At 50.0% G+C, this 252,270-nt stretch overlaps 6 protein-coding genes across 31 annotated transcripts; 5 read left to right on the top strand and 1 right to left on the bottom strand.

Moving 5' to 3' along the window:
* The first annotated feature begins 1,005 nt into the window (after positions 1–1,005).
* On the top strand, positions 1,006–122,827 carry ARHGEF18 (Rho/Rac guanine nucleotide exchange factor 18). Of its 14 annotated transcripts, none has more exons than XM_064280462.1 (31): positions 1,006–1,105; positions 2,781–2,855; positions 3,674–3,798; positions 26,043–26,183; positions 42,970–43,228; positions 43,906–44,056; positions 44,892–45,006; positions 45,842–45,920; positions 46,255–46,299; positions 46,992–47,069; positions 50,362–50,464; positions 50,656–50,797; positions 92,705–92,846; positions 94,049–94,161; positions 94,301–94,441; positions 100,243–100,493; positions 101,396–101,521; positions 103,751–103,868; positions 104,946–105,194; positions 106,768–106,844; positions 108,979–109,157; positions 109,744–109,835; positions 111,697–111,888; positions 113,431–113,568; positions 113,962–114,086; positions 115,810–115,851; positions 115,930–115,977; positions 116,121–116,591; positions 117,341–117,674; positions 120,391–120,528; positions 120,620–122,827. In XM_064280462.1, exons 4-31 carry the CDS (start codon positions 26,165–26,167, stop codon positions 120,772–120,774), a joined length of 4,122 nt encoding a protein of 1,373 aa, XP_064136532.1. In that variant the 5' UTR covers positions 1,006–1,105; positions 2,781–2,855; positions 3,674–3,798; positions 26,043–26,164; the 3' UTR covers positions 120,775–122,827. The 14 variants fall into 14 exon arrangements, with proteins under 14 accessions (XP_064136532.1, XP_064136535.1, XP_064136529.1 ...); XM_064280465.1 differs by lacking the exon at positions 3,674–3,798 and adding an exon at positions 24,606–24,691; XM_064280463.1 differs by having other exon boundaries at positions 1,011–1,063.
* A 4,438-nt stretch (positions 122,828–127,265) lies between these two features.
* On the bottom strand, positions 127,266–140,473 carry PEX11G (peroxisomal biogenesis factor 11 gamma). Its single transcript, XM_003421298.4, has 5 exons — positions 140,411–140,473; positions 138,431–138,619; positions 134,425–134,603; positions 128,639–128,701; positions 127,266–127,913 (listed from the first exon to the last, which is right to left on the bottom strand). Exons 1-5 carry the CDS (start codon positions 140,468–140,470, stop codon positions 127,664–127,666), a joined length of 741 nt encoding a protein of 246 aa, XP_003421346.1. The 5' UTR covers positions 140,471–140,473; the 3' UTR covers positions 127,266–127,663.
* A 12,814-nt stretch (positions 140,474–153,287) lies between these two features.
* On the top strand, positions 153,288–157,465 carry SAXO5 (stabilizer of axonemal microtubules 5). Its single transcript, XM_003421299.3, has 8 exons — positions 153,288–153,852; positions 154,712–154,818; positions 154,897–154,997; positions 155,438–155,550; positions 155,633–155,742; positions 156,153–156,354; positions 156,673–156,758; positions 157,219–157,465. The coding sequence occupies exons 1-8, from the start codon at positions 153,288–153,290 to the stop codon at positions 157,441–157,443; spliced, it is 1,509 nt and encodes a 502-aa protein (XP_003421347.2). The 3' UTR covers positions 157,444–157,465.
* A 7,858-nt stretch (positions 157,466–165,323) lies between these two features.
* Positions 165,324–169,375, top strand: ZNF358 (zinc finger protein 358). Its single transcript, XM_064280476.1, has 3 exons — positions 165,324–165,363; positions 167,112–167,214; positions 167,628–169,375. Exons 2-3 carry the CDS (start codon positions 167,142–167,144, stop codon positions 169,301–169,303), a joined length of 1,749 nt encoding a protein of 582 aa, XP_064136546.1. The 5' UTR covers positions 165,324–165,363; positions 167,112–167,141; the 3' UTR covers positions 169,304–169,375.
* A 2,785-nt stretch (positions 169,376–172,160) lies between these two features.
* On the top strand, positions 172,161–186,416 carry MCOLN1 (mucolipin TRP cation channel 1). 6 transcript variants are annotated; one of them, XM_010600839.3, is made up of 14 exons: positions 172,161–172,269; positions 174,193–174,398; positions 175,921–176,088; positions 176,168–176,333; positions 177,321–177,429; positions 177,681–177,777; positions 177,971–178,070; positions 178,811–178,917; positions 178,992–179,141; positions 179,242–179,343; positions 182,704–182,826; positions 183,348–183,563; positions 186,022–186,149; positions 186,246–186,413. In XM_010600839.3, exons 1-14 carry the CDS (start codon positions 172,239–172,241, stop codon positions 186,280–186,282), a joined length of 1,740 nt encoding a protein of 579 aa, XP_010599141.1. In that variant the 5' UTR covers positions 172,161–172,238; the 3' UTR covers positions 186,283–186,413. The 6 variants fall into 6 exon arrangements, 5 of the variants coding, with proteins under 5 accessions (XP_010599141.1, XP_010599140.2, XP_023396249.1 ...); XM_023540481.2 differs by lacking the exon at positions 172,161–172,269 and having other exon boundaries at positions 173,229–174,398; positions 186,246–186,415; XM_010600838.3 differs by lacking the exons at positions 186,022–186,149; positions 186,246–186,413 and having other exon boundaries at positions 183,348–184,135.
* A 1,439-nt stretch (positions 186,417–187,855) lies between these two features.
* PNPLA6 (patatin like phospholipase domain containing 6) lies at positions 187,856–219,087 on the top strand. Of its 8 annotated transcripts, none has more exons than XM_064280475.1 (34): positions 187,856–188,103; positions 188,208–188,276; positions 188,613–188,700; positions 188,867–188,949; positions 189,104–189,201; positions 191,439–191,579; positions 191,662–191,821; positions 194,512–194,592; positions 194,815–194,943; positions 195,809–195,889; positions 195,971–196,133; positions 196,635–196,718; positions 200,803–200,912; positions 201,059–201,214; positions 201,302–201,379; positions 205,942–206,147; positions 206,379–206,510; positions 206,586–206,709; positions 206,965–207,078; positions 207,245–207,320; positions 210,184–210,324; positions 210,751–210,814; positions 211,054–211,222; positions 211,391–211,573; positions 211,814–211,932; positions 212,094–212,250; positions 212,627–212,743; positions 212,835–212,904; positions 213,332–213,448; positions 215,443–215,744; positions 216,805–216,921; positions 217,393–217,489; positions 217,603–217,712; positions 218,800–219,087. In XM_064280475.1, the coding sequence occupies exons 2-34, from the start codon at positions 188,250–188,252 to the stop codon at positions 218,872–218,874; spliced, it is 3,969 nt and encodes a 1,322-aa protein (XP_064136545.1). In that variant the 5' UTR covers positions 187,856–188,103; positions 188,208–188,249; the 3' UTR covers positions 218,875–219,087. The 8 variants fall into 8 exon arrangements, with proteins under 8 accessions (XP_064136545.1, XP_064136543.1, XP_064136544.1 ...); XM_064280473.1 differs by having other exon boundaries at positions 187,857–188,103; positions 201,047–201,214; positions 210,181–210,324; XM_064280474.1 differs by having other exon boundaries at positions 187,858–188,103; positions 201,047–201,214.
* Positions 219,088–252,270: the final 33,183 nt, after the last annotated feature.

The following is a 252,270-nucleotide window of genomic DNA, read 5'->3' on the forward strand; positions in this document are numbered from 1 at the left end:
CCACCAAGATGGTGCAGGATCCAACGAAGTTTTGTTCTGTTGTATATAGGTCACTATGAGTTGCAGTCAACTGGACAGCAACGAACAACAGAGAAGAACACGTGTGAAGTCAGGGAGTGAATTGTGCAAGTATCTGAGGGAAGAGCAGTCCAGGAAGAAGGAACACCGCGTGCAAAGGCCCTGAGGCAGGATTGTGCCTGGTGTGTTGGAGGAACACCAAGGAGGCCCGTGTGGCTGGAGCTGAGTGGGTGAGGAGGAAAGGAGGAGGAAGGCAGGGCAGGGAGAGGATGTGAAACATCTAGATTTACCTCAAAGCAATGAAGACGCAAGGGGTCACCCTGAGTCAGACTCAACTCAGTGGAAACAGGTTTGGTTTATTTTTATATGAGGACAGGGGAGGGGCATGATCTGACTTAGGTTCTAACAGGTTCCCTCTGGCCTGCTATGGGGGAAAGGACAAACATTGAACAGAGAACTTGTCCCACCCCCAGCCCCATGGGGGACAGACATTAAACGCCCTACTTCCCAGAGAGAGTCATTAGCTTCACTGTGATAAGGTCTGGGGAGGAGATGTAACAGGGACTGGAGACTGGGTGTCAGGGGCCCATCTCCCTGGGGAAATCAGGGGAGCCTTCCTGGAGGAGGTGGCAGTTGAGCAGCATCCCGAGGAGGACCGGGAGGGAGACAGATGAAGAACAGGTGGGCGGGAAAGGTGTTCCTCGCAAAGGGCACAGCACACGCAAAGGCCTGCAGGGAGGAGAGCACATTTGAGGAACTGAAATAAATAAATGGTGACTGACCAGGAGTCAGGGGATGGGAGTGGGGTCAAGAGGGGCGGGGCTTCAGGGGCTGAAGTTTATGCTGAGGACTGGTGGGGCAGGGGAGGAGTCAGGGAGCTGAAGGGCTTCTGAGCAAAGGAGGGAGGTGAAACACATCTAGCACAGCCCCTCTGGTTTGGGGTGGAGAGTGGACAGGGTGGGGAGAAGCAGCAAGACCATGAGGCTGTGCCTGGGCAGGGCGGTGGCGGGGCTGGATGGCGGAGGACGGATTTGGACAGATTGAGGTTGCGTTTTGGAGGGAGAATTAACAGGACTCAGCGTGGGGGGTGAGGTCAAGGGTGGCTTATGTCTCTTCTCTCTTAATCTCTACATATATATCTATCTTTGTCCTTCCCTGTCTCTGTCTCTCCCTGTGGTCTCTGTCTCTGTTTTGTCTCTTTCTCTGTATGTTTGTCTCTGTTTCTTTCTTTTTGTCTCTCATTGTCTCTCTGTTTCTATGTGTTCCTGTCTCTCTCTTTTTTATCTCTGGCCCTCTGTCTCCCTCTTCCTTCTCCTCTCTCTCTGTCTGTCTCTTTGTCTCTGTCTCTCTCTGTGTGTCTGTCTCTGTCTCTGGTGTCTAAGTGGGCAGAGGGGCCGTCACTGAGATGGACACCCAGAGGCAGGCAGGAGGGGAGAGGCAGGCCCGTCTGGGGCAGTGGTACTGACTCGGCTGGAAGAGCCTCCAGGCCGAAGGCAGTGAAGGTGGAACCAGGCCCCACAGGGGACCAGGCTGTCCATTCAGGGCTCAGGGTGAGGAGAGCCAGGGCTGGCTAGCAGGAAGGGTCAGCAGGTGGAGCGGGCTCTGGAAGGTGAGATGGGCAGTGGGGGGGGGGGTAGGAGTGGAGCCGGGTGTGTGGGTTTGGAGGAGTCGGCCTCCAGGTTTATCCCAGGAGGTGGAGAGGGTGGCGGAAGTGTGGACAGTGAGTGTAGGCACAAGGAGGCAGGGGGGTGGCAGTGGGGTGGGGCAGAGTTGAAAGTCAGGGGAAGAGGAGCCCAGAAATGGGTAAGAGGAGAGAAAGAGAAAGACCTAGACAGAGACAGAAGAAAGGTAGAGGTAAGAGAGAGAAAGAAGGATGAAAGAGAGAGAGACAGAGACAGGAACAGAGAGCGAGGAGAGAGGTAGAGAGCCAGAAAGACCCAGAGAGAGAAAGACAGAAAGTGAGAGAGAAGGAGGGACAGTGGAGAGACAGGCTGTGTATACCATTCTGTTTGCACACTCCCAGCCTATGTGGACCCGTGTCCACCTGGTACCTGCGTGCTAGGGGGCTTGTATCTCTGCATGAACCTATGTGCCTGGGTACCCGTGCCCGTGGGTGCTGGAACCAGCTAATACCAGCATCTGATTTTGGGCATCTCTTCACAAATCCACATCACGTTGGTCCTTGAAATTTACTGTGGTGGGGGTATTTACACCACGGAAATTGGCAAACGTCACAGATCAGGGCTTCTTTTGTCAGAAAGGCAGTGGTTAAACACCAGCCCACCACATGGGTTCTTGTGCTTCTGTGTGTCTCTGTGGCCACATGTGTCTCTGCCCCCGTGTGCACCCACATGCTGTGTGTGTTCATGTGCATACGTGGCGCCTGTGTCTCTGCGGGGACACGTGACTGTGTGTCCCCAGCTGTCTCTGTCTGTGCCCCTACGTTCCTGGGTGAGGCCCTGACGCCCCGTTCCTCTTTGGCAGTTGGTTCTAAACAACAGGAAGCTGTTGGGGGTGGGGTGACAGTGGTGAGGCTCCCCTTGGTGACCAACCCCACCTCCTCAAGACACCTGCATGCACAGGGCTGGGGGTGAGGGAAGGACCTCCTCCTTCTAGAACCTCTGTGCTCTGTGCCATTCTCAGACCCCTGGGTCAGCCTGCAGCAGGGACAGAGGTAGCAGGAAGTTGGGGAAGGGAAAGTGGAGGCAGAGTTGGGTCACTCTGTGGTAACACTGGGCCCTGTCCCAACGATGCTTCCCTAGCCGTGGGTCAAGGAATATTGCAGAAGCCGTGAGACAGGACGAACACCCGCAGCACCAAGGAAGTAGCTCCATCTGGTGAGTGACCATCATGTGGAGGTGGGGGACAGACAGACCGACAGGAACAGGGTAGCATGGGGGGCCTGGAGGTCAGGGGCAGACAGACCACCCATGGTCTCTCTCCACCTCCTATTCACCCTGCTTCCCAAGTCTGGTGGGCGTGCTGTCTGCACCCCACGTTTGTTCTGCATGAGAGGCAAGCCAGGGGATGGAAGAGGGTCCGCGACCAGTGACGGGGGAGACGGTGGAATGGTGGCTCCTTGGGCCCAAGGTGGCAATGGGGGAGAGAGGACACGGGATAGGTGGGGAAGCATAGACAAAGTCACCAGGCGTGTGTCTTGAAGTGCAGATTCTGGGGCCCCTGTGCACCTCCCTGAAGCAGAAGGGTGGGGCTGGAGAATGCAACATTCAAAACAAACCTCACTTCAGGCAGACCTCTGAGAACCACCTGAGCTGGCCTCACCTCTATCTTCCGAGGTCTCCCAAGGAGGAGGGACCCCACCAGGCAGCCCTCCCCACCAGGAGATGCCCCCTGGCTCCCACCCTGGGCCTCCTGGGGAGCCTCCCAGCCAGGGTGCCTGAGGTGGGGTGACATTGAGGAGGAAGAATGTGGTTTGTTCTGGGCACACCCAGGCCCATAGCTTCCTCCCAGCCCCCACCTTGCACTGCTCAGGGGCGGGCATCAGCCACCCTGGGGTTTGGCTCAAAAGCAAGAGGAGGCAAATTTGGAGTCAATTGCTGGGGCTGGGGCTGGGGAAAAAGAGGCTGGTGAGACAGGCTAAGGCTGCATCGGGGAAGCACTGAATGCCGCACTCAGGGGCCTGATTTTCGCTTAGCTCTGAAGAAGGGGCTTAAGAACAAGAGGAAATCAAGAGAGTGTGACCCCCTCAACCAGCCACTCTTGAGCTCCCACATCACCACAACTGTGAGCCCCTCTGGGAGGGCTTCCTGGAGGAGGCAGGTTTGTTTTTTTGTTTGTTTTACTAACCTATTGTTAAAAGACAAATGAAATTATGGTGTATAGAGGCATAAGAGGAGGCAGGCTTCTTTTTTTTTTGTCTTTTGGTGAAGATACCAAAAAAACCAAACCCACTGCCGTCAAGTGGATTCTGACTCATAGTGACCCTATAGGACAGAGTAGAACTGCCCCTTAGAGTTTCCAAGAAGCGCCTGATGGATTCGAACTGTCGACCTTTTGGTTAGCAGCCATAGCATTTAACCACTACGCCACGGGTGTTTCCAAAGATAACACACGGCAAAACAAAAATCCAACAATTTAACACGTACAATTGAGTGACATTGGTTACATTCTTCAAGTTGTGCCGATTTTCTCCATATCGTTTTCCGAATTACTTCACCACCATTAACACAAACTCACTGCCCCCTAAGGTTCTCATCTAACCTTTCGAGTTGCTGTTGTCAGTTTGATCTCACATAGATAATTCCTTAAAAGAACACAGTGCTTAAGGTGGACCTTCTTTTCTCATCAAGCTAGACTCCGATTTGGTTTAAAGATGACTTCAGGGTGGAAAAGATTAGTCAGTAAGCAAAGAACACAGGGCCTTAAATTTGTTTACTTACTAATCTGTAGTGTACAATTTCACACGGATGTGGTAAAAAACAGGTGAAATTGCACACAGCCGATTAGTAAGTAAGCACAAGGAAGTCTGTCCATGCTTTGCTGATTGGGTAACTCTTCCTGCTTCAGGGGATAGTTTTGGTTTAAGGTTTAAAGATTTCCTCACAGCAACTGTTTTGGATAGTCATCCAGCCTCAATGGCGCCAGAAAGTCTGGGTTCCACCAGAATTTGAAATTCTGTTCCACATTTTGAGGAGGCAGGCATTTAACTGGGCCTTGAAGCGACCGGGGAATGCTAACTGCAAGCTCATCAGGGTGACTGATCTGGGCCATTCCACTTGCCTCCTGGGCCCCAGCCCCTAACACAGGCAGAGCTGTTGCTTAATACTTTCGTTGTGGATGACATGAGGGCTGCGTTAGACAGATCTAGGGTCAAATCCCAGTCCTGCTGCCACTGGGTGACCATGGGCAAGTGGTTTAATCACTCTGGGCCTCTGTTTGCTCATTGGTAAAAGAGTTGTCATAAGGCCTTACCTGTAAAATCTTAGTGCGGTGCCTGGCACAGTTGTTGTTTGCCGTCTGATTGATTCCAACTCAGAGTGATCCTATAGGGCAGAGGAGAACCACTCCATAGGGCTTCCTAGGCTGTAACCTTTATGGGAGCAGGCTACCAGGTCTTTCCTCCCCCAGAGCCGCTGGTGGATTTGAATCACCACGAGGCCCTTAACTGTTGCACCACCAGGGCTCCTTTGGCACACAGTAGGAGCTCAGAAAACATTGTCAGCCTTATCCATTCCTTCACCCTCCATCCCTGTCTTGAAGCCCTGCTTCCTTAGCAGCCCCCGCCCATGCAAACATGTGTTTCATCAGAGATTTTCCATGTTACTGTCACTGTTAGGTACCATCAAGTTGGTTCCGACTCATAGTGACTCTATGTATGACAGAACGAAACACTGCCCGGTCCTCGCCATCCTTACAATCGGTGTTATGCTTGAGCTCATTGTTGCAGCCTCTGTGTCAATCCATCTCGTCGAGGGTCTTCCTCTTTTCCGCTGACCCTTTACTTTACCAAGCAAGATATCCTTCTCCAGGGACTGATCCCTCCTGATAACATGTCCAAAGTATGTGAGACAAAGTCTCACCATCCTCACTTCCAAGGAAGATTCTGTTTGTACTTCCTCCAAGACAGACTTGTTCCTTCTTCTGGCAGTCAATGGTATATTCAATATTCTTTTCCAACACCATAATTCAAAGGCGTCGTTTCTTCTTTTTTCTTCCTTATTCATTGTTCAGCTTTCACGTGAGGCAATTGAAAATACCGTGGCTTGGGTCAGGCACGCCTTAGTCCTCAGGGTGATGTTTTTGCTTTTTAACACTTGAAAGAGGTCTTTTGCAGCAGATTTGCCCAATGCAACACATTGTTTGATTTCTTGACTGCTGCTTCCACGGGTGTTGATTGTGGATCCAAGTAAAATGAAATCCTTGACAACTTCAGTCTTTTCTCTGTTTATCATGATGTTGCTCATTAGTCCAGTTGTGAGTATTTTTGTTTTCTTTATGTTGAGGTGTAATCTTCATTAGTAAGTGCTTCAAGTCCTCTTCACTTTCAGCAAACAAGATTGTGTCATCTGCATAATGCAGGTTGTTAATGAGTCTTCCTCCAATCCTGATGCTGTGTTCTTCTTCATATAGTCCAGCGTCTCGGATTATTTGCTCAGCGTGCAGATTGAATAAGTATGGTGAAAAGGTACGACCCAGATGCACACCTTTCCTGATTTTAAACCATTCAGTAGTATCCCCCTGTTCTTTTCGATTGTTTCTTAGTCTATGTATACATTCCTCATGAGCACAATTAAGTGTTCTGGAATTCCCGTTCTTTGCAATGTTATCCATAATTTGTTATGATCCACACAGTTTAATGTCTTTGCAGAGTCAATAACACACAGGTAAACATCTTTCTGGTATTCTCTGCTTTCCACGTCCTCTTCTGAATCCAGCTTAAATTTCTGACAGCTCCCCCTGTCAATGTACTGCTCCAACTGTTTTTTAATTATCTTCAGCAAGATTTTACTTGCATATCATTGTTAGTTGCCATCAAGTCGGCTCTGACTCGTGGTGACCCCATGTATAACAGAATGACACGTCGCTCAGTCCTGTACCATCTTCACGATCATTGGTATGCTTGAGTCCATTGTCGCAGCCATTGTGCCAGTCCATCTCGTGGAGGGTTTCCTTCGTTTTCGCTGACCCTCTGCTTTACCAGACATGATGTCCTTTTCTAGCAATGGGTCTTTCCTCACGAAGTGTCCAAAGTAAGCAAGCCGAAGTCTCACCATCCTCACTTCTAGGGAACATTCTGGTTGTATTTCCTCTAAGACCGATCTGTTCATTCTTTTGGCAGTTGATGGTATATCCAATATTCTTCACCAGCACCACATTCCCCATAGGGTGGACGTGGGGACTAAGTGGGTTATTTACATAAAGCACCTGCAACAGTGCCTGGCACACCACAACTCATGCAATGTTAGCTTTTATTGCTATTGCTTCACCTCTGAGCTTTGGCTGGCATGACTCACATACCTGGCCTTCCAGTTGGCAGCCTCACCTTACCTTCTCTAGGGCGAGCCCCTCTGGGAGGGCTTCCTAGAGGAGGAAAGCTTTTAACTAGGTCTTGAAGTACTGGCAGAGCACCAGATGCACACATATCAGGAGGTCTGGTCTGGTCCATTGAACCCAAACCAAAAACAAGCCAAGAATTACCTGGACCTAGACCTGCCCACCTGCCAGCCTGGACTGCAGGCCATGGTCGGGGGGCAAATTGGGTTTTCCAAAAAGGACCACAATATTTCCAGGACTACATGCTCTTCCAGCCTCTCCCCATCAAGAGAGGGGGTCAAGGTGGCATCTCCTCTCTTTGGACCTGGGCAGGCCCTCATGATTCCCTCAGCTAATAGAATATGGAAGAAGCAATGCTGGATCATAAAAGGCAAGGCAGCTTCTGCCTGACTCCCTCTTGGGGCATGCATTTTTTGGAGGCTTGAGTCTCCAAGTGAGAAGTCCAGCTCCCCTCAAGCCACCATGCTGAAAAGACCATGACAAAAGACCACATAGAATAGAAAGAGATGCCCAAGGAACCCCAGCTGTTTGGATTCTTCTCAGCCCTGTGAGTGAAGAAGCCTTCAAGATGGTACAGCCCCAGCCCTAGCCCCTGTCTGATTAAAATCTCATGAGCAACTCCAAGCCAAAACCGTCCAACTGAGTCGCTCTCAAACTCCTGTCCCATAAAAATCTTGGTAGATAATGAAGGATGGATGTTGTTTTAATCCACTAGAATGATTTGCACCATGAGGTAACTGAAACACCCAGCACTGCCAATGTGTATCAGTTAGATTTTGCAGTGAAACAAACCACCCCAAGACTTCATAGCTTCAAACAACAGCCATTTATTTACCTCATGACTTGTTTGTTCACGTGGGTGGTTTTTTGGCCTACGCCAACTCAGCCGATCTCTGCTGAGTTCATTAATGAGTTATATTCATGGGACTCTGTCATGATGGCTTCTCTGAAATCTGTCCTTTCCAGAGACCAGGACACCATTGTGTCAAGATAGTGTTCCCTTACCAAGATGCCCATCACCATCAGTGACATGGTGAAAGACACCTCACTAAGATGGCAGACACTACAGTTAAGATGGTGGACGCCCTCATTAAGATGGTGGAGGCCCTCTCCAAGACAGTGGACACCTTTACCAAGATCTTAGAGGCCCTCACCAAGGTGGTGAATGCCTTCACCAAGATGTTGAATGCCTTCTTCAAGATGGTGGAGGCCCTCACCAAGATAGTGTAGGCCCTCTCCTAGACGTTGGATACCTTCACCAAGATGGTAGAGGTTCTCTCCAAGATGGTGAATGCTCTCTTCAAGAGGGTGGAGGCTTACCAAAGAAGACATTCAGGTGGCTAACAGATACATGAGGAAATGCTCATGAACATTAGCCACTAGAGAAATGCAGATCAAAACTACAATGAGATACCATCTCACCTCAACAAAGCTGACAGTAATCAAAAAAACAAAATAATAAATGTTGGAGAGGTTGTGAAGAGACTGGAACACTTACACACCGTTGATGGAAATGTAAAGTGGTACAACCACTTTGGAAATCAATTTGGTGCTTCCTTAAAAAACTAGAAATAGAATTACCAAAAGATCCAGCAATCCCACTCCTTGGAATACATCCGAGAGAAATAAGAGCCTTCATACAAATAGATATATGCACCCCCATGTTCACTGCAGCACCGTTCACATCAGCAAAAAGATGGAAACAACCTAGGTGCCCACCAACAGATGAATGGATAAACAAATTATGGTACATACACGCAATGGAATACTATGCAACAATAAAGAACAATGATTAATTTGTGAAACATCTCACAACACGGATGAATCGGAGGGCATTATGCTGAATGAAATTAGTCAGCCACAAAAAGACAAATATTCTATGAGACCACTATTATAAGAACTCAAGAAAAGGTTTAAACATAGAAGAAAACATTCTTTGATGGTTACAAGGATGGGGAGAGAGAGAGGAGAATTCACTGACTAGGCAATAAAGAAGAATCATCTTAGGTGAAGGGAAGGACAACACACAATACTGGGGAAGTCAGCATAACTGGACTAAACCGAAAATTAAGAAGTTCCCTGAACACAACCAAACACTTTGAGGGACAGCGTAACTGGGGCTGGGGTCTGGGGACCATGGTTTCAGGGGACATTTAGGTCAATTGGCGTAACAAAGTTTGTTAAGAAAATGTTCTGCATCCCACTTTGGTGAGTGGCCTCTGGGGTCTTAAAAGCTTGTAAGCAGCCATCTAAGATGCATCAATTTGTTTTTGGTGAAGAACACCAAAAACACGAGGAAAATACTAGTCCAAGAGACAAAAGGCTCACATAAACCATAGACTCCATCAGCTTGAGACCAGAAGAACTAGATGGTGCCGGCTACCATCAATGTCCTCCCTGACAGGAAACACAACAGAGAGTCCCTGACAGAGGGGGAGGAAAGTGTGGAGGAGATCTCAAATTCATGTAAAAAGACCAGACTTAATGGTCTGACTGTGACTGGAGGAACCTCCAAAGCCATGGCCCCTGGACACTCTGTTAACCCAGAACTAAGACCATTCCCGAAGCCCACTCTTCAAGCAAAGATAAGACTGGTCTATAAAGCATAAAATGATACTTGTGAGGAGTGTACCTCTTAGTTCAAGCCGATACACAAGACCAAATGGGTGGCTTCTATCCAGAGGCAGGGTGAGAAGGCAAAAAGGGGCAACAGCTAACTGGATGGACCTGGGAAACCTAGGTGGAAACAGGGGGCGTGCTGTCATGTTATAGGGGTTGCAACTACCGTCACTTAACAATCTATATAAATTTTTGTACGAGAAATTAACTGGAGCTGTAAACTTTCACCTAAAGCACAACAAAAAAAAGATAGAGGCCCTCACCAAGAGGATGGAGGCCCTCCTCCAAGATGGTAAATACCTTCACCAAGATGGGAGAGGCTCTCTCCAACATGGCGGGTGCCTTCACGAAGATGGTGAATACTTTCCTCCAGATGGATCACATCCCACACCCCGAACTGCATCCAGACTCTCCATCTGCTCTTTCCATAATCTACTAACACGTAAGAAACCCTGGTGGCATAGTGTTTAAGTACAACAGAGGCTAACCAAAAGGTTGGCGGTTCACACCCACGAGTTGCTCCTTGGAAACTCTATGGGGCAGTTCTACTCTGTCCTATAGGGTCGCTATGAGTCAGAATTGACTCGGTGGCTACAGCCTTGGTTTTCTGGGTTTTTTTAGTAACACCTAAGACTAACAGTTACTGTAAGTTGACAGGCCGAGGGGCTATTCACAACTTACAGTAACCAGTATCAGGCTCAGGGGAAACAATCCAAGTAGAAGATGTTGTCAGGATCTCCTTCTGGCACATACACACCATGAAACGAGAATACTCCAACTGTGACCATTCTAGGTCACAAAGCCATCCACCTCTTCGCCCTCTGCCTCTAGTTACTTCCATTCATGCAGAGCCGCCCAGCCTTCCTCCTCCCCACAACTTCACAACCAGCCCAATAGCTCAAGATGGGAAACACACATTCCTAACCTGATCTCCTAGCAACACCATGGTCAACTCTGGTCCTGGTTCTAGATATGGACAGAGGAATCATATCTGGAGCCGCCTCTCACCTCTACCATCTGCTCTACATATTAAAACTTTTCACTAGGTGGGCACACTTGACCCTGTGCGTGGAGTAGATACCTAACAATACTCCTTCCCTGTAGCTTTTTACACCAGACTCATTTCCATGTTACATTTTACTGTATTTTTAACTCTACTATCTGTACCTCCTGTGGATCTGTTGCTACCATCTGCTTTTCTTCTTGGTTTTAGGTCATGTGGCTCTGTCTCCTAATGAGCCTGGTAATTTTTTATTGAATGCCAGACATTGTTTATGAAAAACTGTGGACATCATTTGTAGCTCTGTGTGGTGTTATCTTCCTCCAGAGAGGGTTTACTTTTGCTTCTAGTGGGCAGTTAGAGGAAGGACAAATCACTTTAATCAAGGATTAAGCTGACTTGAAGCTAGATTTTGGTCTTGGGAGGGCTAGCTGATTTCTGATCCTTCTTTACTCTTAGGGTATAGTCTTTTGGAGGTCTCCACTCTCAACTCCTTGTGGGCCCTGAATGACAATTTTTGTTTCCCCAGTCCCAGAGTACTGCCAAAAGCTATACTCAACTTCTCAGCCTTTTTCTGGTCTGCTTCTTGGTCACTCAAGCACTGTGTTCAAATCAACAACTTGCTTGTGAGAAAAAAGTACTGCATTATGTCTTTCACACCTCTCTGGGTTTCCCTTCCTTCCAGGATCCTGGACCCTCAAACCATGGCTGCAAATGCCTTCAGGTTGAGGGGTTTTTTGTTTGTTTCCAATTTTGTCTAGTTTTTCTAGTTGTTCTTGGCAGGAGGGTAGATCTGCAATAATCTAGCCTGCCATTGTTAGAAATAGATGACCATCTTGTATTTTTAAAGTAAGATTTTTTAGCAAGCCTCTAAATTGCTAACTCTGCTCCAAAATCACTGTCTTTTCCCTGATTCTGGACATCTGGGTCCTGCCTTTGGCTCCATCAGTTCAATGGAGGCCCCTCCTGGCTTCTCACCTCCCCAGATTTTCCTGGGGTTCTCATATTTGCTCTCCAATCAGAGATCAGGGAGATGCGAGTGGCATCTGTAGCCTGTCCAGAGGGACATATGTGGCAGATGAGTAATTAAAATCTGGATCACGGCAGGGGAGGTGGTTTTTTTAAATCTCCATGAATCCTTCTCTGAGTTTCTATGTATATGTCTGGATATTTGTGTATAATGTATATGTGTTTGTGTGTGCACACATGCATGCATGTGTGTATGAGTAGCTGGGTGTGAGCACATATCTGACTATTCTTGTGTTTGTTTGTGCCATTGTCTACACGTGCTCAAGAGTGCATTGTATGTTGGTGTTTCCAAACAAAAAACCAAACCCAATGTTGTCGAGTTGATTCTGACTCATAGCGACCCTATAGAACAGGATAGAACTGCCCCATAGAGTTTCCAAGGAGCGCCTGGTGGATTTGGACTGCCAGCCCTTTGGTTAGGAGCTGTAGCACTTAACCACTAAGCCACCAGGGTTTCCATGTTGGTGTTTAGAGTGTATGATTTCATGACTGTCTGTGAGTGAAAGATTTGGGGGTCACCTGCTCATGATATGGTAGCAGAGGCCATGGGGAGGTGCAGAAGAGATCCCCAGAGCCAATGGAGAGAGCATAAAGCGGCCAAGGACAGAGTTTAAGGGTCAAGCAGAGAAAGGAAGACAAGCTAAGTTAGGAAGGGAAATTGGGAAACAGCAAACAGAGAAAGGAGGGGCATGTGGCATTACAGGAAGAGTGGGCTACAAGAACAGAGTGGCCAGTGATGTCCAGTAAGGAGAAAACTAAAATGTGTTCATTGTGTTTAGGCCTGGAGAGAGCCGGAAGAGCGGAGGGGATGGAAATAGGGCTGCAGTGAGCTGTGGAGCCAAATAGGTGTAAAGAGGTAAAAGTAGGAGGGTGGATAACTCTTTGGCAAGGAAGGGAGGAGAGAAGGCATCACTGAAGAGAAGGTGATAGCCTCTTCCTCCAAGTGTGTGAGGGTGGGCCAGGAGGTTAGGAAGGACAGGCATACATGATGGGCATTAATTGTGTCTTTAATTTTTTCTTTAAAGTGATGATGGTTTGGGGCTGGGAGGTCACAGAAAGGGCTTGGTGAGAGGAGGAGAGGGTCGGCAAGGGACAAAGCCAAGAATTTTTCAGGTACAAGGAGTGAAGATGTAACTGAGGGAGCTTCCACCACCAGGGGGCAGCATTTGTATGGCTGGTGAGCGTACACAAGCACGCGCGCACGTGCATGCATGCACACCCCAAACTCCGATACCCACACAAAGACACACACGTTCAGGCACACACGAACCCAGGCAAACATCACATCCCGCTCACAGATACCAGAAATAGACCCCGATAGGACACAAAGCAGTCATCTAGTTCCAACCCCACAGACATAATGGACATTCACACACACATACACACACACAAACCCTCAGAGACACTCGCAGAAATTTAAAAAACCACCTAGATACCCAGGTACGCCCCCACATAAATAAATTGACCCTGAAGACTTGCATGCAAACACTCACAGACCTGAAAACACACACTCTATACCTGACACAAAAACGCACCATCAAACACACGGATCGATGGCGGACACACACACGCAAACACTCAGACACCTCAGGATCCAGGCTACACTTGGTTTCTGAGGACCCCCAGTGTCCCCACTCCTCACACTGTTCTCTTCTTTCCTCCTGAAAATGTCTTTGGATGTCTAGCCAGAGTGCAAGATCCAAAGGGCCAAGGGAGGTGTAAGAGGGCTTGGCTTCCCCCAGGCTGGGGTCCCCTGGTCTCCCGGCTGGAAATTCCAGCCCCCTGCCTCAGCCCCGAGCTCCCATCAGCTGATGCGTCTGGCAAGCCCCGCCCCTCTTGCTGGCAGCCCCGTCCTGGCAGACATCCCCAGCCACATCCCTGGGGCTCTCTCACACTCCTGCACGCGCGGTCCCATGGCTGGGTCGGTGCTCAACCACTCCTGGCCGGCCCTCTCTAAGCTATGGCTGAAGCGGTGGGCCTTCAAGAGAGGTAAGGGGGCAGACAGTGATCAGCGGGCACCATCCACCCAGGCAGGGCTCCCTGGACAGCCTGCTCACCATCCTGTCTTTCCTTGCCTGGGGCACAGACCCCGCCTGCCCAGCTCCTGCTCAGGCCTTGTCACTGGGGGGGGGGGGGGGGGGGCACCTCTGGCCTTTGGCATCCTGCCAGGGGCTCCAGAAGATTCCATGGTCCCTCACAGGCCTGGGCCAGATCAGGGAGTTATGGGGTCCCTCTTGTCCCAGAGGAAATGTCTCCCCAAGATTGGCCAGGAGGTAAATTTGCAGGAGGATCCACCCCCTCAGCTCGGCCCCAGAACTTCCTAGGGGCAGCCCAATGACACCATTAGGATTCCTGATGTTGGTTCCCAGGCAGCTGCAGGGCAGGGGTCCGGAAGGCAACAGGAAGGGGGAGATTTGAGATTCTCGAGGGTTCTGGCAAACACATCGTTCAGACACACACATTTCCACACTTGCATGTTGTATGTCAATTCTGATCCATATCGACCCCATGTGACAGAGTAGAACTGCCCCATAAGGTTTTCTAAGCTATATTCTTCACGGGAGCAGAGCGCCAGGTTTTCATCCCGCAGAGCCGCTAAATAGGTTCGAACTGCTGACCTTTGGGTTAGCAGCTGAGCGCTTAGCCGTTGTGCCACCAGGGCTCCTTACACACTCACTACACACATAGTCATACACACTCACATAATCGTATGCGCATATACACTTACTTCCACAAATAAAAAACCCGTTGCCATTGAGTTGATTCCTACTCGTAGTGACTCCATCAGGCAGAATAGAACTCCCGTAAAAGGTTTCCTAGGCTGTAATCTTTATGGAAGCAGACTGCCGCATCTTTCCCCCACAGAGATGCTGGGTGGGTTCAAACCGCCAGCCTTTTGGTTAGCAGCCAAGCACTTAACCATTGTGCAACCAGGGTTCCTATCATACACATACACACATAAACATTCACACGTACACACACACACACACTGACATACACACATACACACGCATGCACACTCATAGTCACACATATATACACACATACACACATACGCAGACCCAGAGACACATGCACACTGGCTGGAGCCTGCCCCAGCGTTCCAGGGTCTTGGTTTACCACCGCAAGGGCCAGGTAGGTCCTTATGTTAAACTCCCCAAGGCCTGGGTGAACTGCTTTCACAGAGACACTTCTTAAATCTCTGAGGTGTTTGTTGTTGTTGTTAGGGGCCGTCAAGTCGGTTCCGACTCATAGTTACCCTATGTACAACAGGACGAAACACTGCCTGGTCCTGCATCATCCTCACAGTCATTGCTATGTTTGAGCATATCGTTACAGCCACTGTGCCGATCCATCTCATTGAGGGTCTTCCTCTTTTTCCCTGACCCTCCACTTTACCACACATAATGTCCTTCTCCAAGGACTGGTCCTTCCTGATAACATGTCCAAAGTATGTGAGATGAAGTCTTGCCATCCCCACTTTTAAAGAAAATTCTGGCTGTACTTCTCCCAGGATAGGTTTGTTCATTCTTCTGGCAGCTTACGGTATATTCAATATCCTTCACCAGCACTATAATTCAAACGCATCAATTCTTCTTCAGTCTTCCTTATTCATTGCGCTTTTTTCACATGCATGTGAGACAATTGAAAATACCAAGGCTTGAGTCAGGCTCACCCTACTGTGCAGCAGATTTGCCCAATGCAATACGTCGTTTGATTTCTTGGCTGCCACTTCCTTGGGCGTCGATTGTGGATCCAAGTAAAATGAAGTCCTTGAGAATTTCAGTCTTTTCCCTGTTTATCATGATGTTGCTCATTGGTCCAGTTGTGAGGATTTTTGTTTTCTTTATGTTGAGGTGCAACCCATACTGAATGAAGGCTGTGGTCTTTGATCTTCATTAGTAAGTGCTTCAAGTCCTCTTCACTTTCAGCAAGCAAGGTTGTGTCATCTGCATATTGCAGGTTGTTAATGAGTCTTCCTCCAATCTTGATGCCCGGTTCTTCTTCATATAGTCCAGCTTCTTGGATTATTTGCTCAGCACACAGACTGAATAAATTAGTGAAAGAATACAACACTAACTTTGGTGAAGGGTAAGAGTACACAGTACTGGGGAAGCCAGCACAACTTCTCCAAGGCAGGGTCATGGAGTCTCTACAGACACATCCAGACTCCCTGAGGGACCAAATTACTGGGCTGAGGGCTCTGGCAACCACAGTCTCAGGGAACATCCAGCTCAATTGGCATAACATAGTTTATAAAGAAAATGTTTTACATTCTACTTTGGTGAGTAGTGTCTGGGGATCTTAAAAGCTTGTGAGCAGCCATGTAAGATACTCCACTGGTCTCACCCTGCCTGGAGCAAGGGAGAATGAAGAAAACCAAAGACACAAGGGAAAGATTAGTCCAAAGGACTACTGGGCCACAACTACCACAGCCTCCACCAGACTGAGTCTGGCACAACTAGATGGTGCCCAGCTACCACCACCAACTGCCCTGACAGAGATCACAGTAGAGGGTCCCAGTTACAGAGCTGAAGGAAAATGTAGAACAAAATTCTAACTCACACACACACAAAAAAAAATAACCAGGCTTACTGGTCTGACAGAGACTGGACAAACCCTAAGAGTATGACCCCCAGACACCCTTAGAGCTCAGCAAGGAGGTCACTCCTGAGGTTCACATTTCAGCCAAAGATTAAACAGGCCCATAAAACAAAATGAGACTAAATGGGCACACCAGCCTAGGGTCAAGGACAAGAAGGCAGATGGGGACAGGAAAGCTGGTAATGGGGAACCCAAGGTCGAGAAGGAGAGAGTATTGATATGTCGTGGGGTTGGAAACCAATATCACAAAAAAATACCTGCATTAATTGTTTAATGAGAAACTTGTTTGCTCTGTAAACTTTTATCTAAAGTACAATAAAAAAAATTTTTTTTTAAAGAAAGAAATAATACAACCCTGACACACACCTTTCCTGACTTTAAACCACGCAGCATCCCCTTGTTCTGTTCAAATGGCTGCCTCTTGGTTTATGTACAGGTTCTGCATGAGCACAATTAAGTGCTCTGGAATTTCCAGTCTTCTCAAAGTTATCCATAATTTGTTATGAGCCACACACACAGGTAAATATCTTTCTGGTATTCTCTGCTTTCAGCCAGGATCCATCTGACATCAGCAATGATATCCCTCATTCTACCTCCTCTTCTGAATCCAGCTTCAATTTCTGGCAGTTCCCTGTCAATGTACTCCTGCAACAGCTTTTGAATGATCTTCAGCAAAACTTTACTTGCATGTAATATTGATGATATTGTTCAGTAATTTACGCATCCCGTTGGATCACCTTTGTTGGGAATGGGCACAAAGATGGATCTCTTCCAGTCAGTTGACCAGGTAACTGTCTTCCAAATTTCTTGGCATAGATGTGTGAGCACTTCCAGCACCCATCCGTTTGTTGAAACGTCTCAGTTGGTATTCTGTCAATTCCTGAAGTCTTGTTTTTCACCAATGCCTTCAGTGCAGCTTAGACTTCTTCCTGTCGTACCATCGGTTCTTGATCATATGCTACCTCCCAAAATGGTTGAACGCTGACCAATTCTTTCTGGTACAGTGACTGTGTATTTCTTCCATCTTCTTTCGATGCTTCCTGCATCATTTAATACCTTGTCCATTGAATCCTTCAATACTGCAACTCAAGGCTTGAATTTTTTTTTTTTTTTTTCGGTTCTTTCAGCTTGAGAAAGGCCGAGCACGTCCTTTCCTTTTGGTTTTCTAACTCCGAGTCTTTGCACATTTCATTATAATATTTTACTTTGTCTTCCCGAGCCACCCTTTGAAATTTTCTATGCAGCTCTTTTACTTCATCATTTGTTTCATTCACTATAGCTATTCTACATTCAAAAGCAAGTTTCAGAGTCTCTTCTGACATTCATTTTGGGCTTTTTCTTTTCTTTTCTGTCTTTTTAATGACCTTTTGCTTTTCTCATATATGATGTCCTTGATGTCATCCCACAACTTGTCTGATTGTTGGTCATTAGTGTTCAATGCATCGAACCTATTCTTGAGATGGTCTCTAAATTCAGGTGGGATATACTCAAGATCATACTTTGGCTCTTGTGGGCTTATTTTAATTTTCTTCAGCTTCACCTTGAACTTGTTCATGAGCAATTGATGGTCTGTTCCACAGTCAGCCCCTGACCTTGTTCTTACTGATGATATTGAGCTTTTCCATCATCTCTTTCCACAAAAGTAGTCAATTTGATTCCTGTGTATTTCATCTGGTGAGGTCCATATGTCCAATTGCCATTTATGTTATTGAAAAAGGTATTTCCAAACATAAGTCTTTGGTCTTGCAAAATTCTATCATATAATCTCCGGCATCGTTTCTGTCACCAAGGCTGTATTTTCCACCTACTGATCCTTCTTTGTTTCCAACTTTCGCATTCCAATCACCAGTAATTATCAATGCATCTTGAATGCATGTTTGATCAATTTCAGACTGCAGAAGTTGGTAAAATTATTCATTTTCTTCCTCTTTGGCATTAGTGTTTGTTGTGTATATTTGAATTATAGTTGTATCAACTGATCTTCCTTGTAGGCAAATGGATATTATCTTATCGCCAACAGCATTATATATCAGGATACATCTTGAAATGTTCTTTTTGACTACAAACGTGATGTCGTTCCTCTTCAAGTTGTCATTCCTGGCATAGTAGACTGCATGATTGTTCAATACCAGTCCATTTCAGCTCACTATTGCCTAGGATATCCATCTTCAAGTGTTTCATTTCATTTTTGACTACTTCCAATTTTCCTTGAATCATACATCAAACATTCCTCATTCCAATTATTAATGGACATTTGCAGCTATTTCTTCTCATTTTGAGTCATACAACATCAGCAAATGAGGGTCCTGAAAGCTTGACTCCATCCACGTCATTAAGGTTGACTCTACTCTGAGGAGGCAGCTCTCCTCAGTCATCTTCTGAGTGCCTTCCCACCCGAGGAGCTCATCTTCCGGCACTATATCAGACAATGTTCCACTGCCAATTTTCTCACAAGTAGATCACCAGGTCTTTCTTCCCAGTCTCTCTTAGTCCAGAAGCTCTGCTGAAACCTGTCCACCATGAGTGATCCTGCTGGTATTTGAAATACTGGTGGCATAGCCTCCAACATCATAGCAACACGCAGTCACCCCACTACAACAAACTGCAGACAAGTGGTGGCAGGAGGTATTTATCCTGAACATAACCAAGTGGTGTCCAGGCCCACGAGGCAGCTTGGAACCGGGACGGAGGGGGTGGGGCCAGAAGCTGGTTGTGCACTCATTCTTTCCTGGGTTTCCTTGCCTCCACGCCCTTACCTACATGATCCCCTCCCGGTCAGGCCAGCCCCACTGTTCAGCTTCAACAAAACTTGGCCACATCACCTGTGTGAGCCAAGTTCTTGTTTATGGGGACAGTGAGTTTCCGTGGAAGAAAGGAACAGATGAGAAGATGCATTTGCTCGTTCATTCCAGAAATTTGCATTGAGGACCTATTGTGTATCGGGTAGTGTGCTGGGGTCAGGGAGGGGGCAGGAATGTCAGAGGACCTCGAGGCTGGCCTGGAAGAGAGATGGTGGCCTGGGAACTCAGATGTGACAGAACAGTCACCATAATAATGGAAGCCTTTGCCAGTTGTTGAGCCCTCACCGCAGACCAGGGCCCACTAGCTCCATGTTGTATAAAGTTAGGCTCAGAAAATTTTAGTGACTTACTGAAGGTGACATAGCAAGTACATGCTGGAGGAGCCAGGATTTGAACCTGTTGTGTTGTAAGACCCGCACTGTACTACTCTATGACCAATAAGCAAACTCGTCGGGGTGGGCAACTGGAGGGCCTGGGGAAGGGTTTAAATCCAACAGCGGATGTCAATACTAGAGAATTAGTACATCAGCCAGTGGTCATCAAGGTGTCTGTGATCCAGTCCTGATGAAGATCTGTCCCGCTTTTGTCACCCAATCTATCCTATTTCCTGCCTGGGCAGGTTAAGGCTGTGATTTATAAGCTAACAGGTGGGGCAGTAAGCTGTGAGATCTGGCGGCGACTCTTACACCCTTTTATGGCTGATGCTGCTGGAGCTGGTGGTGGAGGAAAAGGCTGCTGGTATTTGAGTCTGGGCTGATGGGCACCCCCCAGAAAGAAGCATGGGGCTGGGGAGTGGGGCCTATCACCAGCCAAGCCCTCCTCCCTGCTCAGGCCCCATGTCTTCCCTGGCTTAATTCCCCTGGAAGAGTAGCCCTGGAGGAATGAGGATAAGTGCCTTTCTGTGCCCCTCTTGGGCTCTGTAACTGACTGCCTGGGCAGCTGATGGAAATTCCTGGGGAAATGGCGTCGTTGGCCTTAGGGTGGCAGACAGAGTCCCACTGCCCCTTGCCCTTATCTACCCCAGTTGCCCATTCTGGCCATACTTTTTCATTCATTCCCCAATATACAATAAGTCATATAAAATAAGTGCATTCTGTGTGCCTCACCTTGGGTTCCTTCTTGCCTAGCTTCTCTACCACTATTTTGCCCCCTTTCCTTCTCTATCTTCTCATCTCCTCCACAGAATGCCATCTCATGTGGGTAGTACGTCATTTCCCCTGAACATTGTCACACCATCCATCCATCCATCCATCCATCCATCCATCCATCCATCCATCCATCCATCCATCCATCCACCCACCCATTCATCTGTCCATCCACCCATTCACCTAACCACCTATTTATACATCCATTCATGCAACCATCCATTCATTTATTCAACCATCCGCCCATCTAACCATTCCTCCAACCACCCGTTCATCCATTTATGCAACCAGCCATTCATCCAACTGTCCATCCATCATCCTTCCAACCATTTACCCACCCACCTATTCATTCATCCATCCATACATATACCCAATCATCTAACTACCATTCATCCATGCATCCATTCAACAGCAAACATTCATGGATGCCAGCTCTGTGCCCAACCCTGCTCACAACAACATAACCTATGAGTTAAGAGTAGTGTTGCTTTGGAGTTGTGCATGTTGTTCTTAGGTGCCCTGGAGTCAGTTCCAACTCACAGAAACACTATGTACAACAGAATGAAATGCTGCCCATTCCTGCGCTATCCTCACAGTCTTTGCTATGCTAGAGCCCATCATTGTAGTCACTGTGTCAGTCCATCTCATTGAAAATCTTCCTCATATACCTGTGTTCAAATTCCAACTTCACCTTTTACCAATTTGATGTGACCTTGGGTAAGTCACTATACCTCTCTGAGTATCAGTTTCTGCTTCTGTAAAGAGGGGACTCAGAGGGTTGTTGTGAGGATAGAATAAGGAAAAGCACACTAGGCCAGATGTATAGGAAGTAATCAACACACGTAAGATATTACTACTATTATTGGGAACTTGGGGATCTGAAAGTGCAGTCCCTGCACTCAAAGATCTCACAGTCTACAACAGGAATTTGCAAATGTTTTTTCTGTAAAGGGTCAGAGGTAGATATTTTTTACTTCATAGGTCATATGGTCTGTGATGCAACTACTGAACTCTACTGCTGTGGCATGAAAGCAGCCATAGACAATACGTACACAAATGGGGCATGGCAGGGTTCCAATAAAACTTTATTTACAAAATCAGTCAGCAAGCCATATTTGGCCCGTGATCAATAGTTGCCAATCCCTGGTCTATTAGGAAGCAAGTAAACTGACAATGCAACAACAAAAAGAAAAAAAACAAACCCACTGCCATCGAGTCGGTTCTGACTCACAGTGACCCTATAGGACAGAGTAGAACTGCCCTACAGAGTTTCCAAGGAGCGCCTGGTGGATCTGAACTGCCAACCTCTTGGTTAGCAGCCGTAGCACTTAACCACTACACCACCAAGGTTTCGGACATTGCAAACAAGGGGTAGATAAAAGATGCAGAACCAAGTCCTCTGGCTAAGACTGTGTGCAGAGGATCAGGGCAGAATCGTGGGTCAATGGCTCATGTGTGTGAGAGGGAGTAGAGAGGGCAGGCTGTAAAGGGCTATGAATGTCATCCTAGGGTCTATGGGGTGGGAAGCAATGGAAGGGGAGTGACCATCAGAGTGTCATGCCAGCAAGACACACCAGCTGCCAGGATAGAAGAGGGATTGGGGGTGGGCAGCTAAGGAGCAGTGGTACGTGTGGTTGGGCTTGGTTGTAAACTCCAACAAGAGCTGTAGTTGTGTAGGGAGAGCAATAACGAGACTGAAATTAATGCAGTGGCAGAGTAAAGAAGAAGAGGGGATGGAATAGAGAAATGTCATGAAAGTGAAATGGGTAGGGCTTGGTGTCTCGAGGGTAGTGAGGAGATGAGGTTGGTCTCTGGGTTTCCAATCAGGTCACTGGGAGGACACTGCAGTCACATTGATACGGGGACACAGGAGGAGGCAGGAAAATGAAGTTTGGTCTTGACAGCTTGAGATGTAAGTGGAGGTGGAAATATGAGGCAGAGGTGACCAGAAACCACCGGAGACAAAGTCTAGAGCTCAGAGGACAGAGCCTGTCACTGAGATCAGAGCTCAGTGTGTGACATCAAGGTCTGTGATTAGGATCAGGGCTTAGTCTATGACCAAGGTTCAGTGTGTGACCAGGATGGGGGTTCAGTTTGTAGCACTAGGATGGGAGCTCATTCTATGACAACAAGGATGGAGGCTCAGCCTGACACCAGGATAGGCTCATATATGATACCAAGATGAAACCTCAGTCAAACCAAGATGGGGGCTCAGTCTATGATACCAGGAAGGAGGCTCAGTCTATGAAACCAGGATGGAGGTTCAGTCTATGATACCAGGGTGAGGGCTCAGTCTATGACATGAAGATTGGGTCTCAATCTGTGATAATAGGGTCAAGGTTGAGCCTGTCACCAGAGTCAAGATCAGCCTGTTCCTGGGTGAGGAGCTTTCATATAAAAACTGAACTCAGGTATCTGGCCTCTTCTGAGGCCCTGAGGACACTTGGCTGATGTATAGGACTGCCCCTCTGGATGTCTCCCTCTCCCTTTCCAAACTCCCACTGGCCTCCAGGACTCACTCCCACATCTGGTTTTCCTCCTCTTTCCTAGATTGTTTTCTTCTGACATTACCCTGAGTCATAGATGCTGCCTTGGCTTTGGGATGGGGAGGGGCATCAATTCAGGGCTCATCCAGGGCAGCCCAGTAGAGTCCTTCTAAGCAGCTAGGCAGGGGGCTGGGACAGCAGCGATGGTGGAAACCACAGCATTGTCAGGGCAGTCAGGGGTGCATTTACTTCGCACTGAACGGAGCATAAGCTTGCACCTGCCCCAACCAAACCTCTGGCTTAAGTCCCAGGAATTTCATATTCATAATTTTGCATTCTTCTTAAAGAGGGCCCCCAATTTATATCACTTCAGGCCTTCAAAACTCAGGCTCGTGTTTGTACATACGCAGCTGGGAGGAGAGAGAAAGTGAAGTGGGTGCAGATCGCCCATCCCCGCTCTCTCTCTCAGCACAGTGTGATGGGGAGAGGCACCATCACCCCCTCCCCTCTACTAAAGATGGTTACAGGCACGGTGGCCACAGAATTGATCGTTCAACCCACACCCTTTGGGGAGTGGAAAGGGCACTGTTAATAATTATACTGGCTCTACCTCATAAACAGGACATGGGCCACATAGCCATAGGGGACCTAAACTATAGGGTGAACAGAGAGATGACTTGGTACTTCCAAAAGCGTCCATCCTCCCGCACCCCACCATCTATGCCCAGCCCTAAGAAGTTACTGCTCCTGCTGGTCAGCCCCCAGATGTATGCTCCCACTTGCTCCCTCCCTCTCCTCTACCTTCTCCAACCTCCTCAAGCCTTGCCTCCAGTATCTCCTTCCCTCCCTGGTTTCAGCAGAGTCTGGAGTGTGTTGGCACTCATATCCTACATCTGTGAACCCTGCAGGTTTAAGACCCAAAAGATAAAGGTGAAAGGCCAGAGCTCTGAGTTCAGTCTTTGTATGCAAGCTTCTGACCCAGGCTAATCTTGGCCACTGGTGACAGACTCAGCTCTGACCCTAGTGTCACAGATTGAGCCACAATCTTCATGTCATAGGCTGAACCCCATACTGGTATCATAGACTTAGCCTCCCTCCTTGTGTCATAGACTGAGCCACCATTCTGTTGTCATAGACTGAACCCCATCCTGGTATCATAGACTGAGCTTCCATCCTGGTGTCATAGACTGAGCCTCCATCCTGCTGTCATAAACTGAACCCCATCCTGATATCATAACCTTAGCATCTGCCCTAGTGTCATAGACTGAGCCCCATCCTGAGGTCATAGATTGAACCCCATCCTGGTCTCATAGACTGAGCCTCTATCATGGTGTTATAGACTGAGCCTCCATGCTGGTATCATAGACTGAGATCCCAGTCTGATGCCATAGACCAAGGTAAAGGGAGTCCAGATGCCTAGGGAACAAAATGCATGCTTAGGAGAGTCACAGGGTCTGTAGAAAGTGGGCAGTAGACAGGAATTTCTGTGGGAGCAGCATGAAGTCTTCAAGGAGGCAGCATTTGGTCAGCAATGGGGGAATCTCAAGCAGATGGTTCTTCAGGCAGATACAAGGCACAGAAGGCAGATCCTGGTGAACAACAAGGGCTGGGCCAAGAAATTAGGTCTTCTTCCTGACTATGGTGGGAGCCTCTGCAGAGATTCAAGCAGGCGAGGGTGATGAGCTCTAGCTGCAGAGTAGGGGCAGAGGGAGGAGGAAGGGAGCACCCATTTCTCCCACTGCAAGGATCTCAGTCCACACTAGACCTGGGAGCAAGCCAGGGCATCCTTCAGACCCAGAAGGCAAGGAAGGTGGGCAAGACTTCTCAAGCATCTCCTATGTCCCAGACCCGCAACTAATGCTTGATCCTTGTTTCATCCTCACAAAAGTCCTCAAAGGTGGGCATCATCACATCCACTTCCCAGATGAAGAAACTGAGGCTCAGAGAACTGCCTTCCCCAAAGTCACACATCCTGTAAGTGGAGGGTCTGGCATCCCAGTTAATTGGCCTAATAACTTGTTAAGTGCTTCTGTTCTACCTCCTAGTTTGTTGTGCAGTGCCTGGGGTCTTAAAAGCTTTCAAGCGACCATCCAAGGTACAACAATTGGTCTCTATTCACCTGGAGCAACAGAGAAAGAAGGAGAGTCAGGAATAGAAGGAGGAAATGGAATGTGTGGCTAATTGCCTCCATGAACAACTGTCTCCTTTGCCATGAGACCAGAAGAACTGGATGGCGCCCAGCTACCATTACCAAACGTTTTGATCAAAGATTCTACCGAAGAATCCTGATCTAAAAGGGGAAAATGCAAGACAGAATTTCAATTTCTCATAGAATCCAGACTCTCTGGAGCCATAGAGGCTGGATGAACCCCAAAAACTATTGCCCCGAGACCATCTTTAAACCTTAAACTAAAAATATCCCCTGAAGTTTTCTTTAAACCAAACAATAAAAAAAAAAAATAGTTCAGCTTAATTAGTAAAGAATGACTGCCTTGAGCATTGTGCCTTTTAAAAGAACTATCAGTATGGGATCAAACTGATAATAACGACTTGAAAGATTAGATGAGAAGCTCAGGGATCAGTGAACTCATGTTAACGTGGAGGAATAACTCAGAAAAAGAGGATGAGAATGCACAACTTGAAGAACGTAATCAATGTCACCGGATTGTACATGCAGAGATTGTTGAATTGGTTTATGTTTTGCTGTGTGCATTCTCAACAACAAAAATAACAATTTTAGGAAGGAAGAAGCATAGTCAAGTTGACCCCAAAGCTCTTGTTTCTTTTCTAGTCCATGCTGCCCAGAAGACATCAGAGCTTGGGGATCTTCAGGCCTCAAGAGTTAATAGGGAGATTCCACATATGGGGAGAGGAGGCAGCCTGAAGTTCCATCATTAGAGAGTTTTCCGCAAATGTGGGCATTGGGAACTTGTACTTGGTCCTATGGACCCATTAGCATCATCTATCAAATGAGGGCTTTTTCCTAAAGCAGCTGTAACAAATAGATTTCATCTCATGAGCCAGCTCCCATCAACTTGTGATGGCTGCCAGAAGTGGTGTACTGGAAAGAATCCCAAGGGGCAAATGGGCCGGCAGGAAAGAGCCTCATGATCAACTAGAAATATCTGCCACAGGCTCAAGATGGGGAAGTGGTGGCATGTATGTTGGTTTAAAGATCATTGAGACCATCTTTCCCCCTTCCCCACACCATTTATAGATGAGAAAACCGAGACCCAAGAAGAACAGCGGCAGATATAGAGCTCAGACCCTGACTCCTCAGTCCTTCCATCTGAGCCCTGACACCTTGTCCCTCCTTTCTCCACAGGCTCTGAGCCCAAGCCATGTGTTCAGCCGTTTGACTCTGGGGCTACAGCCTCAGCCACCAACAGCAGCAGTGGTTCCTGCCCTGGACACTGGAGGCCTGAGAACTCAGACATTTTCTCCACCATGGAGGATGAACAGGCAGGTGTCTGACTGCTGAGATGTGCAAGAGCTGATGACAACAGTGGCAACAAGTACCATGAGTTTAGTACCTGCATTTTACATGGCACTTTATGTACTTTATCACAATTAACCCTCATGAAAATTTGGAAAAGTAGTTATTACCCTGTTTTTATAGATGAGGAAACTGGAATCCTTTCTGGAACAAGAAGGAGGATGGGGGGAGGAAATGGTTAGAGAGAGGGATGGGTGAATGGATGGATGGATGGATGGATGGATGGATGGATGGATGGATGGATGGATGGATGGATGGATGGATGGATGGATCGATGGATCGATGGATCGATGGATCGATGGATCGATGGATGGATCAATGGATGGATAGCTAGATAGAAGAGTGGGTGGATGGGTGGACAGATGGATTGATGATGGATTATGGGTGAATGGTGAAAAGGAGTAAGGAAGGAGAAAGGGAGGAAAAAGGAAGGAAAGAGGAAGGGAATGAGAGGGAGTGGAAAGAAAGGATAAGAAAGAGAAGGAGGGAGGGGGAAGAGGAAGGAACGAAGGATGGAAGCAAGGAAGTAAGGATGGAAGGAAAGAAGTAAGGAAAAACGGGAGGGAGGGAGGGAGGCAGGCAGGCAGACAGGCAGGTAGGCAGACAGGAAGGCAGGCTAATTAAAACGAAATGCAGCACAGAAAGATAGACCAATTTGCCTAAATTCCTGTTGCGTCAGAGCCAGGAATCAAACCCAGTCTGACTCCACAGCCACATCCTTACCTTTCTGCTCTTGCTATGCTTTCTCCAAGCACTGGACTTCAGAAGCCCATGGATGAGGCCAGACCCCAGGCTCCAGCCTCAAAGGGAAGACCTTGAAAGTTTGAGGTTCCCCAGATGGGGTTAGGGCATGGTGAAAGTCAGGTCCTGTGACATGTGGCTAAAGCTGGGGCTAAAGCTATGATGGCCTCCAGCCTGCTTCGGGGAAGGGTCTTGCTGGGGTGAGGGATGAGTCCCCCTCCATCCAGAAGGGTCCTTCTGAGAGGAAAGAGGCTGAGGAGGGGCCTTGTGAACACAGCTCATCTCCACCTCCACCAGGGACAGAGACAAGGAAAGTCAAGAGTTGAACACCAGGAAGCAGACTCTGAGATGGAGTTTAGCAGGGAGGGTGCAGGGGAAGGAAGGAGGCATGGGCAGAGGAAGTTGAGGTCCATTGCAGTCCTGACAATGGCCTTGGTCAACCACACAGGGTATACTGGAGCTAAAACAGCCTTTCAGAGGTCCCAAGTCTTTATAACCTCACATCAATCAGTCATTGCGTGTGGCTACCCAGGAAGGGGCTGACAGTTGATGGCCATCCGCTGCCAACACTCCCAGCAGCAGCTTCATTGAAGAGGGATCCGGGTGTCACATTACAGTGTCCACTAAACTAAGGAAGGAGGGTCCATTATGGTTAAACCATAAAAGGCATCCTGTGGGTCATTTTTATATATACATATAATTTTTATTGTGCTTTAAGTGAAAGTTTACAAATCAAGTCAGTCTCTAACAAAAAAACCATATACATCTTGCTACACACTCCCAATTACTCTCCCCCTAACAAGACAGCCCGCTCTCTCCCTCCACTCTCTTTTCATGTCCATTTCACCAGCTTCTAACCCCCTCCACCCTCTCATCTCCCCTCCAGGCAGGAGATGCCAACCTAGTCTCAAGTGTCCACCTGATCTATGAAGCTCACTCCTCACTAGCATCCATCTCCAACCCATTGTCCAGTCCACTCCATGTCTGAAGAGTTGGCTTCAGGAATGGTTCCTGTCCTGGGGCAACAGAAGGTCTCGGGGCCAAGACCACCGGGGTCCTTCTAGTCTCAGTCAGACTATTAAGTCTGGTCTTATGAGAATTTGGGGTCTGCATCCCACTGCTCTCCTGCACCCTCAGGGGTTCTCTGTTGTGTTCTCTGTCAGGGCAGTCATTGGTTGTAGCCAGGCACCGTCTAGTTCTTCTAGTCTCAGGATGATGTAGTCCCTGGTTCACGTGGTCCTTTCTGTCTCTTGGGCTCGTAATCGCCTTGTGTCCTTGGTGTTCTTCATTCTCCTTTGATCCAGGTGGGTTGAGACCAATTGATGCATCTTAGATGGCTGCTTGCTAGTATTTAAGACCCCAGACGCCACTCTTCAAAGTCGGATGCAGAATGTTTTCTTTATAGATTTTATTATGCCAATTGACTTAGATGTCCCCTGAAACCATGGTCCACAGACCCCTGCCCCTGCTACACTGGCCTTCAAAGCATTCAGTTTATCCAGGAAACTTCTTTGCTTTTGGTTTAGTCCAATTGTGCTGACCTCCCCTGTATTGTGTGCTGTCTTTCCCTTCACCTAAAGTAGTTCTTATCAACTATCTAATTAGTGAATGCCTCTCTCCCACCCTCCCTCCCACCCCCCTCTCGTAACCACAAAAGAATGTTTTCTTCTCAGTTTAAACTATTTCTCAAGTTCTTATAATAGTGATCTCATACAATATTTGTCCTTCTGCATCTGACTAATTTCACTCAGCGTAATGCCTTCCAGGTTCCTCCGTGTTATGAAATGTTTCACAGATTCCTCACTGTTCTTTATCGATGCGTAGTATTCCATTGTGTGAATATACCATAATTTATTTATCCATTCATCCATTGATGGGCACCTTGGTTGCTCCCATGTTTTTGCTATTGTAAACAGTGCTGCAGTGAACATGGGTGTGCATATATCTGTTCGTGTAAAGGCTAAACTAAGGAAGGAGGGTCCGTTATGGTTAAACCATAAAAGGCATCCTGTATTTTTAAATAAATACATTGAGTTATCTCCATAGGAACATATAAGCACAAATTAATGAGTGATATACTTGCCCAAGAAATCAAAAGATGCATTGCATTGGGCAAATCTGCTGCAGAAGGCCTCTTTAAAATGTTGAAAAGCAAAGATGGAACCTTGAAGACTAAAGTGCGCCTAACCCAAACCATGGTGTTTTCTTCTTTTTTTTTTTTAATTGTACTTTAGATGAAGGTTTATGGAACAAACTAGTTTCCCATTAAACATATTGTTTTATGACATTGATTAACAACCGAACGACATGTCAACAGTCTCCCTTCTCAAGCTTGGGTTCCCTATTACCAGCTTTCCTGTCCCCTTCTCCCTTCTTTACCTTGCCCCAGGGCTGGTGGGCCCCTTTTGTCTCATTTTGTTTTATGGGCCTGTCCAATCTTTGACTGAAGGATGAACCTCAGAAATGATTCATTACTGAGCTGAAAGGGTGTCAGGATTTCTCCAGTCTCTGTCAGGCCAGCAAGTCTGGTTTTTCTTTTTGAGTTAGAATTTTCTTCTACATTTTTCTCCCGCTCTGTCCGGGACCCTCTATTGTGATCCCTGTCAGAGCGGTCAGTGGTGGTACCAAGGCACCGTCTAGTTTTACTGGACTCAGTCTGGTGGAGGCCATGGTAGATGTGGTCCACTAGTCCTTTGGACTAACCTTTCCTTTGTGTCTTCAGCTTTCTTCATTCTTCCTTGCTCCCGAGGGGGTGAGACCAGTGGAGCATCCTAGATGGCCGCTCACAGGACTTTAAGGCCCCAGATGCTACTCAATGTAGAACATTTTCTTTATAAACTATGCTATGCCAGTTGAGCTAGACGTTACCCGAGCGAGACAAGCCATGGTGTTTTCAATCGTCTCATATGCATGTGAAAGCTGGACGATGGATAAGGAAGACCGAAGAAAAATTGATGCCTTTGAATTGCGGTGCTGGCAAAGAATACTGAATATACCATGGACTGCCAAAAGAATGAACAAATCTGTCTTAGAAGAAGTACAATTAGAATGCTCCTTAGAAGCAATGATGGCGAGACTATGTCTCACATGCTTTGGACGTGTTGTTAAGAGGGATCAGTTCCTGGAGAAGGATATTATGCTTAGTAAAGTAGAAGGTCAGAGAAAAAGAGGAAGACCCTCAACGTGATGGATTGACACAGTGCCTGCAACAGGGGGCTCAAGCATAACAATGATTGTGAGGATGGCGCAGGACCGGGCAGTGTTTCATTCTGTTGTACACAGGGTTGCTATGAGTCGGAACCGACTCGACTGCACCTAACAACTACAACGTATGTGCCCAGTGACTATAGAATCATGCCTCCAGAAAGCAGATATCAAAATAACTGCAACCTAGATGTTCTTCCCCAAAACTTTTCCCCCATTTTTTAAGCAATAGCTCCCAATCCTCCCCACCTCAAGTCCTGATAGCCACTAATCTACTTTGTTCTTTATGCCTTTGCCTATTCTAGATATTTTGGATAAGTGGGATCGTACAATGCTTGTCTTTTTGCATCTGACTTATTTCACTCGGCGTGATGTCTTCGAGGTTCATCCACGTTGTGGCATTTAACAGAATGTCATTTCTCTTTACAGCTAAGTAGTACTCCACCGTGTGGACGGTTGGTGTTTTGTTTATCCATTCATCTGTGGACGGACACTTGGGTTGTTTCTACCTTTTGGCTATTGTGGGGAATGCTGTGATGAACACTGATATACAAGTATCTGAGTCTCTGCTTTCAAGTCTTCTGGGTATACACCTAGGAGCAGAACCACTGGGCCATATGGCAATTCTAGGAGCCTGGGTAGTGCACGCAGTTTACAATTGGCTGCTAACCCAAAGGTTGGCGGTTGAAACCCGCTCAGTTGCACTTGGAAAAAAGACCTGACGGACTGCTTTCGTAAAGATTATAGCCAAGAAAACCCTGAGGAGCAGTTCTACTCTGTCACACATGGAGTCGCCATGAGTTGGGGACTGACTCGATGACAGCTAACAATGACAACATGGTAGCTCTGTGTTTAACTGTTTGAGGAACCCGTGTGCCATTTTATAGAAGAGGATACTGAGGCCCATGCAGGGAAAGAATTGGCCCAGAAGTCATGGCAGTTCCAAAGGAAACAAAGATAGAACTAGGACTCAAGCTCAGTTCTGGGCCTTGCCAGGGGTCTGGACCTCTTCGAATAGAATCTTGGCTGCCAGCAGTTGAGTGGATGAGTTGATAAGGGAGGAACTGTAAGCCCTGGGGAAGCAGGGGGCCCTGGGAGCATGAGGTGGGGCTCTGCCCTCCAAACTTTCCCCTCTCCCTGCATCTCTGCCGTCCTCATACACTTGATCACAGAGCCAGAGACCTGGGCATCATCCTCACCTCCTCCCTCTCCCCTAGTCACCAAGCCCTCAAGTCTGTCCACATGTCTCCCTCCTTCTGCCACTGCCCTAGTGGAGGCCACTAGGGTGTCCTCACTGGTCTACCAGCCTTCACTTACCCCTGTCCAAGTCAATTCCTACTCTGCAGCTTGAATATCTCTACTCACAGCCCGCTAAGCTCCCTACCAGGTCCCTGGGTGGCACAAACTGTTTGCGCTCAACTGTTAACTGAAAGGTTGGTAGTTTGAACCAACCCAACGGCACCATGGAAGAAAGGTTTGTTGATCTGCTCCCATAAGGATTGTTATTGTTCTTTGTTGCTATAGAATTGATTCCGACTCAGGGCGACGCCACGCGTGTCAGAGTAGAACTGCTCCATAGGGTTTTCAAGGCTGAAATCTTTCAGAAGCAGATCGCCAGGCGTTTTTTCCAAGGCACCTCTGGATGGGTTCGAATAGCCAACCTTTCAGTTAGTAGCCAAGCACAGATCCAAGAAAATGCTATGAAGCTCAGTTCTACCCTGTAATACACGGGATTGCCATGAGTGGGAATCGACTGTACGGCAGTGGGTTTGGTTTTGGATTTTTACACTTCTTACTACCACTACAGAAACCCTGGTGGTGTAGTGGTTAAGTGCTACGGCTGCTAACCAAAAGATCAGCAGTTCGAATCCACCAGGCACTCCTTGGAAACTTTATGGGGCAGCTCTACTCAGCCCTGTGGGTGGCTATGAGTCGGAATCAACAGTCGGAATCAACAGCCATGGGTTTGATTCGGTTTGACCATCACAATGGACCCCTGGTGGTGCAGCAGTTAAGAGTTTGGCTGCTAATCAAGAGGTCGGCAGTTCAATCCACCAGCCGCTCCTTAGAAATCCTATGGGGCAATTCTACTCAGTCCTATAGGGTCTCTATGAGTCGAAATATAGACTCGACAGAAACGAGTTACCACCAATATTGGAAATGTAGAGATTAGATCCTTATATGGCCTACCAGGCCACAAACGTGGCCCATACCTCCATCCTCCACACCTCCAGCCATCAGGAGTGTTTGCCAGTTGCTTAAGGGCACCATGAGGCCTCGAGCCTACAGCCTCCAGCGCACTCTTCTTTTCTGCCTAGAATGCGCCCACCCACGCTCTCTGCCCAGCCAACTCCTACTCGTCCCTCTGTTCACTGGCCCTTCCTCCAGGAAGCCCTCTTGGACACCCGCTAAACAGTGTTAGCTGCCTCCCTCATCAGTGCTTCTCCAGCCCACTGCCTGGAACATTTTATCATACTTGATTATAATTTCTGAGTTTACTTGTTCATCTTCTGCAATTAATTAGCTCTAGATTTTTTTTTTTTTTTTATGAGGGTAAGAAAGGTCCCTGGGTGGAGTAAACAGTTTGCATTTGGCTCTTAATCTAAAGTTTGGTGGTTCAAATCCGCCCAGCAGTGCCACAAAAGGAAGGCCTGGCCATCTGTTTCTGTAAAGATTATAGCCAAGAAAACCCTATGGTCCTACTCTGTAACACATGGGGTCACCAGGTGGTGGAATTGACTCAACGGCAATGGGTTTAGTGTGGTTTTAGATGAGAGTAAGGATGCAACATTGGTGGTTCAGTGCTGGAATTCTTGCTTTCCGTGGGTGAGCCCCGAGTTTGACTCCTGGCCAATGCACCTCATGAGCAGACATCGCCCATCTGTCAACCGAGGCTTGTGTGTTGCTATCATGCTGAACAGGTTTCAGCAGGGTTTCCAGACTAAGACTAGGAAGAAAGGCCTGGTCATCTACTTCAGAAAATCAGCCAGCAAAAGCCCTACGGATCACAATGGTCCTATCCACGGCCAATCGCAGGAATGGAGCAGGAGCAGTCAGCATTTTGTTCTGTTGTGTGTGGGGTTGCTGTTGGTCAGGGGCTGACTTGGCAGCTACAACAACCACGATACAACGGTAAGGGGCTATGGGACTAGGTCTAGGGCTGTTACCGACTAGCTCAGAGGAAAACAAAGGGCCCTGACTCCTGCCCAGAACTGAAATAGAAGAAAAAACCCAAAACTCAAGCCCATTGCCATCAAGTCAATTCTGACCCACAGCGACCCTGCAGGACAGAGAAGGACTGTCCCCTAGGCTTTCCTAGCCTGCAATCTGTACAGAAGCAGACTGCCACATCTTTTTCCTGTGGAGTGGCTGGTGGGTTGGAACCACACACCTTTCGGTTAGCAGCAGGGTGTTTAACCGCTGCCCCACCAGGGCTCCTAGGGAAATATCAGAACAAAAACAATAATATCATTTTCTACTTATCAAGGGCTTGCAAGGCCAACATTGCCCCCGACATCATCTCCTTTTACCTGTACACACAATCCTACAAAAAGGTAGCATTACTCCCATTTTAGAGATGAGAAAACTGAGGCTTAGACAGGGTTAGGGATTTCCCCAAGGTCACACTCAGCTAACCAAAGCCACAGCAGGGCTGTCATCTTTCTACCAGGCAGCCATTCATGAACCATCTGCCCTATTCTTTATTTGATATTTTGTTTGAAATTGGTTCACTTTTTTATGTGAATGAACGCAGGCAGAGAAACAATTTGCTTAAAGTCAGGGATTGGTGCGCTATTTTTTTTTTTTTCTAATATTAACCAAACTCGTTGCCATTGAGTCATTTCCTACTCGTGGTGACATCATGTGTTACAGAGGAGAACTGTGCTGCACTGGGGTTTCTTAACTGTAATCCTTACAGAAGCAGATTGCCAGGCCTTTCTTCCGCTGTTAGCAGCCCAGCACAAAGCACTTGTGCCACCCAGGGACCTTTCACTTTTTCTAACTTACATCAATATAAATAACCCTTTACATATTTTTAAAAGTTTACTCATGTATCATCTAAATCGGCTTGCGGTGAGGTCTATGCAAGAACAGAGGATCCTGGGACATTTAGCCCATCCTCCAAGGCTCCCCGGGGTACAGGGAATGGGAGCCTGGATTTATGGCATTCACTCTGAGTGTCGGGGCCACATACAACGTTCAGTTAGGTGCCTGGAAAAGCCCTCAGTTAGATGCTGGAGGGAGACGTACAGCCAAGGACAGGGCCCTGGGCTCCCCCTCCCTATGTGTACCTGCTGGCAGGGAGCTAGGACAGCCTGTGCTGAGGCTGCCCCCCTCCTCCTCCACCCCCAGCTCTGGCCTGGTTCCCACCTCTGCCTTGTGTGAGGGAGGCCAGATGCAGGAGCGAGAGGCGGGACCGGCCCAGGCCAAGAGGCTGTCCTGACGTGTTTATATTTATATGGGGGACGAAATCCAGAGACAGCAGGAAACATTTTGGAGGTGGCAGAGGAGCTTGGAGTCAGCAGACAGCGGTCCAGGCACCCCGGATTGGGGGAGGAGGGGGGTGGAGGACAGGAGATCAGAACCCGGCCAACGCCCAAGCCATAGGAGAGCCTGGAGGATCCAGACCAGCAAGAGGTGGAGTTGTAGGTATTTAGGCAGAGACTGGGGAATTGGATGAGAGGGCTCATGGGTGAGGCAGGGGCACAGCAAAGAAGCCCTAGATGGAGCCTGAGGGACCCTGGCATTTAAAGGGCAGAGGGAGGAAGAGAAAGCAGAGGAAGAGTGGCCAGGGAGGTAGGAGGGAAACAAGGAAGGTGGTAACAAAGGAGAGATTCAAGAAGGAAGGTAATCTTAGGAATCTTGAAAGCAGGAATGCAAACAGAAACGTGTACACCGCTGTTCACTGCAGCACTAGTCACAGTAGCTGAAAGAGGGAAACAACCCAAGTGTCCATCAACAGAAGAATGGTTAAACACAACGTAATCCATTCGTGCAATGGAATATCACTCAGCCATAAAGAGAAATGAAGTCCTGACGCACGCCACAGCATGGATGAACCCAGAAAGCATCATGCTGAACAAAATAAACCAGTCTCAAAAGGACAAAAACGATATGATCTCACTTATGTGAAGTAAGCAAACAACAGAGATCAAGGAGTCCCTGGGTAGTGCGAACGGTTAAGGCCCTCAGCTCTTACTGGGAAGGCTGGTAGCTTGCGTCCATCTAGAGGTACCCGGGAAGAAAAGCCTGGTGATCTACTTCCTAAAAATCAGCCATTGAAAACCCTACGGAGCACGGTTCTACTCTGACGCACGTGGGGTCACCACGAGTCAGAATCGACTCAACGGCAACTGGGACATATAAAGACCAAAGTTGATTAGCAGGTGGAAGGGGGAAAGGGGAGTTATTGTTTAATGAGTACACACATTGTCTAGGGGGGCACTGAGTTTCTGCTAATAGTGGTGGGAACGTTTGCAAACTGATAATGGTGATGACTGCACATTACGGACGTAGTCAATGTCACTGAACTGGACATGTAAAACGTGTTGAATTGGCAAATGTTTGTTATATGTAGTTTTAATCCAATTGCAGGGGAGCGGTTCTGACTCACGGTAACCCACGTGTGTGAAAGTAGAACTGTGCTCCTTGGGGTTTTCCATGGTTGATTTTCAGAAGTAGATTGCCAGGACTTTCTTCCAAGGCACCTCAGGGTAGACTAGAACCTCCAGCCTTTCCATTAGCAGCTGAGCATATTAATCATTTGCACCACTCAGGTCTCCTTATATAGATTCACAATTTTTTAAAAAAGGAAGGAGAAGGGAGGGACCTAAGAGGTCAAAAGTGTGGAGAGATCAAGGAGGGTGAGGATAGAAAAGACCAGACCTAGCATAGCTCATCCTGCCTCTTGCCAAGGCAGGTGAGGACCCCACCACCCTGCTCCTTCCAGCCAAGATCCACAGTCAAGGGCCTGGCTTTTGGCTGGTGGGTATTTTCCTTGTCAAAGTGGAAGCTTCTTTTAAAATGCCTCAACCCTGCTTTGCAAGCATCTCCCTGTTCCCCCATCACTTGGCAGACTGGCTGTGCCTGGTCTTATGGATTGAATTACACCCACAAAAAATGTATGTTGTAAATCCTAAATCCCTATGCCTGTGGAGGAAACCCTGGTAGCATAGTGGTTAATTGCTATGGCTGCTAACCAAAAGGTCAGCAGTTCGAATCCACCAGGCGCTCCTTGGAAACTCTGTGGGGCAGTTCTACTCTGTCCTATAGGGTCTCTATGTGTTAAAAAAAAAAAAATAGAATTGACTAAATGGCAACTGGTTTGTTTGGTTTTGTTGGTATGCCTGTGGATGTCATCCATGTGGGAATAGAACTTTCTTTGTTATGTTAATAAAGCCATAGCAGTGTAGGGTGTGTCTTAAGCCAATTGCCTTTGAGATATAAAAGAACAGATTAGGTACAGAGAAGGGAGCCCAAATGGTAGAGGAAGATAAATGCCACATGGAGCTCACCAAGGAACAGAGGAACAAAGCTAAAAAGACAAGGACCTCCCCCCAGAGGGGAATGAAAGAGAGACAGCCTTCCCCTAGAGCCAACGCCCTGAATTTGGGCATCTAGCATCCTAAACAATGAGAAAATAATTTTCTGTTCCTGAAAGCCATCCCCTTGTGGTATTTCTGTTATAGCAGCACTAGGGAACTAAGACACCTGGCTTAATTGTCCTGGGGTAGGGTTGCCAGATTTACCAAATAAAATTACAGGAGGACTGTCCACATTTGGATTTAAGATATTGCAATATTTGGGATATACTTATGCTAAAAAAATATATTCATTGTTTAGCTGAAATTCAAATATAACTGGGTGTCCAATATTTTATCTGTAGATCATATCCTGTGAGCTTTTTATAGAATTCATTATGGGGGCCAGGTCCCTAAGCAGCATGCTGTGGTCACCACTGGGACAGCCCAGTGAGGGCTGCCTGGGATCATATCAATGCCTGGAGCCAGGTCTCAGCATTGGCCTCCCATGGAGCAATGGGAGAGGCCATCCCATCTACACACCAAACCCTGTCAGAGGACAGTCCTCCCTAAGAGCTGGAAAGAGGCAGTCCCTGTCCCACAGATCTCACAGGCCAGAGGAGGCACATCTCACCCAACCTCATGGAGTCAAGAAGGCAGCCTGGAGGGCATACCCAAGCTGAGTTTTGTAGGATGAATAGGAGTTCACCAGGCAGACCCTGAGTGAGCTGAGAAAAGAGGTTTTCCAAGTTCAGGAAAGGGTAGGTGCCCTGACTGGAAAGGACAGCAAGTATAATGACAGGGAGGGAGAGAGAAAAGAAAGAAAAAAAAACAGAAGGGGAAAAAAAGAGAGAGGAGCAGAAAAGTGAAGACAGAAAAGAGGGTTTAGATTCCCATAAGCCTGAATTTGAGTATGGCTCTGGTATTCACTGTCTGTGTGGCCCAGGCCGAGGTGTTTTTCCTTCCTCCCTGAGCCCTGATCCTGATCGGGAAAGTGGGGTGGCAGCGCCCCCTGGTGGAGCTGATGTGGAATTAGGGGATAATGCGCGTTTAGTTCGGATGTGGGTCCTCTGAGGGCAGTTGTCCAGAATCCCGCGCCTCTGTGTGTCTTCAGTGTCTCCCACTGCCCCGCACATTGCTGCTTCCTGGGTGGGTGCAGGATGAGGCTGCAGAAGGGCCGGAGGTAGAAGGCGACCGACCTTGGAGACTTTGTCCCGTGCTAAGGAGGCAGTGGTAGTTCAGTGGTAGAATTCTCACCTTCCATGCGGAAGACCCAGGTTCAATTCCCAGCCAATGCACTTCACGGGCAGCCACCACCCATCTGTTTATGGAGGCTTGAGTATTGCTAGAATGCTGAACAGGTTTCAGCAGGGCTTCTAGACTAAGACAGACTAGGAAGAAAGGCCTGGTGATTGACTTCCAACAATCAGCCATGAAAACCCTATGGATCACAAATGATCATGGAGATGACCCAAGACCAGGTAGCGTTTTGATCCATTGTGCCTGGGGTCGCCATGAGTTGGGGGCTGAATTGCCTGCAGCTAACAACAACAGCAACAAGGAGCTTGGGCCTTTACTTACCAGGAAGGGGAAGGTATTGAAGCTGGACTGCACTCTGGTGGAAGGGGGCAGAGACGGGACTAGGGTGAGGATGGGCGAGTCTTCCAAGTGTGGGGCTGATCTTATTATCTTTTAGTATTTTGATAATTGGTTCATCATGGATTTTCTTGCATTTTTTTATTTTGTTCCTATTATCCCAGAAATTATAGACCTTATTTTTGTTTTTTTAAAGCAGTGTTAGCCTTTCAGAAAATTGGGCAGAAAGCACAGAGTTCCTGCACACCCTGCCCACCGTTTCTCCTATTATTAACGTTTTGCATGCAGGTGGTATATTTGTTACAGCTGATGAACCGTTACTGATACATTGTTATTAACTAAAGATCATAATCTCTCATGGAAGAAGTACAACCAGAATACTCCTCGGAAGCAAGGATGGCGAGACTTTGTCTTACATATTTGGGACATGTTACCAGGAAGGACCAGTCCCTGGAGAAGAACATCATGCTTGGTAAAGTAGAGGGTCAGTGAAAGACAGGAAGACTTTCAATGAGATGGATTGACACAGTGACTGTAACAATGGATTAAACGTTACAACAATTGTGAGCATGGCACAGGACCGGGCAGTGTTTTGTTCTGTTGTACGTGGGGTCGCTATGGGTCAGAACCGACTCAACGGTACCTGACGACAACAACAACAAAGATCATAATTTACATTTGGGTTCACTCTTTGTGTGATGCAGTCCTACACCCAGCCCAGTTGCCAGCAAGTCAACTCCAATTCATGGCAACCCCATGTGTGTCAGAGTATAGTCGTGCTCCATCGGGTTTTTGGCTTTGTTTTTTCTTTTTTTTGGTTTCTTGGGGTGGGGGGTTGTTGAAAATATACACAGCAAAACCCAATCCCATTCCATAGTTTCTAGACATAATGACCAGTGACATTCTTCACATTGTGTCAACATTCTCCTTATTTCTGTTGTAGTTGTTTCACTTCCATTGACTTCATCTCTCTGTCCGCCAGTTTTCACATCTGTGATTCAAAATAGCTGTTGATCCTTTGGTCTTACATAATAAAACATAAAAAAACTCAAGGGTGACAATCTTTACTCTTTGGGCTTAACTGTTACTTAGTTTAAAGGTGACTTCAGGTGATTGTTTCAATTCCAGGTTTGAAGACAAACTCAGGGCGATAGTCTCAGGGATTTCTCCAGATTCAATAGGTCCAGTAAGTCTGGATTATTTAAGAATTTAAAGTTCTATTCCACGTTTTTCTCCCTTTTTCTCAGGGTTCATCTATTGTGTTCCCGATCAGAACTTTCAGTATAGGTAGTCGGGCACCATCTAGTTCTTCTGCTCTCAGGTGGAAGAAGCAGAGGCTTATGTAGACAATTAGTCCTGTAGTCCAGATCCTTCTCTGATTCTTGGGTTTCCTTCTTTCTTTTTTGTTCCAGACAAATAAAGACCAATAGTTGTATCTTAGATGGCTACTTACAAGCTTTTAATACCCAGACATTACTCACCATACTGGGAGGTAGAACATAAACTTTGTTTTTGTTGTTGTTAGGTGCCATCGAGTTGGTTCCAACTCATAGCGACCCACTGCCCAGTCCTGCGCCACCCTCACAATCCTTGTTATGCTTCAGCCCATTGTTGCAGCCGCTGTGTCAATCCATCTCATTAAGGATCTCCCTCTTTTCCGCTGACCCTATACTTGCCCAAGCATGGTCTTTCTCCAGGGCCTGATCCCTCCTGACAACATGTCCAAAGTATGTAAGATGCAGTCTCGCCATCCTTCCTTCTAAGGAGCGTTCTGGTTGTACTTCATCCAAGACAGACTTGTTTGTTCTCTTGGCAGTCCATGGTACATTCGATATTCTTCACCAACACCACAATTCGAAGGCGTCAATTCTTCTTCCATCTTCCTTATTCATTGTCAGCTTTCACATGGGTATGATCCAATTGAAAATACCACGGCTTGAGTCAGGCGCACCTTAGTACCACTGGCTGTTGATCATATGCTACCTCCTGAAATGGTTGAACGTCGACCAATTCTTTTTGGTGCAGCGACTCTGTGTATTCCTTCCACCTTCTTCTGATGCTTCCTGCATCATTCAATATTTTGCCCATAGAATCCTTCAACATTGCAACTCAAGGCTTGAGTTTTTTCTTCAGTTCTTTCAGCCTGAGACACGCCGAGCACGTTCTTCTCTTTTGGTTTTCTATTTCCAGCTATTTGCACATGTCATTATAATGCTTTACTTTGTCTTCTCAAGCTGCCCTTTGAAATCTTCTGTTCAGCTCTCTTATTTCATCATTTCTTCCTTTTGCTTTAGCTACTGTGTGTTTAAGAGCAAGTTTCAGAGTCTCTTCTGATATCTATCTTGGCCTTTTCTTTCTTCCCTGTCTTTTTAATGACCTTTTGCTTTCTTCATGTATAATGTCCTTGATGTCATCCCACAACTCGGTCATTAGTGTTCAATGAGCCAAATCTATTCTTGAGATGATGTCTTAGTCATCTAGTGCTGCTATAACAGGAATACCACATGTGGGTGGCTTTAACAAAGAGACGTTTATTCTCTCAGAGTCCAGGAGGCTAGAAGTCCGAATTCAGGGTGTCAGCTCCAGGGAAAGGTTTTTTCTCTCTGTAGGCTCTGGAGGAAGGTCCTTCTTGTCAATCTTCCCCTGGACCTAGGAGCATCTCCAAGCAGGAGCCCTGGGTCCAAAGGACACACTGTGCTTCTGGTACTTCTTTCTCGGTGGTATGAGCTCCCCTATCTCTCTGCTTGCTTCTTTCTTTTGTATCTCAAAAGACATTGGCTTAAGACACTCTCTAATCTTGCAGATCTCATCGATATAATTGCCACTAATCCATCTTATTACATCATAGTGATAGGATTTACAACACAAAGGGAAATCACATCAGATGATAAAATGGCAATCATACAATCATACAAGGGAATCATGACCTAGACAAGTTGACAGATAAGTTTGGAGGACACAATTCAATCCATGACACATGGTCTCCAAATTCAGCTGCGATATACTCAAAGTCATATTTTGGCTCTCGTAGGCTTGCTTTAATTTTCTTCAGTTTCAACTTGAACTTGTATATGAGCAATTGATGGTCTGTTCCACAGTTGACTCCTGGCCTTATTCTGGCTGAGGATATTGAGCTTCTCCATCGTATGTAGTCTATTTGATTCCTGTGTATTCTATCTGGTGAGGTCCACATGTATAGTCACCACTTATGTTGTTGAAAAAGGTATTTGCAATGAATAAGTCATTGGCCTTGCCAAATTCTATCATGCAATCTCCAGCATCATTTCTGTCATCAAGACCATATTTTCCGGCTACCGATCCTTCTTCTTTATTTCCAACTTTTGCATTCCAATCACCAATAATTATCAATGCATCTTGATTGCATGTTTGATCAATTTCAGACTGCAGAGTCAAAATGAGAAGAAACAGCTCCAAACACTCATTAATAACCAGAACCTGGAATGTACGAAGTACGAACCTAGGAAAATTAGATGCCGTCAAAAAACGAAAGGGAATGCATAAAGATCAATATCTTAGGCATCAGTGAGCTGAAATGGACAGGTGTTGACCATTTTGAATTGGACATTCATGGTCTACTATGCCAGGAATGACAAATCGAAAAGGAACGACGCCACATTCATCGTCAAAAAGAACATTTCAAGATCTATCCTGAAGTACAATGATGTCTGTGAAAGGATAATATCCATACACCTACAAGAAAGACCAGTTAATATGCCTAGTATTCAAGTTTATGCACCAACCACCAAGGCCAAAGATGAAATTGAAAATTTTTACCAACTTCTGCAGTCTGAAATTGATCAAACATACAAACAAGATGCATTGATGATTATTGGCGATTGGAATACAAAAGTTAGAAACAATACAAAAAGTGGGTGGTTTTAAAGAACGGAAATTTGTTTTCTCACAGTTCAGGAGGCCAGAAGTCCAAACTCAGGGTGCCAGCTCTAGGGGGAGGTCCTTCCTTGAGTATTTCAACCTCCAGTAGCTGCCACAATCCTTGGTGTTCCTGGGCTTTAGGTGCATCTGTCTCCATCGTCTGTCTTCCTCTTCCCCTCGTGTGTGTGTGTGTGTGTGTGCGCGTGCGTGTTTCTGTTCTGCTCTTTTTATAACTTAGAAGAGATTAGATTTAGGACCCACCCTACTCATGTATGTCCTCATTAACAATACAGAAAAAAAAAAAACCCTATTTCCAAAAAGGGTCATATTTACAAGTACAGGGGTTAGGATTTCAACACGCATCTTTGGAGACATATTCAGTCCACAACAATTGCATCTGTGCAACACCTTTGCAAATTGCATTTGCAAGCACAGTCTTCCCAGAGCCCTAAAACAAACTGGTGAGTGGGCAGGACACAGGTTATGATGCCCATTTCCTAGGACAATCAGACTGACACTCAGCAAGGTGAGGTGTTCAGCCAGGACTCAAAAGTTGGAGAGTCAGGTCTAGAAGCTCTAAATCCTGCCCTTTTCTTGAGTGAAGGCCTTGAAGGGCCACGTTGGACAGAGCATTGGGAGGACTCCACCCTATTCACCATGAGAAGGGCACTGAGCCCAGGTTGGATGGAGGAGGGCGGAAAGGGCCTGGGTGTTGGGGAGTAGAGACCCTGTGATCAAAAGAACGCAGACTTTGCAGCTCTTCTCAGTGCCTTTCTCTTTCCACGGCATATAGGAAGAAGATGGCTTTCCCGGGAGGCTGGACGAGAGCTCCGAGGACCTCAGCCTAGACTTGGAAGCCCTTCAGGGCAGCGAGTATCTCAAGGACCTGGGCCTAGAGGCCCCTTCCCATGGCCTGTCAGAGGAGACCAGTGACAGTGCCACCCCTAGCAGAGCTGAAGGAGATTCACCCTTCTCCTGCTCGGCAGGGTCCCTGGGCCTGAAGGCAAGGAGGCGCAGCTGGGAGAGGTCACGGAGCTGCTCAGAGAGTTGGCAGAGGTCAGGCCCACTGCTGCCCGCCTCCCAGGATGGGTTTTGCTGCCCCTGCATCTGCACCTCCCAGCTCGAGGGCCGCCATGGCTGTCTGCCCTGTCAGAAGCCAGCCTGGAAGCCCCTCTCCCAGTGCACACACACAGGGCTTACGTGGGTGTGCAAAGCTGTATGCATGGCAAATACGTGCACTGCAGATGTACGTACAAGCCCAAACTACAGGCCGTACATGCGTGCTGCACGCACACATGAGCCCAAATGCACGTACCCACATTCAACCTACAGGCTCACACACTCACCCTGTTCCTGCACATACAAGCCTCAACATGTGACTTGCACACATGTGTGCAAAGCACAGCTGCACTGATGATCAAAGCACAGATGTGTGCCTGATTCCATGTACCCTACAGCATCAGTGCTTCAGCCAATCGCCCATCTCCCTCAACCCTATACCCCAAATCCAGTCTGGATAAAAATGATGGGCTTATCATGCAAATGTGGCTATAGCCAATCCCCCAACCAAGCTCCCCCGACTCCACATTGCCCCGCCCCACCCTGCCCCTCTGATATGGGAGGATGTGCCCTGCCTGTCCCTCCCTGTCCCTGAAGGCTCACCTGCACATTCTCCAAGCCCTCGGCTCCCTGGGGAGATCAGCCGAAGCTCCAGCTCTCTGCCTCTTCCCCAGGCTCAGCCTTGAACTTTCAGCGGTGGATGAGGGGTCCTCTCTCCCTCGGACACTGGCCAGCCTCGCTCTGAACCTGCCAGGAGGAGGCCTGCAGGCCTGGACCCAAGGGTGCCCATCTGGGGGCGACAGTCCAGCAGACCACCCAGGCAAGGTGGGTGTAACCCGTGGCCATCCTGACCATCACACCCTTTGCGGCCAGGAGCTGGGGCTGTGAGTGGGAAGGAGAGACTTAACTCCTGCTGGTGGTTGGGGCTCACCACTCAGGGCAGGGTGTCCTGAGATTCCAGCCCGGGCCACATCTGGGTCCTTGGCCATGACTGTAACACAGGGGCTGGGGGAGGGGACAGGGCATATCCCCCCATTCTGTGCCTCTAGCCCAGGTTTGAATGAAGACTGTGGCTGGGAGGAAGCCCTGTCTGTGGCTGGAGCTGGCAGCTGGGAAGGGCATGTCTCAGGCCTGTGTTCCTAGCCCATAGCTGGGGGTGCATGCTGGGGGCTTAGGCCCATGGCTGGGGGATCTGTGGCCATGACCATGACCCTTGGGGAAGTTCCTGAACATGGCTGCAGCCCATGGCTAGGGAGGCTGCGACTCTGAATCCTGGGGCTCCAGCTCACAGTGGGGGGATCTCGCTCCACCAGGACTGCAGGCCACTGCTGAAGAGGGTATATCCCTAGGTCCTTGGATATGGCCCCAGTTCAAGGCTGGGGCACCACCCCAATCTGGTGAGCCTGCCTGCAGTCTGGACAGCCTCCTGGGCTTACCAGTTGACCCTGACTCATGGCAACCCCATGTGTGTCAGAGTAGAACTATGCTCCATGGGGTTTTCAATGGCTGATATTTTGGAAGCAGATTGCCAGGCCTTTCTTCTGAGGTACCTCTGGGTAGACTCAAACGTCCATCCTTTCTGTTAGCAGCCAAGTCCATTAGCCATTTGTGCCACCCAGGGACTCCCTCCTGGGCTCAGTGAGGTGCTTATTCCCCACAGGAAGGTGATGGCACTGAGAAAAGAAGGAGGTCACGGTCGGTTCCAGTGTCCTCCGATGAGATCAGTTCCCTGAAATTCCCTCAGGCGTTGGAGGTGCCCAGTCCGGCTGTTCAAGGTGCTCAGCCTGGGGGTTTTCTTCTTTCAAACCAGGTGGGAGAGGGGAAGGTGGGGAGTCAGAAGAGCCTGTTGGAGGGTCCCTTGGGTGGGGCCCCAGCTGAGCCCCAGGGAAGGGGATGATGGGGGCTTAGGATCCCCTGGGCAGAATTCTAGGGGTCTGGAGGGGCCAGAGGAGCCCTGTTGGCACAGTGGTTAAGCAAAAATTTGGTAGTTCAAACCTACCAGCTGCTCCACAGAAGAAAGACCTGGCAACCTGCTTCCTTAAAGATTACAGCCTTGGAAACCCTATGAGGCAGTTCTAACCTGTCCTAAAGCATAGCTATGAGTCAGAATCTACTCAATACCTGCCCCTCCACCTGGGAACTTCCACTGGGGGAACAGTGCCACTGCAATGTCCTTAATGTCCTTGTACTAGAGGAAGCAGATTGCCAGGTCTTTCTCCCGAGGAGCAGCTGTTAGTTTCGAACTGCCAACCTTTCACTTAACCACTGCACTACCAGGGCTCTTTCTGGGCCCCCCCAATCCCCCAAAATTCTGCCCAGGGGAGCTATCTCTCCTCTCTCTGACATCTCTTCCTGTAGCTCCCTCTCTGTCTCTGAATCTCTACCATAACAGCTTGTATCTCTCTCATGCCAGAGGGACCCCCAGTTTAACCTGAATCTGCCTCTTTCTAGCAAGTCTCTGAGCTGCAGGCTATAGAATCTCTCCAGCAGGGCTGCTGGGGGAGGGTCCCCTCTGTCCCTGGGCTCCACCTTCTTCTGCAAGGTCTCCAGTTCTGCAGGGACCCAGGGTGGGGTCAAGGAAGGCCCCTCACACCTGTGCCTCCTGGGCAGGGGGGCTGCTTCTAGGTCTGGACTCACCAGTGTTGGAGCTGGAGTGTGTGGAAAAGGACCACGTGGAGCCGGATCACGTGTGAGTACCTCCCTATGTGGGTGGGGGTCCCAGTGAGCGGTTCCAAGGGTTCAAGCCTGGGGGAGGAGTTGTGGTGTGGCTGACAGTGCCACCTGCCTATAAGTGAGCAGCCACCGTCCCTCTCAGTCCCAGTAACCTCAGTCTGTCCCACACCATCCTTCCACCAGGGGAGGGGCCTGGCCCTGACAGAAAGGAACTTTGCATCAGGAGAGGGGTGGGGGCTCCCAACAAGGGTCTGAATCAGTGCTGGGAGGCTGGCTGGGCAGTCACAGCTCATCTTGGGAACTGCTTCTGTATACTGGGGCAACTGTGGGCTGCTTTGATCCTCCTCCAGGCTGATTGTCCAGCAGGTGCTTCAAGAACTCCGAGAGTACCATGGGTAAGTCAGGAGAGGAACAGGTGTGAGGGAACAAGTGTGGGGAACAGGTGTGGGGAGACAGGTATGGGATAAGTGTGGGAACAGGTAGGAGAGACAAGCTTGGGGCAACAGGTATGGGAGAATAGGAGTGGGGAACAGGTATGGGAAGAGAGGTGTGGGAAACAGGTATGGAAAACAGGTATGGGGAGCAGGTGCAGAGACAAGTTGGAGACAAGCATGGGGAAGACAGGTTGGGGAAAATGGGGTAGGGGTGTGGAGAAGCTGGATCAATGGGAGAGAAAATGGGATGGGAGAGGTAGGAGGAGGGACTGGTGTAGAAAAGGAAGGGGGACAAGAGTTGGGGAAAAGCAAGCTGCCACCAGCCCATGGGGTACCTTTATGCAAATCAGAACAAGGTGCCTGTTTCCCAAGACACTGCCTTTGGTAAGAACCGAGGTTAGAACGTCTTCCTGGTGTACTAATTTTGTTCAGCCAGGGCATTTTGATGCCCTCTGGTGGGAACAGTTGTAATAAACACACATGCATACCTACTGTGCCTAAGAAGGGTGGGGGCACTCCTAGAGGCTGCACCTGGTGCACAGCTATGCAAAGAAGCCCTGGATGGGAGCAGTGAGGGTGGGAGGGGAGTGGGACGGGGTGAGCTGGGGGAGGGGGCAGTGCTGACCAGGTGTCTGTCCCCTCCAACCCCTCAGGGCACAGCAGAGGGCTCGCTTGTCCGCCAGCCCTGGGGCACCCCGCACCAACATGACCTGGTTCGAGTTCCTGTCTGAGTAAGTGTGCAGAGTTGGGGGATGTAGGTGGGGACAGGTATTGGATTTCAGCAAGGGTTTACCGATGACCCTCTGTACCAGGCCCTGGGCTGGGTCCAGGAGTCAGGTCCCTATCTTCTCACTGGCAACAGGGGAGAAGGGGGACCAGCTTGCTCTGAGAGCCTGTGGCAACCCCTCAAGGACCCTGCAGTTCGCATGTACAGAAGACTTCCTGGAGGAGGTGATGGTTGCAGCCAGAGTTTGCCAATAAATGGAGATGAGAATGGAAGAAGGGAAACAGTGCCTGCTTAGAACTTGAAGCCCAGGAATGGTGCCTGGGTGGAGTTAGGAGGAGGGAAGGTGAGAGTGTTGTCTTAGTTATGTATTACTGTTATAACAGAAAGGATAACAGTGTGGATTACACCTCACCTTAAAGAAAACAAAAATTCTCACAACTGGACCAATAAGCAACATCATGATAAACGGAGAAAAGGTTGAAGTTGTCAAGGATTTCATTTTACTTGGATCCATAATCAACGACCATGGAGGCAACAGTCAGGAAATCAAAGGATGCATTGCATTGGACAATTCTGCTGCAAAAGACCTCTTTAAAGTGCTCAAAAGTAAAGAAGTCACCTTGAAGACTAAAGTGCACCTGACCCAACCCATGGTGTTTTCCTTTTCATCATACGCATGTGAAAGCTGGACAATGAATAAGGAAGACCGAAGAAGAGTTGATGCCTTTGAATAGTGGTGTTGGCGAAGAATATTGAATATACCACGAACTTCCAAAAGAACAAACAAACCTGTCTTAGAAGAAGTACAACCAGAATGCTCCTTAGAAGCAAGGATGGTGAGACTGCGTCTTACACACTTTGGACGTGTTGTCAGGAGGGATCAGTCCCTGGAGAAGGACATCATGCTTGGCAAAGTACAGGGTCAGGGGAAAAAGGAAGACCCTCAATGAGATGGATTGACACAGTGACTGCTACAATGGGCTCAAGCATAACAATGATTGTGAGGATGGCTCAGGACTGGGCAGTGTTTCGTTCTATGGTTTCCAAAGGTCGCTGTCAGTCGGAACTCACTCGATGGCACCTAACAACAACAACATAACAGAAATACCACAAGTGGGTGGCTTTAACGAACAGAAGTTTCTTTTTCTCACAGTTTAGAAGGCTAGCAGTCTGAATTTCAGGGAGCCGGCTCTAGGGGAAGGCTTTCTTTCTCTGCTGGCTCTGGGAGAAGGTCCTTATTCTTTGCCTCCTTGGTGATCTTCATGTCTCATGGCATCTATCTTCACCCATCCTTGCTTACTTAATCTGCTCCTTTTATATCTCAAAAGAGATTGACTCAAGACTCACCCTACACTAATACTGCCTCATTAACATAGCAAAGAAACCCCTTTCCCAAATGGGATTATAATCATAGGTATAAAAACAAAAATTAAACTCAATTGCCGTCAAGTGGATTCCAACTCATAGCGAGCCTATAGGACAGAGTAGAACTGCCCCAGAGGGTTTCCAAGCACCGGCTGATGGATTCAAACTGCTGACAATTTGGTTAGCAGCCAAATGCTTAACCGCTTCACCACCAGGGCCCCAAACCACAGATATAGGGGTTAGGATTTACAACACCTATTTTTAGGGGATACAATACAATCAATACGAGGGGTTAGCAGAGACCAGATCACCTGGGCAAATCGAAGGAGCATGGTTTTATCCCTTACAGACATAACCAGCTTACTTGTGATCGATAATAGGGTGGACCAACAGGGCTGGCGGGGGTTCAAGGGACAGCTGGCCAATGGAGACCCCCTTCAGGGAATAGACTCTGCCAAGACTGGACCATACTCGGAGTGTTTGTCACTGACTATTAGAGATTGAATTGTGTCCCCCCAAAATGTGTGTCAAACTTGAATAGTCCATGATTCCCAGTATTGTGTGATCGTCCACCATTTTGTCAGCTGGTGTGATTTTCCTATGTGTTGTAAACCCTGTCTGTAAGATGTTAATGAGGTAGGATTAGCAGCAGTTACGTTAGTGAGGTAGAACTCAGTTTACAAGATTAGATTGTGTCTTAAATCCATCTCTTGAAATATAAAAGAGAAGCGAGCAGAGAAACAGGAGGACTTCATACCACCAAGATACAAGAGCCAGGAGAATAGCACGTCCTTTGGACCCGGGTTCCCTGCACTGAGACGCTCCACAAACAGGTGAAGATTGTTGACAAGGACCTTCCTCCAGAGCTGACAGAGAGAGAAAGCATTTCCCTAGAGCTGACACCCTGAATTTGGACTTCTAGCCTACTAGACTGTGAAAGAATACATTTCTGTTTGTTAAAGCCACCCACTTGTGGTATTTCTGTTATAGCAGCATTAGATGACCAAGACATTGACTTAATAAATATTTCTTAAATGAGGACATAAGGGTTATTCCAGGAGGAGGGACAGTGGTCGGGGATGGAGGGAGGCGTGGGGTATGAGAACTATTCCGAAAGAAGAATGGACAGGATTTAAGAGCCAGCTAGATATGGAGTGGGGCAGAAGGGAGTCCCTGAGTAGTGAAAATGGTTAATGTACTCAGCGCTAACAGAAATGTTGGAAGTTCAAATCCACCTAGAGTGCCTTGGAAGAAAGGCCTGGTGATCTGTTTACGAAAGTTCACAGCCATTGAAAACCCTGTGGAGCACAGTTCTATTCTGCACACATGGGGTCGCCGGGAATCAGAATCCACTTGACAGCAACCAGTTTGGTTTTTTGGTTTAGATTTGGGGGCAGTCCCTGCGTGGAGTGAACTAACTGAAAGGTTGGTGGTTCAAATCCACCCAAAGGTGCCCGCAGAAGAAAGGCCTGGCAATCTACTTCTGAAAACACAGCAACTAAAAACCCAATGGAGCACAGTTCTACTCTGACACACATGGAGTTGCCATGAGTTGGAGTCAGACTGGTATATTTGTGGCGGGGGAGTGATCAGAGGAAATGGTCAGAGGTAGCCAGAGCCAAGATTTCCAGCCTGGGGCCCTTGAGGAACCTCAAGGCTTTATTGCCTTCACCTCTGCAAACCCCGTCCCTGCAGTTTCCCCAGATCTTTGCAAATATTCGTAAATGTTTGTTGAGTGAATGAGTGAGGGCTGGGTCGGGGGAAGAGGGAGGGGCAGGGAGGAGGAAGTCAAGGATGGAGGAAGGAGTAAAGCAGGACAGTTGGGCTCAGGGAGATGGGTTCCAGGTGGATTCCAGAAGCGACCCCCAGGGCTGGCTCAGAATGGTTTCTGGGCCTGTGCCTCCCTCCTCATCCATCTTCCTGCCCCTTAGGAGCGAGGATGGAGGAGGCAGGACAGAGCAAAGCGACAGGGGTGCTGGAGTGAGACGCAGACTGAGCTTGCTCCGAAGCCGGGTCACGAGGCAGAAGGAGAAGGTCAGGGGATCGGGTGGGGTGGAGGGACCATCGGGTTACACCCCTCCACTACAACACCACCCACTTTTCCTGTGGCACCCCCTCTGCCTTCCCACTCAGAAGGGTGCTGAGTGCTCAGAGCATTCCTGGGCCTGACCCCTGCTGCCCACGGAGCAGACCCTTCTAAGGCCACCTCCCCCTGACACACACAGGGTAAGAACCCAGCCCATCAGAAGGACAAGGGTCAGGATGCTCGAGAGAGGCGGGAGTGTGTCGACGGGCACCAGCTGGTTCCAGGAACTTTCTGTGGCCACTTCAGCTGCCCCCTGTGTGGTAAACCGTTCCTGAGATCCGGTAAGTCCTGTGGCCTGTTCATCCGGGTCCTTTTTTTTTAATTGTTGTAAATAGTATATATATGTATATATGTGTGTGTACATGTATGTATATATGCATATATCTGCGTGCGTATATGTATGTATTTATATATATGTGTGTGTAAGCATATATATATATATATACACGTATATACACATATGTATATGTGTAACCCATTGCCGTTAAGTTGATTCCAACTCACAGCAACCCTACAGGACAGAGTAGAACTGCCCCATAAGGTTTCCAAGGAACGCCTGGTGGATTCGAACTACTCACCTTTGGTTAGTAGCCATCGTAGCTCTTAACCACTACACCGCCAGGCTTTCCTAAAAACTTATGAATAACACTGGGGAGAATGGGAATTCCAGAACACTTAACTGTGCTCTTGAGGAATCTGTACATAGATCAAAAGGCAGTCATTCGAACAGAACAAGGGGACACTGCACGGTTTAAAGTCAGGAAAGGTGTGCATCAGGGTTGTCTTCTTTCACCATACCTATTCAATCTGTCTGCTGAGAAAATAATCCAAGAAACTGGACTATACAAAGAAGAACGGGGCATCAGGATTGGAAGAAGACTCATTAATAACCTGCATTACGCAGATGACACAACCTTGCTTGCTGAAAGTGAAGAGGACTTGAAGCACTTACTGATGAAGATCAAAGACCACAGCCTTCAGTATGGATTACACGTCAACATAAAGACAACAAAAATCCTCACAACTGGACCAATAAGCAACATTATGATAAATGGAGAAAAGATTGAGGTTGTCAAAGATTTTATTTTACTTGGATCCGCAATCAACAGCCATGGAAGCAGCAGTCAAGAAATCAAAAGACGCATTGCATTGGGCAAATCGGCTTCAAGAGACCTCTTCAAAGTGTTGAAAAGCAAAGATGTCACCTTAAGGACTAAGGTGCACCTGACCCAAGCCATGGTGTTTTCAATCACCTCATATGCATGCAAAACTGGACAATGAATAAGGAAGACCAAAGAAGAATTGATGCCTTTGAATTGCAGTGTTGGCGAGGAATATTGAATATACCATGAAAAAATCTGTCTTGGAATAATTACAACCAGAATGCTCCTGAGAAGCAAGGATGGCGAGGCTGTGTCTTACATACTTTGGACATGTTGTCAGGAGGGATCAGTCCCTGGAGAAGGACATCGTGCTTGTCAGAGTACAGGGTCAGAGGAAAAGGGGAAGACCCTCAATGAGGTGGATTGACACAGTGGCTGCAATAATGGGCTGAAGCATAGCAACAATTTTGAGGATGGCGCAGGACCGGGCAGTGTTTCGTTCTGTTGTACATAGGGTCACTATGAACCGGAACCAGCTCAATGGCACCTACCAACAACAACAAGTATATATGTGTGTGTTATATATATATATGTATGTATATATAACACCAGAAACAAAAACCCGTTACTGTTGCTTCGATTCCTGACTCGTGACCCCATGTGTTACAGAGTAGACCTGTGCTCCAGTGGGTTTTCTTGGCTATAATCTTTACGAAAGCAGATCACCAAGCCACTGGGCGGGTTCAAACACCCGACCTTTAGGTTAACAGTCAAACGCAAAACATCTGCACTACCCAAACCAAAAAAAACCCACGACCATCGAGTTGATTCCAACTCATAGTGACCCTGTAGGACAGAGTAGAACTTCCCTCATAGGGTTTCCAAGAAGCGGCTGGTGGATTTGACCCAGGGACCTATAAAGACAACATTTGCCAATTCAAAACCTTTCACGGGTACAGTTTAGTGACACCAATTACATTGTGCAACCATCACCAATACCCATTGCCAAATTTTCCATCACCATAAACAGAAACTCAGTGCTTCCTAAGCAACGACTTGCCTTTTCCCCCTCCCTCCCACCCTGGTAACCACCGTTACTATAATCTCTACACATTGCCTATTCTAGGTATTGCATATAAGTGGGATCATACAATAGTTGTCCTTTTGTGATTGACTTATTGCACTCAGCACAATGTTTTCAAGGTTCATCCACGTGTCGGAACTTAATTTCTCTTTATGGCCGAGTAATATTCCATTGTATGTATATTAGGAGCCTGAGTAGTGCAAGAGATTTTCGATCAACTGCAACCTAAAGGTTGGTGGTTCGAGAACATGCCCAGTGGCTCCGTGGAAGACAGACCTGGGGAACTGCTTCCGTAAGGATTACAGCCAAGAAAACCCTATGGAACAGTTCTACTCTGTAACACACGAATAGGAATTGACTCGGGAGCAATGGGTGTGGTTTTGGGGTTTTTTGATGCTATCCACTTGGTTTATTACTGTGAGGTTCACTTTCATCACTTAGCTAAGGTGGTGTCTGCTAGGTTCCTTCTCCGTAAAGTTACTATGTCCCCTTTCGTACTTTATTCTTTAGAAACGAGTCACTAAGGCTAGCCCGCTATCAAGGTGGCGGGAATGGAGTTCCCTCTCATGGGGGTCTCATTGGATTTTCAGGAAAACCTTTTGAGATCAAGGAATGTTTGAATCTGTGCAAAACAAATGATGTGGGTGACACATAGCATGGTGCCTGGAATATACAAGCAAGTGTAGCTTCTATCATCATCATCATCATCATCATTATTTATTGTTGTTGTCCAAGGACACTCAACCAGTAAGAGGCACAGCCAGCATCTAAGTCACTATCAGTACTCAACTAGATGGTGCCTGGCTACCACCTCTGACTGCTCTGACAGGGATCACAATAGAGGGTCCTAGACAGAGCCGAAGAAAAAGGTAGAACAAAATTCTAACTCACCAAAAAAGATCAGACTTACTGGCCTGATACAGGCTGGAGAAGCCCCGAGAGTATGGCCCCTGGACACCCTCTCAGCTCAGTAATGAAGTCACTCCTGAGGTTCACCTTTCAGCCAAAGATTAGACAGGCCCATAAAACAAAACGAGATTAAAGGGGCACACCAGCCTAGGGGCAAGGACGGGAAGGCAGGAGGGGACAGATAAGCTGGTAATGGGAAACCCAGTGTCAAGAAGGGGAGAGTGTTGACATGTTGTGGGGTTAGTAACCAATGTCACAAAACAATATGTGTACTTAGTTGTTTAATGAGAAGCTAGTTTGTTCTGGAAACCTTCATCTAAAGTACAATAATTAAATAAATAAATCATAGTGCACTGGCTTCGGGCCCCCTCCTCCACTGGTCCCAGGAGGCACAAGGGATCAGAAGGGCTGTGAGTGAGCAGGTACCCGCCAGGTAGAACTCGTCACAGGCTTACCTGTCATTGCAAGTATTCAAAGGCAGACATTGCTGTCTGTAGCATAGAGGAAACAGCCCCTATGCTAAGTTAAACTGAACAGAGAATGAGTCACACTCAAAGCACTTATAGAAGGTAGGTCTCCACGGTAAAGCCAAGACGATTTCTTAGAGACCTGCCCAGCTGACAGGAGCACCATTCCAGACAGTCTTGTTCCTGGCCTTGACCTTTGAGGCCCTTCACCTTCCTCTTCCTCTCCCTGAACTCAGCCACCCCAGGTTCTACAGCCCAGCCACCCTGAAGTTCCGTGGTTTCTGTGCACATCACCCGTGCTTGCTCACTCAGCGCTGTTGCTGCAACCCCCTCTGACACCTAACTCTTACTCACCCTTTAAGACAAAGCTCAGGCCCACCTCCTCCAGGAAGCCCTCACTCAGTACCTAGGAGTGTCTGGGTGTCTCATAGACCAGTGATTCTCAACCCAGCGTCATTTTGACCCCCAGGGGACATTTGGCAATGTCTGGAGACATTTTTGAAGCTCTGGTGGCACAGTGGTAAAGAGCTCGGCTGCTAACCAAAAAGGTCGGCAGTTCGAATCCATCCCCTGCTCCTTGGAAACCGCATGGGGCAGTTCTACTCTGTCCTATAGGGTCACTATGAGTTGGTATCCACTCAATGGCAATGGGTTTGGTTTTGGAGACATTTTTGGTTGTCAAGACTGGAGGTTGAGGCCAGGGATGCTACTAAACATCCTACAATGTACAGGATCCCACCAGGACAGGGAATTATCCACACGATGGAATGTGCCCTGGTGGTGCAGTGGTTAAGCACTTGGCTGCTAACCAAAAGGTTGGCAGTTAGAACCTACCAGCCGCTCCTGAGAAGAAAGATGTGACAGTCTCTTCCATAAAGATTATAGCCTTGAAATCTGGGGCGGTTCTATTCTGTCCTACAGGGTCACTATGAGTCAGAATTGACTCCAAGGCAACGGGTTAATGTCGATGGAAGGAGCCCTGGTGGCCTAATGGCTAAGCCCTGGGCTGTTGATCTAAAGGTCAGTGGTTCAAACCCACCACTGGCTCTGTGGAAGAAAAGACCTGGTGGTCAGCTCCGTTGGATCATCTTTCTTTGGAATGGCACATATATGGATCTCTTTCAGCTGGTTGGCCTGGCAGCTGTCTTCCAAATTTCTTGGCATAGACAAGTGAGCGCTTCCGGCATTACATCCATTTGTTGAAACATCTCAGTTGGTATTCTGTCAATTCCTGGAGGCTTGTTTTTCACCAATGCCTTCAGTGCAGCTTGGACTTTCTTCCTTCAGTACCATCAGTTCTTGATCATATGCTACCTGCGGAAATGGTTGAATGTCAACCCATTCCTTTTGATACAGTGACTTTGTGTATTCCTTCCATCTTCTTTTGATGCTTCCTGTGTCGTTCAATATTTTGCCCATAGAATCCTTCAACGTTGCACCTTGAGGCTTGAATTTTTTCTTAGTTCTTTCGGGTTGAGAAATGCTGAGCATGTTCTTCCCTTTTGGTTTTCTAACTCCGGGTTTTTGCACATTTCATTATAATGCTTTACTTTATCCTCTCAAGCCTCCCTTTGAAATCTTCTGTTCGGCTCCTTTACTTCATCATTTCTTCCATTCACTTTAGCTGCTCTATGTTCAAGGGCAAGTTTCAGAGTCTCTTCTGACACCCATTTTGGTCTTTCTTTCCTGTCTTTTTAATGACCTCTTGCTTTCTTCATATACCATGTCCTTGATGTTATTCCACAACTCACCTGGTGTCTTCGGTCATTAGTGTTCAAGGAGTCAAATCTATTGTTGAGATGGTCTCTAAATTCAGGTGGGATATACTCAAGGTCATACCTTGGCTCTTGTGGACTTGTTTAATTTCCTTCAGCGTCGATTGAACTTGCATATGAGCAATTGGTGGTCTGTTCGGCAGTAGGCCCCTGGCCTTGTTCTCACTGATGATATTGAGCTTCTCCATCGTCTCTCTCCACAGATGTAGTTGACTTGATTCCTGTGTGTTCCATTCGGCGAGGTCCACATGTATAGTCACTGTTTATGTTGCTGAAAAAAGGTATTTCCAATGAATAGGTCTTGCATAGTTCTATCATGTGATCTCCCACGTCGTTTCTATCACCAAGGTCATATTTTCCAACTACTGATCCTTCCTCTTTGTTCCCAACTTTCACATTCCAATCACCAGTAATTATCAGTGCAGCCTGATTGCATGTTTGATCAGTTTCAAACTGCAGAAATTGGTAAAAAAAAAGTCTTCGATTTCTGCATCTTTGGCACTAGTGGTTTGTGGGTAAATTTGAATAATAGTCGTATTGACTTGTCTTCCTTGTAGACGTATGGATATTATCCTATCACTGACAGTGTTGTATTTCAAGATAGATCTTGAAATGCTCTTTTTGACTATGAATGTGATGCCATTTCTCTTCAATTTGTCATTTCCAGCATAGTAGACCATATAATTAAAAATGGCCAGTACCAGTTGTCTTAGTTATCTAATGCTACTATAACAGAAATACCACAAGCAGATAGCTTCAACAAAGAGAAATTTATTCTCTCACAGTCTAGTAGGCTAGAAGTCCAAATTCAGGGCATCAGCTCCAGGGGAGGGTTTTCTCTGTCGGCTCTGGGGGAACATCCTTGCACTGAATCTTCTCCTGGACTAGGAGATTCTCCACGCAGGAATCCAGGGTCCAAAGGATGTACTCTGCTCCTGGCACTGGTTTCTTGGTAGCATGAGGTCCCCAACTCTCTGCTTGCTTCCCTTTCCTTTTATCTCTTGTAAGATAAAAGGTGGTGCAGGCCACACGCCAGGGAAACTCCCTTTATATTGGATCAGGGATGTGACCTGAGCAAGGGTGTTACATCCCACCCTAATCCTCTTTAACCACAGGCAGAGATTATGATTTATAACGCATAGGAAAATCACAAAATGGAGGACAACCACACAATACTGGGAATCGGGGCCTAACCGAGTTGACACATATTTTGGGGGGACACAGTTCAATCCATGACACCAGTCTATTTCAGCTCACTAATACGGAAAGCCTGGTGGAGTAGTGGTTAACAGCTATGGCTCCTAACCAAAAGGTTGGCACTTAGAATCCATAGGCGCTCCTTCGAAACCCTGTAGGGCAGTTCTACTCTGTCCTATAGGGTTGCTATGAGTTTGGTTTTTTGTTTTAACAGCTAGAATATCTATCTTGAAGCATTCCATTTCATTTTTTTCTATATCCAATTTTCCAAGATTCATACTTCGTACATCCTACATTCCGATTATTAATGGATGTTTGCAGCTGCTTCTTCTCATTTTGAGTTGTGCCACATGAGCAAATGAAGGTCCTAAAAGCTTGACTCCAACCATATCATCAAGGTCGACTCTTCTTTGTGGGGGCAGCAGTTCCCCAGTTGCCTTCCAACCCTCTGGGCTCATCTTCCAGCACTATATCAGACGATGTTCTGCTGCTACTCACAAGGTTTTCACAGGCCAATTTTTTCAGAAGTAGATCACCAGGTCCTTCTTCCTAGGCTGTCTTAGTCTGGAAGCTCTGCTGAAACCTGCCCCCCGTGGGTGACACTGCTGTCCATAGCAACATAACAAGCCAGCATCACAGCAACGTGCAAGCAACCACAGTGCAATAAACTGACAGACGACTGGTAGAGATTACAGCCAAGAAAACATTGTGGGGCAGTTCCACTCTGACACACATGCAGTCACCATGAGTCGGAATCAACTCGATTGCAACAAGTTTGGTTTTTCTTGGTTTAGTGTCAACCTGGAGGTTTCTATAACCTAGGTGGCTGTAGCAATAAGTCAACCATCTGACCGTGTCTCCTAAGACTTCTCTTGAATGCCTGCTGTTCTCTCTATCCCCACCACTCTCTCCAGCACCAGCCTCTCTCAGGGGCCTCCTCACTGGTATCCAGCAGCCTTGCCAATAATCTACTCTTCATGCTGGTGCCAGAGTGAGTCTTTCATTGCATTTCAATGCAAACTTTATTGTGCCATTCTTTCTGCTTAACATCTCCAATGGCTCCTGGCTGCCTTTGGAATAAAGTCCAAAAGCCATAGCGAAGCACAGAATAAACATTCACCGATCAATTGAGGCCTCAGAAGTACCTGTGTCGGTTCCTCTGACCTCAGTTGGGGTAGGGTGGCCAATGAAGTGTGTCCCTGCACTTCTAGAACCTTGGATTTCCTGAACATTCTCCCTCTCTTGACCGTGAAGACTGGATTTCGGCTGAAGGCAGATCACTTACCGGCATGCTAGTGAACATAGCACGTTTCAGGGCACCACCCCCAGCTTTTGGACTGAGGGTTCTCGGCCGCACGTGTGTATGTGTGTGTGTGTGTTTTAACATTTTTCATGTGTACAATTTAGTGACACCAGTTGCATTAATCATGTTGTGTAACTATCACCAATTGTTGTTGTTGTGTGCTGTCAAGTCAATTCTGACTCAAAACAATTCCATAGGGCAGAGTAGCACTGCCCCATAGGGTTTTCTAGGCTGTGATCTTTATGGGAGCAGATTGCCAGGTCTTTCTCCCACAGAACCACCGGGTGGGTTCAAACCACCCACCCTCCGGTTAGCACTTAACCGTTTTGCCACCAGGGTTCCTTCCCATCACCAATACCCATTACCAAATTTTCCATCACAGGCCTGTTTTGAAGTGATTTGGGTTTGAGGAGATCCTCTTGGCCTGGGTGACCTGCCCAGACCTAGGGTGAGAGCTGCTTGGCTCATCCCTGGTCACTGACCAAGTGTACACGCAGCCTCAGGACTGGGATGTCTGGCAGCATCTGAGGGGTGCTGGCCCTGGGGAAAGACTGGCACGTCCATCAAACCAAAAAACCACACCAGCTGCTGTTAAGTCGATTTCGACTCATGGTGAGCCCCATGTAGGTGTGTCGGAGTAGAAATGCTCCACAGGGTTTTCAAGGACTGTGATCTTTCAGAAGTGAATTGCCAGGTCTTTCTTCCAAGGCCCCTCTGGGTGGGTTTGAACTGTTAAACCTTTGGGTTAATTGTCAAGCACTTAACCATTTGTGTCAGGGAACTGGTATGTCTACAGGTGTCTAATAATAGCGCTGGTGTGGGGGTTATCTAGAGTTCCGGAATTTGTTTGGAGGTATCAGATGGGGCCTGTATTGAACGGTCTGGTGTGTGTTTTGTGGTATCTGGAAGCCCCAATGTAGAATTTTTTATATGTTTCTGGGTGCCTGGAAGTCTGTTTGGGGACATTTGGTGGAGGTGTCTGGTACTTTTAGGGTATGTTGCATGTTTTTCAGATTCTGAATGTTAGTTTTAAAGTATTTGATGGCATCTCCGTGGGTGTTTGGTATGTGTTTGGAGGTATCTGATGGTACCTCTGCTGGGGTGTCTGGGACCGCCTGAGAGATCTATGACTTGTTTTTCTCAGAGCTCCTTAATGTAGTCTGCGCTGCCTCCCAGGCCCCAGCCCTGCCGCTGGGGGACCCCGCTGATTCGCCCACCTTGGGCGCTCACAGCCCCGCTGGCCCCTTCCCAGGCATCCCACCCCTCGCCCGCCGACCCTCCCTTCCCAAGTGCCCTCAAGCCCGCTGATTTCCGCAGGAGCCCGCTGACGTCCCAAGACGTCCCGCAATCCCACTGATGCTCCCTCAGAGGCCCCCGCCAAAAAAACTCCCCTCTATCTCTTGTTTCTCCCCTGCAGCGGGCAGACGCCCGGCCCCCAATTCTCCGGCTTCAGCCTGAAGCAAAGTCCGAGGTTCTGGGGCCGCCCACTCGAGGCCCCGCCCCCAGAAACCCATCCCTCCAGGCCACACCCCCTGCTCCGCCTACGTGGGCGGGGCCGCGCCTGCGCATTTTGAGCCGCGCGGCTTCCCGCTTCCGGCTCCGCGCTGGGGGCGGCGGTGGGCGCGGGGAGGCCGGGCGACTTCGGCGGCGAGAGGGGACGGCGAGTGGCCTGCGGGGACCGGCCCGAGGTGAGTCGGCGGGGCAGGCCCGAGAGGAGAACGGGCCGAGAGGGGGGCCTCGGTACCCGGGAGGAAGCGGGACCCCCGGGCTGCCTCGGGCCTCCCTCCGGCCCCGGTGGGCTCCTCCGCGCGGGCGGGCAGGGGCTGCAGCTCAGGCGGCCGGGTAAGTGCAGGCGGCGGAGGCGGAGGCGGAGGCGGTGCCCGCGGGGCCCGTCCGAGCCCCCGCCATTGGGCGGCACAGCCCCCTCCTCCAGGAGAGAAAGGTCACCGGGCTCCAGCCTCGGCTCCGGGTTAAGGAGCGCCCGGGGCAGGGGCAGGGTGTCGTGACAGCAGTGACACTCGGGAGCAGACGTCCCGCCTGCCCGTGCCGTCTGGGTAGCAACACCGTACCAAGAGCGTGTGCTTTGTTTGGGTCTCCTTTGCACCACTTTGCAGTATCTTCTATGAGAATCTGAATGGCGCGGTGCTGCTTTCGTTGCGGCTAGGAAGGAGGCGCACCTTGCGTGGTTCTGTTGTAGCTGCCTTCCCCTTATCTTGATCCTTTGCTCAGTTGAGATCGTAGAAGAGATGGCTGCCAGAGGGTAAAAAGTTTCTTGAAGTTTTGCCACGGAAGGCAACGACGCAGTTTTTCCCTTTTCCTTCACTTGGGGAGCTTGGAACTCCAGCCAGGGGCTTTGAAGGGCCCTTCTCTTCTTGTTGACCAGGGGGAGTGCGGGACAGTATGAAAAGCCTGATGGCCAAGGGTGATTTGGGGTGATCTGGGGTATCTGGGTGAATGATAATCCCGGAGTCTCTGGAGAAAGGCCAAGAGCACAGGCCTGAGCATCAAATCAGATCTGGGTTCTGGTCCTAATTGCACCGCATATTAGCCATGTAGCCTTGCTAAGTCTCAGTCTGCCCATCTGTAAAGTGGGAATAAGGACTGGTTGGAGGGGGGCTTGATGAGATCGTTGGAGAAAGGCTCACAGCAGGGTGCCAGGCATATGCTGACTAGTCAATGAATGTCCTATGTTCCGTGTATATTTGCACGCGCCCGGGCTTGTATTTTCAGGTTGACATTCCAAGTCATAGAGAGTCTGGAAAAATGTGAGCGTCATTGTTGTTTGGACTGGTCAGAGTTTACACTTAATGCACTTTATCAATAGCTTGCTATTTCTGTGGGCCAACCCCTTTTGAGAAGAAAGTTGAAGGTATTCGGCCTAGATCAAATAAATGCATACAGCCTGAAGACATAATACATTTAATTTTTGTAAACATAATTTCTTTGGGTTTGGTAGAGCTTGAGGAAGCCCTGGTAGTGTAGTGGTTAAGTGCTACAGCTGCTAACCAGCAGGTCGGCAGTTCAAATCCGCAGGAGCTCCTTGGAAACTCTGTGGGGCAGTTCTGCTCGCTCCTATAGGGTTTGTTTTTTTTTTGGTTTTTGGTAGAGCTTATTTCATTTTTAAATGGCACATGTAAAAGAAATGGTGACGAGGTTCTTTTTTTTTTTGGTGGACTTGAGAATGTCCTCTTCCCCCCTTGAAAGTCAAGGTGGCACATAAGTCATTTCTGGCAAAATCTGAGGTAGAATTTTTGTGTCGCACAGTAGCAATTATGGCTGTAAGGCCATTGTCCTTGGTTGTCACCAGCCTACTGGACTAGGGCTGTGGTCACCAGTGTGCCTCCCTGGGTGTTTACCTACCACATGTTTGGCATAGTTCTGACCCTTATGCCAAGGTCTCCTTCCTTCGCCCTCACTCATGGTGTGTTAGGTTTTCCTTTCTGCAAACTCCATCCCTGACTTTTGAAACATACTGATCTCAGACTCTCTTAAATTAGTGAAAGCCCAGAGACCTTTATGAAGCTCAACCTTTGTTTCTTTGTTACTTGCATTTCTTCTCCTGAACGTGGGGAAGTGCTGCTGTGTTTTGAAAGCCCTCTCTCCAGGTGCAAAACAATCCAAGTCAGGGCTCTGCAGCCGCCTGCAGGAATTTTTTCGGAGGAGGAATGTGGCTGGCTGAGGGCGGGGGAGGAGACGGGTTAAAATAATGCCATCTCCAGCTGTGCTCATTTTGTTGTCGTTGAGATTATGTTGGGTGTCAACTAAATCCCCACTTGCTTGCCTCCTCTGCTTTTGTCCATAGATAGATAAAAATCAGTTGTTGTGGAGTCGATTTCTGCATGGCGGCCCCATGTGTGTCAGAGTAGGGTTGTGCTCTAGAGGGTTTTCAGTGGCCTTTTTCAGAAGTAGATCACCAGGCTTTCTGCCGAGATGCCTCTAGGTTGGACTGGAACTTCAACCTCTTGGTTTGCAGCCCCAGCTCATTAACTGTTGGCACCACCCAGGACTCCTATAGATGGATACATAGTTGTAACTGAGTATAGATACATAGTTTTAATTGAGTACAGTTTTAACTGCAGTGGGTTACGTCCAAAGTAGTGAATACCCACACTGATTTATGATCATAGCTTGAAAAGAATATTAAAAAGGCTTAACTATCTAAAAGTATACTTTTAACACATTCTGGGTGGTTACATTTTAAACTCATATCTTTTTCTTTTAACAACAGTTTTATTGAGATATGTCAAATATCGTAAAAGTCACCCTTTTAAAGTGTGCAGTTCACCAGTTTGGAGTGAATTCGCAGAGTTGCGCATCTACCACCCATGTCCAGTTGCAGAGCATTTTATCAGCCTGGCGTTCTCCTCAGTGGGTTTCAGGAGGAAAGTCAAAGGGAGACCGGTCTGAGCAAGTGGCTTTTGGTACCAGCAGTGTTGGCGTTCAGCATTCTGAGCATAGGGTGGAGGGAGGGAAGGAGCACATCAAATTACTTGACAGTAACCCAGCTTAGCTCTGCACACAGGAATATATCTGCTTATGCGCAGTTTTTACCAAAAAAACCCATTGCCGTCGAGTGAGTTCCGACTCGTGTCAGCCCCAAGCCTTACGAAATAGAACTGCTCCGTAAGTTTTTCTTGGCTGTAATTTTTACAGAAGATCGTCAGACCTTTCTTCCCTGGTAGGACTGGGTGGGTTCGAACCTCCAACCTTTATGGTTGGTAATTGGGCACAGGCCATTTGTGCCACCCAGGGACCTAGGCACAGTTTATATTTAACTCCCATTTGTTGACCACTGGAAAGTTGTTGTGTGCATCAAGTTGATTTTGACTCTATAGGATGGAGTAGAACTGCCCATAGGGTTTCCAAGGCTGTAATCTTTATGAGAGCAGATTGCCAGGTCTTTCTCCCTTGGAGCAGCTGGTAGGTTCTAACTGTCATCCTTCTGGTTAACAGCCACGTGCTTAACCACAGTGCAGCCAGGGCTCTTTTCATTGGAAAGAAGTAAATTGAAATTAGAAAGTAATCTGCAAGTTGTCCACAGCGGGGATTAGTGTGCCCAGCACTCCCTTATGCTGCGCATTGAGTTCTGCCCCCCAAAATATGTGTTGGAATCCTAACCCCTGCTGTCAGTATGACCCTGTATGGAAATTAGGGGTTCTCTTTTGTTATGTTAAGGAGGTCATAGAGAGTTGGATGTGTCCTTAACCTGATCACTTCTGAGTTATGAAAAGAGCAGAACCGACCTAGAGACCCACAGCGGGGCTGGGGGAAGACATCACGCAGACACACAGGGCAGCTGCACGTGCAAGGCCAGCACCTCCGAGGATGGCCGGCTACTAGAAGCTGGAATAAGGGGCAGTAGCAGCTGAAATACTAGAAGCTGAAATAAGGGGTAGTTCTGCTCTGTCTTATAGGGTCGCTATGAGTCGGAATCGACTCAACGGCACTGGGTTACTGGGTAGCAGCTCAGTAAGGAGCCCTGGCGGCACAGTGGTTAAAGCAATCAACTACTAACCGAAAAGCTGGCAGTGCAAAACCACCAGTGGCTGCGTGAGAGAAAGACGTCACACAGTCTGCTTCCATAGAGATTTACAGCCTCGGAAACCCTGTGGGGTCGCTGTGAGTCGGAATCAACTCAGCGGCAGTGGTTTTGGTTTAGGTGGCTCAGTAGCAGGAGACCCAGGTTCGATTCCTGGCCAACTCACCTCATTCACAACCACCGACCGTCTGTCAGTGTAGGCTTGCGTGTTGCTCTAATGCTGAACAGGTTTTAGCAGAGCTTCCAGACTAAGATGGACTAGGAAGAAAGGCCCGGCGATCGCCTTCCAAAACCCCTATGGAGCACAGCAGCCCAATCGCATCGTACACGGGGTCGCCAGGAGTTGGGGACTAACTCCATGTCAGCTAACAACAACAGAAGCTGAAATAGACAAGGAAGAACCTCCCCCTAGAGCTGATGCCCTGAATTCGGACTTCTAGCCTCCCGAACTAGGAGAAAATAAATTTCTGTTCTTTAAATACTCATGTTACTTCTGTTGCGACAGCACTAGGTGACTGAAACACCTTACAAAGGTGGAATGGGTAGTGCCTGACTCGACACAAATTGTAGAGCAAAGAATGTGGGCGTCCTTGGGTACTGACACTGAAAGGGAGTAAGCACCGTGGCCTTCACAATGCCAGGGTATGGTAATTAATGGTGACCCTGGTCACCCTTTGCTGTACCCAATTTGGCCCAGTCGTTAAGAGCTTGGCTGCTAACCAGAAGGTCAGTGGTTTGGATCTACCAGCCACTCCTCAGAAACCCTATGGGACAGTTCTACTCTCTCCTGTACGGTCGCTACGGGTCAGAATCGACTTGACGGCAACAGGTTTGGTTTTGGGTCTTAATGGAAGAATTAAGAGAGAAGGAAAGATAGGAAAGTTGAAGCCCTCATCCGTTGCTGGTGGGAGTGTAAAGTGATGCAGCCACTTTGGAAAAGAGTCTGACAGTTTCTCAAAAGCTTAAACATAGAGTTACCACATGACCCAGCAATTCCAGTCCTAAGTAGTATATGCCCAAGAGAAATGAAAACAAACATCTGCACAAAAACTTGCATGCCAATGCTCATTGCGACATTGTTCATAGTAGCCAAAAAGTGGAAACAAGCCAAATGTCCATCAGCTGATGAGTGAATAAAGAAATTGTGGTGTAACCATACAATGGATATCACTCGGCCATACAAAGAAGGAGGTGCTGATACGTTGAACAGTACGAACGAACCTTGAGTTGGAATCCACTCAATGGCAACTGCGTCTTTTTAGGGGCCGAGGGGAGGGAGAGTGGCTGGGGGGTGATGGCTCAGGGGTGTGGGGCTCTCTTCTTGAGCTAATGGAAATCTGAGATCCATTGTGGTGATGGCCACCTAACTCTGTGAATGTACTAAAAGCCAAGCCACTGAATCATATTCTTCAAATCGTTGACTTCTATGAGAATGTGCATTATATTTTAATAAGGCTGTCAGGCATTGCGCCCTGCGCTGGGTGTCGAGTTGATAACACTCACAGGTTCCTGCCACATAGGGCATGATTACAAGGTGCATCGTGCCGTGCAGTGTGACGTGAGAGTTTCACTGTGGATGCAGCTGGGCCTGGGCCTGGGCCTGGGCAGGAGAGCCCTGCCCGCAGCGGAGGTTGGGCTGAGCCACAGCAGCCGCTGGTGGAAGGGGGAACAGCATGTAGGAAAGCCCAGTCAGACAATAACGAGACAGGTCACCTGGCAGAGCTGAATCAGGCGTTTGTAGGCTCGCATGTTAGCATAGAGGACTGTCTGGCCATTGTCCTCGGTGTGGTGGCAGTGAGCTTGGAAGGGGCAGAGGCTGGGAGGCCAACTGAGAGATGTCCTGGGCTGAAAGGAGGGCAATGTGGAGAGAGGACAATTTGAATCTATTCAGAGGTAGAAGTGACGGGACTTAGGGATGGTGTTGGAGAGAGAGGAATATCCGACCGATGACTCCCAGGGCTGTGAGGTGGGGACTGGGTAGATGATGGAACTAGAGGTCGTTGGCACAGGGGCCCTCCAGCTTGTGGGTGGGGACATTCATTGGTGTGACCAGCTTGGGTCCCTCTCTAAAGTTTATCCTTCATTATTCAAATACAGCCCTCGTATCAGGCTCTTCCCGCCGTGCCCCCTCCACCCCGTTCCAAGGTCTTTCAAGGTTTAAGAATAATGAAAAGTAGCCCTTCATAGACCATTGAGGCCATTAGTGGTGTAAACCATTAAGCACTCAACTACTAACTGAAAGGTTGGTGACTCGAACCCATCCAGAGGCACCTCACAAGAAAGGCCTGGCAGTCTGCTTCCAAGAGGTGACAGCCATGAAAACCCAATGGAGCAGCTCTGCTCTGCACACCTGGGGTCACCATGAGTTGGAATCAGCCCGATGGCAACTGGTTTGGCTTTCTGGCTTTAGAGACCCTAAGGCACCCTGGTGGCACAGTGGTTAAGAGCTTGGCTGCTAACCAAAAGGTTGGCAGTTTGAATCCACCAGCTGCTCCTTCGAAACCCTATGGGGCAGTTCTGCTCTGTCCCATAGGGTCACTATGAGTCAGAATCAACTCATTGGCAACGGGAAAGATGTTGCAGTCTGCTTCCATAAAGATTTAAAGCCTTAAAAACTTTATGGGGCAGTTTTACTCTGTCCCATAGGGTTGCTATGAGTCGGAATCATGTCAACAGCAGTGGGTTTGGTTTGTTTTTTAAGGCTGTAGTGTTTGGGGTAGAATGGGAGTGAGATGGAAGGAAACCAATGATGTTTGAAAGCAGTCACTACCTGCTGGAAGGAGAGAGGCAGACAAACTTGGAGCTAGGTGATAGGAAATCTACCAGAATGAAAGTGATGTAAATCCGAACACAGAGCCACGGTTTGGTTAGTGCTTTTTTGTAACTGGAGGTAGGAAGCGTCCATGGGTTCCCATGACCTTGCAGTTCTTCAGGTTTTCCCACCTGCTCCCACCAGGCAGCAGCCCCGCCTTGTGCCACCCTCAGTGCTTCACGCCTGGAGAGCTCTTGGCTCTAGGAGGTTGGTGAACAGCTGTGCCTCCCCTCTGTTCTGTAATTTATAGCCGGCCACCTCCCACTAGGTTAATTCTGTGAAGACATCGTAACAGCTGAGGGTGGCAGAATAATGCCCCTCCAAAAGCACCCATGTCCTAATCCCTGGAACTTGTCAATATGGCACCTTTATGTGGCAAAAGGGACTTTGCGGATGAGATTAGGATAAGGACTTATGGGGAGATTATCTGAATGGGCCCAGTGTAATCACCGGGGTCCTTATAAGAGGGAGACAGGAGGGTCAGAGTCAGAAAAGGAGATCAGACCATGGAAGCAGAGTGATGTGAGGCCACGAGCCAAGGAATGCGGGCAGCCTCTAGAAGCTGGAAAGGGCAAAGAAACTGCTTCTCCCCTGGAGCCTCCAGAAGGAACGCAGCCCTGCTGACACCTTGATTTTAGACTTCTGACCTCCAGAACTGCAAGAGAATCCATCTGTGTTGTTTTAAGCCACTAATGTGTGGTCATTTGTTTTAGCAGCCGTAGGAGGCTCAGACACTCAGTTCTCCTTGCCATTGCTTCAAAGTTTCAACCTTGCAAACAAAAAACCAAGCCAGTTGCCATCGAGTTGTTTCCCACTCATGGCGACCCCGTGTGTGCCGGAGTAGAACTGTACTTCATAGAGTTTTCACAGCTATGACTTTCCTTCCGAGGCACCCCTGGGAGGGTTCAGATCACCAATCTTTGGGTTAGTAGTCAAGCGGGTAACTGTGTGTGCCACTGAGGGACTCCGCCCCACCCCACCCTTCCCCTTTTCTAGCCTTATGTGCTTCCAGCAGGCTTCCTCAGCACACTTCCAGCAGGCCTTGGGCCCAGCCCACTGTCCCCTCTCCTCTGGGTTGGGCACCTTGAAGGCAAAGGTGACAGAACACAGCTTGCCTTCAGGGAGCTCACACCTACCTCAGTTTCTTGTCCATAAAATTAGAAACAAAATATCGCTCCTATCTCCACCTGGCTTACTATCAGGAGGATATTGTTGTTGTCGGCTGCCCTGGAGTCGGGCCTTTGACTCATGGTGACCCCATGCAAGACACCTAAATGCCGTCTGGTCCTGAACCGTCCCCGTGATCGGGTGCAGACTGGATCGTTGTGATCCTTAGGGTTTTAATCGGCTGAATTTTGAAGGTAGATCTCCAGGCCTTTTTTCCTCTCCATTTTAGTCTGGAAGCTCTAATGAAACCTGTTCAGCATCCTAGCAGCACGTAAACCTCCACTTACAGACGGGCGGTGGCTGCACGTGAGGTGCGCTGGCCGGGAATCGAACCCTGGTCTCCCACGTGGAAGGCAGATTCCACCACTGAGCCACCACTGCCACCTCGCTAAGCAACACTCATCATTGTTACGACGTAGTCTGGTGTTTTCTATTTTATCGTATGAAGAATTGTTTTCACAACTTACTAATGGGTCATGGTCCACAGTGTCAAAATGCCACCTCAGGACTCCAGAGGGCCCCATGGGAGGAAGGTATTAAGGGCGAAGCACTTGGCAATACACTTAATAGGAGAATCACACTTGCTTCCCGTGGCTGCCGTAACGCAGGACCACAAACAGGGCGGCTTGAAATAACAGAAATGTATTCCCTCACAGTCCCGGAGCCTCCAAGTCTGAAATCAGGGTGTCAGCAGGGCCTGGTCCCTCTGAGGGCTCTAGGGGAAGATTCTCCTTATCTTTTCCAGCTTCTGGAGGCCCCAGGCATTCTTTGGCCTGTGACTGCATCACTCCAGTCTCTGCCTCTGTCTTCACATGGCCATCTGCCCTCCATTTGTCTTTCCTCAGTGTCCACATCTCTCTCCTTTCTCCAATAAAGACACTAGACAGAAGGAGCTCGTCTCCAGAGCGTTCACTCATTACATCTGCAGAGACCGTTCCTGAGGCTCTGGGTGGACGTGAATTTTAGGGGACCACGGTTCAACCTGCTACAGGAACGTTCTGTTCCACGAGAGGTTGGCATTCGTTTCCTAGAGCCTTTATGACACGTAGTTCTTTTCAGATATTTCAGAGTTAAGATAGTATTCGACTCGGGCTCCCTCTGGGGAACCATTACCGCCAAGACCTTCATTAGCATTCCTTTTACAACTACAACGGTGTGAGTTTGAATATATTTTAATAAATCCCACGTCTCAAGGTCAGGAAGAAAAGGATTTCATGACTTGACTCCTTGTAGTTGTTGGTTGTTTGATAGTTGAAAAGAGTGAATGAGGTACACTTGTAGATTCTGAAATGCCTCCTGTGACGTTTTCTGTAAAGAGCCTGATAGCAAACATTTTAGGCTTGGCAGACCACACGGTCTCTGTCACAGTGACTCAATGTTGCCTCTGCTGTTGTAGCTCAAAAGCAGCCACAAAAAAAAACCCAAATCAAACCCACCTTCGTGGAGTCGATTTCGACTCATGGCGACCCCCTGAGGACATACCAGCTAAGCGCAGCGAGGAAAAGACAGGTCTTAGGAAGAGCTCCCAGTTTCTCTCTTGAAAAGCTTCTAAATCTAAATCCTCTGCGGAGTGTGATTTCCTATAAGGTGTAAGTCAGCACCCAGTACTACAGTCTGTCTAATGTTTGGCCGTTTGCCCTTATACAAGCTATTCATTCCTCACACGTTCAGATACCACCTGCATCAAATACAGAAGTTTTGTAGAGTAAAATGGAGAGGAACAAAAAAAAAAAGTACCATCTGCCTGGCCCAGCACCTACCACGTGGCCTGTCCTCAGTAAATGCTGTATAAATTCATGTAATCATTTTCTTCCTGACCTTGAGACACAGAATTTATTAAAATATATTCAAACTCACACCGTTGTAGCTGTAAAAGGAATGCTAATAAAGGTCTTTGCAAGGTTCTGGAATTTCCCTAATACAGGAGCTAGTTGCTGGCTTGTATTAATAATTAGAGCCAGCATCCTTAGACTTGTGTGGAACGTGAATGCTCAGAAACCAACCTTGTACCTGTTTGTTACCAGCACAGGGTACTTCAAACCAACCAAAACCAGCTGCCGTTGAGTCAGCTCTGACTCGTGGCGCCCACACGTGTGTCAGAGTAGAACTGCGCGCCGTAAGGTTGCCAGTGGCTGGTTTTTCAGACGTAGATCGCCAGGCTTTTCTTCCGAGGTGCCTCAGGGTGGTCTTGAACTGCCGGCCTTTCGGTTAGCAGCCGAGCACGTTAACTGCATCACCCAGGGCCTACCCTAACCAGTTGCAGTTCAGTCAGTTGTGACTCAGGGCAACCCCATGTGTACCGTAGTAGAACTATGCGCTAAAAAAAAAAAAATGCGCTACTTGGTTTTTAATGGCTGATTTTTCGTAGGTAGCTCGCCAGGCCTTTCTTCCGAGGTGCCTCTCGGTAGACTTGAACCTCCAGCCTTTTAGTTAGCAGCCAAGCACATTAATCGTTTAACGCAACCCTTAGCGCCCCTATAGGACAGAGTAGACCTTCCCCATAGGGTTTCCTAGGCTGTAATCTTTGTGGAAGCAAACCGCCACACCTTTCTCTCACAGAGCAGCTGAGTGGCTTCAAACCGCTGACCTTCTGATTAGCAGCTGAGCACTTAATCACTGCACTACCAGGGCTCCTTACAGGATATTTTAAGACCCTGGAATTCAGTAAGGACTTTGCACAGTTAATCCACTTTGCTGCTTCCTCATTCCGTTCCCTTCTGCCCATCAGGGGTAGAAATGAGAGCTTCCCAGGCCACATGAGCCCTGCTGGGTAGATTTTAATTGTTGAGACTAGGCCCTCTCTTCCAGAACAGACCAATTAAATGCAGGAGACTAGGGGGTTGGCAACCTTTTTCTGTAAAGAGCCAGATAGTAAATATTTTAGGTTTCACGAGCCCCACAGTCTCTATCACAGCTACTCAGTGCTGCCTCTGCCAGTGTAGCTCGAAAGCAGCCACAGACAACATGTAAACAAATGGCCGTAGCTGTGTTTCAATAAATCTTTATTTACAAAAACAAGTATTACAGAGCACCACAAACTGGGTGGCCTACCAGCTGTTGGTTGCAGACCCCTGCAGTAGACTCGTGATTTTTACAGCTCCGTTTCTGGAAACCCCAAATGGCTGTGACTCTTGATTTTGTAAGTTTGATGAGAGACCCAGGTAAAGGGGACAGATGCCCTTTGGCGAGTGCTTGAGCTCAAGGGATGTTGCAGCCCTGCCTGCCACGGGGCTTGGGCACTCATAAGCGTCAGCTCTCCCTTTATGCCTCGGTGCCTTTTGTAGGAGCCATGAGTCAGAATCGACTCTGCGGTAACTAAGAACAATGATCTCTAGTGGTATCGGGAGGAAGCCGTGGTTCGGTAGTAGAATTCTCGCCTTCCATGCAGGAGACCCGGGTTCGATTTCCAGCCAGTGCACCTCATGCCCAGCCACCACCCGTCTGTCCATGGAGGCTTTTATGTTGCTGTGATGCTGAACAGATTTCAGGAGAGCTTCCAGACTGAGACAGACTAGGAGGAAATGCCTGGCAATCTTCTCCAAAAATCAGCCAGTGAAAACCCTGTGGATCACAGTGGTCCACTCCACAACCGATCACGGGGATGGCGCAGGACTAGGCAGGATTTCCTTCCCTTGTGCGTGGCATCACCGTGAGTCCACTGCAGCTAACAGCAACAACAAGTGGAATTTGCAAGGCTGGGGATCAACAGGAGCCCTGGTGGCGCAGTGGGTAAGAGCTCGGCTGCTAGAATCCAGCTGCTAGAAGAGGTGAGTGATTAGAATCCACTAGCCGCTCCTTGGAAACCCTATGGGGCAGTTCTACTCTGTCCTATAGGGTCACTATGAGTCTTTTTTTTTTTTTTGGTTTGGGGATCAACAAAGGGCTCAGATTCTCCCAAGTTAAAAGAGCAAGACCTGCAGTTGCTCCAGGCCCTGCTTTGGAAAGCTTGTCCTCCCCGAAGCCACCCCGGGCATAAGGTCTTTCTAAGCACCCCCCAACCCGGCCACCATCTCACTTGGCTTCATACAGGACTAAAGTGCCTTGAATAATTTCCCTGGCCCGTTAAAGGCGAACAGGTTTTCCCGGCATCGTCAAGTCTGTTTTTCTGTTGGCCCACTGCCTTTCACAGAAGGATGCTTTTTATCCGCTGAAAAGAGTAGCCTCTATCAAGTATTTGGTTCCCTCTGCCCTCCTTACAGCCACTTCTGGTGACATTTGCTCTTTATTTCCTGCATTCAAAGTTTGAAACAATAAAAAAATGAAATAAGGCCAATGGGGTTTTCTGGACGATCCCAGATGTGCAGGAACTATACCCAAATTAATCTTTTCAGAATCAGTTGTTTTCCTTAAAATGTTTTTCAACCACGTCATTTCAATTTCTGGACAGCCAGTTGAATTAACGTAATTGTTTAAAAGATGCCAGAGAGGAAAGCCAGCTGCCCTCTTCTGGCAAGGCCCCAGGGAATGGAATTGTTTCCCAAGGGCCCCTACAGTTCAGTGTTCTTGTTAGCTGCCACTGAATTGGCTCAGACTCATGGCGACCCCGTGTATAACAGAATGAAACGTAGCCAGGTTTTGCACCATCTTCATGATCACTGGTATGTTTGAGTCCACTGTTGTCGCTGGCCCTCCACTCTACCAAACATCATGTCCTCCCCCAGTGTATGGTCCCTCCTGATGATGAGTCCAGATTTGAAGTCTCAGACAATATTCTGTGATCCGTAGGGTTTTCATTGGCTGGCTTTCAGGTTGCCTGACCTTCCTTCTCAGTCTGTTTTAGTCTGGAAGCTCCACTGCAGCCTGTCCACCATGGGTGACCCTGCTGGTATTTGAAATACCGATGATATAGCTTCCAGCATCACAGCAACACACAAGCCACCACAGTACAACAAACTGACAGACAGAGATGGTAGTACAATTCAGTAAGAAACACGTAGTCCTTGGGGGATGCAGTTAATGTGCTTGGCTGCTAATCAAAAGGTCGGAGATTCCAGTCCATCCAGAGGCACTTGGAAGAAAGGCCTGGCAACCGACTTCTGAAAACCAGCCATCGAAAACCCTATGAAGCATAGTTCTACTCTGGCACCCATGGGGCCGCCATGAGTCAGGGTCGACTTCCACGGCAACTGGCTTTTTTATTTACGAGGTATGTGCTTTTTCACGGTCTCAAATATCTGTGACAGACATTGAAGGTACCTCCTTTCTGACACAGAGAATTGGGTGAAATCCAGGCAAAGGGGAACGAGTAATCCCTAGGACAGCCCTGGACTGTCCACCTGCTTCTTGCCTTCCGCACATTCTTTTTTCAGATATGTTAATCGTGGAACTTAACCCTGGCCTCTTTTTCACCAGTCACCGTCTAGCCTGGAGGCCATAGGCTGTCCCTCTGATTGGACTTGTCCCTTTTCAATTTCACTGGAAAGGCCATTTCCACTAGTAGTTAATCTCATCCTTTAGTGAGTTTCCTCCACCCCTCCTGTCTGTCAGTTTGCTTTACTTTGGTGGCTTGTGCATTGCTGTGATACTGGAAGCTATGCCACCGGGATTTCAAATACTAGCAGTGTGACCCGTGGTGGTCAGCTTTCAGTGGAGCTTCCAGACTAAGGTAGACTAGGAAGAAAGGCCTGGAGACCTCCTTCTGATAATTAGCCAATGAAAACCCTGTGGATCACAACAGAGCATCGTCGGATTCAGTGCTGGAGAACCAGCCTCGTAAGGCACTCAGAATACACAGCGGCCGCAGCAATGGATTTGAGCGTACCAACGATCCCGAAGACGTGCGGGACCAAGCAGCGTTTCATTCTGTTTTGCTGCGTGGGGTCACCATGAGGCAGAGCTGCCTGGATGGCTACTGACAACAAGCAGCAGGTTTCTTACTAGTTCACCCTTGTGAAAAATCACGGGAAGACCTCTCCCGAGCCCCTGCTGTGGTGAGTGTGATAGTTAAACTTGTTCATGAAGATGGTTCGAAACACCAAGTGGACCCGTTTTTGTTCTGTGTTTTTATTATCTTTCCTTGCTATTGCTGAGGGAATTTTGATGAGTGAGCGCTAAGAGGCATGGAGGAGAGGCATGTTGGGACTGGTCATCCGGTCACGTCACACAGGACGGAGAAGTTCTGACCTGCCCTTTGGTGTTTTCCTTGGGTCGTGGGGAATGCGCTTCACGTTCACGGGAGAAAACCTAACTGCGCTGAAGTTCGAGGCTTCTGCAGCACCACGTACATCCTAAACTACAGTCTTGCAAGAACTTCAAAGGCAGTCACCAGTGCCCACAGTGCTCCTAGTCTCGCAGCGTACCACCTGGAGGCTGGACCCTGGCACATGGGTTTCCGGGCCTGGAAAGGAAGAAGGGTGGGGACGGTGCTGTCCTCTAACTAGAGAGAGAAGGACTCACCATCCTGCTTGTCACCCTGTACCAACCTAGCTGCTTGCCGTCAAGTTGACTTTGACTCACAGTGACCCCATGCATGTCAGGGGAGAACTGCAGTCCGTAGGATTTTCAGTGGCTGATTTTTCAGGAGGTCACCAGGCCTTTCTCCCGAGGCACCTCTGGGTGGACTCGAATCACCAGCCTTTCGGTTAGCAGTCGAGCTCATTCACCATTTGCACCCCACCTCCCAGACTGCTGTCACCCTGAGGAGTGGAGTTATTAAAGCGGCAGGCTGAAGTCATGAGCCCTAGCAGCCAGCGTGAATCATCGCGAAGAAATCGTGTCACCTTAACCTCGTCTCATTTTCTGCCAAATGAATAGCTCAGCTGGTAGATCTGGGAAATGGGGTGAGTGTGTGGCAAGCAGCTAATCAGTTCCGCGTGATATTCTTGGAGGCAGGATGAGACGCGCATAGAGATATTAAGATAATTATGAGATAATAGCCCTTTAGCCAGGTTCAGGACTAGGTAAATGTAAGTTCCCAGAGGGTGTTAATTACTGGGCCAATGTGACCCTAGAGGGAGCCTGCCCTCAGGTCTGCCCTCTGCACTGTGTTGTTTAATTGCTTAACACATAATTTAGAAAAATAAAGATGTAGAATGCTTGTTCATCAAAGCTGGAGGCAACAACCCAGGAGAGGGTCAAGTTCACTGTGGGGCAGAGTCGGGACCTGAAAGTCCCAGCAGCTGAAACCATTGACTGAAGCCAGCAGGATGGAATTTTGTGCAATGAATGTTTAGGTTCCCGTTATTGTTGTGGGCTGCCGTCAAGCTGGCCCCCTACTCACGGTGACCTCCAACTCACGGTGACCCCATGCAAAACGGAATAAAACACTGCCCAGTCCTATGCCATCCTCGTGATCCTGCTGTGGATCGAACTATGGTGGTCCATAGGGTTTTCATTGGCTGGTTTTCAGAAGTCGGTCACCAGGCCTTTCTTCCTGGTCCATCTTAGACCATAAGCTCCGCTGAAACCTGTTCAGCATCCTAGCAACACGGAAGCCTCCGCAGACAGTCAGGTGGTGGCTGCGCGTGAGGGGCGTTGACCGGAAATTGAACCCGGGGCTCCTGCATGGAAGGCGAGAATCCTAGCACTGAACTACCACTGCCCACGCTTGGGTCTAAATCAGGGTTTCTCAGCCTTAGCACTGCTGACATTGAGGCTGGATCATTCTCTGTGGTGGGGGCCGTTCTGTGCATTGTACGGCGTTGAGCAGCATCCCTGGCTTCCACCCACTAGATGCCTATAGCATCCCCCTCCCCAGTTGTGACGACCACAAATATCTCCAGACATTGTCCAGTGTGGCCTGGGCGCAGAATCACCCCGTTGAGAAGCACTCGTGTAAATAAGCAACTACCTATAGGAAGTAATGAGAGCCCACGAGGCAACAGCTCAGGGGTTGCAGTTGATAAAAATAATAATAGTTTGAGTCAATGGTTGTGATACAGCGTCCTCACCCCGCCAAAAAAAACATACAATGCCATAAGGCTGTTCTGGTACCAGGACCACCTTCAACAAAGCCGAGACCGTCAGGACAGTTAATTCCATCTCTTGCCCCATCAGATCCCCTCCACCCACCCACCCCGAACCCTCCCCAGCCTTGGCATCCCTACTCCTTGGCCTCAGGGACCGTTTATGCCTAAAATTCCATTCAAAGTTCCGTCTAAAATTCTAGACCGCTCCTGGCGCCGGCTCCCATGTCCCCCGGGGTCAGTGCCTGGCACCGCACCCCCCCCCCCATATTCGGCACACTCCCTGCCTGCATCTCTGCACCCCTCCCGCCCCACTGTCTCCTGCGCCCTGGTTTGTCTCCCTGCGTCCACCGGTGCTGTTTCCAGCCTCCTCCACACCCTGCTGGAGACAGCTCTGGGCAGCTTCTGCCGTGTGTCTTCTCCTCCACTCCCGGGTGCACCTGCAGCCCCTTCCTCTGCAGCCTAGGGAGCCCTGTCCCCTGCAAAGGGAGCGCCTCACCCTCAGCCAGGCTGGGTGGAGGCCCGCACGGCCCCGCCCCCACAGCCACGCCCACCACGCAACTCCAGCCCACGTGAGCACAGATATGCTGGGGCAGGTGGCTGTCCCAAGGGATTCCAGCCGGACTCCGAGAGCTGCAGGCTTCTGAACCCCGAGCGTACACAGGTGGCCCCTACCTTGTCGTTGCTCAAGTCTGGAAATGCCCACGCTGCACGGGGCTGCACGGGGCGTGGCACGGCGGCCCGGATCCGCAACGCGTGGAACATGGCCGCGAAGCCCAGTGGTTATCTCAAACAGTGATGTACCTTAGGCACACTAATTTCAACTTAAAGCAGATAAATGTACTCTGATTTGCTAATCTTTGGGTGTGGAGTCGAGGCCTTTCCTTTGAAAATTGAATTCCCAGCCATCTTTCTTGCTTAACCAGTAAGACAGTGGCCATCCGTTGAATTCTGACTCAGGGCGACCCCGCGTGTGCAGAGTAGAGCTGTGCTGCATAGAGTTTTCATGGCTGCAACCTTTCAGAAGCAGATGGCCAGGCCTGTCTTCCAGGCATCTCTGGTTAGCAGTGCTGAGCCCTTTGAACCACCCATTCTGTAGGCTCTGCTCTCTAGTTTCCATCCGAGGCGGAATGGGAATTTTAAAGATATCGGAAGCTATCCCATTCAGAGTCCTTCTAGGCTCCCACAATTTTTTGGCTTAGTTTTGTTTTTGTTGTTTGTTTTGTTTATTTTTGTGAATATTTCACCTTCACCTGGCTGGCTGGTGTTTTGTTTTGAAATAACGTGCTTTTAAGTTTGTCCAGAGCGTTTGACTTCACAGAAATGCGCACTCTTACACTGGTGTTTCCTGAATTTAGGAGGCATTTTACCATTAAAGGCTGTGATGATAATAGCAAGTGCTGCTGGCTTCCACCGCCTTGGAAACAAATAGAAGTGGCTCTTGTGAGGCCCACCCCTCAGCTGGGGGAAGGCCAATGGCAGCACCCAGAGGGCATTGCCCCTTCCTGAGCTGTACCTGTTGATGGAGAACATCCCGTAGGGGGGTGGGCCTGTTCCCTGGAAGCTGCTTCAGAGTGCATCTGCTGTGCTCGTATCCGAACCTGTGTTTACTAAACTTGTCAGAAATCCCTAAGTTGTTTTCTCGTCGGGTGAGTCGTGCAGATGGTTTTCACTGGATTACTAACCTGAAGGTTGGTGGTTGACACTCACCTAGCGGCTCCGCGGCAGAAAGGCCTGGCAGTCTGCTTCCATGAGATTATAGCCAAGAGAACCCTATGGAGCGCAGTTTCAGTCGAACACAGGGGTCAACATGAGTCCAAATTGATTCAACGGCAGCGGGTTTGGTTTTCTGTTTTTGAATCATTAGGCCCTATTTTGCCATTCTGTATTTACGTGGAGTCCCTGGGTGGTGCAAATAGCTAATGCGCTCAGCCTCTAACCGAAAGGTTGGAAGTTCAAGTTCACCCAGAGGTGCCTTGGAAGAAAGGCCTGGCAATCTAATTCTGAAAAATCAACCATTGAAAACCTTGGAGCACGATTCTGTGACACACGTGGTCGCCATGAGTCAGAGACGACGATGGCAGCTGGGTGGTGGGGTGGGGGGAAGGCATATATGTGGCAATGTCAGGAGACATTTATGGTTGTCACGGCTGATGATGGGGTGCTGCATGTTGTAGTGGGTGGAGGCCAGGGATGCTGCTCAACACCCTACAGTGCACAGGATAGCCCCCACCACAGAGGAACGTCGGTCCCCAATGTCAGCAGTGCTGAGGGTGAGAAACCCTGATGTAGACCCAGGCACGGGAACCTAAACATTCGTTGCGCTAAATTCTGTCTTGCTGGCTTCCGCCAGTTGTTCCAGCCACTGAGACTTGGTCTTGACTCTGTCCCACAGTGAACTTGACCCTCCCTGGGTTGTCATCTCCAGCTTTGATAACAAGAGTTTGACTCTCATTGCTTTTATGGTTAGTTGCCCTCGAGTTGACCTCAACTCGTGACGACCCCATGTAAAACAGAATGAAACATTACCCAGTCCCCACCATCTTCACCATGGTTGCAGTCACTGTGTATTTCGAGGCCTTCCTCCGACCTAGAGGGCTCATCTTGCAGCACTATATCAGCAGTGTTTTCTGTAGCGATCCATAGGGTTTTCTTTGGCCTAAATCCCGATGGCATAACTTCTGTTGCATCACAGCAAGACGCAAGCCGCCACATTGTGACGGTGGACTCCCATCTTACAGGCGCTGTATGTTCCAGCTGTTACTGCACGTGAATTGCTCCCCAATAGATGTTCCCAGCCTCGACCGGCATCCTGACTCCAGACATATTCTCAGCCCCCCAGGACTTCTAAAGCAGGGTGTCCTAGGGGCGTCTCAGGCTGGCTGTGCCCACTGTGAGAACTCGGCTCTCCTGCTCCTACCTCTGTGTCCCTCTCCCTTCCACTAGGTCCCACCTCAGTACAGGCAGCGCCTCGTGGCCCAGACCCAACATCTGAGTCATCCTGGCCTCCTCCATACTCCCCCATATTTAACAAGGCACCAGATCCTGCCCCTGAACCCCTTCCCTGCCATTCTGCTCTTGGCCATAATTAAGCAGCTTGTCACCTTGCATCAGAGCACTGAACTGGTGCTCTGCCTGTCTCGTCTCTCTGCCCGCCATCTAATCACTCATCAGCACTGCTGCCATTATCTTCATGAAACGGGCTAATCACACCACTCCCGTGCCTAAAAATCCCTTTGTGGCTCCCCATTAGGATATAAAAGCACCTCCCAAAAACCAAACCCATTGCAGTCGAGTTGATATCCACCCATGGCAACCCCATGTGTTATGCAGTAGAACTGCTCCCTAAGGTTTTCTTGGCTGTAATCTTTTTTGTGTGTTTTTGAACATTTTGTTGTGCTTTAAGTGAAAGTTTACATGGCAAACTAGTTTTCCCATTAATATTTTATATACAAGTTCTGAAACTTGCCTTGCAATCCCCTCAGTGTGTCAGCACTCTCCCCATTTCGTCCCTGGGTTCATTGTTTTCATTCATCCAGTTTCCCTGCCTTCTCATCTTTGCTTTTGGGCAAACACTACCCTTGCCCTTTTGGTCCCTTAAAAAACAGAAACAAACCAGTTGCTGTCAAGTTGATTTTGACTCATAACAACCCTGTGGGACAGAATAGAACTGCCCCATAGGGCTTCCAAGGAGCAGCTGGTGGATTTGAACTGCCAACTTTTTGGTTAGCAGCCAAACTCTTAGCCACCCTGCCACCAGGGCCCTTTGGTCCCCTACAGTTGATTATTTTAAGGAACACGTTCCACACAGGTGTTATTATTTATTTTATAGGCTAGACTATTATTTGGCTATTAATGGTGGCCTCTGAGAGTGGCCTCAGTTTCCAGTTAGGAAGGTATCTTAGGGCAGTAGTCTCAGGGGTTCCTCCACCAATCTCTATCAGACCAGCAAGTGTGATCTTTTTTTTTTATGAATTTGAGTTTTGTTTTACATTTTGCACTCATTCTAACTAGGATATTCTATTGAGATCCAGGTCAGAGTGGTTGGTAGTGGTAGACGGGCACCATCTAGTTCTTCTGGTCTCAGAGGAGGCCGTGGTTCATGTGGGCCCTTAGTCCCTTGGACTAATTGCGTCCTCAAGTCTTCAGTTACCTTCATTCTCTTTTGCCCCAAACAGAAAAAGATCAATAGTGGCATCATAGATGGTTGCACACGTGTTTTTAAGACCCTGGATGCTACTCACCAGACTAGAATGCCAAATGTTATCTTTATGAGCTGCGTTATGCCAGTTGACCTAGGTGACCCCCAAGACTGTGGTCCTTAGCCTTCAAGCCCAGTAGCTCAGTCCTGGGAGGTGTTTGGTTATGTCTAAGAAGTTCCCATAACTGTGCCCCCTGTGTGCTCTATTATATATATGAATTTGCATGTTGCACTTTCAAATAGTATGTAGAAATATCCACAGCCGTACCTATATAAGCACACGGGTGTATCCTGGTACGAGTTCCCATACCTATTTAACATACATATCTAAATACGTATTCTCTCGTGAGTTGCTGTTTGTTATTACTGTTGTTTCAGGATCGTATATGTTACAGCATTTACTGTGGTTGCCCTTTATTCCTGCGTACCCCTCAGTGTCTCCCTTTGTCTTGGTTCCATTGTGCTGACTTCCCCCCTATTGTCTTTCTCTTCACCGATATTAACATGTATCTACTAAAAACTTTGTTGATTCTCCCTCCCTGCTCCTCCATTCCTGGTAAGCATCAGAGAATGTTTCTTTCTGCGTGTAAGCCCTTTCTTTTTCTGAAGTTTTGGTGTGTGAATTTTTTTTTTTTTATTGTACTGACGGCAGTGGGTATGTGCCCCTAGTTGCTGTCCCCCTAATGAGACGGCACACCCTTCCTCTCCACCCTGTATTCCCCGTGCCCATTCAGCCAGCTTCTGTCCCCCTCTGCCTTTTCATCTCGTGTAAGCCTTTTTTTGCCTTTTTGTAATAGTGGTCTCATGCAACATTTGTCCTTTTGTGATTGGCTTATTTTATTCAGCATACTGTCCTCCAAATTCACTCATGTTGTGAGATGTTTAACGAATTCGTCGTTACTCCTTTATCGTGTAGTATTCCGTTATATGTACGCACCACAGTTTGTTAACCCATTCGTCCATTCACGAACACTTAGGTTGTTTCCATCTTCTTGCTATTGTAAATAATGCTGCAGTGAACACGGGTGTGCACGTGTCTATTCATGATGTGACGGCTGTTATGTCTCTAGGATATATACCTAGGAGTGGGGTTGCTGGATCATATGGTGTTTATTTCTAGCTTTTTAAGGAAGGCCTTGGCCGTAATCTTTCCAGAAGCAGATCACCAGGCCTTTCTTCTAAGATGCCGCTGGCTAGGTTTTAGCCACCAGCCTTCGGGTTAGTTGTTGTCATTAGATGCAGCCGAGTCAGTTCTGATTCATAGTGACAAAACACTGCCTGGTCCTGCACCACCCTCACAGTTGTTGCAGCCACGGTGCCAGTCCATCTCGTTGAGGGGTTTCCTCTTTTTCGCTGACCCTCTACTTTACCAAGTATGATGTCCTTCTCTAGGGACTGGTCCCTCCTGATAACATGCCCACAGTGCATGAGACAAAGCCTCGCCGTCCTCACTTCTAAGATTAGGTTAGTAGTCAAGCACAAACCATTTGCGCCACCCAGGGACTTAATAGTGCCTTGTTGTTGTTGTTGTTAGGTGCCGTCGGGTGGGTTCTGACTCATAGCAACCCCGTGCACAACAGAACAAAACACTGCCCGGTCCAGCACCATCCTCATAATCGTTGCACGTTTGAGCCCATCACTGCAGCCACTGTGTCAGTCTACCTTGTTGAAGGTGTTCCTCTTTTCCGCTGAGCCTGTACTTTACCAAGCGTGATGTCCTTCTGCAGGGACTGATCCCTCCTGACAACATGCCCAAAGCATGTAATAGTGCCTTAGGGGGACATATAGATGCTGCACACTCTACCCCCCACCACAAAAAAAAAACCAAACCCACTGCCGAGTTGATTCCGACTTATCGTGGCACAGTGGTTAAAGCATTTGGCTGCTCACCAAAAGGTGGGTGGTTCGAACCCACCAGCCACTCTGTGGGAGGAAGATGTGGCTTTCTGCTTCCGCAAAGATTTACTGCCTTGGAAACCCTGTGGGGCAGTTCTGCTCTGTCCTGTAGGGTGGCTAGGAGTCACTCTACCCCAGCCTGCCTTTTGATCTTTTTCCCTGGCCATGCTTTTCCCTCCTGACTCCCAGTACCCCCACACAGCACCCCTGGACTTTAACTCCCACCGCCTCAACATGCTGTTACCTCGTGTCCACCTCTGCCCCATCCACTGTTTTCTCCCTGGAATGGCTTCCCCCTTCCTGCCCCTCCCCTGATGACTCATACGCATACTCCATGGCCCAGTGTGGATGCCACCCACTGCCCAGCATCCTCCTCCGGTGGCTCCCAGCTTCGTGGTCACCTGGGCTCCTCCAGGGCAGGAGGCAGGTGTCACCCAGACACCATCATTCCCACAGCAAAATGTGTTGTAAGTTTTCTAAACACATTTGTATGTGACTTGTGTGTGTGTGGTGTGAAAATACACATAACAGAACATACACCATCTCAGCAGTTCCACATGTATAATTCCATGACATTGATTACCTCCTTGAAGTCGTGTACCCATTCATGCTCTCCTTTTCCAAATCATTCCACCACCATTGACATGAACTCTGTGCCCCTTAAGCAAATGCCCCCCCTTTCCCCCTCCCACCCCTGGTAACCACTAATAATATTTGTTTTCTGTATATTTGCTTATTTCATGTAAGTGAGGTCATACAGTTTTTGTCCTTTGGTGACTGACTCATTTCACTCAGCGTGGTGTTTTCAAGGTTCATCCATGTTGCAGCATGCGTCAGGACGTCGTTTCTCTTTACGGCTGAGTAACGTTCCGTGGTGTGTATGTACCACGTTTTGTTCATCCTGTCATCTGTTGATGGACCTTTTGGTTGTTTCCACCTTCTGGCTGTTGTGAAAAGCCCTGCAGTGAACACTGGCGTGTAAATGACTTTGGGGAATGGGGCACACAGCCCATCAGCAGCAGTGACTGCCTGCACAGGGATGTGGTACAAGTCGCAAAGCCACGGTTCCTCCAGTCTCCCCCAGCTTCTAGGGCTTGTAGGTGTTAGCTGCCATCGAGTTGGCCCCCGACTCACAGCAACTCCATGGACAACAAAAGGAAATACTGCCCGTTCCTGCTCCATCTTCTTGATTGTTTGCAGATCGGCCCTTTGTGATCCGTAGAGCTTTCCTTGGTTGATTTTCGCAAGTAGAGAGCCAGGCCTTTCTTCCGAGTCTGTCTTCATCTGGAAGTTCAGCATCCTAGCAACGCTCAAGCCTCCACTGACAGACAGGTGGTGGCTGTGCCTGCCGTGCCCTGACTGGGAATCAAACCGGAGTCTCCTGCATGGAAGGGGAGAATTCTGCCACTGAATCACCGATGCCCTCTTTGTGGGGTTTAGTGCATTCTGACTAGTCACTTGGTCTTGTCTCCTCTCAGGAACACCCTGTCAGCTGTTTGTTTAGTTAGGTGTTTAGATATTTGAGGTAGGCATGAGGGAGCTAATAGTTGACCCCTTACAGTGTTCTAAACTCTTCAGGTTTATTTGCTCGTTTAATCCTCCGAAGAGGTAGGCGCATGTCTTCGTTTTCTAGTGCTGCTGTAACACAGATACCACAAGGGAGTAGATTTAAAGAACTGAATTGATTTTCTCACAGTTCTGGAGGCTAAAAGTCCAAATCAGGATCTCGGCTCTGTTGATTCCTTCCTTGTTGGTAACTCTGGTGTTCCTTGGTTACTTGGCTCCTTGGCTTGTGGACAGTTCCCACATGCTGTCTGTCTTCTGTTTGTGTCTGTTCTGCTTTTTATAACTTAGAAGCAATTAGGTTTAGGACCGGTATGACTTCATTAACATAACAAAAGAAACCCCCTATTTCCAGGCAGGATCATATCCATGGTACAATGGCTAGAAATTCAACACCTACTTTGGAGGACACAATTCCACCCATGACAGTGCTGTTTTTTGCTTTTGCCCAGGTAACTGGACAGTCTCAGAGGGACTAAGGAACTGGCCGAGACCACAAAGCTAGTGATAGCATGTGACGGAGTCCAGCTTCCAGCTCACTTGCACCCGACTCCAAAGCCTGTGTTTTGGAAGAGGACCACCATGTAGCAAAATGCCCCCATTTTTACCTCTCCACACTTGGAGAAGAAGAAACCGAAGTCCCTGGGTGATATAGACAGTTGAAGTGCTCAGCTGCTAACCAAGAGGTTGGAGGTTCAAGTCCCTCCCACCCCCAGAGGTGCCTTGGAAGAAAGGGCTGGCGATCTACTTCTGAAAAATCAGCCATTGAAAGCCCTGTGGAGCATAGTCCTACTCTGAAACACACATGGGGTCACTGTGAGTCAGAGTTAATTCTCCTGCACCTGGTATATAACCTGGTAGAAGCAGGCCCTGTGAAAGCTGCCACACTGTTGGCTTTTGGTGGCATCGGAAGTTGTTACCATGCTCATTGAGCTTTTTTTTTTTTAACTTTTAATTTTGAAATGATTTTATGTTTACAGAAGAGTTAAAAAGATTGCACAGAGAGTTCCCATATACCCTTGACCCAGTTTCCCCTAATGTTAACTTTTTTTTTTTAATCACAAAAGTCCTATGACCATTACAGGAAATTTGCCAAGTAGGAAACTGAGGAAAAACACCCATAATCTCATGCAGTTGTAATTAGTTGCTATGATGTTGAATCACTTCCAGATTTTTCTTTCCTTATGTGTATGTTTTTTCCACAAGGTTCTACTTATTGGTACAGTCCTTTGGAAAAGCAGTTTGGTGGCGTCTATCTAAAATCAGGAAACCCTGGTGGCGTAGTGGTTAAGTGCTATAGCTGCTAACAAAAGGTCGGCAGTTCTAATCCGCCAGGCTCTCCTTGGAAACTCTACAGGGCAGTTCTACTCTGTCTTCTAGGGTCACTATGAGTCGAAATCGACTCGACGGCACTGGGTGGCTTTATCTAAAATCAGAAAGCATTTCTAACCTTTGCCTCTGTCATTCTGTCTCTGAGACTGTGTGTGAGATTGGAACACATTTAATATCTAACAACAGGGAAATGATTAAAGCGATATGAAAACCATGTACCAAAACCTAAACACAGTGCCGTTGAGTCCATTCCGACTCTTAGCGACCCTATGAAAACCATGTAGCAACATGAAAAATGCAAACCCTTTTGTATGTTCACTGTAATTGTAACTGTAAACATATCCAGCCATACGTTGTTGTTAGGTGCTGTCACTCGTAGTGACCACATGTGACAGAGTGGAACTGCCCCACGGGGTTTTCTAGGCTGTAATCTTTATGAGAGCAGATTGCCAGGTCTTTCTCCCCCGGAGCCTCTGGGTGGGCTCAAACCATTGACCTTTTGGTTAGCAGCCAAGCACTTAACTGTTTGCCACTAGGGCTCCTTGCAAATTGCTGCTAAGGAGCCTCGTTTCCTCTGTGATAAGTGGAGTGCTGTGGGCACGCTCCCAGTCCCCGAGTGATCGGAGTTATGTGTGACCCACTCCCTCTGCCCCAGCAGGGCCCTGGCCTCTTCTTGTTCTTTTGGCCCCCAACATAACTCAGAACTCCCCCACCACCACCACACACACACACACACACACACACACACTACTTTTTAAAAATTATCCTTTTTGTTTTTAACAAGCCTCAGTTCATCTTGCATTTAACTCTTTTTTCCTTGTTTTAAATTTTTGTTGTTGTTGAGAGTATACACAGCAGAACATACACCAGTTCATCAATTTCTACATGTACAGTTCAGTGACGTTGATTACATTCTTTGAGTTGTGCAGCCACCCTTGCCCTCCTGTTCTCCCACGTTATTCCTCCCACGTTAACGTAAATGCACTGTCCCCTGAGTTTCCTGTGTGACGTCTTGAGTCTGTGTTTAATTTTTAACAAACATTTTATTTTGGAATAATTGTAGATTACCAAAAAGTCGCAAAGATAATACAGAACTCAGCCATAAAGAGAAATGAAGTCCTGATACCTCTACAACATGGATGAACCTTGAAAACATGCCGAGTGAAATAGGTCAGTCAAACAAGGACAAGTATTGTGCAATCTCACTTACATGAAATTATCTAGAATAGGAAAATGCAGAGAGACCAAAGCTTATTAGTGGTTACAGAGACAGGAGGCTCCCTAGGTGACGCAAACGGTTAAGCATTTTACTGCTAACCAAGAAGTTGGAGGTTCACATCTACCCAGAGGCAACTTGGAAGAAAGGCCTGGCAATCTACTTCCCAAAAAAGCAGCCATTGAAAACCCTACGGAGCACAGTTCTACACTTAACACACATGGGGTCACCGTGAGTTGGAGTCAACTCAATGGCAGCTTTTTTTTTTCCGGAATTATGGATTATTTTTATCTTTATACCTTTTTACATTTTCTTCGTTTTCCACGTTCACCCATACGCAGTAAGGAGGAATACCACGAATGTTTAAAGTGGCGTTTGCTGAGTTTGACCTGTGGCGGGGTGGAGACTTGTACTTTTTATTGAATAATACCAGGTTTGGGAAACATACTCTTTCTGCCTTAAACTTACCTTCTAAACTGCAGGATGCTCTCCCCAACTCCTTTGGTCCCCTGAGGCGTGAGTTTAAGGGTTTAGGTTTTTTTTTTGTTTTTTCTCTCCTATATTTTTATTTTATTTTATCCCTTCTTGCTGTGCGACATCAAAATGAAGCAGGACAGAGAAATCAATGAACTGACTTGTCATCGATTGAGTCTATTCTCAGGCAGCTGAAAAGGCAGGAGCTGTGAACTGAAAATTTCATTTTGCTTCAGCTTTTCTTAATTGTCTCTTGAACACTTGCCTATAGCTAGTGCTTGCTAGAACTCTCCAGAGCTAGGCGGCTCTCTCAGCCTGAGAGAAAAATCTTCCCTGAAACAAAGAACGGGGGCAGGGGACAAAGCCCAGCTAAGTCAGAGATGACGTCTAGTTCTTTCTGAGGCCGAACTTTCGAGACTGCTCTGCGGTGGGAAGGCCATTCCTGCCTTCAGATGCTAGGGTACCTGTCTGCTTTTTTTCTATCGTGGCCTTTTTCAGAAGACTGCGGGGACCTTCCTACCAGGGCCCAGCTGCCTTTAAAGATCTTTTCGGTTGCTTTACCATTGAGAGGCAGCAGGAACCTGCAATTTATAATGTGAAATTCTTGCTTACAAGAACTTTCTAGTAACCAGTGTACTTCTAGACAATGACAAAAAAGGTTGCCGTCAGGTTGATTCCAACTCATGGTGACCCCATGTGTGTCAGACTAGAATTGTGCTCCCTAGGGTTTTCAGTGGGTGATTTTTTGGAAGTCAGTTCCCAGGCCTTTCTTCCGAGGTGCCTCCAGGTGGACTTGAACCACCAACCTTTTGATTAGCAGCTGAGCATGTTCACTGTTTGCTGTTTGCACCACCCAGAGCCTCTTGTAGACTACGAAGGATTTAAAATCGATTAAGATGGTCACTTAATATTTATACAAAAATCTCTAAAGTTGCTTTCAGCACGTTGGTAACTTTTAAATCTCGCTGATATAAGTTCCTTGTGGGCCCTTAGGATTTGTGCAAGAGTTGATAGGGTTGTACTTCTGTAGCAGAGGAAAAAAGCCGGTGACTTAAAGTATTGTGATCAGTACGCACCCAGGGATCAAAACTGTACTAGAAAAATAGCCCCTGTAAATCTGAACTCTGTCTTGTGGGGTCTTTTGTTTAAAAACATTGACAGTTGCCTTCAAGTTGAGCCAACTCATGGTAACCCCACGTGTGTTGGAGTAGAACTGTGCTCCTTAGAGTTTCCAGTGTCAGAATATTCAGAAGTAGGTCACCAGACCTTTCTTCCAAGGTGCCTCTGGGTAGGCTCAAGCCTGGGTGGTCAGCAGCTGAGAGTGTTAACCGTCTGCCCCACCCAGAGATCCTTTGTCCGGGTAAAGTAATGCGAATAGGATCGTGACAATGTCACATAAGCTTAATTGTCTAATTGGCTCTCAGGGACTTCTCTTTAGTTCGAGAAACCAAGACCCAACAAGTAAAAAAAAAAAAATCCTCGTGAGAGCAGGCTGCTGCTGTCTGTGTTTGTTGCTAGGAACAGGGCACATTTTTTTTTTTTTTCCTGTAGGGCAAAGGACTTTTTCCCTTTTCACCATTGGCGTCTGATTTTTGTCCCCGTCTCTCCTTGGTCCCCTTGTAGAAACAGCTCTGTGGCACCCAGCTGGCTGCCACAGACCAGGCACCCGCCGATCGATGGTCCATCTCAGCGGTGGCCAGACAGTGCTAATTAGGCTCTGGAGGCTTCTTGGCTGGGCAGGCAGTGCTAGGCAGCACTGTGCTGAGTTCCACACGGTGACAATGGATCTGCATGCCACGCCACCACAGGCCTGTCCTTCTGTGGCTGTCGGGTGCGGGAAAATACGATGGCAAGACAAATACCCCTGTCCAACGCGTACAGCACGTTGAACTACAGATCAAATGTCTTGTTCCCCTCCTGCAGAAAGATGACTCTGTGTAACAGCTTTATTAAGCTATAATCCATGTAGCATACCACTCACCATTTAAAATGCACAGTTCAATGGCATTCATTGTATGCACACGTCACCACTATAAATTTTAGAACCCCAAAAAGAAATCCCGTACCCCTTAGCGGTCACCCACCCCAATCTCCCCCAGCCCTGACCCGTTGCTGTCGAGCCGGTTCCGACTCATGGTGACATAACAGATTATAAAGAAAAGTTGTACGTTCTGCTTTGGTGAGTAGTATCTGGGGTCTTAAAAGCTTGTGAGCGGCCATCTAAGATACTCCACTGGTCCTACCCTATTGGGAGCAAGGGAGAATGAAGAAAACTAAAGACACAAGGGGAAGATTAGTCCAAAGGACTAATGGACCACAACTACCACAGCCTCCACCAGACTGAGTCCAGCACAGCTAGGTGGTGCCTGGCTACCACCACCGACTGCTCTGACAGGGATCACAATAGAGGGTCCCGGACAGAGCTGGAGAAATATGTGCAACAAAATTCTAACTCACAAAAAAAAGACTAGACTTACTGGCCTGACAGAGACTGCAGAAACCCCGAGAGTATGGCCCCTGGACACCTTTTTAGCTCAGTAATGAAGTCACTCCTGAGTTTCACCCTTCAGCCAAAGATTAGACAGGGCCATAAAACAAAACGAGGCTAAAGGGGCACACCAGCCCAGGGTCAAGAACGAGAAGGCAGGAAGGGACAAGAAAGCTGGGGATTGGGAACCCAAGGTTGAGAAGGGAGAGTGCTGACATGTCGTGGGGTTGTTAACCGATGTCGTAAAACTGTGTGTGTATAATGAGGAGCTAGTTTGTTCTATAAACCTTCATCTAAAGTACAATTAAAAAAAAAAGAACTGAGCTCTGCAATGTTTCATTGGCTGGTTTTTCAGAAATAGATCACCAAGCCTTTTGTCCAAGGCGCCTCTGAGCGGACTGGAACCTCCAGCCTTTCAGTTAGCAGTTGAGCGTGTTCAACGTTGGTGCCACCCGGGGACTCCAAGTCACCAGTGAAGACATTAGTCTGTGATCATGGGTTGAGTGTTCGTGATGGCTTATTGAATTCGTTGGACTCAGTGTTTCTTTGATTCTTGAATGGTATTTGTGCTCACTTTTTCTCCTGTCTGCTAACCAAAAGGTCGGCAGTTCAAATCCACCAGCCGCTCCTTGGAAACTCTATGGGACAGTTCTACTCTGTCCTATAGGGTCTCTCTGAGTCGGAATCGACTCGACGGCAGTGGGCTTGGTTTTGGTTTTTTTCTTCTGTGGACTCTTTGCTTAACTCAGAACTCATTCAACTTTGGGCAAGACGTTGGTCAGCAGGCACAGTTGGCCAGGACGCTGATTCGTTATCAGCACGTGCCCCGTGTTTGCATGTTTAGGTCGTAATTGCCCAGGCAGGGGTTGGTGTGGTGTCAAAAGGCAGGAAATGGTGGCAGTGCACTGTGGAGGTCTCAACTTGTGACTTCTGTCTTTGTAGAGGGCCATTTGTGTAGGAATGACATCTTCATAGTGATTGTTAGCCCCTTATTATCACAGCACGAGGGAGTTGGAGTTCACTGGGAAAGAAGAACCTTCATCGTGTTGAGCTGTGTTAAAGAAGGTGTAGCTCATACCCAGAAGAAGTGAAGCCAGGAACTCAAACAAACTGGTACACCAGTGTTCACTGCAGCACTTTTCACAACAGCCAACAGGTGGCAACAGCCAAAATGTCCATCAACAGATGAATGGATAAGCAGAATGTGGTCTGTACACACAGTGGAATGTTAGCCATAAAGAGAAATGAAGTTCTCACGCACACCACAACGTGGATGGACTTCGAAAATACCATGCTGAGCAAAATAAGTCAGTCACAAAAGGACAAAGAGTGTAGGATCCCACTTACATGAAATAGGCAAGCATAGAAACCAAGGAGCCCTGGTGGCACAGTGGTTAAGAGCTCAGCTGCTAACCAAAAGGTCGGCAGTTTGAATCCACCAGCCGCTCCTTGGGAACCTCATGGGGCAGCTCTACTGTGTCTTACAGGGTCGCTAGTAGTTGGAATCGACTCGACGGCAACGGGTTTGGTTTTCGGTGTAGAAACCAAAGCGCATTAGTGGTTACCAGTAGTGGCAGGGAGGGTCGCTGCTTGGGGGGCGCTGAGTTTCTGTTGACGGTGGTAGAATACGCTGGAGAAGGATAGGGCTAGGGTTTGCACGACATGAAGAATGTAATCAGTCACGCACGTAGAAATTGTTGAGTTGGCGAGTGTTCTGTTGTGTATATTCTCACCACAGTTATAAAAAAAAGACAGCTTGGAGAACACATGAAATCACGGCCGTGTCATCCCACATAGGTGTCAGCATTCTCCACGACTCCTCTGCCGGAAGTTCCCTCTGACATGTACCCCGCTAGCACACTCCCAATCACCCTAAATTTCCACCTATATTGAAATGCACACGGAACACTGAATGTCAACCCCCAGAAAGGCTCCTGCGCGACGTGCATCGCCCTCTGGGATAGGCGAGGCTGGCCCCGTGTGGAGAAGCCGCCGGGTGGGTGTCCTGGGGACTCAGGAGCGGGCCAGGGAGGCCACCACACAGATTTCTTTTTAGTAGCAATTGCCCTTTGGGAAATGATGTTGTTGTTGTTGTTAGCTGCCGTCGGGTAGACTCCGACTCATGGCAACCCCGTGTGTGCAGAGCAGAACTGCTGCATAGTGTTTTCAAGGCCGTGACCTTTCAGAAGCAGATGGCCAGGCCCTTCTTCAGAGGCGCCCCTGGTTGGGTTCAAACCGCCGACCTTTCTGTTAGTAGTCGAGCGCTTAACCATCTGCACCACCCAGGGACTTCCAGATTTCTTCTTAATGCCACTGTTTGTCATTGCCAGGAGCAGAGTTTCCAGATGGGGTTTTCACCTTGAGAATAAATTAGCCTAGCAGTCCATCTCAATTAGGTTCAGTTTAAATAGCTGACTTTTCAACTAGGAGTGAAAAGCTCAGCCTCTAATAGTCCTTAGCTTTCTAAGGGTTGTATTCTTTCCTCTGTAGGAAAGATAATTAGTGGGTACAGGCATGCTGCAAGGAGCCCTGGGGGCACAATGGCTAAGCGCTCGGCTGCTGAGAGGTTGGCAGTTTGAACCCGCCAGCGCCTCCGTGGGAGAGAGACCCAGCGATCAGCTCTGGAGAGATTACAGCCTAGGAAACCTTATGGGGCAGTTCTCCTCTGTTACATGAGGTCTCTATGAGTGCAAATCGACTCGACGGCGCCCAACAACAACAGACAACCTACAATCCAAATTCTCAGTTTAATGAGCTACCACCATCACCGCCAGCTGCCGTCAGTTCTGACTCCTGTTGACCCCGTGTGTGTCAGAGCACAGTTGTGCTCCGTAGGGTTTTCAATGGCTGGTTTCTTGGAAGTAGAGCGCCAAGCCTTTCTTCCGAGGGGCCTCTGGGTGGACTCAAACCCCCAACCCCTCGGTTAGCAGCCAAGCGCAGTAACCATTTGCACCACCCAGGGACTCCTAGGTTAATGTGCAGGTGAGTGAAAACAAACCTTTGGAGCACCTGGTGCACGGGAGATTGGTGATCACTTACTGCACGTGATGGAATAAAAGCCCCTCGCCCACTTGGGTGATAAAATGCTACTTAGAGGGCTGTGCACAGTGCAGTGTGCGGTTGGACGCTGTGCCTGCCGTGGTCCTTGGGTCTTTGAGTCATCCTGACATCAGATCATAGATTAATTAGGATCGCTTATACAGCATTGGCAGGAACCCCGGCAGGTGCAGACCTCCTTATTTCACGATAGTAGATGATTTATAGCGAACGGCAACTGCTTTCTGCCTTTTACTGCCTGTGAGGACTGAGAGGTGTAGGTTTTTACATTTGACCGAAGGAAAAAAAGCTGCAATTTCCACCCAAGCAGTCACCCAGTGGGGACCAATTTCCTGCCCTCCAGACCCGCCGACTGAGCCAATACGGTAAGGGAAGACGCAGCTTTACATTTCTAGAAGGATCACACCGCAGGTATAAAAACAGCGCGAGGCGGCGGCGCCTCAGCGCCCCGAGTGTGAACATGGGGAACACACACCCCAAAGGCAGCGACAGGAGCGGCAGGCTTCCGGGCCGCCCTGAGCTGTCCTTCTATGGCTCTTTTCCTCGGAAATGGAACGAGAAGGTCTTTTTAGATAACGAGCTGCTGACCTCCAAGGTCCTGTCTGTGCTGCGGCCGCGGCCTGAGAGGGACTTCCAGGCGGGCACCCTCCGCTACCCCGCGAACTTTCTGAGCACCAACTCTGTGTTTGCCTCCGTCGCAGCCTCGATGAAGGAGCGCCCGCGGGGCACCCTCCTGTCCCCCGATGACAGCCCGATCCTGCCCAGAAAGGTCGGCATGACGGTCCCGCAGAAGGGGGCTGCACCGCCAGCACTGAGCCCGGCTGGAACAGGGGTGCGACTCGGGTAAGCCGCTTCTCTTCTCTGTCGCTAATGCAGGCCAAGAGGCACCCCCGTCCCCTGGGAGCTGTTGACACGCTGCCCCCCTGTGCCGAGCGGTGAGATGCCCATTAGCACTTGTCTCTGAGATTTACCCCTTCTCCTTTTTTCCAAAGCGATGCGTTGCGGGTGTGCTTCACCCACTGGGAGCCAGCACGCTGCTGTTTCACACCCGTCCAGAATGTTCTTGCACTTGTCCCTCGGGTGGAGTGTCTCCGTGTGTCCAGGACAGTGCCCGAGTCCCGCTGAGGGTGCCACAGAGATTGCACCCCATTGCCTGGACCCTTCCTGCCTGTGCAGGGACTTTGAGATGGTGTGCTTAATATCGCACCCAGCAGTCTGGGCAGAACACCACACTGGTGCAGAGACCTGATGTAATTGCCGAGATCCTTACAATGACGGTTGCTGAGAAAAGGAGCTGGTGGACTGCCTTTTTCCACTGAGAAAGGACCAGCCTTGAGTTACTGATAGTAGTAATGGAAAATTTGGCAAAAATTACTGATTCACATGGTTGATACCACTAAATTGTACCCGTGAAAAACATTGCGTTGGCAGATGTTGTGTTTATGTATTTTTACAGCAATTAAAAAAGAAAGACTATCCTCCCACACCCAACCATGAGGCTGGTCCACTTAGCTATTGTTAGAAAGAATTCCAGGGGCTTCCTTGGGCTCCAGTAGTCAGGAAGGAACCAGCTGCCATCGGGTCATCCTGACTCATGGTGACCTCATGCATGTCACAGTAGAACTGTGCTCCGCAGGGTTTTCAGTGGCTGATTTCTCGGAAGTAGGTTGCCAGGCCTTTCTTCTGAGGTGCCTCTGGGTAGACTCGAACCCCCAGACTTTCAGTTAGCAGCCGAGCACATTAACTGTTTGCACCACCTGGGATTCCAGCGTTGGTAAAGGAGGCCTACAGTTACTGCACCCTTAGAATGTTCCTGAACATTTCAGTTAGTTCTGATGGAAGAAGTCCTGATGTTTTTATGGACAGAATAGTCTCTTAATTTTCAAAACTTACCCATGAGGAGGTAATGTTTATGCTGAAATCCGGAAAACTTTCACCAGTATGTAATCAGATTGAGTGACAGTCTGGTATCTTTGGTACAGTGGGGTTTGTGCATGTGCACGATTTAACGTTCTGAAATGATCGTTTTCGTGATTTTTCTTTAGATCAGTTACAGGAGAGATGGATGACACCGACTCCGGGTTGTCAAAATTCAAGCAGGCAGTTGACGACTCCCTCTCGTTTACATCTTCGAATGCTGAGTCTGTTTTTGTGGAAGGTACAAACGCCTCTCTCCTTCCATGGATTTCAGAGGGTCCCCAACCACAGTGGGAAGTATGGGGACCAGTGAAAACATGTCCCTGGGTGGGGTGGTGGGGAGGCCCATGCAGGGCAGCAGGCCTGGGTTCTTCACACAGATCCATACACTGCCTCGCTGAGGAGTGAGATCGAGTCAGATGCCCACGAGTTCGAGGCTGAGTCCTGGAGCCTGTCCGTCGACCTGGCATACATGAAGAAACAAAAGCGAGAGGTGGTGAAAAGACAGGATGTTGTGTATGGTAAGAGTCCCTGTGCCACCACGCCTGCCTTCCTGTGACTGCTTTGCTTTCTTTTTGCTAATTCCACCTGGACTCCTGGATCCCACTACTGACGCCCCCTCCCAAGACCACATTGCCATCCGCCAGCCTCCACCAGGGTATGGTGGGAGCAGCTTTGTGAGAACACATCTCTGCTGGGTGGTTGTGGCCCAGGTGTGACTTGCGATGACCTGTTTGTCTCCACCCACACATGGTGACCCTGAGACACATCCTCCGGTCCCGCCCCAGCTGTCCCCGGTGATCCCCAGATAGCCCAGGTCTGGCTGTGGTGGTGGTTGTTGTTGGGTGCCCTCAAGTCAATTTCGACTTATAGTGACCCCATGGTGACAGAAGAGAACTACCCGATAAGGGTTACCTAGGCTGTAATCTTTACGGGACCAGATCGCCAGGTCTTTCTCCCTCAGAGCAGCTGGGTAGGTTCGAACCACCAACCTTTTGACTAGCAGCCAAGCACTTAACCATTGCACTACCAGGGCACCTGGGTTAGGGGGTGAGTTTTGGAGGCATGCCCCTGTCTCAGGCGTGATTAGCTTTTTCTCCGAGCCATGCTGAATGCTTCGTGCCCCTTCCTGCCAGCCATCGAAGAGCCTGGCCAGGGGCAACCACTTCCCTCTGAGATGGGCTGTCAAGGTCACGGTCACTGGTGGGGAGTTACTGAATGAGAACAGGGACTGCAAACACAAGTCTCCATCCCCGTGCCAGGCACCACGCCAGGAGCTTCACATGGGCCCTTCCACCCCGGCCTCTGGACCACCAGGAGTTAGGTGATCAATGCCCAGGCTTGGGAAGAGGGACCCACCCAAGGCAATAGGCCTCCTCAGCCCAAGGCCCTGTTAGTTCTTCAGGTGCTGCTCCTGATTCTGCCTCCGGAGAGCCATTTCCTCAAGGCTGACAGTGTATGTTGCCTGAGGAGGTATTTTCCTGTCCCTCAGTGAGGAGATTCCGTGTTGTTGCTGTTAGGTGCTATTGAGTCGATTCTGACTCATGGTGAGCCTATAGGACAGAGTAGAACTGCCCCGTGGGGTTTCTTAGGCTGTAATTTCAATGGGAGCAGATCACCAGGCCTTTCTCTCGCAAAGCCGCTAGGTGAGTCTAAACCACCGACCTTTCAGTTAGTAAGCAGCAGAGCGCTTAACCCGTTTGTAAAAATGGCTTGGGGGAGGTGTCTGACTTCCTCCAACCCAACAAGGGGGAAGGAGAACCAAGATCAACAGCCCAAGGGCGATTCCTATGAGACAGAGGTCAGATACACCTCCTCGCTCTCGGCCACCTCTACTAATTCTGACACCAACCATCCCTCCCATAGCACTCTTCACTGGGTTCAATAATTCATTGCAATGGCCACGCAGAACTCACAGACGATACTCACAATTATGGGTTTTATTAGGGAAATAACAATTACAATTCAGGCTCAAGAACACTCAGGATACAGTTCTTCCATCCAGATAGCCTCTCCCCAGCTGTGCTCACAGGTACGCCTCTCCCCGGCTCTCAGCCTCTGCCCAAAGGCACTTAGCTTTCTCTCTTGTGGGCAGGGAAGGCCACCATGCCATGTCTGCTGCTGGGTCCCTCCTGCTGGTCTCTCCTTCCTTGGTGGTGGTGGGCTCTTCCTTGGTAGGATCCTCCTTTCTGTTCTGGAATTTGCTCTCTTTTAAGGAAAAACTGACCAATCCCCTTGGTAGGCCACAATCACCCTATCACACAGTCCTATCAAATCACCTGGGGAGGAGTTACAAGACCATGGCTAGAAAGGCCACATACAAAAGTAATTCACCACACCATTGCAACCCCAAGGCTCCTGGAGATTTGATGTAAAAGCATTTTTACTTTCACCCATGTGGAAGTTTCTGGCATCCCCACCAGCCCAGCCTCCCCACTTTTCAGATACAGAGCTCTCTGGGTCAGAGTAGTTGGGTTGTCCATATGGAGGAGAATCCAGGAGAGCACTCCCCCTTGGGATCTCCAAGCCAAGCCAGAGGTCCTGCAAAGACATGGTCCAGATACCTCCATCTAGGTAAGCCCTTTGCCCCATCGTCACACCCTCTGGGCCCCCACAGACTGCTTAATCCTTTGTGGCTGGCGACCCAGGGCTCGGCACCATTGAGACCACACAGCTCTCAACACAGTCCTTTGAGGGCTGACAGAATCCCATTCCTCTGCTGCCTTCTGCCAGAATCCCTTTCCCCTTCAGTCCTGTCCCTTTCTAGAATCTTCTCCATCACCCCCAGCCCACACACAGTGTTCCTCCCTCCTCTGGACACCTCACACTTCTTGTCTCCACCATATTTGGCCTTAATAGCATTGGCCACACACAGACATCTCAACAGCCCTGGCACACACACCTACGCCACCTGGCACAGAGCCTTATTTGTAGTATGCGCTCAGTTTTTTGTTGTTGCACACACCCTGCTTCCAAGGAATTTTGCTTGTGGAATAGCCCAGTGGTAGTACCAAAAAAAAAAAGTTGCCATCGAGTTGATTCTGACTCATAGCAACCCTATAAGACAGAGTAGAACTGCCCCGTAGAGTTTCTAAGGAGCACCTGGTGGATTCGAACTGCCAGCCTTTTGGTTAGCAGCCATAGCTCTTAACCACTACAGATCACTTTATTGATCAGGTAATGCAGAGGGAAAGAGAGGGGCGCCAGGAAGACCAAATGGCCCACTTAGCTCATGGCAGCTCCCGAAGACATCCGTAGAGTTGAGAAATGACTCCACCTCTCTCCACAGCAATACGGCTGGTCTTATTTTTACGTTTCACTCGTCTTGGACAGCGTGCATAAATATACCCAGAATATGCCCTTCTTTTGAAGCTTTTATGTCTTGCATAGTCTTTGAAATTATGATTTGAAATGGCAGCATTAGAGTTCACGGAACTGAAATATCAAAACTGGGGTCACACTCAACATTTGGTGGCCTTTTTACATCACAGAACTCTCCCCAAGTTGTGACTTTTAGTCTTTCCTTGTTCTTTTGAATGGTGACAGTGTATGAATGTGCTTTTCCCCTGTAAATGGACAGCTGGGTGAGGGTGTGGTTTTTGGTGTTATGAATAGTGGTGGAATAGATGCGGTAAATGTTTTAGCAGAGCCCCTCGGTGACACAAATGGTTGAGCACTCGACTGCTAAGCAAAAAGTTGGTGGTTCGAACCCACCCAGAGACACCTCAGAAGACAGGCCTGGTGATCTGCTTCTGAAAGGTCACAGCCTTGAAAGCCCTATGGAGCACAATTCTACTTGGCACACGTGGGATTGCCATGAATCGGAGTCGACTCAGCGGCAACTGATTTGGAACATTTTAGACCACTGTTAAAGATAGCCTCCTGCAGGGTCGCTGTGAGTCACAATCAACTCGACAGCAACACGTTTGGTTTTTGGGGGGTTTGCAGTAAATACGTTTTTTGCTTTTTGATCTGATTCCCTTAGAATAAAATTTTCTGGGTGTGAGATTACTGGGTTGAAGGGCATAACTATTTTTAATGGATCTTTAGATATAATACCTTAGTGTGTTACATATTCAGAAGGTCATTAAAAACCATTCACATGGTTCAAAACTTTTTGAATATAGTAAGATACTCAAAGAAGAATCACCCTCACACCCTTGTCCCCAGTCTTTGCTTTCCTGCTCCTCCAACTGGTAACCAGTGTTATTCGTTCCCTCTGGATCCTTCTTTTGCCCCCTTTTTAAACAAAAAGTACAATTTTATCTGTATTGTTCTACCAGTTGCTCTTTTTTTTAAATTGTGGTAAAATACACATCACATAAAATTTACCGTTGTAAAATGTAACATGCGTGACATTCAGTGCATTCACGATGTTGTGCAACCATCACCGCTGTCTAGTTCCAGAACATTCTCATTGTCCCAAAGGAAATCCCGTATACATTAAGCAGTCACTCCCCACTCTCCCCCTCCCCCGCTCACTTTTTCTTTCTTATTTTACCCCGGTCTTGGAGGTCTTTCCACATGAGGGTGCTACAGTTACTTGTTGCCTCGTCTCCCATTGTACGTGTGTCCATCCTTCATTGCCTCCTTTCTGATGCAGGAGACAAAGCTGCTGTGAATCACTTTGGAAGTGCATGATTTTGCCTGTGTACAAGTATATCTGTAGGAAAAGTTCCCAGAAATGGGGTTTTTGAGTCAGAAAAGTGTATGTGTTTGTAATATATCGCCACTTTGCCCCCCAGAGAGGTCATACAACCCGTAGTCCCACCAGCACTGGGTGAGACTGTCCAGGTCTCTAGCACGGGGCCACAGGCTGTCTTTTCACCCGTCCAGAAGGCGAAAGAGCATCTTGGTGCCATTTTAACTTGCATTTCTCTTAGGAGCTGGGTTGAACACGTCTTAGTATACTTGAGAGCCATTTGTATTTCCCTTTCTGTACAAATCCTTTGCCTATTTGCTTATTAGTCTTGTTCTCAGTCATATTTAAGCGTTCTTTATGAATTTTTGGGGGGGGTGAGCCTTTAGTCTGTGATATGAATTACAAGTATTTTTCGCAGTTCATCTTTTGCCCTTCGACTTTGCTTGTGGTGGGTTTTTGCCGTGCCGAAATTGTTGCTATTTGTATAATCTAGTTTATCAACAGGGAGTCCTGGAGGCACAAGGGTTAAGGGCTTGGCTGCTAACTGAAAGACTGGCAGTTCAAACTCACCCAGCAGCTTTCCCAGAGAAAGACCTGGTAATCCGCTCCTGTAAAGATTATAACCTAGATAACCCTATGGGGTAATTCTACTCTGTCACTTGGGGGTCACTATGAGTTGGAACTGACTCGACGGCACCTAATAACAACAAAAGCTGGGAGATGAGGAAATGGAGAGTGATAGCTCATGAGTGTGAGGTTTCCTTTTGGAGTGATGAAAATATTCTGGAATTAGGTAGTGGTAATGGCTGCACAGCACTGTGAGTGCTAAAAACCACTGAACAGTACGCTCTGAAAGAGTGAACTGTATGGTGTGTGAACAGTATCTCGGTAAAGCTGTTATTTACACAAAGAAGAAGAAACCAGTTGAGGAAAAGAGCCTGGGCAGCTGTCCATTGTGAGACGGCCCCTCGGGCTCCAGGGACCCTCAGAGCAGTGATCACATTGCTCTCGCAGGAGCCCAGTTCTTTGCTCTTGGACCTATTATAATCCTTAAACTGCTGGGAGCCCTGCCTTTGAAAATCCGTCAAAAGCTAGGGCCCTCTCCTCAGGGGGAGACATACCAACCCCCGATACACCCACACAGAATTGAGCAGGTGCTTTGCATGGTTCCTGGCTCCCCCATGCCCGCCCACAAACTCCAGTCCTTAACCCCAGCCTTGAGAACAACAGATAAACTCAAGCACAAAGCATGGCCATTCTCTGCCTTAGACAATGAGTTAAAATTCTCATGTGAGCTCTGCTTTCCCTGTGGCCATTCTAGGCTGGGTCTGACCATGAGCATGGCAGTGGATGAGACTGGCTCCCAGAGAGCAGTGTTCACCAAACAGCTCCTTGCTTAGAACTGCCAGGACCTTCCTTAGCTGACTGGGTTTTAGAGGTCCCAGTGCACCCCTGGTCCTCTCTTTTCCCCCCATGGCTCCCCCTCCCTGCCCGTTAGGCTGGGGTCCAGGAGGATGGGAAGTATGGAAACCTGGGCAGTGAGACCACAAGGGCAAGGGCTCCTGCAGACACTTCCGTAAGCACGCCTGGCACACGCAGGCAGCCAGGACTTCCTGAGGGACAGAGCAGGAGCCAGCGTCCTCCCCAGTGTGGGTAAGTCCTCCACCCGTGTCCCCACAGAGCTGATGCAGACGGAGGTGCACCATGTGCGCACGCTCAAGATCATGCTGAAGGTGTACTCCCGGGCGCTGTGCGAGGAGCTGCAGTTCAGCAGCAAGGCCATCGGCCACCTTTTCCCATGCGTGGACGACCTGCTGGACATGCATGGCCACTTTCTCGCCCGGCTGAAGGAGCGCCGCCAGGAGTCCCTGGAGGAGGGCAGCGACCGCAATTACATCATCCAGAGAATCGGGGACCTCCTGGTGCATCAGGTGGGTCCCATCAAAGCGCACGCATGGCCCCGTCTCTGTTCCTCTTACGTTCTGAGTGCCTGCTGTCCACAGGAGCGGTGCTGGGCCCTTATGGCTGTGAGCTCAGCTAATAGCCTAGAAACACAGAGACCCGAATAGCAGGTGTACCTGTCCGGACACCCTTCAGTGTTGTGTGCTTTGGTGGTTTTGTCTGGTTATTTGCTTATTTTTTAATTTTTGGATCTGCCTGCTATGTTTTTGATCATCAGAAGTGTAACCTGTGGGCCCGTGTGATTTCGGCCGAGTCTAGGCGGGACAGAGGCGGCTGTAGTGCTGCCCTGTGACTCAGAGTACTTGGAGTGTTCTGGATCTGTTAATTCGAATTAACTGGAGGAATACCCCATATGATCTTGAATTTTTCTGACATTCCTTAGTTTAAACTCCCCCCCCTCCCCGGATTTCCGGAAGCTTTACAGCACCTGTGACATAGTAAAGCCCTTCAGCAGACAGTCATCTCCTTTTCTCTTTTTTATAATTTGGTATTAATGAAAGGAGCTTTGGTGGCGCAGCAGTTAAGCGCTTGGCTGCCAACCAGAAGGTCAGTGGTTCGAACCCACCAGCCACTCCACAGGAAGAAGATGTGGCAGTCTGCTTCCCTACAGCCTTGGAAACCCTGTGGGGCAGCTATAGTTTGTCTTATTAGGATCGCTTTTTTTTTTTTTTTTTGGTTTTAGGATTGGACACCCCGTTCTGAAGCTCTCCTGTGTTGGACTACGTACTAGAGAAGGAAGTGAACTTGCAAATAAATTCAGTCTTTACTTCAGCAGCATCAGCGGAGTGCAATTAAAAGATAGCCTGGCAGTTTTCAACAGCTGGCTTTCCTCACTCCATTCCAGTAACGTCTATATTCTCTTTTATACTAGTTTTCCGGCGAGAACGGAGAAAGAATGAAAGAAAAATATGGCGTCTTTTGTAGCGGCCACAACGAAGCCGTCAGTCACTACAAGCTGCTGCTGCAGCAAAACAAGAAATTTCAGAACTTGATCAAGGTAAAAACAAACAAACAAAAATTTTTTTTTTTTTAATTAAAAGCTTATTCTCTTCGCTGTAGGTTTTTGGCACAGAGCTATAGAATCTTGGGATCTCAGGATTCGGGATTGTAAGATAACAGTGATGTCCAACTTCTTGTTTTGTCCTCAACCACAAGGCCCTCTGTCAGCAGAAGCTTACACAGAATCCTAACGTATAAATCCAGTCAAAGGAAAGTGTTACCTAGTGGTCTGTTCCTTCGCACACCTGGGGGGCCCCTGAGGGGTCCCTACAGGCCCTGGCATGGAGCCCACTGACCAACACTCCTTGGGCTGTTTGGATGGCACATGAAGATCATTTCAGGGGGCCACCCTGTACAGCCTGCCTCTCCACTGAGCACCCCCCACCCCGTGGTAACCCAGTAGCCGTCGGGTCGACTCTGACTCATGGCAACCCGTGTGTGTCAGCGTAGAAGTGTACTCCACAGGGTTTACAATGGCTGATTTTTCGGTAGTAGACCCCCAGGACTTTCCAGCCTTTCAGTTAGCACCCCAGTGCTTACCTGTCTGTACCACCCAGGGGCTCCCCTGCTGTTGTGAGTCGGTCCTTGTCTAAACCTTTGTCTCCTCCCCTTACTGGTTCACAGTTACCCGGTGGGGCGGGGGTAGGGGGGCTGTGGAGCACACGTCACACGTCTTCTCCCTGACAGTGTGCAGGTGCTCAAAGCCTAGAACCAGAAACACCTCACACAGCAGAGTCGAGAAGACCCCACCTCCCCTGGCCTAGAAAATTCACTTGGGTTAATGCCAGTTGACTTAATCAGCACTCACCTTTTCAGCAGCCCCAGCAGTGGTTCAAAGCCCTGGCACAGTGGTTAAGAGCTCGGCGGCTAATCAAGAGGTTTGCGGTTCAAATCCACCAGCCGCTCCTTGGAAACCTTACGGGGCAGTTCTCCCCTGTCCTATAGGGTCACTGTGGGTTGGAATTGACTCAGTGGCAACGGGACCTGGGTTCAATTCCTGTACAGTGCACCTCGTGTGCAGCCACCACCTGTCTGTCAGTGGAAGCTTGCAGGTTGCTAGGATGCTGAACAGATTTCAGTGGCGCCTCTAGACTAAGACTAGGAAGAAAGGCCTGGTGATCTACTTTAAAAAACTAGGCAGTGAGAACCCTATGGATCACACTGGCCTGATGGCAACTGAGCACGGGGACGGCACAGGACAGGGGCAGTGTTTCGTTTCATAGTGCGTGGTGTTGCCGTGAGTCAGAGGCCAGCTCAGCGGTAGCGGGCAGCAGCAGCACGCACGAATCCAGAGCAGCTCCTGTCACGTGTTGCCTGTACCGCAGGGACTTTATTCCCAAGTGCTATTCAGCAGCTGCTGGCTTCAAGGGAAGAGTTTGAGGTTTTTTCAGTTTTGTTCTGTTACAATCGTAATGGATGGAAGTGAAAGAGAAAGTCACTTTGGGGCTTAAACTCATTTGCGGAGCCCTGGCCTGTGCCACCTGCCATCCTGAGTGGAAAAACCTAGAAAGCGGGCTGGGGGGTGGTTTCTGATGAAGCAGAAGGAACAGAGACAGGGGCTTCTGTCCGGGAATGTCACAGACCTCATGGCTATTCGCAGGCCCTCTTCAGAATTGACTCCTGGCAATTGCTAGCATTCCTCAAACACACACAAGGGCAGGGACAGAGAAAAGCAGAATGTGTGGTATGTTCTGGAAGGTACAGTGAGCTGCTCTCATGCCCCACCAAGAAGTCACTTCAGGGGACGGCTTCTTTGGCTCTGAGCCAGAGGTGTAGACCTGTGCATTGGGAGCCAGCAGGGAGCAGGTCAGAAGGCAGACACCCAGTCTAGTTCCAGAAGGTTCTGACAGCCTTCGGTCAGAATTAGGGTCTTCCCCCGTGTGTGTGTGCACACGTGTGTGTGTGTGCGTGTGTGCGTGTGTGTGTTGGATAGCTCAACAGGTGACTTCTTGAACAGCTCCTGACGGAATCACTAGTCTGGTCCTTGTTTCTTCCTGGGTTCTTCAGGGCCCCTGTTCACACAATGGGTGATGCCACCTTCGCCTTTTGGCTTTTTTGTACACAGTAGTTAACTTCTGCTTTCAGCTATTTGGCGCGTGTCCCATGTATAACCCTCCACCACCCCCAGAGCAGGGAAAAGAAGGAGCCCCCGCCTTGGGCACTGGTCACTACTGTTTGGGCAGGTGGTGAGATGTTAATGTGGCATGTTCTGTTTTCCATCCCGTAGAAAATCGGCAACTTTTCCATCGTGCGGCGGCTGGGTGTTCAGGAGTGCATCCTTCTGGTCACTCAGCGCATCACCAAATACCCAGTGCTGGTGGAGCGCATTATTCAGAACACGGAAGGTACGTGGCCATCCTCGCAGCTTGCCCTTAGCGCTGCCGGGGCGGTCTCTGCCTGCCCCCTGTGTTAGCGGTGGGCTGGATAAAGCCCTCTCTGTGCTTTTGTCCCTGCTTCTCCAAATGCCGTTTCTTTGGTTCAGTGCTTGTTCACTGAGCACCTACTACACGGAAGTTGCTGTGCTGGGTGCTGGGGTCATGGATCTGGGGTCAGCACCATGAAGGCAGGGGCCAAGTCTGGTTTGCCCACCGCCATCCCCCAGCCCCTAGAGCCCTGGCAGCACAGTGGATCAGTGCTCAGCTGCTAACTGAAAGGTTGACAGTTCAAACCCACTCAGCAGCTCTGCAGGAGAAAGACCTAGCAATCTGCTCCCATCAAAATTATGGCCTAGAAAGCCCTCTGGGATAGTTCTACTCTGCCACATGGGGTCGCTATGAGTCAAAAATCAACTTGCTAACGCCTAAAAACATCCCCTAGCCTCTAGCCAGCTGGGCAGAACAGGCGCTTGGTCACCATCCGTGGAGTGAATGAAGGGATGGAGGCAATGCCCTTGTGAAGGCCACTCCTGGTGATCCAGCCAGGCACAGAGGTGACCTCAGTGTCACATGAGAGGGCTGTGCCTGGACTCAAGCAAGGGCAGAGAAAGGGCACGCAGCCCAGCGATCACACCTCCCACAGCCCCAGGGGATTGTGGGGTGAGCACGCTCCCCGGCCAAAGCTCTGTCCCTGGACAGGGAGGAACTAGCTCTTAGTAATGGCAGAAAGCAGAGGGCGGGAGGCATTTGTGAAGGACTGGAGGGCATGGGGAGTGTGTTTACTGGGCAGTGGCATCCAACCCATGCAGGGCGGTTTTTGTCACTCGTCTTGCTAACACAGAAGCTGTGTCTTAGTAAAAACAAAACACTAGGCTGTTGCATTCATTTTCGAGAAGCAGTCACTTTACATCACAGGAAGTTGGTTCCTGAGGCGCCTCCGAGCAGTGGCCTTGGGGTGCACCTCACGGACCCCATGAACGGGTGTCCACTTCTGTTGTGTCCATTGACTGGGACAAAGAAAGGCACTAACTTTGCTCTGTGTGGTAGCTGGCACCAAGGACTACGACGACCTGACCCAAGCTCTGAACCTCATCAGAGACATCATCTCACAAGTGAATGCTAAGGTCAGTGAGTATGAGAAGGCCCAGCGCCTCCGGGAGATCGCAGGGAAGATGGACCTGAAGTCCTCCAGCAAACTCAAGAATGGGCTGACCTTCCGCAAGGAGGATATGCTGCAGCGGCAGCTCCACCTGGAAGGCGCACTGTGCTGGAAAAGCACATCAGGGCGCCTGAAAGGTAAAGTGCCACCCCCAGCGCGCACAAACTTGCTTCGGTGGGTGCCCTCTTGGATTGGTGGGTGGCATCTTGGATCAGTAGGCACCGTCTTGAATTGGCGGGTGACATCTCGGATGGGTGGATGGCATCTTGAATCAGTAGGGGCCGTCCTGGATCAGTAGATATTATCTTGCATCAATAGATGTCATCTTGGATCCTTGTCTCAACTTCTCTAGGTAGCCCGGCATTCCTCAGTCCTTGGCGATCTCCATGTGGCATCTGTCTCTCTCCCACTCATGCTTGCTTGTCTCTGATCTTTTTATCTCTCAAGAGTGATTAGGTTTAAGACACACCTTGCGCTGATACAGCCTCATGAACATAACAGAGACAACCCTATTCCCAGGTGGGATACATCCACAGGGATAGGGCCTAGGAGTCCACCACATATTTTGGGGGGACACAGTTCAATCCATAGCAACGTGTTCATTGGCGTGGGCATCTTTAAGAGAGATTTTTAGGAGGGTAGTGCACGTGGCTAAGCAACAGAACAGCTTTCTTCTTAATCTGAGCGGACGTGTAATTAAAATAAATATAATTAATACCTTCTGCGTGCCAAGCACCAGGATGGGGGTGTGCGACATTTTGGATTGGTCCTTGCCTTTGTGGGGCTTCATCATCGTGGGAGAAAGAAACAAACAAAAAACAGAGAGTTAAAAGTATGGTAAATTCTTTAAAGGGAGCTGTGCTGGAGTATCTAATGTAGATGCCAGTAGGCATGTCACAGGATCCCTGGTGGCACAGTGCTTAAGAGCTCAGCTGCTAACCAAAATGTTGTCAGTTCAGATCCACCAGCCACTCCTTGGAAACCCTATGGGGCAGTTCTGCTCTGTCCTATAGGGTCACCATGAGTTGGAATTGACGGCAACTGCTTGGGTTTTTTTGTTTTGTTTTTTTGGTTAGGCATGTCAGAAGAAGCTCCCCTGAGAAAGTAACATCAACGCTTCCCGCGGACACACGTGTTCTGATGGGAAATTCCGTTCAGGAGTCGCTCATGAAGCGCAAAGGCTGTGTGCAGGACGCGGGGAGCTGTTCTGGCAGGGACCAGGCCCTGAGCCTCTGCTACTAGGAGTCTCAGGGCCACGTGGGGCCCGAGACAGGTCCTGGCACGTGTCGCTGTAGGAGGTGGCAGGAGGTGACCTCCTGGCTCAGGCCCAAGGTGACCTAGGAGCAGAGAACGAAGGAGTCAGTCCATACTTGAGAAATCCGAGTGAGAGACTCAGAGAGATTATACCCAGCAGTCATCACGGAACGAAGAGGGCCATCCGAAGGGACAGGCAGCTTGGCAGATCCTGAGTTTGTGTCTGAGGGGCCTGGTGGAGCCGACTCCAGCCCTAAATTGGGGCTAAGTGCTGGAAGCTGGGAAGATGACGGGCAGGGCTGAGGTCGGAAGGATGCCTCATGGCATTGCCAGTGACTGTGATCTCCTTCCCATGGCGCTTCCGTTCCTGGGACCCAGTGGTTGCCGGGCTGCTGGCCAGGCCGCCAGCATCAGACCCACTAAGCCCCTTCTTCTGTGATTGTGCTTTCTCGTTAGACGTTCTTGCTGTCCTGCTGACGGATGTCCTTTTGCTGCTACAAGAAAAGGACCAGAAATACGTCTTTGCTTCTGTGGTAAGTTCTTGTCCCTTCACATCCTGCTGTGGGGCTCTGTGTCCCATATCCGGCCTGGGTACATCCTGCCGTGGGGCTCTGTGCCCCGTATCCGGCCTGGTCACATCCTGCCGTGGGGCTCTGTGCCCCGTATCCGGCCTGGTCACATCCTGCCGTGGGTCTCTGTGCCCTGTATCCGGCCTGGTCACATCCTGCCGTGGGGCTCTGTGCCCTGTATCCGGCCTGGGTACATTCTGCCGTGGGGCTCTGTGCCCCATATCCAGCCTGGTCACATCCTGCTGTGGGGCTCTGTGCTCCATATCCAGCCTGGTCACATCCTGCTGTGGGGCTCTGTGCTCCATATCCGGCCTGGTCACATCCTGCTGTGGGGCTCTGTGCCCTATATCCGGCCTGGGTACATCCTGCTGTGGGGCTCTGTGCTCCATATCCGGCCTGGGCAGAAGAGGCTGAGGGAGGGGGCGGCCAGAGGGCAAGAGTGGTTGGAAACATGTATCCATGAGTGACCCCAGTGTCCAGGCCCACCCGGGGGCCAGAGGGTCCAGCTGGGAAGGAGCCAAATGTTCCAAGAATGAGGGTCCTGCCTGCCTTGTTGCCTGACAGGCAGTGGGGCAGACAAGAAGCTTTCAGTTCTCGTCCTAACATCCTTTCCCATTTCAGACTTTGTCTTCCTGGTTCTTCCTCTCACAAGCACACACAGTACTCGGGCCCCAGAGTCCTTGCAGGAAAGCCCCTCCTTCTGCCTAGGGAGCTACTGGCACCATCACTGAGGCCCCAACCTCAAGGAGGCACACTGGCCTTTGAGCTGTAACCTGGGGACCCCAGAGCACACTGGGTCCTTTCTCACAGAACCACGCCTGGCTGTGGGGGCTTCAGCAACCACACCCCGCTCCATGCACGGCAGGCTTGGAGTGAGAGTGGGGTTCCATCCATCCCACCTCGCCCAGCCCTGTGTTCACCTGGGGCTCGGCAGCCTCCCCTGGTCGCCTAGGATGACCTTGGGTCCTTTCCACGTCCAACAGTGCAGACCGTGTGGGGAGGGTGTCGGGCCCTCTCCCAGTGGACACCAGCTGCTGGGGCTTCCAAGAATCTGTTTGCTTTCAGGGTTCACCTTGAGAAGAAAGCAGCCTTTATGACTGAACTGTAGCATGGGTGGTATGGTGGTAGAATTCTCACCTTCCACGCAGGAGACCCGGTTCTATTCCCACCCAGTGACCTTATATGCAGCCACCACTGTCTGTCTGTGGAGGCTTGCGTGTTGCTATGACACTGAACAGGCTTCAGTGGAGCTTCCAGACTAAGACTAGGAAGAGAAGCCTGGCGATCTGCCTCCAGAAATCAGCCAGTGAAAACCGTATGGTTCACAACAGTTCAGTCTGCAACCAATCGTGGGGATGGTGCAGGACTAGGCAGCGTTTCGTTCCATTGTCCGTGGGGTTGCCATGAGTTGGGGGCCAGCTCGACAGCAGGTAACAGCAGCAACAGAATCATGTAACATAAAACAACATCTCTGGAAGTTTCCCACCCTCCCCAATTCCTCCCATCCCCCACAAACTGGGTCAAGCTGTCTGATCAAACAGTTGTCTCCCACAGTTATTAAATACCGACTCAGACCAGTTAAGATCTGTTGTTGTTAGTTCCGTGGAGTCAGCCCCTGACTCATGGTGACCCCGTGCACAGTGGAACGGCATGCTGCCCGGTCCTGCACCATTCGCGTGATTGCTTGCAGACTAAATCGTTGTGATCCATAGGGTTTCTATTGGCTGATTTTGAGGAGTAGATTTCCAGGGCCTTTCTTCCTAGTCCGTCTTGGTCTAGAGGTTCTACTGAAACCTGTTCAGCATCATAGTAACAGGCAAGCCTCCCCTGACAGATGGGTGGTGGCTACACACGAGGCATACTGGCCAGGAGTGGAACCACATGGAAGGCGAGAATCCCACCACGGAGCCACCAGTGACCTCCATCACTGCGATAGTTAGTGTCTTTCTTCCCCCAGATGGCAGAGCGTTTCTGCTTTGAGTGTACATAAGTGGGCTCGTGATTGCCCCTCTCAGCCCCTTCCCCAGACTCAGGACTCCATTGCCACGCAGTTGTGCTTAGTTAGGAGTGACCCTCCGCACTGTGTTTACCTGTGCAGGACTCCAAGCCGCCCGTCGTGTCTCTACAAAAGCTCATCGTACGGGAGGTGGCCAACGAGGAGAAAGCCATGTTTCTCATCAGCGCCTCTCTGAAAGGGCCTGAGATGTACGAGATCTACACCGGCTCCAAGGAGGAGCGCAACACCTGGATGGCCCACATCCGCAGGGCCGTGGAGAGGTGGACGGGGGACCTCCTTTGCTCTGACCTTGTCTTTGACGGCTAGTGAATCAACCATAACCTTGACCTGCCTCATGAATTGCTTCTCCTCTCCCTTGTCCCACCTTTGTGCTCAGTGCCTCCCCTTATCTCAGAGGGACAGGTGGCCCCATTCCAGCTCCTTCTGACAACAGCTCCACGTGTCTGATGCAGAAAAGGCCCAGAATGTTCCAACCTGGGCCTTTCTGTATTCACAGATTCACCACCTGACACGGCGAGCTGTCCCCTTTGGTCTTCAGTCCATTGGCCCATTGGTCCATCAGTCCATTGATTCATTAGCTCATCAGCCATCTCCTCTAGGCCGAGGCCGAGCATCATAACAGGCTGGTCACTTTTGTCCTGATATGTTCAGTGCCCACTGCCAGGCTGGGCACAGGCTGATGGGTTTCTCTCCCTTCTGCCTCTTGTTTCCTCTGCACCGTTAATAGGCTAAATCACTCACCAAAGATACTCTCAGCACCTGGTAGTGCAGATAAACCTTCAGTGTTGGTTCTCAGAGGCCAGGCTGCCTGTGAGGCATCCCCTCCATCTCCCTCTCTTCCCATAGCTGTTCGGACGAGGAAGAAGGGCCCTTCAGCGAGGCGGAAGAGGAGAGGAAGATGATTGAGGCCCGTGCCATGAGGCTGAGGGACTTCCAAGGTAAGAGGATTTGGCTAGGACCTCTGTGCCTGCCTGCCCCGCCCTGGGCCACCTCCACAGGGTCGGGGTTGGGGGGTTAGCTGTAAGCCCAACAATGGGGCCATGTCTGTCCTGGAGTGGGATGGCCCCACAGACTCCCGCTTAGACAGCAAGCCCGCCCATTGTCAGCGGCACTTCTGTCCGGCCAGTCCAGACTGACCCCAGCACAAAGCCCTGCCCAAATGACAGGGCGCTTCCGTGGTCAGCTGAGCGTGACGAGGTGGGGCCACGTCATGAGGCAGGGACCTTCTGGAGGCTGCATGGCCCTCCCTGTGGAAAATGGAGAGAGGGTAGGGTTCGGAGCCCCTGAGCCCCTTCCGGATCCAATTGTTCAGCCACACGCTGCCCCCACCCTGTCCTCACACAGAGCGCCCTGAGAGGGGAGAACATGGTGTCCCAGCTCACCTGCGAGCAACTGTGAGCCGGATGTTCTTCACCACCTTGAATCAAAAGCTGAACCCTTAAAGAGTGAAACACTGGAGGTGCTCCCATTCAAATTGGGAGCAAGGCAAGGTCGCCCACACTCGCCATTATTATGTTCATTCTGGACATTTCAGCCAGGGTAACAAGGGACGAAGCAGGGATAAGATATAATTCCTGGAATGGAGACAACAGAATTACATTTTGCAGATGACATGATTTACCAGAAAATCTAGTGGGATCCGCTGGAGAACGATTGGAACACGGTGTATATATACTAGCAAGAACATGTAATAACTCCTGCTAACAGGAGCCAAAAAAAGTATAAAATCCTGAGACTTGTAGGAAGGAGTTAAAGGAAGAAAACCTTTATCTTGAGATAGGAAAACTAAGTGTTATAAACCAGTTGCTGTCAAGTCAGCTCCGACCCAGGGCAGCCCCGTGTGTGTCAGAGGAGAACTGCACTGCATAGGGTTTTCAGTGGCTGGTGTTTTGGAAGTAGATCACCAGGCCTTTCATCTGAGGCACGTCTGGGTGGACGCCAACCTCCAGCCTTTCGGTTAGCAGCCGAGCGCACTGACCATTTGCACCACCCAGGACTCCTAATAAGTAAGCCTCTTACAGACTGATCCCTGTCCCACTGTACTGGACTTTATAACGGGGCAGACAAAATCAGGAGACAGGGCCATGCCCTCGCCCACGGTAGCAGCCTCCTACAGCTGCTGTAACAAAGCACCATAGACTGGAAGGCTTCTGACAACAGAAATGTATTGTCTCACAGTCCTGGAGGCCAGAAGTCCCAAATCAAGGTGTCAGCTGTACTGATGCCTCCCAAGGGCTCTAAGGGAGAACCTGTTCCAGGCCTCCGTCCTTGCTGCTGGTGATGCCGGCAGTCCTTAGCGTTCCTTGGCTTGTATGTCCCTCACTCCAGTTTCTGCCTCTGTTTTCTGTCTCTGTGTCTCTGTGTCCTCTGTATCTTTCTGTCTCTGTGTCTCCTCGCTTTTATGAGGACACCACTCATAAAAGATTGGGACCCACCCTACTCCAGGATGACCTCACGTTAACCAATTTTATCTGCAAAGATGCTATTTCCAAACAAGGTCGTATTCACAGGCACTGGGGTTAGAACGTCAACGTATCTTTGAGGGGACACAATTCAGTCCCTAACTCCCACCCCCCGGGAAGGTTGTGGGGCAGAAGCGTGTGTGGGGAGCGTCCCCCTCAGGACAGGCCTGTTGCTGTCCGACGCCGGTGATGCTTTGGGCTGGAGCATATGAACCGACTGAGGGCCAGCCCGTCAGAGAGGGCCTCTGAGGGCAGCTGCACCCACAGCCTCACACCAGCCGTCCAGGGGAAAGGACCCAGCAGGCTGACACCCCGCCCTGCGGTCGGTTCCCTGCAGAGCGTCTGAGCATGAAAGACCAGCTGATTGCCCAAAGCCTCGGCGAGAAGCAGCAGATCTTCCTGGAGATGTCTGAGCTGAGCGGCCTCGACGACTGCGCCCAGGGCCCCCGGCCTCGGCTCCTCTTCCGGGGAGGGGACCCCTCTGAGAGCCTGCAGGGGGAACTGCTCCTCAGGTCCGCCATGACAGAGAGTAAGTAGCACTGCGGGGGCTTCACTGCCTGGCCTCCTGTGCTGTGGTTCTGCTTGGGGGAGTTCCTTGGGGCGGTGCAGCAACCTCAGGCCAGGCACACAGCGAATGTGGTCAATGCGCCCCTGTCCCCATGCGTTGGCGTCCGGCTGGGTGACCCACACCCAGAAGCAGTGCCGACCCCACTGTCCATTAGAGCCAGAAGGCCCCTGGACACCACCCAGCCCAGCCCCTACTGCAGAGTTAAAAGCACCTTCTCGCACGTTCAGCAAACACTTGCTGGTTGCCTGCTGCATGCATGCTGCCCCGCCACGCCCTGGGGATTTAAAGCTGACTGACAGGGTCTCCCCACCTTCGGGAGGTCCCTGATCTTTCTGAAAGGTGGGTCACTGCTCACGCCCCCAGAAAAACGCAGACAAACATGGTAGATCCCTGGGAGGTGCAAACAGTTAAGCACTCAACTGCCAACCAAAAGATTAGCGGTTCAGTCCCACCCAGAGGCACCTGGAAGGACAATCCTGGCCATCTGCTTCTGAAGGGTCACAGCCTCGAAAACCCTGTGGAGCAGTTCTGCTCTGCACACATGGGGTCGCTATGAGTCGGAATTGACTGGACGGCAGTTAGCAGCAACACATTTGGCAGAGAATATCAGAGTCTCGTGAGAAGGTGTTCCCGAGTGCCAGCTGTGTGCAGGTGCCATGGCCACTGTGGCGGAGGGCACTGACAGGTGGCCTAGCTTCTCTGGGGCGCCACCCTGCCCCGGGCTGTGCTGATTCCTCTGTCCAGCCCAGCCACCTGTCCCACCACGCAGAGCAGTCGGAGCGGCCATGCCAGAGCAGCTGGTAGCGGCTACTGGTCATCTTGGCAGGAGTGTCAGCACCACTCTTCCAACGGCGAACAAGAGGGACCCAGCCCCTGCCCTCCAGTGCTCACTGGAGGGTGAAGAGGACAAGACCATGCGGGCACAGGACTCTGCTCTGCTCAGTCCTGCTCCCGCTCCATCCTCCACCTCGTCAATGCAGTTCTTTTCTCCATTTCTCAAATGACCATTGTTCTTGGCCCCCTGAGTACCCTCCCATGCACTGTGCCTCCACATGGAAAGTTCTCCCCACCTCTGTATCTGGCTGGCTCTAGAGGGTTTTGCTGCAACAGCCCTTCCTTCCAAGGCTGCCACGACCACCAAGCGACACGTTTCCTCACCCCACTGCCCCTCCATGGCCTCCTGACCTCATCTGTAACCATTATCTGTGTCCCATCCCGGGACCTGAAACCAGCAGGCAGGCAGGCACCCAGGCTCCCGAGGCCCCATGCAGACCGGGCGGGCTAGAGTGGGCAGTATGAGCACCTGGTGCTCAGGAAGCTGCCTGCCTTCCCACTCCCCCACCCACCACTATCTCAGGACCTCTCATTTGGATGTGAATTGGCATGTCCTGGTGGCAGACCTGGAGTGAGACTGAAATCTCACATCAGAGGATGGGGTGCTGGCCCTTGGGACAGCAGCAAGGCTCCGTGGGGCGGCTCTCACCCCTTCTGTCCCCCCCGCAGTTGAGGACATACAGAGCCTGCTCTGTAGGCGGCTGGGCAGTGCCAACAACCAGGCAGAGGATGGCTGTGTTCCCAGTGGCCTGCCTCGCAGGGCAGAGACCTTTGGGGGCTATGACAGCACCACCAGCCTCAGTAAGAGTAAGTGGTCACCCTCCCCACCCACCGCCTTGCGGGCTCCTCATATTAGCAGCAGGTCCCGCCCTGTCCCTGAGGCAGTGCCGTTTCTCAGAACCTTCCCTTCACCCTGCTTCTGGGCAGAGCCCCCTATTGCCCCTCTCCCCGGACCTTGCAGAGAATCCCGGATGGTCTGGGGTTCTGGAACCTTCCAGGGGTTGTTCCGACTGTGGAGCCTGCCCTGCTGGTCTCTGAGACCCCCCTCGAGCTCTGTCCCAACATCTCTCACCTGCATGTGCCCCTCCCCGTGTTAGCACAGGCTGGGTCACACTCCCAACACAGTTTCCTACCCCCGGGGAGGGCTCCAGACCCCCATGGGCCCTGGCGCATCCTAACACGCCCACCTGTGCTTTTCAGACGGCAGTTTCAAGAAAAAGGTCTACAGCAACGAGCCCAGGACCCATGACTGCAGAGGCCCAGCGAGCAGCCCTGAGGGGAAGCCCGGTGACACCCCAGGGGCCCCCGAGGAAGCCCCCCAGGCAGTACGTGGCTCCCCCGGGATAGGCGTTGTCACTGTCATGGCAGCCTGTGTTTGGGCCCCGCCTTGAGGCAACTGGCAGCAGTGCTGCTCCATCTCCTGGTGAATGACACACCCCAGGGTAGAGACACAGAGGGTGTGTCAGTTCCCGGCCGTGGTGACAACTTACCACAAATATGGGTGGCTTAGAAGCATAGAAATGCATTCTCTCACCTTCCGGAAGGCAGAAGTCTGAGTTCAGGCCTTGGCAGGGCCACGCTCTCTCCCAGGGCTCTAGATCTTTCTGAAGCAGCTGGTAGCCCTGGGCCCGCAGCAGCATCCTCCTGTGCCTGCCATCCATCACATGGCTACCTTCCTTCTATGTCTGTCTGTGTCTTCACTTTTATGTGGAAACTAGCGATACAGGATTAGGGCCCACCCTGCTCCTGCATGACCTCATGTTAACTAATTGCATTTGCAAAGGCACGATTTCCAGACAGGTTCACAGGTACCTAGGGCTAGGACTTCAACATACCTTTTTGGGGCCACCGTTCAACCATAACAGAGCATAAGCCTGTGTGCTTTCACCTGCTCCCCCAGGAGGCTGGCCTGTAACCTAAGGGCAGGGAGGGGTGGAGAGGGGCCATCAAAGGTGAGACACACTGGGTGGGGTCCCCAGCTCTGACCTCACCCCCATCTCAGAAGCCAGACCTCCCACATACATGCCCCTGTCCAGAGTCAGAGTGGAGGCGGGGTGGACGTAGGGCTTCCATCAGGGCCAGGTGCCCTGTCACCTCTGGAGCCACCCTCCCTGCACTGCTCATCCAACCTCCAGGCCTCCTACGCAACGGCCCCACATCCCCCAGTGGGGTGCAGGGGGCCCCTGCGGACACTGCTGTCACTGTTGACCACCTTGGACAGATCCTGGAAGGAGGACCCGGGGCCGCCATTCATCCAGCTTTCCTAGCCCCTCCTGCCTTCTCGTCCTTGCCGCTGGGCTGGCTCTTCGAGTCTTGTATACGTGGTTGAGCTACCTGTTTTATTGTTTGTCTTATGGGCTTATCTACCTTTGGCTGAAGGGTGAACCTCAGGAGTGACTTCAGCACTGAGTTAAAAGGGTGTCTGGGGGCCATACTCTGGGGGTTTCTCCAGTCTCTGTCAGGCGAGTAAGTCTGGTCCTTTTTCGTGAGTTAGAATTTTGTTCTACGTGTTTTTCCTGCTCTGCCTGGGACCCTCTGTTGTGATCCCTGTCAGAACAGTCAGTGGTAGCTGGGCACCATCTAGTTGTGCTGGGCTCAGTCTGGTGGCGACTGGTAGTTGTGGTCCATTAGTCCTTTGGACTAATCTTTCCCTTGTATCTTTGATTTTCTTCATTTTCCCTTGCTCCAGAAGGTGTGTGACCAGTGGAGCATCTTAGATGGCCATTTGCAAGCTTTTGAGACCCCAGACGCTACTCACCAAAGTAGACTGTAGAACATATTCTCTATAAACCGTTATGCCAATTGAGTTAGGTAGCCCCTGAGACCGTGGTCCCTAGCCCTCAGCCCAGTAACTCGGTCCCTCAGGGAGTTCAGATGTGTCTGTGAAGCTTCCATGACCTTGCCTTGGTCAAGTTGTGCTGACTTCCCCAGATCCAAGCCCAGCCCTGTCTCATGCTGAACGGGCATCCCTGAGTAACAGCGGTCAGGCTCCCTTGAGCTGGGTTCAGGCTGACGCGTACCTTGTGATTTGCCCTTGTGTCTCCGCAGGCGCCAGGTGCAGACAGCAGCCCCTGTGGCCTGGAGTCAGAGGTAGGTGCTCGACTCCCAGGCTTGCTGAGCCCACCCACTCCAGCTGCAGGCGGAGAACCGTGTATCTCTCTCCCACAGCTTGTCCAGCGGATCCAGACGCTGTCCCAACTGCTTCTCAGTCTCCAGGTGAGGGGATTTCGGGAAGCTGCAGGCTGCCCTTCTCCCGAGTTAGGTTGGAGTCAGAGGAAGGGGGCCATGCTATTCCCAACTTGCCACGGAGCCTTTGGCCTGCGTTCCCACAGCTCATGGTCCTGCGCCCCATCCCCTAGGCAGTCATCGCGCAGCAGGACAGCTTCGTGGAGCTGCAGCGGGCTACCATTCAAGAGCGAGAGAAGCAGCTGCGGCTGCAGTCAACACGAGGGAGTCTGCTGCTGGAGCAGGAGCGGCAGCGCACCTTTGAGAAGCAGCGGGAGGAGCTGGCGGGTGTGCAGAAGCTGCAGGGCCAGCTGCGCCTGGAGCAGCAGCGCTGGGAGCGTGAGCGTGCCAGGCAGCAGCAGGCGCTGGAGCTGGCGGCCACCCGGCTGCAGGAGCACGAGGGCGAAGCGCAGCAGCTGCAGGAGCGACTGGACCAGGAGCGCGCGGAGCTGGAGCGGCAGCGCCAGGCCTACCAACACGACCTGGAGCGGCTGCGCGAGGCCCAGCGGGCTGTGGAGAAGGAGCGCGAGCGGCTGGAGCTGCTGCGGCGGCTCAAGAAGCAGAACACGGTGCCGGCAGTGCTGCCCACTGAGGCGGCCGCTGAGGTGAGCGTGCGTGGGAGAGCATGGAGCTGTTGTGTGGATGTGTGTGGCTGCGTGGGCACATGAGTGTGAGTGAGCACTGTGTACACGGGGTGGGGACTGCGCACGTGTGTGGGAGTACGCATGGCAGAGCATGTCTGAGTACATGGAGGTGTTACGTGTTTGTGTGTGAATGTGTGCATATGAGTGAATGAGCACTGTGTACACGGGGTGGGGACTGCACGTGTGTGGGAGTAAGCATAGGGAGCGTCTCTGAGCGCGTGGAGGTGTTGGGTGTATGCGTGTGAATGTATGCACATGAGTGTGGGAAAGTGCGTGCACGTGAGTGCGGATGAGCACGGGAGTAAGTGTGGAAGAGTGCGTGTGTGTTGTATGGGAGTGCGTGTGCACATATGGGGATATTAAGTGTGTGATTATGTGTGCACATGAGTGAGCACGTGAGTGGGTATGTGTGAATACGGGGGAGTGTGTGTGTGTGTGTGTGCGCGTGTGTGTGTTTTGGGAGCAGGGGCGAATGACCAAATCCTTCAGGCCCAGGTCCAGGGACTGTCCCTGGAACAGAAACCCCCCCCTGAGAGGCCAGGAGTCCCTCAGGCTGGGACTGGGAGCAGGTGAAGTCTGTCCATCTTTTCAGCTGAGACTCGGGCAAGGCTGGCAGGTGGCCCTGGGGAAATCTGAAGAGCAAGACCCCTTGTCGGAGCAGGGTTCCAGCTGAATGGGCTCATATGTGCCTGACGGTGATCTCCTTTCAGGTTCAGCCCCCGAGCCACCCTGCCAGCTTCAACGGAGAAGGGCTGGAAGGACCCATGGCCTTGGCCAAAGTGCCAGGGATGTGGATGAGTGTGCTGCTGTCCGGATCCGGGCCTGAGTACACGGAGCACCCTGAGGGGGCACGCCGGGATAGCGTGCCGGCCGAGAGCCGGCTGGCCAAGAGCGATGTGCCCATCCAGCTGCTCAGTGCCACCAACCAGATCCAGCGGCAGGCAGCTGTGCAGCAGCAGATCCCCACCAAGCTGGCCACCTTCACCAAGGGCAGTAAGGACAAGGGGGGCAAGAGCAGGGGCTCCCAGCGCAGCGAGAGCACAGGTGAGCCTAGTCCTAGCAGGGTGGGGGACGTTGCCGGCTCAGAGCAGCGGGCACTAACGGTCCTCCCAGCCCCTCTTAACCAGCACAACACAGGCCCTGCTCACAACCCTGGGGCTGGAGGTGGCCATCTCAGAGTGTGTCCTTGATCAGGGTTCCTTGTGGGGTACAAAAAGAAGACTCCAGTGTCATTGTTTGGAGAGATTGCCAAGAGAAAAATTAAAAGGCACAAACATGATGACACTATGAGGCCTCCCTTTGTGTGGAAGTCTTAACTCAAAATGACAAACCCCAGGTCCTCTTCCTGCCTTGATCCTCAGACTGTGGGATCAGGGACAGGGGCGTCTTAGCAGTTCAGAGACAAATGCCTACTAGACCCGAGGCCAAACTCTGCTAGACGCCACGGGCCCCAGGAGATGGTCGAGGGCAAGAGGTCAGAGCACCCTGAGCACTTACGAATGGCACGGCCCAGGCCTGAGACAAGCTGCCACCCCAGCCCTGGTTCACCCACTGACTGGATCTGAGGAAGGGCACTGTCTTGGTATTTTTCACGTGGTTTTAGAAAGTAGGTCCACTGGATCTGATAATGTCTTGATATTTTTGGTATGGTTTTAGAAAGTAGGTGTGAGCCCACTGGGTGTCCATGCTGTTGCCATAGTAACTGTTTCTAACACTTGGGTGCTGAGCTCCCCCACTGGGCTCTACCCAGTATATTACGTTTGACGCAAAGGAGGTCTGTGGGTATTGTGGATGGTCTGTCGGATGCAGCACAAGGAAGTGAGCCTCACGCAGGAAGGCTAGAGAACAAATAGAGTTTAGCACTTGCAGGTCAGAAAGGAAACCAGAGCATGTCCACACAGGGCCATCCAGGGTGTTGCACAGGGGACAAGCCAGCAACAAGCTGAAAGCGTAGCAGAGGACTTATGTATCCAAGCAGGGTGGGTATCTAAATTATCTAGTGCTGTTTTAACGGAACGTCACCAGTGGATGGCTTTAACAAACAGAAGCTTATTCTCTCACAGTCTAGGAGGCTAGAAGTCCAAATTCAGGGCTTCAGCTCCAGGGGAAGGCTTTCCCTTTCTGTTGGCTCTGGAGGAAGGTCCTTGTCATCAGTCTTCCTTTGGTTTAGGAGCTTCTCAGCTCAGGGACCCCGGGGCCAAAGGACACACTCTGCTCTTCGCACTGCTTTCTTGGTCCCCCTTTCTCTCTGCCAGCTTCTCTCTTTTATATCTCAAAAGAGATTGACTTAAAGTACAGCCTCATCTCGCAGAGAGTCCTGCTTCATTAACATCATACCCATTGCCGTTGAGTCAATTGCAACCCATAGCGGCCCTACAGGACAGAGTAGAACTGCCCCATAGGGTTTCCAAGGAGCACCTGGTGGATACGAACTGCCAGCCTTTTGGTTAGCAGCTGTAGCTCTTAATCGCTACACCGCCAGGGTTTCCGTGAACATCATAGAGGCCAGATTTACAACACATAGGATAATCACATCAGATCACAAAACGGTAGACAACCACACAGTACTGGGAATCATGGCCTAGCCAAGTTGATTCACATTTTGGGGGGCACAATTCAGTCCACAAAAGCGGCTTAGCTAGGTTTCACAGGCTAACATTTTATTGGTCAGTTTAAAAGTTTCTAGGGCATTAGCATGGGAAAGAGAGAAGTTTTGTGTCGGGAGAAGCTATATGGTGCGTGGCCAGGAGGGTCACTTAGAGACCACATGTTGAGACTGTGTGCTAAAACGGGACCCGAGTCCAAAACTGGGTGAAAGGGCAGCTAACATGGGGCCATCGGGTAGATTCCGACTCACGGCAAAGCTATGGGACAGAGTAGCACTGCTCCATGGAGTTTTTAAGGTCGTAATTGTTACAAAAGCAGACTGCCACGTCTGTCTCCTGTGCAGCGGCTGGTGAGTTTGAACCGCAGACCTTTCAGTTACTGGCCAAGCACTTAACCTCTGCGCCACCAGGGCTCCTTCAAAAGGGCAAATAGGAGGAATGCTGAGGCAGCAAACTGTAGTCCGCATACGGCCCTCATGACACCCAGTGCCTTCATGTACCTCTAGTGGCCCCATCCCAAGGAGCAGGGCACCTGGGGCCCAGAGGCAGCGAGTCCCTCGGACAGCCTCCTAGAGGTGGTGGAGCTGAGCCAGCCCTGGGGCCCCTTGGCACAGCGTGGACAACCCTAGCAAGGAGGCTGTGGCCCTCCCGGGCGAGGACAGTTCTGAAACCCTCGGCAGCCTTGGAGGGGGACCCATGCTCACAGCCCCACGTACGTGCATCAGGATGAGGGATGTTTGCTGGGGCCGACAGGCCCAAGGCTGCCTTGCCCTCGGCATCCAAGTGTTGAATCACCCTGGGGTACTTTTGGCCGCAGGGGGGCGCTCTCCCTGTATTTGTGGCTCATGTCTGAGCAGGGCCCAGTTACAGGAGCAGGTTCTGGGGTCCTCCTTCATCTGGTTACCCGTGGACAGTGTTGAGGAAAAGGGGTGGCCCCTCACTGCTCTGGGGTCCCCTCACTGTTCTGGGGTACCCCTCACAGTCTGCGGGACCCTTCAGTGCTCTGGAGTCTGCCTTCACTATCGTCGGTCAGTCCATGTCGAGCAGGCCAAGCTCCACAGTCTGGCCCCCTCTTTCAGCCCCTGTCCCCCTCTTTCAGCCTCTGCCCCCTCTTTGAGCCTCTACCCCCTTTCAGCCTCTGCCCCCTCTTTCAGCCTCCGACCTGAAGCAGCAGCCGCTCCTCAGCAAGCTCAAGGGGAGGGATGACAATGCTGCTGCGCGTACCCGCCGCCCACTGAGCCCCGTCCTGCTCAGCAGCCTGCTTGGTGGCCAGAGTGCCACGCAACCCCCAGGTGAGCCCAGCCCCAGGCATGAGGCTGCCCCCCGACCCCCACCCAGTGCCCGGGGATTGCTGACAGCCCGGCCGCACTCCCTTTCTTCCAGAGCCCTGCCTCCCGCCCCCGAGCCCAGCTCCTGCCGATGGTGCATCCGAGCATGTTTCCCGGAGGCTGAGTGGGGGCGCGTCCTTCCTGCCACCGGCGGCCACCCCACAGCCCGCTGAGGAAGAAACCAGCAAGGAAGACGTCATCTTCTTCTAGAAGGGCATGGCTTGAGGTGCTAGCTGGAGATGGCCCTGCAGACCCCTCCCTCAGTCTGCCCACCCCCCTGTCCTGGGGGTCCCCGTGGCCACCGGCTCTCCCTCTCCCTCTCCCAGCACGCCACCACCGGTGACCGCCGTCTGGGCGGGGTTGGGCTGGAGCCGCCTGTTGGTGCTCCACCGTCTCATGCGCCCAGCTTTCTGTAGGGTTAGCCGTGGTGCCTGGGTAACTTTCTGCACCTCTTTTTCTTCTCAAAAGAAGAATGTTTCATTGAAGGCTGAACCAGAGCTAAGTCAGGTTGCTGTTTGAAAGCACAGTAGCCCATGTGGGTGGGGGAGAAGCCGTTTCTCCTGGAGCGTCTGAGGCATCAGGTCCAAGCTCGTGCGAGAGGACGGGGTGCCGGGGGCTGTGTCTGTCCTTAGACCCGGCAGGATCGACTCCAAAGCAGAGACCTCGCGTTGTGGGTCCATCATGGCCCCCAAGGTCCAGGGTGTCTCCTGGTCCTCTGAGCTCCAGCAGGGTGGGGCGTCCTCTTGTCTGGCCTCTCCACCAGGCACAGCATGCTTGGGGGCAGAGCAGGGCCACGTGGCAGACAGTCTGCAGGTCAGAAGGTCATCCTGAGCCAGGCTGCACGAGGTCATAGTGAGGTGGCAGGCAGTGCTTTTCCAAGACGCCCACAAAGTCAGCACTGCTCCTTGGGCCTTGAGGACACCCACTGCTCCCCCACATCTGGCCTGCTGGGGAAGCTAGCCTGGGAACAATGGTCCGCATCGCCCCAGGGGCTCATTGAGCTGTGGCCAGGGCACCCCCAGGATCCCAGATGGGAGTGGTCCCTTGTGCTGCCAGGAGGAAGTCCCCAGGGCCGGAGTTCCTGGCTGACAGCCCTGGGCCGCACATCATGGAGGTGTATCCCATACGCCAGGCCTCTGTGTGGTATGAGGTGAGCCAAAGGAGGGAACCTGCAGCCTGCAGCAGCTCCACCCCATTAAGCGTTGCCTACCTGGGACAGGGAAGGTGCAGGGGGGCCGCATCCCCCCCACCCCAGGCAGGCCCCTGTGCCAGCTCGGGCCAAGGTTCAAGCTTGGATGTCAGGGGTCACTTTTCCAGCCTTTTTCTGGGCCCAGGCCTCCCCTAAGCCTGAGCAGTACCCCTCCCAAGGCTCGACCAAGGCCTGGGCCCAGGTCCTCGGAACCCCGAGGTCCCAGTGCCTGATACCAAGTGTCCTCGGGGGGGGCGCCGTGTCCAGCATGGATGTCTCACAAGGGGGAGGCTTTGTCAGAACTGCTCACTCTGAGGGCCTGGCCCACCAATCAGCCCAGGACTCAGAAGGGCACCTGACGGGCCGGCGGCCATGTGGAGCCGTGGGGCAGCTGCCTGCCAGCTCCCCACCTCATCTTGGAGGAGGAACTAAAAGCAGCGGTTTCAAACCTGAGCACAGAACATGGCTTAGGCATCCCCTGGCCCTAGAGAACCTCTCCCCCTTCTTCCTGTCGTTTGTTCGTCTGTCCGGGGGCTGTGGCATCAGTGATGAGCAGATGGAAGCACGTCCTTCCCGCTGGTCCCATGACACGAGCGCACCTGCCCCGTGTCAGACCTCACCTGGGCCTTGTTTCCCAGCAGGGTTTGGGTTTTGTACTGAAGCATGTCAGAGCACTTTAGAGTTGACTTTCCATTCCCGTTCTGTTGTGAAAGAACATTCCTCAACACTCGGGGTTCACTGGGGCTCCGCCGCCACGATTCCTGGAACCCTAACAAGTTTAGGGCGTTTCCGCGGCCTTGAGGCAGGGGTCGCGCTATCCACACCTTCTCCCGCCAGGCCCCTGGCCATCCCTCGTAGAGTCTAATTTTATTCGTCAAGTCAGTGGTTGGGCAAATGTTAGCATCTCTGTTGAGTCTGTGCACGTCTTTGTTCATGGTGACAATGATTCTCGTCCACCTGACAGTTGCTTCTACGATGACAGTTTCCTCAATGTGGGATTTCAGAACCGCCCTGGGACTTCTGACCTGATTCTAGCAATAAAAATGTCTAGAAGGAGCTCTGCCTGAAGGGGAAGCCCTTGGTTTTGTTTTGAAATTGATTTCTGCCCAAATGGTGGGAGGTGTTCTAGCCACGGGCTGGGGAGAGGGCTCCCCCAAGTGGGGAGCAACACACACTCAGCTCCACAGCCCCCTCTGCTGTGACAGGACTTGGGGATGCCTGGAGGCCAGGCTGGGGCCTCCCAACAGCCCTGTGCAGCTCCTGCCTCGAGCATTGGAGCTCAGGAAGGTTCTAGGGACGGCCACTGCCACATCAGACCTGTGGGAGCTGACCATGGGGCACAGGCGGTGGGTGCAGGGAGACTGGGAGCCCTCGGGCGACAGATCTGACTCCACGGAGGGCCCAGCAGGTTAGTCTGCACTGGCTGCCTCTAGACGCCCCAGCAGTGATCATGTCTACATGTTCACAGTCTGAGGCAGGTGGCGAGGGGGCTGCAGGGCTCCCAGACAACCACCCCCAGCCACACAGCGTCCCCTCCCTTCAGGCCTGTCCTGGAGGCCTCATGATTTCAGCCCTCCTCCATGAGAGCCGCCCGTCCCTCATTTGGGTCTGGGGTACCCAAGAGGGCCATGCTTGCTTCCGGGAGGCCCCCACCCCCACTGCCTCCTGTCCTCTGTCAGAGCTAAACACATCCATCCTCCACACCTGGGCTCACAGGGATTTCGTTGCCCACACACAGCCCAAACCTGAGGCGGCTGAACCACCGGCCCCAGAGAAGTGGACCACACAGCCAGCGAGGTCCCCGTCTCCCTAGCAACTGCCAGCTGGTCACCACAGTGCCCACACTGTCATCTAGTGTCACACTGTAGCCCTGGGCTGATACAGAGCCTCTGGGACCCTGTGGTACAGAACTTTTTTTAATCCAAAATAACCAAGGAGGGTGTAACTTTAGGTCCTTTTGTGTGTTCAAGAGCCCAGTTATTAATTCCTGATTTCTGCCTTGACCCAGTGTTATGGATTGAACTGTGTCCCCCAGAAATATGTGCAAGTCATAAACCTACTCCCTCTGAGGTATAAAAAGGCCGGGACAGAGACAGAGGCACACACACGGGGAAGACGAGGGACAGACAAGGGAGACCAAAGATTGCCCCAGCTACTAGGATGGCCATACCCTGAATTCCCAGTGCCAGCCTCCTGAACTGTGAGAAAATAAATTCTTGTTCTTTAAAGCCACCCACTTGTGGTATTTGTGTTACGGCAACACTAGGTAAGAGGAGCCCTGGTGGTGCAGTGGTTAAGAGCTCAGCTGCTAACCAAAAGGTCAGCAGTTTGAATCCACCGGCAGCTCCTTGGAAACCCTGTGGGACAGGTCTAGTCTGTCCTATAGGGTCGCTATGAGTCGGAATCAACACTTGACAGGAAAGGGTTTGGGTTTTAGGTAACTAAGCCCAATCAGGGTCCAGTCAGGAGACAAACCATCCTGGCTACAAGAGCAGAGAGAATTTAATATAAAGAACTACAGCAGCAGCTGGTGGATCCAAACTGCGTGCCTCCTGGTTAGCAGCCAAACACTTAACCACCGCGCCACCAGGGATCCAGCTAGGTGTGTTGTCGTCAGGTGCCCTCGAGCCGGTTCTGACTCAGAGTGACCCTGTGTACAGCCAAACGAAACGCTGCCTGGTCCTCGCCAGCCTCACGATCCTTGCTATGCTTGAGCCCACTGTTGCAGCCACCCTCAATCCACCTCGTTGAGGGTCTCCCTTTTTTCCCCTGACCCTGTACTTTACCACGCATGCTGTCCTTCTCCAGGGACTGATCTCTGCTAACAACACGTCCAAAGTATGTAAGATGCAGTCTCACCACCTTTGCTTCTAAGGGGCATTCTGGCTGTACTTCTAAGATTTGTTCGTTCTTTTGGCTGTCCGTGGTATATTCGATATTCTTCGCCAACACAATTCAAAAGAGTCAATTCTTCAGTCTTCCTTATTCATCACCCAGCTTTTGCACATATATGAAGCAATTGAAAACATCATGGATTGGGCCGGGCAACCTTAGTCTTCAAGGTAACGGCTTTACTTTTTAACACTTCAGAGAGGTCTTTCGCAGCAAATTTGCCCATTGCAATGCATCTTGATTTCTTGACTGCTGCTTCCATGGGTGATGATTGTGGATCCAAGTAAAACGAAACCCTTGACAACTTCCAATCTTGATGTTACTTACTGGTCCAGTTGTGAGGATTTTTGTTTTATGTTGAGGTGTAATCCATACTGAGGGCTGTGGTCTTTGATCTTCAGCAGTAAATCCTTCAAATCCTCTTCACTTTCAGCAAGCGAGGTTGTCATCTGCATGACGCAGGTTGTTAATGAGTCTTCCTCCAGTCCTGATGCCGTGTTCTTTATAAAGTCCAGCTTCTCGGATATATTTGCTCAGGATACAGATTGAATAGGTATGGTGAAAGGATACAACCCTGACCCACACCTCTCATTTAAACCATGCAGTATCCCTTTGTTCTGTTTGAATGAATGCCTCTTGGTGTATGTACAGGTTCCTCATGAGCATAATTAAGTGTTCTGGTATAGAGTTGTTAAGTCAATAACCGGCAATGTAAAAAGAGAACGCTAAGGCAGCACTGTCCAGCAGAAATATACAAGCCACGTAGGAGATTTTTAACTTCCTAGTAGCAACATTAAAAAAGTAAACAGGTGAAGCTAAAAATGTACTTTATTTAACCCGATATATCCAAAATACTATCGTTGCAACACGTAATCAATATGAAAATTATTGAAGTATTTCCCATTCTTTACTTGGGCTGTCTTCCGAGTCTGGTGTGTATTTATTTTACACCCACAGCACACTTCAGCACAGGTTCGCCACGTCTCCAGTGCTCAGTAGGTGAGAGGTCCACTCATCCACCACTGGTGGCACCCCTAGGGCTGGGAGAACAAAGGGAACCAGTGGGAGTCACTAAGATGTGGAATTGTGGAGAACGGGCCCTGTGGAGCTGAAACTCAGGCCCCTGAGGTGGGGTGCTAGCCAGTCCTTTGGTGCTGGTGACTGGGGGCAGCCATGAGCCTGGTTCTACAGGCTCTGGAAACACTGCAGACTTCCACCACCACTTCCGCGAGGAGCTGGCAGGGGGCACAAGTTCTCCCTCCTGAGGACCCTCGAACTTCCTTTAGCAGCACTTCTTGGCCACCCAACAGAGAGCAGCCAGCAATGCAGAAATGTAGTTTTGGGGTCCCCATCCTGGCCACAGAGCACAGAAACCCAAACCCACTGCTGTTGAGTCAACTGCAACTCATGGCGACCACATGTGTTACAGAGTAGAACTGCTCCACAAGAGTTTTCTTAGCTGTGATCTTTATGGGAGGGGATTGCCAGGCCTTTCTTCTGCAGCACTGCTGAGCAGGTTTGAACCGCCAACCTTTTGGTTAGTAGTCGAGTGCAAACTGCGCCCCCCAAGGACCTTCAGAGCACAGAAGGAGCAGAGAAACAACAGTGTAGGAACCAGCCCACCCCTAAACATAGCATAGCCAGTGCACCCTCTTTCTGAGGGGACAGGATGGAAAGAAACTTTGGTTCCCCAAAAGCAATAGCGGAGCAGTAGTGCAGGGGCAGTGGATGCAGACTGAGCCCTACACTCTCACCCCAGTGCTGGGCTGCAGAGGCAAATGTTTTTAAATCACTTCATCGCCCAGCATTGGAGCCAAATGCAAACCAACTGAAGTACCAGCGAGGGCCAGGGCCCCATACAGACACAGTAATGATAATCCCCTTTAAACGCCCACCATGGTCCCGGGGGCTCACTGAGGGAGGATGTCTGAGCTCCAAACACTTGGGGCATTGAAGGTTTTCTCCCTTTATTAACTCCTCACTCCCCGCTCCCCCATGGGGCCCTGGTAACCACTCATCTTTGTCTCCACGGATTTGCCTGTTCTAGATACTTCAGGTAAGCACAGTCACAGTGTTAACGTAAGTACAACCACATCATGTTGGTCCTTTTGTGTCTTTCCCCTTTTCTGAGGGGTCGTTGTTAGTTGCCGCCGGGTTGGCTCCAACTCATGGCAACCTTATGTATAACAGAATGAAACATTGCCCAGTCCTGTGCCATCTTCATGGTCCTTGGTATGTTTCAGTCCATCGTTTTGGCTACTGTGTCAGTCCCTCTCATGCAGGGTTTCCCTCGTTTTCGCTGACCTTCTACCAAACGTGATGTCTCCTTTTCTAGCCACTGGTCTGTCTTGATGACGTGTCCACAGTAAGTGAGCCAAAGTCTTACCATCCTTGCTTCGAAAATGCACAGCTGTCAGTGTACTGGGAGATGGTTCCTGGCAAATGTGTGCGTGTGCTCAGGGATCCCACCCCCCAGTGAAGGCAGAGAACATTTTCTCCCCCTACCCCAGAATCCTCCCTCCTGCCCCTGCACAGCCCCCAAAAGGTGTAGAACCACTGCCCAGGTTGGGGGAGGACAGTGGCAGCAGCAAGCACAATAACCTCACACCTGAGCCGGGCGCCAGCCCCACGCATCACATTTATTCTCCCCAAGCCTTCTCCCCAAAGGCCTCCCCTGCCTGCCTTTCCCCAACACAAGATCCCTCCGCCCCGCGGAGCCCACAGTTGCCTCTCCTGTTCCAGGAGGCAGGGTCCCGGTCCCTCCCCAAGGCCCAGAGGGAAGCTGCCTCAAGGTCCAGAGCCTGGCCTGGGTGGAGGACTCAGCCCAGCGCCGGGGAGGCTCACACCTGTGCCCACTCACCACATGGGTTGACATCTCGGGCAGGGCCTTCTCTGCTCTGCACTCCATCTCCCCCAACTGGGTACTCGTATGCTCAGTTCCAGACCCAGCCCCTAGCCCCGGTGATGGCTGGTGATGGCCTGGTGGTTCCGACTGTGTCCCCGGCTCCTTAGGCTGAGTCAAGAGCTGGCAGTGTCAGCCTGGTGGTCAGCCTGGTTGTCACGGGCCCTGACGGCCTGGTACACGCTGAGGATGGAGGACACGGTGCCCAGGAGGCCCACCAGCCACGGGGGGAAGCAGCCAGCCCACAGCACTCCTGGGGGCAGCCAGTGCACGGCGTTGGCCAGGTCGGCCAAGTTGCTGAGCAGAGTCAGCGTCTCCGACCAAATCTGCGCCTCCAGGGTCCTCCACTTGCTACAAGGTGGCTGCCTGCAGGAAGCAAAGGGGACACACACCATGGCCGCCAGGCAAGGACAGAATGACGACAGGCCCCTCATGAGTGAGAAGCACCCTGGGGCCACTGTGCCATCCCCAACCTTTCCACAGAGTCAGTCCCTGTCACACACCCAGAGGGAGCCCCCAGCATGAACAGGGGGCATGGATGGGGGTGTGAGTGTCAAATCCACACCTCAGTCCCCCCGACCCCCAATATGGGCAGGGAAGTAGATGAGGGCTGATTGGTGGGAAGGTTCTGGACCTGTGACCTGACCCATGTCCCTGAGGTATAGCCGCCCAGTGCATCTGTGGGAGGGACAGGGGCCCCTCAGCTGGCAAACCTCAGGCTGGATAGCCCAGGCCCTGGACAAAGTCACCTCCTTTCCCAGGATGAGTGAGTGACAATGTCCTTGGGAGATTAGCTCCTCCCTGTGGGGGCGTGGTTGGGAAGGCCCTGCCTCAGAGTCCTCACCGCCCCACTTCTTCACTGTGGGGCCTCAAGCAAGCCTCAGCTTCCCCATCTGTAAAAGGTACTGCACCCCCTGGGGGCTCTGGGAGGACCTGTGACCCAGCACCCGTTACACACCAGCTCTGGACCGGGCATGTGGTGGGGCTAATAATGGTGGGGACTCTGGGCAGCTCCCCTGAGAGCCCGCAGGAGGTGGAGCCTATAGACGAAGGAGGCCTGTCTGTCTCCCGGTGGGATGCCAGATGCGTACCTGGGGAAGGCCACCGTGGGGCTCCTCAGCCTCCGACTCAGCTTCAGTATCACCCACAGGGACCTGCAACACCAGACAGGAGAGGGGACCCATGGCAAAGGCCTAAGGGCCAGTGGCTCTGCCTCCTGTCACTGCTGCCTCTGTCCCCTGGAGGTCTGCCAAGCTCACAAACAGGCGGCTCAATCCTTTTCCTGCCACCATGGTCCTACACCTCCTGGAGCTCCAGGCCCAGGGCCTCACAAATATGGACCCCAGGCTTTCCAGGCCTTCCACACCAGATTCAGGGGTGTCTGCTGCTTCTGGTGTGACCACCAGACCTCACCTGGCCTCTGAGACCTGCTGGCCAAGGACCCACAGCTCAAAGGAACATCAGTCCCGCCCACTGCACTGTCACACCAGGCCCGTCCACTGCACCCCTGCACCGGGCCCGCCCGCCGCACCCCCGCACCAGGCCCACCCACTGTACCCTCACACCAGGCCCACCTGCTGCGACTTCATACCAGGCCTGCCTGCCTCACTTTCCCTCCATGCAGAGTGCTTACAGTTGAGGACACTAAGGCCACCCACTGGACTGGCTGCCAAACCAATGGCCAGCCCTGGGGAAGCTGCTTTTCCTCCCCAAGCCGTGCCTGCCCCTGACATACACACACACAGAGACACACAGAAATACACACCACACACACAGACACACACACCGCGGACACTGGCCCGACCTTCCTAAGACGCCCTGTGTCCTGGGGGCTGGCGTCTGCAGGCTGAAGGTGGGACTCTGCCAGGCCCCTGCCACCAGAAGCCGGGGCTGTGGGGCATGCAGGTGACTAGTGTCCCTGGCCCAGGAAGACGTGATTCTGCTGGCTGGCGGACTTTCCGGCTAGAAGCTCCAGGGCCTGGTCCCATCCCCCAGCCACGGTGCAAGACCCATCTGTGGACCCGTCCAGGTGACACGTCCCCCACGGGTCCAGGACACAGGGTAGCACCTGCAGTGTGGTAAGCGGATCTTCGTCAGAGCCACCTGGGGGACTTGGCAAAAACACCGATTCCTGGGCCCCTCAGACCCGCAGAACCAGAACTAGTGCCTGGCCCATTTTAACAACCTCCCACGTGACTCTCTGGCACCTTGGAGCCCTGAGGACAAACAGCTTGATGCACTCACACACTGAGTGCCCCCTAGCCCCGCACCCCTGCTCCCACCACACCCAGAGAAATGGCGGGAAAACCACACGCCCCAGAAAAGAATGGAACCAATTAGCACGGCCCCACAACTTCCTCTGTGGGGCCCTTGGCCGAAGAGCCCAGTGGGTGTGTCAGTGAACTGAGAGGCACAGGGAACGCTGGAGATACAGTGAGGGACATGGGAACACTGAAGCCGTGCCCCCAGGTATCTTAGCTATGGGGGAGCAGCAACAGTGTAGCAGGAAAAGGAAGGCTCACTGAAATGAAGGAGTGACTAACTACAGACTCAGCTGGACAAGGAATCTCCAAAGGCCAAGGTGATGAGAAAGACACAGAACTGTGAGAGGCCGCAGACCAAGAAAGCAGGACTAGAGGAGGACCCACGGAAGCCAGGCCAGCTGCAAAACCCACCACGTCATTCACAGCCGGAATATGTCCAACCTGCAAGTGCCTGTCACATCCGAGCCCTGGGACCCTGCTACCCACTGCTTCTTGTCCTCCGCCTCACGACATTAAGTACTGAAATGCATAAAATCCAACTGCCTGGAGTCGGCTCCCACTCACGGCGGCCCCACGTGTGCAGAGGAGAACTACGCTCCACGGGGTTCCCACTCACGGCGGCCCCACGTGTGCGGAGGAGAGTGACGCTCCACGGGGTTTCCACTCACGGCGGCCCCACGTGTGCAGAGGAGAACTACGCTCCACGGGGTTCCCACTCACAGCGGCCCCATGTGTGCGGAGGAGAACGATGCTCCACGGGGTTCCCACTCACGGCGGCCCCACGTGTGTGGAGGAGGACGATGCTCCACGGGCTTTCCAATGGCCGGTCTTTCAGAAGCAGATCACCAGGACTTTCCTCTGAGGCACCTCTAGGTGAACTCAAACTTCCAACCCTTCAGTTACCGGCAGTGCTTAACCATTTATACCACCCACACCAGTCAGACTAGGTGGGCACTGGTGGCTCAGTAGTGGAAGTTTTGCCGTCCAGGAAGCAGACCCGGGTTCGATTCCTGGCCAGTGCCCCTCGGGAACAGCCACCGCTAGGATGAACAGGTTTCAGCAGAGCTCCCAGACTAAGACAGACTAGGAAGACAGGCCTGGTGATCTACTTCTGAAAATCAACCCATGAAAACCCTACAGCTCATAATGGTGTGACCAGCAGTGTCTCGTTCCATGCTGTGTTGGGTCTCCATGAGTCCGGCACTGACTCAAAGGCAGCTAACAGCAACGATAACAGAGTAGGATCAGAACCGCACAGAAAACAGGACCAGGAAGCCTCTCTTGGCCAGAGAGGACCCTGAGGAGGTGGCAGACGAGAGGCCATGCACCAAAGCTTCCTGTAGCTGTGGCCCCAGGAGCGTCCTCAGCCCAGCGTGGACACCAACCGGGGGTCATCGCCAAGCACATGGGGAAGGTCGAGGCCTGGAGAGAGACACAGCAAGCTGCACTCGCAGACAACAGCTCCAGCAAGGAGATTGCAACCACAGAGACAGGAGCCTCAGAGAGCCAGGAGGGGCCGCGTGCCAGTGTCCAGGAGAGCATGAGACAGTAAACCCGAGCCAGCAGAGGGAAACACAAGAGGCTGGACAGAATCACAGAGATGTGACCGAGGGCTCTCTGAGTCAGACTGAGGGGAATTTTAATCTTCTGCTTTGGGGTGTCTCTATACTCCAGACTGCCTTGACAAGCATATAATTTGGGCTTCTGTAACGGGGAAAGAAGACTTCAAAGGGCGGCTCGAGAAGACAAAGTGAAGTATTATAATGACATGTGCAAAGAGCTGGAGATGGAAAACCAAAAGGGAAGAACACGCTCGGCGTTTCTCAAGCTGAAAGAGTTGAAGAAAAAATTCAAGCCTCGAGTTGCAATAGTGAAGGATTGTATGGGAAAAATATTGAGCGACGCAAGAGGCATCAAAACAAGATGGAGGGAATACACAGAGTCATTACACCAAAAAGAATTAGTCGACGTTCAACCATTTCAAGAGGTGGCATATGATCAGGAACCGATGGTACTGAAGGAAGAAGTCCAAGCTGCTCCGAAGGCATTGGCGAAAAACAAGGGTCCAGGAATTGATGGAATATCAATTGAGATGTTTCAACAAACAGATGCAGCGCTGGAGGTGCTCACTCGTCTATGCCAAGAAATAGGGAAGACAGCTTCCTGGCCAACTGACTGGAAGAGATCCATATTTATGCCTATTCCCAAGAAAGGTGATCCAACCAAATGTGGAAATTATAGAACAATATCATTAATATCACACTCAAGCAAAATTTTGCTGAAGATCATTCAAAAACGGCTGCAGCAGTATATCGACAGGGAACTGCCAGAAATTCAGGCCGGTTTCAGAAGAGGACATGGAGCCAGGGATATCATTGCTGATGTCAAATGGATCCTGGCTGAAAGCAGAGAATACCAGAAGGATGTTTACCTGTGTTTTATTGACTATGCAAAGGCAGTCAACTGTGAGGATCATAACAAATTATGGATAACATTGCAACGAATGGGAATTCCAGAACACTTAATTGTGCTCATGAGGAACCTTTACATAGATCAAGAGGCAGTTGTTCGGACAGAACAAGGGGTTACTGATTGGCTTAAAGTCAGGAAAGGTGTGCGTCAGGGTTGTATTCTTTCACCATACCTATTCAACCTGTATGCTGAGCAAATAATCCAAGAAGCTGGAGTATATGAAGAAGAACGGGGCATCAGGATTAGGGGAAGACTCATTAACAAACTGCATTATGCAGATTACACAACCTTGCTTGCTGAAAGTGAAGATGACTTGAAGCACTTACTAATGAAGATCAAAGACCACAGCCTTCAGGATGGATTACACCTCAACGTAAAGAAAACAAAACTCCTCACAACTGGACCAATGAGCAACATCATGATAATTGGAGAAAAGATTGAAGTTGTCAAGGATTTCATTTTACTTGGATCCACAATCAACAGCCATGGAAGCCGCAGTCAAGAAATCAAGAGACGCATTGCATTGGGTAAATCTGCTGCAAAGGACCTCTTTAAAGTGTTGAAGAGCAAAGATGTCACCTTGAAGACTAAGGTGCGCCTGACCCAAACCATGGTATTTTCAATCGCATCATATGCATGTGAAAGCTGGACAATGAATAAGGAAGACCGAACAAGAATTGACGCCTTTGAATTGTGGTGTTGGCGAAGAATATTGAATATACCATGGACTGCCAAAAAAACGAACAAATCTGTCTTAGAAGAAATACAACCAGAATGCTCCTTAGAAGCAAGGATGGCGAGACTGCGTCTTACATACTTTGGACATGTTGTCAGGAGGGATCAGTCCCTGGAGAAGGACGTCATGCTTGGCAGAGTACAGGGTTAGTGGAAAAGAGGAAGACCCTCAATGAGGTGGATTGACAAAGTGGCTGCAACGATGAGCTCAAGCATAACAATGATTATAAGGGTGGTGCAGGACCGGGCAGTGTTTCCTTCTGTTGTGCATAAGGTCACTATGAGTCGGAACCAACTCAACGGCACATAACAACAACAATAACAATGGGGGAAGGAGAAGTACTGAGTGTTGGAGTCTTCCCCAGGGGCAAGTGACAGCCGATCTGGGACAACCCTCCCCACCACCAAGTACTCCAGGACCAAGGAAATGCAGCCACACCCGAGGTCAGGGGGCCGCACCTCGCTTCACAGAGCGGAGAGACCCTTGCTGCCATTCAAACGCAGGAACTCAGGGAGCTGCTTCTCCTGTATTCTCTGGTGCAGGGGACTCTGAACAAACAGACTCAGCAAGCTGGCCAAGAGGAGAATGTGAGGAAGGAAACCATGACTTTAAAGTTCTTAGGAACCATGAGGTTTTGAGAAGCATGGGGCCATTCAGGAAACCCCTGGCTGTTTGATTTGGGGATGTCTGCTGATGCCAGCGTAGACAGGATTGGGGACCTGGGTCAAAGCTGCCACACAAGCCATTTCTCCCCAGGCCCCGGAGCTGTATCGTCTTCCTGGGTGTGGTAGACAGAACAATGCTCCCACCCCTAAAGATGTCCACATCCTAACCCCCGGGATCTGTGAATGTGGTGTCTGACATGACAGAAGGGACTCTGCAGATATGACTTAATTAGGAACCTTGAAATGAGAGATGATCCTGGGTTATTGGGATGGGCCCACTGTCGCCACCAGGGGGCTTAGAAGAGGGAGGCAGGAGAGCCAAAGAAGGAGATGTGACAACGGAAGCAGAGGCTAGAGGGATGTGCTCTGAAGATGGAGGGGGCTGCGAGCCAAGGGATGCGGGCGGCCACTAGAAGCTGGAAAAGGCAAGAGAACAGATTCTCCCCTCGAGCCTCCAGAAGCCCTGCTGACACCTTGATTTGAACCCAGTGAGTCCCATTTTGAACTTCAGACCTCCAGAGCTGTGAGATCATAAATTTTGTCTGAAGCCACTCAGTGTGTGGTCCTTTGTTACAGAAGCTCATACAGTGGGGTGGCAACAAAACGAGGGACAGCAGAAGAGGCAAAGGCCTGCAGGCCTCAAGTTGGAGACAGCCTGCAGATGCTGCACCACTGCAGCCCCGTGAGGACCCCACCCAGGGCCACGGGCCACACTGAGACTCCCCTGCCGCACCACTTACCTGGCAATGCCCAGGAGCAGGGAGAGGCCCCAGAAAGCTGTGCTCAGCGCCCACCAGCGGGCAGCATCCACGTGGAGGATCTTGGCGTCAGCAGCCCAGGCAACGTGCTCGCAGGGGTAGAACAGCTGGTCAGCCAGGTTGCCCAGAATAGACACACAGCGGACAAAGCAGTCCTCCTCCTGCAGTGGGGGAAGTAGGGACATCTGGGCCTGGGGTTGGCCAACCACGTCACTTTTTAAAAAATTTTTTTGTGTCTTAGGTGAAAGTTTACAGCGCGAAGTCATTTCTCATTCAAAACTTATACACAAATTGTTTTGTGACATTGGCTGCAATCCCCACAATGTGTCAACACTCTCCCCCTCTCTATCCTGGGTTCTCCGTGTCCATTCGTCCAGTTTTCCTGTCCCTTCCTGACTTCCTGTCTTTGCTTTTGGGCAGGTGCTGCCATTTGGTCTCATATACCCTGGTGGCATAGTGGTTAAGTGCTACAGCTGCTAACCAAAACATCAGCAGTTCAAATCTACCAGGTGCTTCCTTGGAAACTCTAATGGGACAGTTCTATTCTGTTCTAGAGGGCCACTATGAGTCAGAATCGACTCAACAGCACACAACATACTTGATTGAACTAAGAAGCACGTTCCTCACGTGTTATTGTTTGTCTCACTGGCCTGTCTAATCTTTGGCTGAAAGCCGAACTTTGGGAGTGGCTTCTGAGTCAGCAGGGTGTCTGGGGGCCATGGTCTTGGGCGTTCCTCCAGTCCCTGTCAGACCAGTAAGTCTAGTCTTTTTTTGTGAATTTGAAATTTGTTTGACATCTTTCTCCCACAATCCAGGACCCTCTATTTTGATCCCTGTCAGAGTGGTCATTGGTGGTAGCCAGGCACCATCTAGCTCTTCTGAGCTCAGGCTGGTGGAGGCTCTGGTTCATGTGGTCCATTAGTCCTTCCATGGCCCATTTGGTGGCCATGGCCATGCCAAGCACTCACTCGTTGGTAAGGTTCCTCCTGCCACAGTGGCAAGAGCACTGTCCAGGCCGGGCAGGCTGGCCCCTGCAAGGGAAGCAGACTGTAGGGGTGGGCTGGCAGCAGTGCAGTGCTCAGTGCCCACCAAAGCAGTGGTCTCCACTTGGTTGCACGTAGAATCCCCACTCTGGGAAGCCCAGCTGCCTGAGCTCCGCCCCTGGACATTCTGACTCCCAGTCTGGCTGGCGCCCGAGCATTGGGATGTTTTTAAGTTCCCACATGATTCCAGTGCACAGCCAGGCTGAGACCCGCTGCCTCAGAGCCTCCTGTTTCTGCACCTGTACCAGCTCTCCACCCATCTCTGACCAGACCCGGAGAGGAGAGGAGGGGTGTGCAAGGTTTGCTGACTTTCCCCAAACCAGAGAGGGGTCACCACTCCCACGGCTGAGCAAACTGAAGCCCTTGCATGAAGTCACCTGCCTAGCTCACACAGGGATGGCCATCCAGGTTGCCAAATTCCAGAGCCCACAAGGACTCTGTCCTGCACGGTGTACATGTCCTCTGCCTCTGCCTTGGTAACCATAGCCTGGACCAAGCCCCACAGGGCCAGCTGAGGCGTATAGTAGCTGGGACCCCAGGAAGCACCGTCCCCTCCCCACCTTCCACTAACTGCCAGCATACCTCCCCCTTCTCTCTTCCCAGAACCCCCACCGGGTGACACTGATGCTTGGTGATACTGCCCCCCTCCTTCCTTCTGGCCCGCAGCAATCTGCCTCTTGAACCCCAATGTTCCCCCATTCTGCCTGGGACCTTTGGGTGCATTTTGGCATATTTTTACACTTCCCTGAGGACACGGACCCCAACCCCAATATATCTGTTGTACTCATGTTTCCAGGCCCTACACTGCAGAGGAGGAGACGTGCCTGGGGGTGACAGGGACACAGACATAAACAGGGGCCCCAGCAAACAAAAGGGGCACTTGTTCTGGCATAGACGGAGGGGGCGTGTCTCAGGGGAAGCGTGGGAGGTGCCCCAATCAGACCGAGGGGAGGAGGAGGAGGAGGAGATGGGTGAGGCCAGCCAAGGGGCATGCGGGCAGACCAGTGGGGCAAATGAGCAGAGCGCGGAGAGGAGACCCTGGAGGGTACCCTGGAAGGGGCAGCAGGCCTGGCTCTGGGGGCCTTTCCCGTGTGCTCCCACCTGGCACAGGGCCGGGTGCACAGTAGGCACCTGATGGGCGTTTGAAGTGAGGGACTGACCAGTGACTATCCACCAGGTCACCCTTTGCGTTCTGACCTGGGCTTTCCCGGCACCAATCTGATGTCAATGGAGGGCAGGGAGGCAAAGTCCACCGAAAGCACAGCCCGCGCCCTCACGCAGCCAAAGCCACCTCTAGAGGTGCATCCTGCAGGGCAGGTTTCTCCCCTTAGGCACTGCTAACGCTTGGGGCGGCATCATTCTCTGGAGGGAGGAGGGGTGTCCTGTGCACAGCATGGTACAGAGTGGCTTCCCTGGCCTCCACCCACTTGATGCCAGTAGCACCGTCCCCCAAAGCTGTGACAATAAAAGATGTCTCCAGGCATGACTTAGGGACTCAAGGTCCCTTCACAGAGGTGACATGTATATGTGTGAGTATGGTGGGGAGGGAGTCTCCTGGGATGCACAGGAAGCACCCCAATCAGACAAAGACCACGACGACAACGAGGAGAATCCTGGAGGCAGGTCCGGGGAAACACACCTGATTTGGGGTGGCTGGGCCTGGGGGCGTGCCAGGGAGCATCTGAGCAGTGAAGGGCTCAGCGAGCAGACCCCTGGGAAGGCAGCCAGGGAGAGGTGTGCCTTGGTGGGGCCAGCCCCTGGGGAAATGTCCCCTGGGGGTAAAAGCACTGGCAGGTGAGAACCACAGCACACGCAGGGAATGAGGCAGGGCCAAGGTCCCCCTCCACCCCACAGTACTGTTGTAACAGAAAAATACAACAAATAATCGACAGGCCCATCAACTGGTTAAGTAATTCAAGGCCAGTCCACCACCCATCTGTGCTTCTGTTGTACCGTGGCGGCTTGCATGTTGCTATGTTGTTGGAAGCTATCCCACGGGTCACCCAGGTTTCAACAGAACTTCCAGACTAACACAGATCAGAAAGAAAGTCCCGGCAATCTACTTCTGAAAATTAGGCAGTGAAAACCCTATGGATCACAACAGAATATTATTCGATATAGTACTGGAAGATGAGCCCCCTTGGTTGGAAAGCACTCAAAATACACTGTGGCCGCAACCATGGACTCGAGCAGACCAAGGATCATGAAGATGGCAGAGGACGAGGTACTGTTTCATTCTTTTGTACACGGGGCCGCTACGAGTTATAGCCAACTCAGCCGCAACTAAAAACAATAACTACGTGGCCAAAAAGAACGAAGCAGCACGTTTTCAGGTGATACAGAATAACCTCCAAGAAGCACGTGGTAGAACAGTGTAAACAACACACAACTATTTACGGGAACAATATGTATTTGCTTGAATAAGACCCCTGGGTGGTATAAATGGTTTGCCACTCAACTACTCCCAGGGGTGCCACGGAAGAAAGGCCTGGCAATCTGGTTCCGTAAAGATTATAGTCAAGAAAATTCTATGGAGCAGTTCTACTCCATCACATGGGGCTGCTCTGAGTCAGAATTTACTCAAAAACAACAGGTTTGGTTTTTGGTTTCTTTGCTTGTGTAGCTATAAGAGATTTCAAGAAGGGAGACACAAGAAACCAACCGCAGTGGTTGCCTCTGAGGAGGAAAGTTGGGGGCCTGGAGGACTGGTGAAGGTGAGACTTTTTACTACTCTTCGAACCTTTTGAATTTGGAAGGCGTTAATGGATTTGCTATTTCTTTTCTTTATTTCAAATTAAAATGAGAACATCTGATTATATCAAAAATGAAATTAATAAAAAAAGAAACTCTTCATACAGGTTCAGAAAACAGTGATGGAGGCCATGACCCCCGGCTTCCTGAGGCCTGTCTCCCCCCCGCCCCACAGCCTCATGACACCCCATTACCTTTGTCCCCAAGCCATACTGCTTAGTGTAGGCAAACATGGCCAGGTCATCAAAGAGTCGCAGGACGGTCCTGCAATGGCTCAGCTGGGCAGACAGCACTAGCAGGCGCATCCCCACATCTGACTTGGCCGGGCATTGTTCCACCAGCACCCCGCCGACCAGCTGGCAGCAGTACCCCAGCGTTCGGATCTGCAGGAAACCAGAGACAGTCAGCAGGGTGCTGCTCTTCCCCTGGACTGGATCACCCCGACCTGGCCCTGTGAGATCAGGCACGTGGAAGATTCTAGATCACCAAACTTCCAACGTAAGCTAAAAGTTTAAAAAGACACCTGTAGGTGGCATGAATGGAGAAACATGACATCATTGTTGAAAAGACACCACCAAGAGTGTCCACAAAGTGCTGACTTGTCTCACCAGGAGGCACAGCCTCTGGAGAAAGATGTGACACGGACAAGAAATGGAAATTCCCATTCTCTACCTTCTGAATCTTCCTTTACCCAGCAGACAAGAGGACTAGGCTGAAATGTATATTTACATCTACCTAGGTGGACCAAGGAGTCCCTGGGTGGTGCAAATGGCTAACATGTTCAGCTCCAAACTGTAAGGTTAGAGGTTTGAGTCTACCCACAGGCACCTCAGAAGAAAGGCCTGGCAATCTACTTCCAAAAAATCAGCCATTGAAAACTCTGTGGAGCACAGATCTACTCTGACACACATGGAGTTACCACCAGAGTCGACTCCATGGCAACTGTTTTTTTTTTTTTTGGCTGGACCAAAGCTGGGCTAGGGGTTAGGAAACAAAGGATCTGGCCTGAACCCAGTGTGCAAAACGATAATTTGCTTGAATTACTTTGGTGAGAAGGAGCCCACTCAGTATGTGAGTTGGAGCACTGTAAACTGTGTTAGGTTTACCACGGTTAAATCTTTAAGTATTTTATCTGTTTTCCAGAAATTGCTTTTTTCCTGTTGTTGTATATATTATTTTTATTTGTATTTCCTTTTCAGCCCCTTTGTTATGGCAAAACACTACAATCCAAATGTTCAGCTTGGGATTTGTTAAAAGCTCAATGCCCAATCATAGTAGGTATAGTTGAGACCTAAATGCCCAGTCCGGTGTGTTCTCTGGTACAACTTAAATGTCTACCTAGGGGATTGGTCAGGACAACCTGAATCCAACCTCATGGGCCCGGGTGGAACAACCTAAGTGCCCAATCAGAGGGGTTTGTTGGAACCTAAATGTCCAGCTAATGGGGGACCCTGCAGCATCCAAAACCCCTGTGTGAGATTGTTTGGGACAACCCAGGGACCAACTACAAGGGCCTAGTCAGATCCTAAATGTCCAGCCGTGGGGATTTCGTTGGTATGTAAAATGTCCAGCCAGGTTGGGTTGACAGGGACCACCCAAATAGCCAGTGGTGGGGATATGGTTAGAACATAAATCTGCAGAGGATTTGGTTGGCACCCTCCATGGTTGGGCACGTAAACTACAGGGGTGTGGCCATGGTGGTTCCTTGGTACTGGGTTGGCTGAAACAACCTAAATGCCCAACTATAGGGGATGTGGTCCGAATCTAAACGCCCAGGCTTGGGGGCCCTGCAGTATCCTAAATCCCGATATGAGAGACTTTCGGACGACCCGGGAATCAACGACAGAGGACTGGTCAGATCCTAAATGTCAATGGTGGGGATTTAGTTGGTATGTAAAATGTCCAATCCGATTGGTTTGGTTGTACCAACGCACATGCCCAAAACTAGGGGACCGGGTTCGAGCCCAGCTTGAACAGGGACTCTTCGTCGGGGACTCGAGCGACCCCGCCCCCTCTCTGGGCCTCAGCTTCCCGGTCTCTGACTTCGAACCGAACTCCAAGGCTCCAGCCCCGCCCCGCCGCGTCTATCCGCGAAGCTGGTTTACGCGGAGCGTGGCGGACGGCGGTCCGGGATCGTCCCCCGCCGGCCCGAGCCCCTCCGGACCCAGCCTCACCAGGCGGTCCCGGCCCCTGTACGACTCCAGCGCCGATGCCAGTCCCTTCAGCGACGCCATGGCAACTGCGCCGTGACGTCAGCGCGGCGCGCCAAGAGGCGGGGCGAGGGCGCGCGCTCTTTGCGCAGGCGCAACCGAGGCTCTTTGTCCCGGCGTGGCGCTTTGTGTGCTGCGGAGCGGAGCCGCGGGTGCAGATCTCGTGGTTATGTGCGTGCTTCTTGGGCGTGTGGCTCTAAGATGGTCCTGGGAGTTGCTGCTGCCCCTTGGCGGCTTGTCTTTTCAAACTACCCACACACAAAAAAATTCAAGTAAAAGCACCAACCTGTTAGCAGTGTTCAAGGACGGACTTTTCTTTTTCTGCTTATCGACATTTTCTATTTTTTCTATCGCGAGCGTGTAATACTGTTTAGAAAGTTAAAAGAATGCATAGAATGTAGAAAAATAGACAGGAATCTGCTGTCGTTGCTCCGGGAACAGAAACTGGGTGGCTGGGAAGAGGAGATTTGGTTTTCACCTTTATACTGTCTTGTAGCTTTTGAATTTTATATAATGGTCATGGATTCTTTTCCAAAAGTCAACTAAAATGCTTCAAAAAATTAACATGACCATTTTTCCTTTTTGTTTGTGGTAAAATTCACATAACAAAATTTAACATTTAAAATGTACAATTGAGTGGCACTTAGTACATTCACAAGGTTCCTGGGTTGTGCAAACTGTTTGCACTGGGCTACTAACTAGGTTAGCAGTTCAAACTCACCCGGTGGCAATGCAGAAGAAAGGCCTGGCGATTTGCTTCTGTAAGGATTAGCCTAGAAAACCCCATCGAGCATAGTTGTACACTAACACATGGGGTTACTGTGAGTCTAAATTGACTCAGAGGCAAAAGGTTTGGGTTTTTTTCGGGGAGAGGGAGTTGGTTTAATACACTCACAATGTTGTGTAACATCACCTGTTTCTAGTTCCAAAACATTTCATCACATCAAGAGAACTCCTTATCCATTAAGTAGCCAGTCTCCTGTCCTAAGCACCTGTTTGCTGCTGTGGAGTCAGCCCCTGACTCATGGCAGCCCCATTAACAGAAACGCTGGCCGGTCCTGCACCATCCTCATGACCAGTTGTGGATAGGACTGTTGTGATCCACAGTGTTTTCATTGGCTGATTTTTGGAAGTAGATCTCCAGGCCTTTCTTCCTACTCCATTTTAGTCAGGAAGCTCAGCTGAAACCTGTTGAGCATCATAGCAACATGCAAGCCTTTCCTGACAGATGGGTGGTAGCTGAACATGAGGTGCATTGACTGGGAATGGAATCCAGGTCTCCTGCATGGAAGGGGAGACTTCTACCACTAAACCACCAACTAATGTCCAGTAACATAACAACAAATTTTATTATTTATCTACTTATTTGCCTGTCTCTCCTCCACAATGTGGATTTCGCCAGGACAGGGATTTTGATCTTCTGTCCCCACAGCCTGGCACAAAATAGATTTTCAAAAGGTGTTGGGTGCCCTTGGGACTCAGCTCCCATCCACAGTTCTCTTCTTGTGTTCCACGCTGTTCTGGGAGAGCTCGTCCACTCCCATGGCTCCTGTGGCCACCTCTTTGCTGGCCCATCCCACTTCTGTCTCCAACCCTGACCTGTCTCCTACTCCCATCTGCCCTCTGCTACCAACTTCCAACATGATCACATGGGGCCCAAAGAGGGTGACGGAGCCGTCCAAAATCACACAGGGTCCACCACCTTCCTCTGGGCAGGATCAGGGGCCTAGGAACATCCTGGACATGGGGTCTCCCTGATACCATGTGGCCCTACAGCTGCCACCACTGCCTGTCCGTTTCCTCAGGACATCCCATAAGCCCCTCATGTTCAGTAAATCCCAGCCCAACCTCAGTATCATCCCCCAAATCTCTCCCTCTCCCAAGTCTTCATCACAAGGGCAGCCCCACCATCCACCCAGTCACCCAGCCACACACTTCAACACATGCCCACGCCTTCCCTCTCCCCTCACTCCCCCGCCATATTAGTCTCCTAGGACTGCCATCACAAAGCACCACAAACTGGGTGGCTTAAAACAACAGAAATTTATTGTCTCACAGCTCTGCAGGCTGAAGTCCGAAATCAAGGTGTAGCAGGGCCGTGCTCTCTCTGAAGGCTCTAGAAAAGGATCTTACCTTGCCTCTTCCAGCAATCCCTGGAGTTCCTTGGCTTGTAGATGCTTCACTCCAATCTCTGCCTCTGTCATCACATGGCCTTCTCCCTTGTTTGTCTGCGTCTTCATACAACCTTTTTTTTGTTTGTTTTTCAATTATGATTATTTTTTAAAACTGTATTGTCCTTCTAAGATACTCCACTGATCCCACTCCTTCTGGAGCAAGGGAGAATGAAGAAAATCAAAGAGACAAGGGAAAGATTTGTCCAAAGGACTAATGGACCAAAACTACCACAGCCTCCACCACACTGAGTCCAGTACAACTAGATGGTGCCCAGCTACCACAAGCAACTGCTCCAACAGGGATCACAATAGAGAGTCCCAGACAGAGCTGGAGAAACATGTAGAACAAAATCCTAACTCACAAAAAAAGGCCAGACTTACTGGTCTCACAGAGACTGGAGAAACCCGGACAATACGGCCCCCCGGACATCCTTTTAACTCAGTACTGAAGTCACTCCTGAGGTTCACCCCTCAACCAAAGATTAGACAGGCCCATAAAACAAAATGAGACTAAAAGGGGACACCAGCCCTGGGGCAAGGACAAGAAGGCAGGAAGGGACAGGAAAGCTGGTAATGGAGAACCCAAGGTGGAGAAGGGAAGAGTGTTGATATGTCGTGGGGTTGCCAACCAATGCCACAAAACAATCTGTATTAATTGTTAATCAGAAAATAATTTGCCCTGTAAACCTTCATCTAATTTTTTTTATTGTGCCTTAGATGAAGGTTTACAGCTCAAATTAGTTTCTCATTCAAAAAGGTATGCAAAAATTTTTTTGCGACATTGGTTCCATTCACCCAGTTTTCCTGTCCTTTCTTGCCTTCTTGTCTTGCCTTTGGGCAGGACTTGCCCATTTAGTCTCGTATACTTGTTTGAACTAAGAAGTACATTCCTCATGTGTGTTATTGTTTATTTTATAGTCCTGTCTAATCTTTGGCTGAAAGGTAGACTTCCGGAGTGGCTTCTGTTCTGAGTCAGCAGGGTGTCCAGGGGCCATAGTCTCAGGCATCCCTCCAGTCTCCATCAGACCAGTAAGCCTGGTCTTTTTTGTGTGTGTGTGTGAATTTGAATTTTGTTCAACATTTTTCTCTCGCTCTGTCCAGAACCCTCTATTATGATCCCTGTCAGAGCAGTTGGTGGTGGTAGCAGGGCACCATCTAGTTCTGGGCTCAGGCTGGTGGAGGCTGTGGTTCATGCGGTTAGTCCTTTAGACCAATATTTTCCTTGTGTCTTTGGTTTTCCTTACTCTCCTTTGCTCTGGATGGGATGAGACCAATAGATGTATTTTAGATGGCCATTTGCAAGCCCTTAAGACACCAAATGCTACTCACCAAAATAGAATGTAAAACATTTTCTTTATAAACTATGTCATGCCAAGTGACTTGGACGTCTCCTGAGACCATGGTCCCCAATGACCATTTTATAAGGACACCAGGCATTGGATTTGAGGCCCACTCGAAGCAAGTGTGACCTCAATTTAACATAACTAATTATATCTGCAAAGACCCTATTTCCAAATAAAGCCACATTCTGAGTTTCCAGGCAGACATGAATTTTGGGAGACAGTATTCAACCCAGTACACCCCTCTATGTCCCACCAGTCACCATCCATTTCTTCCCAGCCCACAGCCCCTTCCTCCCCACTCTTTCTCACCCAGACAACCACAGAAGCCTCCCTGTTCCCCCAGCCTTTACATGCACCTAAGTCTGTTCTCCCACGATAGCCCGAAAGGCTCTTTTTCTTTCTTCTTTTTTTTCAGGGTAGAGGTAATCATTATTTTATTGAACACAGGGTTTCATAACCTGTATCTCAAAATAAAATTTTCTGGGTTTTATTTGTTTTACCAAATCAACCAAAAAAAAAAAAAAAAAGGCATTGCTGTTGAGCCAACTCCAATTCACGGCAACCCCGTATGTTACTGAGTAAAGCTGCTCCACAGGGTTTTCTTGGCTATAATCTTTACAGAAGCAGATCGCCCAGCCTTTCTTCTGTGGCACCGATAGGTGGATTTGGACTGCCAGCATTTGTTTAGTAGAGGAATACAAACCATTTGTGCTACCCAAGAACCCTTGCCAAATTAATGTATCAGGATATTAGCCCTCCTGCCTGGACTCCCACCCCAACCAGAAGTTATTCACTATTAATCATTTGATGACTATTCTGTTGATTTTTTTCCTTGGGATATAATTAATAAAATGCATAAATATTTATCCGAATGCAAAAGCATATTCTCTTACAAAATTCTAACCACCCTCTACATTCTCTGTTGATACGTACTTCCTTCCCTTAATATCATAGCTCAGCTATATCGTGGGCCTGTTTTCAAATGTTTAATCAGGTATTTATGTTGCTGTCTAAAAAAATAATTTATTTTACTTTAGTTGTCATTTAAAATACACAGCAGAACATACACCAATTCAACAATTTTTACATGGACAATTCAGTGAGGCTGATTACATTCTTCGAATTGTGCAACCCATTCTCACCGTCCTTTTCTGAGTTGCTCCTCCCCCATTAACATAAACTCACTGCCCCCTAGGCATAGATATAATCTTTCAAGTTGCTGTTATCCATTTGATCCCATACAGATCGTTCTTTAAAAGAGCACAATGCCCAAGGCAGACATTCTTTACTAATTATTGCTAAATGGCTTTTTCAAAAATTGTGGATAAATACATACGCAACAAAACATTTGCCGTTTCAACATTGTCCACAAGTCTAGTTCAGTAACATTATGTCCATAATGCAGTTCAACAACTCCCAGAGACTCTTTAATTCCCACATCTGTCCGCAGCCCTCCCTGTTAAGGTCACCAGTGGTTCTATAACACCCCAGGACTTGGGAACATTTCCCACACAGACAAATGCGAGTCAAGCCCAAGGCCTGCAGCAGGAAAGTGACCTCTTGCCTTACAATGGGCAGATCCTGTCTTGAGCCAGTGCTATCCCAGACAGCCTGACAACAGCATGATGCACCTCTCTGAGCACCTATTGTGTGCCAGGCTCTGTTTAGGTACCAGGGGTAGAGCAGTGAGTCTGAGAGGCCCTACCCATCCCTCCTAGTATCCGCCATCTGGTTAGGGCTGACTTTGACCTTGGAGAGGGAGAGACAGGAGCTGGTATGGCACTCACAGCCGGCCTTGGTGTTGCTAAGAGCTGGCCTGGTGCTCACCACTGGGCCGCGGTGTTCTCCTGTTGAACATAATCCACAGAATGCCAGCATCAGACAAGGCCGCTCCATGACCGTGATGGATCAGGACAAAACAAGACCATTCTGTTATCCTCTCTGGACACAGACAAAACACGAACATTGTCCAAATCACAAAAACGACCCGACATCCTCTTTGCCTGGCTAATACAAGCGAGTGCTGCTACTTTACCAATCACAGCTGTGCCCTTGCTTCACTCCTGACTTGTTGGTGAAAAATATTAAGATACTCAATAATAGATTAACACCTTGCATCTGGGAGACTGTGGGTGGTGCAAACAATAAAGTCCTTGACTACTAGCCAAAAGGCTAGCAGTTCGAACCCACCCAGAAAGTTCTGGTGATCTGCTTCTGAAAGGTCAAAGCCTACGGAGCAAAGTTCTACTCCGACACACATGGGGTCACCATGAGTCGGAGTCTACTCAACAGCAACCTAGGTTTGTTTGTTTTTTTCCTCTTTTTCTTTAGTTTTTTTTATTGTACTTTAGATGAAGGTTTACGGAGCAAACTAGCTTCTCATTAAACAATTAATACACATCTTGTTTTGTGACGTTGGTTGCCGACATCATGACATGTCAACACTCTCCTCTTCTTGACCTTGCGTTCCCCATTACCAGCTTTCCCACCCCTCCTGGATTCTTGTCCTTGCCCCTGGGCTGGCGAGCCCATTTAGTCTTATTTTGTTTTATTGGCCTTCAACAGCAACTAGTTTTACACTGCATTCTGACAGCGTCTAGGATCCGCCTTCTAGATCCTTCTTTACTCAGCAGGGAAGAGGGCTAGGTGGAAATGTATATTAAACATCTACCCCCAGTGATACAAAGAGTTAATGCACTCAGCTGTTAACTGAAAGGCTGGAGGTTCAAATACACCCAGAGGCACCACGGAAGAAAGGCCTGGCAATCCCAAAAACTCAGCCATTGAAAACCCTATGGAACACAGCCCTACTCTGACACACATGGGGTCACCACAAGTTGGACTCAACTCAACACCAACTAGTTTTCTTGGCTGGACCAAAGCTGGGCTGGGGACTGGGGAACATATGATCTGGCCTCAAACCAGGGCACAAAATGACATTTGCTTCAATTACTTTAGTGAGAAGGAACCCACTCAGTAGGTGATTAGGGGCATCATGAGTTGGGTCAGATTCACCTCTCTTTGATTTTTCATCAATCCATTTATTTTTCAGAAATAATTTTTTCCTGTTTTTTATATACTATTTTTTGTTTGATCATCTCAAAGAAAGTAAAATTTTCAACCAGTAAAAGCATCCAGCATAGAACAAAGTCCTGCTTCCTTAAACCCACTCCTAAACCACCTCACGCAAGCCTAAATCCTATAAGGTGTCCCTTCTAACATCTTCCTGGGGGCACTGGTTATTCAGTGGTAGAATTCTTGTGGGAGACCAAGGTTTCATTCCCGACCAATGCACCTCATCCACAGCCACCACCCGTCTGTCAGTGGAGGCTTGCCTGTTACTACGATGCTGAACAGGCTTCCACGGAGTTTCCACACAAAGATGCACTAGGAAGAAAGGCCTGGCAGTTGACTTCCAAAAGTCAGCCAATAAAAACCCTATGGATCTGGTTTCAGGGGACATCTAAGTCAATTGGCATAATAAAATCTATTGAGAAAACATTTTGCATCCCACTTTGAAGAGTGGCGTCTGGGGTCTTAAACGCTAGCAAACAGCCATCTAAGATGCATCAATTGGTCTCAACCCACCTGGATCAAAGGAGAATGAGGAACACCAAGGACACAAGGTGATTACGAGCCCAAGAAACAGAAAGGGCCGCATGAACCAGCGACTACATCATCCTGAGACCAGAAGAACTAGATGGTGCCTGGCTACAACTGATGACTGCCCTGACAGGGAACACAATAGAGAACCCCTGAGGGAGCAGGAGAGCAGTGGGACCCCAAATTCTCATATGACCAGACTTAATGGTCTGACTGAGACTGGTAGGACCCCGGTGGTCATGGCTCCCAGAGCTTCTGTTGCCCCAGGACAGGAACCATTCCCGTAGCCAACTCTTCAGACATGGATTGGACTGGACAATGAGTTGGAGAGGGATGCTGGTGAGGAGTGAGCTTCTTGGATCAGGTGGTCACTTGAGAGTATGTTGGCATCTCCTGCCTGGAGGGAAGATGAGAGGGGGTTAGAAGCTGATGAAACGGACAAGAAAAGAGAGTGGAGGGAGAGAAAGGGCTGTCTCATCAGGGGGAGAGTAATTGGGAAAGTGTAGCAAGGTGTATATGGGTTTTTGTGTGAGAGACTGACTTGATTTGTAAGCTTCCACTTAAAGCACAATAAAAATTATTAAAAAAAAAAAACCCTATGGATCACAACAGTCAAATCCACAACCGATCATGGGGATGGCGCAGGACAGAGCAACATTTCATTCCGTTGTGCATGGAGTCACCATGAGTCAGTGGCCAAATCTACATCAGGTAACAACACCCTCTTACTAAGACTCCCCATGGTTCTGCCTGTTGTGCGCTCTCCCTGGAGGTAATGAATGTTGTTGTAAGGTGCCTCTGAGTCAGTTTCAACTCATAGCAACCCAGAACAAAACACTGCCCAGTCCTGTGCCATCCCCACAATCATTGTTATGCTTGAGAGCCCATTGTTGCAGCCACTATGTCTGTCCATCTCATCAAGGGTCTCCCTCTTTTGCCTGGTGGTAAGGAACAATAAGCCAGAATTTGTCCACCCACAGGAGTGTCCCTGGTGGTCTTTGGCTGGAGGGCATAGACACCTTTAAAGGGTAACTTGGAACAACATTAAGGGGTGAAGTGACTCAGAGAGGCCACCCCCTCCTGTGTGGGGAGTGTTATGCGGCAGAGAAGCAGGAGCAGGAAAACTTAGGAAATAATAATAATAGATGCCGGCAGGCTATTTCATCAAATCCTCACCGTACCTTTCTGAAGTGGTTACCACTTCCAGCTCCATTTTCTAGGTGACAAAACTGAGGATCTAAGAAGTCAAATCACTTGCAAGGGGCCCTCATGCTCTTAGGAGCCAGGATTCAAACCCAGGTTCTCTGGCCTCCCTCCTGATCTTCCCCTAGCCAGGTTCCACGGTTGCTGGGTGACCATTGTGACAGCATTCTCAGGGGAAGCTCTTGGGGTCACAGTAGGCTGGGCTGGGCCCCAACCCTTGGTTGTAGTCTTGGAAGGAGCATGTGAGCATTCTCTGGGAGACCAGGCACCGAGAGAGAAGAGAGGGCCAGGTTCATTACCAGGGCATTTTCCAAGACTCCTAAGTCCTCATGCCACCCCTTGAGGTAGGTATGCTGTCCTTGTTCCCAATGTATAGATGAGGAAACTGAAGCTCATGGAAGATAAATTACTTATTCAAGGTTATCTGGTGCATGAGTTTCCTTGGGCTGCCAAAACAACGTGCCACAAACTGAGTGGCTTAAAAGAACAGAAGTTTACTCTCTCCCAGTTCTGGAGGCTAGAAGTCTGAATGCTGGGCACCAGCTGGAGGGAGAGGTCCTTTTTTGTATTTCAGCTTCTTGTTGTCGCTGTTGCTGGGTGCCGTCGAGTTGATTCCGATCCCTATCGATTCCATGTGACAGAGTAGAACTTCTCCCTAGAGCTTCCTAGGCTGTAATCTTTACAAGAGCAGATCGTCAAGTCTTTCTCCCACAGAGCTACTGGGTGGGTATGAAACGCCAGCCTTTTGGTCAGCAGCTGAGCGCTTAACTGCTTGTAGCACCAGGGCTCCTGATTTCAGGCTCTAACTGTTAACCGTTGCTGTTGAGTGGATTCCAACTCATAGCAACCCTGTAGGACAGAGTAGAACTGCCCCATAAGGTTTCCAAGAAGCAGCTGGTGGATTCGAACCACCGACCTTTTGTTTAGCAGCCGAGCTCTTAACCACAGCACCAGCAGGGCTCCGATTTCAGCCTCTAGTAGCCAGCAAACCTTGGAGTTGCTGAGCTTGTAAACTTGTTTGCCTCTGTCTTCCCGTGTCTGCTTGCTGACCTCTGAGTCCCTGCTGCTCCCTAACATGAAGCAAGGAGCCAGCGCTGGTGGCGAAATGGTTTAGCACTCAGCTGCTGACGAAAAGGTTGGCAGTTTGAACCCACCCAGCGGCTCTGCAAGAGAAAGACTTGGCAATCTCCTCCCCTAAAGATTACAGCTTAGAAAACCCTGTAGGGCAGTTCTACCCTGTCATATGGGGTCGCTATGAGTCGGGATCTGCTTAATGGCACACAACAACAACATAACATGAAACTGTAAGTAGCGTCAGGACACATCTTTCTTACACTGATAGAATCTCATTAACATAACAATGAAAAACCTGTCTCCAAACAGGATTACGTCCATAAGTATAGGGGTTAGGATTCCAACACATATTTTGTGGCGGGGGGGGGGGAGGGGACACAATTCAATCCTTAACATCTGTTGTATTCCTCTCCTTGGGCTGCTTTATCAAAGTACCACAAACTGGGTGGCTTAAGAGAACAGAAACACACTCTGCCACGGCTCTGGAGGCTGTTGTTGTAAGGTGCCCTCAAGTTGGCTCTGAAGGCTGTTGTTGTAAGGTGCCCTCAAGTTGGCTCTGACTCGTAGCAACGCTATGTACAACAGAACGAAACACTGCCTGGTCCTGCACCATCCTCACAATCATTGCTATGTTTGAGCCCGTTGTTGTAGCCACTGTGTCAATTCATCTCATTGAGGGACTTCTTTTTCGCTGATCCTCTACTTTATCAAGCATGATGTCCTTCTCCAGGGACTGGTTCCTCCTGATAATATGTCCAAAGTACGTGAGATGAAGTCTAGCCATCTTCCCTTCCAAGGAGCATTCTGGTTGCACTTCTTCCAAGACAGATTTGTTTATTCTTCTGGCAGTCCACGGTATACTCAATATTCTTTGCTAACACCAAAATTCAAAGGCATCAATTCTTCTTTTATCTTCCTTACTCATTGTCCAGCTTTTGCATGCGTGTGAAGCAAATGAAAACACCATGGCTTGGGTCGGACGCACCTTAGTCCTCAAGGTGATGTCTTTGCTTTTCAACAGTTTAAAGAAGTCTTTTGCAACATATTTGCCCAATGCAATACATCCTTTGAGTGCTGCTTCCACAGGCATTGATTGTGGATCCAAATAATATGAAATCCTTGACAAATTCAATCTTTTCTCCATTTATCACGTTGTAGCTTATTGGTCCAGTTGTGAGGATTTTTTTTTTTTTTTATGCTGAGGTATAACCCATACTGAAGGCTGCAGTCTTTGGTCTTCATCAGTAAGTGCTTCAAGTCCCCCTCACTTACAGCAAGCAAGGCTGTATCATCTGTATAACACAAGTTGTTAATGAGTCTTCCTCCAATCCTGACACCACGTTCTTCTTCATATAGTCCAGCTTCTCAGATATATTTGCTCAGCACACAGATTGAATAGGGATGGTGAAAGGATACAACCCTGATGCATACCTTTCCTGACTTTAAACCACGCGGTATCCCCTTGTTTTGTTCAAACGACTGGAGGCTAGAAGTTCAAATTCAAGGTTGTCAGCAGGGCCATGCCCTCTCTGAAGGCTCTAGGGGACGATCCTTCCTGGCCTCTTCCAGCTTCTGGTGGTTCCCCACAAATCTGTGGAGTTCCTTGACTTGTAGATGCTTCACTCCAGTCTCTGCCTCGATTATCACATGGTATCACTCTTCCTTTAATAAGGACACCACTCAAATGAGATTTGGACCCACTACTCTCGCATGACCTCTTCTTAACTGATGTCTCCAAAGACCTATTTCCAAACAAGTTCACATTCACGGGTACCAGAGGTTAAAGTTTCCACATATCTTTAGGGGGGACACGATTCAACCCATAACAGCCAGCTAGTAAATCTCAGTGGCCAGATGTGCCCATAAACTCTTTTTAAATCTTCTTGATTCCAAACTATTCCAGGTGGTAAAATGACAGAAAAAGGAGCAAACCTAGACACTAGAGAACTGGGGTTTTGTTAAAACGCTTGATGCATGTTTTTAAAGAGATGGGCATGAGCAAGTGTTTGTGGGTTGAAGTCATCCAGCAGGGCTTCCTGCAGGAGGTGAGCCTAACCCAGGGATGCTGGTGGGCAGCCAGGGTCCTGAGGGCCAGGGAGGAAGGTGGGAGAGACACCTCTACTCTGAGCAAAGGCAAAGTCCGAGGCTGGCCAACTGGGGCGCTGGGAGCCTGGAGATGAAGGTCAGAGAAGGGCAGTGGGAGGTAAGCAGACCTCAGATAATTTGAGGGCAGAGAGGGGGCATCTAGAATGGTTTAGCCCAGGCTGCAGGGCCAGGCTTGGGCAGAAGGACAGTAGCGGTTTCTAGACATGAAGGAGAGGGCAATGGCCTTGCCTGAGGGTGAGGAGCAGGGTTCCCATCCCCAACAAACTGTAGAATGCAATGGTTAGGTCTGCGGGGTTCTAAAATCAGAGTCCTGGATTCAAATCTTGAGCAAAGGACAACCTCCTTAATCTGTAAAATAGTGGTTCATTTGCTGAAAATGTGCACAAGTGAGTGTTCAATGAATGCTGGCAAGGATACACTTTTTTTTGTATAACATGCACCTCTCCTGCTCCAACCCCTACTATGGCTCCCACTTCACTCAGAGAAAAAGCCAAGGCCTTCAGGGACTTGGCCCCCATTATCTTTCCAATCTCTTTGCCTACCACTCTTCCTCTTGCTCACTCTGCTGAAGCCTCAGGGCCTTTGCACCTGCTGTTTCCTCTGCCTGAAATGCTGGTCCCTCAGGGAGTCAAATGCCCCCCCCCCCCACCACACACACACTTTTCAGGTCTTCGTTCAACTGTCATCTCGGTGAGGCTTTCCCTGACCACCCTACCTAAAATCGCAACCCTCCAGACCCCAAATTCCCATCCTGCTACTCTGCCAGACTTTTCTTTTCCATAGCACTTGTTACTGTTGTTGCTCGGTACCATCCAGTTGATTTTCGGCTCATGGCGAGTCCATGTGAGAGTAGAACTGCCCCATAGGGCTTTTTCTAGGCTGTAAACTTTATAAGAGCAGACTGCCAGGTCTTCCTCCCGCAGAACCGCTGGGGGGTTCCAACTGCCCGGTTCTCGGTTAGCAGCCGAGCGCTTAAACGTTGTGCCACCAGGGCTCCTTTATTAGCACTTATCACCTCCTTCCTTTGCAACTGGTTTTATTCTATTTATTCGTTATTGTCTATCTCCTGCCTGCCGCATTATAAACTTCACAAAGGCAGGGCTCTTGGTATGTTAACTGATGTCTCTCCAAGGGCCTAGAACAGTGTTTGGCATGCAGTAAAAAAAAAAGCAGTAGGAGCCAACTAAATGATTGCTATGATTATTCATATCTTTACTTCCCTTAAGGGCTGTGCCCAGTGCCTGGCACACAGGAAGGAGGCATTGTCCTCGGTGGGCACTCGTTTAGCTCCTGGTCTCCTTGGTCTTCGTTCCCTCGCAGGTGACATCACGTCCTGCGATGGCCGCGACTGCTCTCCCGCCATATCGGCTGCCCCTGCAGGACTTCCTCAAGGCCTCGCACTTCGCGCTGGGGCCGGACCCGCGGCTGCACAAGGGTGCCATGCACTCTACGTCGCGCCGGGACTTCCCGGCCTACTCCGGCGTCACCCGCCTGCCGCCGTGCCGCCAGCCGCCGCGCGCGTCCCTTTTCCCGCAGGAGGCGTGCTGGGAGCTCCACGAGCGCCTGTCGGAGTCGCACCGCGCGTTCCAGCCGCCGCCGCCCGAGTCCGCGCTGTCTGACCATCTGGCAAGGGAGCGCACGCTCGCCATGCAGGTCACCAACTTGTGCATGCACGCGGACGCGCATGCCGGTCCCAGCGTCTCCAGCGCGCGCGCCGCCTACGTTTGGCCTGAGTTGCCGGCGCGAGCCAGCGAGCGCATCCCCGGGGCGCGCCTCAACTTCGCCGGCGACTCGGTGCCGCCTGGCGACCGCGCCAAGCTGGGCATTCCTCCCACCACGCACCGGGACCTCTTCCCGCCACACGATGCCTGCCCGCAGCCGCGCGCACCCTGCTACCACCTCGGTGAGCGCGCGCCCGGGCAGCCGGGGCGATTGGCTTAACCCTGGGCGATTCTCAAGTCGGAGGGGAGAAGGGGATTCGGTCTCCCAGGGGATGTTTGACAATGTCTGAAGACATTTTTGGTTGTCACAACTGGCAGGAAGGTGCTACATGGAGGGGGTGGAGGCCAGGGAGGCTGCTCAACATACTACGGTGCACAGGACCGCCACCGCCACAGATAATGATCCAGCCCGTATGTCCATATTGGGGTCAGACAAATCTGCTAAGTATCTCCGCCTGAGTCCTGTCACTTTGGGAGCTGTGTGAGTCTGAGCAAGTTGACCCCTGCAAACCTCAGTTTCTTCATCCGCAAAATGGGTGCAATAACAGGGCTCCACTCCAGAGGAGCTGGTGAAGCCCAAGTAGCCAGGAGTGCACTACATGCCTGGCATACAGCGAGCGCTCAACAAAGAGTAGCCGCCATGCATGATTTTCCAATTCTGTGACTCCAGGGCTTTTCTGCCGGGAGTCACTAGCTGGTGTCCCTCCAAGCTGAGCTCAGGGACTGTCACACCCAGATATTACTCTCAGTTCTAACTCCTAACTTCTGTGATTTCTGTCAAGTCGCTTAACCTCTCTGAGCCTGAGAGGCTGTAAAATGGAGGAAATCCAGCCTCAAGGATGAAGTGAGAAAGCACTTAACGTAGATACCTGGCTCCATACTTGGTCGTTATTGCTGTTATTGTTATTATTTTGGTGGTTTTTCTGGCGGCCTTCAGGTTAGACGGGGTCATTACTGCCTAGCTCCCCTTCCCAGACCTGAGATGGCAGGGAATCAGCCCCACGCTGGACTTCATCTCTCTCCTCTCCTGCCCACCCTCAGTAGGCCCCAGCCCACTCAAGGGGGACCACAGGAGACAGGCCTACAGGACTTCCTACCTCAAACAGTTCCAGGCGTTGCCGGGGCCACCCGCCTCCATGTGTAAGAGGGTAAATCAAGGCCGGGCTGGGCTGCTGGGGAGGGCGACTATGGGCTTCCCTGACCATCCCAACCCTGTTTGCCCACAGGCCTCCTCCAGTGTGGAATTGGGAGACTGCAAGATTGGCTATGGGCCCATGTGCTCTGAGCAGAAACAGGCCTACAGGCCCCAGGGTCTGCCCCCAGACAGGTACAAAGGGACCATGGCTTCCCACGAGATGGACAAAGGGCTCTCAGCGGCATGTGGGGTGTATCTCTATCCATCTGCAGGGCAGGGCCTTACTGTGCCGCATCTTCCACCATTAGCGCTCCGTGGTTAGGCTCTTAGGCAACCTTCGCTCTGGCCCGGCCTCCTCCCAGGCCATGGCCCCCTCTTTTCTGTCTGGACCCTGACCCAACCCAAACTCCTGCCTACTGTCAGACTCCTGCTCCACCCCCTGACCAGAAAGCCTACCCTAGCTGGCCCGGCCCCCAGACTCTTCCAACCTGGCCCCGCCTCTGGCCATCTTAGGACCACCCTGGCTCCGCCCCTGCTCCCGGGCTCCGCCCCTATCCAACTTCAGCAACCCTAAGCCCTCCCCCACCCGGATCCGCCCTCCTGCGGCCTGGTGGCTGTCACCTCTCCTGCAGGTATGACAAGGCTCAGGCCGCAGCCCACATCCACAATGTGAATATTCGTCCTGGAGATGGCCTCTTCCACGACACCACCACCAAGACCCAGCACTTCTACCCCCGAGAGCTAGGTGAGATCCCGCTGCCCGCCCCTGCCCCTCTCACTGATGTCCGCTGTCCGGAGTGCCTAAGCATCGACTCTGCCGTTGGCAGAGCCTTTTGTTCTCGGCCATGACAGGACTCCACTCTCCCACATCCTGGAAGGGAACCAGCGCCCCGGTCCGGGCAGCCTCACCACCTCCACGCAGTTCTTCCTCGGCCAGGTAGGTCAGCGGGATGGGGAGAAGGCGACAGGGCCCATTGGAGAAAAGGCCTTCATAGCAAAGCCAATAACCCAGTGCTGTCGAATCGATTCCGACTCATAGCGACCCTATAGGACAGAGTAGAACTGCTCCATACAGTTTCCACGGAGCACAGCCAATAGCAGGTGCAAAGGCCCTGGGGTGGGAGTGAGCTTGGCATGTATGCGGGAATCTCCTTGATCTGTTTGAGTGATCTAGGGTAAGTCTCTTAACCGCTCCGGGCCTCGGTGGCTCTGTCAGTAAAATGAGGAAACAGTACTAACTCCCAGGGGGCCCAGAGAGGGCGAGGGAGCTGTCCAAGGTCACACAGGGCGGACCAGGGCCTCGGGACATCCAACACGGTAGCTCCCAGATGCCATGTGGTCCTACAGCCGCCGCCCCTGAACCCGCCACCCAGCCGCCACGTGCCCCACGAGAAATTGCAGAGCCACGTGACTCTAGGTGAGGCTTCGCTGTTTAAAGACTTCTTCCAGACTTCGATGGGCTCGGACTATCTAGCCCCAGAGCCGCAGCGTCCACTGAAAGCGCTCAACCTCCACCTATTGGAGAGCAACTTGCCAAAGGGCACAGGCAGTGAGCACGGCCCCGCCCCCTCGGGGAAGCTCCACCCCTGCCATGGCTCTGGCCCTGCCCCCAGCCAGTGCCGCCCCGCCCACTCCCTGACTCTGGCTTCACCTCCTGAAGGTCCATATCCGGCCTGAATCTGTCAGGATCCCTACTCCACCGGGGACAACCCTGCCCCTAGAGGCTGTGGCCCAGCCCCAGGCCATGGCCCCGCCACTGGCACTGCCCCAGAACCCTCCCCCACCTTAGGCTTCCAAGGCCCGCCCCCTTGGCCCTGCTTCATCTCCCTTCATCCCTCAACTCAGCCACCCCCACTCAAATGTCCAGAGCCAGATTTTTTAACCATGAACCAGAAGATGCTGAAGCCGCACAGAATAGCTCCAGCCCCCATGACTGAGGAGCTGCTACAGCAGGTGAGGAATGACGAAGGGGTACACCCCTGACTGGGTCAGCTCCAAATCAGGGTAGGGTTACCAGGGTTGTTGCAGGACAGTTATAGGGTCTCTCTAGAATCGGAGGTAGTGCAGAGCCAGCGCATGGTCACTGTAGGGTCACCCCAGGGCACAGGTCATCTTAATGTCATCCTAGCTCACCCCAGGGTCAGCGTCAGCTGAAAGGCATCTTCACCTCTGGATCAGCCCAGGGTTGCCCAGAGTCACCCCAGCCCTGTGGTCACTCCAGAGCCACCTCCAGTTTCGCTCCAGCTTCTCATTCAGCTCTGGGGTCAGACCAGCCTGGGACCCAGTCACCAGCCAAATCTGGCCCAGCCTCTCCCCTTGGAAGCTTCCAAGGTGCGTGGGCACCACAGGGTGGCCTGGGTGGATCACCTGCCCTCCAGGCTGCCCAGCCAGGCTGCCCACCCTGTCTCCACAGTGCAAGTACAGCCACATAGAACACCCGCTGGGTGGACAGCGAGTCTTCTCTACCCGCTACCAGGAGGAGTTTCCCTACAAGTACCAGGGCCCTGTGAAGCTGAGCTGGGGCAACTTCCAGGAGAGCCATGTGCTCCTGGGTACACCTCACCGGATGGGCTGCGAGGAAAGGGAGGACCCTCGAGCCCCTCAGACTCCCGTCTACCCATGCCACAGTCAGCAATAAACACCACCTTGGCAACATCCATGGTTCCTTCCACAACAGTCCCCCCACCCCCACCACCACCCCCACCACCACCCAGACATTCAAGAGGGGCAGAGCCTATAGAGAGAGCTGTACAGATAGGGAATGACTTCACTGAGAAAACCGTGGATGTCCAGGCACTTCTGCAGACCCTGGGGTCACCCCGCTCTGGGCAGGAAGGCCACTCCAGCAAAGGCTCAGCAGTAGGACTCCGTGTAAGGTGTCAGGCAGTGGAGGCAAGCACTGGTTGGCGTGGAGAGTATGGGGTCAGTGCTGGACAGAGACAGAGTAATGAGGTTTCAAGAAGACAGGCTCCTGGGGCTGGATGGTTGTTGTTGTTGGGTGCCGTCAAGTCTTTTCTGACTCATAGCGACCCCATGCGACAGAGTAGAACTTCCCCATAAAGGGGCAGTTTTTCTTGACTGTAATCTTTATAGAAACGGATCATCAGATCTGTCCTCCCATGGAGCCATGGGGTGCTCAAACCACAACCTTTAGGTTAGCAGCTGAATACTTAACTGTTGCGCCACCAGGGTTCCTGGGCTTGGATGGACAGAGTTCAAACCTGATTCCTGTACACCCTGGGTAGTAACCTTGGGCAAGCCTCTGAACCTCAGTTGGTTCATCTCTAAATTGCTGTTAGCTGCTGTTGAGTCAGCCCTCAATTCATGGTGACCCATGCATAATGGATTGAACCATTGTGATCCATAGAGCTTGCATGGACTGATTTTCAGAAGTAGACTGCCAGACTTTTCTTCCTAGTCTTAGTCTGGAAGGTCCGCTGAAACCTGCTCAGTATCAAAGCAACATGCAAGCCTCCACTGACAGACAAGTGGTGGCTGCTGCCAATGTGATACATTGGCTAGGATCGAACCCAGGCCTCCCACTTGGAAGGTGAGAATTCTACCACTGAATCACCAATGCAGTTCTTTCACTAGGTTGTTATAAATCAGAAACGCACACTCCTGTCAGCATTGTGTAGTGGGTGATCTGGGAGGGGCCCTTCCTTTCTGAGGATGAAGGTGAGGAGGGGGAAGGGAGAGAAGGCAGGGCGGGGTGGACACAGCAGAGAAGCTGAGTGGTGCTGGCTGGGTCAGAGTTGGATCCAGGGTAAATTGCCAAAAGTTATTAGGACATAAAGGATCCGTGGTGGTGCAGCAGTTAAGCACTCAGCTGCTAATTGAAAGATTGGTGGCGATTCCAACCCATCAGTGGCTCCACAGGAGAAAAAACCTGGTGATCTGCTCCCGTAAAGACTGTTGTGTTGTTAGGTGCCATCGGGTCGGTTCCGACTCAAAGTGACTCTGTGTTCAACAGAACAAAACACCACCCAGCCCTGTGCGGTCCTCACAATCATTGCTATTGGAGCCCATTGTTGCAGCCTCTGTGTCAATCTATCTCATTGAGGGTCTTCCTCTTTTTCCATGACCCTCTACTTTACCAAGTATGATGTCCTTCTCCAGGGTCTGGTCTCTCCTGATAACATGTCCAAAGTATGTGGGACAAAGTCTCACCATCTTCCTTTCTAAGGAGTATTCTGGCTGCACTTCTTCCAAGACAGATTTGTTTGTTCTTCTGGCAGTCCATGGTTTATTCAATATTCTTTTCCAACACCTTAATTCAATTCTTCTTCTGTCTTTCGTATTCATTTTCCAGCTTTTGTACCCATATGAGGCAACTGAAAGTACCATGGCTTGCATCAGGCACACCTTAGTCCTCAAAGTGACATCTTTGCTTTTTAGCACTTTAAACAGGTCTTTAGCAGCAAATTTGCCCACTGCAATATATCATTTGATTTCTTGACTGCTGCGTCCACGGGTGCTCATAGAGATTACAGCCTAGGAAACCCTATGGGGCAGTTCTACTCTGTCCTGTAGGGTCGCTATGAGTCAGAATTGTCTCGATGGCACCCAACAACAACAACATTAGAACATGACAAGACCCAAGGGTGTAGGTTTCCAGTCAGGAACAAAATGACAGGGTCAAAAGGAGAAGAATGGAATGGGTCCCTGAAGCCTGTGGTTGACAGGGCTTAGGAAAATTATTAAGGACCAATCCCTTGGACAGTACCCCACCTCAAATGCCTGGCTCCTGAAGAGGTCAGCATGGAGAATCCAGCTGGGATAGAGTGGGACTTGATGGCCATGCCCAAGGCCTATTGAGCACCCAGTTTTGGAGAATGGACATGTTTTGATGGTTCTGACTTTCTGGCCCTGGAGTAAAACCCTCAAAGATCAAGGTTCCCAACCCACTGGGCCACTAGAAACTAACCTGAAGCCCAGCCAGGAAACTTTTCTCCAAGTGTGGTAGATCTTCGAGGCCAGGTTGCCATTTCCACAGGAAGGAACCCAGCTTTTGGCTCTTCAAGGACAAGATGGCCCTCTTGGCTGTGTCTATGTCTGCTGGCTGCAGATCCCCCTTCTGCTTGCCTGCTCTAAACATGACGAGCAGACACTCTGGGATTTCTCAGTCTCAGTACTATTGACACTTTGGGCTGAATAAGTCTTTGTTATGGGAGCTGTCCTGTGCATTGTAGAATGTTTAGCAGCATCCCTGGTCTACCCACTTAGATGCCAGTAGCTCACCCCCCAGTTGTGACAACCAAAAATGTTCCCCAAGAGGAAAAATTACCCCTAGTGGAGAACCACTGCAATAAACCCATTCTAGAATTACCAGGACAAAATCAATCTCTCCTGATAAATCTAGTCTGCCTGTTGCCTAGACAACTAGAACAAAAGGATTTCTCCTTTTTGCTTTGCCTGCCAGGAAGCTCAGAAAGCTTCCTTTGTCTTTCGTTCCACATAGCTCCAGTTTGAGGGTTACTTGTGCGCCTGCCTAGTTCCAGGAATGGTTTAAAGCAGCTCAGATGCCAGATGGGGTAGGAGTTACAAGAAGGCAGATTTCAACATAACTTGAAACATTTTCTTATAATGGAACTGACAAGCCCTGGGTTAGATTGCCAAGGATGAAGAGAAACTTTACTGGAAATGTTTAATCGGTGTAGAAAGACACTACATCAGGATGATTCTGAATGTATTTTGTTGATTTATGTTTATTCCTCCTATAACGGCTCCTCTCAAAAATAAACTTAAAAAAATTTCAGGTGATCTTCAAAAACCAAAAAGGCTTATATAATAAGATAAATGAGCCCTGGTGGTGCAGCAGTTAAGTGCTTGGCTGCTAACTAAAATGTCGGTGGTTTGAACCCATCAGCTGCTCTGTGGGAGAAAAGAGCTGTCGATCTCCCATAAAGATTACAGCCTAGGAAATTCTATGGGGCAGTTCTGCTCTGTCATATAGGGTCACTATGAGTCACCATCAATGGCATACAACAACGACAAGGTAAGTAAGATTGAATATGGCAAACTGAGATTAATTTCTAAAGGAAAGCTACTTTTTCAACAGTAAGCATCACCCAGAAGCAAAATTCAGACTTGCCATTTCCCTGCATTTCCGTCCCTGGGCAAGGGTAACACTCTGACCCTTAGTTACCTCATCTGTAAAATGGAATTGTCATAGTTCCTCTTTCATAGGGTGGTCACAAGGATGAAATACAATGTGTATTTTTTTTTTTTTTAACGTAGCATGCCTGGAATAGTCCCTGGCTCTGGGGTGGAGCTCATAAACGGTGCCTGACATTTTGCTAATGTCTTAGTTCATTTTGGTTGCAACAGAAGCCCAGCTCTAGCCAGCTCAAGCAGGAAGGGATTTTACTGGCTTAGAAACAAGAAAAGCCTAAAATTAGGTATTGGGTGGTTGTGCATCAGGACTCTATCTCCTGCATCTTTTCTCAGTCTAGGTCTCTGCAAGAGGTGGCAAAGGAAGCTGCTTGGTGGCCCCAATACTATGACTAAGGCTCTGAAGAAGTTCCCCACAACAGATCAAAATATAAGAAACATTCTGATTGGCCCATTGGAATCACATCCCCAGCTGTGAACCAATCACTGTGCCCACACTGTAGAACGGTGTGACTGGGTGGTCCAGCTCACTAGTCCGGACCTGGATGATTGGGTTCTGGAGACCTCACCCTTGACCTGTGAGTCTGGAGCCCAGCCTGGCAGGACCCCATCTCCTAGCAACAGATCTGTGTCTGCACATCCTCTTAGCATCTTTCTTACACTAGGTTACAATCCTGAGCTTGGAGAGGCTCAGCTAATAGGCTCTCCCCAATAAGGGTAATCGTTATACCTTTGCAGTCAGGGAGTCTTCAGTGTTTGCATGTGGCCTAGGGCATCAAGCGCACCCAGTTCTCCGATAACCCCAGTCTTTTATCCCCTACCTCATTATATGCCTCCTCCTCCTCTGGCTTGGAGCAGAGAATTTGGCTGTGGCAGCAGTAACCCCACACAAGCAAGCAGAAGCTTGTCTGTCTCTGCTTGGGAAAGGTCTGCATGGGGGCAGCTTGTGTTTTTCTTGCAAGACCTTGTTGAAGGTGCAGGAATGCACCCACATATCCAAACAACCTGATGTTTTCCCCCAAAGTCCCTCAAGCTACAACCTCAAGGACACACTCACAGTCAGAGTCCCAAGATAAAACACGCAACAATTTAATCAGCAGTTTTCTTCTACGTAACAGAGGATTCCAGTTTCCCAGGGAGGGCTCTTCTAGAGGGCAGGTTGTGCACTGCACATCTGGTCAGGTTGTACACTGCACAAATCTAGGGAGCCCTATTCACTTCATAGTCCATGTATGTGGTAGCCCTGGCCCTCTGCCCCACCTTTGCTCTGCCAAGTCCACTTTTTGCCAAGTACTACTTCCTAAATTGGGGCCCTGGTGGTGCAGTGGTTAAAGGGCTTGGCTGCTAATCAAAAGGCCAGTGGTTCAAACCCACCAGCTGCTTCACAGGAAAGAGATGTGGTGTTTGCTTTCATAAAGATTTTCAGCCTTGGAAAACCTACAGTTCTACTCTGTCCTTTACTTTCTAAATTAGCCAAGACTGTCATGGATAGAAGGGACAGAAACCCACTAATACTAGCTCAAGCACCAAGGAAATTGATTGGCTCACGGTATTGGAAAGAATGAGAGCTCCTGGCTTCAGCCTTGGCTATATCCAGGGGTTCAACCAATATAGCCACAACCAACCGTCTGTCTGACTCTCACCACTGTATCCTAGCATAGGATCTCAGTCTGCAGACTGTTCTTCCAGAAACCTGGGGAAGATGACTGTGGGCAGACTAGTCCTTAGGGCTTGCTCGTAATCCTAGAGAAAGAACAAGATCCTCAGGTTTCTAGCATCACGCCCTGATCTCAGATCCAATTATTGTGGCTGAGGGTGGAGTTCTCTGATTTCTCAGTCTGGATTCTGTAGAACTGGGGGGATGTGTTAGACAGCTCCATCTGGTGTGCTAGAGGGGTGTCCGTAAGGAGTGGGCAAGATGCTGTTAGCAGAGGAAGGGGAAGAGATACTGAGCAGATAGAAACAACAGATGCCATCAGAAGTATTACTTGTGATGGCTGTGATGGGAGAATTACGGGGGTAGCCAGATGAGGAACCAGTGATATAATCCAAACGAAGTCTCAAATTGCTCAGCTCTGCTATTGGCTCCCATGGCCGTCGAGTTGATTCTGACTTTAGCCACCATGTAGGGCAGAGTAGAACAGCCCCATAGGGGTTTCAAGGCTGTAATCTTTTATGAGGAAGCCCTGGTGGCGTAGTGGTTAAGTGCTACGGCTGCTAACCAAAAGGTCAGCAGTTCAAATCTGCCAGACGCTCCTTGGAAACTCTATGGGGCAGTTCTACTCTGTCCTCTATGGTCGCTATGAGTCGAAATCGACTCGACGGCAGTGGGTTTGGTTTTGGTTTGGTTTAATCTTTTATGAATGCAGACGGCCACATCTTTCTCTCTTGGAATGGCTGGTGGGTTCCAACTGCCAACCTTTTGGATAGCTGCCAAGTGCTTAACCACACTGTACCACAGAAAAGTGGAAGTCAGGTTTCTGGCCACAAGTGCAACACAGATCTAGAAGGTTCAGGTGGCAAGAGGAGGAGCCTCCTGGAGGCCTGGTTTGCTTGAAGCTGTATTCCAGGGTTGTTGTTGTGAACTGCCATGGAGTCAGACCCCAACTCCTGGTGACCCCATGCACAAGGGAACAAAATACTGCCCAGTCCTGCGCCATCCCCATGATCAGTTGCAGATTGAACTGTTGTGATCCATAGGGTTTTCATGGGCTGATTTTGAGAAGTCGATTGCCAGGCCTTTCATTCTAGTCCGTCTTAGTCTGGAAACTCCGCTAACCTGTTCAGCATCCTAGGAACACACAAGCCTCCACTGACAGATGGTGGCTGTGCATCGGATGCACTGACCTGGAATTGAACCTGAGTCTCCTCACGGAGGGCAAGAATACTACCACTGAACCAGCAGTGCCTCGTGTATCCCAGAGTGGGTGGCATTACAATCTACTGGCCAAAGACCACCAGAAACACACCTATGGTCAAAAAAAGTTAGATTTATTTAGCTGGCTCCAGCAAGGAGGACCACACACCAGGCAACTATGGGGTGTCTCAGTAAGAAGGAGTTGGGGGGAGGTGGGAGGAGGCTTCTTAGAGGATTTGAGCTTGCACTGGGTGGTTTTAAGAAGAGTTGAAGAAAGTGGACCCAGCCCTAGTCTGGGGCTGTCAGGAAGCAGGGGGCAGGTGGCGACTGGGTATTTTGGTGATTTTTATCGTGGAGATGGGAGGATGAAGTGGGGCTGGAAGTGTCGTTGGTAAGAAGCCGCAATCACTCATGTTAGTCGGGAGAGGGGGGTGTGTATTCATTTTTGTGGTTGCAGAGTGTCCTTGTCTCTATCTTGGTTCAGACACAGGCACAGAGTGGCCTTGTCTGATCACTGTTTATATTATGTGACCGTTGTTTATGTTCAGTGGAGAACATCGTGGCCCAGCTGCCAGCTGCAGGGGCTGTTTTTCATTCCCTCTCGGCGGCCGGGATCTGTGTCTCCAGGTAGCTTGCCCTGAATCCTTCCCAGTCCTGGCCCAGGTCCTGCAGAAACCATCACGGGAGCGTCAGCCACGCGGAATCCATCAGGGACAGCAGGGACCCATCTTCTGGGCAGGAGGTCAGACACACGAGGGGAGAGTGTCCCAAACTCTGTTCTTTGGGAGGTGTTAAGGAGGATTCCATGTTGCAAGAAAATTGGGGAAATGCTGGCTTAAGCAAAGATGAACAGGTTTTTTTAATTGCAGGCCTTATCAGAGCCTTGACTACACTTATGTGCATTGTGACTCTGCCAGAGAGAGAGAGAGAGAGAGAGAGAAAGTGTTTGGGGTCTGTTTTTTTGAACAAAGGTAGGTAAGAGCCAGCGCAAGAAAGAGCAAGCCAGTGAGAGAAAGAGATAGATACCAATAGAAAAGGTGACAGGAATAGAGCAAAGAGAGGCTGAAACAGAAAAAGAACAGAAATAGAGACAGAGAGAGGGACAGAGATACAGAGCCAGGGAGACAGAGAAAGGGACAGAGAGAGGTGAGGACAGCGGTGCAGAACGTGACAGAACTGAGGCAAAGCGAGGCTTAAACGGACAGGGATAGAGAGAGGGACCGAGAGAGCGACAGAGATCGCGAGAGGCCCAGGGACAGGCTCCGGGACGGGGCCAGGGCTGCGCGAGGGCAGGCTGCAGACAAAGGCGCGGCCGCGCGGCCAGGGCGGCCCGGCCGGGACAAAGGCTCGCCCGGGGGGCGGGGGCAGCGATGGCGACGGCCGCGGCGGGCGCGGGCGAACTACAAGTCCCAGCAGCTCCCGCTGCGGCCCTCGGCCGGCCCCTCTCGCTCCCCGGGAGCGCCTGGCGGGGCCGCTGGGCCGAGGGGGCCGCCGGCGGGGCTGGCGGGCGGGGGGCTTGCTGCGGGCCCGGGGCGCGCCGGCGGCTGGCGCGGGCGCGGCGGGCCGGGCTGGGGCCAGGGGCGCCGGGTGAGTGTCCCCGCGGGCGGGGGGCGGGCGGGGGCCGGGCCGGGGGGCGGGGGCCCAGCGTGGGGCGCGGCCCGGGCCGACCTCTAATCGCCCCCCGCCCGGCCGCCGCCCCCCGCAGCCTGGGAGAGCCGGGCGCGGACGCGAAGCGCAGGGCGGCGCGGCCTGCGGGCCTAGCGCGCTCTCCCTGCCGATGCGTCCCGAGGGGAGGGCTCCACGGGCGGTAGGGGGGCACCCCTTAGCTATGGGGTGCGGAGCTCGGATCGCCGCCTCCCCAGGAGGCGATCTCGAGGCATCCAGATGCCGCCCAGGATCGGGGAGGGGGGGGCAGGTATTGTCCTCCCCGACCCTCCAGCCAGTGGGGTCAGGAGTTCAGGAGGCCCCTTCTCCAGGAGGGGGATGCGGGTCTACCTGCCCCCAGGAACAAGGAGGGGGCCCAGGTATTGTTCCCCCCTCCCCACTCCAGCCATGAGGTCAGGAGTTCAGGAGGCAGTCTTCAAGGATGAGATCTAGGAGTCCACCAGCCCCCCAGGAACTTGGGAAGGGCCCCAGCTCTTTCTCCTCCCCCCTTCCAGCTCAAAGACCCAGAGTTTAGGAAGCTTTTTCCCCAGGAGGCAATCCAATGGTCCCTGTCCCCCAGGAACCCAGGATGGGGCCCAGGTATTGTTCACCCACCCTCTAGGGTTGTGGGGAGATCCAGGAACCTCACTGTCTCTCAGTTAGCTAACTCACTTCTAACTATGGGGTCTGGGGCTCAGGATCCCCCAGTACCCCCCAGCAACAGACCAATTTATTGTCTGCCCTCTGACCCTCAGCCATGGGTGGATAGTTCAAGGCAGCTCCTCCCCGCAGGTAATCCTGGGATCCCCTGCTCCCAGAAGGAGCCCCAGCTATTGTTTCTGCACTCCCTCCCCACCCCCGCCCAGCCATGGGGCTGGAACTCAAGGCCTCTCATCTAGGAGGAACACTAGTGTCCTGACAACCCTTCCCATGCTCCAATGGCTCAGGAATCTCCCCTTCCTAGGAGGTGGTCCAGGGGTCCCCCCAGTAACCCAGGAAGTTATTTTTGCCTCCCCTCCCCAGCTAGAAGGAGCCCTGGCTGTGCAGTGGTTAAGCACTCTGCTGCAAACCAAAAGGTTGGCTGTTCAAACCCACCCCTCTGCAAGAGAAAAGACCTGGCAATCTGTTCCCATAAAAAATCACAGCCCCTAAGACCCTATGGGGCAGTTCTATTCTGTCACATGGGGCTGCTATGAGTTGGAATTAGCTCCACAAAGCCTGACAACAGGAACCCCCCAGCTCCAGGTTAGAATTCAGAATTTGCTATCCAACAGGGAAAACACATATACTGACACTTGTTCCTACCCTCCTGGCTGCTGGGGCCCAGGTGTCTCTCTGCCCCCAGGAGGGGTCCCACATATTGGTTGCCCACCCTCACCCTCTAGAAACTGGCATTCAGGATCTTCTAAGAGGAAAGGCCAGTGTGTTGACACACCCTCCCCTAGTGACCCGGGAGGGGTACCAAATGCCCCCCCCATTCTCATCCCCCAGCTATAGGCTCCAGAGCACAGGATGTCCCCTTCCCACAGGAACCCCCAAGTATGGTACCCCCAACTATGGGGTAGGAATCCAGACATGTACTCAGAGGCAAGCATAGGAATCCTGGCACCTACCCTTTCCCCCAAGAGGGGACCCAGAGTCTCCCCGCACCCAATCAACGGGATAGGAACCTAGGGCTCTCTCCTCCACAGGACCCAAGCTTCCCACGAGAGGAACCCAGGATGCAGAGAGGGGCAGAGCCATGGCGTTGGGCACTGGAGCCCTCAAGTGCTGGGTCCCATGACTTCCATCCAGGTGTGAGCTCCATCAGGGCCCCTCTTCTCCCTGTCCTGGCTGAGCTGGGTCAGGAGTCTTCCTGAGGTTTCAGACAAGGGAAGGACCCATGAGTTTTCAGGAGCTAGGTCTAGGGCATGGCCTGGGCCCCTCTGCCATCCCTCCCCAGACTCCAAGAGACCCATTTTGTCCCAGAGTCATCCTTGGGTGGCAAAAATGGTTTGAGCTTGACTACTAACTGAAAGGCTGGTAGTTTGAACCTACCCAGCAGTGCCACGGAAGAAAGTCCGGGTGATTTGGTTCCAAAAGGCCTTGAAAACCCTATGGATTGCAGTTCTATTCTACATACATGGGGTAGCTATGAGTCGGAGTGGACTCCACAACTGGTTTGGTTCCCAGTACTAGCTCCACCTACCCTCTGTTGTGCCCTGTAGATCCTGTCCAAGAAGAGGCCGGCACCTCGAAGCTGGGAATGAGGCGCTCTGTCCTTGTCCGGAACCCAGGCCACAAAGGCTCAAGGGCCGTTTATGAAGAGCTCGACTCTGACTCCGAGGACCTGGACCCCAACCGCAAAGACCTGGACCTAGTTTCTGAAGACCCAGAGCCTGACCCAGAAGACCTCAACACTGTCTCCGAAGACGTGGCCCCCAGCTACGGAGATCTTGAGCCTGTCTCGGAGGAGCTGGACCCAGATGCCGAAGCTCCGGGCTCCATCTTGGAGAACCGTGACTCGGAGCCCCAAGATCTCGACCCCACGTCTTCGAGTTTCGACCTCGATCCTGACGTCATCGGCCCCGTCCCTCTGGTTCTCGACCCGAACAGCGACACCCCCGACCTGGACCCCCTCTCTTCCAGCCTCACTGCCACCCCTGAGGTCCTGCCCACGAGTCCCGCGGTGCTCCCGGCCCCTGCCAGCCCGCCACGGCCCTTCTCCTGCCCCGATTGCGGGCGCGCCTTCCGCCGCAGCTCCGGGCTGAGCCAGCACCGCCGCACCCACAGCGGCGAGAAGCCCTACCGCTGCCCCGACTGCGGCAAGTCCTTCAGCCACGGCGCCACGCTGGCCCAGCACCGCGGCATCCACACGGGCGCGCGGCCCTACCAGTGCGCGGCCTGCGGGAAGGCCTTCGGCTGGCGCTCCACGCTGCTCAAGCACCGCAGCAGCCACAGCGGCGAGAAGCCGCACCACTGCCCCGTGTGCGGCAAGGCCTTCGGCCACGGCTCGCTGCTGGCGCAGCACCTGCGCACGCACGGCGGCCCGCGGCCCCACAAGTGCCCCGTGTGCGCTAAGGGCTTCGGCCAGGGCTCGGCGCTGCTCAAGCACCTTCGCACGCACACGGGCGAGCGGCCCTACCCGTGCCCACAGTGCGGCAAGGCGTTCGGGCAGAGCTCGGCGCTGCTGCAGCACCAGCGCACGCACACGGCCGAGCGCCCCTACCGCTGCCCGCACTGCGGCAAGGCCTTTGGCCAGAGCTCCAACCTGCAGCACCACCTACGCATCCACACGGGCGAGCGACCCTACGCCTGCCCGCACTGCTCCAAGGCCTTCGGGCAGAGCTCTGCGCTGCTGCAGCACCTGCACGTGCACTCTGGCGAGCGCCCCTACCGCTGCCAGCTCTGCGGTAAGGCCTTCGGCCAGGCCTCCAGCCTCACCAAGCACAAGCGCGTGCACGAGGGCGCCGCGGCGGCGGCAGCAGCGGCGGCTGCAGCGGCAGCAGCTGCCGCCGGCCTAGGCCTGAGCCCTGTGCCCATGTTGAGGCCCAGTCAGGTCTCCCTCCTGGGTCCCAACGCTGCCTCCGTGCTCGCCTCTGGCCTCGGCCTTAGCGCTGGTCCCAGCTCTGGCCTTGGCCCTGACGCTGGCTCTGCACTTGGCTCCCTTCCCAATCCCAGCCACAAACCAAGCCCTGACTCCGGATCCTCCCCCAGCCGGGAGTCTGTCAGATCTTCTGACCCTAAGCCTGGTCACGACTCCGATCCTGACCTTGTGCCCAACCCTGAGTCCCACCCTGACCCCAACTCTCCTACCCATGACACTGTCAGCCCAGCCCTCCCTGCCGGGGAGAGTCCTGAGTGGGCGCAGGAGCAGGGGGCACTACTGGGGCCAGATGGCTGAAGGGGACACCGGCATCTGGGGCCTGGGGAAGTTGTGTGTGTGCAGTTAGTAAAATCCTCCCACTGCCTACTGGCTCTGTGTCGTGGTTCACCTGTTACTCTTTCTCCCCTGATGCAAGGTCCCTTCCTCAGGAGTTGGGAGGGTGTGGCCAGGGCCAGCCATACATCAGGGATCCCAATGTCCTGGCTTCCTCTCTGGGCCCTGGAGCCACATCTCTCCAGCTGGTCCATCACGCACTCACCCCTCTGCTCCCCCAGGCCTGGCCACCTAGTCAAGAGGAGACTCACCCTGCAGGTGACCTGGGCAGGGTCCCCTCTCTTTAGCCTTTCCACACAGCCACAGTCTCTGTGACAACCACCGTCACGGGAGTAACTCGAATGGTGGAATTTCTGGCATGTTTGCAGCCTGGTGGGCTGATGTGAGGCTATGTGGCTAGCTCTGCCCCATCTGCTACCCCTTGCCCTTCAAAGGCCATGTTATAGGGACACTGCTGGACAAAGGCGGTTGCTTGTTTACGCGTTTAATAAACATCTGCAAAATGCTGGGATCTCAGCAGGGAACAAGATGAAGGGCACAGGGAGACAAATATCAATATGTAATCTAAGAACCATCGCAGGGTATGACTGTAAAAATGGCATGGTGGGATGTCAGGGCCTCCTCTAACTTCGCGAGGGAGACAGAGAATCACCATCAACGTCGGCCCAGGGCTGATCCCTCAGAGGTGAAGGCCAGACATACCTCCACTCTCCAATCTTTTTACCAGTTCTGACACCAGCAGACCCTCCCACCGAACTCTACTTCTCTGCTATGTTCAGTAATTCGTTGCAATGGCCACACAACTCACAGACTATAGTCACGATTATGTGGCTTATTACGGAAGTAAATTACAATTCAGGCTCAGGAACTACTCAGGATACAGTTCTTTGATCAAGACAGCCACTTCTCAGCCATACCTGCAGGCAAGCCTCTCTTTCTCTTGCCCCTCTGCCAGGCCTCTGCCGTGCTCAGGCAAGTGTTACAGAGCTCTTTAACTCCACCAAGTACCCAGATGCACCCTACTCCACCCGGAAGCCTTCTGCCCAAAGACGCTCAGCTGTCTCACTTCATGGGCTGGGAAGCCCATTGCACTCTCGCCTGCCCATCTCCTGGTTCTGCTGCTGCTAGTTCTCTGCTGTGCTTGCTGCTGCTTCTTGCCATCTTGCGCTGTCTCCGGTGTTACAGCCTTCTCTCCTGGGACTAGGAGGTTCTTGGCACAGGGGCCTTGGGCCCAAAGGAGGCGCTCTGCTCCTATCTCTTCTTGATGGTAGTGAGGTACACTGCTCACCTCTGGGATGGCTCATTTTAGTCTAGCAGGATGGCAACATTGACCAATCCCTTGTTAGTGCTCCATACACCATATTTGTATGGTCCCTCCCACAAGGGTGCCATGCATCTTATTTGCATTATTAACAAGCTATCCAATCCCCTTGGTGGGCCACAAATGCCTCATTTACATATTCCCACCCTGTCATTTGGTGGGAGCTACACCACCATGGTGAGAAAAGCCATATAAAAGTAATCCATTGCACCACAGTATGGTACACTCTAGAAGAAGCATAACAGTTCCTCTCATTAAATGCAGGGATAGGCTTTCCCAAGGAAGGATTTTATACTCAAATAACTACTAACTTAATAACCAGTACTATTTGCCCAGCCTTCTGCTCTTCCTGCATTGTCTCATTTAACTCCACAGCCCTGTAAGGTGATTACTATACTCTAGTATCCCCATCTTGCAAATGAGGAAACAGGCACACAGTGTTTAAGAGACTTGTTTAAAGACATGAAGGTGGTGGCTGGGAGTTCCTAGATTAAAATTAGAATTGCCTGCCCTCTGGAGCCTGTGTTCTTGACCATTGCATCCCAGGGCAAGAGTGTGCAAAGGCCCTGGGGCCATCGGGAGATGAGAGAGGAGAGGTGGGGGTCAGATCACAAGGACCTTTGCAGGCTGAGGTGAGGAGCTTGGTTGTCACCCCAGCGCAATGGGAAACCACTAGTGGGTTCTGGCAGAAGGCTGGTATGACTTATTCTTTGAAGTTGCTTCTGGTTGCTGGGTGAGGAGTGGAGTGGGGGAGGGACAGGAGTGGGAGCAAGAGACCAAGGAGAAGGCTGCTGCAGGGGTCCAGGCAGGGAATATTGGGGGGGCCCTGGGCTGGTGGCCAGAGGGATGGGGACAAATCAAACCAAACCCGTTGCCATCGAGTCAATTCTGACTCATAGCAACCCTACAGGACAGAGTAGAACTGCTCCATAGGTTTTCCAAGGAGCTGCTGGTGGATTCCAACTGCCAACCTTTTGGTTAGCAACCTGAGCTCTTAACCACTGCGCCACCAGGCCTCCATTCTGGATGTAATTAGGGATTTGCCAATGGTTGGGGCAAAGGGGAGGGAGGAGTTGAGATGCCACTCCACCCTTTTTCTAGGAGGGAGCAGGGGCCAGCCCTGAGATGGGGACAGAGGGTCATCGCCGGACACTGCGGAGGGCAAAGGGTCAAGCACTAGACTTGGAAGTCATGAGGTTGGGGCAGCACGCGGAACACGACAGGAAGCTAGGGCGGCCTCTGTGGCTGCTGAACAGGGTCACGCTCAGAGCCAGCCCATCCCTCAGCCCATTGCTAGCATATCGGCGCTAGGACCTTTCGGCCGCCTCGCACCCTCAAGCCAGGTCCGAGCCGCGCATGCGTGCTGCTCCGGTAAGGGGGGTCGTGGTGCAGGGGGTGGGACCAGATCTGGTCACGTGCTCCCCGGTAGCCCTGGTCACGTGACCACGACAGGGGTCAGCTGACTCGGGAGGGTTTGAAGCGGCGCCGGGAGGGATCGAGGCCGCAGTGACAGCGCCGGGCCCTCGAACCCGGGCTGTCCCGCCGCGCCCGCCGGCGTCCCGCGCTCCCCGGCCCGGCATGGCAGGCCGTATGGGCCGGCGCGGCTCAGGTGAGGGCGCGGGCGGCGCCACGGGCTCCGAACGCGGGCGGCGGGCGGGTCGCCAGCTTCTCCGACCTCGGGGCGGCGGGACTCCTGGCTCTGCTTAGAGCTCCTGAACTCCGGCTGCGGCCGGGCGGCCCGGTTGCCAGGATTTCCCTTCTGAACCTAACCTGTGGTCGCTCAACTTTACCTGAACTCAGGCGGCGACACCAGGTTCTCCAGCTCCCAGGCTTCCCTTCCTGAACCCAGGGGACAAATGCTCAGCTTCCCGAAACTCAGGGACGGTTGGGGGCATTGCCTCCTTGAACCCGGGCGACTAGCTCCAATCTTAGATCTCCAAACCCTTGGAAGCTCAGCCTTCCAGAGCTCAGCCTCCAATCCCTTCAGACTGCCCCTCTCATGGGAATTGGTTTCACTTCCTTGAGTTGGTGAAGACGCCTAAAAGGTGTCCCAGCTGTCAGGGTCTAGGGTGGGTTAGCTGTGATCCCAGCTAGGGAGGCAGGGTCTGCCCTCTGCTGGTTTCCCCTCAGAGCGTCCTGTAAACAACAACCATACTAGCATCCATCATCCAGGGAGACAGGCCAGGAGCCCTGCAGGACAGATTCTGACAGTGCCCACATTCATTCTGGCAGCTGTGGCCCTGGAAAGAAGCAGAGCTCTCTAGAGGTGTGTCAGGGACAGTTCTGAGCTACTCAACTGGCTGTGACCCCATCAGTTGCCTAAACCTCTGGCCTTCCTCTTAGCTTTGACAGGATTGAAGGAAACAAGAAGCAGAAACAGACTGGAGCACCTGTTTGCCAAGGATTACTGAGGCTCAGGGCTGAGCTGAGGTCTTTATCTGTTTTGTCTCATTGAATTCTCAGAAGAGCTTCAGAGCCTCGGCCTCAGGTGTAGACTTTATTTCCTGGAGAGACTGAGGCTTAGCGAGTCGTTCCAGGCCACCACGCTGGGAAGTGGCAGACTTCGGACTTGGTCCCAGGGCTGTATGATTTCCAGGAGCTTGTGTCTTTAATGCGGGTGCTGTATTGGCTCATAAAAGAGCACGCGAGCAGTGCTGGAATGACATCCACAAATGTACCGGCAGACGTGTTCCCTGACTCATACGGTTATTGTCAGTAACTCCTTCTCCAGGCCTGTGGCTTGTGAGAGGGTCAGCCAGACAGGCTAGGTCATGATGAGTGGGAAGGTGGACCTTTGGGTGTTGGTCCAGAAAAAACTGGAACATGGGCTGAGCTCTGCTCATGCCTCAAGGCTGGAATTGGGCTAATTGAGTGCCCTGGGAGAAGTCAATGGGAGAATTCCACAGATCAACACCAGGAGTGTTGACGGAATGTCCTCACATTCTCACCATCCCCCCACCTCCCCACCCCACCCCACCACTGTGATGAATGCTCTGTAAGCATTAAAGCTTTTGCAGGAGAGATGATTATTGCCCCATTTTATAGATGAGGGAACCGAGACCTCAGGTGCCCTGTCCGTGATAGTGAGCAGCAAGGTCAGGAGTCAGCTCAGGCCTTTCTGAGTTCCAAACCCCAACTCTTTACCTCTGAGTAGCACTGCCGCCACCACGGCTACCAGTTGCTGTCGAGTTGACCGTGACTCACTGCGACCCCATGTGTGTCAGAATAGGACTGTGGTCCACAATGGCTGATTTTTGAGAATCAGATCGCCAAGCCTTTTTTCTGAGGTACCTTTCAGTCGACTTGAACCCCCAACCTTTCACTTAGCAGCTGAGCATGTTTACTGTTTGCACCACTCAGGGACTCCAGTACTGCCGCATGTACCCTTGCAATGCTGCAGATTTTCTGGTTTTTCTTAGACCTCTCAAAGGTCTTCCGTGGCCAGGACCTGGGGATTGTGAGGAGGGGACTGAGCCAGTGGTAGGTAGGGCTGCCAGGGCCTGGTTCCCACTGCTCTCTCCCATTCCCGTAGAGACTGAGCGGCTCCTCACCCCCAGCCCTGGCTATGGGACCCAGGCAGAGGCTTCATCAGCCCCCCCAAATCCCCTGGAAGAGGAAGACCTCCGCCGCCGTCTCAAGTACTTCTTCATGAGTCCCTGTGACAAATTTCGGGCCAAGGGCCGCAAGCCCTTCAAGCTGATGCTGCAGGTGGTGAAGATCCTGGTGGTCACCGTGCAGGTGAGGCCCTGCTGGGCAGGGGCCCCAGAAGAGGACCACCTCTGGCAGCTGCTGTCCTCAGAAGGAGACTTTTGGAGTGGGAGCCTAGTCCTAACACAATAGCAGCGACCGTGGCAGGGACGATTGGAAAGCATGGGTCTATGCTCCTGTCAGTATGTGCGGCATCTTGAGGACCTGACAGCTGCTCTGACCCCCATTTTATTCAAGAGGCTCACAGAGGTTCAGGGACTCATCCTAAATCACACAGCAACTGAGCGTGGGGAGCTGGGATTTGAACCCAGGCTTCTGACGCCGTGTTGATTGTCCAAGAGATCTGAGCCAGTGGCTGAACAGATAGCAGGTGCCCCCCGTGCCAGGCCCTGTGGACCCCAAGATGAATCAGACACAGTGCCAGCCCTAAGGAGCTTCCCGTCTAATGCTGTGACTCTGGGCATGTTAAAAAAAAAAAAAGCACCATTGAGTTGATTCTGACTCCTCGCGACCCCATGTGTGTCAGAGTAGAACTGGGCTTCATAGGGTTTTCCGTGGCTGATTTTTTGGAAGTAGATTGCCAGGCTTTTCTTCTGAGGTACCTCTGGGGGGACTTGAATTTCGAACCTTTCAGTTAGCAGCCGAGTGTGTCAACCATTTGCACCACCCAGGGACTCTCTGGGCATGTTACTGTGCCTGTACCTCCCCCCGACACACATTCAACCAAAAAACCAAAACCAAATCTGTTGCCACTGAGTCGATTCCTACTGATAACAACCCTATGGGACAGAGTAGAACTGCCCCACAGGATTTCCAAGGAGTGGCTGGTGAATTCCAACTGCTGACCTTTTGGTTAGCAGCCAAACTCTTAACCACTGTGCCACCAAAGCTCTAGGGTGTCAGTAATGGTACTCACCCTATCAGCTTAGGGTTAGCACATTTATTAAATGTTCTGGTAAACATTTAATAAGCATTAACTGCTGTTGTCTAAGGAGCCCTGGTGGTGCAATGGTTAAGTGCTTGGCTGCTAACCAAAAGGCTGGCTGTTCAAACCCACCCAACAACGACTTTGCAAGAGAAAGACCTGGCAATCTGCTTCCACAAAGATTACAGCCAAGAAAACCCTGTGGGGCAGTTCTACTTTGTCACATGGGGTTGCTGTGGGTTAGAATTGTCTCGAACTCTATGGGGCAGTTGTACTCTGCCACATGGGGTCGCTGTGGGTCGGAATTGACGGCACCTAACAACAACAACAGCTGCCATTGTCAGGTATTTTGAGTGTCCACTTTGTGCTGCACATTGGAGAGCTAGTGGGGTGGGCACGGCAGACATGACATGATCTGTACTCTTACAAAGCTTAGATGAGGGGAAGGCAGATATTGACCAAATAGCCATGCAGAGAACTACAAGAGGGCCCCTGTGTTCGGAGGGCTCTGGTCTGCGCCGTTGGCTGTCCCTAGGACCCTCTCTTGTCTTTCGTTCCTGCCCCAAGGGACATTGGTCCCACCTGTGGGTCTTGAACCCCTGGCCGTGCTCTCATCCCTCCCACCAGCTCATCCTGTTTGGGCTCAGCAACCAGCTAGCGGTGACGTTCCGGGAGGAGAACACCATTGCCTTCCGTCACCTCTTCCTGCTGGGCTACTCTGATGGGGCGGATGACACCTTTGCGGCGTACACGCGGGAGCAGCTCTACCAGGCCATCTTCCACGCCGTGGACCAGGTGCAGGCAGGCAGAGGTGGGCGGATAGGTGGGCTTGAGGCGGGAGAGTACGTGTAGTTAACATCTTCTCTGCCCGCAGTACCTGATGCTTCCCAACGTGTCACTGGGCCGGTACGCGTATGTACGGGGTGGGGGCGGCCCTGAGGCCAATGGCTCAGCGCTGGCCCTCTGCCAGCGCTACTACCACCGCGGCCACGTGGACCCGGCCAATGACACCTTCGACATTGACCCAATGGTCATAACAGGTGAGTGGGCCGGGCAGCCGGGATTGAAAACCTAGCTCTGCCTCACGCTCATTAAGATGACTGATGATTTCACGTTCACACAATGCTCGGTATGATGCCAGACACGCAGAAGGCATGAGATGGCGTTTTCGCTTCTGTTATTGTTGAGAACGTACGTAGCAAACTGTACACTAATTCAGCCACGTCTGTGCGTACAGTTCAGGGATGTTGGTTACATCCTTCAACTTGAGCAACCATTCTAAACCTCCTTTTCTGAGTTGTTCCTCCCCCATTAACATGAACTTGCTGCCCCCTAAGGTTCTTATTTAATCTTCTGAGTTGCTGTTGTGAATTCTATCTCCTGTAGATGCATCTTAAGAGAGCACCATGTTCAAGGCAGACATTCTTTACTAATTAAGCTAAACTAATGTTTGGTTTTAAGAAGACTTGAGGGGCTATTTTTGGTTTAAGGTTTAAAGATTATCTCAGGGCAGTAGTTTTGGGGGTTCATTCAGCCTCTGTGGCTCCAGAAAGTCTGGGTTCCATGAGTGTTTGAAATTCTGTTCTGTGTAATGGTTGGCGGGCACCGTCAGTTCTTCTGGTTTCATGGCAAAGGAGGCAGTTGTTCAGGGAGGCAATTAGCCACATATTCCATTTCCTCCAATTCCTGGTTCTTCTCCTAGGTGTTACTTTTTAGGTCGTCAGTGCAAATCCATCAGGTGCTGCTTGGAAACTCTATGGGGCAGTTCTGTGTCCTATTACGTCGCTATGAGTCGGAATTGACTTGATGATAATGGGTTTTAAGGGTATGGGGATCCACCAAGTGCCAGGTTAGGGTCTTGTTTGGGAGTAGGACCGATTGGTCCCTGGAGGGACCGCAGAAAAGCAACAATGAGGATTTAAGTACAGCTTGGGAAGTGAAACAGGGAAGGGGGGCTGTTGGGGACTCTGGGGAGTGCAGCCTACGCCCCCGCCCCCTGAAGCCCCTCCCTGACTCCCTGTCCTCAGACTGCATCCGGGTGGACCCCCCTGAGCGACCCCCTCCGTACTCCTCTGAGGATCTTGCCCTCTCGGATGGCAGCTCCAGTTACAGGAACCTCACGCTCAAGTTCCACAAGTACTACCCTCTTGGGGCTGCTCCAGGCCGGCTCGGGTGGGGCGGGGCAGGATGCTGGGCGAAGCTGGGCTTCCAGCGGCCACTTCCCCCCTCCTTCCACGGGGTGGGGGCTGGGTCCGCAGTGCTGACGCCTGCCACTTGTATACTTCCTCTGCCAACTGCAGAGTCAGCATGGGGTGAGGGCACTGGCACATTGGGGCTGGGAAGGGACTGGTGGGGGACCGTCCCCCTCACCTGACCCTCCCCTCCAGGCTGATCAACGTCACCATCCACTTCCAGCTGAAGACCATCAACCTACAGAGCCTCATCAACAATGAGATCCCTGACTGCTACACCTTCAGCATCCTGGTGAGCCCGCTGTGTTGGGTGAGGGCCAGGACCCGCCAGGGCTGGAGCCTGGTCAGAGGACGTCTGGGATCATCTGCCGAGGGCATTGTGGGGGCCACAGGGTCAGGGACTTGGCAGACCACCCATTGCGCTGGGCTGGGAGCCGGGGCCGGCCAGGGTTCACTCTGTGCCTCCTGCCCGGCCCGCCCTGCAGATCATCTTTGACAATAAGGCACACAGTGGACGGATCCCCATCAGCCTGGAGACCCAGACCCACATCCAGGAGTGTAAGCACCCCAGTGTGTTCGGACACGGTGAGCCCCCAGCCCAGACTAGCGCTATTGGGGTCCTGACCTTCCTGAGATGCTCCCCAAGTGCCCCCTCCAGCCTAGAGTTTCAGACCAGCACTGACCAGGGTCCTGACCCTGCCAGAGGCGCCCCAGGGTTCAGACCAATGCTGATGAGGTTCTGACCCTCCTGGAGGCACTCAAGTCTCACCAGCGCTGATGGGGTCCTGATCCTCCCAGAGGTGTACCCCAAGTCTCAGCACTGACCAAGGTCTTGATCTGCCCAAAGTGGCTCCCCAAGTGCCCCCTAATTCTTAGAGTCTCAGATCAGCCCTGATCAGTGTCCTGATCCTCAGAGGTGCCTCAAGTTTCAGACCAGTGCTGACCAGCGTTCTGATTCTCAGGCGCCACAAGTTTCAGACCAACGCTGACCACGGTCCTGACTCTCCTGTCGGTGCCTAAGACTTAGACCAGTGCTAATGAGGTCCTGACCCTCCCAGAGGTGCCCCAGGTCTCAGACCAGCGCTGATGGAGACCGGACATGCCTGAGGTGCCCCCTGAGCCTTAGAGCCTCAGACCATTGCTGACCAGGGGCTTTCACCTGCCCAGGGAAGCCCATGAACCCAAAACCAACACTGAGCAGAGGCCCTGACCTGCCCAGAGGAGCCCCCAAGCCCTCTGGCCAGTCCAAGCCTGCCCTGTGACCCCTCAGTTCTCCAGCCTGACCCAGACACCTGGCCCTACGTGCTGCCACGTGCCCCCTGCAGGAGACAACAGCTTCCGCCTCCTGTTCGACGTGGTGGTCATGCTCACCTGCTCCCTGTCTTTCTTGCTGTGTGCCCGCTCGCTGCTCCGAGGCTTCCTGCTGCAGAACGTGAGGCCTGTGGGTCCTGGGGGGTGTGGGGACAGGGCCCAGATCCCAACAAACCACCGTGCCCGCCTTCACAGGAGTTTGTCGGGTTCATGTGGCGGCAGTGGGGCCGTGTCATCAGCCCGTGGGAACGGCTGGAGTTTGTCAATGGCTGGTACATCCTGTTGGTCACCAGTGACGTGCTCACCATCTCGGGCACCATCATGAAGATTGGCATAGAGGCCAAGGTGGGTCTGTCCAGACCCTGGCCACCTTCCCTGCCTTGTCTCTGAGCCCTGCCCCCTCCCTGCATGGGGCCAAACAGGGCTGACACGGCTCTCCCTGCAGAACCTGGCCAGCTACGACGTCTGCAGCATCCTCCTGGGCACCTCAACACTGCTTGTCTGGGTCGGCGTCATCCGCTACCTGACCTTCTTCCACAAGTACAATGTGAGCCTTGTGAACGTGGGCCCAGCCTCCTGTGTCCCCAAGCCCCCAAACCCCGAAATAAGTATGTGCACCTTCGGTACTCAGCAGTCCCTTTTAGATGGCTGCTGCCAAGCCTCTTCCCTGTACCTGCTACTCCCAGACACTCTTGTCACCACACCTGGACAGGGCCCACACGAGCCACCCTGGAGGCCTCTGTCTTCGTTTCTTAGTGCTGATGTATCAGAAATGCCACAAGTGAGTTTTTTTTTTTTTTTTTAATTATTTTCGTTGTCACTGAAGATTTAACAGTAGGACATACACTAATTCAACAATTTTTGCATGTATGATTCAGTAACGTTGATTTCATTCTTCAAGTTGTGGAGCCCATTCTCACCCTCCTTTTCCAAATTGTTCCACCCCCATTAACATAAATTTACTGTCCCCTAAGCTTCCTATCTAACCTTTCGAGTTACAAGGGGTGGTTTTAAAGAACAGAAATTTATTTACTTGAAGTTCAGGAGGCTAGAAGTCTGTATTCAGAGCTTGAGTCAGGCACATCGTGGTCCTCAAAGTGACATCTTTCTTTTCCAATGCTTTTTAAAGAGGTCTTTTGCAGCAGATTTGCCTAACACAATATGTCATTTTGATTTCTTGACTGCTGCTTTCATGGGCGTTGATTGTGGATCCAAGTAAAATGAAACCCTTGACAACCTCAATATTTTACCTGTTTATCATGATGTTGCTTGTTGGTCCAGTTGTGAGGATTTGTATTTTCTTTATCTTAAGGTGTAATCCAAACCGAAGGCTGTAGTCTTTGATCTTCATCAGTAAGTGCTTCAAGTCCTCTTCACTTTCAGCAAGCAAAGTTGTGTCATCTGCATATCACAGGTTGTTAACGAGTCTTCCTCCAATCCTGATGCCGCATTCTTCATATAGTTCAGCTTCTTGGATTATGTACTCAGCATACAGATTGAATAGGTATGGTGAAAGGATACAACCTTGACGCACACCTTTCCTGACTTTAAACAACGCAGTATCCCCTTGTTCTGTTTGAACGACTGCCTCTTGGTCTAGGTACAGGTTCCTCACGAGCACAATTCAGTGTTCTGGAATTCCCATTCTTCGCAATGTTACGCATAATTTGTTATGATCCACACAGTCGAATGCCTTTGCAGAGTCAATAAAACACAGGCAAACATCCTGCTGGTATTCTCTGCTTTCAGCCAGGCTCCATCTGACATCAGCAAGGGTATCTCTCGCTCCACGTCCCCTTCTCAGTCTGGCTCAAATTTCAGGCAGTTCCCTGTTGACGTACTGCTGCAACCGCTTTTGAATGATCTTCAGCAAAATTTACTTGCATGTGATATTACTGATATCGTTCAATAATTTCCGCATTCTGTTGGATCAGCTTCCTTTAAAATGGGCACAAATACGGAATTCTTCCAGTTGATTGGCCAGGTAGCTGTCTTCCAAATTTCTTGGCATAGATGAGTGAGCACTTCCAGTGCTGCATCCATTTGTTGAAACATCTCATTTGGTATTCTGTCAATTCCTGGAGACTGGTTTTTTGTCGATGCCTTCAGTGCTGCTTTGAACTTCTTCTTTCAGTGCCATCGATTCTTGATCATATGCTACCTCCTAAAATGGTTAAATGTTAACCAATTCTCTTTAGTGCAGTGACTCTGTATATTCCTTCCACCTTCTTTTGATGCTTCCTTTGTCATTAAATTTTCTGCCCATAGAATCCTTCAGTGTTGCAGTTTGAGGCTTGCATTTTTTCTTCAGCTCTTTCAGCTTGGGGAAATATCAAGCCTGTTCTTCCCTTTTGGTTTTCTACTGCCAGGTCTTTGCACATTTCATTGTAATACATTGTTTTGTCTTCTCAAGCTGCTCTTTGAAATCTGTTCAGCTCTTACATATCATTTCTTCTTTTTGCTTTAGCTACACTACGTTCAAGAGCAAGTTTCAGAGTTTGTTCTGACATCCATTATGGTCTTTTCTTTCTTTCCTGTTTTTTTAATGACCTTTTGCTTTCTTCATTATGGTGTCACCCCACAACTCGTGTGGTCTTCAATCAATAATGTTCAATGTGTCGAATCTGTTCTTGAGATGGTCTCTAAATTGAGGTGGGATATACTCAAGGTTGTATTCTGGCTGTTGTGGACTGTTTTTAATTTTCTTCGGCTTCAATTTGAACTTGCAAATGGGTAATTGATGGTCTGTTCTGCAGGTGGCCCCTGGCCTTGTTCTGACCGATCATGTTGAACTTCTCCATTGTGTTTTTACACAAATGTAAAGATTTGATTCCTGTGTATTCCATCCGGCAAGGTTCATGTGTATAGTTGCTGTTTATGTTGTTGGAAAAAGGTATTTACAATCAATAAGTCGTTGATCTTGCAAAATTCTGTCATGTGATCTGGCGTTCTTTCTGTCATCAAGGCTGTATTTTCCAACTACTGATCCTTCATCTTTCTTTCCAACTTTTGTATTCCAATCACCAGTAATTATCAATGCATCTTGATTGCATATTTGATCAATTTCAGACTACAGAAGTTGGTAAAAACCTTCAGTTGCTTCATCTTTGGCATTAGTAGTTGGTATGTAAATTTGAGTAATAGTTGTATTAACTGGTCTTCTTTGTAGGCATATGGATATTATCCTATCACTGACAGCATTGTACTTCAGGATAGATCTTGAAATGTTCTTTTTGACAACAAATGCGATGCTATTCCCCTTCAATTTGTCATTCCTGATGTAGTAGACCATATGATTGTCCAATTCAGAATGGCCAATACCAGTCCATTTTAGCTCACTAATGCCTAGAATATTGATCTTTATGTGTTCCATTTCATTTTTGTCGACTTCCAATTTTCTTAGGTTCATACTAAGTACGTTCTACATTGCAGTTATTGTTGGATGTTTATAGTTGCTTCTTCTCATTTTGAGCCATGCCACATCAGCAAATGAAGGTCCCAAAAGCTCGACTCCATCCACGTCATTAAGGTTGACTGTACTTTGAGGAGGCAGCTCTTCCCCAGTCGTATCTTGAGTGCCTTCCAACCTGGGGGGCTCATCTTCCGGCACTATACCAGACAATGTTCTGCTGCTATTCATAAGGTTTTCACTGGCCAGTTTTTTCAGAAGGAGACTGCAGGTCCTTTTTCCTAGTCTGTCTTAGTCTGGAAGCGCCACTGCAACCTGTCCACCATGGGTGACCCTGCTGGTATTTGAAATACCAGTGGCGTAGCTTCCAGCATCACAGCAACACACAAGCCACCAAAGTATGACAAGCTGACAGATAAGTGGTGGACAGCAGCCATGGCTTTGGCCAACTGAGTTGTGGACAACTCCTCACTGTGGCCTTCCCCTGCCTCCACACAGATCCTGATCGCCACGCTGAGGGTGGCCCTTCCCAGTGTCATGCGCTTCTGCTGCTGTGTGGCTGTCATCTACTTGGGTTACTGTTTCTGTGGCTGGATCGTGCTGGGGCCTTACCATGTGAAGGTAGGCAGGCCAGGGCTGGGGTGCTTATGACACCCAGTGGAAGAATCCAGGAGTTCTGTGACCTGCCCTCCCCTACAAGGACACGGGATCCCCTGGCTTCCCTCACCTGAGCCCACACCCTAAGCCCTCTGACCCCTTGCGACCCTGTCATTGACATGATGACCTGTATGACCCCCACTGTGACCCCTGGGATCCTGCCAGGGGTTATGGTCACTGTCTCCTGTGACCTTTGTGAACCTGTCACCCTGTGACCTTGTCTTTGTCATGATTGATGACCTTACTTTGATTCCTGTTACAGACTGTTGTCCACTGTCCCCTTTAACCCCTTGTGACCCGTTATTGACCCTATGACCTGGTCATTCACGCAGTGACCCCAGATGACCCCATATGACTGCTGGTACTCTGATCACTGTCCTCTTTGTTTGACCCCTTGTGCCTGCACTGACCCCAGCCCATAGTTGCACGCCTGCCGGGCCCCCTCCACCCCCTCTCTGATCCCACAATCCCACTGGCCCCTGCAGTTCCGCTCGCTGTCCATGGTGTCTGAGTGCCTGTTCTCGCTCATCAACGGTGACGACATGTTCGTGACGTTCGCTGCGATGCAGGCCCAGCAGGGCCGCAGCAGCCTCGTCTGGCTCTTCTCCCAGCTCTACCTCTACTCCTTCATCAGCCTCTTTATCTACATGGTCCTGAGCCTCTTCATCGCGCTCATCACAGGCGCCTACGACACCATCAAGGTCAGCCGGTGGTGGCCTCACACACCCCCACGCGGCCCCTCCCGGCCTGCCACGTGCACACACAGCCCCAAACAAGGGCTCCGGGTCCCTGGGAATCAGCTACGAAGTGGTCCCTTAACCCTTGGGGAACTGGCAGGGAAGACCCAGGGACAGACTGGGGGAGTCTCTGGGTAGGACTTGAGAAGCCAGAGGAGGGGGCTGATACTGGGGGCACCAGGTGGGACTGAGAGCATTCCAGTCTCACTGTCCTGCTCTCAGCATTGATTGAACGGGGCTCAGGCCAGGTAAGGCTCCTGTATCTTTTTTTTTTAATAATATTTTATTGTGTTTTTGCTGAAGGTTTACACAGTGAATTAGGTTCCCATTTGACAATTTCTATACAGCTGTTCTGTGACGTTAGTTACATTTTTCACAGTGTGTCGGCATTCTCTATCATTGCCTTCTGGTTGTTCCGTTTCCAGTTCTCTAGTGTCCCTACCCCTTATCTTCTCATCTTTGCTTTAGAGTTAATCTTCTGGTCTCATATAGATGAATTTTAGTAGAGCACCATTCTCACGGGTAATCCTGCATCTGTTTTTACTGACAGGGAAACCGAGCCCTACAGTTTCAGTAACTTGCCTGAGGTCAGCCATGAAGTGGTGGAGCTGGGTTCACCCCGGGGCTGATTCCGGAAGCCATGCTCTTAATCCCTCTTTTGTGTGGGGTAGCCTGGGAGTGGGGAGGGGTGCCTTTGATTCAGGGCAAGGTGTTTGTCCTGCAGGCTGCAGGGGTCAGAAGGTGAAAGAAGGGTGTAATGTTATAAAGGTTTATCGTGGCATTAGGGCTAGGTCCAGGAAGCCTTCTAGAACATGCTATCCAATACTACCCCTAGTTATATATACTTACTTAAATTATAATTGTGGTTAAAATGGAATACAGTTAAAAATTCACTTCTTACTTATAGCATCCACATATCAAACGCCCAAAAGCCTGATGGCGTAGTGGTGAAGGACTTGGCTGCTTGCCAGAAGGTCAGCAGTTCAAATCTACCAGCTGCCACTTGGAAACCCTATGGGGTAGTTTTACTCTGTCCTATAGGGTCACTATGAGTTGGAATTGACTCAACAGCAATGGATTTGGTTAGGTTAAAATCCAAATGTGGCTAAAAAAACAACTAACGCATTGTCATCGAGTCACCCCAGATTCACGTTAACCCTATGTGTGCAAAGTAAACTGCTCCATAGAGTTTTGAAGGCTTTCGGAAGCAGATCGTCATTCGGTTAGTATCCCAGCACTTAACCATTTACTCCTCCCAGGGACTCTAGTGTACATGCATTTCAAATGTGGCGGCTATTGTTGTTAGTCGCTATCGAGTCAGTTCCAACTCATGGCAACCCCATGTGTGGAGTAGAACTGCTCCACAGGGTTTTCAAGGCTGTGACATTTTGGAAGCAGCTCACCGGGCCTGTCTTCTGAAGCTTCTCTTAGTGGGTTCAAACCACCAACCTTTTGGCTAGTAGTTGAGTGCTTACCTGTTAGTGCCACCCGGGGACCTTCCAAAGTAGTCAGTGGCTACCGTACTGGATAGTGTAGGTACTGAGCATTTCCATCTCAGAAAAGTCTGTTGGATGGCGGTGGTTCTAGACTGGAGAGACGGGAGCCAAAGGGAGAGAGCACTATGAGGAAGGAAAAGCAAAAGCAAAAGGCCTGAAATTCGACAGGGCTCTGAGAAGAGGTGGTGGTGCCACAGGGCTGGGAGGGGTGCAGGTAGCTGGAAGCCGGAACGTTCACTTCTGCGGGGCCCTGCCACTTCCCGTGTCACTGGCATGTGTGTCACCCCCATGCATGGGTTCAGCTGTCCCACAGCCACACTCCTGTCCCTCCGGCCCACAGAGCCCTCGTGGGTCTTGCTCCAGCACTTAGACCACACACGTGTGTGCGCTGTGAGCATACAAGCCCAGGCCCTGCCCCCACTGCTATGGTTGATTGAAGATGTTTGAGTGCCCAGAGTGTGTCAGGCCAGTTCTAGGCACCGGGGCCAAAGCTTGTTGCTCTTACATGCATCGAGCTGATTCTGACTCACAGCAACCCCGTGTATGCAGAGTAGAACTGTTCCATAGGGTTTTCAAGGTTGTGACCTTTCAGAAGCAGATTGCCAGGCCTTTCTTTCTAGGCGCCTCTGAGTGGATTTGAACTGCCAACCTTTTGGCTAGTAGTCAAGCTCTTCACTGTGCCAACCCAGGGACTGCTGAGGCCACAGCTGAAGGCCCCAAACCGACAAAGGTGCTGGGTGTGCATAAGTGTAGGGGCCAGGGGTGGACTCCCTGCAGAAACTAGCCATGAGGCGTCTGCAGTGACAACAGGCAGTGAAGGCCAGTGCCAGGGCCCAGATGGCTGCAGGGGACGTGGAGGGAAGGACAGACTCAAGGGGCTTAGCAGGGGCCACTTTCATGCTAGCCCCCTCCCCATCTCTCCCCAGCATCCGGGCACCAGCGGGGAGGAGAGTGAGCTCCAGGCCTACATCGCACAGTGCCAGGACAGCCCCACGTCGGGCAAGTTCCGCCGTGGGAGCGGCTCGGCCTGCAGCCTCCTCTGCTGTTGTGGCAGGTGTGGTTCGGGTCTGGTTGGGGGAAGGGGAGGTGCTTGAGGGAGCTGACCCCTCTCTTGCCCGGCTGACGTTACCCCTTCTCTCCCCTCCTCTAGGGACGCCTCAGAGGAGCATTCGCTGCTGGTGAACTGAGTGGAACCAGGACTGCCACTGGACCTTAGCCCCGGACTGCGGGGACCCACGCTTATTTATTTTTAGGACCGGCTCCCTGCTGTGCCCAGCCAGGGCCAGTCGGGTCGGACACTGGGGTGGGATCGGGGTGGGGGGTGTTAAATAAACCGGTAAATAAGCGCGTTGTCATTTTTAGCGGCGGTGGGTGGGCGGGCATTCATTTCGCCAGCTGGGGGCTTCAGCCCCTTTAAGGCGCCGTCGCGCCGGGCGAGGCGGGTTCCGCTAGACCTTCCCAGCGGGCGGGGCCACGGCGCGCCTCGCGGGGAATAACTTAAAGGGACCGCGCCTACGATGCGGAGGGCTAGCGGTATTGGCGCAGGGTGAACCCCGGCTGCGGGCCCTGAGTAAGTTCGGGCTTGCATCGGCCCTGAAAGGGTGTCCTTTCGAGGGTCGTTAGTGAACCCCCGGTTTTGGCACATTATGCCTTCCCGTAAGTCCTGCTAGCCCCCGATTTCACCACGCTCCCATCGCCCCAATTCCCGGCAGGCGTTCCTGCAGATAGCCAGATGCGCCTTGGGGCGGTAGGAGACCTAGTCCACCAGGAATTTTCCAGGTAACGTCTTAAGTGCCCAGTAAACCAAAAAAAAAAAACAAACCCGTTGCCGTTGAGTCGATTCCGACTCATAGCGACCCTATAGGACAGAGCAGAACTGCCCCATACGGTTTCCAAGGAGCACCTGGTGGATTCGAGCTGTAGCTCCCGCAAATTTGTTATTACTCCAGCGGCGCCGGAAACATCCTCCACCTCTCAAAGAAGTCCCAGTAATATTCCAACATTCCTCAGTCTTCCAGGGAGCCCTGGCCCCGCCCGAGACCCGCAGTCAAATGTCAATGACCCCAGGGACGTGCGGGGCCACTCCCGTTTCCCCCAGCAGTAGTCTTGTATCTCACAGAATCTGTCAGTAACTTTCCAGCACTCCCCAAGTCATGGCTGCTAGAAATGTTGCCAATACCGTTCCTAGAGTCCTAAAGCCGCTTCCTATCCTGAGACCCCATAACTTTTCTGTTTGTTGTGGGGTGTCCTTGAGTCCATTTCCACTCATAGCGATCCCATGAGTTAGGGTAGGACTGTCTCATAGGGTTTTATTTTTTTGGTTGGAATCTCTACGGAAGCAGATCACCAGGTCTTGCTCCCGCCGAGTCGCTGGAGGGGGGGGGTTCCAGCACCACCCTTTCAGTTACCAGTAAAACACTTAACCGTTTGTGCCATCTCCAGCATAAACAAGTAAAACCCCACCCTGAGCGTCCCAGGACCTCTCCAAGACCCAGGTACCGTCCTAGGACCCCTTCTGGAGGAGCCCCTGGCAGCACCCTCCGCGCCCCAGCTCCAGGGTCACCGGCCCCCACAGAGGCAGGTTTGAGTCAGGAGCCAGGCATCAGGCTATCTCGCCGGTGGCCAGCGGGCCACTGCGTGGGGTGGGGCGCCCTGTCTTCGCAGGGGGTGTGGCCCAGGGGCCGCTTGCTCAAGATTGAACAACCTCGCAGGGCACAGGCCGGGGAGGGACCCACCAGCAAGGGCGGAAGGGAGCGCTTGGGGGCCGTGCCCCGCGGGACCCCGCGTCTGGGTAGCTGGCAGTGGATGGGTGTCCAAATGCCCTTGCCCCCAGGTTGGGGTTGGACGAGCGGGACGTCTGTTCTGGCCTGTGAGTGGGTGAAGGAGCCAGACGGCCAACCGACACGGTTCACCCTCTTTCGGGACCCCAACGTCGACTTGGCGGCCCCCATCATCTGGCAGCGCCCCTGTAGCCATACTTGCCCGGAGGCAAGGCCTCGGGGCCGAGGGTACGCAGGGGGCGTGGTATGATGAGGGGCGGGGCTTCCGGCCGGGGAGGGGCGGGCCCAGAGCGACGGGCCCCCACGCGTTCTTCTGTTTCTTCGTTCTCCAGGACCCCGGGCTGCCATTCCTGCCAGCAAGCTTGAAGCAGCTGATGGATGCCCCGCTGCAAACAGGAATGGTGAGGGCTGAGAAAGTGAGGTGCCGCGGGGACTACAACTCCCGGCGTGCTCAGCGCACATTCTCGCGGTATCGCGAGAACGGGCTGTGTGTGTTGAGGCCGAACTACTCTTCCCGGTTTGCACTGCGGGCTGTCGAGCCGCAGGGAAGAGTCGCGCCCCCGGGGAGGGAGCAGCGCCGGGCCATTCCGCAGATGGGGACACCAAGGCCCGAGCTGGCTACGGCCTCCCCGGGGGCGGAGGGAGGGGAGTGGGATGGGACCCAAGGCTTCTCGGCCCCCAGGGAGGTCTCTGCCGAGCGACCATGCAATGCGCAGCCAGTGCCCTTCGTCCCGCAGGTACTGGGCGTGATGATCGGGGCCGGAGTCGCGATGCTGGTCACAGCTGTGCTCATCCTCCTGCTGGTGCGGAGGCTGCGAGTGCCGAGTAAGGACCCGGAAGGCCTCTTGGGGAGGCTGCGGGGTGGGGAGCTGAAATTCTCGGGTCTGTGGGGCAGTAGAGATAGGATTTGCTGAGGTCTGCACACTGCCTTCCCACCTCGGGCCGCGTAGAGTCAGCGCGGAGCTGAGTACACCTCCCTACCCATCCCCAGAAACCCCAGCCCCGGATGGCCCCCGGTATCGATTCCGGAAGAGGGACAAAGTGCTTTTCTATGGCCGGAAGATTATGCGGAAGGTGAGTTCCCGGACCCCTGGGGTGGCACAGACCACGCAGAGGCCCTGCCCATTCCGTAGTTAACCTCCCGGTGGACCTTCCCCCACTTGATCAAGGCCCCCTGAATTTCAGTCTGAACTGACAGTTGATCCATTCCTCCCCTTTACCCTCCCAGGTGTCACAGTCCACTTCCTCCTTGGTGGACACCTCAGTCTCCACTACTTCTCGGCCACGCATGAAGAAGAAACTTAAGATGCTCAACATTGCTAAGAAGTAAGGCTGTGTTGGGCGTGCCTGGGACCGAGGGCTGATGCAGGGGCTTCCTGAGTGGTCAACTGACACCAAAGGGTGTGCCTCAGGATTCTTTGTACCTCAAGAGCTGCTTGGAGAATGTTTCCACATGGGAGGGACTTCTCAAGACTATTTTCTAAGGAGCTATCTCAGAGCTCCCCACACCAGACCAGCTGTCTCTGGGGTCTTTTTTCCCTGAGGGCTATCTCAGTGGTATTCCTCTACCATAGGGGAGGTAGGGACCATCTCAGAAATCTTCTCGTACATATATATATCTGGGTTCTATGTGTAGGTCATTTCATGGGTCTCCCCACATGAGAGGATTTATCCCAGGGTACCTCACTGAGGTTATGTCAGGTGTCTATGACCTGTTGAGGGGGCTATCTCTAGCCTCTGTCCTCCAGAAGCTGTCCCAGCAGTCACTGCATCAGAAGGCATCTCTCTTCATCACCTACCTCATGGTTCTTCCTACACTAAAGAGGTTATATCAGGGATTTCTCTTGCCAAGGAGCTGTCTCAAGCATCTTCTTGGACCAGAAACATAGGAAGAACATCTCAGGGGTCTCGGTCATCAGCAAGGGGTCTCTGAGAAGGGCTCTCCCAGGGATCTTTGTAAATTGGGAGCTGGCTCTGGGTTCTCCTCACATCATAGGGTCCACAAGAAAGTCTGTCTCAAGAAATTCTTCACCTAGAGAGTCACCCAGAGGTCTCTGTGGTTAACAGAGACACTGTTACAGGACTTTCTATGACTTGGGTGGGAAGACTATCTCTAGGTTCTCCATTGTGAGTTGAAGAACAGTATCTCGGATCTCCTCACATCATGGGGGCCATTGCCAGTGTCTGCACACCCTTGAGAAGCTACTCTGATGTCTTTATGACTGTTAGAGGGTGTCTTGGTTATCTAGTGCTCCTGTAACACCAGTAACCACAAGTGGATGGCTATAACAAAGACAAATTTATTCTCTCACAGTCTAATAGGTCACAAGTCCAAATTCAGGGCATCAGCTCCAGGGGAAGGCCTTCTCTTTTGGCTCTGGAGGAAGGTCCTCGTCATCCATCTTCCTCTGGTTGAGAAGCATCTCAGGCACAGGGACCCAGGGTCCAAAGGATGTGCTTTGCTCCTGGTGCTGCCTTCTTGGTGGTATGAGGTCCCCATGTCTCTCTGCTCATTTTTCTCTTTTATATCTCAAAAAAGGGATTGGCTTAAGACACTATCTGGTCTTGTAGATCCCATCAATATAACTGCCACTAATCTGTCTCATTACATCATAGTGATAGGATTCACAAAACGTAGGGAAATCACATCAGATAACGAAATGGTAGACGGTCATACAGTACGGGGAATCGTGACCCAGCCAAGTTGACATATTTTTGAGGGATACAATTCAATCCATGACAGAGGGCTATTTCAGAGACCTCTATGGTCTAGAAAGGGCTGTCCCAAGGATCTCCCTGACCAGAAGAAGAGCTATATCTAGGTTTCTCCATATCATGGACCTTATCTTGGGAATCTGTTTATAGCAGGGGGCCTGTCTCAGGAATCTGGTGATCATTGGAGGGTCTATATCAATAGTCTTTGGGACTTGAGAAGAAGGGCTCTTCCAGGTCCGTGATTAGCAGAGGGCCTATGTCTAGACTCTCCGTGTATAACAAGGGCTATCTCAAGGATCTCAGTGACCATTGGAGAGGCAACTCAGGGTTCTCTGTGGCCTGGTAGGAAGGGCCATCTCAGGCATCTTTATGAAGAACAGAGAGGCTGTGTCTGGTGTCTCCTCATATCGTGGAAGCTACCTCAGGGTTTGATTCCATGAGGGAAGCTACCTCAGGAATCTAGCCTGTGACCACTGGAAGGACTGTCTCAGGGATACCAATCAGTAGAGGTGCTATTTCTAGGAACCGCCCATATCTTAGAAGCTATGTCAGGACTCTGCCTCCCTTGAGGGTCTATCTCAGGGACCTATGATCAGGGCTTTATGTCAGGGCTTAGCAAACTTTTTCTATAAAAAACCAGATTGTAAGTATTTTAGGCTTTGTAGGCCATACAGGCTCTGTTGCAAGTCTTAGGATGAAAGCAGCCATAGATGATACATAAATGAACGAGTGTGGCTGTGTACCAAAAAGCTTTATTTACAAAAATTGATGGCAGGCTCGAGTTGGCCTGCAGGCCATCGTTTGCTGACCCCTGCTGTATATGACCCCTCCCTGCCCCCTGCCACCAGGATCCTGCGCATCCAGAAAGAAGCACCAACGTTGCAGCGGAAGGAGCCCCCGCCCGCTGTGCTGGAGGCCGACCTGACAGAGGGCGACCTGGCCAACTCCCACCTGCCCTCTGAGGTGCTCTACATGCTCAAGAACGTCCGGTCAGTGTTGGGACCAGACAGGGGGTGGCTACAGGGCTGGGCCCACCTGACCTCCTATCTCCTTTGCTCTCCCATCCCACAGGGTGCTGGGCCACTTTGAGAAGCCACTGTTCCTGGAGCTCTGCCGGCACATGGTCTTCCAGCGGCTCTGCCAGGGGGACTACGTCTTCCGGCCAGGCCAGCCCGATGCCAGCATCTATGTGGTCCAAGATGGGCTGCTGGAGCTCTGCCTGCCGGGGCCTGTGAGTGGACCCCCCAAGGTGGCACCGCAGGGTGGCTAGCGGGGGTGCCAGTGGGGATGGTCCATGGTACAGCCACCGTCAGGTCTGCGGGATCAGTGATCTGGTTTGTTTTTGCATACCATCAACATTTACTTATTTTTATTTATTTTTTACCCTAACATATATATGTGTTTATATATTTTTTTCTCTTAGTATTTTTTGTGTTTTTGGTGAACGTTTACATAGCAGTTTAGGTTCCCGTTCAACAATATCTACACAAATGTTCAGGGACATCGGTTATATTCTTCACAATGCGTGAACATTCTCAATATTTCCGTTCTGGTTATTCTGTCCTCATTAATCCAGCTTCGCTGCCCCCTTACACTCTCATCTTTGTTTTAAAGTAATTGTTGATCGTTTGGAGTCCTGGTGGCGCAGTGGTTAAGGGCTCAGCTGCAAACCAAAAGGTCAGCAGTTTGAATCTACCAGCAGCTCCTTGGAAACCCTATGGGGCAGTTCTGCTCTGTCCTGTAGGGTCGCTATGAGTCATAATCAACTAGATGACAGTGGGTTTGGTTTGGTTTTTTACAGTTGACCATTTGGTGTATACAGTCATGCATTGTTTCATGTCCACGCTACCTTCTGTGAAACAAGACATTATGTGACTTGGACGTTGTGCTAACACCATTTTATATAAGGCAGTCCCTGGCTTACGAATGTCCATCTTACGTACAACCTGTAGTTATGAACTTTTGGGTTCACGGGCCTATATGCAGTTGGATATTGTCCGAATGGACGTTATGCAGTGTATAGCTGTATGTTTTTATTGTGGTAAGAATATACAAGGGGTTCTTGGGTGGTACAAATGGTTAAACCTTTGACTACTAGCCAAAAGGTTGGTGTTTGAGTCCACCCAGCCAGAGGCATCTTGGAAGAAAGGTCTGGCAATCTACTTCTGAAAGGTCACAGCCTTGAAAACCCCATGGAGCACGGTAGAACTGCACACATAGGGTGGCCGTGAGTCAAACTGACCCGATGACAAATAACAATAACAAGAATAAAAAAACACATTAACAAACATGCCAGTTCAGCAGTTTTTACATGCACAAGTCAGTGACATTGGTTACATTCTTTCTGCTGTGCAACTGTCGTACTGTCCCGTCGTTACTGCCCTTTTCCTGCACGTTCCACCACCATGAACAGAAACTGAGTGCCCCTAAACAGTAACTCCCCGCCCGCCTTCCTCCCACTCCTGGGAACCACTAATAAGCTTTGGTTTCTATACAGCTCCTATTTCATATAGATAAGATCATAGAGTGAGGTCATGGTCCTTTGTGATTGACTTATTTCCACTCAGCATAATGTTTTCAAGGTTCCTCCGTCTTCAACATTTTATTTTAATGTAAGGTGCAGCATAAAATGTGTGTTCCTTAACTCATCATTTGGTGTCTGGCCAGGGTCTTTGTTTTCCTGTCAGGTATTTGCTTTCGGAGTTCCTTGCCTCTCTTGCACACCCCAGCTGCTATTGAGTTGACTCTGACTTGTGGCAACCCCACATGTGTCAAAGCAGAACTGTGCTCCGTAGGGTCTTCAGTGGCTGAATTTTTGAAAGTAGATTGCCAGGCCTTTCTTCTGAGGCGTCTCTGGGGAGACTCGAACTACCAACATTTCAGTTAGTAGCCACATCCATTCACCATTTGCACCACCCAGGGGCTCTTTCTTAAATCAGGCATGCCCGAAACACCATCTATGAATTTTAGTTTTTACTTCTTTAAATTGGAATACCAACTTAAAAGAAACTTGGGAAATAATTTCAGTACAGAATCCTTCTAGAGTTTTCCTCTTTCCCCACTACCTTTTTTTTTCCCTTCCTTTTTAAAATATGCATACAATAGGCTTCATTTTCTTTTTTTGAGCAGTTTTAGGTTTACAGAAAAATTGTGCAGAAAGTGTAGTTTCCATATACCTCTTCTTCCCTTGCATAGAGTTTCTCTTATTATTAACATCTTGCATTTTTGTGCTACATTTGTTACAGTTAATGAACCAATATTGAGACATTATTATTAATCAGAGCCCATAGTTTTTATCAGGGTTTGCCCTTTTGTATGGGTTTTGACAAACACACATCATTGTTTAGTTATCTAGTGCTGCCATAACAGAAATACCTCAAGCGGATGGCTTTAAAGTACAGGGATTTATTTTCTCACAGGTCTGGAGGCTCGAAGTCTGAATTCAGGTCCATCCTGGTCTACTTCAGCTTCCAGTAGCTGGGGCAATCTTTGGTCTCCCTGGTCTGCCCCTCCTCCTCCCTCTGTGTGTGCCTCTGTGTCTGTCCCACTCTTTTTATACCTCAGAGGGATTAGGTTTAGGACCCACCCTGCACTGGTATGACCTCATTAACATAACAAAAGAAATGTCACTATTTCCAAACAGGGCTCTATCCACAGGTGCAGGGACGAGGACTTGCACATATTTTGAGGGGACACAATTCAGCAACAGTCAGGTATCAGGGTTGGTAGTCTTTCGAGACACGTGGTCCAGATGGAGTCAAATGGGTGACCAGGGGCATTAGGTGGGCTGCAGGGCCAGCGGTTAGTGAGGAAGGGGTGCTGGTTGGAGGTTCCATGGATTCCCAGGTGGGTGGGGGTCAGGGAGTGGGATGTGGGTCTGCAAGGTGGGGCCCTCACCGGTCAGTGGTCCCTGTGTCTCAGGATGGGAAGGAGTGTGTGGTGAAAGAAGTGGTCCCCGGGGACAGCGTCAACAGCCTTCTGAGCATCCTGGACGTCATCACTGTGAGTGACCAGGCAGGGGTGTTGGGTGCTGGGCATGAAGGATCAAAGGTGGGGAGCAAGAATGTAGCCAGAGCTGGGGGATCATCCTAGAAACCCGTTTTCTGATACGCCCCTGAACCTTCAGGCGGTCCTTAAAGGGACAGGTGTCAGGAGGATAGAGGGGCAGCCAGGGCCTCCTGGGGCCAAGGTCCCAGCTCCTGACAGAAGCCAACCTGCCCCCAGGGTCACCAGCATCCCCAGCGCACGGTGTCTGCTCGGGCCGCCCGCGACTCCACGGTGCTGCGGCTGCCGGTGGAGGCCTTCTCTGCCGTCTTCACCAAGTACCCCGAGAGCCTGGTGCGGGTCGTGCAGGTCAGTGGGCTTCCACCCCCTCGCCACTGCCATACCAGCCACCACAGGTCACCATCTGCCTCCACACTTGTGCTTATCAGCCCTGAGCAGCCAGGCTTCTTGGCCCCGCCTCGGACTGTGCACACTAGCTGCTTCCGGGCCCTGTTTTCTTCCACATCTGCTATCTGATTGCTGATTTCTTCTGGGCCTTGCCCCTCACTGCTCTCAGCCTTGTATCCGTCCATGTCCTTCTGCCCGTCCACGGCTCTACCCCCTTAATCCTTGCTCCCAAATTGCACCTTGGGAAGCTGCCCTGTTCTAGTTCCCTGAGGCTCACCCCCTTGATCCCTGGGTCTGTCCTGCTGGCCTCACCTTTGACTCCACCCTCTCCTGCTCTCCTGGCTCCTCCCCTGACTCTACCTTCTCCTGGCTCCTCGCCTGACTCCACCCTTTCCTGACCCCCTCCCCTAACTCCACCCTCTCCTGGCTCCTCCCCTGGCCCCACCCTCTCCTGGCTCCTCCTCTGATTCTACCGTCTCCTGGCTTCTCCCCTGACTCCACCCTCTCCTGGCTTCCACCCCTGACTCCACCCTCTCCTGGCTCCTCCCCTGGCCACACCCTCTCCTGGCTCCTCCCCTGGCCCCACCCTCTCCTGGCTCCTCCTCTGATTCTACCCCCTCCTGGCTTCTCCCCTGACTCCACCGTCTACTGGCCCCTTCCCCTGACTCCACCCCTGACTCCACCCTCTCCTGGGACCTCCTTTGACTCTGTCCTCTCTTGGCCCCCTTCCTTGACTGCACCCTCTCCCGGCCCCCTCCCTTGACCCCACCCTCTCCCGGCCCCTTCTTTGACCCCCCACCCTCCCGCCCGGACCTCTTCCCTGCAGATCATCATGGTCCGACTGCAGAGGGTCACGTTCCTGGCACTTCACAACTACCTGGGTCTGACCAATGAGCTCTTCAGCCACGTGAGTTGGGGGCGAGCCCAGGAGGCTGAGGGAGTCCCTGTGACTCCTGGGCCAGTACTACAGGTTTGCTCTCTGCCTTAGGAGATCCAACCACTCCGACTCTTTCCCAGCCCTGGCCTCCCGACCCGCACCAGCCCCATACGTGGCTCCAAGCGGGCAATCGGTGCCTCGACTACTGAAGAACTGAGGGAGACCCCTGCCCGGCCGCCTGACCCCAGTGGGGCCCCACTGCCTGGGCCTGCAGGTATTCAAGACTGACCCCTGCCTGGCCACCAGATACCCAACCTGCCAGGAACTCTAGCCTTGTGCCCCAGTCCCATTGAAACCCCTTTTTCAGTTCCCCAGAGGACCTAGCCTCATCCCTGCCAGCCCCCCAGGAACCCTTGGCCTCAGCTGGGCACCCAGCTCTGACCCATCTGGCCCCCAGGAGACCCCTAGCCCCAACTGGGCACTCAGTTCTGACTCCTGTCTTGTCCCTGGGAACCCCTAGCCCCAGCTGGGCACCTAGTACTGACCCCTGTCTAGCCTCCAGGGACCCCTAACCCCAGCTGAGCATCAGTTCTGACTTCTGTCTGGCTCCCTGGGGACCTGTGGCCTCAGCCCTCTGGGCCCATTAGAATCTCTTTTCCTAGCCCCTACTCCCTGGGGGCTCTGAGCTGACCCCTGTCCAGCTCCCCACTCCCTAATCCTAGCTCTAGACTGAGTGGCTCTGAAGGGCTGGGGCCTGAACACCAGTCTTTCCCAGGGGACCCAGTGAAGCCCACCTCCCTGGAAGCACCCTCGGCCCCACTGCTGAGTCGCTGTATCTCCATGCCTGTGGACATCTCAGGTTCGGAGCACCGGGTGGGTGGGCTGGAGGGTGCAGGCCATCAAGCTTCTGGGTTTGAATCCAGGCTCCGCCACCTGCCAGACTTGATTTTCTTATCTATGAAATGGGAATAAAGATGGCACTATTTTTTTAAATTGTGCTTTAACTGAAAGTTTACAATTCAAGTCAGTTTCTCATACAAAAACTTATACACACATGGTTTTGTGACCATAGTTGCTCTCCCTACAATGTGACAGCACACTCCTCCTTTCCGCCCTGTATTTCCTGTGTCCATTCAGTCAGCTCCTCTTCTCCTCTGCCTTCTCATCTCACCTCTGGACAAGAGTTGCCCACTTAGTCTCATGTGTCTACTTGAGCCAAGAAACACACTCTTCACCAGTATAGTTTTATGTCTTACGTTGTTGTTGTTAGGTGCTTCAAGTTGGTTCTGACTCAAAACGACTGTGTGTACCACAGAACAAAACACTACCTGGTCCTGTGCCATCCTTAAAACCATTGTTATCCTTGAGCCCATTGTTGCAGCCACTGTGTCAATCCATCTCATTGAGGGTCTTCTTTTCTGCTGATCCTGTACTTTACCAAGCATGATGTCCTTCTCCAGGGACTGATTCCTCCTGACAACATGTCCAAAGCATGTGACACGCAGTCTCACCATCCATGCTTCTAAGGAGCATTCTAGTTGTACTTCTTCCAAGACAGATTTGTTCTTTTGGCAGTCCATGCTATGTTCAATGTTCTTCGCCAACACCACAATTCAATGGCGTCAATTCTTCTTCGGTCTTCTTTATTTATTGTTCAGCTTTCACAAGCATATGATGCGATTGAAGATACCATGGCTTGGGTGAGGTGCACCTTAGTCTTCAAGGTGACATCTTTGCTTTTCAACAGTTTAAAGAGGTCCATTGCAGCAGTTTTGCCCAGTGTAACGTGTCTTTTGATTTCCTGACTGCTGCTTCCATGGCTGTTGATTGTGGATTCAAGTAAAATGAAATCCTTGACAACCTCAATCTTTTCTCCATTTATCATAATGTGGCTTATTGGTCCAGTTGTGAGGATTTTTGTTTTCTTAATGTTGAGGTATAATCCATACTGAAGGCTGTGGTCTTTGATCTTCATCAGTAAGTGCTTCAAGTCCTCTTCACTTTCAGCAAGCAAGGTTGTGTCATCTGCATATCGTTAATGAGTCTTTCTCCAATCCTGATGCCCCGTTCTTCTTCATATAGTCCAGCTTCTCGAATTATTTGCTCAGCGTACAGATTCAATAGGTATGGTGAAAGGATGCAGCCCTGACACACACCTTTTCTGACTTTAAACCACTCAGTATCCCCTTGTTCTGTCCCAACAACAACCTCTTGGTCTAAACACAGGTTCTGCTGCATGAGCACTATTAAGTGTTCTGGAGTTCCCATTCTTCACAATGTTATCCATAGTTTGTTATGATCCACACAGTCAAATGCCTTTACATAGTCAATAAAACACAGGTAAACATCCTTCTGGTATTCTCTGCTTTCAGCCAGGATCCATCTGACATCAGCAGTGATATCCCTGGTTCCACGTCCTCATCTGAATCCGGCCTGAATTTCTGGCAGTTCCCTGTTGATATACTGCTGCAGCTGCTTTTGAATGATCGTCAGCAAAATTTTGCTTGTGTGTGATATTAATGATGTTGTTCTGTAATTTCTGCAGTGAGTTGGATCACCTTTCTTGGAAATAGGCGTAAATATGGATCTCTTCCAGTCGGTTGGCCAGGAAGCTGTTTTCCAAATTTCCTGGCATAGACGAGTGAATATGTCCAGTGCTGCATCCATTTGTTGAAACATTTTAGTTGATATTCCATCAATTCCTGTAGCCTTGTTTTTCGCCAATGCCTTCAGTGCAGCTTGGACTTCTTCCTTCAGTACCATCGGTTCCTGATCATATGCCACCTCTTGAAATGGTTGAAAGTTGACCAATTCTTTTTGGTATAATGACTCTGCGTATTCCTTCCATCTTCTTTTGATGCTTCCTGCATCATTTAATATTTGCCCCGTAGAATCCCTCACTATGCAACTCGAGGCTTGAATTTTTTCTTCAGTTCTTTCAGCTTGAGAAACGCCGAGCGTGTTCTTCCCTTTTGGTTTTCCATCTCCAGCTCTTCGCACATGTCATTATGATACTTTACTTTGTCTTCTCAAGATGCCCTTTGAAATCTTCTGTTCAGTTATTTTACTTCATCATTTCTTCCTTTTGCTTTAACTACTCGATGTTCAAGAGCAAGTTTCAAAGTCTCCTCTGACATCCATCTTGGTCTTTTCTTTCTTTCCAGTCTTTTTAATGGCCCCTTGCTCTCTTCATGTTCGGAGTCATTGATGTCATTCTATGACTTATCTGGTCTTCGGTCATTAGTGTTCAATGTGTCGAATCTATTATTGAGATTGTCTCTAAATTCAGGTGGGATATACTCAAGGTCATACTTTGGTTCTCGTGGACTTGCTCTGATTTTCTTCAGTTTCAGCTTGAACTTGCATATGAACAATTGATGGTCTGTTCCACAGTCAGCCCCTCGCCTTGTTCTGACTGATGATATTGAGCTTTTCCATCATCTCTTTCCACAGATGTAATCGATTTGATTCATGTGTGTTCCATCTGGTGAGGTCCATGTATATAGTTGCCGTTTATGTTAGTGAAAAAAAGTATTTGCAGTGAAGAAGTCATTGGTCTTGCAAAATTTTGTCATACGATTTCCAGCATTGTTTCTATCACCAAGGCCATATTTTCCAACTACCAGTCCTTCTTCTTTGTTTCCAGCTTTCCCATTCCAGTCACCAGTAATTATCAATGCATCCTGATGGCATATTCGATCAGTGTCTTATAGCCTTGTGTCTTATGGTCCAGTCTAATCTTTGTCTGAAGAGTTGGCTTTGGGAATGGTTTTAGTTTTGGGCTAACAGAGTCCAGGGGCCATGTCTTCTGGGGGTCCTTCCAGTCTCAACCAGACCATTAAGTCTGGCCTTTTTACTAGAATTTGAGTTCTGCACCCTGCTTTTCTCCTCCTCCATCACGAACTCTCCGTTGTGTTCTGTGCCAGGGCAGTCATTCGCGGTAGCCGGGCACCATCTAGCTCTTCCTGTCTCCGGCTGATGGAGTCTCTGGTTTATTAGCCTTTCTGTCTCTTGGGCTCATATTTTCCTTGTGTCTTTGGTCTTCATTCTCCTTTGTTCCAGGTGCACTGGGACCAATCGATGCATCTTAGATGGCCGCTTGCTAGCTTTCAGGATCCCAGACGGCACTCACCAAAGTGGGATACAGAACATTTTCATAATAAACTTTGTTATGCCAGTTGACCTAGATGTCCCCGTACCGTGGTCCCCAGACCGCTGCCCCTGATACTCTGTCCCTTGAAGTGTTTGGTCTTATTCAGGAAACTTCTTAGCTTTTGGTTTAGTCCAGTTGTCCTGACTCCCCCTGTATTGTGTGTTGCCCTTCCCTTCACCTCAAATAATTCTTGTCTGCTGTCTAGTTAGTGAGTACCCCTCTCCCTCCCTCCCCACCCTCGAACCATCAAAGAATGCTTTCTTTTGAAGATGGTAGTTTCTGAGGCACTTTTTGTGGGTACCCGCCAAGAGGGGGCTCTGCTGCCTGTGGTAAGGGATTCTGAGGGAGAGTGCAGGCATGGGTAAGGAGTTGTTAGCTGTCATCACGTCAGCCCCCGACACAGGATGACCCGATACACAGTGGAACAAAACGCTGTCCAGTCCCGCCCCATCCCTTTGACTGGTTGCAGATCGGACTGTTGTGGCCCACCGTGTTTTCACTGGCTAATTTTCAGAAGTCGATGGCCAAGCCTTTCTTTTTAGTCCGTGTTAGTCTGGAAGCTGGGCTGAAATCTGTTCAGCATCGTAGCAGGATGCAAGCCTTCCCTGACCGGGAGGTGGTGGCTGCAGCTGAGGTGTGTTGGCTGGGAATGAAACCCTGGTCTCCCTTATAAAAGGGAGGCGAGAATTCTACCACTGAGCCACCACTGCTCCCCAGTGGTTGGTCTCAAACTGTAGTTAGAGTCACCCTTGTTTTTATTGCACTTATAATGCCCATTGTCCACCCGTAGGTTTGCAGGGTGGCCCCCGTTCGGACTTCGACATGGCATATGAGCGTGGCCGGATCTCCGTGTCCCTGCAAGAAGAGGCCTCAGGAGGACCCCAGGCAGCCCCCGCTCGGGTACAGCCCTGCCTTTTTCTCCTCTCCTCGACTCCAGTTCCCGCCCTGGCCTAGATGTGGCCCAGCCAATGATGGCGCGCCCAGAGTAGGGGGCTTGGGTGGGAGCTGGAGGTCATAGGTCATACCCCATGCAGACCCCCACTCAGGAGCCCCGGGAACAGCCGGCAGGTGCCTGTGAGTACAGCTACTGCGAGGATGAGTCGGCCACTGGCGGCTGCCCCTTTGGGCCCTACCAAGGCCGCCAGACGAGCAGCATCATTGAGGCCGCCAAGCGGGAGCTGGCCAAGCTGATGCGCATTGAGGTGGGTAGCCGGAGGGTGGGGTCTGGGGGATGTGGTGGGGGCAGGGGAGGCCTGGCTGGGGCCATCTCAACCGCCCTCCCTCCCCAGGACCCCTCTCTTCTGAACAGCCGGGTCTTACTGCATCATGCCAAAGCCGGCACCATTATTGCCCGTCAGGGGGACCAGGTAAGGCTGACCCCTAACCTCTAACCATGTGTCTCTGACCCGAGATCTCACGCTGTGCCATCTAGTCCCTGACCTCTGACCGTATGACTCACAGCCTGCCCCCCTCCCCCGAAATGTAGACTTCTCATTCTATGATTTCCAACCCCTGACCCTCGGCTGCTCAGCCCTCCCACCCTGTGTCGTCTGGACCTATCAACCTTGAACCTTTCACCATTGGATCGCTCTTACCTGCCCTGACCCTACCTGTAACTTCTATCTTCTGGCCTTTCAATCCTGACGTTCTACCTTCTATCAGCAACCCTGTGCACCTCTTGGGCTAGGTGCTCGGTAAACGTATATCTGCACCCAGAGGCTATGGTGGGATTTTGCAGCACCTAGAGCTGTAGGGAATTGTATCCTACTCACACCGCCATGCTCGCATAGGGAAACTGAGGCCCACAAGAGGGGAAGCAGCCTGGGCTTGGTCCCGCTGGGGGAAATATGGGAGGGTGTGTTCTGGAATGAGATGGGACAGAGAGTTGAAATCCTGACTCATCATGTGACCTTGGGCAAATTACCTAGAAACTTCCCAGCTTTCTCATCTGTGAAATTGGGGTGATAGTAATACCTACCCACTAAGGTTGCTCTTCAGATTAAAGAGAAAATGCTCAGTTCTGAGATCCTTAAGGTTTGAAAGGGTAAAAGGCCTAGGTGGTATCAACTGTTAACATACATGGCTGCTGACTGAAAGGTTGGAGACTCGAGTCTACCCAGAGGTGCCTCAGAAGAAAGGCCTGACAATCTACTGCCAAAAGGTCACAGTCATGAAAACCGTATGGAGCAGTTCTACTCTGCACACATCGGGTTGCCATGAGTCAGAGTCAATTCGGTGGCAACTGGTTGGGTCTCTGGGTGATGCAGATGGTTAAGGACTTCACTTCTAATTGAAAGGTTGGAGGTTTGAACCTACCCAGAGGCACCTCCGAAGAAAGGCCTGGGGATCTACTTCCTAAAGGTCACAGTCATGAAAACCCTACGGAGCAGTTCTCCTCTATACACATGGGGTCACTGTGAGCCAGGATTGACTCAATGGCAACCGGCTAGGAGTCCCTGGGTGGCGCAAACAGTTAAGCGTGTGACTTCTAACTGAAAGGTTGTCAGTTCAAACCTCCTCAGAAGCACCTCAGAAGAAAGGCCTGGCAGTCTGCAGATGAAAGATCGTAGCCATGAAAACCTTACCCTGCAATACACGGAGTTGCCCAGAGTTGGAATCTACTCAGTGGCAACGTTTTTTGGGGTTGGGGCTTTGTTGGGCTCCAGACGGGTTTGTATGGTCGATGGAGAAGTAATCTTTCTGGAACTCTCTGGGCAGTTTCAGTTCCTTACTTATCAAGGCTGGGCAGACATACTAGACAGGAAGGAAGAATCTTTTAACAAGGCCCTACTATGTCCCAGGGCCCTGCTGGTGCAGTGGTTAAGGGTTTGGCTGCTAACCAAAAGGTCAGCAGTTCAAATCCATCAGCCACTCCTTGGCCGCTATGAGTCAGAATCGACTTGATGGCAACGGGTTTACTATGTCCCAGGCCGTGTGCTGCCTGCTCCGGAGGCGAGAAAAACCAGCACGAACCCTGCCCTTGGGACACTGGCGGTTCCATGGGGGAGACAGACATCAACTCAAGTGACCACACAAATCCTTGTAAAGTCAGATGCCCTTAGCCTTATGGAGGTGTTCTCAGCCCCACAGAGTCTGGCTTAAGCAGGGCAGCGTCTCTGAGGAAATGACCTCCAGCTAAGGTGGAAGGTGGGGGAGGAACTGAGTAGGTACAGGGGGAGCAAAGAGCATTCTAGGCAGAGAAGAGCTGGTACAAACGTCCTGTGGAGGGAAAATCAGGTCGTTTTCCAGGAAATGAAGTCAGTAGGCTGGAGTGGAACAAGTGAAGGGCAGCAAAGAGGGTATTTGGGGGTGGGGGGGGTAACAACTTTATAGAGATATAATTCATATACCATAAATTCACCCATTTAAAGTACACAGTTTAATGGTTTTAGTGCATTCACAAAGGAGCCGTAGTAGCGCCATGTTTAAGTGCTTGGCTGCTAACTAAAAGGTCAGAGGTTTGAACCCACCCAGCAGCTGGAAGAAGACCTGGCAATCTGCTCCTGTAAAGATAACAACCTAGGAATTCCTGTGAAGCAGTTCTACCCTGTCACATGGGGCCACTAGGAGTCAGAATCGACTTGATGGTACCCAACAACGGTATATTCACAGAGTTGTGCAACTACCACTATCAATTTTAGAAGATTTCATCGCCTTAAAAGGAAAGGCAATACCCTTTAGCTATCACCCCCTCAACAGCCTCCCTGTTCCCCATAACCCTGTTGTTAGGAATCATCAAGTCGGCTCTGACTCATAGCAACCCTGTGTACAACAGAACAAAACACTGCCCAATTCTGCGCCGTCCTTACAGTCGTTGTCATGCTTGAGCCCATTGTTGCAGCCGCTGTGTCAGTCCATCTCGCTGAGGGTCTTCCTCTTTTTTGCTGACCCGGTACCAAGCATCATGTCTTTCCCCAGGGACTGGTCCCTCCTGAGAACATGTCCAAAGTATGTGAGATGAAGTCTTGCCATCCTTGCTTCTAAAGAGCATTCTGGTGTACTTTTTCCAAGACAGATTTGTTCGTTCTTCTGGCAGTCCATGGTATATTCAGTATTCTTCACCACTACCATAATTCAAAGGCATCAATTCTTAGGTCTTCTCATTCACTATCCAGCTTTTGCATGCATATGAGGCGATTGAAAATACCATGGCTGGGTCAGGCGCACCTTAGTCCTCATAGCCCTAAGCAACCACTCATCTACATTCTGTCTTCATAGATTTGTCTATTCTGGTCATTTGATATAAATGGAATCACATCATGTAGTCTTTTGTGACTGGCTTTTTCAGTCAGCCTAATGTTTTCAAGGTTCATCCATGTTGTAGCATTCCTTTTTATGGCTGAATAATCTCTTGTAGAGATAGATCGGTGGTTTCCACCTTTTGGCAATTATGAATAATGCTATGAACATTTATGTGCAAATTTTTTGTGCAAGCATATGTTTTCATTTCTCTTGGGCGTATACCTAAAAGTCAAATTGCTGGGTCAAATGGTAACTCTATGTTTAACTTTTTGAAGAACTGCCAGACCATTTTCCAAAGTGCCTGCACCAACTTACCTTCCCACCATCAGTGTAGGAGGGTTCTGACTTCTCCCTGCCATTGATAACAGTTGTTATCTGACTCTGCTTGTAGCCATCGTAGTGAGTGGGAAGTGGTATTTCATCGCCATTTTGACTTGCATTTCCCTGATGGCTAATGGCATTGAGCATCTTTTAATGTGCCTCCTGGCTATCTATATGCCTCCTTTGAAGAAGTATCTGTTCAGATCCTTTATCCATTTTTAAATTGGGTTATTTGCCTTTTTAATATTGAGTCGTAAGAGTTCTTTATATATTCTAGGTACAAGTCTCTTGTCAATTATTTGGCTGGTAAATATTTTGTCCCATTCTGTGGGTTGTCTCTTCACTATCTTCATAATGTCCTTTGATGCACAAAAGTTTTTAATTTTGAGGAAGTCCAGTTTACCTACAGTAAAACCTGTGAACTGGAACTCGACGGGGCTGCCTTGTTTTTCTGGGTCTTGCAAGTTTTCCTCCTTTGACAGGGTGCAGTCTTACCACTTTTCTGTTATTTCTTTTAGTGGAAAATATTTGAGTTTTCCTTCTGTGGCAAGTTTCTGCCTTACACAGGTTCCAGCATTCACAGGTTCTACTGTATTTTTTGTTTTGTTGCTTGTGTTTTGGGTGTCATCTAAGAATCCATCGCCAATTCAAGGTCAGTCATGAAGATTTACTTCTCTGTTTTCTTCTAAGAGTTCTATAGTTTTAGCTTTTCCCTTTGGGTCTTTGCTCAGTCTTGAGTTAACTTTTGTATATGGTGTGAGGTAAGAGTCCACCTTCATTCATTTGCATGTGGCTATCCAGTTGTCCCAGCAGGAGCAGATTTCCGCTTAGCCAGCCTCCTGTGAAGCCTGTCCTTGCAGCCTCACGCTGTATTGAAAAGGATCCTTAGGCTTTCCTCAGGGCTCAGAGTTTGGTGATCCATTAGCAATGTCTGCCCTGGGTGCTGAATCACTACCACCACCAGGTACCATCCAGTCCATTCCAACTCATGGTGGTCCCATGTGTGTCAGAGTAGAACTGGGCTTCATAGGGTTTTCAATGGCTGTAATTTTTGGAAGTAGATCACCGGGCCTTCCTTCTGAGGCACCCCCAGGGGGACTGGAACCTCCAAACTTTTGGTTAGCAGCCTAGCAAGTCAACAGTTGGCCGTTTGCACCACCCAGGGATTCTGGATGCTGAATGACAGTGTATTTGTATATACATGTGCTGCTCAGCTCAGAGATAACCACAGCCTCCATTCCTTCTGTCAACCTTTCTTCATCTTTTCCTTCTTTAACTTTGCTTATGGCACGTGTTGGCTCGGGTGTGGCTGGGAGTGGGTGGTGCCCCTTGCTGTGTGCCCAGCGCCCCGCCCCTGCCCCCACAGGACGTGAGCTTGCACTTCGTGCTCTGGGGCTGCCTGCACGTGTACCAGCGCATGATTGACAAGGCGGAGGACGTGTGCCTGTTCGTGGCCCAGCCTGGAGAGTTGGTGGGGCAGCTGGCCGTGCTCACGGGGGAGCCCCTCATCTTTACACTCCGTGCCCAGCGCGACTGCACCTTCCTGCGCATCTCCAAGTCCGACTTTTATGAGTACGACTGGGCCCTGATCCGGGCTGGGAATGGTGGGGGAAAGGCCGCGATCCCATCCCTCGGCTTCATTCCTGGAGGGGCAGAGGGAGCCCCAAGTCTGGGCGACCCAGTGCTTTTTTAGGGCAGTTTTGAGCCTTCCTGTCCCACCTCCAGGCCATCAACTGCCCACCCCACTCCCACCTGGCTGTTCCAGGATGCCACCGGCCCATGCACCCCTTCCCTACCCCGCAGGATCATGCGTGCACAGCCCAGTGTGGTACTGAGCGCTGCGCACACGGTGGCTGCAAGGATGTCGCCCTTCGTGCGCCAGATGGACTTCGCCATCGACTGGACTGCAGTGGAGGCAGGACGCGCACTGTACAGGTGCAGTCCGTCCCACCTCACCCTCTACTGGTGCACGCCTAGGCCCGACCGTGTCTGACCTGTCCCCTACCATAGGCAGGGCGACCGCTCTGACTGCACCTACATTGTGCTCAATGGGCGTCTGCGTAGCGTCATTCAGCGCGGCAGCGGCAAGAAGGAGCTGGTGGGCGAGTACGGGCGCGGCGACCTCATTGGCGTGGTGAGCGCGGCCTGCCCATTGACCTCTGACGCCACCCAGGCCACCCCTACCCATTCCGTCCCAGGAGGGGCACTAGACCGCTCCATCTTCTAGTCTTGGGTCCCAGTACTCTCCCGGTCCCCGGAGCCCTAATGGGCAGCGAGGCCTGACTCCCTCCACCCCCGTCCTGGAGACTCTCTGGGGGCGTGTGCCTTCCCCTGCCCTCCCCTGTACTCCCGCCTCAAGGAGCCCTAGTCATGCCTGCCTTGCCTGCAGGTGGAGGCGCTGACCCGGCAGCCGCGGGCAACGACAGTACACGCAGTGCGAGACACGGAGTTGGCCAAGCTCCCCGAGGGCACTTTGGGCCACATCAAGCGGCGGTACCCACAGGTGCGAAGTGGGCGGGACTCCTGTGGTGAGCGGGGCCTCCAGGACACTTGGGTGGAGCCCTAGGGAGGGGCGTGGCCTACGCATAGGGGCGGGGCCCAAGTACCCAGTTGAAGAAAAAAGACAGTACGTACATGTATAGTCACTTCTGCCTCTAACCTGCCTCCAGGTCGTGACTCGCCTCATCCACTTGCTGAGCCAGAAAATTCTCGGGAATTTACAGCAGCTACAGGGACCCTTCCCAGGTCAGCGTGGGCCACCCCCCTCTCCCTGTGTATAAGCCTGGATCATGCGGGGGGTGGGGGGAGAGAAGGGGAGGGAGACCTAAACCCAGGGCATGCTGGGAAACGGAGTTCAGCGTATAAACCCCGCTGTGGGCGGGGTCAGAGCGGAGGTGGGATCCGAGTTCCATTGCATGCTGGGGGGTGGAGTTCATGCTCATGGGCATGCTGGGAAACGGAGTCGTAGACTCTTGCAGGTTAATGAAGTCTAGAAGAGCGGTAAAGAACCCTAGGGCAGTGCTTAAACCGCTAGGCTGCTAACCGAAAGGTCGGCGGTTTGAGCCCACGTAGTAGCTCTGCGGGGGAAATAAAGACCTGACGATCTGCTTCATAAAGATAAAAAAAAAAAAAAAGATTACAGCCTAGGAAACCGTACGGGACAGTTCTACTCTGTCACGTGAGGCTGCCATGAGTTGGAATCGACGATGACACCTAACAACAGGATCAGTGGTGCTGGGGGGCAGAGCCTTAGGCGGGGGGGTTGGTTCGGGATGTCATGGCTTACTAAGGGGTGAAGACCACATCCTAAACACAGTGGGAAGGACATCCTGGGCTAGAATATACTGGGAAAGGAAGTCCATGGGGTGGGGCTGGGTCCGAAGCCCAGGGCACATTGACTAGTGGTTTCTGAAGTTACAGGCATGCTAGGGGCTGGAGTCCAGGGCCCCGTGCCGGCTGGGAGTGTGGCTCCCTCTGCTAGTGCTTGCTGGGAAGTGTAGGAACCGTGACCCAGGGTAAACTGGGAGATGGAGCTGGGTTTGAGAAGTACTGAATGAGGCCCTGAGGCTTGGGTGAAACCAAAGGCTTTTTTCTGATCGGTTCTAGATTACGGTGGGCCGACCATGAACCAGCCCAGTAACCCCTCTGCTATGCTCCTTTCTTCTTCTCCAGGATCCCCGGGGGTGGGGGTGGGGGTGGGGGTGGGGGTGGGCTGTGACCAAGCCGCCCCCCCATCCTTCCCAGACAGCTGTGTTTTACCCAGTCTTGTGTCATGCGTGCAAATGCCTGCTCACTCCCACCAGCTGCCCAGGCTGCCTTGACATGATTCTGGGGCAGCTATGGTGAACAGAGGCATAAAACTCTCAAACCCCTGAAGGTGATGCTCTCGAAAACCAAAACAACCAAACGCATTGCTGTCAAGTCAATTCTGATTCATAGCAACCCTATAGACAAAGTAAAACTGCCCCATAGAGTTTCCAAGGAGTGCCTGTTGGATTCGAACTGCAGACCTTTTTGGTTAGCAGCTGTAGCTCTTAACCACTGCATCACCAAAGGTTTCCGGTAATGCTCTACAGAAAAGCAAATTTCCAGTGAGCACCTGCTGTGTGCTGGGCCCAGGGGGTGGAGGAGCAGTGAACAAGACAGACAAGCTCGAGAGAGACTTACATCCTTGCCGGCAAGACATAATTAAAAAAACACCTAGGAAGAACACAAGGTCAGACACTGATGCTCTCTGTGAAGGAAACAAAAGAAGGTCTTGACAGAGCATAACTTGTGGAGGGAGGGAACCTTTTCTGAGGACAATGAGCTGAGACTTGATAAAAGAGATGAGGCCAGACACGGAGGAGAAATACGAGGCACAGGAGAAATACGAGGTGCGCAGGGCTTGGTGGTTTTGAGGCACTGCAGGAGGGTGAGGGAGGCTGTGAGATGGGGCCGGGGCGGTTCACGGAGGGGCCATGGAAGGCTTTTGAATGCGAAGCGACTGGAGGGTTTTAAGCAGGGTGGTTTTGGTTTTTTGCTTTTTTTTTATACCCCACTCTATGGTACGAGACACATCACACAAAATTTACCATTTTAGCCGTTTGCAAGCGTAATCCAGTGGCATTAAGTACAGGCACAGGGTTTTGGAACTAGGTGGCCCTCACCCCTACCTAGTTCCAGAACGTTTTCATCACCCCAAAAGGAAACTTCGTAGCCATTAGCAGTCCCTCCCCATTCTTCCCTTCCCCCAACCCCCGGGCAACCACTAATCGGCTTTCTTCCTCTGTGGCTTAAGCAGGGCATTTTAAAAAGGGTTTTTTGGCTGCTCTGCCGAGAGAGGGGAGAACAGTGAGGAGACGGGGGCTGATGGCTTGCTCTCAGGCATTGGCAAAGAAGATGAGAAGCAATAGATAGATGAAGGGTATATTTATTTCTGCCTAGCTTTGTGCTCAAGGAGCCCTGCTGGCACGGTGGCTAAGCACTCAGCTGCTCACCAAAAGGTTGGTGATTTGAACCCACCAGCCGCTCCGAGGGAGAAAAGGCCTGGCAATCTGCTCCGGTAAAGGTTACCTACTGCCATCACATGGACTCCGACTTCTAGCGACCCTGTAAGACAGCGTAGAACTGCCCCCTAGGGTTTCCAAGGCTGTAATCTTCACGGGTTTGAATCACTGACCTTTCAGTTAGCAGCCAGGTGCTTTAACCACTGCACCACCAGGGCTCCCTATAAAGATTACAGTCTTGGAAACCTTATGGGGCAGTTCTCCTATGTCCTGTAGGGTCATTCCTGAGTTGGAATCCACTTGTTGGCAACGGGTTAGTTTTCTGCTCAAGGGTAGAATGGGGCGGCAGCATAGTGGACAATCTACATGGTCCTAGCCTTACTGAGAAAACTGTCATGGGGAAATCCCCATGAGGACATCGGGCCAAAGCACAAAGTTGGATGGCTAGCAGGTCTTATCAAGAGAGGGGACAGTGGGTGAGGTTGTAGGTCCAGATCTGAGGTGGTGGCCTTGACCGTGGCTGCCTAAAGGCCTGTGGAGCCAGGGTTTCAGAGGATGAGGGTCCACTTCTCTGGACGCAAGGCTGCACAGTAGAGCTCATCCATCGGGTCTCTCAGCAGGCTCGGGGCTGGGTGTTCCCCCGCACTCGGAGCTCACCAACCCAGCCAGCAACCTGGCCACTGTGGCCGTCCTGCCTGTGTGTGCCGAGGTGCCCATGGTGGCCTTCACGTTGGAGCTACAGCATGCTTTGCAAGCCATTGGTCAGTGGGGGCGTGGACGAGGGTGGGTGTCAACCACGAAGGCTGGCCATTGGTCAGTGGGTGTGTGGACGGGGCAGGCATCAACCACGGAGGCTGGCCATTGGTCAGTGGGTGTGGACGGGGGCGGGCATCAACCGTGGAGGCTGGCAATTGGCCAGTGGTGGGTGGTGCATCAGTTATGGAGGCTGGCCACTGGTTTGGGGCGGGGTGTGGGTGCAGGCAAGGTTCTGGTCATGGGAGCTGACCATTGGTCAGTGGGGATAGGGGCTATGTAGCCATAAGGTCAGTGAGTGGAGATGCCTGTGTGGGTCATTGGTCTGTGGGTGGTGGGGTAAAGCATGCCATGAAGTGAGGTGCTCTCTTCTGGGAGGGGCCCTCAGCTCTGTTGGCCTTGGCTTCTAACCCCCCTTCCTTCTCTATCTCCAGGCCCCACACTCCTCCTAAACAGTGACATCATCCGGGCCCGTCTGGGGGCCTCTGCGCTGGATAGGTGTGCGTTTGGGGAACGGAGAGGAAGTGGGAGGGTGAAGAGGGCTTGGAGCCTAGGATTCATTCCAGTGTGGGTTCGAGTTCTGGGTTGTGACTCAAGAAACATGCACCCCGCCCATCTGGCCAGTGGGCACACACATCCATTGTGGAGGCCTGGGTGTCTCAGCAGTGGTGTGACTCGGCCTCTGGGCAATGAGGGACCCAGGCGAGCGCCAGGGTGACGCTCCCCCCACCCCCCAGCATCCAGGAGTTCCGGCTTTCGGGGTGGCTGGCGCAGCAGGAGGACGCGCATCGCATCGTGCTCTACCAGACAGACGCGTCGCTGACGCCCTGGACCCTGCGCTGCCTGCGCCAGGCTGACTGCATCCTCATCGTGGGACTGGGCGACCAGGAGCCCACTCTTGGCCAGGTCCGGAGGCCTCGCACAGGGAACCCACCCCAGAACCCCGCCCCTGCCCTCCGGTGCTTGTGTCCAGCCAGGGGCAACCTCGCCATAGTGCCGGGCCACCAGGGACCCAGCTCGGCCAGGTAGGGGACAGGGGGCACAAACAGTGATCTCCGCCTCTGCCTCCTGCAGCTGGAGCAGATGTTGGAGAACACAGCCGTGCGTGCCCTGAAACAGCTCGTCCTGCTGCACCGGGAGGAAGGTGCAGGCCCCACGCGCACCGTCGAGTGGCTCAACATGCGCAGCTGGTGCTCAGGGCACCTGCACCTGCGCTGTCCGCGCCGCCTCTTCTCGCGCCGCAGCCCAGCCAAGCTGGTGAGGGGCGGGGCGTGGAAGGCTTTCAGCACTTCCGGGGCGTGGCCACGGGTATACCTAAGAGGCTAGCAGTGAGTGGGGCCTAGAGGGCCCCGCCTTCTGGGGCGTGTCCACTGGGAGCGTGGCTTGGAGGCCAGCGGTGGGAAGGGCCTGGAGGCAATGGGCCCCCAGGCGATCAGGCTGTGGCCGAGGGACCCGCGTGCCTCTGTCCTCATGGGTGGCGGTCCCCCTCTATCACAGCACGAGCTCTACGAGAAGGTGTTCTCGCGGCGCGCGGACCGCCACAGCGACTTCTCTCGCCTGGCGAGGGTGCTCACAGGAAACACCATCGCCCTGGTGCTGGGCGGGGGCGGGGCCAGGTAAGGGCAGGGCCAGGGTGCCTGGAGGTGGAGCCTGCTTCCTGTGGGATGGGGCCAGGGGTGGGACTGGCAGCGTGTTCTTTGGCGGTGAGGAAGGTGGGAGAAGGGGTGCTCTTTGCGGGCAGGCCAAGTGGGTCACTCGGTCACCTCCCCCCCCCCAGGGGCTGCTCGCACATCGGGGTGCTGAAGGCATTAGAGGAGGCGGGGGTGCCGGTCGACTTGGTGGGCGGCACGTCCATCGGCTCCTTCATCGGGGCCCTGTATGCGGAGGAGCGCAGCGCGAGCCGCACTAAGCAGCGGGCTCGGGAGTGGGCTAAGGTGTGTGTGTGGGGAGGGACCCTTGTGACTTCATCCTATGTGGCCTTGCATGGCGACCTTTCTTGATTTAACCGTGAGCTCTGTCCAGCTTGTGCTACACGTGCATCCTCTTAGAGACACCCATGATTCTCCTGGGACCTTGGATGACCCCTAATGGGACCTTTGATGACCCCTAATGGGACCTTCTGGCTAATGACCTGGTCACCAACTCCAGTAGAGCAATTGGAAGCATTAGTGACAACCTTGTTAGTGGCCCTGGGTAACTCCTGTCTGACCCTCAGTGGTCACCTCTTCATCCTTGAATGTTACTTGCTTCCCTTGGATAGATGGCTCTAAGTGAGCCCTGATTGACCCCAGCTGGTCCCCTTACCCCTAGAGCATGACTTCGGTGCTGGAGCCCGTGCTGGATCTCACATACCCTGTCACCTCCATGTTCACGGGGTCAGCCTTCAACCGCAGCATCCACCGCGTCTTCCAGGATAAGCAGATTGAGGTGCGACCCTGCCTCACCCCTCCCTCCAGCTCCAGCCCCCATTCCTCTCCCAGGCCCATGCGGGGTGGACACTTTGTCCCTGTCTCTGTAGGATCTGTGGTTGCCATACTTCAATGTAACAACAGATATCACCGCCTCGGCCATGCGTGTCCACAAAGATGGTGGGTGCCCCCTTTCCAGCCCCTGATGACTGCTGTGGCCACGTGGAGTATGGGGGGGTGGAGCAGGGTGGGCAGCTGAGTGCCTGGGACGTTGTTAACACGGGTGACCTTCCACCTCAGTCTGATTGCTGACTACTAACCACTCATGCCCTAGAGGCCCAAGGTATTCCTGTCCTTGGCAGAGGGAATGGGGGGATGAGGCGGGCACCTCACCCGCTCACACCGTCCCTGCAGGCTACATGGGGCGCTACATCCGGGCCAGCTCCTCGTACTGCCCCTACCTGCCCCCACTCTGCGACCCCAAGGATGGGCACCTGCTGGTGGACGGGTTCTGTGTTAACAAGGTGCAAGGTCAGCAAGCTGGCCAGGCTCTGAGTGTGGCTGAGCATGGCTGTACGTGTCTGTGTCTGTGTGTCCCACCGGGCAGGCTCCCTGTGGCGGTATGTGCGTGCCAGCATGACGCTCTCGGGCTACCTGCCCCCTCTGTGCGACCCGAAAGATGGCCACCTGCTCATGGACGGCGGCTACATCAACAACCTGCCAGGCAAGTGGCTGTCCTCACGCAGACACACAGACACGACACACAGACACAGATGGGTGGAGGACGCACACAGAGGCAACTATACAGATACACCCCCATACATACGAGGCTCATGTGCACAAGCAAACACACAGGTGTGCCCGTGGACAGGAATGTATGCAGTTAAAAAGCACACCCCCGTGCATATGTGCTGTTCTGGACGCAAATGGGTACACAAACACACCTGCACACACAGACAAGTTTGCACGCACAGATACATCTGCATGTACAGACACGTTTGTATGCACAGACACACCTACACACACAGATGCATGTGCACACGACCACGTACATGCAGATAGAACAGACGCGTCTATACATGCGCAACAGGTATGCATGTGCTCGTACTTGCATTCTCTCACGTATAGAGCCCGCATACAGTTAGACACATGTGCAGAGAGGAACACGAGCACTGAAGAGCCAGGCTGCGTGTACACGTTCACTCCAGGTCTATCACTCACTCCATGTGCTCCCTCAAATATGCGCGTGTGTACACATACAGATGGGATGGGGTACGTGCTGAGTTTGCATGTGCTGATGAGAGCTGGGCAGCTGCACACGTTTGGGTTAGAGTTAGGGTTAAAATGTCATGGACTCAGAAGCGTGCATGCACAAACAGACACATACACTAGCCACACACACACACACACCCACATTCCCTTAGGAGTTGGCAAAGCACGGCTCCAAAGGACAAGTCCAGCCCCCTGCCTTTTTTTGTAAATAAAGTTTTACTGGGACACAGCCACGCCGATTGATTTATGGGCTGCTTCTGTACCACAACAGTAGACCTGAGTAGTTGAGACAGAGCCCAGGTGGCCCACAGGGGCAGAGGCATTTACTAACTGGCCCTTTACAGAGGAAGTTTGCCTGACTCCTACCAAAGGTTCTCTGTACAGATACTTAGACTGACACAAGCGTTAGTACCCGTGCAGGTGTGTGCAAAGCCACAGGTAGATGGGCACACCTGGAGGCACAGAAACGCACACACAGATATTCATCTAGGTGCAAGTGGGCTGATATGCATACAGACAGGCCCAGGTATGTATTGCAGACACCAGGCCCGTCCAGGACATTCATGTCCGCAGACACACAGCCTGGGACGTAGACTTGGACAGGAGCTGCACACGGGAGAGGGATTTATGCAGATGCACACACAGACACGTGGACCTGGGCGTGTGTGTCCCAAACATAGACACACTCATGAGAGATGTGGGGGCAAAGGCTGAAGGAGACTAGAGCTTCTTGTGGCTGAGCCTGGCGACAGGACCCTGGCCCAGGCCCCCAGAGACTCACTGGGGCTCATGAACCCCTGGACCATACTACCTTCTCCCTGGGCCCTCACCCCACCTTGTTCCATCTCTGCCTCCCTGTCTGTGCCAGCTACCCCGCCTCAGGGTCCAAGGTCCCTCTCCTCACCTGCATTCTCTCTCCTCCTGCTGCTCTGGTCCCTGCTATCTCTTTATCCCCCAGTTCTCAGTCCCATTGCCGTCTCCCTGTGTCTCTCTTCCCCAGCTCTGTCTCCGGGTGTCCCCGCTCCCAGGCCTCCCTCTGTGTCTTTTTGCTCGCGTTTCGGTCCTCTGTGCCTCTGGCTTTGTGTTTTGACTTCCCTGTGTGTCTGACTCTGTCTCTCTGGTCCCCTGGTGTTGCTTCTCTTTGTCTCTCTCTCCCTGTCTCTGTCCTTGCGCATCTCTTTCCCCATATGTCTGATCTAGCATCTTCCCCCCTCCTCCAGTGATCTCCCACATCTCCCCCACCTCTCTGGCCCTGAGTTGCCTGTCCAAAAACCCCCAGCCTCTGACCTGGTCCTCATGACTTCATTCCTGTGCCATTTGCACAACAGCATGTGTTCTGCGTGTTTCTTTGTGTGACCATTTTTATGATGGGTGTTTGTGGAACTGGGTTGAACTTACTGCCCTGGGCCCTGGTTGGAGCAACCCACTGACATCCTGGCCCCACAGCGGACATCGCCCGCAGCATGGGCGCCAAAACGGTCATCGCCATTGACGTGGGCAGCCAGGACGAGACAGACCTCAGCACCTACGGGGACAGCCTGTCTGGGTGGTGGCTGCTGTGGAAGCGGCTCAACCCCTGGGCAGAAAAGGTCAAGGTCCCAGATATGGCCGAGATCCAGTCCCGCCTGGCCTATGTGTCCTGTGTGCGGCAGCTGGAGGTTGTCAAGTCCAGCTCCTATTGCGAGTATCTGCGCCCATCCATCGACTGCTTCAAGACCATGGACTTCGGGAAGTTTGATCAGATCTATGTAAGCGGGTGGGCATGAAGTGGTGTTGGTGTCGCGGTGGGGCAAAGCTGTACCACTTAAAGCCCAGAGCACCATGGAGGGGAAGGATTCTAAGGTTCCATCTGGGATCCGTGAGAAATAGAACAGTGATCAATTAGTGATGTCTGCAGTGGGCATGGCAGCAGACTATGGCTGCATGTGCGCTATGTATGAACTAAGTTTTTTATTGTTAAGCTTTATTGCCTGAGCACTGTGAAGAGATTTCTGATGTCATTTCTGAGTTGGTGAGAATGAGAGCAGAGATCAATTAGTGATGTCTGCTGCAGGTCTGGGAGAGGGACGTAGCAATGCATGTACCACGTGCCACTGACCCTGAAAAACGTGTTGTAGCCTATGCCATTTGAAACTGATTGGCAGATGCCGCCCAGAGCCCTGGCTAAAATGTCTAATGCTATTTCTGAGCTCACTGGAAAAGCATGCCATGATTGATTAGTGATGTCTGCTCTGGGCATGGCGCATGGCTGTTATCTGTAGATGTACTGGAGTCCCTGGGTGGTGCAAGTAGGTAACATACTTGGCTGCTAACCGAAAGGTTGGAGGTTCAAGTCCACCCAGAGGCACCTTGGAAGAAAAGCCTGGCAGCCTACTTGCAAAAAATCAGCTATTGAAAACCTGATGAAGTACTGTTCTACTGTGATATACATGAGATCACCGTAAGTCAGAGTTGACGCGATGGCAACTGACAACTGGCCAGATGTACTGCATATCTGCAGACCTTGACATAAGCTTTCCTGCATGCCGCCGTCTTCGGTAGCAGCCCCCTGGCACACCTTATGGGGCTGAGTGGGAAAGAACATGGAGAGATTGGTTAGCAATGTCTGGAAGGAGCACAGGAAGGGAGGATGTTGGTAAGCATGCTACGTATCAGCTGACTCTGAAATAGGTTTTATCTCAAGCACCAGCTCCCCCAGAGTGAGTAGGGGGAGGGGAGGGAGGGCCATAGTGGGGATGAGCAGAGAGGACAAGGCAGAGAGAGGTGTGGTGAGGTTGCAGGCTTGACCCTGCCCCATACTCCCTGCAGGATGTGGGCTACCAGTATGGGAAGACTGTGTTCGGGGCCTGGAGCCGTGGCAACGTCATTGAGAAGATGCTCACAGACCGGCGGTCTGCAGACCTCAACGAGAGCCGCCGCGCAGACGTAAGCCTGGGGTGTTGCCCCCTGGGGACTGCTGTGACTCCAGAGATTCCCCTGTCCCCTCTGGGCCCCCGAGACACCTCCAGGAACCCCTCTGAACTCCTGAGATGTTCCTTTGACTCTCAAGAAAACCCTAACCCCTCTAAACCAAACAACTAAACCATTTGTTAGCAAATCAAGTCCAAGTCATGGAGACCCCACGTGTGTCAGAGTAGAACTGTGCTCCGTAGGGTTTTCAGTGCTGATTTTTCAGAAGTAGATTGCCAGGCCTTTTTTCCTCGGCACCTCTGAGTGGGTTTGAACTGCCAACCTTTCAGTTAGTGGTTGCGTCCTTGACCATTTGCACCATCCAGGGACTCCTAACTCCTCCTGGAACCCCCCAAACCCCAGATGACCCCAGATATCTCTAGGGATGCACCAAGCCCTCCAAGATCTCCTCTGAGCTCCCCGAAAACCTCATTGATGCCCCCCCAGGTTCTCGCCTTCCCCAGCTCTGGCTTCACCGACCTGGCGGAGATTGTGTCTCGGATCGAGCCCCCCACAAGCTATGTTTCTGACGGCTGTGCTGATGGTAAGGGGCCATGGGGGCCCCAGGATAGAGGCTGGGCCTGACGGTGGGGGGCTATGACTAGGGGTGTCAGGCCAGCCTGTAGCCCCTTACCGTGCCCCGCTCCCTGATTCCAGGGGAGGAGTCGGATTGCCTGACAGAGTACGAGGAGGATGGAGGCCCCGACTGCTCGCGGGACGAAGGGGGCTCCCCCGAGGGCGCAAGCCCCAGTGTGGCCTCCGAGATGGTGAGAGCTGCTGCCCAGAGCCCCTGCAAGCCCTGGCCATCCCTTGTGTGGTGGGACAAGGCAGGAGTGTGTGCACGTTGGGTGGTGTATATGTGATCTTGGGTGGTGGGGGCCCTGCTGTGGCTCCTGTGAGCATGGGGTGATGTTGGGTCACATGTTTGAAGACACACGCAGTAGCACCGTTTGGAACCAAGGGGCTGAGTGACCCAGACTGAGTGACAACACTCCATAGAAGGGACACTGGGTGGAGCATGCTGTGTCATACATGATGGGCAGTGGATCATGCGTGACCTGCTAGGGGAGACGCAGTGACGCTGGGATGAAGTGAATTTGAGGTGGAATCTGTTGGGGGGCATAAGTTTTGGTTGCCATGTAAATGCCAGAGGCTGGATGGCACACGTGTTGAGCAGTGTATGTTGAGACATGGGTGACGTATGTTGAATGGCATGTATTAGTGTCATGTGTTGGCTGGCATGTGTGTTGTGTGGTACACGTTGAGGCGACCTAGTTGATACATGTTCAGTGGTATGTATAATAGTTACATGCTGCGTGGCACGTGTGTTGGGTGTGCATGTTGGGGTGACGTGTTCAGTTGGGTGTATCACGGTCATGTGTTGGGGTGACATGGCTGATGTGTGCTAAGTGACATATATCAGTGTCACATGCTGCATGGCACATGTGTTGGGTGGTGCATGGTGGGCTGGTATGTTGAGTGGGGTGTATCAGGGTCACATGTTAGGTGGCATGTGTGTTGCATGGTACATGTTGAGATGACATAGTTGATACATGTTGAGTGGTGTGTATCATTACATGCTGCATGGCACATGTGTTGGGTGGTACATGTTGGGGTGTTGTGTTTAGTAGGGTGTATCAAGGTCACATGGGTGGTACATGTTGGGGTGACATGGCTGATGTGTGCTGAGTGGCATATATCAATGTCACATGTTGTGTGGCACATGTGTTGGGTGTGCATGTTGGGGTGACGTGTTGAGTGGGGTGTATCAGGGTCACATGCTGGGTGGCCTGTGTATTGGGTGGTGGCCCGCTGCTGTGTGACAGGCGTATGGGGACCCGCCTGTCCCTGCAGGAGGAGGAGAAGTCCCTTCTCCGGCACCGGCGCGGCATACCCCAGGACCCTCCCAGCTCCACCGTGGACGCCTGAGGACCTCGCAAGGGGCCCCCCAGGGCTGGGCTGGGGTGTGCCCTGTGGGGGTAACGCTTTCCCACTTCACTTGCTGCTATGCCTGTAACCCCCCTCGGTCCCCCGGCCACCAGCCCCCAGGGCCACACACTGGACCCACCTGCCCCTGAGGGGAGGGGCAGTGCTGCACTGAGGCCTCTTGACCACTGACCCCCAATAAACTGTCTCTTGAAAGTGGCCTCCTGTTGTCTTCAGGTCGGGGGGTCCCCTGGTCCTCCACCTAGCTGGGTCCCAGGTGGCTCTTCACTGCACCTACTGTGTGCTCGGCCTGTGGTTGCTGGCTCCAGACCACAGGGTCTCTGAAGGCCATGTGCCACTCTAGGGACATTTTGGGGTCCTCAGTAGACCCTCCTGGGCATCTGCTCTGGCACTCCCATTCATTTCCCCAATAGGTCCCCTCAGCCTCTGCCCTGTTGTATGTAGGATCTGCACGTTCCCTACTGTGTGCCTTGCTGCGCTGTCCTGAAGGACACCCCCCCACACAGAGCTCAAGGACTTTACCCTCCAAGCCTCCCCAGCATTCCCCCTACTGTGCTCAGCTGAGGTCACATAGAGTGAGCTCCTCTCTACTCTGCTCAGAGACCTGTCGACTGAGAGTTTAGACTCTGGACCAGTAGTCTGGTGTCAAACCTAGCAGGAAAAATGCCTCTTCCTGGGTGGCTTCAGGCAAGTTACTTAACCACTCTGAGCATCAGTTGCTTTACGTGTAAAAAGGGGACAGGATCTGCCTCATCAGATGTTCCCACTGCTGGACTCAAGCCTCTTGAGCGTGCCCCTACTGTGTGCTGCAGGCCTGGGACAGCTCCTGTCACTATGCCACCTCATGCTGGCCTCAGAGTGGGGGCATGGCACAAGGGTAGTCTCTGTAACAAGACTTTATCTTGGGGCAATGGGGAACCACGGGAGGTTTTTAAGCAGAGGAGAGAAAAGTCAGATTCGTGTTTTGGGAAGGGCATGGACCGGAGGGGGTGAGACTGGAGGTCAGAGACCAGGAAGAGGTGATAGATGGATGGATGATAGATAAGTAGGTGATAGAAGATCAATAGTTGCCACTGAGTTGACTCTGACTCATATCAACCTTGTATACAGAACAAGGTGTTGCTTGGTCCCATCTCATCCTCGTGTTCGCCAGCCTGTTTGAGTTCATCGTTGTGGCTATTGTGCCAGCCCATCTCACCGAGAATCTTCGTCACCCTTGCTGGACCTCTACTTCACCAAACATGATCAATTGCTGGAGGAGGAGATCATGTTTACTGAAGCAGAGGGCCAGTGAGGGCGAGGGAGACTCTGGGTGAGATGGCTTGGCACATCTCATGTAGCTGCCAACATGGACTTGAACACGCCAGCAATTGAGAGGATGTGACGCAGGACCGGGCGGTGTTTTGTTCTTTTGTCCTTGAGATTCCCCACAAGGTGGAGGTTGACTAGACATCATCATCACTCTTCACAGGTAAGCTGGAGATGGACTTGAGCTCCCCAGAGTCCCCGGGGAAAGTTTTGTTTCTTGGACGATGAGGCCTTGGGGATGAGTGGTGGGTCTGTCCTCACAGGCCTAGAGTCAGATGGTCTGGGTGGAACTGCAGTTCTTCCAGGTACTAGTGTGTGTTCACAAGCAAGAGACCTGGCTTTTCTGAACTTTAGCTCCTGTATGAGTTTCCTATTGCTGCTGTAGCAGATGACCACAGACTTGGTGGCATCATACGACACAGATACTTTTGTCTTGCAGCTCTGGAGGTTGGAAATATGAAGTGGGTCTCACTGGGCTAAAATCAGCGTGAGGAGGGCTGTGTTCCTTCTGGAGGCTCCGGGGGAGAATCCATTTCCTCGCCCTTTCCAGCTTCTAGAGGCTGCCCAAATTCTTTGGCTTGTGGCCCCACATCACTCTGATCTCTGCTTCCGTCCTCGCATCTCCTTCTCTGACTTTCACTCTCCTGCCTTCTTCTTAGGAGGACCCCTGTGATTACATCCAGCCCACTCAGATAATCCAGGATAATCTTCCCATTTCGAGATTCTTAATCACATCTGCAACTACGTGCAATGCATGTCGTCACAGGCTCTGGGGATTAGGACGTGGACATCTTTGGGGAGCCATTACCCTGCCTCGTAGAATTGCTGGGATAAAATGTGGCAGAGTACACTGGCTGAGCCCATAAAAACCAGTAGCTGTCGAGTCAGTTCCACCTCATGGCAACCCCATGTCCGTCAGAGTAGAACTGTGCTCCATAGGGTTTTCAATGGCTGATTTTTTGGAAATAGATTACCAGGCCTTTATTCCATAGTGCCTCTGGGTAGCCTCGAACCTCCAACCTTTTGGTTAGCAGCTGAGTGAGTTAGCTGTTTGTACCAACCAGGGACTCAGAGCATGCAGGAGAGCCTCAAGGAATTGGTTATTACTAACCCATTGCCACCGAGTCGATTCCAGCTCATAGCGACCCTGTAGGACATGGTAGAACTGCCCCACAGGGCTTCCACGGCTGTAATCTTGATGAAAGCAGACTGCCGTATCTTTCTCCCATGGTGTGGCTGGTGGACTCAAACTACCGACTTTTCGGTTAGCAGCGGAGCGCTTTAACCACTGTGCCGCCAGGGCTCCTCCAGTTATCACTAGGATGATTTAAAAAACCAAAAACAAAACTGTTGCCATCTAGTCCATTCCAATTCATAGCAACCCCATGTGTTTCAGAGTAGAACTGCCTCCCCATAGGATTTTCATGGCTGTGACCTTTCGGAAGCAGATCTCCAGGCCTTTCTTCCAAGGTGCATCTGGGTGGATTCGAACCACCAGCCTTTCAGTTAATAGCTCAGCGCTTAACCATTTGCACCACTCAGGGATTCCTTACTAGAACGGTAAGTTGGTCATTATTGAAATTCTGACTGTACCTGGAATGTCACCCCGGGGGGAGTAGGGAACTTAGTCTTTGTCCCCATTGTTGAATCAGTGGGTTCTTCCTTCTAGGGAACAGAGCATTGGGGTGTCAGCACCATGGACAGTGATAGTGCTGTCCGTGGTGCTGCCGTGGCCCCTTCTCTGCCTTCCCCTCGGCGCCCCCAACATTCCTGCACCCTCGAGACCTCTGAGTTTTTGGTGGGCACATTAAGCTGCAGACTCAGCCCATGACTTGGCCCCTGTCAATCTCCCATCCTAACTGGCCTCTGCTCTGCTCCATCACACTTCGTTATTCCCGATCCTCAAACTCGCCATTGATTCCTGCCTCGAAGCCCTTTGGTCACCCCTTCTCTTTGTGTAGCTGAGTAGACCTGTCGTCACATTGTCACCTCTTCATGAGTAGCGCCTGGAGTCTTAAAAGCTTGTGAGCGGCCATCTAAGATACTCCACTGGCCCCACCCCATCTGGAGCAAGGAAGAATGAAGAAAACAAAAAACACAAGGGAAAAATTAGTCCAAAGAACTAACGGACCACAACTACCACAGTCTTCACCAGACTGAGTCCAGCACAGCTAGATGGTGCCTGGCTACCACCCCTGACTGCTCTGACAGGGATCACAATGTAGGGTCCCAGACAGAGCTAGAGAAAAATGTAGGACAAAATTCTAACTCACAAAAAAAAAAAAAAAGACCAGACTTACTGGTCTGACAGAGACCAGAGAAACCCCGAGAGTATGCACCCCAGACACCCTTATAGCTCAGTAATGGAGTCACCCCTGAAGATCACCCTTCAGCCAAAGATTGGACAGGGCCATAAAACAAAATGAGACTATATGGGCCCATCAGCCCAGCGGCAGGAACGAGAAGGCAGAAGGGGACAGGAAAGCTGGTAATGGGGAACCCAAGGTCAAGAAAGGGAGAGTGTTGACTTGTCATGGGGTTGGCAACCAGTGTCACAAAACAATATGTGTATTAAGTGTTCAATGAGAAACTAGTTTGCTCTGTAAACCTTCATCTACAATTGAAGGAAAAAAAAAGGGTTCACAGAAAAAAAATTTGTCATCTCTTCAGAAGAGCCTTTGCTGACCAATCTGTCTAATGTGGCTTCCCCACCCTCACCTGCTTCCTCTTTCATTGCTTTTAAAGCACTTTCATTATCCACAGTTGCTTTAATTGTTTATCTTCCATCTCTGCAAGACACACATGGATATAATTTCCATCTCTGCAGGAACTTTGCCTAAAGAAGCATCTGACTCATAGTGAGAAACCAGTTGCTTGGAATTGATTCTGACTCATGGTGACCCCATGTGTGTCAGAGTAGAACTGTGCTCAGTAGGGTTCCAGTGGCTGATTTTTCAGATATAGATTGCCAGGCTTTTCTTCTGAGGCACTTCTAGGTGGACTCAAACCTCCAACTTTTTGGTTAGCAGCAGAACACATTAACCATTTGACCACCCAAGGACTCCTGGCTCATAGTAGATGTTCAATAAATGTTTATTTAATGAGATCAAGCTCTAAAGACAAAGCAAGCTCTCCAGGGTGTCGAGTACTTTCTAGGAAGCCAAGGACCCCACCTGAAACAACATGGTTTCCCCTTTCTCCTAAGCTCATATTAGCATGACCAATGACAATAACAATAATGATTAATTAGTGAAGAGATTGCCATACATACATGTTCGCTCTTTGAATTCTCACAACAGCCATATGGAAGAAGTATTATTATCCCATTTTATAGAAGACAAAACTGAGGCTTAGAGAAGGGGTTAAGTTGTCATTATTGTTAGTTGGTGTCAAGTCAGCCCCTAACTCATGGCGACCCCATGCATGATGGAACAAACGCTGCCCAGTCCTGTGCCATCCCCACGATCAGTTGTGGATTGGACTGTTGTGGCCCATAGGGGTTTGACTGAATGATTTTCAGAAGCTGATCACCAGGCCTTTCTTTCTAGTCCATCTTAGTCTGGAAATGCCTCTGAAACTTGTTCAGCATCTAGCAACATGCAAGCCTCCACTGACAGACAGGTGGTGTCTGCTTACGAAGTGCATTGGCCAGGAATCCAACCCAGGTATCCCATGTGGAAGGGGAGAAGCCTACCCCTGAACCATCGGTGCTTCGTGGCATGAAGTTACAAAGTTATTAAGAGATGAAGCCAGGATTCAGATCCATAAGTGGACCTACCACCCTGCACTGTTTCCCCAAGAAGTAAATTTGCTGAAGTTTGCACTCTAGATCCCCAGGAAGTCCTCCAGGGACCTACCAGGAACCTCTCCGGTCACAAGACCCTACCCCTAAGGTGCCCCCATCTTGTCACCTGCTCACACTGGTGGCATCAACCTCCCTGCCTTCTCTTGTGCAGGTGGGAGCCCTGGCACCTTGGGGTCATATGGACTCACTGGCTGGATTCAGGAGCCATGTTAGTGTATCAGTCAGGATAAGGTAATGTTATGGATTGAATTGTGTCCCCCCAAAACGAGTTGTAAATTCTACTACAGCCGTGGTTATAATTCCATTTGGAAATAGGGTTTTCTTTGTTATGTTAATGAGGTAGCATGGACTGGTATTGAGGTAATGAGGTAGTCCCCCACACAGTTAACATGACCATTATCCAAATTTACCTGCCAACAACTAAGGCCAAAGATGAAGGAATTGAAGATTTTTAGCAACTTCTGCAGTCTGAAATTGATCAAATATGCAGTCAGGATACACTGATAATTACTGGTGATTGGAATGAGAAAGTTGGAAACAAGAAGGATCAGTAGTCGGAAAACATGGCCTTGGTGATAGAAATGATGCCGGAGATCGCATGATTGAATTTTTCAAGACCAATGACTTCTTTGTTGCAAATACCTTTTCTCACCCAACATAAACAGTGACTATACACGTGGATCTCACCAGGTGGAATACACAGGAATTGAACTCGACTACATCTGTGGAAAGAGATGATGGAAAAGCTCAATATGATCAGTCAGAGCAAGGCCAGGGGCCGACTGTGGATCAGACCATCAATTGCTCATACGCAAGTTCAAGTTGAAGATGAAGAAAATTAGAACAAGTCCATGAGAGGCAAACTATGAACTTGAGTATATTCCACTTGAATTTAGAGACCATCTCAAGAATAGATTAGACAATTGAATACTAATGACCGAAGACCCAGACGAGCTGTGGAATGACATCAAGGACATCATACATGAATAAAGTAAGAGGTCATAAAAAGACAAGAAAGAAAAGATCAAAAGGATGTCAGAGGAGACTCCGAAACTTGCTCTTGAACATCAAGTAGCTAAAGCAAAAGGAAGAAATGATGAAGTAAAATAACTGAACAGAAGATTTCAAAGGGTGGCTCGAGAAGACAAAGTATTATAATGACATGTGCAAAGGGCCGGAGACAGAAAACCAAAAGGGGAGAACACACCTGGCATTTCTCAAGCTGAAAGAACTGAAGAAAAAATTCAAACCTCAAGTTGCAATATTGAAGGATTCTATGGGGGAAATATTAAAGGATGCAGGAAGCATCAAAAGAAGATAGAAGGAATACACAGAGTCATTATACCAAGAGTTGGTAGACATTCAACCATTTCAGGAGGTAGCGTATGATCAGGAACCAAAGGAAGAAGTCCAAGCTGCACTGAAAAGGCACTGGCAAAAAACAAGGCTCCAGGAATTGACAGACTATCAATTGAGATGTTTCAACAAACGGATGCAGCACTGGAAGTACTCACTTGTCTCTGCCAAGAAATTTGGAAGACAGCTTCCTGGCCAACTGACTGGAGGAGATCCATATTTATGCCTATTTCCAAGAAAAGTGATCTAACCAAATGCAGAGATTATCAAACAATATCATTAATATCACACACAAGTGAAATTTTGCTGAAGATTATTCAAAAGTGGCTGCAGCAGTATATCGACAGGGAACTGCCAGAAATTCAGGCCAGATTCAGAAGAGGACGTGGAACCAGGATATCAGTGCTAATGTCAGATGGATCCTGGCTGAAAGCAGAGAATACCAGAAGGATGTTTACCTGTGTTTTATTGACTATGAAAAGACATTAGACTGTGTGGATCATATCAAATTATGGATAACATTCCGAAGAATGGGAATTCTAGAACACTTAATTGTGCTCATGAGGAACCTTTACATAGATACAGGCAGTTCGGACAGAACAAGGGGATACTGATTGGTTTAAAGACAGGAAAGGTGTGCGTCAGGGTTGTATTCTTTCACCATACGTATTCAGTCTGTATGCTGAGCAAATAATCTGAGAAGCTGGACCATATGAAGAAGAATGGGACATCAGGATTGGAGGAAGACTCATTAACAACCTGAGTTATGCAGATGACATAACCTTTCCTGCTGAAAGTAAGGAGGACTTGAAGCACTTACAGTTGAAGATCAAAGACCACAGCCTTCAGTATGGATCACAACTCAACATAAAGAAATCAAAAATTCTCACAACTAGACCAATAAGCAACATCATGATAAACGGAGAAAAGATTGAAGTTGTCAAAGATTTCCTTTTACTTGGATCCACAATCAGCGCCCATGAAAGCAAAAACTCCCACTTGCCCCCTACCCTTGAAGTAAAACAGAATGAAGAGAGTTGCAGAATGGAGGTCACCTGCCAACTAACATGGCAACTTTTTTCATCTTCAGTATTTTGTTAGCTATTCTGGGTCTGTTGCCTTTCCGTATGAATTTTAGAATAAGTGTGAATATCGACAAAATAAGTTTCTGGGATTTTGACTGGGATTCCATTGAATTTATACCAAGTTGGAAAGAATTATGAAAAAAAAAAAAAAGCCCTATGGAGCACAGTTCTACTCTGAAACACATGGGGTCGCCATGAGTTAGAATGGACTCAAGGCAACTGGTTTTCTGGCAACTGTTTTTTGTGTTTTAGGGCTGGGGTGAGGGGAGGTTGTGGTGGGGGGAAATGGGGAATGGCTATTAATGCTTACAGTGTTTCTTTTTAGAATGATACAAATGTTCTAAAATTAATAGTAGTGATGGTTGCACAAGTCTGTGAATATGTTAAAAAAAGAAAACATTGACTTGTACAGCTTACATGAGTGAATTGTACAGCTTACATATGCGAATTAGGTCCATGGACACACATGGCAGGGAACCTTTGGGAGCAGTGATTGAATTACAGGATTATTGAAAACAAGGACCTGGGGCAGAGCCAACATGGTGCCCTAGACAGACTCATCATACCAACCCTCTGCAGCAAAGACCTGAAAAATTAAGTAAAACACATATAAACATCAATCTTGGAACCCTAAGCATCAAATAAAGGGATAAAGAAATAGATCAAACACCTAATGGAAGAAGAAACTGAAGTAAAACAGAATGAAGAGAGTTGCAGAATGGAGGTCACCTGCCAACTAACATGGCACAGCTTTGACATCTTGGAGCACAGCCATCAAAACCCCCAGACACAGAGTATGGGAAGGCAACTTCTCCGATCTCCCAGTAGGAGACAGACCTCCCGGTAACCAGTGAAATAAGCCTTCCCAACCCTCACCCTTCTACCCCCTACCTCACCTCTACTGCTTCCTGCCAGGCCACACGGTGCCACTTTGGGTAGACAAGGCTAGAGAGACCCTGTACCGCCACCTGGGTCTGCCTTGACCCCACCCACCAGATCTTGCCACACCATTTTTTTTCTTTTTCCCTTTCTCCCTTTCCTTTCTACCTCTGTACTCCACCTCTACCCCTTTCCACTGAGCTACGCCATGGGTCTGCCCTATCCTCACCTGACAGCTCCTCTTGTGCCATTTTTTTTAAGTGTCTTTTGTCCTTTTTTCCTCTTTTTTCTACCTCCCATCTAGCTCCATACCCCACCTCTATCCCTCCCCACCAAGCTACAAGGTGCTACCCGACATGAGCCTGTGTCCGCCCTTCCCCCACCTGCTGGCTCCTGCCATGCCATTTTTTCCCCTTTCTTCCTTTTCTTTCTCCCTCCCACCTATCCTCATATGCCACCTCCACCACTTTCCACTGGGCCACACCACACCACTGTGGGTAGAAAGCTTCTGGCCCACTGCCAACCAGATCCCTCCACACCAACTCGCCAGCTCCTACTGTGCCATATTTTTCTTCCCTTTCTCCTTTTCTTTCTCCCTCCCATGTAGCTCCATATCCCACCTCCACACCTTCCTGCTGGGCCACACTGCACTGCCTTGGCTAGAGAGACACCAACCCTCCGTGCCAGCCTGGGTCCACCCTGCCCCCACTCACCAACTCCTGCTACGCCATTTTTTCTCTTTTTTCCCACCTAGTCCCAGACACCATCTCTACCCCTTCTCTCCAGGCCCACTGTGGGTAGGGAGCTACAGGCCCAGTGCCAGACTGGGCTCCCCTGCCCCGCCCACCAGCTCCCACTGCACCATTTTATTTTTTTTAATTTATTTTTCCCTTTCTTCCTTTTCGTTTTCCCTTCCACTTAGCCCTATATTCCATGTCAACCCCTTCCTGCCAGGCCCACTGCAGGTAGAGTGCTACTGGCCCACCACCACCCTGGGTCTGCCCCACCCCCACCCGACGGCTCCCACCACACCATTTTTTCTCTTTCTTTTTTTCCCCTTTTTCCATCTTTTTTCTCCCTCCCATCTAGCCCCATACAGCACCTCTATCATTTCCTACCAAGCCTTGCTGTACTGTCATGCGTACAGAGCTACTGGCCCACCACTGCCCTGGGTCCTACTCAGCCGCACCTGCCAGCCCCCACTAACCTATTTTTTATTTTATTTATTTGTTTTCTTTCCCTCTCACCTAGTCCCATAAGCCACCTCCACGTGTTCCCATTGGGCCATGCTGCACTGCAGTGGCTAGAGAGCCACCAGCCTGCTACTTTCTACCTCCCACCTAGCCCTGTATGCCACCTCCCCTCCAGTGGTCCCCAGGTCCACCCTGCCCCCTCTTGCTAGCTACCCTCTTTTCTTTCTATTTCTTTTCTTTGTTCCACTCACATAACCCTGTATCCCACCCCTTCTTCCCGCCAGCCCTCACCATGCCACTGTGGCTAGGCATCCCCAGCTCAGGCTTGTCACCACACCAGGCCTGTACTGCACCTCCCTTCCTGCCACTTGACCAGCTGCAGAATGGAGGGTAGTGAGCCCATACCACTCTCCGTCCAACACCGCCAGCTATCTGGTGAGGGCCTGTGAATGCTGTCACACTGCTGGACCAGCACCAGAAAGCAGACATTGCCCATTCAGTCCGTACTCAACCACCTTGCCAAACCAGTGTACAGCTGTTTGACAGCCTGCCTGATACTGCCCTGCCCACCTGGACAAGGTATTGAGAGCTATGGTGCCCACAGATAAGCAAGCAGCAAAGTACCCCTGGCCTGCCCACCCTTACTTAGCAAAACAAAACAAAGAGGCAGCATGAAACAAGCAAACATACAATCAATAAATAAAGAAAACAATACCTTAATGTCTCAGAGACAGGAGACAATGTCAAAACATAGGAAAAAAACAAGGTGGCCCCAGTAAGTGACCAAAATAATCAGAAGACCTTCTGCTAGAAGAAAAGGCAGTGGAACTACCTGATGTGAAGTTCAAAAGACAAACATTTAGGGCTCTCCAAGAGATTAGGAAAGAGATCAAGGAAAACACAGACAAAAACAAGGAAAAAATGGACAAAATCACAGAAAACACAGACAAAACCAACAAAAACATATCCAAAATCAAAGAAAACACAGACAAAGCAATAGAAGAGTTCAGGAAAATAATAGAAGAACAAAATGTCAAAATAAGTAAACAATTAGAAATCGTACAAAAATAGCAACTAGAAATCCAAAAAATAAACATCAAAATTTCAGAAATAGACAACTCAATAGAAGGCTTTAGGAGCAAGCTGGAAACAATGGAAGACAGAATCAGCAAGACTGAAGACAATGCATGGATGCAACTTTGTTTGAGTTAAAATCAGAGAAAAGAATGAAGAAAACCTAAGAATTATGTGGGACACAATCAAGTCCAAAAATTTGCACATGACCAGAGTTCCAGAACAGGGAAAGAAAATGGGAAACACAGAGAAGATTGTTGAAGATTTCCTGGCAGTAAACTTTCCAAATATCATGAAAGACTGAAAGCTGACCATCCAAAAAAAAAAAAAAAAAATTTTTTTTTTTTTTTTGGAGCTTAACAAATCAACAAATCCCATATAGGATAGGCCCCAAAAGAAAGTCACCAAGATATATCATAATCACACTTGCCAAAACCAAAGAAAAATCAAAAATCCTGAGAGCAGCTCAAGAAAAACGGAAAGTCACTTACAAAGGGGAAACATTAAGACTAAGCTCTGATTTCTTGGCAGAAATTATGTAGGCAAGAGTGCAATGGGATGACATATATAAAACCTTGGGGCGGGGGGGACCTGCAACCAGGAATAATGTATCCTGCAAAACTTTCAAATACAGTGGTAAAATTAGGACATTTCCAGATAAACAGAAATAAAGGGAATTTGTGAAAGCCAAACCAAACTTACAAAAAATATAAAGGGACTCCTTTGGTTAGAGAACAAACAACACCAGAAAACAACCAGAGTCTAGGACACAGGACAGCATCAACCAGATACCAAACTAGGTAAAAAAGTCTCAATAATAAAACAAAGTTAAAAGACTTATAACAGTGACACAGAGACGTCAGTCAGTAAATGATGACAATGTCAAAACAATAAAAAGATGAATAAATGGTGTAGTTATATAACTTTCAAATGAGAGGAAGTCAAAGTGATATCAAGTAATAAAGACTGGTTCAAACTTAGGAAGATAAGGGTAAATCTCAAGGTAACCACAAAGAAGGTTAACAAACCTACTCATCAGAATAAGAAAGGAGAAAGACTTAAAGTCTCTGTAAATACAAAATCTATAATAATAAAAGAAAACAAAATCCACAAACAAAAGGAACTCAGCACAGGAAAATAACAGGAACAAAGAAAACATCAGCACCACACACACACACGCACACACACACACAAAACACAATAGTATGACAGCAGTAAACTCATATCTACTGATAATCACGTTGAATGTAAATGGTTTAAATGCACCTATAAGAGACCCAGAGTGGCAGAATTGATAAAAAAAAGCATGACCCATCAATATGCTGTCTATAAGAGACACGCCTTAGACACAAAGACATAAATATATTAAAAACTAAAGGATGGAAAAAATATATCAAGCAAACAGTAACCAAAAAAGGGCAGGAGTGGCAATACTAATCTCAGATAAAACAGACTCTATGGCAAAATCAACCATAAAAGACATGGAAGGACATTATATAATGATTAAAGGGACAATTCACCAAGAAGACATGACCTTAATAAATGTCTATGTACCGAACGACAGGGCTCCAAAATACAAAAACAAACTCTAACAGCACTGAAGAGAAAAAAAGACAGTTCCACAGTAATAGTAGGAGACTTCAACATACCACTCTCAGTAAAGGACAGAACATCTAGAAAGAAACTCAACAAAGATACAGATGATCTAAAGGCCAAAATCAGCCAACTCAAGCTCATAGACATAGGAATATGTAGAATATTCCAGCCAAAAGCAGCAAAGTATACATTCTTTTCCAACGCACATGGAACATTCTCCAGAATAGACCACATTTTAGGCCACAAAAAAAACCCTCAAAATCCAAGACATCAAAATAATACAAAGCATTTTCTCTGATTACAACACCATAAAGGTAGAAATCAATAACAGGAAGAGCAGGGGAATAAAATCAAATACATGGAAACTGAATAACACCTTGGTTAAAAACAACTGGGTAATAAGAGAAATCAAAGAGAGAATTTTAAAAATTCCTAGAATTAAATAAAAATGAAAATACTTCATACCAAAACCTTTGGGACACATCAAAGGCAGTGTTCAGAGGCCCATTTATAGCAATAAATGCACACATCAAAAAAGAAGAATGGGCCAAAGTCAAAACAGCCCTACAACTCAAACAAATAGAAACAGAACAGCAAAAGAAGCCCATAACCACCAGAAGAATGGAAATAATAAAGACGAAAGTAGAAGTAAATTAGAGAACATAAAAACAGTAGAAAGTTGGTTCTTTGAAAAGATCAACAAAATTAACAAACCATTGGCCAAGTTGACAAAAGAAAAACAGGAGAGAAAGCAAATAACCTAAATAAGAACTGAGATGCGAAACATTACAACAGACCCAACTGAAATAAAAAGGGTCATAACAGAATACTATGAAAAATTGTACTCCAACAAATTTGAGAACCTAGAGGAAATGGACATATTTTTGGAAACACACTGCCTACCTAAACTAACACAATCTGAGATAGAAATTCTGAACAGACCCGTAACAAGTGAAGAGATAGAAAAGGTAAAAAAAAAAAAAAAAAAATGGAAACAAACAAACAAAAAAACTCTGAACTCCCCCCCTCCAAAAAAATTGTGGCCCAGAAGGCTTCACTGGAGAATTCTAAAAAACATTCAGAGAAGAGCTCACACCAGTACTACTTGAACTATTTCAGAGCATAGAAAAGGATACTCCCAAATTCATTCTATGAAGCCAGCATAACCCCAAAACCAAACAAAGCCAGGCGAAAACATCACAAAAAAAGAAAATTATGGACCAATATCTCTCACGAATATAGACGCAAAAATTCTCAAAAAAAATTCTACTTAATAAAATTCAGCATCATATTAAAACAATGTTACACCACAACCAAGTGGGATTCATACCAGTTATGGAAGAATGGTTCAACATTAGAAAATCAATCAACATAATCCACCATATAAATAGAACCAAAGAAAAGAATCACATGACCATCTCAATCAACATAGAAAAGGTATTTGATAAAATCCAACACCCATGCCTGATTAAAAAAAAAAAAAAACTCACAATAAACTAGAAATAGAAGGGGCATTCCTCAGTATCATAAAGGGCATCTCTACAAGACCCTCAAAGAGATAGATTGACACAGTGGCTGCAACAATGAGCTCAAGCATAACAATGATCATGAGGATGGTGCAGGACCAGACTGCCTTTCTCTGTGTTGTATATAGGATGGCTATGAGTCAGAACTGACTCCATGGCACTAACGACATCAACATACAAAAATTATCATTCTCAACAGAGAGAGGCTGAAAGCATCCCCCCTAAGAACGGGAGCAAGACGAAGATGCCCTTTATCATCACACCTATTTAACATTGTGCTAGAAGTCCTAGCTAGGGCAATAAGGCAAGAAAAAGAAATAAAGGGCATCCAGATTGGAAAGGAAGAAGTAAAACTATCCCTATTCACAGGTGATATGATCCTATACATGCTGTTGTTGTTAGGTGTCATCAACTTGGCTCTGTCTCATAGCAACCCTGTGTACAACAGAACAAAACACTGCCAGGTCCTGTGCCATCCTACAATTGTTATGCCTTTGCCCATTGTTGCAGCCACTGTGTCAATCCATCTCATTGAGGGTCTTCCTCTTTTTTGCTGACCCTCTACTTTACCAAGCAAGACGTGCTTTTCCAGGGACTGATCACTCCTGATGACACTTCCAAAGTATGTGAGACATAGTCTCGCCATCCTTGTTTCTAAGGAGCATTCTTGTTGTACTTCTTCAAGACAGTTTGTTCATTCTTTTGGCAGTGCATGGTATATTCAATATTCTTTGCCAATGCCATAACTCAAAGGCATCAATTCTTCTTCAGTCTTCCTTATTCATTGTCCAGCATTCGCATGCATATGAGGCAATTGAAAACACCATGGCTTCGGTCAGATGTACCGAAGCCTTCAAGGTGACATCTTTGATTTGAACATTTTAAAGAGCTCTTTGTTTTGCAGCAGAATTGCTCAATGCAATGCATCTTTTGATTTCCTGACTGCTGCTTCCATGGGTGTGGACTGTGGATTAAAGTAAAATGAAATCCTTGACAACTTCAACCTTTTCTCCATTTGTCATGATGTTGCTTATTGGTCCAGTTGTGAGGATTTTTGTTTTATGCTGAGATGTAATCCATACTGAAGGCTGTGGTCTTTGATCTGCATCTGTAAATGCTTCAAGTCCTCTTCACTTTCAGCAAGCAAGGTTGTGCCATCTGCATAACGAAAGTTGATAGCGATTCTTCCTCCAATCCTGATGCCCCATTCTTCTTCATATAGTCCAGGTTCCTGGATTATCTGCTCCACATACAGATTGAATAAGTATGGTGAAAGGATACAATCCTGATGCACACCTTTCCTGGCTTTAAATCATGCAGTATCCCCTTGTTCTCTTTGAATGACTGCCTCTTTATCTAAGTACAGGTTCTTCATAAGCACAATTAAGTGTTCTGGAATTCCCATTCTTCACAATGTTATCCATAATTTGTTATAATCCACACAGTCGAATGCCTTTGCATAGTCGGTAAAACACAGGTAAACATCTTTCTGGTATTCTCTGCTTTCAGCCAGGATCCATCAGACATAAGCAACGATATCCCTCATTCCATGTCCTCCTCTGAATCCAGCTTGAATTTCTGGTAGTTCCTTGTCGATACACAGGTGCAGCTGCTTTTGAATGATCTTCAGCAAAATTTTACTTGTGTGTGATATTAATGATACTGTTTGATAATTTCTGCATTTGGTTGGATCACCTTTCTGGGGAATAGGCATAAATATGGACCTCTTCCAGTCAGTTGGCCAGGTAGCTGTCTTCCAAATTTCTTGGCATAGACGAGTGAGCACCTGCAGCGCTGCATCCATTTGTTGAGACATCTAAATTGGTGTGCTGTCAGTTCCTGGAGGCTTGTTTGTCACCAATGCCTTCAGTGCAGCTCAGACTTCTTCCTTTAGTACTGTCAGTTCCTGATCATATGCTACTTCCTGAAATGGTTGAACATCGACCAATTCTTTCTGGTACAGTGACTCTGTGTTCCTTCCATCTTCTTTTGATGCTTCCTGCATCCTTTAATATTTTCCCCATAATTGTGCAACTTCAATATTGCTTGAATTTTTTCTTGAGTTCTTCCAGCTTGAGAAATGCTGAGCTTGTTCTTCCCTTTCTGTTTTCTGTTTCCAGGTCTTTGTACATATCATTATAGCACTTTACTTTGTCTTCTTGAGCTACCCTTTGAAATCTTCTGTTCAGGTCTTGTACTTCATCATTTCTTCCTTTTGATTTAGTTACTCGACATTCAAGAGCAAGTCTCAGAGTCTCTTCTGGCACCCATTTTGGTTTTTCTTTTTCTCCTGTCTTTTTAAAGACCTCTTGCTTTCTTCATATGTGATGTCCTTGATGTCATTCCACAACTCATCTGGACTTCCACCATTAGCGTTCAATGCATCATATCTATTGTTGAGTTGGTCTCCAAATTCAGGTAGGATAACTCAAGGTCATACTTTGGCTCTCATGGACATGTTCTAATTTTCTTCAGTTTCATCTCGAACTTGCATATGAGCAATTGATGGTTTGTGCTGTAGTTGGCTCCTGGCCCTGTTCTGAGTGATGATATTGAGTTTTTCCATCGTCTCTTTCCACAGATGTGCTCAATTTGACTCCTGTATATTCCATCTGGTGAGGACTATGTGTATAGTCACTGTTTGTGTTGGTGAAAGAAGGTATTTGCAATGAAGAAGTCGTTGGTCTTGCAAAATTCTATCATGTGATATCTGGCATCATTTCTATCACCTAGGTCATATTTTCCAACCCCCAATTCTTCTTCTGGTGGTGTAGTGGTTAACAGCTCAGCTGCTAACCAAAAAGTCAGCAGTTTGAATCCATCAGCCACTCCTTGGAAACCTTATGGGGCAGTTCTACTCTGTACTCTGTCCTCTAGGGTTGCTATGTGTCAGAATTGACTTGACGGCAACAGGTTTGATTTTTTTTTTTTAATCCCTTCTTTCTTGTTTCCAACTTTCACATTCCAATCACCAGTAATTATCAATGCACCCAAATATTCCACAAGAAAACTACTGGAACTAAGAGATTCAGCAGAGTAGCAGCAGGATACAAGATAAACATAAAAAACTCAGCTGGATTCCTAGACACCAACAAAGAGAACTTCGAAAAGGAAATCAGGAAAATGATACCATTTGTAATAGCCCCTAAAAAGACAAAATTCTTAGAAATAACTCTAACCAGGGATTTAAAAGACCTCTACAAAGAAAACTACAAAACGCTGTTGTAAGAAACTAATAGACACTTACATAAATGGAAAAACGTACCATGCTTATGAATAGGAAGATTCAACTTTGTGAAAATGTCAATCCTACCCAAAGTGATCTACAGATACAAGGCAATCCTGTTCCAAATACCAACAATATTCTTTAGCAAGATGGAAAAACTAATCACCAACTTTATACGGAAAGGAAAGAGACCCTGGATAAGCAAGGCATTATTGAAAAAAAAGAACAAAGTAGGAGGTCTCACACTACCTGATCTCAGAACCTATTATACAGCCACAGTAGTCAAAACAGCCTGGAATTGGTACGACAGACACATAGGCCAATGGAACAGAATGGAGAACCCAGACATAAATCCATCCACATATGGTCAGCGGGTCTTTGACAAGGACCGAAGTCCATTAAATGCGGAAAAGACAGTCTTTTTAACAAAAATGGTGCTGGCAAAACTGGATGTCCACCTGTAAAAAAATGAAACAGGACCCATACGTCACACCGTACACAAAAACTAACTCAACATGGATCAAAGACCTAAATATAAAGCCTAAAACAATAAGGATCATGGAAGAAAAAATAGGGACAACAGTGGGAGTCCCAATACATGGCATAAACACAATACAAACCATAACTAACAATGCACAAATGAAGATAAACTAGATAATTGGGATCTTCTAAAAATTAAACACTTACACTCATCAAGAGACTTCACCAAATTGTAAAAAGAGAACCTACAAAGTGGAAAAAACTGTTCGGCTGCAACACATCTGACAAGGGTCTAATCTCTAAAATCTATAGATTACATCAACACCTCAACAACAAAAAGATGAATAACCCAATTAAAAAAATGGGCAAAGGACAGGAGCAGACACTTCACCAAAGAAGACATTCAGGTGGCTGACAGATACATGAGGGAATGCTTGCAATCATTAGCCATTAGAGAAATGCAAATCGAAACTACGGTGAGATGCCATCTTACCCCAATATTACGGACAAAAAAAAAAAAAAAAAAAACAGAGAACAAGTGTCGGAGAGGTTGCAGGGAGTCTGGAACTCTTACGTGCTGCTGGTGGAAATGTAAAATGGTACAATCACTATGGAAAATGATATGGCACCTCCTTAAAATGCTAGAAATAGAAATACCATATGACCCAGCAATCCGACTCCTAGGAATATATCCTAGAGAAATAAGAGCTGATGAAATAAGAACACCCATGTTCATTGCAGCATTATTCACAATAGCAAAAAATGGAACCAACCTAAATGCCCATCAAGAGATGAATGGATAAACAATTTATGGTACGTACACACGATGGAATACTATGCAGTTATAAAGAACAACGATGAATCTGCGAAACATCTCACAACATGGATGAATCTGGAGGGCATGCTGAGTGAAATAAGTCAATCACAAAAGGACAAATATTGTCTGAGACCACTATTATAAAAACTCAAGAAAAGGTTTACACACATAAAAAAAAAATCTTTGATGGTTACAAGGGAGGGGAGGGGTGGAAAGGGGAAATCACTAACTAGATAGTAGACAAATGTTTGCTTTGTGAAGGGAAAGACAACACACGATATAGGGGAAGTCAATAAAACTTGACCAAGGCAGAGTCATAGAAGCTTCCAAGGCACATCCAAACACCTTGAGGGACTGATTACTGGGGCTGAGGACTGGGTACCATGGTCTCAGGGAACATCTAGTTCAATTGGCATAAAGTAGTTCATAAAGAAAACATTTTACACCCTACTTTGGTGAGTAGTGTCTGGGGTCTTAAAAGCTTGCAAGTGATCATCTAAGATATATCTATTGATTCCAGCATGTTTGGAGCAAAGGAGAATGAAGAAAACTAAAGACACAAGGAAAATATTAGTCCAAAGGACTAATGGACCACAGGAACTGCAGCCTGCACCAGATGGTGCCCTGCTACCACCAACGACCACTCTAACGGGGATAACAATAGAGGGTCCTGGGCACGGCAGGAGAGAAGTATAGAACAAAATTCAAATTTACCAAAAAAAAAAAAAAAAAAGACCAGACTTACTGGTCTGACAGTGACTGGAAGAACCCCGAAGACTATAGCCCCCAGACGCCTGCTAACTCAGAACTGATGCCACTCCCAAAGTCCATCTTTCAGCCAAAGATTCCAAAGCCTGGCACAGGCCTATAAAACAATAACACAAGTGAGGAATGTGCTTCTTAGTTCAATCAAGTATACAAGACCAAGTGGGCAACACCTGTACAATAGTAAAGATGAGAAGGCAGAAAGGGACATGGAGAACCCGGGGTGGAAAGGGAAAGGGGGAGAGTGTTGACACATTGTGGGAATTGCAACTAATGTCACAAAACAATTTGTGTATAAAGTTTTTGAATGAAGAACTAATTTGTGCTGTAAACTTTCACCTAAAACACAATTAAAAAAAAAAAAAAAAAAACGAGGACCTGGAGTTGACATAGTGGTCAACTCTGCCCCTTGCCAGTTGGATGACCTCGGACTCAACTTGTCCCCCTCAAAAAAAAACCCATTGCCATCAAGTCAATTCCAACTCAAGCAACCCTCTAGGACGAGCGGAACTGCCCCATAGGGTTTCCAAGGCTGTAATCTTTATACAAGGAGACTACCACATCTTTTTACACGGAGCAGCTGGTGGATTCAAACCACTAACCTTTCAGTTAGCAGTCCAGTGCTTCACCACTGTGCCAGACCCAATACTACGCCTGTGCACTCTACATAATTTTAGTCCCTGATTCAAAGGGTGGATTTGTGGATTTAAACAAAATGAAACAGAGCTCCTTCCAGGAGAACATACACGGGCACACTGCATGTACAAGTACCCACCCACATAGCCACACCCACACACACAGGGCTGGCTCAAATTCCTGGGCCAGCTTTCTGTATCTCTGCCACCAGGGGACGCTCCTGCTGTGATGTCGGGGAGTCTGGGCCCAGGGCTGGGCTTGCAGGGGTGGAGTTTTCCTCTGCTGGGTCCCTGGAAAGCTAAGTACGGAGCCCACTACCGTGTCAGTTTGTTGTGCTGTGGTGGCTTGCATGTTGCTGTGAAGCTGAAACTTACAAAAAAACAATTTTTTTTTTTTACATACTGGCAGGCTCACCCATGGTGGACAAGTTTCAGTGGAGCTTTTGAACTAAGATAGACTAGGGAGAAAGACTTGGTGATCTACTTCTGAAAATTAGCCAATGAAAACCCTGTGAATCACAACAGAACATGGTCTAATACAGTGCTGAAAGATGAGCCTGCCGGGTTGGAAGGTACTAAAAAATATACAATGGCCCTAACATTGGACCCAAACGTACCAGCACAGGACCAGGCAACGTTTTGTTCTGTTGTACTTGGGTTGCCATGGTTCAGAGCTGACCTGAGAGCAACTAAGAAAATGAGACATGCGAAGCAGTTGGTTATCTCCATTTTTTTCATTTGTTAATAAACAACATTCCTTATTATGAAGTTATTACCTATGTACTTTAAATGCATTTAAAAAAGCAAATAAAACATAAAACTAAAGGTAATATATGTTCATTGTAGAAAATTTGGAAAACAAGAATATAGAAAGAGAGAGTAAGTCGTCCAAATTCCACTGCCCAGAAATGAACACTGTTATTATTTTGATGTGTTTCATCTCTCTTCCCAGAGTCAGTTTCTTACTCTGCATTCAGCTTAAATGTCCTGATTTTGCTTCTGTGGAAATTCAGAAGCGGTGAAAGATCAGATGGATAGATTCAATGACATGCACACAGGCTGAATAAAGCCAGAAGAGAAACAAGGTTACAGCCTGGGAGGAAATACTTGCAACACAAATTAGAGACAAAAGATTGATAATTGCTAATGTTTGTTGAGTACTTAAGGAGCCCTGGCGGTGCAACAGTAAGCGCTTGGATGCCAACCGAAAGGTCAGTGGTTCAAATCCACTCAGTAGCTCTGTGAGAGAAAGACCTGGCAATCTGCTCCCGTAAAGATTACAGCCTAGAAAACTCTATGGGGTATTCTCATTTTCACTCCTTAATTTGGCAAATGCTAAAAAAGATTGAAAACGTCAAGTCTTTACTGAGAATTGGGTAAATAAATAAGCATTGCCACACCGCTGAGTACAGGGAGTTAAATTATTGAAGCTTTGTTGGAAGGGAATCTGACTGTAGTTGACCAAAAATTTTTAAAGTATATAACCTTTGAGCCAAGGAAATGTTGGCAGTTCAAACCCATCCAGCAGCTCCATGGGAGAAAGACCTGACGATCTGCTCCCGTAAAGATTGCAGCCTAGGAAACCATATGGGGGCACTTCCACTCTGTCACATGGGGTCGCTATGAGTCAGAATTGACTCGATGGTACCCAATGACAACAACTACCTTTGAGCCACCCCTTCTACATCCAGCATTGGTCCCCATAAATGTATGTGCCCAAAGATGTCTGCACAGGCTGCTCATTGCAGCATCATTGTGATGATGCCACGGCTCATAAAAGTGAAAAATGGCAAACAGCTGCCATGACTGACAATAGGGGCATAGTTCAACAAATGAGAGCATGCATGGCATGGAACACTCTGTAGCCATTAAAAGGAGTGAGACAGACATATTTACTGACATGGAAAATTCCCTAGGTATATTGCTCCATGAAGGGAAAATTGCACATAACATTGTCTGCACTATGATCAGATTATGTTAAAGAACATCAGTGATACACAAGTATGTACATGCACGGAAAGGCATGGAAATATATTCCAAACAACTGATAGTGGTTGCCTGTGGGACAGAAATGGCAGAGTAAGAACATAAGGGGAGCACCCGTATTTTTATTTCTCTATTATTTGGTCTGAAGTCCCTGGATGGTCCAAATGATGAACGTGCTTGGCTGCTAACCACAATTTTCACTGTTTGAACCCACCCAGCTGCACCAGGGAAGAAAAGCTGGCAATCTCCTTCCATAACAATTATAGCCAAGAAAACCCTATGGAGCAGTTCTACTCTATAACACACACAAGTTAGAAACAACTGGACAGCAACAGGTTTGGAAGCTGAAAGATTGGAGGTTCCAATCCACCTAGAGGTGCCTTGGAAGAAAGGACTGGTGATCTACTTCCAAAAAATTAGCCATTAAAAACTCTAGGAGTTCTCCTGTGACACACGTGGGGTCACCAGGACTCAGAGTTGACTCAGCAGCAGCTGGCTTCTTATTGTTTGTCCCTTTTACAATGAGATCATATAATTTTGATCATTTCTGAAGACCCAGAAAATATCTTATTGTTAAATATTTCTTTTTTTGTGGCTGCATAATTACTTAACCATTTCTTCACTGCTGGGCACTTGGGTAGTTTCCAGATTTTCACTGTTATAAATGAAATTGGGATGCATATCCCTGTATGCTAATCTGTATGTGCATTTGTGATTTCTTTATGCTACCCTTAATTCATTGTTGGAGGGCAGCGGTAGTTCAGTGGTAGAATTCTTGCCTTCTGTGTGAAAGACCTGAGTTCAATTCCTGGCCAATGCACCTTATGTGCAGCGTGGCCACCACCCGTCTGCCAGGGAAGGCTTTTGTGTTGCTGTGATGTTGAACAGGTTTCAGCAGAGCTTCCAGACTAAGGGAGACTAGGAAGAAAGACCTGGCAGTCTACTTCTGAAAACCAACCAATGAAAATTCTATGGATCACAACGGTTTGATCATGCTGTGCTTAGAACCTCCATTACTTGGGGACTGACTACGTGTCAGCTAACAACAATAACAATTCATTGCTGAAGAAATAAATGGACAAGCAGATAGTTATTGTTTCTTTGCTTGTATCTTAGAAAAAATTTCAGATGTAAAAATACTGAATCAAAAAATAAGTGTTTTCAACTAGATGATGCCCGGCTACCACCACCAAATGCTCTGACAGGGATCACAATAGAGGGTCCCAGATGGAGCTGGAGAAAAATGTAGAACAAAATTCTAACTCGCACACACACACAAAAAGACCAGACTTACTGGTCTGAGACTGGAGAAACCCCGAGACTGTGGGCCCTGGACACCCTTATAACTCAGTAATTAAGTCACTCCTGAGAGTCACCCTTTAGCCAAAGATTAGACAGGCTCATAAAATAAAACAAGACTAGAAGGCAGGAGGGGACAGGAAAGCTGGTAACGGGAAACCCAAGGTCTAGAAGGGAAGAGTGTTAACATGTCATGGGGTTGGCGCCCAATGTCACATAACAATATGTGTATTAATTGTTTAATGAGAAACTAGCTTGCTCTGTAAACCCTCATCTAAAGTACAATAAAAAAATTTTTTAAAGGATTTTTAAGTTGTGGTCCATCCATACAATGGAGTATTATTCAGTCATAAAAATGAATGAAGTAACAATGCATGCTAAATCTGGATGAACCTCACAAATATTCTGCTAGTGAAAGAAGCCAGATCCAAAAGGCCACATATTATGTGATTCCATTTATATGAAATGTCTAGAGCAGGCAAATCCATAGAGACAGAAAGTGGATTAGGATTGTCAGGGGCTGGGGGGAGGGGAAATAAGCAGTGACTGCTAATGGATATGGGATTCCTTCTGGGGTAACGAATGTTTTGGAACTCTATAGACGTGGCGGTTGCATAGCACTGTGACTAAACTAAATGCCATTGAATCGTTCACTTTAAAATAATTAGTTTTCTGTTATGTGAATTTCACCTCAAAAAAAAAGTATAGAGTTTTGTTATAGCTCTTGATGCATTTGCCAAGTTGCACTGTAAGGAGTTTTGTGAACAATAGCCAACATAAGGCTAATTTCCAAAGCATGAAAATGACTCATATCCCTACTTTTCCACTCCGTCATCTTGACACCAGCCACCCACATGGAACTCATTCTGACCCAACCACCCAGAGTCGGGTCTCCACAAGTTAGGGCTCTGCCCTTCAAGCCCCTGCCAAATAGGCCAACTCCAGCCTCTCTGCTTGCTCTCACTGCCCCTAGGGGTTCAATAATTCACAAGAATGACTCACAGAACTCAAGGAGACTATCAGCTATATTTTCCATTCCCCATACCATCACTCATCTTTCAGTTTGTTGTACTGTGGGTCTTGCTGTTGCTGTAATGCTGGAAGCTATGCCACTGATATTTCAAATACTTGCAAGGTCATCCATGGTGGACAGGTTTCAGTGGAGCTTCCAGACTAACACAGACTAGGAAAAACAGCCTGGTGACCTATTTCTGAAAAAATTGGCGGTGAAAACCTTATGAATAGCAATAGAATATTGTCTGATATAGTGCCGGAAGATGAGCCCCTCAGGTTGGAAGGCACTCAAAATACGACTGGGGAAGGGCTGCCTCCTTAAAGTAGAGTCGACTTAATGACGTGGATGGAGTCAAGCTTTCGAGGTCTGCATTTCCTGATGTGGCAAGACTCAAAATAAGAAGAAAGAGCTGCAAACATCCATTAATAATCAGAATGTGGAATGTATGAAGTATGAATCTAGGAAAATTGTAAGATGACAAAATGCAATGGAACGCATAAAGATCGATATCCTAGGCGTTAGTGAGCTGAATTGGACTAGTATTGGCCTTTTTGAATCAGACAATCATATGACCTACTATGCAGGCAACGACAAACTGAAGAGCAATGGACTCTTGCTCATCGTCATCAAAAAGAACACTTCAAGGTCTATCCTGAAGTACAACATTGTCAGTGATAGGATAATATCCATATGCCCACCAGGAAGACCAGTTAATACAACTATTATTCAAATTTACACACCAATCACTAAACCAAAGATTAAGAAATAGAAGATTTTTACCAGTTTCTACTTCTGAAATTGATCAAGCATGCAATCAAGATGCACTGGTAATTACTGTTGATTGCAATGCAAAAGTTGGAAATGAAGAAGAGTTGGTGGTTGGGAAATATGTCCTCTGTGGTAGAAATAAGGCTGGAAATTGTGTGATAGGATTTTGCAAAACCAATGACTTTTTGCAAATACCTTTTTCCAACAATGTACGTGGCATCTATACACGTGGACCTTAGTGGATGGAATACACAGGAATCAAATTGACTACATCTGTGGAAAGAGATGATGCAAAAGTTCAATATCATCAGTCGGAACGGGCCAGGGGCCGAATGCAGAACAGATCATCAATTGCTCATATGCAACTTCAAGTTGAAGCTGAAGAAAATAAGAGCAAGTCCATGAGAGCCAAACTACAACCTTGAATATATCCCACCTGAATTTAGAGACCATCTCGAGAACAGATTTGGCACATTGGACACTAATGATTGAAGACCAGATGAGTTGTAGGATGACATCAAGGACATTAGACATGAAGAAAGCAAGAGGTCATTAAAAAGACAAGAAAGGAAGAAAAGACCAAAATGAATGTCAGAAGAGACTCTGAAACTTGCTCTTGAATGTAGAGTAGCTAAAGCAAAAGGAAGAAATGATGAAGGACAAGAGCTGAACAGAAGATTTCAAAGGACAGCTAGAGAAGACAAAGAAAAGTAATATAATGCCGTGTGCAAGACCTGGAGTTAGAAAATCAAAAGGGGAGAACATATTGGCATTTTTCAAGCTGAAGGAAGTAAAGAAAAAATTCAAGCCTCGAGTTGCGATTTTGAAGGACTCTATGGGAAAAATATTGAACTACACAGGAAGCATCAGAGAATATAGAAGAAATACACAGAATCACTGTACCCAAAGGAATTGGTCAGCGTCCAACCATTTCAGGGGGCAGCATATGATCAAGAACTGATAGCACTGAAGGAAGAAGTCCAAGCTGCGCTGAAGGCATTGGCCTAAAACTAGGCTCCAGGAATTGACGGAATACCAACTGAGATGTTTCAACCAACAGACGCAGCTCTGAAAGTGCTCACTCATCTATGCCAAGAAATTTGGAAGATGGATATCTGGCCAACCGACTAAAAGAGATCCAGATTTGTGCTCATTCCAAAGAAAGGCGATCCAACAGAACGCGGAAATTATCAAACAGTATCTTTATCATTAATATTACACACAAATAAAATTTTGCTAAGATCATTCAAACGTGGTTGCAGCAGTACATCATCAGGGAACTGCTAGAAGTTCAAGCCAGATTCAGAAGAAAGAGGACATGGAAAAAGGGATCTCACTGCTGATGTCAGATGGGTCTTGGCTGAGAGCAGAGAATTCCAGAAAGTTGTTTGCCTGTGTTTTATTGACTCTGCAAAGGCATTAGACTGTGTGGATCATAACAAATTATGGATAACATTGTGAAGAATGGGAATCCCCAGAACACTTAATTGTGCTCAAGCAGATCTTGTACCCTATGGGGAGGTCCTGCTCTGTCCTTTGGGATCACTATGAGTCAGAATTACTAGACTGCAGTGGGGTTTGTTTTTTTTTTTTTTTTTTGGTTTGGAATTTGTACGTAGACCAAGAGGCAGTGGTTTGAACAGAACAAGGGGATACTGTGATACTGTGTGGTTTAAAGTCAGGAAAAGTGTGCACCAGGGCTGTATCCTTTCACCACACTTACTCAGTTTTTAAGCTGAGCAAATAATCCGAGAAGCTGGATGAAAAGAAGAGGAATGGGCACCAGGATTGAAGGAAGACTCATTATCAACTTTGCTTATGCAGATGACACGACCCCTCTTGCTGAGAGTGAAGAGGACTTGAAGCACTTACTGATGAAGATCAAAGACCACAGCCTTCAGTATGGATTACACCTCAACATAAGGAAAACAAAAATCCTCACAACTGGACCAATGAGCAACATCATGATAAATGGAGAAAAGTTTGAAGTTGTCAAGGATTTCATTTTACCTGGATCCACAGTCAACACCCATGGAAGCAGCAGTCAAGATTTGCATTGGGCAAATCTGGTGCAGAAGACCTCTTTCAAGTGTTGAAAAAGAAAGATGTCACTTTGAGGACTAAGGCGCGTGTCATGGATTGAATTGTGTCCCCCCAGAATATGTGTCAACTTGATTAGGCCATGGTTCCCGGTATTGTGTGGTTGCCCTTCACTTTGTGATTGTAATTTTACTTTAAAGAGGATTAGTGTGGCACTGTGACACACTCACCCAGGTCAGATCCCTGATGTAATATAAAGGGAGTTTCCCTGGGGTGTGGCCTGCACCAGCTTTTATCTCTCAAGAGATAAAAAGGAAAGGAAAGCAAGCAGAGAGTTGGGGACCTCATACCACCAAGAAAGCAGTGCTGGGAACAGAGCACGTCCTTTGGACCTGGGGTTCCTGAGCAGAGAAGCCCCTAGTCTGGGAGAAGATTGATGAGAAGGCTGACAGAGAGAATGCCTTCCCCTGGAGCTGATGCCCTGAATTTGGACTTTTAGCCCACTTTACTGTGCAGAAATAAATTTCTCTTTGTTAAAGCCATCCACTTGGGGTATTTCTGTTATAGCACACTAGATGACTAAGACAGAATTTGGTAGCAGGAGTGGAGTGCTGCTCTAACGGATACCTAAAATGAAGAAGCAGTTTTGAAACTGTGAATGGACAGAGGAGTGGCAGCAGAAGAGGACGAGCAGCAGCAGAGAACCTGCAGTGGCAGAGAAGTGACAGCAGCAGAGAACGATCAGCCACAGAACCAGACCAGCAGGAGACGGCGCTGGAACCAACCCACGGAACGAGAGAGCTGAGCGCCTGCGAGCAGGAGGCTTTCTCGGGGAGTGGGGTGCCTTCAGGCACTTACCGGTGGAGCTATAGAGCTTTGAAACACTTGCCCCAGCAGGGCAAATGCGGGCATGAGGCCTGAGGAGCTGAGAGGCCAAGAAACCACGAAGCAGAAGCTGAAGAGACAAGGAACACAAGAAGCAGAGCTGCCTCAGTCTTAAAAGGTATGGGCAGGACCCTTGGGATTTCAAAGGGTGGAGCCATGGCCTCTGGTGTTTCTAAGGGTGGAGATGCCACTCAGATGGACATGGGGAATTTTGCACCTAAAGCCGAGAGAGCAGAGTTGCTGTCCCAGTGGGCCTGGAAGGTGGAACTGAAGCCTATGGCCCAGGGGCCTCCACTCAGAATCTGGACAGTGTGGCCAATACTTAGAATCTGGAAGGTAGGGCCATTGTGTAAATGGTCTCAGAGAACAGAGGATTATTTTCAAACCCCTGAGGGCTAATGTAATGTGTTCTGCTGACTTGCTCAGTGCCTGTTATCCCATCTTTCCATCCAGTGTCTCCCGTTTGTAATGGAAATGTCTAGCTTGTGCCTGTTCTGCCATTGAACCCTCGGAAGCAGATAACTTGTATATTAGATTTCACAGATGAAGAGGAATTTTTGGATTTTGGACTTGGAGTTAAGGCTTTTGCTATGATATGATGGGGTGACTATGTTGTGCATGTTTCAGGGATGTGATTTTTGGGGAGGTCAAAGGGTGGAATGTCATGGATTGAATTGTGTCCCTTAGAATTATGTGTCAACTTGGTTAGGCCACGATTCCTGGTATTGTGTGGTTGTCCTCCATTTTGTGATTGTAATTTTATGTTACCTAGGTCACATCCTTGATCCAATGTAAAGGGAGTTTTCCTGGGGTGTATCAAGAGATAAAGAGGAAAGAGAAGCAAGCATACCACCAAGAAAGCAGTGCTCGGAGCAGAGCCCGTCCTTTGGACCTGGGGTCCCTGTGCACAGAAGCTCCTAGTCTGGGGGAACATTGATGAGAAGGCCAACAGAGAGAGAAAGCCCTCCTCTGGAGCTGATGCTCGAGTCTGGACTTTTAGCCTCCTTTACCGTGTTTTTTTTTTTACTGTGAAGAAACAAATTTCTCTTTGTTAAAGCCATCCACTTGCGGTATTTCTGTTGTAGCAGCACTAGATGACTAAGACAGTGCGCCTGACCCAAGCCATGGTCTTTTCAATCACCTTATATGCATGCGAAAGCTGGACAACGAATAAGGAAGGCTGAAAAGGAATCAATGCCTTTGAATTATGGTGCTGGCGAAGAATACTAAATATATCATGGACTGCCAGAAGAACGAATAAATCTGACTTGGAAGAAGAACAGCCAGAATCTCCTTAGAAACAAGGACGGTGAAACTTCGTCTCATGTATATTGGACATGTTATTAAGAGGGACCAGTTTCTGGAGAAGGACATCATGCTTGGTAAAGTAAACGGTCAGTGAAAAAGAGGAAGACCCTCAGGAAGATGGACTGACACAGTGGCTGAAACAATGGACTCAAGCATAACAGCGATTGTGAGGATGGCGCAGGACCCGGCAGGGTTTTGTTCTGTTGCACACAGGGTGCTATGAGTGGAAACCAACTGGACGGCACCTAACAACAACAACAACATTTATTAGAACCAGAAATGATATGAACGTACAGACGCGTCAGGCAAGGTCTGGGAGAGGTTCCAGGGGCACGAGGACCCTCTCCTGTGCACGAATATTCTTACTCATCCGGGAAGCCCCAAAGAGAGAGCTCCAAGATCCTGGGACCTCAATGAAGATGCATGACTGGAGCCTTAAATGTATAGATACGGTGGGTCTAGTCAATGAATACACGTGACTGCATGGTGTCCCCCCACTTCCTGAGGCCTGTTGCCAGGATGGGACCTGTGTTGCTCCCTATTTATTTACACTTGTTTAAACTTGGCCTCAGCAGCCTTGGTGATGCAGTGGTCAAGCGCTCAGGTGGTAACAAAAGATAGGTTGGTTGTTCAAATCCTCAAGAGGCTCCGCAGAAGAAAGATGTGGCAATCTGCTTCTGTAAAGATTTAAAAAAAAAGATTACAGCCTTGAAAATCCTGTGGGACCGTCACTCGAGAGCAGTGGGTTTGGTTTAAGCTTGGCCTGGCTGCGTTAGGAAGACAAAGAGCACCTTGACTGCTCAGGCTATTTTCAAAAACCAGAAACAAAAAGCCAAACTTAGTTTTTTGCCCCACAGAAGTGGTATCAATTTATATTTCCCCCAAACCCCCAAAAACCAAACCCATTGCCATCGAGTCAATTTCAACTCCTAGCCACCCTGTAGGATGGAGTAGAACTGCCCCATAGGGTTTCCAAGGCTGTAAATCTTTAGGGAAGCAGACTACCACACCTTTCTCCCGCGGAGTAGCTGGTGGGTTCAAACTGCTGACCTTTCAGTTAGCAGCCGAGCGCTTAACCACTGCACCACCAGGGCTCCTTACACTTCCCCCAGCATGGGGTAAAAGGCCTTGTTTCATAGAATGTTCCCAAACACCAGTCAGAATCATGGGTTAAGATACCTGCTGACACCATCCAAAATATGGCAACGGTTCACATTCATACGGTGTTACCAAGTACCAGGCTCCATTCTAAGTTGTTCACATTTACTTCTTCATTTCATTCTTGCAACAGTCCTATTCTCTGCTCTTCACTTGAAGTAAAAAGTCCCTGCGTGGTGCAAGCAGTTTGCGCTCCACCGGTTGCCCAGTAGTTGAAGCGTCAACTGCTAACCGAAAGGTTGGCAGTTCAAAACCACGAGCAGCTCTGCGGGAGAAAGATGTGGCAGTCTGCTTCCACAGAGATTTACAGCCTTGGAAACCCTGTGGGGTCGCTATGAATTGGAATCGACTCAACGGCAGTGGGTTTACTAACAGAAAGTTTGGTGGTTTGAACCTACCCAGTGGTGCTTTGAAAGAAAGGCCTGGAGACCTGCACCCGTAAAGTTTACAGCCAAGAAAACCCTATAGGACAGTTCTACTCTGCCACACGGGGTCACCATGAACCAGAATTGATTTGGTTTTTGGTTTTCCTCCTCTTTTCTAGTAAAGTTTATTTATAAAAAAAATATTTATTTATTTATTTTTTACTTATAATAAATCAAAAAATCAAACCCTGTTGTGTCTTCCAAATATGTTCTAGAATCAACTTGCCACATCTTTTCCCAAATCAGGATTATAAAGGAAAAGATGATAGCAGAATACTTGGTCATCCTAATACACCAGGATGAAATTGCTTTTTCTTTTTGAGGGGGAACAATTAATTATTTAAATTTAGTTTATTAGTGGCTTGATGTTTAATTTTAAAAATCTGATGTTTCGTTAACATTTTAAGAAATAGAAATGTTGTTGTTGTTAGTTGCCATCAAATCGGCTCTGATTCATGGTGACCTTCCATGTAACAGAACAAAATGTTGCTGGCCCTGCACCATCTTCACAATCATTGGTGTGTTCGAGTCCATTGTTTTGGCCATTGTATCAGTCCGTCTCATTGAGATTCGCCTTCGCTGGCCCTCCAATTTACAAAGCATGATATCCTTCTCCAGGGATAGGTCCCTCCTAATGATGTGTCCAAAGTAAACTTTGGGTCCCATCTATCCAACCAGCAACCCATCATGGGAATGGAGCAGGACCCGGAATGTTTCATTCAGTTGTGCACAGGGTCACCATGAGTCAGGGACGACTCAACAGTAGGTAACAAGAACAATGACAACAGAGCTAGAAAAGCCTGCTTCTCTCAGTAGTGAGCTTCCTGTTCGTGGAAAGAATCAAGGACAGGATGGGTAAGAGGGGGCAGAAATGCTGTGGAGAGGGCTCCTTTGAGCTCCTGGTGAAGGATTGGACTAGCTGATATTTGAGGCTTCTTTCATCTAGAATGGAAACCCTGATGGCATAGTGGTTAAAAGCTACAGCTGCTAACCAAGAGGTCGGCAGTTCAAATCCACCAGGTGCTCCTTGGAAACTGTGTAGAGTAATTCTACTCTGTCCTATAGGGTTGCTATGAGTTGGAATCGACTTGGCAGCACCAGGTTTGGTTTTTTCATCTAGAATATTCTACAACTTTCCAGGAGAGATTGAGTTCTGGGGAACAATGGGAGATAAAAAAACAACCACAAAGTGGAGTAGAGACAAGGTGGGTGAAGACACAGAGAGGTTCCAGAGGGAGATTTGAGGTGAAGTTTCTGCTTCCTCTCATCTTTTTTTTTTTTTTTTGATTGTTATTTCAACAATCTTCACATATACAGTTCTGTGACATTTAATACGTTTATCATGTTCACCCATCACCATTAACAGAAGCTCGGGGTCCCCAAAGCACTGCGTCTTCCTTTGCCCCGCCCGCCCTCCTGCCCCTGGTGACCACTAATAAACTTTGGTCTCTATACGTTTTCCTATTCTAGTTATTTCGTGTAAGTGGGATCAGACACTATATGTCCTTTTGTGACTGACTTGTCTCACTGGGGGCAATGTTCTCAAGGTTCATCCATGTTGTAGCACTCAGTTACTTCTTAATCTCCCTCCCTCCCTCGTGCCTCCCCACACACATTCCGGCAAAACTGCTTTCCCCAAGGTCACTACTGAACTCTCTGTCCCGGATCTATTGTGACTGCTCTCTGCTTATCTCACGGACGCCCCAGGCCAGCTCCGAACACTGGTGACTTCTCCAGCCTTCCTGGAGTCCTTGCTTCCCTTACTTTTCCGCCTCCCTCTCTGGAAGCCTGGAGACCCCTCTTTCTCCTTGTTCCCACTTCCTGAAACTCCCAGGGCTCTGTTCTCAGGCGGCTTCTTTCCCTCCATTGGGGCTTCAAGTTCTCTGAGCCCTACATGTGTATCCCCAGCACTGACCATGCCCCTGACCATGACTCTGAACTCCAGACCTGCAGCTGCCCAGGGGCTCCTGAGTCATAGGGGTCTTAGAAAATGAGAGCAACACAAGGTATTTTAAAAAATTATAACTTTCAGGTACCATACAATTCACCCCCTTTAAAGTATACAATTCACTGGGTTTAGTATATTCACATAATTGTGTAAGTATGACCACAATCAATTTTAGAGCTTTTTCATCATTCTCCCCCCAAAAGGAAACACCTTACACCTTAGCGGCCACTCTTCATTTCCCTCAACCCCCAAATGTTTCTGCTTTCAATTCCCTTGGGTAAATACCTAGGAGTGGAGTTCACAATGCATTTTTATTCCTAGTGAAACCTCAAAGTTTGATTTGCTTTCTCCCATGTATACTTTGGAAACCCTGGTGGCGTAGTGGTTAAGTGTTACGGCTGCTAACCAAAAGATCAACAGTTTGAATCCACCAGGCGCTCCTTGGAAACTCTATGGAGCAGTTCTACTCTGTTCTGTAGGGTCACTATGAGTCAATGGCAGTGGATTTCTTTCTTTTGGTTATGAATAATTTAGCTATGTCCATGGGGTTGGCAAGGACCAGTGGGTAGAACAATGAATTCGAAGAATCATGCGACACATTCATTTGGGTTTTTCTTGGGTCCTTCCAGGCTTTGCTGATATCAGGTGAGCAGCCTGACCCCCCTTCTCTCTGCCCTCTTACTCCCATAATCACCTTGATCTTCATTTTTTATTCCTTATTAACCAAAAAAACCCAAACCCACTGCCGTCGAGTCGATTCCGACTCATAGCGACCCCATAGGACAGAGTAGAACTGCCCTG

The sequence above is a fragment of the Loxodonta africana genome, chromosome 3 (genome assembly GCF_030014295.1).
Source record: "Loxodonta africana isolate mLoxAfr1 chromosome 3, mLoxAfr1.hap2, whole genome shotgun sequence".
NCBI classification, from domain to species: Eukaryota; Metazoa; Chordata; class Mammalia; order Proboscidea; family Elephantidae; genus Loxodonta; species Loxodonta africana.

Excerpts from the sequence above, each read along its gene's own strand:
- ARHGEF18 (XM_064280462.1), top strand. Across the intron at positions 45,921-46,254 it reads CACGTGGAGCCGGATCACGT|GCTGATTGTCCAGCAGGTGC; the intron begins GTGAGTACCTCC and ends ATCCTCCTCCAG. Across the intron at positions 106,845-108,978 it reads AATACGTCTTTGCTTCTGTG|GACTCCAAGCCGCCCGTCGT; the intron begins GTAAGTTCTTGT and ends TTACCTGTGCAG.
- ZNF358 (XM_064280476.1), top strand. The coding sequence starts at position 167,142 with ATGCAGAGAGGGGCAGAGCCATGGCGTTGGGCACTGGAGCCCTCAAGT. Across the intron at positions 167,215-167,627 it reads GTCCCATGACTTCCATCCAG|ATCCTGTCCAAGAAGAGGCC; the intron begins GTGTGAGCTCCA and ends TGTGCCCTGTAG.
- SAXO5 (XM_003421299.3), top strand. The coding sequence starts at position 153,288 with ATGGCCGCGACTGCTCTCCCGCCATATCGGCTGCCCCTGCAGGACTTC. Across the intron at positions 154,998-155,437 it reads CAGGGTCTGCCCCCAGACAG|GTATGACAAGGCTCAGGCCG; the intron begins GTACAAAGGGAC and ends CCTCTCCTGCAG. Across the intron at positions 156,355-156,672 it reads CTTGCCAAAGGGCACAGGCA|AGCCAGATTTTTTAACCATG; the intron begins GTGAGCACGGCC and ends TCAAATGTCCAG.
- MCOLN1 (XM_023540480.2), top strand. The coding sequence starts at position 173,997 with ATGTTTACTGTTTGCACCACTCAGGGACTCCAGTACTGCCGCATGTAC. Across the intron at positions 174,399-175,920 it reads TCCTGGTGGTCACCGTGCAG|CTCATCCTGTTTGGGCTCAG; the intron begins GTGAGGCCCTGC and ends CCCTCCCACCAG. Across the intron at positions 182,827-183,347 it reads TGGGGCCTTACCATGTGAAG|TTCCGCTCGCTGTCCATGGT; the intron begins GTAGGCAGGCCA and ends TGGCCCCTGCAG.
- PEX11G (XM_003421298.4), bottom strand. The coding sequence starts at position 140,470 with ATGGCGTCGCTGAAGGGACTGGCATCGGCGCTGGAGTCGTACAGGGGC. Across the intron at positions 138,620-140,410 it reads ACAGGGGCCGGGACCGCCTG|ATCCGAACGCTGGGGTACTG; the intron begins GTGAGGCTGGGT and ends GGTTTCCTGCAG. Across the intron at positions 127,914-128,638 it reads CCCACGGTGGCCTTCCCCAG|GCAGCCACCTTGTAGCAAGT; the intron begins GTACGCATCTGG and ends TGCTTCCTGCAG.
- PNPLA6 (XM_064280468.1), top strand. The coding sequence starts at position 188,469 with ATGGGGACACCAAGGCCCGAGCTGGCTACGGCCTCCCCGGGGGCGGAG. Across the intron at positions 201,215-201,301 it reads CCAAGCTGATGCGCATTGAG|GACCCCTCTCTTCTGAACAG; the intron begins GTGGGTAGCCGG and ends CTCCCTCCCCAG. Across the intron at positions 211,933-212,093 it reads CTGGGCGGGGGCGGGGCCAG|GGGCTGCTCGCACATCGGGG; the intron begins GTAAGGGCAGGG and ends CCCCCCCCCCAG.